General features: G+C 36.8%; 1 protein-coding gene and 1 non-coding gene across 5 annotated transcripts; one reads left to right on the top strand and one right to left on the bottom strand.

The window, feature by feature from the left end:
- Positions 1-11270: 11270 nt before the first annotated feature.
- Positions 11271-193366, top strand: LOC131072727 (DNA-directed RNA polymerase III subunit 2). Of its 4 annotated transcripts, none has more exons than XM_058008988.2 (40): positions 11271-11467; positions 11705-11880; positions 13123-13197; positions 26433-26511; positions 26594-26721; positions 26880-26972; positions 46088-46166; positions 46261-46351; positions 46466-46518; positions 46733-46797; positions 48276-48381; positions 48529-48639; positions 89512-89571; positions 89897-89941; positions 90247-90297; positions 90527-90625; positions 98859-98918; positions 99028-99120; positions 104829-104930; positions 105160-105270; positions 105467-105583; positions 135855-135971; positions 136122-136202; positions 136734-136838; positions 136919-136999; positions 137078-137209; positions 137331-137375; positions 138547-138624; positions 138837-138976; positions 169364-169472; positions 189808-189932; positions 190024-190159; positions 190298-190428; positions 190998-191123; positions 191218-191273; positions 191394-191464; positions 192192-192276; positions 192410-192513; positions 192759-192887; positions 193022-193366. In XM_058008988.2, the coding sequence occupies exons 3-40, from the start codon at positions 13181-13183 to the stop codon at positions 193070-193072; spliced, it is 3462 nt and encodes a 1153-aa protein (XP_057864971.2). In that variant the 5' UTR covers positions 11271-11467; positions 11705-11880; positions 13123-13180; the 3' UTR covers positions 193073-193366. The 4 variants fall into 4 exon arrangements, with proteins under 4 accessions (XP_057864971.2, XP_057864969.2, XP_059077287.1 ...); XM_058008986.2 differs by having other exon boundaries at positions 11705-11910; XM_059221304.1 differs by having other exon boundaries at positions 11271-11475; positions 11705-11910.
- A 15750-nt stretch (positions 193367-209116) lies between these two features.
- On the bottom strand, positions 209117-209187 carry TRNAT-AGU (transfer RNA threonine (anticodon AGU)). Its single transcript has one exon. It is a non-coding gene; the product is annotated as a tRNA-Thr (tRNA).
- Positions 209188-254778: the final 45591 nt, after the last annotated feature.

The following is a 254778-nucleotide window of genomic DNA, read 5'->3' as shown; positions in this document are numbered from 1 at the left end:
TATGCTTTATTTATTTAATTAATTGTCTGAATTTTGCCAAGTGAATTAAGTCAAATAAATTGAATAATTTATTTAATTAATAGGAGAACATAGTTAGGATGAAATAATTAAATATTAATCTAATTAATAGTTGAACAATGGTTAAATAATCAAATAAATACTAAATATCTATTTAATTAAATGGATAGAAATGGGTGTCTACAATACCTATATTAACAACATCATAAAGATCATTTGCATAATATTTGATCTCTTTATGATTCAAAAATGTCTTCTTAAGTGAAAGTGACAAACAAATTGCAAAGCCCCAAATGAAAAAGGGATATAACAATAATACAAGGTTTCATATGAAATATCAAAACAATCTAATTTGCAAAATTAACAAAGGAAATTTCATAGATGGACAAACAAGGGCATGCAAGTGGAATGAAGATAGAATCACACAATGAAGCACAAAACTCTAAAGGAAGGCATATCAATGAAACACAATTGAAAGGAAATCTATGAGCATAACCAAACTTTTTACAAGAAAGTATATAGTAGATCTCTAATCTTTTTTTTTTTTAATGTTAGAATTATATTTTATCTTAGTGTGATGGACAAGGAAAAATATAAAAATATGTGAAGTTTATTACATAATAGCTTGGTAGAAAATCACCTACCAAATAGAAAAGATGGCTCTACATCTCGGCGATCATCATACTCATCAGGGCAAGGGTTTCAGTTTTGCTGGAAGGCCTCCATCCGGCAGGGATCCTTCTCCACAGAATCAAGTGTGGCAATTGGTGAAAGGTAGAAGAGTTGCTAGGGCAGAAAGAAGGGAGGCTAGGGCTCCTCTATAGTGGTCAAATGTGTGGGCGATCCCCATCACCTCATGAATCCTTGGCTGCACCACCAATGCAAACCACATACCATTGGGATTCTGGCCAACCGCACTTGGTCCTGGCCAACCCCTTCAAAAGCCGCAATGGATCTCTCATCCACATACCTATCATATCGAGGGTTACAGAGGACCTACCAAGGATGGAGGAAAAGAAATACCATACCATTGCCCTAATTTTATTAACTCGAAGCTGGCTTCAAGGATGGGGAAACCGCTTCACCATGAAAGCAAGAATGCTCTCAAAGCAATAAGGAGCGAGGGTGCCCTAAAATTGATAAATCCTCACCCGAATTGTATGAAGATTTTGACTCTTGGGGAAGCCATGGAATTGAGTAAATACTGTAGAGGGCACGAGCTCTTTACAAAATGGGGAGGAAATGATCAACCTCTCGCCGGAATAGTTGAATGGTGGAAAAATACTTTCCACGGGCAGGTAAGTATCACTACCTTAGCTAATAATTTTCTGTACATTGTATGCTGCAAAAAGTCTTTGAAATCCAAGCTATTGCATGAAGAATATATTTTTTACAAAGGTGCAAATTTCAATTTTATTGAATGGCAACCTAAATTCGATGCTAATAGATATGAATTCAAAACAACATCAAAATGGGTAAAATTTCATAATGTTCCTATTGAATTAATGCATGCCAAAATTGTCATAGAAATTGGGGATAAATTGGGCAAATTCATAGTTGTAGAAAAAAATTAGTTGGATAAATCCGATAGAAAACTGTCAATAGAAGTAAATAAGGGCATGGAAAATCTAAAAAACATAACCCTAGATACAGTAGATGGTAATTACACCCTAAAACCGGTATGGTATAATGGCTCAATCTCTAAAAATTTAGCATTCTGCAAGAGGTCGAACCCTAACTTATAGAAGTCTCAGGTTGAGATAATAAATAACTATAGAGTATCGAAGGACATAGTAGATATTCAATTTAACAATGACATGGGTGACTTTATTATAAACATTGGTCAGCAAGAGACTGTTAATATGCCAACACCCCCCACCCCTCCTTCCCCAGTCTTACATAACATTCTAGACAGAGTTGAACATAACATTGAACCCCCTACTTATGATAATGAGGAACGAATCCAAACAGAATTGAACAATATTATAGAAAACCTAATGGAGAAATTAGCAGAAGAATTTTTCGAGGAGGTGTTCATTGATACTCTGACAAATGGGGCAAACAATGTCATCATCCCCAATCTAGATTATGATCGGACCCCCCTCAAAACCCGGTCATTAAACAACAACCCGATTGAAGTTGCTCATGAGGAAAACATCACAGTTTCTCCCAATTTGGAGTAATCCCTTGTTGTGGAAGGATTGAATACAAATGAGGAAAGAGAATTCATTATTAATGAATTGATCAGTATGCAGAAAGGGGAAAATAACATAATATTAGACAATAAATCAATCAATCCACAAAACAAAGGTATCCTCCAGATGGGAGGTGAGAAACTAACTCCAGATTGTGGAAAATCTAGTATCAACAAAAGAGGTCGGAATTCTTTTTTAGACAAAAGAAAAATGGACGGGGATGCAGAGGGGAATGCCAAAATCACAACCCTATTGGGCCAGGGAAAGTCCCCCTTCCCCCCGTAAAGGAATAAAAACACTAACATGGAATGTTAGGGGCATGAGGGCCCCTAACAAACAACGCTTGATTAAGCGAAGCATACTGAAATCTACTATGGACCTAGCTATGCTACAAGAAACAAAATTGGGTAAGATTGATATGGACAATTTTAGCAGAAATTTCACCCAATGGCAGATGGAAATGGTGGATTCTACAGGGGCATCAGGTGGACTGGGTATAATGTGGAAAAAGAAATTAGTTACATTTACATGCCATACCAAGATGCAAAACTGGATAGCTGGTAAAGTAAGAGCCCTTAGCCTAAATCTTGAGTTTATCATCATTAATGTATATGGCCCAATTCCAATAGAAAAAAATAGATTAGTTTGGCTGGAAATTGAACACTTCTTAAACAATCAGGACGAGAAACACATCATCATGGGTGGTGACTTCAACACCATCTTGTACTCAACTAATAAAAGCGGTGGGATAAAAACCATAAGACAACCACAAAGAGACTTCGCAAACTGGATAAATAAGAATAACCTTCTGTAAATCAGGACTAAGATGGGTTTTCACACATAGAATAATAGAAGAAAAGGTTTCTCCAACATTGCAGAAACACTTGACATATTTTTTCTCAAAGGAGACCTGAATGACCTCAAAACAGAATTAAAAACTACCGTATTGTCATGGTCAGGCTCTAATCATTACCCAGTGCTATTAGAACTTCTGGGGGAAGCAAAGCAAACTGGGTGCCCTTTCAAGTTCAAAATCATGTGGTTTACACATGAAGACTTCCTCGCCAACATATAGAAATGGTGGAAGGACAGTGTCTTTGAAGGATCTAAAATGTATTGTCTTGTCTCTAAGTTGAAGAGATTAAACACAAACTGTTAGAATGGAACAAAAAGAAATTCAAAAACATCTTCGAGGAGAAGTCAAGAATTGAAAAAGAGTTGGAAATAATAAATAATGTTGTGATGCAATACTGGATGAACCTTGAAACATACAAGGCCAAAAATAAGTTTTTATGTGAATATAAAGGCATTCTGGCCAGAGAAAAGATATACTGGAAACATAAATCTCGAGAGACATGGCTAGAAGATGGAGACAAAAACATTAATGATTACTCAGGTCATTAATGACAGTGATTAGATCATTACAGATCAAAATCTAATTGCAAAAGATGCTACCAAGTACTTTGAAAATATTCTCACCAACTGGGAGCACTCAGACCTTCCTAACAATAGAACCTTATTGAATAACATACCCAAATTAATAACAAAGGATGATAATCAAATGTTTAACTCCAAGATCACCCATGAAGAAGTCAAAAGTGCTCTGGCACGTTTTCAGGGAGATAAGGCCCTTGGACCCGATGGCTTCCCTACTGGTTTTTTGAAGAAATGCTGGCACATCTTAGGGGATGAGGTTACTGATGCCTTGGAATCTGCCCAAAATGTAGGGAGTTTACTGAAAGAAATCAACAATACCTATCTAGCCTTACTCCCAAAGAAGGAGAACCCCTCAAAGTGGGAAGAATTCAGACCCATTTCTTTATGCAACATGACTTACAAACTACTAGCAAAAGTCATGGCTAATAGACTAAAGAAACTACTACTTGCCATAATATCAGAAGAACAAACTGGCTTTGTACCCAATAGATCAATTTTGGATGGGATTATCATAGTCCAGGAAGCTATCCACTCCTGTTAGTTCCAAGGGCAACCTAATATGCTGATAAAATTAGATATTAAAAAGGCTTATGACAAATTGGATTGGTATTTCCTTTGTAGTTGCATGAAAGCCTTTGGCTTTAACAAACAATGGGTGAATTGGGTCTATTTCTACATATCAAACCCAAGGTTCTCTATCTTGCTAAATGGGAAACTAGAAGGTTTCTTTGGAGTGTCTAGGGGACTTAGACAAGGAGATCCCCTATCCCCATTCTTATTTATCATTATGTTTGAAGCCTTAAGAAGAAGCCTAGATGCATAACGGAGAGCTGGCAGACTAGCAGGGATTCAGATTACAAGAGGGGTAGATCCATTCACTCATCAACAGTTTGTTGATGACACAATGATTTTGGGGAAAGGGAAGTTGAATGAAGCCAAGGAAACCAAGAAGATATTACAATATTATGCGATGGTGTCCGAAGAGATGGTCAATAAGGATAAATCAAATATATTCTTTTTTAATATGAAAGCACTGGAGGAATTCAGAATAGCTTCATTTCTAGGGTACAAAATAGGTCATCTACCATTCTCGTATTTAGGAATGCTTCTGGACAAAGGTATCAGACCCAACAAACTCTGGCACGAGAATTAGGAAACTACTATGGCAAAATAAGGCCTTGGGGGCAAAACTAGCATGAAGAATGTACACATCCTCAAAAGCCAGATGGGCCAAAATCCTTAGGAATAAATATATATCAAATAATCAGAGAGAGACGGTATTTAGGGATATGGACCCACCCAAGGGGTCTAGAATCTGGAATTTTATAAAAGAAATCCAAATACTCATATCTAATCATCTATCCCGGGATATTTGCGATGATAAATTTGCCTTGTTCTGGGAATATTCCTTGGGGGGGATACCCCTTGATAGACTTAATGGACATGACTGGTATAAAGGACAAAATGAAAGCTTTATGGGCTAATCATGTAAGGGATTATACAATAATGGAACCATAATTGACAATAAGATGGAAATGGAAAAATATACACCCACTCATGACAGACATCAAAGCCCATGAACCGCTCCAAATTCTTGGATGTAGAATAATAATATTCAGACCTGAGCCAGATGAGGTTATATGGTCTAGATCAAAGGATGGACAATACAACTGTAAAGATGGTTTTAGAACCATATATGATGAGGCAAACACTGTCAAGGACTACATCCCAAATACACTATGCTGGGACAAATACTGTCTCCCAAAAGCTGGCTTATTTGCCTGGAAGGCAATTCAGGGGAAGGTCCCAACTGTTGAACAATTTAAACTCAGAGGCTACAAAGGGCCCTTAATCTGTCTCTTATGTAAAGGAGACGAGGAGACAAATGACCACATCTTCACAACCTGTAACTACACACAAAAATGCTGGTATTGGTTGATGGCTCAACTAGGTTGGTCAGACACCCTTATCCCTTCCCTGAAGGAGTGGTTCAGAGGTTGGCCGATCATCAAAAGGAATAGCATCTTCCACAACTTATGGATACGTAGTCCCGCAATAGTAATCTGAGAAGTTTGGAAGGAGAGGAATAGGAGAATTTTTCAAGAAGCAGAAATGAAGGTAGAGAATCTTATAACAAAAATAGAAGCCTCTATCACAAAAATATCCAACAACAAGAATGCGACCATCCCTCAACATGATAAGACATTTACAGACTGGGATAACTTCATTAGAAGACAATGGAAGGGGATTAAAATTCCTCCATTCACTGGGAAGGGAGGCATAGATAAAACCGAAGGAAGGAAAGCTTGCAAATGGGTGCCCCCAGAGGTTGGATGGTTTAAACTCAACTTTGATGAAGCATCCAGAGGTAATCCAGGGGAGGCAGGGGCAGGCTGTATAATACATTCAGATGAGGGGAGTTGCATTGGATCTAAATCCATATACATAGGTCAATGCACTAACAATAAGGCATAACTATTGAACCTAATAGAAGGTTTAAATCTGTGCAAACAATTGAAAATGTCTAAATTGGAAATAGAAGGGGAGTTTGCCATTATAGTTAATGCAATGCGGACCAGAACATTGCCAAACTGGGAACTCAGAACTCTGTTGGACAGAGCCCTATCTCTAATGGAAAGCTTCTCAGATTAATGTACATCATTTGTCAAGCCTTGTTATATAGGTATCGTTTGATTTCTTAAAGCAATCATACATTGGAGATGCTAGAGTGTAGACTAATAGATAATCATGAAAAAGTAATCAACATTTTTATATTTGAAACAACAGGGCAGTATGGGGATGGGAATCTGTCAGATTTATCAGATAATAATCATAACGCATATGAGGAGGTGAATGAGCAATCGTCACAAGAACAACTTATCACAACCAGGGTTGAAACTCAATTTACCGATAGTACCGGTTAGCAAAACCATTATATCTAAGTGATTACACTCACAATTTAACTTTGTAAAAAAGATGGATTCTGGTATTTGCTTGTGCCCAGAAAAGCGTGAGATGTCTTTTGTGGGAGAGATATCTAAGAAATGTTGGTCAGTTATTTAGAGATTGGAGGATGACTTGGTCATTCATGCGACTAAGAGCATTTTGGGAAATGAGCTTATAAACACTGAACATACGAAATGAGTCAATAGTGACATCCCAGCGAGGTTTGCAACTATATTACTCATAATGGGACAAGACAAGGCAGTCACAGTCTCATTGTGTAGGCTAATATTCAATAATAAATACCTGGTTAACGTAGAGCTGGCTATCAAATGTGTTGATGATAAACTATATATCCCTTATCCAAAAGATTATGTCAGAGCTGCGGAAGCCATACACAAAGAAGAAGCACTCATGATTGATCTTTCAGTTAGGCATATACTCTAATGTTGGCTCTCTTATATTAGCTTCTCAGACATGACTGCACATGTATGAACTGAGGACACTCGCATACATTCATCTTCAAAATGCAGTGACAGGAAGTATTTTCGTAACACTTGCATATTGGCTTAATCTAGTATTTGCATTAAGACATCTCTACGATTAAAATGTTAAAGTAATATCACGAATAACATGACAGATAGGTTGTATTATTATCAGTCTCTTGATGACTGATGTTTATTCCACAAATGTTATTGTAGCCTGGGTAATCTTTCATATTATAGCCAACAATATGATCCTGGTGCTGACTTAATATAAAAGAAGCCCAGGTTATAATAACAATAGTGGAAAGTATAATAGAAGCTTGCTGAGATAATACTAATCCTTTCTTCTTTTGCACTAACACTTCATGAAGTGGTTTGCAGTAGGATTGTCTCGTGAATTTGTCTTGCAGGCAAACTAGAAGGTAGGGAAATATGGTTAAAGCGGCAAATGTTCACAAGGAAGCTTGTTGAAAGCAAGTTAGCACAAGGAAAATTATAGATACTACTTATGAAGGGCCCTTTTATGCCCAGAATGAAGGGATCATAAAGGAAAATATGTAATGCAATAAATGATGTAGAATTTTAATACTAGCTACTAACTAGACCTAAGGTCCCGGGAAAGGTCGGAGGTTTTCTCCTCTCCGCTCTTTCCTACCGGCGCCCACACTGAGCGAAGATTGTAATTTTATTTATTAAATAAAATATGGCTTCGGCCTTTTACCAAGCAAAAAAAATAAAAAAAATAGTTTGGTAGAAAATATAGACCACAAATAACATAAATATTCATTCACACATATAGCATATCCACCAACCTTAATATATTAATTATAACATCTTGCAACATTTATTATCTTATATCTTTAACAATCTCTTAGTATCCCATACTCTTAACTTCCTCTTTTTCTCATTGTTGCCATGATTTTATCCTTGCTTGTGAATAATAAAATAGGCACATAAAAAATTGGATATCAAAATCTCAATAAAAAGAAGGAATAACCTCTAAGGATAAAACTATAGGTCATGCAGGAATGTTGGATTCCCTAAAATTATAAGAAAAATATACCTCACATAAATATCTAAGCTAATTAAGCACATAAATTAAAGTTAGACAAATACTCAACCTAAATTAAATAGTTGGTTGATATTGAATTTAAATGTAGAATTCAAATAATAACAATAGCGTACTTGATTATGGAGGGAGGAAACTGATGCTAAAGATATCAATGATTGATTTATTGACATGTTAAAAATTAGGTCCTTATCTAGATGAATGCCTCAGAATCTATAAATTGATAATTATATTGTGCTTTTGTTAAAATATATGTCTATATAATTGATCTCTATGCCAGTAAACTAATGTGGTGTTTGAAATTGATGTTAAATCTATACAAGTGAATTGATGGGGAATGAAGGGATAAAATAGATCAATCTCAACTCATTGCAATTGTGTCCAAAGTGGGGTGATGTCTATAGACAGTGTTTGAAATTTTGCTAAGCAAAGTTCATGTTTTTCTTAGGCAAATTTGTAGATGGGTCAATTCAATGACAATTAATCAAGATTAAAGATAGCAAGCAAGAATAAAATATGCCTAGTATGATGATTCATGCTAATGATGTAATTAAGATATACAAGTATGATGATCTTGTGCGAATATCCTTTTATCAATTCCCTGATGATTCCAAAATAAATGATGAGTTTCGTTCAATATAAAAACAACATATAAAACTGTTGGATTGGTTGAAAGAACCAGAATATTGAGAGGGGGGGTGAATCAATTTTCCCACAAATTCTAAAACTTTCTCACAATTTCTAAGCCTTTTTTTCCGATATACCAAATTCATCAATTACTATTCAACATGAAATAGTAAATGCTTAATAAACAAGAAACACAACCACAAATAGAACACCAAATTTTGTACGTGGAAAACCCAAATGGGCAAAACCATGGAGAGTGTTAGGTCTCAAGATAATATAACTAGTGATATGGCATTTACAAAAGGGGTGGCTCACTACCAAATTACAAAACTTACAGTAGATCACAACTCACAAAATTTACAGTAGATTCGGTAAAGGATTATTGTACCATTGTCCATAAATACCTACAATAGATCCAGTAAAGGATTATTACAACACTGACCACAACTCTACACGTTCCTTACTCTGCCACACACATACTTTGCTGATTCACACTCTGCTCTTCTTCTATCTCGCTTTCTCTCTCTCTCTCTCTCTCACACACACACACACACACACACACACACACACACACACACACACACACACACACACACTTCTCACACTATACTAGAAAGCTTATACACCAGGATAATATGTCAGCCAAACACAAGTAATATGCTGCTCAGATCAACACGTTATCCAAAAAAGCCTCAATAAAAAGCATGATAACAAAGTTAGCCTCCACAAGATTTCCTACATGCTTCCTTCACACATTTTATTTATTGATGCATAAACCTTAATTACCTAAACAGAATAGGGCTCTACCGGACCCATAGATACAAATCCATAAGCACAAAACCTTAAGCATAACTCCAAACTCCAAAATACAGATACCATGTATACCACACATGTTAAAACATAAAACATGATAAATACAATCGATATAATTGATATGACTAATGCTGGAACACACAACTAATATCGGGACATAATGTAAATCAAGATAAACACAACTCAGGATTTCAGAGATGAGGATCTTCCGGGAATAACTCCATTAGATCATTTATGCCTTGCATCATATCTCATACCTTTCTTCCATTGATACTTGATTAGTAATACCAAAACCGCTTCCAACAACATACACTATCTGGTCTTAACTAAATAACCAAATTTGACATCAATGACAACAATGACAATATTCACATAAGTTTAACAAAATCCACACGAACATGCACTAGGGTGACTCAGAACAACAAGTAGAAAAGAATTCGTCATGTTTAAAATTTAAATTTTGGTTTTAAAACTTCAAAGTTTAGATCTATGCAAACAAAAATGTTTTTGATCAAATATGTAACCTTATATTTGAACCATGGTGGTGAATATGGGTTCTAGGGATCAACATTGGTTTCCAAGGATCAAGGATGATAAAGTTAGGATACGATTAAGTCATGAGCCAAATTTATAGAAGAATATGTGACTTGTATACTTGTTATTGCATAAAAAATACTCTAATTGAAGTTGGCCCAAAACAAGGGAAAAAGGCACGTGTAGCAATTTTCATCATTATAATTTTAAACTCTACACAAATAAAACTTATTAAACTAAATACCCAAATAAAAAAACTACGAAAAATTCCACTTAATGAGAAATGCATTTTACTTAAATTTTAAAAATACTAAAGTAATAGTAGTAACTATCCTTTTTGTGTCTAAAATTCAACTAAACAAATTAGAATTTAATATAAATTTTGATCTATGATGAAGATGTTTGGTTTAGAAAAAGTCAACCATCGAGCAAGTCTTGTTGAGTGCATTCCTCTAGTACAACTATAAGGGATGACGACAAGATTATGCCAAATTCGCTAAAATTTAAAAGGGATGAGCTTGGAGTCATGTCATAAGAATATGGTGGAGTGAATACCCCAAATTCGCTTAAGGTGAGGTTGGTATAATGCCTCAAGCAAACTTGGTAGAGTGGACACCTTCTAGTCCTCAACAAACTCTATGAAAAATAAGGTTGCGATGATGCTTTGAACAAATTTGATAGAGTGGGTACCCAAATTTGCTTGACCCTATAATAGATGAAGTTGAATTAGTGTATCAGAAAACTTCAAGAAAGTAAATATCCTTCATCCCTTTAAACTTTCAATAAATTTTTTTAAATGAATAACCACCAATTCTTAAATGCACATCAATCCTTACAACTAAAAATTAAACAAATCTAAATAATAAATTATTTCATCAATATTTCAGATCATATTTCATAATCTATTATAAGATAAAATATATTAGAAATCATAGATGAAATATGACCCGAAACATTGATAATTTATTATACATGCTTTAATAAATTATTGATTCACTTCCAACAAATAAATCAGAAACAAAATTTGATATATTCTCCATTTTAAACAAACAACACACATTGTTAGCGTACCCCATACCACAGCAACGGTACCTTTCTTCCATTTTAAATAAAATGCTAAACCCCCATTTTGAAAAAAATGCAAAATTAAGAAGCAAATACAAACCTTGCAATGGTAATAAGGGCAAAGTTGAGCTACTAATGCAGCTTCCCTCTTAAACCTCATTGCAACTGCGTTTCAACTTTTTTCTTCTCGCGTCTTCCTCCGTTTCCACGACCGTCCAAGGAGATTGAAAAAAATTCTGAACATCGATCAGGTTACTCTGAAAAGATCAATAAGCCTCGAAGTAATCCTGTAAGTATTTCAACAGTTTTCTCAATTTCAAATACTTATTTATATCTTCTGGTATTTTGAATGCATCCTTTCAATTAGTTTCATCATGTTTTCCATGTTTTTAATGGTTTGTAAGGAAACTGTTCATTGTCCTGAGGCTGCAAATAAAGGAATACAGAAAATCACTTTTGCATTCCAGCAGCTTTTTGTTGACTGAGAAAACTGATTGTCGAAGATTTGTTTATATCAGGGACTTCCAACGCTGATATTTTCTTCATTGATATCTTCCACAACGGGGTGAGACGGTGGGTGCGAGTTTCAGGTCCGTTGATAGGTGACCAGCGTGCCTCAAGGAATTCACGGGTTTGGAGCAAAGGAAGACATAATGAAGACAGTCAGACCACAGATACACATTGAAAGTACCAGGTGGAGGCAATAGCAATCTGAAGACAACCAGTATGATTTCCTGGCACGTTCTGTGATTTAAGCATTTGCAAATCAGAGATATATTGGGATATGATATTTCCTATACACATACTGTGTTAAGTATATAATAGCTTCCTGTTCGATTTTTCTGTGTTTAAACTGTCTACTGTTATTCTTAATTGCAACCTGGGAATTAGTGTCTTTGCTGTTATAACTTTCACTGTTGAATTGCAATTTTGGCATTGGACATCTTCCATTTTGGCTTAAATGCCACAACCAAGAGCCTCTTTCTAGTTAAATTTGGTCGGGACTTGACCCCAACCCTGTTTGGTTGGATAAGCTATCCTCAACAAGTTGGATGCAGTATTTTATGCAATTACATATACATTTGCTAGTATCCCGGGGTTTGAACCTAGGGCTATGCTATAAAAGATCTAATACTTTTACCACTTTAATTTATTCCATTTGACTAGTCTTCGGTCCGTTTTAGTTATACCCTTATTTGCTAGACTTTGCAAATTTTCATAGCACATTTTTTATTGTTTTGTTGCTCACTGCGTCATTTCTTTATTATATGAAATTTGAATGTTTTAGGTCTATCTTCTATATTGCTATCCAAGGTTTATACCCATAATTTTATTTTATTGACTTCAAAATCCATGTAATTTAAGGTCGGGGCCTCCTTGATTAGTGGGTGCTGAGGCCTATTGTAGCTTAAATTAAATTTTGTCATTTCTTTGTTTCTATTTCATTTGGTAAATTGCCTTAACCTTTTTTAAGTGTGTAAACTTCGGCTTTGTTGCCATGACTAAGGGTTTCTCTTTCGCGAAACTCACCAAGGGCTTGGACTGGACCTTAGATATGCCATACCCAAGAAGTGTTGCAGTATTTTACAAAAAAAAGGAACACTCATCATGTTTTCTGAGATTTGAACCTGCATCTTTCTTGTGAAGTCCCCGATGCTTTTGTCACTTAAGTTCATTTCATCCACAAGACAAACTATTTCATTATTTTTGTCAGATTTTCTGTTTAGGTAAGCTAAACTGAAAGAGGATATTTGATTGTAGCTGAGGATGTTTGTACTCCTATGTTTTATGTATGGCTTACTTCAGCTTGCTAATGGAATGTATTCAATTATTATTATATTTTTGAATTTCAAAGCTGCGATCTAGAATTACTTATAACATAGATGCAAGCGTGTTTAGAACTTTAATATGAAATTCCTCCTATGTAATATTACAGGGACTTGCAAGTTTGGTTTCTTTGAAGAAGTAATTGTCTTTTGGAATTGCAGATTGCGATGGGTCAGCACAATGAGTAAGATTTATTGTATCTCTGCCATTTGCAATGGTTATTTTTTGTATTCAGATGATTTTTTCCATGGGGCCGAAGAATCAAGCCTTCATAGCTTGTGGTGTAGAGTTTTGTATGAAACATATTGTTTACGAGTGATGTTCTTTTTGATGGTTTTAAATGGAGCATTTATAGGGGGTCCTGCACATTTATCACAGCAATAGAAACGACTGTATATGTCATTGTCACAATAGTAACTAATTTTCAACTGTTTATGATATCATTTCAGAAAATTTACAGAACTCTTTTAATCAGAGTAACTTCAATAGGTTCTTCTTCCATCAACATAAACAAGACGAAAATAGGTGCCATGTATTAATTTTGCACCTTTAGTTTAGCACTGGAGAAAATATATATTTTATAACAATCAAGTTTTGAGCTTCGTTCAAGCATAATTGTTCGGATAGTTAATGCTCCATAAAAGTTTGGCAGTTAAGGCAATGCTTCAGAAAGTTGGTGCAACAGATTCTGTAAGTAGTTAATATGGTAGAAGTGCACGTCTGTTAAGGTCTTTTGTGCATTTTGTTACAAGCTGAGATTAGTTATTTATTGAATACTCATCTGAGCTGGTAAGGGCCTCTCCTCGGAGACATTAGATGATTAGGGAAAGTTGCAATTTTTCATGATACACAGCTCAGCTGGAAGCTACTGGAATCTCATTGAAGTCAAGGTGCAAACCATATTTCATGGGGACTTCTTTACTCTCATCTTAGAGGACTTGAGGCTTTTTAAACAAGAGTTAGCATTGCTTGTTAAAACTTAATGTTAAATTCCGTTATTTTTGAAAGGATATTGAATCATTGCATCTTGGAGGCTAGTCTCAGTTGTTATCTTTTATGGGTTTTAGGGAGTGACTATCCTTGTAAATTGGGTATTAGATTGATGTCTTTTTCTCCTATTCCCACATTGTGGATGAGAGTCACGAAGTGGGTATAACAACAGGAAGAGAATAAGCACCTAACAGCTGAAAATGAACTGGCATAGAATAAGAACAGGAATATAATAGGAGCCTGATTGATTGATTCGATATATCATTCTCATTTTTATCTGATGCCATACTTGTTTTAGTCTTTTATAAGACTGCCCATGCTCTAGGTGAGCTTACTCTGTTCCTGTTGTGATCCCTAACCAGGGTAGTGTTGATTGTGCCTCTCTAGCAACATAATAAAACCAGTAGGAAGAACTGTCAATTGTAGTTGCCATAGTGTATACATAATCTTCCCAGCCATTTTTGATAGAAACACCCCCTGAATATTTTTTTGAAATCTTTTCCAAATAATGGACAACTTGACAATACAAAATAGAGTTTTTCTTGCTGGTAAAAAGTCTGATGAGGAGTTTCAATATACATTTAAATTGCTATTACAATGTTTTTCGGAGTATTGACATAGCCCAACATGATACATCAACATGAAATGAGAATGTAATGAACTAGCAATCATAAAGCACTAAAATAACTTATATTTGCAGTATAATGAAACATTTCAGACTTGCCGCAGAAGCATCATGTTGGTGTTTCCAACTGATTGCCTGAGGATTTCCTATGAATTAGCCAAATTCAATCAACAGATCCTCAAATCAGTGGCCAACAAACGAGATTTCAACCAAATGTTGAAAGATATCTTGCACTTTAGGCTCTGCAGGACCTAGGGGGGCGACCCTTTGCAATATTTAAAGGTATAATACTATAATGCAAGTATTGGCAAATATTGCAAGAATACAGATGACTCTCAACAAATCTTAACCTGAATGCATTTGTTAACTTCAAATTGGCTCCATTCACAGTTATTTAACATTTTCATGCACAATTGAGAGTAAATTCTATTCTAATCCTATTCCTACGAACAGAAATTTAAAAAAAAAAATGATAATATGAATGTGGCTGAACCAGATCTGAAAACTATCCTAGATTAGTGCCTAATCTTAGGGTATCGAGTCAAATCTAAGGTCCTGAATGCAAATTTAAACAGCAGCTTTCTTCAAATTAGTGACCCTTCAACATCAACGCCTAACATTAATGTAGCTCTTGGAGTTGCATAATCATACTTACAAATCCTCATCACATACTCAAATTAACTGCAATTTGTATAAAGTCTTTTTAATTCTTTCTTTGAAAAAATGCAACATACAAATTACACAATCATAAGGAAACTATGACGACAAATCAGAACATCTTTAATATCACTGATTCATATAAATCTCAGTACACAATTTGGAGACAATCTCTGCAACATTTTCTTCAAATCTGCACAAACTAATTGACAACACTGAAAAAATTACACATCCATTTCACTATAGACTCAATTCCAATCCTAAGCTAAGCATTTTTCTATTCTCATTTTCTCAGAAGTCAGAAGTTCAGAACCTGTACACAAGATAAGAAAGGAGAATATAGGGAAGAGAAGGATACCAGAATAATCTTGTAGCTAACACCTGGTAGCATCTTTCATTTAATTCTGGAATCTTTTATTTTCCTTCCCTTTTCAGTCTTTGCTTGTAATCTGCATTTTCCCACCTTTTCTTGCAACCAATTTTGTCCTTTTCCTTCACAAAAATATTTAAGTGAATATGAATTCATTTACTTTTGCTGAGTTCTCCCGTGAGCACCTTTACCATCTGTGTGAAAATATCATATTTTGCACTTTACTCTTACTTGATAGAATAATGTCCTTTCAAATAATACTCCACCTGGCATTTACTGGCAACAGAAAATTTGTCTTATTCCTCCTTTTAACACTTGGCATTTTGGATAGCTAACAACATTTTTTTCCCTTGATTAGCTTATAATTGAAATTTTTTATCATCTTCTACTTTGCCTTGGCCTTAACTTTTCCCGTGAAATACATGTTCATTTGGCTTTAATCTGATGCACATCATCCTTTTTGTCCACATTTATCCATTTCTGTCACTTGTGAAATATTTTTCTGCTGCATTATGTCTTTCTGTAAAAACCTCATTGCACTTGTCCTTTTATTTCTTGTGTGATTTTTTATTTTATTTTAACGAAATGATTACCTTGCCTCACATTACCTTTGGTTCAGCTCCTTTAAATATTTTTCTTAAAAAGGTTTCACTTCTGAGTAAATCATTTACCCATGAGTGAGAAATACTTTACCTTCATTGTGAAAAAATATTCACTCCTGGCCCCTAAAATTATATTTCTGCATTATTCTTTGTTGTAATTCTTCACATTTTGCCTGCATAATTATATTGCCTGCATAATTATATTTTCACCCTTTTGAGTAAAATAAATCCCCGATTTCTTATATTTGTAATTGAAAGTTTTATCATGTTCACCTATGAGCATCTCATGTTCTTTTCACTAGTGTAAAAATAGAATATATTTCAATTGTACTTTACCCCTGATAGAAAATTTTAGTGCAGCACACAACCTTATAAATGAAAACATTTCCAGCCAATGCTCACCCAAAATGATTCAAAAATACTATCAAATCTGCCTAATTTGTAGCCTCATATTCCCATCAAAATACTTCCACTTTAGTGAAAATAAATACCAAGTAGTTGCATCTTGTCCATCTCCATCCTTCATAAAATAATTCGCCTCCACATATAATTGGACCTTTTACCCCCTTTCATATGCTTAGTTCCGTTTGTTAAAAACGTTTTTACTCAAGTGAAAAAATTAATTTGAAGCTGCACTCTCCTCCATTTACAGTGAAAAAAAATCATTGTGCAATTCCAAAGACACAGGTAGAGGCAAGAACTTCCTTGTTGCATCCCCTCTCTCAACCAAAGCAATGAACTGCCAATTCACACATAGTACATGAAATGTGAACTGGCTGCAATATCCTCCTCTCATTCCAGAATCACCATACGATGCATTACAAATGGAGACAAGAAATACATAAATCTACAGTCAAAAATAACTCCCTCCATGGCACCACCACACATGCACTCTCAAATGGACCATTCAATATGCAATTTCAAAGCGAAGTTTGCGTATGTTGATTAACTATCTACTGCCTGGCACGAATCTGGATCTGCAACCTTACTTCTCCTTCAATATGTGGTTGTTGTTATGTGAAAGATCCCTAAACAGTCTCAACTGAATTTTTTCTTGTTTCCAAGTTGCTGTAATGATTTTTTATGACTGTTTTGTTGAGGGTTTTTGCTTGGGGTTTGTTGATGTGTTTTTTAGGCACATGCGAACACAGAATAAAATACCTTAAGCATCTTATCCTCTCTTGAACAAAATCTCTCAAATGCTGAAGATTAGCTTAAGGATCACTTGAAAAGACTCCAAGGTTCATGAATGTAGGGTCACTACGTGTGGATAAGCTCTATTGGTTGATGCTCAGTTACCGGTTCTTGCCTAAACTGGCTGGGTCCTGGTCCTGGTCCTAGCCTGGTTCGCCTTGGGTCCCACCCGGGTCCTGCCCAGGCGGCTGGGTTCCCTGTGGGTCTTGCCTAGGCGGCTGGGTTCCTTGTGGGTCCTGCCCAGGGAACCCAGCCGCCTGGGTAGGACCCGGGTGGGACCTAGGAGGACCCGGGTAAACCCAAGAGGACCCGAGTGAACCCAAGCCCGTGGGTTCCCAAAAATGGGGCCCACGGGTTAGGCAAGAACCGGTAACTGAGCTGAAAAGAATAAGAAGAGAAGATATCAATATCAGAATATTTATTGGCATTGGCAATTATGGGTTTATGATTTATGATTGATCTGTTATCATTTATGTATCATTGTATGGGAAAGTTACATTGTATGTTTCATATTTGTATGTTTGAACTGTGAACATATATAATTTTGATGTTTGAAGTTTGAACATATATATATATATATATATACGGACGAACCTGTACCCGTACCCAATTTTTCTTTTTTTTTTTGGCTGAATCCGCGAATCCGTACCCGAATCCGAACTTTAATCCGAACTGGAACCGGTAACTTAGGGTTGATGCGATTATGCTGGAATCACAAGGGGACTTACATTTGAATGGTTGAATTGCAGGAACTTGATCATCTGATTTTACAATATGGTGATGCTTTTTTTTGATCTTAAACTAGCTAGAGTTTGAAAAAAATGGCAAAAGATGAGGGGTTGAGAGAGTTTTTTTTAATCCTAAGAATGCAGGAAGATGGGTGAATGGTTAGATGGAATCCTACTGAGCGAGGTCTCACCATCAAATTGAACAAGCTCAGTGCAATCTTTTAAGGACGTTTCAAAGATGTTCGAATGAATACCATCAAATATTGCTCACCATTCAAGTTAATGCATAAGCAATGAGTGTAGAACGATTTGAAGTTAAGCTCATATCATTCCAGTTGACCACACAAGGCACACTTACAATCAGCGAGAGGCTAGTGGTATGGACAAAACAGATTCCACACAAATACATTCAACAAATTCCTCCACTCATTTTAATCAACATGAAATCAAATTGAGAAGCAAAGACCATGCGTGTTGTTGAAGTAACAAATCAAATTCACCATAACTTCAATGAAATCAATTGTTCTTTACAACAAGGTTTGACAACAATCTTCGCCTTCTCCTACTCTAACTTCTATTCTAATTGCTATTCTATTCTAACTATTTGTTGTTGGTGTTGCAAATAAGCCACACCCGGACTGATGATGGACTGGTCCAAGAGGGGCCAGTAGCTCAGTGGTAGAGCACTCTAGCAGCGTATGGAAGGTCCTAGGTTCGAGTCCTAGTTGGTCCATGTCTCAACATGGTATAAGAGCCAGGTTCAGGCTAGGAGCCCCAAGCACACGAGAGATGTGGCTTAAGGGGGGGTGTTAGTGTTGGAAATAAGCCACACCTGGATCGACGATGTACTGGTCCAAGAGGGGCTAGTAGATCAGTGGTAGAGCACTCCAACAGCGTATGGAAGGTCCTAGGTTCGAGTCCTAGCTGGTCCATGTTTCAACATTTATTACCCACTATTCTAGCACTATTAACTATTCTCTCTTCTATTCTCTCATTATTAACCATTACAAATGAAATGAGTGGAGCTTGTATAAGACTCCCAAATGCAATGAAAGGTCGAGATCGAATGAAGATCAAGGGCCAAGATCTTGCCACCTAAACCCTAATTAGGGTTTGATACAAATGAAAAACCTATCTAGATAATCATCATCATGAAACGACCAATGAGAAAATAGATCGAATGAGAAAATGGCATGTGTCAGGACCTTCCATACGTTGCTGGAGTGCTCTACCACTGAGCTACTGGCCCCTCTTGGACCAGTCCATTGTCAGTCTGGGTGTGGCTTATTTCCAACACCAACACCCCCCTTAAGCCACACCTCTCGTGTGCTTGGGGCTCCTAGCCTGGACTTTTGCTCTGATACCATGTTGAGACATGGACCAGCTAGGACTCGAACCTAGTACCTTCCATACGTTGCTGGAGTGCTCTACCACTGAGCTACTGGCCCCTCTTGGACCAGTCCATCGTCGGTCCGGGTGTGGCTAATTTCCAACACCAACACTAACTCCCTCTACCCTGTGTATTGCCTCATTAGGCTAAGGATCTCATGCATGATTGTACACAAATTTGCAAATATTTTTGGCCTTATCCACACATGTCCTGATCCATGGAAGCTTGCTAAGATCCTCCAATATGAGGTCAAGGTAATGGGCAGCACATGGAGACCAAAATATAGTTGTGTGCTTCTCCATCAAAAGTCTACCTGCAACAACATATTTTGCTGCATTATTGGTCACCACTTGAAGTACATTCTCCTCACCGGTCACCACTTGAAGTACATTCTCCTCACCCACCTCAAGTATGACTTCCTCTATAGCCTCACAAAGGAATGTGATATTTTTTGAGTGTGCTAAAACATCAATTGACTTCAGGAACATGGTGCTACCTAAAAATGAAGCAAAACCAATGATTCAATGAATCATAATTTAAAAATATTAATCACTAAATCTAATTCAAATTATTCAATGCATTAAGGGAAGTAGAATGATCAATCACTTGCAGAAGAAACAAGAAAATTCAGGAGCGTCATATTTCTTTTGTTGGTCCAACCATCGGTCATGATGGTGCGACCCTTTTTGCTCCATATATCACGCTGCTTGTCTAATGTGGCTTTTACATTAGCCATTGTTTTTGCGAAAATTGGGCCACTTAACTAAGACTTAGAAGGGGCTTTGAACCCTGCCCCACAAATAGTTATGGCATTAACCATGTTTTGCCAATAAGGAGACCTAACACATGTCGCAAATAAAAATGTCCAATAAAAATTCATTAGACAAAGAATCAAACTGTTAAATTTTAAAACAATCAAATAAAAAAGAATTACTTGGCTGCAAAGAATGGAATGGTGCAATACTACCAAAATTTGCCAATTGCACGTCTACTACATGATGTACCTTCTTGTTCCAATCCATGCTCTTAAGCGATGATTGGAAACCAGGAGTAGTGTGTGGCTCAAAATATGAATCTATCCTTGATTTACGAACTTTAGAGCCAATGCTTATTCTCCCACTACCACTAGCACTAGTACAAGCACTTGCGACTGCACCAACACTAGCACAAGCACGAGCACTAGGACGAAATGGCGGGCTGGAAGAAGCCTCTCCAACACCACCAATGCTTGCCAACTCCTCCCTTTGCCTCTTCTTCATTTCCTTTTGTAATTCAAATGTTTCTATTTGCGACGTTCATGAATAGCCTCAGGTGGTGCTTGGTGCACGATTGAGCATCATGGCCGTGTATGAGGGCAAGATGGTATTTCAATCTATTTATGCCTCCATGAAAAATTGCTTTGCAATATTTATATTTGGCCTCTCCTTTTTTTTGCCCTTATAAAATTTCAGCATGTTTCCAAGCTAGGTCCTTTCTAGTTGGGGTTCTAGGAGTAGACATTGTGAGAAATATGATTTTTAAAAGCTCAAGGCTGCTGCAATAAGATGTGATTACAAAAAAATGAACATTTGTGGATTGTAATTTGTAATTTTATTAAACCAATACAAATAAAATGAATGGTTTGTTAAAAAAAATAATGTAGGGTTTGTTTCAAAACAAAATGTAGGTTTTGTAACTTTCTTCCAAAAAAAATGTAGGGGTTGTTCTTTTGTTGAAAGGAAATGAATCGAAATGTTAAAAAAAATAATGAAATGTTTGCTTAGAAAACACAAAAAAACCCCAAAAGATCAATCTTACCTCTTAGAACAAACTTGAAATGAAATGCAACCTCTTTCCAATCGTTGGTAGAGAGCTCTTGATACACCAAATGGGAGCATTAAGCTGCCCAAATGCAATTTGTTGATGAAATCTTGGTCTTCCTCCTTGCTGGTTGCCCTAGAATGCACTCTTATTTTTCCCCACAACTCACCTTTCTCCTCCTATTTTGCCAACACAATGAAATGAACTCACTTTTAGGGTTGTAGAGAATATAAACAAAAAATAAATAAAAATAAAATCATTAATATTTATGTTTTTTTAATTTTCACTTAAGTTGTCGGCCGAGTCCGGGAATTAGGACTTGTTGAGTTTGAGTCGGGTTGCAAGTTTGGCAGACTTGTTCGAAACTTGTGGGGACTTGTTTGGGTCAGAGTCCAAGCCTTAGGGACTCGTCAAGGGTCACCCTGCTCGGGACTCCCCGAGTCTAGGCGAGTCTCCGATCTATGGTTCCTAGTTTCCATGGAAATAAATTATTAACTTGAGAAATCCCAGAGTTGGCTTCTTTATATGATGGGCAGCTAAGTTCAACAACAAGCACAACTTTGTTTTCTTCTCCTAGAGTTATTGTAACATGAATATTACATTCAACAATGTGTCTACTTGTTGTGAGGTTTTCACACATCACCCCATTGCAAATAGGGGATCCCCTATTTTTTCGTTTTTTAGGTTAGTGTTTTGGCGTCTTAGATTTTGTTTCCGATCGCTTTCCTTTGCAAATGAGTAAAGTTTTTCAAAATTGTTGGAGTCATCAAATCAACAAGGAGATAGAATGCTCAAAAGAATGTTCTGATGCTTTGGATGGGCTTAGACAAGTCAAAGCAGTAAAAATGCAATTTTCCGAGATCAATTTTGACAACTTCCTGTTTTTTAGGAAAGTTGCTTTTTGCTTTTTCAAAAAGTTTAATTTTTGGCATTTTGGGGTCAATCTAGGAACTTGCTTTTTTTGTTTTGCTTTTTTCTAAAAATAGAAATTTGCTTTTTTTGCTTTTCTCGAGATCATGGGTAGTTTCTGATTTGGAGGAAATGTTCATTGTTAGGAATGTTAATGGAAGGTCACAAGAAAAATAGCAAGTGTGGAGTTTTGACCAAGAAATTCTTGATTCCAAGTGAAGTCCTCGGGACATGGAAGAAATTCCCGATTCCAAGTGAAGTCCGCCCTAGCATGGGAGAAATTGCTAATTCCAAGTGAAGTCCCCCATGGACATGGAAGAAATTCCTGATTCCAAGTGAAGTCCGCCCTAGCATGGGAGAAATTGCTAATTCCAAGTGAAGTCCCCCATGGACATGGAAGAAATTCCTGATTCCAAGTGAAGTCCGCTCCTAGCATTCAAGGAAATTCCTCAAGCGAGCATGAAGTCCGCCCTAGTGAGGATAGAATTTGGCTAAGTGTTGATGAATGTGAAAATTCAAATCAAGACATGAAGTTCGCAAGCAAGAGAAGGTTTGACTTGATGTTCAAAACAAGACTAGATTCATTTTTAAAAACACAAGAAGTTAAACTTAAAGTAAGAGTTCGCCTTCTTTATTAGCATGAGCATTGGCATTTCTTTTTCTCACAATTCGCTTCTCAACACTGAAAGTTGAAGCTTAAGAAATAATTTCTTTCAAACTTCAAGGCGAATTTCGAAGTAAAAGGCAACTTCTAGGAGAATTCCAAGCTAATTTCTACACTTGGATACAAAGTTGAAGGCGATTCCTTAAAGCAATTTAAGGAATTTTATCAAAATTCTCAAGTTAACTAAGGATTGAAGGCAGATTTTTTTTCAGACTTCAAGACAACTTTTAGTCAGAATTTCTAATTTTCCAGATTTGCAAGAGAATTTTCATTTCAGGTTCTTCAAATTTTACTCAAGACCATCTTGCTTTTTGCTCTTTTATGTAGATTCAAAGTCAAAATTTTCATAATTTGTTGAGACATGGACCAACGAGGACTCGAACCTAGGACCTTCCATACGCTGCTGGAGTGCTCACCATTGATCTACTGGCCCCTCTTGGACCAGTCCATCGTCGGTCCGAGTGTGGCTTATTTCTAACACCAACACCCCTTAAGCCACACCTCTCGTGTGCTTGGGGCTCCTAGTCTGGACCTGGCTCTGATACCATGTTGAGACATGGACCAGCTAGGACTCGAACCTAGGACCTTCCATACGTTGCTGGAGTGCTCTACCATTGAGCTACTGGTCCCCATCGTCGGTTCGGGTGTGGCTTATTTCCAACACCAACATAATCAAACTTAATTTCAATTTCCAAAATTTCACTAAGTCTGATTTTTAATTACAATTACAATTTCTAGAATTTCATAAGTTGAGTTAGAATTATCCTTTTAAATTCCATCAAACTTTGCACTCCAGGTTGGAAACAAACATCAAACCCCCTTTTTTTTTAACTTATAAAATTTTCATGTTTTTTAGGTGGTAGATGTCGAGTTAAGAAGGGATTTCCAGAGAGGTGCAAATAATGTTCAATAACAAAGGACAGAAACTGGAATCCAAGATTGTGACAAAATGGAAGAAGGTTGAAGTTTCGACCTTGGCCATGTGGACCTCGAAGACTTCAAGAAAAGAAGAAGGCAAATAAATATTCCTTAATCCATAAAGATGGCACAAGATCTCGTTCAATACAGGTGGCCACTTCAAAAGTTGACAAAACAAAAGAGGACATCACTCCTGAACATTATGAGTTAATGACTTTGGACTTATGTCCTGCTACAAAGGAGCAAGAAGTCCAGGAGTTATATGATTTCGGCACATGGTATCACACCTTGGTGGCTAGAGGAGAACTCTTGGAAAAGATGAAGATTTATGGTGCCAAAATAGAAGAAACAATCAAAGCAGTCTAAGACAAGGTCTTCGTCACAGTCTCTGATGTGCTTGAGTAAGAAATAGTTTGAGACAAGGACATGGATGTAGAGAACCTGAATGCCAAAGTTCAGAACAACTTCTTCACTTCTACAAATCCAATCCAGAATGAACATTTTAGCAAGGCATCCTCATTTTTGTCCATTGAGGATGGTTTTCGAAAACTAGAAATAGATTGGATAGCCACTTTTGCCACATGTGAAGATGAGATGGACCTAATGGAATACAAGACTGACATTTTGCCAAGTGTCCCAATGGAAGAGCTCAACCCCATAGTGACCAGGTTCATTGAATTTGCTGCCAAAGAAAAGGATAAGGGACACCTATTTCTAGAAGAAAGCTAGATTTAATAGTTGTTTGTTTCTCATTGGTCCGTTTTGGATAACTATTGTAGCTTGCCTTAATTAGAGTTTAGTGTTTTAATCTTGGCCGTTGATCTTCGATCAATTTGGGCCATCGCTTTAATGGGGTGTCTATATAAACCAGCCTCTTCTCATTTGTAAAGGGAGAGATTTCCTAGAAATTGTTGTAGTGATACTTCTTAAGTAATAGACATAATTCACTGATCAATATGTTGGTGAATTTTTGTCCACTTTTGCAAGTTACCATGGTTTCTTGGCTCTCATTAGAATAAATTTAATTTCTAAGTTGATAGATTGAATGGAGGATTGATAAAATTGCTTAATGTGGAATTGATGTGTTCATATTTTTTATAATTGGATGATTTTCAATTATTTTGCAAAGTTAGCTTGAACAAGTAAATGAGAACTTCTATTACTATATTCATTGTTCAATATGTTGGTGAATATGAGTGATATGAAAATCTTTTGAATTCCTTAGAAGATAGCACCGTTCTTGTGTAGTTGTTGAATTTGGTGAAACAAGAATTGGTTTAACTTCCACTTTTGCAATGTCTGTCTTCAGAGTTTATAGGATTATCTTAAGATTAGAATTCTCTTCCTAAACACTCACCCTTTTTTCAAATTTTTTCAAGTCTTAGTAGAAGTAGGATTGGAAAGAGCTTATTGCAAAGTCATTCCAAAAAAGAAGAAAGTTGCAAGTGTTAGCAATCAGCAGAATCCTTTGATTGATTCACTCCTTAACAATTATTAAGTCCCCCTTGAGATTACCAACAAATCACAACGAACCAACTGAGACTGTCTGTATGCATTTGGGAACCTTGGAGTTGTCTTTGTGATCACACAGCTCAGCTGTTTAGCACATAGAAGTTTTGATCAAGAGAGAATAGGATATATCTAGGTATTTTATTCTATGTTGAACGCGCATAAAAACCACACCAACACTACTTTAGTTGAATAAGAAACTAATGATGATAATGTCCAAGTTGCAACAATTGCCTTCAATGAGCAGCATTTAATTTTCCATTATTAACCCAAATTTGTCCCTCTTTTCCATTTATGGAATATGTATCTTCATTACCATTGTGAGAAATGTTAAATTCTCTCTCAATAAGAGTCATGCCTTGGAGATCTATGTTATTCTCATCCATGACTTTATTGTGGTTATGCTTAGAAAATTAACACAAAGTTTTTGTATACGATCCACTACATGGTTATCTTCCCTTCTGATGGGCTGAGGGGAGATTGTTTTAATCAAAAAGGATTATCACATCCCACAATCCATGTATAACTGCTGTCTGACCTAATTTTCTCCTAATCATATTAACAATGATGTTCATATCACCCAAAATCTCTATATTAAGCTACGATTCTTGAATAGCCAAATGGATCACAAAAAGAAGGGATCAAGTCTCAGCTAAATTATCAATGATCTCAATCCAGATATGTGCTTTAACAATCAATGAGATTACCATCTCTGTCTTCTCCGGCAGGTCCAGGATGTCTTTTGGAAGCTCCATCTAAGTTGAACTTGACTTTTAGAATAGCTTCCATTTTATCCTTGGACCTGAGATGACAAACTTCTCGCCCCTCATTGGGGTAGTTTATGGGTATAAAATTGCTTATGTTACTAATGCTCACTTTTTCTATGGTGATTTAGATATATATTATTTTTTTTTTCAAATTTTGAGCCAGTGAGTCCCAGGGCTTAAACTCTAGTCCATGATGAGTGGATCATCTAGATTTTAAGTAGCTGCTGAGAAAATTTTCAGTTAGGTGAATGCATTGTGGTTTAGCCTAAATGTTTTGCGGTTTACCTTTGTGGCAGATGGTTTGGCTCTAAAAATATAGAAGCTCCTGTTAAGACGGCAGTTGACAAATTTCAGCTACTTCCAGAATTTCTTAAGGTGGGTGTCTTTTTTTTGTTTGTGGCTGCATTCTTCTCTTTTCTTAGATTGGATAATTTAGCATAATCATTTCAATTTTCAGGTTAGGGGACTTGTGAAACAGCACATCGATTCTTTTAACTACTTCATCAACTGTGAGATTAAGAAGATTATTCATGCAAAAGCCAATGAAAAAATAACCAGTGATGTTAATCCTAATTTTTATCTCAAGTAAGTGCACTTGTGGAGTCTTCGTATTTTCTTGAGCACAAAGTTTCTGTAAAGTTTTCTGTTGGGTATGCCACAATGATGATTGTGTTCTTTTCAAGAAACTTGTATCATACTTCAATTGAATGCGTGGTGATGATAATTTTTCATTTTTCTGACAGGTATATAGACATATATGTGGGTATGCCTTGTGTGGAGCAAGACTACATTTTCGAGGACATTGCACCCCACAAATGTCGCTTGAGGGATATTACGTATGCTAATAGATACCTCAATTTTGTGTTAGAGAATTTCTTTAAATGCACTATACCAGTGAGAGATTGCCTTGAAGAGGATTTCATTTTTCTTATTTTGTTTGGTTGAATGTCCCTTTATCTTTTTGAGCACAAAGTTTCTGCAAAGTTTTAAAATGGAATACTTAGAATTATTGAATTGGGCATTTGGAATAATTGTAGTTTGTTGTATTGATAGTTTCATGTAACAATTCAAAAGATGAATTATACAAAAAACATATTAGATGCTATAAACTGCTATATTTGAAACTAATAATACTGTTTATACCATTTCAAAAGCTGCGCACTTTGGAATAAGATGTCTTTGAAAATTGTCACATTCTTATTTTAAATGTACTATTTAGACAAAGAAAATGCATAAAATTAAAACTGGAATTTTATTGAAAGGACATGAAATTGGAATCAAATTTTGTGGAACTTGTTAGGGGAGACTAGATGACAACCCTCCTAAAATATATCGTAGTAACTGGTGTATTTTCGTTTCCTAAATAGAAAATTTATCTTTTAATGAATTGTGTTGTTTGCAGCAATGTTATCAAAGTCATGTCTAGTTATTTTGTTCACAGCAAAACTATTTCACTACCATTTTCTATATAAATAGAACATACTAAGTAATTATAGATGAAAATTAGTGATCGCTTTATTCCAGGGTACTGCTTGCACAATAAAAATATAGTCCATTGAGGACCATGTATAAAATCAGACACCTTCCTGACTACGTGAAGCATATATACAGTGCCCAATGGTTGCCAGTTAGAACACAACCATTAGCAACCACTTACAAGCAATCTTAGCAATTACCCATAAGCTGATAATTAGTTAACACACGGTCAGTTACAAACATGGTAATGAAACACAAGAATTATAAATCAAGAGAACAGCAGGTTGAAGGATCTCAAAATGATAAACCTGGAAAGAAATGAAAACTATTACAAAAAATAGGGAACGGATGTTGGTTACAAACATAGTAACAATACATAACAATTACAAATTAAGAGAAAGCAGATTGAAGGATCTCAAAATGATTAATGTAGAAAGAAATGAAAACAACAACAGAAAGCAAGGGAAGGATGATGTTGTTTTGCCATCCTCTTCAAATAAAAACAATTGATGTTACGAAAATGAAATGCAATAATGCCCAAGAGAGAGACTGATGAGTACTTTAACTCTTTTTTTATATTCCTTTGTGTAATACAATACATAATCATAACAAACTTAATGTAAAATGGGGTAAATAAACTTTATACAAGATTGTCTCTGAAGGATAAGCTGAATTTGCTGCTGGAAGGAAAATATTAGATGTAATAATTGTGAAGGAAGTGATAAAAATGGGTGATTTTTTAGTCTTAAAGATCAACAATGGATGAGGAGATGACTACATAGAAAAATAATATCACTTGGGACTTGGTATTGTTACCTAGTGGATGGAAGCTTGTTGGTTGTGTTGTGAGCACATCACACATCACCCCATCAAAATGGGGACCCCCTCTTTTTTGGGTTTCTTTTTGTCTTGCCTTGTCTCTCTTTGCTCTCAATTGAATTGAGTGAGCTTATTGGGTTTATATTTCAGGTCAAGGTGATCAGGAGTCCAACTTAGAAGCTCATTAAAATCACCATTTTAGGTTGAGTGAATTTGCCTTGAGTCTCTTGTTTGAGAGTTGATAAAAGTAAGTATGAATTTGAGCTTTTTTGAATGTGCAATCAAGTGATCTTTAGCTCTTGTATAGTTTAGCTCTTGTATAGTTTGCCTCACCTCTAAGTCCGTCTTAGATTTCGAATTTCCTAACTTCACGACTTCAGGAGTAAGACCTTTAGAAGCAAACTTCATGAATGAAATCTTTGGAATGAGCTTCTTCATGTTTTAAATGGAAGGATGAAGGAAACCGCTTACTTTATGATTAAAGCACTCAAGATTGAAATTCATAACTTCATTTAGTAGAGTGAATTCTTAACTTCATGAGTTAAAGGAGCGAAGTTCTTGCTTCATGATTTGATTAAGGGAAGCGAAGTTTTTTTTTTCTCTTCACGAGTTTGTATCTTGAATAGGATAATCTTCATGACTTGAACAAATGAGCAAAGTTTGCTACTTCATGTTCAAGAGGAGATGAGCGATCTTCATGTTCAAGAGGAGGTGAGCGATCTTCATGTTCAAGAGGAGAGGAGCAAACTTCACGTTTCACCACTATAGAGCGAAGTTCCTTCCTTCACAAATTTGCCTTTTAAAATGAAATTGTCAACTTCATGTTTAAACACTTTTGGAGCGAAGTTCATAATCTAGCAAAATGAAGCGATCATTGAGACCAAAATATATCAACTTCATGAGTTGAAGGGAGTGAGCCAAGTTTTAACTTCATGTTGGAGGAGAGATGAGCGAAGTTCATGTTTTAATCAAGAAGAACGATTTGTGAATGAAGTTGAGTATAAATGAGAGGAATGATTAAAACAACTTCAGGTTTCACCAATTGGAAGCGAAGTTATTGCTTCATCAACTTATGATTTGGAGCGAAATTATTACTTCATGTATTGGGAGATAGGATTGAATTTTGTTCCTTCATACACTCATGATTTGGAACAAATTTTTTCAATTCACAAGCTACTGATTAAAAGCGATCTTACAACTTCATGTACTGAGCAAGGAGAGCGAAATTATGCTTCATGAATTGAGTGAATAAATTAAACAAGACAACTTCGGGATTTGATGTTGAGGAGCGAAGTTTATGATTTCAAATGACAAAATTTTGGCGCCCAAGGCAAATTCGAATTCAATTTGGAAATAAGTCGGCTAAGGGTAGTCTTTCATTTAAAATTTATTGCTTGACCAAGTCGGCCTTAGGGTTAGACACACGTCTATTCATTTGATCGCCTATATAAGAAGAGTTAAACCAATCATTTTAACATCAAATCAAGCAGATTATCTCTTCTTTCTTGAGCGAATTTTATCAGCAGACAGTGAAATTCATTTATGTAAATGATGTTCAATTTACATTCAATATGCAAGTTATATTCTACTTAGTATTATCTTGTTTTATCTATTACTGAATTATCATATGAATCTGATTATCTTCTTTTATGTGACAGGTGAGAGGAGCATTTTATAAATTTCGATGTCCATTCTCACACATACCATTTGACATATATAGTGGGCTGGGTACGGTCAAGCGATGCCTTGACCGGTCATGTCTTTTGGACATGGCCGATCAAGACATCACTTGATCGTACCCCTTCGCTATAATGGTGTATGGCGTTTATTAACCAACCGGTGTATGTTTCAACACCTGATAACTATCGGTGTAAGCCAAAGGGTGTAGGATTATATTTAATACTTCGAACACTAGCCTTAACACTCGATATCAATCGGTGTGTGTTTAATATACCACCCGCTATTTAATCGGTGCAAACATAAACTAACATCGATACTAATCGATGTTTGGTTCTAATCGATAATCATTGAGTCGTATTTGCAATGGTTAATTCGATTTGTCAATTGGTGAATACAAATAGATTATCAAATGGGGATTCTATGATAATGAACAGTTAATCATCATAAATGAAGAATGTTTATCAATTGAATGCTTGAGGTTATTCATTTTAATAATCAATATGATAAATGATTGAATGAGAGACTTCATTTATCTCTCATTCAATCATTTATCTTGCCAAAGCTATTATGCATTAACACTCCCTCTTAGCTAGGTAAGATAAATGAGAGTAGTGTATCAAGCATCACATTTCAAATGATAGTTTAGCATTCTTTTACATAATTTTAATTTTCTAGGAGATCATATCACCTAGTCACAAGATATGAAGTATCACCTAACCACGTGATACAAAAATCTCACACATTAATGTTGTGATGACACGATATCACCTTAGCACGTGATATTAGTATTGCCTAAGCACGCAATACTTTAAGGATAATCGTATGAGAAAATATTTAATTCTCATCTTTATCCAAGTTATGGTAGGTGCACTAACACTTCATATAAATGTTTTACCATAACACAATCATGGCTTCATCCATGATACACCAGAAATCCAACATGATAACTGGTTTGGACATTATAAGATCGTCACCTTATAATGTCTCCATACAAGTGTTCATTATCTTGAGAGATCGTCATCTCTTAGATATGAACCCAGGGGATAAAATCCAAAAATGTCCTATCATGACAAAGAAGTTTACACATTAAACATCTTATAGATATGCAAATACAGATTACAAAGCAAATTACCTTTCTATCATACCTAAACCTTTTCTGAAGTGATCAACCTTCACTTAGGAAAGAGGTTTGGTCAGAATATCTGCAGTTTGATCTCCCATACAAACATATTCTAATTGGATTGCATTCTTGTCTACCATATCTCGCAAATAGTGGTATGGAATCTCAATATGCTTGGATCTGTCATGAAACACTGGATTTACTGAAAGTTTTATGCAGCTCTGGTTGTCATAGTGTATAACATTGGGTTTCATAGGTTCACCAAACAACCCCACAAGCAACTTCCTAAGCCATACTACCTCTCGGGCAGCCATAGAAGCTGCAATGTATTTTGCCCCGGTGGAGCTTTGAGCTACAAAAGACTGCTTCTTGCTGATCTAAGATATCATAGCTACCTAGACTGAAGCAACACCCTGAAGTGCTTTTCTTGTTAGTCACACTTCCAGCCCAATTTGAATCTGTAAATCCATGTAGGTCTATATCAACTTTCTCATATTTGAGACCAAGGTTTAAGGTACCTTGTAGGTATCTCATAATGTGTTTTACTGCAACCAGGTGTATCTCCTTTGGTTCACACAGAAACTGACTTAGAGCATTAACTGCATAACAGATATCTGGTCTTGTATTTACCAGGTACATCAGGGACCCAATCATCTGTCTATATTGAGTAGGATCAGTGGGTTGTGACTCTGCTGCTGCTTCTTTAAGTTTATGTAAATTGGTTTCCATAGGAGAGGTCATGGGTCTACAGTTTAACATTCCGAATCTCTTCAAAATATCCAAGGTATACTTTCCTTGGTTTAGTATAATTTTGTCAGAATTTTGCCACACTTCCAATCCTAGGAAGTAATGAAGGAGTCCCAAGTCCTTCGTATCAAATTCTTTGGATGGACTTTCTTGCATTGATCTATAAGGTGATCATTTCTTGTGATTAATAAGTGATCAACATATAAAATCAATATTAGCATATCACCTTTATTTCTTTTGTAGTAGAGATTAGGATTTGCATCATTTTTGGAGAAGCCTAGTCCTGAGAGATAGGTGTCAATTCTTTCATACTAGGCCCTGGGAGCCTATTTAAGCCCATAGAGAGCTTTCTTGAGTCTATACACATGAGACTTTGCATCATGAATTTCAAACCCTTCAGGTTGCTCTAGGTAGACTTCTTCTGAGATCTCACCATTTAGAAAAGCTGTCTTAACATCCATTTGGTGTACCTTCCACCCCTTTGCTGCTACAATGGCTAATACAACTCTTACTGATGTATACCTGGCAACAGGTGCAAAGGTTTCTTCATAATCTATTTCTTCCCTTTGTGAGAACCCTCTAGCTACAAATCTGGCCTTGTGTTTTTCAATATTGCCGTCTACAGCATGTTTGATCTTGAAAAGCCATTTAGATGAAACCACAGATTTCTTAGTTGGCCTAGGAACAATCTCCCAAACGCCATTTTTCATAATGGACTGATACTCTTCAGACATGGCATCCTTCCATACTTGATGTTCAAATGCATCTGATACATTGTTTGGTTCGGCTTTAGAGAGATCATTCATAAGGGCAACATAGCTAGTGAATTTATAAGGCCTTTTGCTTTCCCTGAAGGTTCCTAAAGGAGCAACAAATTTCTGAGCTTCTTCTACAGTCTTGGTGGCCCATAGTGGTCTTTTCTTGAGGTTTTCTCTAGGTGGACTTTGAGTTTCACTTATAGTTTCCTCAGGATTCTCCCTTTGAAGCTCCAGTGTTGATATTGAGACTAGATTCCTCTTAATGCCTGGAACATATAGCACTCCTGTAAGTTGTAATGATACACCTGACTTTAGTTTGATGGTGCAGTTTCCAACTCCTTTGATAGGGTGTGTAAAGTCATCTCCGATGGTTACCTCCTCATCATTCTCCTCTTTCATGGAGTCTAGTACTTCTCTGAATCCTGTGATGTGTCTGGATGAGCCACTGTCGATCACCCAGGAGTTCACTTTGTTTGATGCTTGATTTGTGAGAGCTGAATAGAGTAGATACTTCTCAGAGTTCTCTTCCCTTTTGGATTTTCCTGTTTTGGCAAATGTGGCTTGTTTAGCTCTTTCTGGACATTTGGCAACATAGTGCCCAAATTTGTAACATCTGTAACACTGAATTTGAGAGAGGTCCTTCTTGAAGGAGTTCTTACCGTGACGACCTTTTCTCTTCCTGAATTGCTTCTGCTTGCCTTTCTTGTTTGAGTTCGTATTTAGAACTTGAAGATCTTCATCTATGTTCTTCTGTTTGATCCCTTTCTTATTTTGCCTTGATTCCTCTTGGAGACAGTCAGCCTTTAGCCTATCGAATTTTGGGAAGTTATCCCTTGCACTGATGCCTTGGACGAATGTTTCCCAGATGCTAGGCAACCCATCTAAAGCAGTGAGGGTTAATTCTTTGCTTTGGATCTCATATCCAAGGGTTGCCAGTTCATCCCTTAAGGTAGATATTCGCATGAAGTAGGCATTGATTGATTCTCCTTTTATCATGGCTATGTGATTTATCTCTCTTTTTAGAGCCAAGGTTCTACTGGCATTCGATATTTCAAAAGCGTCTTCATGTGCTTTGAACATTTTGAAGGCTGTTTCATGTTTCTTTATAATGGGCATAATGTTGTTCCTTACCCCATCAACTATGATTTTGATAGCCTTATCATTTCCTTCTTTCCAAATTGCTTTGTCAGGTAAAGTCTGAGGTTCTTTATTTTCAGTCTTTACAAATGATTCAACTTTGTTTTCTTTTAGAATCATTTGAAATCTGAATTTCCATGCAGAGAAGTCGTCACCTCCTGCGAGTCTGTCTTCAAATCTGATAGCGCTAGCCATTGATAGGATTGTGATGTTGAATATATACTTGATTTGAATTTTATGTAAAATTGAACAGCCTCAGGTTCCATTTAACTATAGCTCTGATACCATGTAAATGATGTTCAATTTACATTCAATATGCAAGTTATATTCTACTTAGTATTATCTTGTTTTATCTATTACTGAATTATCATATGAATCTGATTATCTTCTTTTATGTGACAGGCGAGAGGAGCATTTATAAATTTTGATGTCCATTCTCACACATACCATTTGACATATATAGTGGGCTGGGTACGGTCAAGCGATGCCTTGACCGGCCATGTCTTTTGGACATGGCCGATCAAGACATCACTTGATCGTGCCCCTTCGCTATAATGGTGTATGGCGTTTATTAACGAACCGGTGTATGTTTCAACATCCGATAACTTTCGGTGTAAGCCAAACGGTGTAGGATTATATTTAATACTTCGAACACTAGCCTTAACACCCGATATCAATCGGTGTGTGTTTAATATACCACCCGCTATTTAATCGGTGCGAACATAAAGTAACATCGATACTAATCGATGTTCGGTTCTAACCAATAATCATTGAGTCGTATTTGCAATGGTTAATTCGATTTGTCAATCGGTGAATATGAATAGATTATCAAATTGGGATTCTATGATAATGAACAGTTAATCATCATAAATGAAGAATGTTTATCAATTGAATGCTTGAGGTTATTCATTTTAATAATCGATATGATACATGATTGAATGAAAGACTTCATTTATTTCTCATTCAATCATTTATCTTACCGAAGCTATTATGCATTAACAATTTATAATTGGCAAACTTCATCAGCAGCAAGGCGAATTTGTTAGTAACAGCCTCTCTATCAAGGCAATTTCATTTGCAAGAGGGTTCTTTGAAGAGCAAATTTGTTTGTAACTCTTGTGGATTTTATCACCAATTAGTTTCTTGAAAGGGTGAAAGCAGTAAAATCTGAGGTGAAGTATAGAATTTTGTTTGATTGAGGAGCCACTTCAAGATCTATTATAGTCAAATTTTGGTTAAGCTCCGTTGTATCAGATTTATGTTAATCATGAAATCAATCTTTTTTTTAGTTTATAAGTTATAGAAGACTGATTTGAATTTGAATTATTCCTATCTTTCATTATTAGTCTAACTTACACGCCTCTTATAGGTGAAAGATGGTGGCTCCCAAGCAAAACAAGACTCTCTCTTGTCAAGCACTCATCAAAGAAGATATGAAGGGGAGTATGTTCGAGAGTAGGATCACGTCAAATTGGAGCAAAATTGGAGACACTCATCTCGGCAAGTTCAACAACAAGAAGTTTCGCCACCCATCATTCATCAACAAACCTACAACAATAGCCAAGAAGATGATTGAAAGTGGACTTATCAACACAGCTGGCTTTCCTCCTGCAGTGCAATGCTACGAACTCATCATAGAATGTGCTCAACACTATGACTCAGAGTCAAGGAGAATCGTCACAAAGGACGGGAAGGTGCTTGCATATCTCTCGAAGACAGCTACTAGCGAGACATTTGATCTACTCGAGTCCAAGGAAATGACTTACATAACTTTAGAAGGATCTAAATCGGTCTATGAAGATGATCCTGAGGCTTGTGCGAAGATCATTGATAAATTTTGGTTGAAGAAAAGTAGAGGAGGGAGAAGCAGATGGCCGTATAGATTGCACAGGGTAGACTTCCACGATGAATACATGGACTTCATCACCTTACTCCATCAAGTAATTGGAGCACCTAAGGCTTTTCTACTTTGAAGAATGGATGTTTTACTACATTGAGACTATCACCTGGGATAAAAAGATGATCAATTGGGCAAGAGTTATCAGCAACAATTTTGATAAGCAATTAAGGAGGTTAATGCACACTAGAACATTCTATATGAGTTCTTATGTCATGTATTCTATAGCAATTAATTTTCATTATTCAGGACTCATGTATACAGGAGTAGTAGGAAGAAGACCTGGAGAAATCAAGGTGTATGATTGCTATCCACAACCTAGACATCCAGCGAAACATCACTACAGGAGGGTGAATGATGCATTCACTATGCATGTCACAAGGCAATTTCGAGGTGGATCACAACAGAGACTTTCTCCAGACGCACAAGCTTTGGTAGAGCAATATGGTGTGTGGCTCATTTAGTTCCCAAAATTCACTTATATCAGAGTCTAGGGATCTCCCATTCCTCCCTACATGCTACCACGTTACCCAACAAATAGAGTGGTGTTGCTTGAGGTGGTAAGGCAGTTATTGGCGTATATCAAAGTGTATAGACATAGGCATGGAGCGGGTGTTCCTTTTCCTATCACACTCGGAGATTCCATTGAGTCATGCCCATCTATTTATGCAGCTGAAGATGCCGAGCAAGAATTAGCACGTCATTCACTCAAGCTATTCACAATGAGAGAACGTTTTGATCCATATGGTAAAGTAAGAGAACTTTTGGGGAAAAATTATAGACATCGATGGCATTTAGAAGACTATTGGGTCAATATCCCAAATGATATAGAGGTGAAGAAGAAGATGTTTTCCAGACTATCCCTCAGTTTCATCAGGGAAGGCAAACTATTCCATGTGGCCGATCAAGTTCAAGACATTGGTAAATATCTCCAAGGAGCTTATGCCAAATAAGATCAAATTCAAATGGGCAGATTTAGAGATCGAAGATTTAAAAGAATTAATGAAACTAGTCTTGGAGTACACTTGCATGTAGGTAGATGTGCAACACCAAAAGTTGAAGGAGCAAAACATAACACCAACATTCCACTTAGAAGAAAGAACAGAAGAAGATGAAGCTAGTGTAAGTGGTAGTGCACCTCAACCATCCCATTCAAAAGGATCCAAGAGGAAGGAAGATCATGGTGAGAAGGAGCCCGTAAAGAAGAAACATAAATCAAGAGTAGATCATCCCCTTTCTCGACCAGAAGAGCTAAAGATTGAAAAAGAATTGAGTCAAGGAGCCAATGAATCAGTTGAATCCATAGTTCATAATGCAAAAGGCAAAGAGAAAGCATCTCAGGAGCAAGAGGACTTCACTCGTCTTATTCAAGAGATTGAAGATGGCAGTGAAGATGATGATGAAGCTACTTCACCACCTAGAGATGAACAAATGATAGAAGGAACACAAATCGAAGAAGGAAGATCTTCTATTCCAGAATGGCTAAAAGAGAGGGTGGCTCAGGAAGTGATAGTAGCGGAAGAAGAAGAACAAACATATGACATAGCAAGCCTTCTAAGTCAAACTCGTGAAGTTACTGAGAAGAAGAAAGCTACAAAGATGTCAAAGGTAATTAGAGATGAATCGGGATCAAGAAAATTACAAATAGCTACTCCACGAGTTGAAAAGTATCAAGAAGAGATGACAGTTGATGAGTATGATATGGAGACTATTGACTTGGGTCTAGTCACGTCCGAGCAAGCTATTGGTGATGCAACTGATTCAGTGAAAGCCGTCAATGATATGTTGAGAGCTGAAATAGAAAAGAATAGAAAATTGGAGAAGGAGATAAATGCATGGAGGTACTACATTCAACAATTTCAGCAACCTTTGACACAACAATGTCCAGTAGCTACATTGCCCCCTTTGCTTCTTGCAGAGTCAGTGGATCATATGGAGAAAATGAGGAATTTAGTACAATTGATGGATGCATGGATAGAAGATTCATATACTAGAGTGAATAAGTTTATGAAACGTATCATGCAAACACTTGATGCAGTTATAAGAGTTCTTGGAAGAACTCATGTGTTTATAGAGGCTTCCGAAGCATTTACTCATGCTAGAGATGTTATCATCTCGGTGCTTCAAGTAATAAGGAAGACACCAAGAGAGATTTTATCTAGGGAAAAAGTAAGAAAAGAAGGAACAACACCAAATCTTCTGCAATGGAGTAGCTTGCTTCGCACAAAGAAGACAATCTTTGAAGAAATTGGAAATGGATGTAGCCAAGTCCAAGATGAAATGCATCGAATTCATGATAAGATAGTAGGAGTAGCATAGGATGTCTTAAGAAGAAAGATTGATCTAGGGACACTCATTGAATCCAAGGAATTGCAAGAAAGGATAAAGACTATTTTCTACAGTGAGGATGGTATGGTAAGCAAAGAACAAATGAATGATGTGCTTGAGTTTGTGATTTTGGCAAGCAAGGTTCAAGAGTTCGAACTTGAATGGGAGGATGCTATTGTCAAAGCCTTTGATGAAGTAATGCACATGGAAGAACAACTTAAGTCTCTACCAGAGATCCCAATGAAAGAGATAGAGGAGATGGTGTCTAGATTCATTGAATATGCCAGGAGGGAATGTGAAAAGGGAAACCATATTCTAGAAGACAGTTTGTTATGATCCCATGTGGCATTTCACATTCCTATTGGAGGATGATTCCTCGATTTCCATGTCGACATGTGTTGCCTTTCTATTGGTTCATTCATGGCGATGATTATCTAAATAGGGTTTTCATTTGTGTTAAACCCTAATTAGGGTTTAGGTGGCAAAATCTTGGCCCTTGATCTCCATTTGATCTCGACTCTTCATTGTATCTGGAAGCTCTATATAAGCTTCACTCATTTTAATTTGTAAGGTTAATAGATAATAGTCAATAGTTAATAATTGGTAGCAAGGGACAATTAGTGAGAGAGCAATAATAGCAAGAGTAAGGTTTGAAGAATTGTTGTTATTTTACCATTGGATTAATGAAACATTGAAGTCATGGTGTTTTTATTCAATCCTTGAAGCTCATTTCATGGTTCTTCTATCTTCTCAAGCTAATCTTTTGATGATAGTTTTAGCTTTAGATTTCATGTTGGAATGTTGCATTTGATACATTGTGAAGCTCGTTATCCATACCACTAGATTTCTTGCTGATTGTAAGCAAGCCTTGCGTGGTCAACTGGAGCATTTTGAAGTATTTAAATTCGATTATTGTTCAACCTTTGGTATGCATTCAATTGATGGTGTCTATGGTTGATAGTGATTTGAAAACCTTAAAACATCCTTAGAAGATTGCATTAGTTATAGCAAAGTTGTTCATGTATGGCGATGCTATAACTAGTTGAGCTTCATTTGTATTCATTCTTCATCCATTCATGTTAGAGTAGCCTAGGATTCCCTCTAAACCCTCACCTTTTGCCCTTTTTCGGTAATCGTTTAGTAGTTTTAGGAAGAAACCTCATCGCATACCATCTGCTAATCAACTGATTGAATCTTTTCGAACCATAAATGCCCTTTGATGAAGCAGTAATTATAACGACCAACTAGGCTTATCCACATGTAGAGATCCTACATTTGGAACCTTGGAGTCTTTCTTGGATGAACCTTTAAGCAAATCTTCAGCATCCAAAAGATTTTGTTCAAGAGAGGATAAGATACTTATGGTATTTTATTCTGTGTTCGCATGTGCATAAAAAACACATCAATAGGTTGTAAATGTGTGTGCAAGAAGAGATCGATATAGATGGTGGTGTTGAAAAGTACAAGGCAAGATTGGTTGTGCAAAGATGTTTTAAGGTTAAGCGGATAGACAATAGTTAGATTTTGTTCCAATTGCTAAGTTGACATCTATTAGTTTTTTATTATCTGTAGCAACAACTTTTGATTTAGAGACAAAACAAATGGATATGAAGAAAACTTTTCTACATGGTGTCTTGGAGGAAGAGATCCACACAACATAGTGAAAGCTCTATGTTGTTACATGTAAGGAGTCTTTGGTTTGTACATTTAAATTTTTTTGCATGGTCTCAAACAATCTCCTAGGATGTAGTCAATTTATCATGTGTATTACACATTGGACAGTGATTGATTCCTCGTGATTATGTTGTTTGTAGATGACATGTTATTTTATTGGGTATAGTAAGAATGTGATTTGTGATTTGAAGTCTCAATTTTCAGCATAGTTCGAGATGGACTAGGGGGTTGTTAAGTATATCTTGTGTATGGACATCAAAAGAGATGGAGTGAACGAAAAACTTCGGTAGGGTGAAAGTATGTGAACTTTGTATTGTAACATTTTACCATGGTAGACAACAATCCGTTAGATATTCTTATTTTGCTAGGAACTAAGCTTCCAACTGAGTGGTGTCCTATGACACCCACAAAGATAGAGGATATGGATTATGTTCCTTACAGTAGTGTAGTTGAGAGTTTAATGTATGCTATGGTTTGTTCTAGACCATACGTTCCCCAAGTAGTGGAAGTCTTGAGCCACTTTCTGACTAATCTTGGATGAGATCATTGGGATTCAATCAAGAGGATTTTCAGATATTTGTGGGGTGCTTTTTAGTACTTTGTTTGTTATCATGATGTTTCTATAGAGGACCATCACTCAATGAAATATATGGATTCATATTGGCCTCAAGATGTCGACAACAGAAGATCCACTAGTGGATATGTGATAAGTTTATTTGGTGGTGCTATTAATTGGATGAGTAAGCAACACGTTGTGGTAGCCTTGCCCCCTATAGATGTTGAGTACATGGCCGCTACTCATGCTTGTAAGGAGGTCATTTGGCTAAAGAGATCATGTTCAGATTTAAGCTTGAGTTAGGGAATAATTAGAGATATTTATAATATTCAAAGTGCTGATGATGGATCATGGAGTGTGATCCGAAACTTTGATGCAAACAAAATACGCATAGTTGAATCTAGAAGCTTAGAATTATATTCATCATGAACTGTGGAAATTTAATATCTCCAAAAGAACCCTACTTGTCATTTATAGATGAAGCATATATAAGTTTGGCACCATTTTGTTTGTTGCATAATAGAGGATGGAAGAGTGATGCTGGAGAAAGTTGAGACTTTGCAAAATGTTGCAAATGCATTGATGAAGCTAGTTAACATAGAGAAGTTCATGTGGGGCAATAAGTCTCATAGCCTCTCGGTCTCTAGCAAATAGCTGATGGTGTTAGCATTCCCTTTGCTCTTGCAAGGTATTCGATAAGTGGGAGAATGTTAGGAAAGGTGTCTCAACCTTGTATCCTAATGTTAAGAATAGAAGAAATGCAATTTGAAGCTATAGGAGATAAAACTATAATTTTCGAGTTTCTAGAGGTTGATTTTGACCGTAAAAAATTTCAAAACAAGGCTTGCCATAAGCAAGTGAGCTATGGCAACATGTATCTCTCCAAGATCTATAATTTTTGTGTATTAAAATTAGCGTATTTGAACAATCACACCATCAGATAAACATCAGATCACAGTTTTACCAGCAGATATATCTGCTTGCTTCTCCAGTTAGCCAAAATCCACCTTTTTAACAGGTTAACAATCTTACGTTCTAACACCTCAATGGCTGTTCTATCAGTTACATATGACAACAATTACATCATGAGATCATATACATATCATATTGCATCAAAAAAGAACAAAATAGGATGTAATCCACCTGTGGCATCACTGATTTCTGGGCTGAAGCCTCTAGCGCTGCTGTGTATATCCAAAACAGATGTTCACATTCCTTTCTTGATAACAAAACTCTTGAAGAAGCATTCACAAGAATCAAACCCGACATAGGTCACTTAAGAATTTTTGGCTGTCCTGTTTACATTCACATCCCTAAGGAGAAAAGATCTAAATTAGAACCCTTTGGGAAAAAGGGAATCTTTGTTGGGTATAGTGAAACTTCTAAAGCATATAGGGTCTATATTCCAGGTCAAAAACAAATTGAACTAAGCAGGGTTGTAATATTTGAAGAGGATGTTGTATTCAAAAGATCTAAGGATGTTAATGAAACAGATGATGAATTCCCTCAATACAGTGAAAAAGATCACTCCTCCGAGATTCAGAGTGAGACTCTCGAATCAATTGAAGGCAGCAATCACATTGAACCTATGGACTATATGGATGAACCTAGAGACACTAATGCAACTAAGAAAAGACCACCGTGGGCCAGGAAGATGATTGAGGAGGCTGAAAATTATGCAGCTCCAAAAGGAACTTTTAGGGAGAGTAAAAGACCTAACAGAGTCTTTGGCTATATTGCACTAATGAGTGAAATTATAAATTCTGAACCTTCTACTGTTTAGGAAGCCTTCCAACATCAAGCCTGGAAAGAAGCCATGACAGAAGAGTGTAAGTCCATCCTCAAGAATGATGTCTGGGACATTGTGCCTAGGCCTAAGGACAAATCAGTAGTGTCTTCTAAGTGGCTTTTCAAAATCAAACATGTTGTAGATGGAAGCATTGAAAAATACAAATCAAGGTTTGTTGCCAGAGGTTTCTCTCAGAAAGAGGGAATTGATTACGAAGAGACATTTGCTCTTGTTGCCCGATACACTTCTGTGAGAGCTGTGATTGCTATTTCTGCATCAAAGGGATGGAAAATCAATCAAATGGATGTAAAAACTGCATTCCTAAACAGTGTAATAGAGGAGGAAGTCTATTTGGAACAACCTGAAGGATTTGTAGTACATGGACAACAATCTCATGTCTGCAAATTGATGAAGGCCTTATATGGGCTCAAACAGGCTCCTCGGGCTTGGTATGAAAGGATAGATCACTATCTATCAGGACTCGGCTTCTCAAAGAATGATGAAGACCCGAATCTTTACTTCAAAGTAATAAATAGAGATATGTTAATCCTTATCCTTTATGTTGATGACTTGTTAATCACAAGCGAAGAGCATCTCATCATCAAATGTAAACAAGACCTTGCATCTGGATTTGACATGACGGACTTAGGGCTTCTACACTATTTTCTCGGTTTAGAAGTATGGCATCAAATTGATGGGATTATCCCAAATCAAGGGAAATACACTATTGACATTCTAAAAAGGTTTGGAATGATGGATTGTAAGCCTATGTCCACTCCCATGGAGACAAACTTACACAAGTTAAGAGAGGCAACTACAAGTTCCGAAGCAACAAATTCCACCCTCTACCGGCAGATGATTGGATCATTGGTGTATTTGGTCAATACTAGTCTAGATATTTGTTATGCTGTGAATGCACTCAGTCAGTTCATGTGTGAACCAAAGCAATTACATATAGCTGCAGCAAAACACATCTTAAGATATCTTCGTGGAACAATTGGATATGGCTTAAAGTATAAAGATGTAGATCTAAACTTATATAGATATACAGACTCAGATTGGGCTGGAAGTGTAGTGGATCGTAAAAGCACATCAGGGTGCTGCTTCAGTTTAGGATCAGCTATGATATCCTGGTTTAGCAGAAAGCAATCTTCAGTTGCTCAGAGTTCCACATAAGCAAAGTACATTGCGGCATCTATGGGAGCACGAGAAGTAGTATGGTTGAGAAAACTCCTTGTAGGATTGTTTGGACAATCCTTAGATCCTATCATCATTCACTGTGACAACCAGAGCTGCATAAAGCTTTCAATAAATCCAGTATTTCATGACAGATCCAAACATATTGAAATACCTTATCACTATGTTAGAGACATGGTGGAGAAAAAGGTAATTCAGTTGGGGTATATTAGTACTGAAGATCAAACAATAGTCATTCTCACAAAGTCTCTCGCCAAAACAAAGGTAGAACACTTCAGAGGTAAGCTTGGTATGATTGAAATGTAAATTCTGAGTTTGAGTCTCAACATTATTATTGTACTAATATATTCTAAAGATGTTTAATATAAACTCCTTTTGTCATTACATGACTTTATGGGCACCTGTGTGTATCATTAAGAAGTGACGACTTCTGAATGTTAAACACTTGTACTTCTAGTAGTTATTGAATGGTGACGACTTTACAATAACTCTACAGTCTATCATGATAGATATCATATGGTTGATATTTGTGAACATGTCATGATAGTTCATATCTCTTAAAACAATTTCAACTATATATCATAAGGTTGATATCAATAGGTTGGATTGTTGAGATATGTCATGATGGATATTAAGTGCTTAATATCTGTGGGTATACCACAATCTTCTATATCCCTATAGTAGGCATCATATGGTTGATGCTAGTGCACATAATATAATGGATATGATGAGTTTTGGTGAGTATCATAAGTGTTGATATTTGTAGACCATTGCTCCTGATATCATATAATGATATTTACTACACTATGTGTAGTTCTTCTGTGAGTACCTTGTGTTCCTCCTCCCTAGCTAAGAGGGAGTGTTGATGATTTATAGCTCCAGTCGGAGTAATCTCATAAAATCATATGTATAAGTAATGCTGATTATATCATCAGTATGATTAACGATTTATTGATATGAATATATACATATTAATATATGTAATAATGATAAGTGTTCTTATTATTATTATATATATGAATATTTATATATACATAATTTATGATTGAAATATTAAATCATTAATCATGCTGTTGATAAATCATTGAGATTAAATTCATGTTAAATCTATAAGTAATATCGATTTATATTAATCACACCAAATTGAATATGAGCACCGTATCTATATGATCATAAGTATCGATTATATTGATCAAATGGAATGATCAATATAAATCGATTCTCCACATTAAATAGTTTGATATCATTTTTTTCTGTGTATATCGACTATAGTCGATCTCCTTACCAAAACGATTACGTGAATCATTACCTGCAGATAACAATAATAACCAATGATTATGAGAATCGTTAACTGTGTTAATCGATAACAAACGATTATGAGAATCACTGTCTTGCAAATCGGTAAATTGTTTCGGTATGTTGAGAGGCATGTCTATTCATTGACATGCCTATACTGTGAGATGTATATTATGATGGAGTTCGATTCTAATAGGTAATGTACAGAAATCGAAAGTGCAAGCCATTAGACATCGATCTCCTTCATTTACAGTCCTGCAAATACTTTATGAATTAAGTTGTGTTCTCTTCATATAAGCAGCAACCTGCACATAGAGTTCATTGTCATATGGTTTAGTTGTGAACCAAGCATTAGAAATAAATTAAAACTACTCACATATCTAATCTGATCCAAACTTTAACACACTAGTCACACCTTTTCAATAACTCCCATTCGTAAAGAATTAATAGTCTAATAGTTAATAGATTATAATTATTTTAAATGGGATATGCATAATAAAGCATATAATATGTAAGATTTTATAAGTTTATATTAGAACAATATATATATGTTATAAGGGTATGACGCCTAATAACATTATGTTCTAACAGTTGCTGTTTTCCTTATTAGTTGGTAAAATGTTTCCTTGAATTTTTTTATTTGGAGATCTCCTTTATGCTATTTTAAATTAACACCAATAGTACTGGCAAATTCCTTAGTTCGCGTCAATACATACATGTCTTGCAGAAGTCAGGTTCATCTGGATTGGGTGTCTTTCTGCCTGAAAGGGCTCACATCTTGAGCTTAATATCCTGTTTTGCCTTTAATAAACTTCCTGTTTCTAGTGCAAATTTCCATTTCTTGAGAAATTTTCCAATACACAATTATTTATATTGATAATATTAACCAAATATATATAGACGAAGAGAAAGCTAAAGCTAAAAGCACTGAAGCAGAAAAGATGAGTTGAATAAATATAATCTATAACATGATCTTCAGAAAGATCATGAATATTGATACCTAATATGTGGAAAGCATCTTCAGAAATTCCTTTTTCCCACAGAATGTTGACAGGCTTCTGCATGGCAAATTTAAAACAGCTATTGGCTTTCGCTTTGGACATTCTTCTAATATAAATGCTAGTCTTAAAAATATAAATTGAGAGAATGTTAGTAACTTAGTACTCTTATTATCTTGTATCATGAAATCTCTGTTTACCTGCTTATTAACTGATTTATTAAAGTTCTTGTCACTCAAATATTAGTTTTCTTGTTCATGAGCTGTTAGATCTAATTTGCAAGCTGCTTGTTCTTATATATGCCATCTGCTAGCTGAAAAAGTATACTCAAGACTTTATTTAAAATGGAGAGGATGTTGATGCTGTATTGAAGCAGAAGTTACATCTTATTCAGATAGAAAATAAAAAATAACGAGTGAAATGCCTTTTCTTGAAGATTTATAGCACTTGTTTGATGTGCTACACTACATTTCTTGTAGATATGCTGCGCCAATCAATGTTGACATAGAATACACTAGAGGACAAGAGATTGTTCAGAGAAAGGGGAAGCAAGGGCAGGTAGTTTAATTTTGTTGTACATTTGAAGAGCTATCTGACATATTTACTAGCTTATGGATGTAAATGGTGAACGCAAATAAACATTTTCATGTAGGGAGCTCTTACAATTGGAAGAATGCCTATAATGCTTAGAAGTAGCCGTTGTGTGCTTACAGGCAAAAATGAGGCTGAACTTGCAAAACTAGGTATGTTACATTTCAATTATTAGTTAGTAAATTATTTTGAGATCAGTTGTTTTTATGTTCCAAATTAAGATGTTTCTCCTCTGCAATCATCAACATTATGAGTTGGATTCACAGGTGAATGTCCTCTTGATCCAGGAGGTTATTTTATTATTAGGGGAACAGAGAAGGTATTTTGATTCTATTCCTTTAATGATGCTTTAGACCTCTATCTAATTATATTGTCTATAGTCATGATGTTTTTAAGTATACACTTCCATACTTTATTGCCTTAGGACTTGTTTGGTGTAAATCTAAGTTATTTTTCTTGTAGGCTTGTTTCTATTATGAAAATAAGGTTGATTATATGTTGTTATAGTTTTATGATATTGCTTGTTCTTTCAGGTCATTTTAATTCAGGAGCAACTCTCAAAGAACCGAATAATAATTGATACCGATAGTAGTGGCAGGTTGGATGCTTTCCTACTCCATGAAGTTAATGCCAATCTATGAATATGCAATAAATTCATTAGTTCACATTTACTTGGAAAATAACCTCATTATTTTGCATTAAATAGTGACCTTGCCCTGCCATTTTATTATGCTGCAGTACTTCTTCACATGCAGTTCTCATCGAATCTCTGAAATACAAATAATGACTCTTTTCTGCAAAAATACTAGAATGTTTTATTCAATATAAAGAGGATATTAATTCAAAATTTATAACCCTGCTTTTTAGAAAACAATCTCACTATTACCTCACCCTATTCTTATTCTATATGGGTGTGGTTTCAACAATTCAACAGCCCAATAAACATGGGTAATAGGTAATAGGAAATGGATTATTAGTTTAACCAAACAATTATTTACCTACTAACAATATTGTACTAACTATAAACCATAGGTTTAACTGTAAATATTTAAAGCTATCCACTAATCTATGCATTAATAATTCTTAGCATTCCTCCCTCGTCATGCTTAGTATTGATAATTGAAGATAATAGTTTTCACTTGTGTATTTGGACAAACACATAGTTCCATATGCTTACATAATTGAAGTGTTCCATAAAGTTTCATAATGGTCATAAGGATGAGTTTCAGGCATGGTGATACTTGTACCAAAATTTGGGGATGGTCAGGGAGGGGGGCAATGATGCATATATAATATTTTGCTTGAGCAATTAATTATGAAAAATTGCAGAAGAAATTACGATTTATCTTTAATGTAAAGTTAAATTGTAAACATAGTGAACCAATCGAACCTACAATCTGTTGAAATTTTTTTGACTTGAAGTTTATAGTAATATAGTATAAATCATATTTAAGTCACAGTTTTAGGTTGAGATTTTATTTGATAGACAGCCTATAAGAATTTATAATAATAATTATCAATGTTCTCAGTTTTATTTTGTATTTATTTTGTTGATTAGAATCATTAGATGATGATGACATGATGCTCTTTATGAAGAGCAATATGATGATGAATTATGAATCATAATTTTTTATTTTAATACACAATATTAAATTTAATTCTTGTTTTTATGCTAAAATATGTATATTTTTATCATTTTTATATGTTTTCTGTATGGGCACACCCAAAATTTACCAACCCCAGTTTTTTGCCATTCTGGCGTGCATAAATCCAACTTGGCAACTTACGTTAAAATATATTTGATTCTATCAGTTGTACTGCTAAATTATTGTATTTGTTAATGAAACTTGATGATAAGGAAGGCTACTTGTATTTGCAAAATCTTTTTGAAAAAAAATCTTGCATGGTTGTTTGTTTGTATTCATCTCTTTTAGTTTATTATTGTAGAGAATATTGGGTATTCAATTTAAATTTTCATGCGAGTGGAATGGTTTGGATTGGTCAATCTGCAACCGATCATGATTATGGAAATTCCATATTGGGAACCTAATATTCTGGCAGTTTTCTTTGAATCAGTGTTACAGCATCTGTAACCAGCAGCACGCATGAAAGGAAAAGTAAGACAAACATTGTTGTAAAGCATGAGAGAATATATTTAAAGCTTAACACCTTCTCTGAAGATGTATGTTTCCTATGCATGCCTATATGTTTCTCATAGATGATTATTTTTTCTTATATGTCTAGTAGGATCATGACTTTGGCAAGTGTTGGCAATTGTGCATTTATTAAGATGAACTTCTTATATCAACAACTATGATACGTGCTGTAGGTTCCCATTGTGGTTGTTTTAAAAGCAATGGGCATGGAAAGTGATCAAGAAATTGTACAGATGGTTGGAAGGGATCCTAGATTTGCAGGCATACTTGCCCCATCATTGCAGGTAATGAACCAATGCCCCTAGATTTTTTGTTTTCTTTTTAAGATCTATATTGATTCAGAGTGAGATAGAAAGCTATTTTCTCTTCATTCTTCAGTAGCTCTAGGAGAGTTTGGCTATCCTCTACTATGGTGGAACTTGTTAAATAAATTCATGCTATATCAGAAACCTTACTTTATGCCATAGATATAGAAAGACATTGATGGGTTAAAGGTTTTACATTGTCTATGATTTAGCTGCACCAAATGCAAATGATTAGTTGCAGTGCTCGTCCAACCTTTTCTGGATGTATTTCTCGTAACTTTCATATTTTTCTGTTTGCTTGAATCCGTGCATTATTTGTCTACAAAGAGGCATTCTTAGGTTTGCGTAACAGAATCAATGTTACAGACTGCCTTTTTCTGTACTTGCAAATGCAGTGGTGTAAAGCAAATAGCTTGTGTATGCTCATAGTTTGGAATTATGATGCCTTAACATAGATTTAGAGTCTAGAATGTGGAGATTTCTAATCTTCTTGCAGGGTGATGGTTGGACATTGTCATATAACCAAAGTTATCGCTGATTTGTAGCATTTGATGTACGTTGCTAATGTTCTGTTTGGATTAGGTTCACACATAGTCCAACTAAGGCACAATATTGTACAACCATGTTAAAATTAGTAAAGAATCCCATCGAAGCAATTTATTTTGGGCAATCTTCATTGATCCTCCCTTTAGAATTGGGGGCATCTTTGTTGTTCTCCTTAGACCAAAGGTTAATCAATATCTACTTCTCTATGGAGACTGCAAATGAACCCTGTTAAGACTGACAAAAAGATAAATGCTTCTTTAGGATGCCATCAACTAGATCTCATAAAGTGATAATGGCAGGAACATAAATTTTTATATCTTCTATGGTCAATAAACTCTAGGCTTTTGCTGCTTGCTGGAAAACAAAAATAATAGAAATAAAAAAGTTTACAGTTTGAATTCTATGCACTATAAAATCTAAGTTATATTAGTCTGAAATAGTTTCACTAAATAAAAATTGGCAATAAATTAGTAGATAATATGTCGCTACATTTTGAGAATTAAATCTGATTTAAAATTGTCCAAGATTAAATTACATATGGGGTTCACTTCTGCATGAAATTTCATGCGGAAATGTCTCTTATCCTTGCATTTGCAAAAAATCACTTAAGTTTTACATTTGCAAAGTGGAACAACATTTGTTGAGATGTTGTCATTGATGTAAGAGGCAGATGTTACTTACAGGTTTGGCATTAAAGATGATTGAAGAGATCTCATCATAGAAAGGCAACACTACAGCAAAGACTATATTAACAATGCAATATAGTAGTGCTTACACAAATCAAAAGCAGTGACATAACAGTGATTAGTATATTCAAAGCAGTGGTAACAAACCCTTAAGAAGTCGACTTCATGGTGCATAGTAATTCAATTGTCATGAAGGAGCAGAAATTTATTCATGATAATTTAATAGTACATAGAGCAATTTAAAGGACTAGTTCACATTGTTAAGGACAGCGATTCTGTACAAGACTAAGACAAAAATTGAGATACATGTCATCATAATGCACAGCAATCATTCTACAGAAATTGAAATAATATATAAGACAAAAAGTATGAAAGAGACAAAATAAGTAAGGCAGAAATCAGAAAATAACAAAACAGAAAAAGACAATAGAAAAAGACAAATCAAGAAAAAGACAAATCTGAAAAAGTCTAAAGCTACGATTCAAAAGTATAAAACTGCGATTAAAAAAAGCAAGACAAAAAAATTGACAGCAGTTATACTAATTATATTAGTTATTGTTTTCAAAAGGTGCGATGAAGATTAAATTAAATAAGGGGTGCATTCGATTCATGAAGTGGTGTTTAATTAATATATAAAATACGATCAGGAAAATCAATGTTTACGTGGCAAGTTAACTTCAAAGATTAGTCAAAGTTGTGATTAGTAATTACCTCTCATAAGGCACGAGTTATGAATGTGACTTAATCAAATGGTGCGATCATGTTAAGAGGTACAGTTCATAAAAAATAATATAAATTTAGTCTACCAAAAGATATAAGTAATGTGATTTATATTTTGATGAAATAAAAAAAAGACACAAAACCTTTCATACAGAAAAGACATAATTTTTCTATGAAATGTCATATGATAGATATAAAAAAATAAAAAAGAAGTGTAGTATGTGGTGATATAAAAAAATGCTGAGAAAATGATCTAGGAAAAGGAGAGTAATGGTGTGTATGTGGTGTGCATAATACTGGACTTATATATCAACCACAAGAAGAGTTCTATATGGGAATTAACTACAGAATTGAAATTAGACTGTGAGAAGATTATCTACAGGTGTAAGGGCAGGTTTTTAAAAGATAACAATCTGATTTAATGTAATGTCCCCTTTTCGGATTCTCTAGCAATGCAATTGTCATTGACATTTTGGGTTTGTGTCAACATGATCCAAGGGGTGTTTTGGTATTTCCAATGAGCTCGGATGGTTTAGAGGAGTTAAATGACGCTTTCAAATGTTATTTTCGGCTTTAGTGGGGGTCCCAAGATTCTTGGAGAGAGTGTCTATTTTTAGTATGTCATCCAGTCAGGCTTGTTTATCATCTTTCATCATCGGGATCACTCCTGTGCTGTCAGATTTTGATTCCAATGCTTTTTGGCCATTTTCGCAAGTCGGATGTACTATTGGCTATAATTTAATTAAATTTACCAAAGTTGCTATTTTAATTAAAATTGTTTAATGAGCACCTTAGTGTTATAACTTGTTGGAACCGGGATGAGAAGTTTTAAATCTTGGGTGCATAAAACAGCGATCTTGTGTGTCAAATTATCATTATATTAATGAAAAGGTCATTTTCGGAGCGACAGGGGAGTTAATTAATGAAGTGACTTTATTATAATGTCAACTTTAAATTATAACCTAAAGTTGCTTTTGAAGGGAAAATGAAATAAAATAAATAAAATAATGTATTTCTCTCAAAAAGGGAAAAGGCTATTATAAAAGGAGGAAAAAGGGAATTGGAATTCATTCTAGAGTTTATTTGCTTTTACTTGTTTTGGAGAGCTTTCTCTTGGATCATCTTCTAGGACGAAAACCCTTGGAGATATTGCGTGACTTGGACGGAAACCCAAGATCACTTAGGGAGGGATTCATCACGGATTTCTATTGGAGCTACATTGCATTTTCAGATCAGATTTGGAACTACATTGCACTGCAGATCTTCAGATCAGTTTGGAGGCATTCATTGGTGGCTTTGTGACTTGAAGACTTAGGGTTTCAAACCCTAACCTTGATGCCATTCATAGAGGAAGGTAGCGACTTGATCAAAGGAGGGTTTATATGTGTATGTTGCCTGCTAGGGTTTGGTTGACAATTGGATTTTCAGAGTAGACCTTTGGAACAGTCCTACGTTTGGATCAGCATTTTCATCCCTTTTTGGGACAACCTTGCACATCTCGTTTCAGCAAATCCTAGTATCGCCATTAGGACGTATTTTGGAGCTGATTTGTAAGTCATTTGATTGTAATACGTCTTTCTTGTTTAGAGGGATGGGTTCGCCCAGCTAGGGCGTGTTTATCAACATCTTTTGGCATACTTCGCGAGACTTGAAGGTCTGAAATATATAACAGCATTATTCTGAGTTTGATTCAGCAAATAAAGTCTTCATTTTACATTTTCCCGCATGGTTATAAGTCTGATTTTTAGCAGCAACCTGTACATTTCCAGGATTCAGATTTTATGCATGATATTAGAGTGGCTGAGATAATTATGCATGGTATTTCTGAAGATTCTGAGCATTATAAGTTTGATATAATTACATAGGTCTGTAAGTAAAGTCAGATATTCACATTATTGGTTTGTAATCTGCATATATTTTACTTAAGCAGTCAGTGTTATTTCATTATATTTATGTTCTCTCTTAGAATATTGTGAGGGCAACAATGTTTCCATGAAATATGAAAGGTTGTTGATTGTGGACAGCATAATATTCATTTTCTATGCATTTCTATCTGAATTGGCAATAGTCATAAACCCCAAAACATAAACTGTAAACAAAAATCAGATAGCAGTGGGTTGTGTGTCAAGTGTTTGACGAATTGTCTGTTGATTTTAAGTAATCAGATTAGCAATATAGAATGGAAAATCAGAATGCAACGTAAATCATACACATAACACAGATGTACCCTAGAAAAACCTCCCTCTTGGAGGAAAAACCTAGCAACCAAAGATCTAGATTAGGCAATAACCAATTGAGTTTACAATGAGCTTCAAAACATGAAGCTTTCAGCAAATATGCACAGAACCCTAGGGCAGATAGCAATCATAAACTTATCTGCAATACAACTGTTGTTGTGGCAAGGAGGATGGCAGAAAGAGATTGCTGTCTGCAAGATTGATCTGCTGTCAGAAGGATGATGTTTCGCTGACCCTCAGATGATGTTCGCTGCCCCCTTTAGACCAGTTCGCAGCCCTTCAAGGGAGTTCGTTGTGCCTTGATAAGGTTCACTGTCCGCTAAATGTAATTCGCTAACCTCTGAGTATAATTCGCTGATCACAGAGAAGATAGGGATTGTATTTCCTGAATGTGTGTATGAATAATGATTGATGCCTTGTATTTATAGGCGACTTAGCCCTTTAACTTTGCCAAGTCGGCTTGCAAGAATATTGTGCCAAGAGTTTTACACGTTACAATTATATAGGTCAAGGTCTAATTACAAGCTACATATTTGATAGGTCTTGTCCCATAACAATTACATAATACATAAGTTGAACGCCCAAATAGGGCCTGCCCTATTATTATAAGTTACAATGGGGCCCAGCCCAATTACATGAATAACTTAAACTAGAATCCGATCTTAGCTACATATTTCAACATTGTCATGCATCTAAAATTGAAAAAATTAGTCCAGATTTAGCAGGGGTCCTTACATTTACATAGGAGATTTATGACAGTCATATGGCAGATTAGAGGAGCCATTCATAACAGAAGTTGGTATAAAGGTTGGTGCCTCATTGTGGTGAAGTTGGTGCTTCATAATTAGAGGTTGGTGCCTCTTGTAGGTTGGTGCCTATATTCAATAGTGGGAGTTCGTGCTTCCAGTGGGTTGGTGCCTCTTGTAGGTTGGTGCCTATATTCAATAGTGGGAGTTGGTGCTTCCAATGGGTTGGTGCTCGCAAATCAAGTTAGAGGTTGGTGCCTACAAACTTTGTAAAAGAGAGATACAATTTATAAGCATTTATTGCCGTGGTTTTCCCATTGAGATTTCCATGTAAAATTTGTGTCTTGGTGTTCTTATTTGTCTATCTTGTATATATATATTGAATAAGCTTTATATTTGTTAAGTTGTGAAAGAAATTAAAATTCTTTAATATACTGTTTAACCTCCCCCTCTCAGTATATTTGAGTGCTCTTCACATTTTCAATCAGAAATGCGAGGTGGACTTACAATTTGAAGTGGAAATGAAAATGATGCTTGCAATTCCTAACTAAATTGCAAAGCAATCTTACAATTTGTATCGGCATTTCACCCATCTCTTTCAAACTTCATCCATTCACATCCACATTTCTTCACTTTCACAATTCCATGTTTTGAGTTATAATTTCATGATTTTTTATCATTGGAGTTCACTTCTACACAAGATCTGATTTCACCATTTGTTCCTCAACCAAGCTCAAGACATGACAAAACTCACCCCTCATTCTAAGGATAGAGACTAAAATTATCACCCTAAGCAAAACAAAGCCAAACAACTAAGACTAACAAGTGAAAAAGAGGGGCTCCCATTTGCCATGGGGCGTGTGTTTACAACACAATACTAGTGCCGATTTCAAAAATTTTTCTTGAACATTTCAAAGATAAAGACCCATTCGGCACCCAGAACCTCTGGATAATTCCTTCCAACCTATCAACCGACTAGGAAATATACTCAAAATAATAAAAAACAACAAATTGGATCAAGATACTTTGTCTTTTGATTACCCAAGTGTGTGTAAATGTATTCATTCAATCTCATAAGACCATTGAAATTTCGAGATTTCATTTTGATGAGCTACGTTTGTAGTGTTGATGGTGTTTTTATGCACTATGCAACATAGAATAAAATACTAAGTATTCTATGTTCTCTTGAACAAAATCTCCCCTTGTGCTAAGATTTGTGATCATAGGAGGTGACTAAGGTTTCGAATGTCAGGTCATGATGTGCTCTTGGATAGACTTAGTTGTTTGATGTGATATTGCGGGAATCACAAGATGGAATGCTTGAATGTTGCTGGAATGTGGAATTTCATTTAACTTAAAAAAAGGAAAAAGGATGAGGGTTGAGGAAGATAATCTAATCCTAAGATGTAAGAGCAATAGACAATCTTTGGTGAAACTTAGTTAAGATTTTCTTTGACATACATCGAACGTCTCCACAAGGCTAGTGTGATCTTCTAGGAATAGCTAATGATTTTCAAATCACCACTTCAAGCGTAGATACCCTCAAGGTGAAGCATTTCAATGAAGGAGTGATAATTGAAGTTAAGTTTGGCTAAGATGGATCCATTTGACTATGCAAAACACTTTACAATCAACAAGGTGTTAGTAGTATGGATGTACGAATTTCACCATTGATCATGCACAAAATTCCTCCATTCATCTAAACAACATGAAAATCAAATGAGAAGTAGAGACCATGCAAATTGCTGAATCAACATATGAATTTCACCATATCTTCAATGAAGTTTACATGCTTCTTACAACAAAGTCGTGGCAACAATCTTTGCCTACTCCTCCTACTCTACTCTAACTATCTGCTTGCTATCTAACAACTATTGACTATTTTTGAATTATTAACTATTCACTATTAACCTTTACAAATGAAGAAGTAGAGCCTTATATAGTGCTCTCATTACAATGGCTCAGATTGATTCACAATCAATGGCCAAGATCGAAAGATAGAAAACTTAATTAGGGGTTGTTACCCCCATTACAAAGCATTTAATGCTTGACCAATGATAGAATTACAATAAAATAGACACATGTCCTTCCTTGAATTATTCACCAATAGATGATGAGGGTAGGTATATTGGAGTTTGTGCCCGCATGTGGTAGTTGACGTCCTCGTTGGATTATCAAGTACATTGAACTTGGATGCCTTATTTTGAAATGATGATTGGCTAAGCGATAATTGGGCGCCACCTCAACTATCTTGATCTTTGTAACTCATCACAAAGGTAGGTGATGGAGGCAAATCTCTTGATACTCAACATTTCCAAGCTCAATCATGAATGAGATGAAGGTAAGAGATGTTTCCAAATTGCATCACCCTCTAACTTTGATTAATTCTTTTGAAACTATTTCTTGTCTTGAATTACTCTCTTGCTATATGCAGTGGTTCTTGGATTTCTGGAGGAAATTCAAGATTGTGAAAATTTTCTTCCTCGAGTGCCTGATCTTCCTTGTACAATGTTATCTTCTTCATGTAGTGGAAATCCTTCATACCAAGCTTGGAGTTTTCTTGTGTTCCCCTTGATCCCTTCTCCCTGCCTTTTAGTGCTTTGTGCTTGATCCTTTGAGCCTTGATTCGCCCTCTTGCATGTGAATGAGGTTCCTTCCACTCCTTGAAGTATTGACCTTCTTCACATTCCTTTGCATGCTCATCCCCTATGAAAAAAACCTAGAAACAAACATAATTTGAATCAAAACATTGTAAAAATTACTTAATTAAACTTCTCACTACCTTTTCTAAATCTGGAAATGAATTTCTAATAATGGAAACCTTTGGTTTTAAGACTGATTTTCCCTCCTGAGATCTCTGATTCTCATCAATTTGATTATTTGAGTCTACTTTTGTGGCTCGGGCTTGATTTATGTCTGATTGGATAGGTTTCAAGTGGTAAAGGAAGTTCACACATTTTGGGGGGCACAGGAAGTTCGTGCTTTGGCAAGGGCATATGAAGTAGTTCAATAGTGCTTTTTGCTAATTTTGAGAAGCACAGAAAGTTCGCTGATTTGGGCGAGCATTGGAAATGGCAAGGTAAAGTTAGCGCTTTTGGGACCCCAAAGGAAGTGTCAAGGTAAAGTTTGAAGGAGCATTTTTAGTGATTCATCACTTGTTGATCGTCTTGGGAAGTAGTTCAATAGTGCTTTTCACTAATTTTGAGAGGCACAAAAAGTTCACTGATTTGGGTGAGCATTGGAAGTGGTAAGGTAAAGTTCGTGCTTTTGGGACCCCAAATGAAGTGTCAAGGTAAAGTTTGAAGGAGCATTTTCAGTGATTAATCACTTCTTGATCATCTTGGTACTCCATTTGTTCCCTTTGCTTGCCATAGATCAGGCTTTTGATAACTTCTTAGCAACGCTCTAGCAAGGTCATGATCATCTTCAAGCAAAAGGGAATGTGAGGTGAAAATTCGCTGATTTTGGAGACCAAAGGAAATTCGTTGATTTGAGGACCCATAGGAAGTTAATTGATTTAAGACCCCACAAGAAGTTCACACATTTGAGGCTCCATAGGAAGTTCACACATTTGAGGCACCAAATGAAGTGACCTCAAGATGACAACTTTGCTAACTTAATCATTTTGCCTTGAGCCTCTTCATGATAATTTGGACCTTAGCCTACCTACCTTAACCAAATTTCAGCACTTCACTTTTGATTTCGCAAACCAATGATGATGATCAAATGGAATGATCATCATGAGTCGTTCATTTCCTAAGCCCTGAAAACTAATTGACCTCACTTCATCCTAAGAGAGAGAAAACCTAATCACCTCTTGGCCACCTAAGATACACTACACCTCTTCCAAGTGAAAGGCTAATAGCTAAGGACTCCACAACTAACCTAGAAAGCAAAAAAAGTGGGGGTCCCCATTTGCAATGGGGCGATGTTTGAAAATGTCACAACAAGTACTCCTACTCCAAAAGCAACCTGGATATTGCCTCATTGCCAATCGGGCATCCATAGCCTCGATGAGGTTATCATTGTAATTCCCACGAACATTGTTCCATTGCAACCCGGGCATCCATAGCCCTGATGGAAATATTCATGTCTTCCCAAAGCCAAATATTTTGATATTTCTTTTCATTTCATTATTCTTTTCTTTCTTTTTTTCTCTTTTGATATTTATACTGCTTTTCTCACTGTAATGTCCTTTTTTGTAAATGCCCTAGTTTTTGCCCTAAAACCATAATTTCAAGTAACTTTCTTGCTAGGGTTAGGGACATAAACTTATTCATAAGATAGCTCTAACTTATTGGTTAAATTTAACCATAGGGAAGCTAGGATAATGTGACTCGATGGGGTGTCTTAGAGATCCTCTACCCTAGGCCCAAGAGTGGATACACCATCCCTCTTGGCCTCATGTGGCTTGTGCCATCCATATGGGGTGGTGTACCTAGTTAGGTGTCCTATACTTGTTCCCCTTCATCTTGCCATCCATTTCCCAATTCTTATGATTGAACTCCTTGGTGTGTTAATTTACCATGATAGAAGGATGAGGTGCATTCACAACAGGGTGCCCTGGAAGCCCATCTCTTCTAAACCCTAAGGCAGTAACCTCTGTAGGTGTACCTAGAAGAGTACCCCATCGCTGTACCCCTCTTGTAACCCCTTATTTCCTCTACCATGGCTGACTTTAATAATCATTCAGAACATAAAAAGAATTCCAGTATTATGCATGTATTCTACATATATTAATCAGACATAAACAGTAGCATATCATTAATCAGTAATGAGCTACGTAACCTGGGGACGCGTCCCTGGGTTAAAATCCCCCGTCCCCATACCGAGGACGTTTTGGGGACCTTGGGGACGGCTAGGGGACGTCCCCCCACCATCCCCAAAATTGCAAAATTTGTGGGAAATGTCCTAGAAACTTGGGGACGGCAGTGACAATCAAAGGGGACGTCCCCCTGTCCCCAATATGGTTTGGGGACGTCCCCCCGTCCCCTAACCGTCCTTGGGACGGCCAGCCGTCCCCCTTTTCCCAGTACATTTAAAAAACAAAAAAAGACTCAAATGCTCAAAAAAACATGTTTTTATTTTATTATAGGTCTATAAAATTGGATTTTCATTATGATGGGGAAACATGTCTGAATCACTTCCAAAAGCACTTAGAAATAATGAACAGCAGCCTGGTAATAAATTTGACAAACACTTAGAATGCGGTAGTGCGTAAAAAAGTGGTTGTAGGTCTGCAATATTGGACTTTTCACAATTATGAAAGGTAAACAAGTCTGAATCATAGCCAAAAGCACTCAGAAATATGAATAACAGCTTGGTATAGAATTTCACAAACATCCAAAACTTTGTAGTGCATAAAGAAGTGGTTGTAGGTCATAATAGAAATGGAAGACTATCAAAATATCCTTCAACCAGAAATAAACAATGAACTACATGCAAACAAGTGTTGGCATATTGACAATGTATTTTCAATTATGAATGCATATTGAGTATTGACAATGAATTCTGAACACAAATGTGGTATGTTAAGGTTCTATAATGTACATATACTTGCTTTATCCATGTTTTCATTTGAATATAATGTATATATACATGCTTTATCTAATTTTCATATGAACATTTAAAATTTCACTATATATTTTGAATTTTTCCTATATTTTATATAGCCGTCCCCTTTGCCGTCCCCCACTGTCCCCAAAAATGGCAAAAAAATTTGCCGTCCCAGAAACTCGTCCCGCTGTCCCCTACCGTCCTTGTCCCAGAAACTAGGGGTAACATAGGTAAGGAGCAGATACCAATAATATTCATTATGCTATATTAGCAGTCACAAACAGTGATACGTTATTAATCAACAGTGTGTGTGTGTGTGTGTGTAGAGAGAGAGAGAGAGAGAGAGAGAGAGAGAGTATTCACTACGCCAAGTATAAGAAACTCATACCAAACTACAGTATTGAATCATACTTCGACTCCTTATGAATGCCAAAATCTGATGATCTTATTTGATCATGCTTATTGAATTCACTACGCCAAGTATAAGAAACTCATACCAAACTACAGTATTGAATCATACTTCGACTCCTTATGAATGCCAAAATCTGATCTTATTTGATCATGCTTATTGAATTCCCTTTTTCCTTCCGCCCTTCCTTCAAATGATCTCTCCTTTATACTTTATTGGTGGAAGAGTCACCACCTTTCATTGGAATTGAGGCACCAACTTTCATTGCTGCTTTTGAGAATAATATATAATTCTTTAAATTGATCTCCCTTCCATCTCTTCCTCAAATGAACCTTCTTCCCTTTATATCTTCCCATGTGAGGGAGAGGTCACATCTCTTCGTGATGCCTGCCCTTTGGCAATAGACACAACCTTTCACAATTAGCAACCTTTGAAATATTACCACCCGTCATAATTCTTGCCCTTTGAAAGAGACACAACCTTATCTACTTCCCATTCCCTTCTTCCTCCATTAATCCTTCCTTGATTCCCATGCTTCATTCATTTCTTCCCATCTCCTTACCCCTTTTTAAATGATCTCTTCTCCCTCTTATATTTCATGTTTGAGATAGTCATACTTTAAAACTAATTAAATTTTAATTATATTATATTATATTTTTATTATTTTAAGTTTATTATTATTTATTATTAAATCCTATTTCAAAATGGGGACATGATAGTCTGCCCCGCCCAAGATTGCTTGTCCTCAAGCAATGATCATGGAGTGTTCAAGATGATTCCCAATATGAAATTGCTTTGGATACACACATGGCACAAACTTGTTGAAAACACATCAAACATGATGCAAAGCATATTCAAGACATAGGGCATACATTAGGAAGGCACATACACCATGACAGTCATGAGGCAAACACATAAATGCACGTAAGATATGAAGCATATATACAAGACACCAATCATACATGAGAAGGGAACGCATATAAAACACACATGGAGTAAACATGCTGAAACACATTTGGTATGAAGCAAACACATAAAGTATGAGGTATACACATGAATAAACATAAGGCATGAATCATACACACGAATACACACAAGGCGTAAAGCATGAAGTACACACATGAATACAAGACTGGAAGCATACACGTAAAGCATGAAGTACACACATGAATACATGTAACGGATGGATTATACACATGAATACACTTAAGGTATGAATCACACGTGAATACATGCAAGGTGTAAAGCATGAAGCATACACATCAAACATGTAAGACATGAAGTAATACACATAAATGCACAGAGGCATGGAGCACACATCTAAGGCATTCATGGAGTGGACATAAATTAGTCATGAAGCAACACATAAATGCACATAAGACACAAGGCATACATGCTGAAAACATATCAGACATGAAGCAAACACAAGGCATTCATGAGAAAATAACGCATATTATATAAACATGGAGTAAGCATGCTCAACATGAAGTAGTTAAAGGCATACATAAATAGAAATGCAATGTTGATCTACTTGATTTTATTTTTGGACTTTGTTTATAGATCACTTTCTTAGACCTGCAAATTGCTTTTGAATAGAATACATTGCATTGTTTTAGCTTTTCCGTATAGGCTGGCAAGATCATGCTTTGATACCATTTGTAATGTCACTTTTTGTAAATGCCCTAGTTTTTGCCCTAAAATCACAATTCCAACTTTCCTACTATGGTTAGGGACATAAACTTAATCATAAGATGCCTCTAACTTATTGGAGAAATTCAACTATAGGGAAGCCAAGATAAGGTAACTTGATAGGGTGTCTTAAAGATCCTCTACCCTAGGCCCAAGAGTGGATATACCATCCCTCTTGGCCTCATGTGGCCCATGCCATTCATATGAGGTGGTGTAACTAGTGAGGTATCCTATACCCATTCCCCCTGATCTTGCCATCCATTTCCCACTTCCTATGATTAACTCCTTGGTGTGTTGATTCACCATGATAGAGGGATGAGGTGTATTCACAACAGGGTGCCCCAGAAGCCCATCTCTTCTAAAGCCCAAATGCAGTACCCTCTGTACTCCCTTGGCCTCATGGGATCATTGGTCACCACCATGAGGTGGCGTACCTAGAAGAGTACCCCATTGCCGCACCCCTCTTGTAATTGCTCATTTCCTCTACCATGGTTGACTTTAATAATCATTCAGAACATATAAAGAATTCCAGAATTATGCATGTATTCTACATATAATAATCAGACATAAACAGTAGCATATCATTAATCAGTAATGAGCAGATACCAATAATATTCATTATGCTATGTTATCATTCATAAACAGTAATACATTACTAATCAACAGTGTGCATATATATATATATAGTATTCACTATGCCAAATATAAGAAACTCATACCAAACTACAGTATTGAATCATACTACGGTATACTTCGATTTCTTATGAATGCCAAATGTGATCTTATTTGATCGTGCTTATTGAATTGCCTTTTTCCTTCTGCCCTTCCTTTAAATGATCTCTCCTTTATACTTTATTGGTGGAAGAGTCACCGCCTTTCATAGGAATTGAGGCACCACCTTTCATAACAATTAAGTCACCACTTTTCACTGCTGCTTTTGAGAATAATATATTATTCTCCAAATTGATCTCCCTTCCATCTCTTCCTCAAATGAACCTTCTTCCCTTTATATCTTCCAATGTGAGGGAGAGGTTACATCTCCTCATCATGCCTGCCCCTTGGAAAGAGACACAACCTTATCTACTTCCCATTCCTTTCTTCCTCCATTAATCCTTCCTTGATCCCATTGTTTATTCATTTCTTCCCTCCTCCTTATCCCTTTTCAAATTATCTCGTCTCCCTCTTATATCTCATGCTTGAGAGAGTCACAACAATTCATTCCATGCCTTTTGACCATTCATCAACTTAATTACATTTTAATTATATTATATTATATTATATTTGTATTATTTTATGTCTATTATTATTTATTATTAAATCCTATTTCAAAACAGGGACATGACACTCACATTTTGGATTTTGGCTGATAAGCAGTGAAGCTCATAATGGTTTTGAGAATTATAGTGGTGTTGAAGTAGGATTAAGATTTTTCACTAGTCACGATTTCTCCTAAGAAATTGCAATGACTTAGAGCAATTAATTATAGGTGAAAAATATAATAACCATAAGATTTCAGTATCAAGACACAATAGATGATTCCCTTCCGAGTCAAGGACAAATGTAATCAAATTATGGACCTAGAGAAGGAGAACCTCGGATTCTAAGGAACTTCATAGATGGTTATCCAAGAAATGAACCAAACATAAATTTTGAATTACGCTTGAGTTTGTCAAAACTACACAAAACCTTTCTCACAAACAAAGCTCCCACAAAGGAAATTAAAGCTATGCGGTGACTAACACTAATGCAAACTAAACTAAGGAAGACAAACTAAAACTACTCGAGCCAATTGACCCAAGGCAGACCAACAACTAGGCTAAGCAAAGCTAACTAAACTCAAGCAGACGGAAAGGAAACCTACTCTAAACCTGAAAAACAAACTAAGCTATATACACAAAACACCTTGAGTGAACAAGACTCAAAGGACCTTAATATATACAAGACATTACATGATTTTTCAAAATGTTTAGCAATAACATGGCATAAGTCATGGTTCAAAGTTTTGCAAATTTGTCTTTAAATTCGTAGAAATGATCTTTCGGTATGCAACTTTCATACTCAATGAAAAGATCATGGAACATCAAGAATTGAGGCAATTCATTGGGTCTCTAATTTATCCATTTACAAATTGTTTTTCCATAATTTCCATAATCAAACTTCTAACCTTCAAAACTAGTGGTAAGGAAAGAGACAACCTGCCATGTGTTGTCCTCGAATGGAGATTCTTGTTTACCATTTGTAGCTTCAGGTTGGTCAAAGTTGATGATGTACCATTCCTCTCACATCAGCATCATATTCATCAGTGAGCAATGCAAGCTGAAAATCAGATTCAAATGTGTTGGTGTAAATAAATATTCATTATGGATATTATTACACTTAAGTTAAATTAGGATAATGCATCTCTTCATAGTTTGGATTTGAGACACTTAGGGAAGTGTGCACATAGGGATAGAGCTTGTAGGAGAAATTCCACCTTTTGTGGTCTTATTTTGCTGTTACACTCTACATTCGGTGGGTCATCCACCTCTTATGGAATATTATATTATTTCTCTTACCTACCCCTATTATTTTTTACCTACCCTTGTTTCTCATTGAGCCACATGTCATGATTGTGTGCTCGTACATCCATATGGCCTTGCTTATATAAGCAGGCCTATATTCATTGTATTGGTATGATTCCAGTTGATCATTTTCATAGTGATGAGAATACAGTTTGTTCTTATCATTCTTTTGTCTCTATTTTTATACTTTTCATTGTGCCCTTGATCTTGGCAAAATCTCACATGGTATCAGAGCCATTGGGGCTTCATTGATTGGTTTTTGGAGACATCGTGGAAGGCTTCTATTTTCGGATCTGAGGAACTGCGCTTTTTGGAGGCATCTTGGAGCGTTTTCGACCTCACCATTGCGTCCGGGAGGCCGTTTCCATAAAAATCGAGTATAAATTCGACCTATTTTGGCAAAAAACGATTTTTGGGTGCGGAGGAAATTTTCTGCCCAATTCGGGCGGTACGGTACGAAATTTTCAGATTTTTTTCAAAAAAAAAAAATTAATTTATTTTTCTAAAAATTATTTTCGAGTCTGAAAATTTTTTTGAAAAAAAAAAAAAAATTTGAAAATTATTTTTGGGATCCGTACCTTCTGCCCAGTCAGCTTCTGCCCCGTCAGCAACGCACAGTCAGCGCCCAGTCAACATTTTCTTTGGAAATTTTTAGACCCATCTCCATTGAGCAGTTTGGATTTTTGGGTCAACTTTGGAGGCCCATAACTTGCTCAATTTTGCGTGCAATTTTTTTTGATTTGGGATAATTTTTCGTGCTGTTCACAGTGGTATGGTTATTTTCTGGTTTTGGTGCACATGTTTTTCGGAATTTTCAGATTCTTTTAGCTGTACTTGTCCAATCCTCAATTCTGCAACTTCAAAGGCCTCGTTTGAGCTCATACGACCTCTTTTTCAGGTGGCGTTTTTTTTGAAAGTGCATGTTTTTTCATCTACTTTCATAATCTATGATCATATTTCAGAGATTTTAAGTACAAATTGTACTTTCAGATATTGGTCTTATTTGGCCTATTTGGTACTTGTAAACTGCTTGGATCTTATTTTAGATCTTTTGCATTATTAGTTTTAGTCTATTTTGTCTTTGTTGAGTCAGTTGTAAAATTGAAATCAGAAGCCCACTTTGCCATTTTTTTGCAAGTGGCTCATTGTATACGCACTAAGTATAAAGTGCCAAATCATCACTTTTGGGGGGGGTCTTTGATTGAGTGAATTTGGGGGGGTGTCTTGTGTGATTGTGCCTCTCTTTCCTTGTGCTCTTTCATTTTTGTTGCAATGAGTCTTCATAAATTTCCACCTTTAACTCCACATAATTCTGCATCATGGAAAATTAAAGTATGGAACAAATTAATGGAAAAAGGTCTCACGCATTACATAGATGTAACAATAGCAGCACCACGTGATCCTAAGGCTGATCCTAATGCTCAATTAGAATGGCTCACTAAGAATTGCATGGCTCTTGGAACTTTGCGCAAGTATGTATTAGATGACCTCATCTTTCATATTGAAAAGTGTACAACAATCAAAGATGCTTGGGATATGTTTCAGAAATTGTATGGTCAAGTTGATGAAATCAGAGGTTATAAGATTGACAATGAGCTCACCAACTTGGATCCAAGAGTTTTGATACAATCCAAGATTATGTCACCAAAGCAAATGAGCTAAGAGCAAAGCTTAAGGATTGTGGAATTGACAAAAATGATGCTCAGTTGATATTCAACTTGTTGGACAAGCTTGCACCAGAATATGAAGCATTTGTGTCTAGCTTCCAAACTCATCGTTTGACAGTGGGGAGTTCCTATGTTATGCCTTCATTTGATGCTTTCACAGAAATGTTGATATTGGAACAATCTAAGTTGGTGAACATGGGGTTTCTCAAGTCTTCAAAGTCCAAGGCTTTGGTGGCTAATCAAGGGAATCAAGGAAGTCAAGGCAAAGATTCCAACAAGAAGAAGAAGCAATCTAAGTCACAGCCACAACAGGAAAAAGGACAATCATCTTCTCCATCACAAGGCAATTTTTCATCCTCTTCCAAGAAGGGTACACCACCTAAGAAGGATAAACCAACTTGTGCATATTGCAAGAAGTATGGTCATGATGACCATCGATGCCACACAAAGCAAGTTGATGAGTTGACTAGTCTTCTTAAGAAAAACAACATCAACTTGCCATCCGCCTACACAAAGAAGGATTCATCTCCTTCCTCTTCCTCACAGTTTAAGGGAAAAGAGCAAGCATTTGTGGCTACAAAAAGTTCTTCACAGCAGTGGATACTTGACTTAGGTGCCTCATATCACATGGTTTCTACAAAGGAGCAGTTTTCTTCATTGGAGCCATCTAAGGTACCTCACATTTACATAGGTGATGATACACAAGTAGAGGTTGAAGGGAAAGATTCAGTTGACATGGATGATGGAACATTTGAGAATGTTTTCTATGTTCCTAACTTTTCTACCAACCTTCTTCTACCAAATCACTCACTATGGGAATGGGAAAAAGGTTGAGTTTACACCAGATTCAGTTGTGGTAAAGGAACTTGATGATGATGCCTTGGTAGCAGTGAGACAAGTCAATGACAACTCAAGGCTTTATTCATTCTCCCACTTTGTGCCAAGTTCACCTTCTAGGGCCTTGCTTACTCATTCAAATTCAGAAAGTAAGCTATGGCATGAGCGGTTTGGTCACCTCAACTACCGCTATCTTCAGCAACTCAGCACTAAAGACATGGTCACAGGTCTACCTCGAATCAGTTTTTCAGAGGGTGTATGTTCAGGTTGTTCCATGGGCAAGCCTCCCGAGGAAAAGTTTGATAAGGGGAAAGCTTGGAGAGCTTTGAAAGTTCTTCAACTTGTTCATAGCGATGTAGCAGGTCCATTTCCAGCACCTTCATTTAGTAAGGCCCGCTATGTCCTCACCTTCATTGATGACTACTCTCGCTTCACTTGGGTTTACATTCTTATTCATAAGAGTGAAGTATTTGACAGATTTCAAGACTTTAAGACTCGTGTGGAGAAGCAATCCGGGAAAGTGGTCAAGATTCTTCGTACAGATAATGGAAGGGAATATGTGAACAAGAGACTTGAGGATTTTTGTACATTTGAGGGGATTGATCTTCAACATTCTGTAGCATACACTCCACAGCAGAATGGAGTTACAGAACGCAAGAATAGAACTCTCAAAGAAATGGCTAGTTGTATGATTCATGCACGTTCTCTTGATCCCGCCTTTTGGGCCGAGGCTATCAGTTGTGCCACACATATCCAGAATCGGGTTCCTCACAAAGCTTTGCAAGGTATTACTCCTTTTGAAGCTTGGGCTGGTAGGAAACCGATTGTGAGACATTTCAGAGTCTTTGGGTGTCCAGCATGGGCTCGCATACCTCCGCAGAAACGCAAGGCATTGGAACCTCAAAGTCGGCCTTGCATATTTGTTGGATATCCTGAAGGTGTTAAGGCATATAGATTGATGGATCTTGAGACACATGAGGTGTTCATTGAGAGGAGTGTTCACTTTGAGGAAAGCTCTCCTAGCTTAGCCTCTCTACCTCGTCCACCTTCCTCCATTGTGGATAGTGATGCTAGTGATTCAGATGATGAGACTCCTTCAACTCCAACTCGCAGGGTCCACTTGTAGTTGAGGAGCCTCGTTCTCCACCTCCACCTAGACCTCGTTGGGCTCGACAGACACTTGAGTTAGCAGGTTCTCTTGTTGGAGATCCTTCAGATACACGGAGAACTCGATCACAACATCAGGATCTACCACATGCATTAATTGCTACCGCTTCCGATCCACAGACTTTTCGGGAAGCATCAGGGGTTCCTAAGTGGGACCAAGCTATGGAGGAAGAGTATAGATCCTTGATGAGGAACAACACGTGGGATTTAGTCCATCTCCCTAAGGGGAGAAAGATGGTTCGATGTAAGTGGATCTATCGGACCAAGTATGCTGCGGATGGTAGTGTAGATAAGTACAAGGCTCGACTTGTTGCGAAAGGTTTCTCCTAGGTAGCAAGTGTTGACTATATTGAGACCTTTGCGCCCGTAGCCAAGATGAACTCCATTCGCTTGACACTTGCTATTGCTGAAGCTCATGGTTGGGCTATACATCAGATGGATGTGAAGAGTGCTTTTCTTTATGGTGATCTTGATGAAGAGATTTATATGGAGCAGCCACAGGGTTTCATCCAGGATACTTCTTTGGTTTGCAGACTAAGGAAATCTCTCTATGGCCTTAAGCAGGCCCCCAGGGCTTGGTATGCCAAGATGGATTCCTTTCTTCTCTCCGCAGGGTTCACCAGGTGTCATTCCGATCCAAATGTCTACATTTTGCGACAGGATGACTCTCACTTGATACTTGTGCTCTATGTTGATGATTTGATCATTACAAGGAGTACCGCATCCATCATTAGCATTGTCAAATCTGCTTTGCATGACAGATTTGCTATGACTGACTTGGGTCTTTTGCACTACTTTCTCGGGATAGAGATTTCACAGTCACCTTCCGGGATTACACTATCGCAGCCCAAGTATGCTCTTGATCTTCTTGCACGCTTTCATATGGCTGATTGTAAGCCTGCCCCGACTCCCTTTCCTTCCGGAGTCAAGCTTGAGGCTTAGTGTTCTTCTCCACCAGTTGATGCCACTTTGTATCGTCAGCTTGTGGGTAGTCTCATCTACTTGACCCATACACGCCCTGATATTTCATTTGCAGTTGGCATGGTTTCCCGCTTCATGCAGGAACCACATGAGCTTCATTGGAAAGCCACCAAATGCATCCTTCATTACATCCAGGGTACACATCACTATGGGATTCACTATGCAGCAGGCACAGGACTTCGCTTGGTTGGTTACACAGACTCTGATTGGGCTGGCGATCTTGATGATCGTAAGTCTACTTCCGGTTACAGTTTTCACCTTGGTTCCGGCCCCATTTGTTGGCAGAGCAAGAAGCAACATGCTATTGCTCTCTCTTCGACTGAGGCTGAGTATCGAGGTGCTGTTAATGCAGCGACTGAGACCATTTGGCTTCAGCAGATTCTCACAGAGTTTGGGTTCACCACTCCACGACCGACAGTTCTACATTGCGACAATCAGAGTGCTATTGCTATCTCGAAGAACCCGGTCCAGCACCAGCGGACCAAACACATCGAGATTCATATGCACTGTATCCGAGAGCTCATTTAGGAGCAGGTCATTGATTTGCAGTATTGTCCTACAGCGGAGCAGTTTGCTGACATATTCACCAAACCTTTCACCGAGAGTAAGTTCCAGCAGTTGCGAGCTCTCTTGGGGGTGCGGGATGTGTCATTAGGGGGGGTCAGCTGACTTCTCCTTCCTCTCTTATGGGGGGGACTTTTTCCTCTTTGAGGTTTTGTCCGTCTTCTTTGAGAGTCTTTTGTACTTTCATCTCTCTTTTGGGGGGGAGTTTTTTCCCACTGGGTTTTCTCCTTTTCTCCGTTTGTGAGAGATTGCATTGCATGGTTTTGCTTGCATTTGCATATTGTACATGGGTACCTATCATGGCCTAGTAGCTGGGACCCATCTTGCATTGTTGACTTGAGTCTTCATTCCCCTAAGTTGCACTTAAGGGGGGGTGTTGGTGTAAATAAATATTCATTATGGATATTATTACACTTTACTTAAGTTAACTTAGGATAATGCATCTCTTCGTAGTTTGGATTTGAGACACTTAGGGAAGTGTGCACATAGGGATAGAGCTTGTAGGAGAAATTCCACCTTTTGTGGTCTTATTTTGCTGTTACACTCCACATTCGGTGGGTCATCCACCTCTTGTAGAATATTATATTATTTCTCCTACCTACCCCTATTATTTCTTACCTACCCTTGTTTCTCATTGAGCCACATGTCATGATTGTGTGCTCGTGCATCCATATGGCCTTGCCTATATAAGCAGGCCTATATTCATTGTATTGGTATGAATCCTGTTGATCATTTTCATATTGATGAGAATACAGTTTGTTCTTGTCATTCTTTTGTCTCTATTTTTACACTTTTCATTGTGCCCTTGATCTTGGCAAAATCTCACAAAATGCGAAGGCAGGAGCATGGAGTATTTCTCCTATTTGTCTGCCTTCATGTTGCATAAACCAAGCATCTTTGTGCTGCTCTGTAAGCATATCCTCAAAAACTAAGGCCTCTTTGATAGGTTGACCTTCAAATATTTTCTCCAGTTGTTCCTCAGGTGCAATCCCCATGATTGAAGACCGACTATCATCCGAAATTTCTTCATCTTGAACAGTTGGTAAATCTTTATTTGAATCTTCTTCTTCCTGTTGCACAACTGGATGTGTATCAGCAATGCCTTTCTTATGTAGTCCTCCAAAATCATCTACTTTTTCAAAGGATACAACAAAAAGTTCTTGCAACTTTTCATTGTGAGTAATCGTGCAGCAATAAAATTCATGAGTACTTGGTGACTCACTGAGTTTGTTATCAATGGCTTCAACAATATCAACAAACTAATCAAATGTTTTGCAGCGTTAGGAAGTAAGTTGCAAACCTCGTGACATCTGGTTGCACAAGCTCTTTCTCCTTGGTGTTTTATCTCATCAAGCTAAGAATTGAAAGATGATTATAAATACATTTATAATGTTGCAGTTTGTACAATTGATCTTGTCCAATCAATTTTTTCTATCCTCCAAAAGAAGGTCAAGAAAAATTTGTTTGTCAAGGGCTCTAAGAGAACGATAGATTCCTCTCTTGCAGCAATCTCTTAGTTGTCACATATACCATTGCGTTGTCATGATAATTTGCACCACATTTCCTATGCCCTCCATCAAGATGACTTGCTCCAACATTAGGCCCAAAGTTTCTGCATTTTTCATTTTGCTGTGGACATCAACTGACTTAAAGAAAATCATCTCAGGTGCCAAAAAATTGATAAGGATGCAGTACTTTCCATCTGTATGCCCATCCAAAAGAATAGTTCATCCAAAGTCTTGCAACTGCGTCGTTTGTTCTTCTAAGATTTAACTTCACATCTTCAAAATTCTATAGCAATTTCCTACTTAAGTTCTCCAAAGAGGGCGCCTTGTACCCTTTCCCTACAACTATCAATGTTGTCACCACATTCTCCCAGTATGAGTGTTTTTCCACATTTAAGAGATGGTTGTTTTAAAATAAATAAGTGTCAAATGCCTTATTGGCTTCCAGGTGCATCTCCTTGTTTTATGTTGTACCTTGCTATGAAAGTTGTGCTCTAGGTATGTTCTTAAGTGCAGATAGACTTGTGTCTATGCTCTGGTTGGATTGGATGAGGTGGATATGCTTTGTTTGCGTGGACCATGACTAGAGCCCACAATGATTGCCTTATCATCTCTTCTTTCTAAAGTGTGCTGCCTCGTTTACCTTAGTTATGTTTATTGTTTCTTGGAATGTATTTGCAATGGTTTTGGAATGATAAATAGAGTGCAGGTTAAAGTAATACTTGCAGCAAACTTATAACTCAAAAGTTCAACAAAACTCAGAATTTCACTAATCTGAAAATTTCAGATTTTATTTCTGATTTGAATGGACAATATCTCTTAAGATTATGAGCAACCTAGATCATTAAATGACATTACATATGTGTTTGCAACATACCCAAAAAATGCATTATTAGATTAAATTGATCTCGTGAAGAATACTACAAACTGGAGTGTAAAAAATGGGCGAAATGCTGAAAAATGATGCTATTCAAATAGATCACCAATAGTCACACAAGGAATATGAATGGTAATAGCAGGTCCAAACGGCTGCAAACAGCCACTAGCAATGCTTCCAAACCCTAATGGCCCAGCGATGAGGAGTATGGCTAGCCAAAGAGGTATGGCTAGCATAAGAGAAGGTACGGATAGCCCAAGAGAGGTATGAACAGAAATAATATTCTCAAATACCACTCCAGTTGACCTCCCTTCAATTTGATAAGCACTGAAAAATCCAACAACTTAGAAATGAAACTCTAATCAGCTCAATTGTGTTTCTTGAGTGAAAACACCAAGATATCCTCTAGATTGTGTCTTTCATCAATGTGGAGAATGTCACTTGTAAGGGATTTTGTCCTTACAAACCCTGAGAAGAGCAATCTCCTCCAAGAACAAGAACAATAGTAAATATCAAATCCAGCATAAGAAATGAGCCTTTATAACTCTCCAAAAGGGTCAACTCTTTTCACTTTGCTCTTTTAATTTAAAGTCACTATTATTCTCTCAATGTGGCATCCAAGTCTGGAAATGACCCCATTCATTTAAAATAAAACATTTTCACTTTATGACTGGCACCATACAGTCCTTTTATTAATAAAGTAATATAGTGATAATGTTAAATCTTTAATTTAACTTTATTAATTAATAACTTATAGTTATTCTATTAAAACCACCAGGCTATATTAAATATCAAAATATTGATATCCATAGCTCCCACCGACAAAACTAAAACTAGTAACCCTGTTAGCTGGCTCAGACGGTGCGTGAAACTGACTTACTAAAATAGTAAATATTGGAGAACTCACACAAATTCACTCTAGAAAAGGGCATTATGCTTATAATAATTGCCAGAGCTCGACTAAACCTTTGATATTGCCATCCTGCTGGATAAACTGCCTCCAAAGTTCCCTAACCTTAACACATTAGCCTACAAGAACCCAATGAATAGGCTAATTATTCACCATACTGAACTACAATACATTTCTATGTGCATGTTAGGTTAATGGCTGTTGCTATGGCTGCTTGTATCTTTGCTCTAGTTTCTTCTCATCCAACAATTCAAGAAATGCTTGTATCTCTTGTTTTTCTTCTTTGGCTTTATCACACGCTTTGGCATTGTGATTAGGAATGCTTGTAATAAGATATTTAAGGTGTTTGATGCTTCCATTAAGATTCTTTGCGCATAAGATGCAAATCACACTCCTAACTACTGGTCCCATTATGACATGTTTCCAAGTGGGGTCTTGGTGATGTGTCTTTTGTAAACGACCAAACACAGAATAAAATACCTAAAGGTACCTTATCCTCTTTTGAACAAAGTTTCCTGACTGCTGAAGATCTCGCCAAAGGATCAGTCAGAGTAACTCCAAGGTTCTGATATGTAGGTTCTCTATGTGTGGATAAGCTCTTTGCGGTACGATGTGATTTTGCTGGAATCACAAGGGGACTTACTTTCGACGACCTGAACATCTGATTTGCTTTGGATATTACTGGAATGTGGAATTTCACTGGCCGTTGATTTTGAAAAAAAGGAAAAAGGATAAGGGTTGGAACGGGATCTATTTCCAACACTAAGAACGTAACAGCAATGAATGACCTTTGATGAAATTCTAACTAAGTCTTGCTTTGACATCCTAGGATCATCTCCACAAGATTAGTGCGATCTTCTGAGGAAAGCTTTATGATGTTTAGATCATCGCTACAAGCATGGACACTGTCAGGTTGATGCATATCAATGAAGAAGCGATAATTGAAGTTAAGCTCAAGCTGAATGATTCCAGTTGACTACGCAAGGCAAGTCTGCAATCAACAAACCGCTAGTAGTATGGATATACGAATTTCACTGTTGATCATACAAATTTCTTCCATTCATCTAATAACATGAAATCAAATTTGAGAAGTATAGAGACCATGCAAATTGTTGAATCGACCCATAGAATTCACAATTTCTTCAATGAAGTTTACAAGTCTTTTGCAACAATATCTTGGCAACAATCTTTGCCTTCTCTTTCTACTCTACTCTAACCATTTCCTACTCTCTGACTATTCACTATTAGCTAACTATTAACTATTAACCTTTACAAATGAGGAGCCAGGGCTTTATATAGAGAACCCTTTACAAACAGACGACTCTGATTGTCTTAGAATCAATGGCTAGGATTACAAGATAGAAACCCTAATTAGGGTTTGTTACAACAAACTTCCTCTAGCCAATGAGAAAATTACATTCCAAGAGTGAGGACCAATAGGAAGCATGGGTAGGTACATCGAAGTTTGTGTCGCCTCCGATGAGTCAGCTACATTGAATCTGGACATGTTGAGGTGGACCAATCCGACTGGAGGAGCAGTGACTGGGATGCCACCTTGTCTGACGTCTGTGTCTTGGTTGATCTCTTTTCTGTCTCAATTTGATGAATGATGTACCTCTTTTACTCCCAAGTGCTTGATGAGGCTTTCTTATCGTTAAGTCTTCCTTCTCCGGTAGCATACCTTGCCTTGAAGTGCTGGCGAAGCTTTTCTTTGTCATCTTGTGGTTCCTTAGTGTGGCGAAGTGAAGGTTTTGGAGGTAGATGGCAACTCCTAGAACACATGCAGTCCACCTTTATGCCTTTGGAATGTCCTTGATGATGATAGGCTAGAACAAGTCGTCCTTGTCTTGGTCTGATCCTCCTCCATCTGCAAAACAAACCAAAAGATGATTAAGGACACATGATATATTTATCCCGATCATAGCATTTCTTACCTTAAATCATCAACAAAAAGGCATTAGAATGAAATTCGCTCAAGATCCTCTCCCCAGGGACAGGCCCTATAAAAATTTCGCTCTGGACCCTTTGGAAGGGTCATGAGTGAAATTTGCATTTTAGCTCAAATTTCATCATCTCCTTGCCTTGAACTTCCCTTGACCTTTGAATTGCTTTCTCTTGAAGACATGATTGATTTGACCTCCTAAAAGACCAAAAGAGATAATTTCGCTTTGGACCTTGGCCAAAGACAGGACCTATAAGGAATTTCACTCTGGATCCTTTGGAAGGGTCAGGAGCGAAATTTGCATTTTAGGACAAAATCTTCACATTTTGTGACCACAACTTGCTCAAATGCATGTCTAAGGATGCCTTTAATCTCAATCAACACTAGGCTTGATGCGAAATTGGAGCAAAATAGAGGTTTTAAGAATTTCGCTCTAGACCCTTTGGAAGGGTCAAGAGTGAAATTCGCATTCTAGGACAAATTCTATCGTTTCTCTACTCCAAAATGCCTTCCAAGGCAAGCATACACTAGTCTTCTCTCCACTAAGGCCTGGGAATCCATCTCTTGACCTTCATCATGAGCAAATTAGGTGAAATTGAGAATTTCGCTCTGGATGCTTTGGAAGGGTCAGGAGCGAAATTCTTGACTTGCTTGTTTTCCTTCACCAAGGTCTATCCTTTTCACTCTCTATACTTCGACTCTCATCTTTGGATCCCTCTCCCATACATGCAACACTTGCTTGACCCTCAAAATGGCTAGAAAGGAGAATTTCGCTAAAAATCATGGCCAGGGATAGGACCTATTTAGGATTTCGCCCTGGACCCTTTGGAAGGGTCAGGAGTGAAATCCTTGTCCTAGCTCAAAATCTTGGCCATTGGTGGCCACAGTCCATTCCAAGGCATGCCTAGGGGTCCTTCCAAGCTCAATCTACCTTGATCCACACTTAGCTTGACACAAAAATGAAAGGAAAAGGTGGATTGTAGGAATTTCGCTCTGGACCCTTTGGAAGGGTCAAGAGCGAAATTCACCTTCTTGAGCTTATTTCATCATTTTTCCACTTCAATTCACCTCAAAAGGGCAAGGACATATCAATCTATTCCTATCCAAGCCATAAAAACCAAGAACTTGACTTGTTTTGAAAGGGAAATAAGTGCTCTTAAGAATTTCGCTCTAGACCCTTTGGAAGGGTCAGGAGCGAAATTCTTGTTTAGGGTCAAGTTCTATCAAATTTATTGATCACTAGCAACTCAAAGTCATTCCTAAGGACATATTCAATCCTATCTCACCCTGACCCACACTTGACTTGGCACAAAACTGGGAGAAAAGAGTGGTTTTGTGGAATTTCGCTCTGGACCCTTTGGAAGGGTCAGGAGTGAAATTCCTTCTCTAGGCTTGACTCTTCATCTCTTCAACTCCAATCTTCTTTGGAAGGCAAAAATACATCACTCTCCACCCAAGGAACAAGGTTTGTAGCCTAAACAAGGGAGCAAATGAGGTTTATAAAGAATTTCGCTTTGGACCCTTTGGAAGGGTCAGGAGCGAATTTCATCCTTTAGGCAAAATCTTCATCTTCCAATGCTTTCAACCACCTCTCAAGGCAAGAACACATCAATCTACCCCCACCATATCCAAGGAACAAGGATGTTAGCCCAAACAAGGGAGAAAATAGTGTCTAGGGAGAATTGCGCTCTGGACCCTTTGGAAGGGTCAGGAGCGAAATTCACATTTAGGCTCAAATCTTGACTTCATTTCTCACATTTCTTCATCCAAACAAGTGTTTTGCCCTCAATAATGCCTGGGAATGAGTTAGTTCTAAGTTTGGGTCAAAGTAGAATGTCTTATGGAGAATTTCGCTTTGGACCCTTTGGAAGGGTCAGGAGCGAAATTTGACATTTTGGTCTCTTCGTCAGGATTCATATATGGAATATAACATTTAAGTATAAGAAAGAAGAAAGATATCTTTCTTCTTTCTTATACTTTAAGTTATATTCGATATATACTGTCAGGATGTTTGAGAGTGGTTTCAGACCTTTAGGATTTATAATGCAAAATCTAGTTTTTGGAGGATTCTTCAATCTTCCAGACAGTCAAATTTCAGGACATTTGAAGATCAGGATGACATTCCAGACTTCATCACTCACCAATTTGACCTAACTCAGATCTTCAAAGGTTATATTCACTCACCAAGCTTCATTGACCTCCTCAAACTCAAACAAGACACAATGAGCAACAAGAGCAAAACCTTGTCCTAAGGAAGACTTTCAAAGATGACCCTAACCCGGAGCATCCACTAACTCATCTTTAGTTAAAAGAGAGCCTGCTATCTTAGTGATCCCTCTGGCAACACTCAACATGCAAAGGCTAATAGACAAAACCCTAAAAGACCTAGAAACAAACCCAAGAAAGCAAAAAAAGTAGGGGTCCCCATTTGCAATGGGGCGATGTGTGAATACGTCACAACAGGTCTTTGCTTTTAGTAGGACGACTTCTAGTAGTTGATGTTGAGCTCGATAGATGCCATTGTATCTAAACTACAACTTGTTTAAATGCCAAAAGTCCACTAATTCAATAGCAATGTGACATGCCATTAATTAATTTATCCAAAATTTAACTTTTCATTTAAGGAAAGAAACAATTATTTTATTTAAAAAACGGAAGCCAATACAAATTAGCAATAATTTTTTTAAAACTTAAACTCATTGCAAGTAAATTGTAAATAATGTTCCTTACATCCTTGGGGAAAAAATACTAACTTGAAAACTGAAATTCCTTAAATTTGTGCTTCAAATCCATGAAAAATCCTTTGAACTTGCTTTTAAGGATGCAATTTTTCTACATCAAGATTACCTATGGCATGTGGGTTTAAATAACAAAAAGAAGGTGAGAAAAACATATCCAAATTGTGTCCGAACCTAGTTGCACATCCACTCCATGTCCCTGCAAATTTTTGCATTTGATTCACCATCTTTTCTATGAAAACTCTGTGTGAAACTCATCACTCTGCCCCATGTGAGTAGACTTCAAGAGTACTTTTTTTTTCCAAAAAACTCGTAGTGAGTTTTCCAATTATGCTTACATGCACTGGCTCAAGACAAATATGTAAATGCACTCACCAACATGCATGCAATAAAAGTTGCCATAAATTCAATTTGAATGACATGAGTGGTTTCTGGTCCTTATATATGTCTCTATCCTTGTTGCTCTTTTTTACAAGGTGTTGACACGTCTAAAGTCGCGGAACTACGACTTCATCCGGCCAACGCAGAATAGAATGCTAAGTATCCTATCCTCTCTTGAGATAAGGAAATCCCTAATGCTGTGTTAAATTGATCAATGGGGATGACCTCAATGTTTCGGTTGTCAGGTCTTGACTGTAGGATAGCTTAGTAGTTGATGTGTTTTGCTGGAAACACAAAGGGGACTTACGGTTAGATGGAATTGGTTTCGCACAGGTTCCCTAAAATCTTAGAGTCCTATTTCATCTGATTTGCTTTTCATTGATGCTACTTTAGCTTGACTTGCGGGTTTCTTTTAATAATAAAAAAAGGAAGAAGGGGGAAATAAGGATAAAGAGTAAATAAGAATAGCTAGCTAACTTAAGTAAGACAACATATTTGAACACATAGACGGAAATCTTAAAATAACTAGAAATTACTTTGCCAGCTAATTAGCACAACTAGGTAAAAACCAGTGCAATCATCTAGGGATTTTGAATTTTCAAGATGCTAAATACAAATGATGGACTCTTGCACCCATTCATTCAAATCTAACAACTGAAGTTAGCACAAAAATGGGCTCAGACTAACCATGCAGAGGGAATAATAATCAACTATTTCCTAATGGTATGAACCAAGATTTCCATCAAATACATGCATAAATAAACTGTCTGAAAAGTAAATACAGTTGCAGAAATATAAAATAGATGGAGAAGAGGATCGTGCACTCACAATAAAAAAGACACAGCTTTAACATCCATTAAATTCAGTATATATTTTGCCAGAGTTTTTGCAACAATCTTTAACTTTCTGCCTGAAATAAAGGAGAAACTAACTCCTTTATATAGAGTTCTCAAAATGGATGATGGCCAAGATTAAACTTAAACAAGTGGGCCAGATTCATCCTCTATCAAAACTGACCATACTCATAAATGGGAGGCAAAATATCAACAACAACAAAAAGGGGAAACAATAACTACCAAAAAGGTAATTAATAACTATCGAAAAAATGCTCCAAAAAGTGCACATGCACGGAGCTCAAAATTTACAATAGCTTTGGTAGTTAGGAAAGAACTTTATGTTTGAAAAAGTGCATTTTAAGATTTTGAAAGAAACATATACTTTAAGAAAGCACTTTTTCTTTCTTTTCTGTGGAGCCTTTTTCCAAAAATTAAGCCTCGCTATGCAAATACTCCTTCTAGATGTCCCGACCTGCTGTACGCTTTGCTCGAATGTAATCTTGAAATCTGATGCATAGTTGGAACAACACCATGCTTGGGGGCATAGGAGGATGACGTATTTTGTATTGCATACCCTCTAGGTGGTGATCTACATGCTTCAATCCATCCTTCCAGTCGGACCGATGAGCCTCAAAACTTAATATGTTCGCATGCAGCCCATTGGCAAATTCTAGGTCCTCTATGGAGTATGCTACCTTATCAATTCTCAGCCTATCCTCCCACCTTGGTTGTACTTCATTATCGGACATACTATTCTTCCAGCCAAGGACCATTGATCTGAGGATCTTTCCACCAAGAACCCTCATGTTTGACAAAATTTCCTCGCACTCCTCCTGCTCTTTATTAATGGTATCTTTCATATCATTTTTCATGTTGGAAGTCCAATACCACTCCTTGAAAGTGCTGATGTCATAGGGATCTAGGATGGTAGGCAATGTGGGAATTTGCGTGTGGGTCTAGAAAAGAGCCCTTATGAGGGGAAGAATCACACCAACCACCTCATGGACCTTGAAACATTCCCTTTTTACTTCAAACATCTTGACGTGAATGGTCTCTCGATGGTGGGCCATTTCCTTCACACCTTCAATGATTTGCTCCCCCTTTTCTTTAATGTCACGAATCCATTCCCTGAGGGCCTTGGCGGTATCATGCACTCCTTCAAACTTAGTTGTATTCCTTTGTGCCAATGCCAATGGAGGAACATGGGATTCAACGACATGTTGCAGCGGTTTCAACAGGTGATCAATGTACCCCTCAGCTTGATTAGCACGAGCCCGATACATATCCCTCTCAACGGTCATTTCGTCGAGCTGCCTGAGCATATTTTGCACAGAATCTTTGAACTCTTCCCTCTCCTGCTCTTTGGTGGCTCGACCTATTGGGATGGTCACAACATTGTAATCGGCTAATGCAATCTGATCTGCTGGCTTATCTGAAGGCAGGGTGGCAATATGAATCATGCAATTTCTTTGCTCATCCTTAGTGATCCTGGAGTAGGTCTTCGACTTTTTCTTGCCTTTGGATTTTATTTCTCCTATTCGAGAGAAGATATCCTCCAAGTTGATCGGTGGCTTGACGACTACTTTTCGCTGTGCACGAGCAATTAGCCAGTCCCGAGGGATGGTCTATCTAGATGTAATTGCCAAATTCCCACTCTGTCCCTTGGAGGCTTCAGTTGGCTCACTGCCTACCTGCAATTGATCGGTTATAGAAGGAACGGATGCAATATCCAATCCCTCACTTATGGCTGAGTTCTCTCCTACCTCACTGAACAACTACCGGGTGTCCTCCTGTGATGGTTGCTCTTTAGTTTTGTCGGGTTCATGAGTCTCATCCTCCTTTTGTTTTCCCTCAACGGTGGTGTCATCCTTGCCGCCGATATTCAATTGCAATTCATGCCTACTTCCCTGTGTGAGCTCATGCTTACCAGCCTCTTGATTAGGTGCAATCTCTCCCTCCTCAACTTGATTCCCAGGTTCATCAGGGCCAACGACCCTTACCTCTGCATCTTGCTCACCTTGTGTTTGAGGATTATTTGCCTCGAATGCATCAATATCACTTTGTGAAGGCGGAGCGGGTATGTAGTTAAGTTCAACCACATCATCCTCTGAACTGGGGTCTCTGGATGATGAACTAACCTCTGGCCTCTTGATAGGGATCTTTTCTCTCCTTGTTCTTTTTGATGTCCGAGGCCCTCTATTGGCTCTTGCTTTCTTCCTCTTCTTTCTAGGTTTCTCAACATCTTCCTTTGGTGCGCTTGAGGTTCCTTCATCCTCCGAAGACTGGGAATCAAGACTGCCCATCAGATTGTATGTGAATTGGGTCCCTTCATGGGTCAGTTTCTCAATTTGTTGGGATAGCGAGTAATCGGTATACCTCCTTGGAGCTTCCATGACTGCCTCAAAATTAGTGATTGGGTCTTGAGTCCAATCAATGCCTGGCAAGAGGTTCTTAATTGCCTCAAATTATCGGACTTGCAAGCAATTACCATAATTTGTTGCTTGATCTGGGACCTGGCGGTACTCATAAAGCCGCATTTGCTGGACACTTAGCCTAGAATATTCACGCCGTCAGACCTCAAAGTCATCGGAACAATTGCTCCAATAATCCTCTATTGACGCCTTGGCCCTGTAGCGCTTGCCATTGGCTCTCTTTGCCAATTTATCATGATCGAAGCACTTCCTAGGGAAATGTTCTTGTAGGCCATAGGACGCCGATTCATCAAACGACTCCTCAGCTTGCACCAAATTTTTGAAATGCACATCAAGGGTACCCAAAATCATGGGGAAGGTGAACCCGGATTGTTTCTTATCTCTGAGTAGACTGCCTGTTGGGTATGCCTATCTTGCAACTTCCATGAGGACTATTTTATCTGACGGATAGTGTGGAAGCCGCAATGGTTCTTCCTCCAAGACTGCTATTCTAATGTAAGTGAACCTAAGAAACTGGATAAACCATGCACCATATTTCCGGATCAAAATGATAGCCTGTTCTGAGAGCCTTATATGCAATCCTCCTTGCATTAATCTGACAAAGCGCATTGTAAAGGCATCATTGACACGCTCATACTAACCAATTGTGTAGGCAATGTTATTTTTTTCTCTTTGAGCAATGTCATAATAATGCAGCTGAGGGTAGCATTGATACACCTTCACCTGATTCAGCCCATTCCCAATCTCACCTTTCTTGATTAACCTTGTTAGTGGCTGGTGTCGGACAAACATGTAAATCAAGTAGGAAGTCATGGTAAAGTACTTCTTTTCTTCAAGCTCGATCAATTGTGTATGGATATTGTCGCCGATGATCTGAGCCTAGTCGAACTTGGACTTCCCAGCAAAGACCTGCTCAGTAAAGTAGAACATCCATTTCTCAAAAAAATTAGATTGAGGGAGTTATTAGAATAATATCTTTCTCTTTGTGTTATTAATGGTCATTTAAGTTGTTTCTAATTTTGCCTCTAGTTAATGATTGTTTCTTTTAGAAACATCGTCTTTGTAACTCTATTTAAAGGAGCTTTGTCTCTTTGATTAATTGAACAACATCGATTCTTTGAAATCCATATGCTTTTGCATCTGTATTATGGTATCAGAGCAGAAAGAAAAATTTTGTTTTTTCGAATGAAATTTCTCATCACTGAAAAAACAAATCTAGGGCCTGTGATTTTTTCAGAATTCGAAATTCAATTTTTTTTTCTAAAGGGTTTTCTTTTAGGCGGTTTTTTCTACTGTTCTTCGTGTTTTCTATGGCGGATTTCTTTTTAACCAGACCTTCGTCCCGCAACGCCATTAATCCTCTGCGCATGACGCAATTTTTTCCACCTGCAAATTTTTTTTCTGCCATTTTTGGATAGAAATCTGCATTTTCGATTAGGGTTTTTACCCTTCAAATCAAGTCGAATTTGTTTTCCGATTGCAGATTCTTGGTGGGTTTTTCAAGAGCTCAACTGGGTTGTTTTCAGAATTTTGTGGGTGCATCGTTTTCCGTGCCTCAAATTTCGTGCCAGTGGATTTCAATTTTGATTTCAGATTCTTTTTGGGTTTTTCGCAAGGATTTGTGGGTTGTCTTCGGATTTTTTTGGGTCAGTCGTAAATTTTTTTTCAGAATCTATGCCAGCCGTACTTCATCTTTTTTTGAAAAAAAAATCATGGGAGGGTTTATGATTTTTTCCTCAAAAATTGTACTTTGCTGCAGTCTGTTTTTAGTCGCACCTGGAGTTGTGCAAACATCTGCACTAGTCTCTTGTTTGCAGTCTATTTTCGGGCATCTTGCTCATCTGCAATAGTTTGGAGGGTTTGCTGATTTTTTCCTCAAAATCGTGACAGCTGTTCTTGGTGTGTCTTTGGTTACAGGGAGGGACAGTTCTCCAACATCAGGTTGGATGGTTGGTGCTGTTTTGGGTATTTCCAGAAGTTCTGCAGTTTTTGGGAGGGTTGGTGGCAGACTCATCTCAAGTGGCAAAGTTAGTGGCAGGGTCTTGTCTTCTGTTGCAGTGTGTTCTGAGAAGAAGGGGGCAACCTTCTCTGTTATTTCTCTTGGTAGTTAGAACGATGACCAATAAGGGAGGGTATAAGAATAATATCTTTCTCTGTGTGTTATTAATGGTCATTTAAGTTGTTTCTAATTTCGCCTCTAGTTAACGATTGTTTCTTTTAGAAACATCGTCTTTGTAACTCTATTTAAAGGAGCTTTGTCTCCTTGATTAATTGAACAACATTGATTCTTTGAAATCCATATGCTTTTGCATCTGTATTAGGAGTCCCATGACCCGGTTGAGTAAGGTAACCATATCACCATACTCGTTATGAAAATCGCTTTTGGGGGTCTTTTTACTGATCCTAATGCTTGGGGGTCTTCTTTCTTTGTACCATTCTTCATTTATCAACGTTTTGCATTTAGCAGGATTCATGTCATAAGCGACCTGTGTCTCATCAATAGTTGTAGCAATAGTATTATTGGGAAATGGGATATCAAATGCCTCCCCAATAGCTTCAGGTGTGAAATTAGCTAGGACCATCCCCTCTAGCACCACTAATCTGGTTTCTGGCTGATAATGTCTAGCAGCCTCAACCACTAGTTCATAATTCTGCACGGCCGGAGGGAAACCAGTTGCCTGAGCAATACCACTCTCCATCATCCGCCTGGGCTTGCCATAGGCGTTTGGAGAGTATACCCTGTTCTTGAAATGTTGAATATCTATGTGGCCCAAATCTGTGTCCCCTATGTTCTCCCATACACTCTGGACCTTTGACTCCCTAACTCCTCCCCTTTGGTATTGGTACTTCATTTTCTCGCCCTTGCGGGGAATGTCCGACTTGGAAACCCGAGACATTCTGGTTGCACTAGGTGTCTTTGAGGATTCAACCGTAGATCTAGGCATCTATCTTGCACAACCGGACACGGATTACAAGACGAGATAAAGCAACAAAATGGGTTAGCCAAAATAGAGGACGACGTTAGCGCATAAAACCAATGATCAACGGGAACATCGAATTTGAAAAAAGCATGACGTTTCAATAAATAGAGCCTGATCATTTGGAAACTAAAGGCTGTTTGAAGCAGAAAATTAAGTTGGTTTTGTTTAAATTTCGTTGCTTGGAGCGGGTTTCAAAAATGCTACTTCCGATTGATTACGGTGGCAAGAGCAAACATTCTAGCTTGCGACTCAGGGTTCAAATGTTTTGATGATTGCCAATCTAAAATGCACTTGGAAAAGAGTTTGTTCAAGTTCAGATTTAAATTTTCAAAATTTCTCTAAGTCTGAATTTTCATTTCAACGATTAATTCCTCTAGCTGGTTATTGTTATTGCATGCTATGCTTGATGTTTTCTAAAATCATGACCTACAAAACTTTACTTTCTCACCCATGTCTATCCCCAACTTAAACATCATGACCAATTTTGCACAAATTAATGATTTAAAGGAGAGAATCGAATCTTAATTGGCGGACTGCCCAACGTAGAATGATCTTCGGCCAAAAACGACCCTCTGCAAAGTGCGATTCTTGAGACTTCGGAGACTTGGGCGATTTTGCAAAGTCTAATGCCTTTCTACTTTCCCTTTTGGTGCGACTTTGGACTGCAAGGGTTTTCTCCAAGTTTAATGTCTTTCCTATTTCATCCCTAACGTGATTTTGCGTTTTCAAAGGGTTTCTGCAAACTTTTTTTTTTGTTACAAAAACGCTTTACCTATTTTCGCATTTTGGGGTCTAGGAGGTTTTTGTAAAATGTCTTAAAACGCCCTTTTTCAAACACTACGCGAGGCCCTATTTTAGGTTGGGAAGGCACTTTGAAAAGTTTTAGTGAAACACTTCACCTTCTCTTGCGATTTCCATTTTTGGCTAAGAGGAGGCTCTCTGAAAGGGTTTTAAGCTGAACGCTTTACCTTATCACGCGATGTTCATGTTGTCCACTTTTCGGGCTAGAACCCACTTTTGCAAACTTTACGGAAAACGCCCTTTTCATGTATTCTCCATTTTCGGGCTCAAAGGCATTTTTGAAAACTTTATGAAAGTTAAAACGCCTAACTCCATTTTCGGGCTAAAAGGGGGGTTTGAAAAGTTTTAAAGATAACGCCTTCTCCCTATAGTTGCATTTCAGGCCAAAAACGACTTTTGCAAATTTTATGAAAAACACCCTTTCCCTATATTAACGATTTTCGTCTTGGAAGGGAGTTTTTTGAAAAGTTTATAAAAAAATAATGCCTTCTTCACATCTATTTGCATTTTCGGGTTGGAAGGACCTTTTGCAAGCTTTTAAGTTAACGCCTTACTCATTTTCGGGCTAAAAGGGGGGTTTGAAAAGTTTTAAAGTTAAAACGTTTCCTTCATGTTTGAAATTCGGCCTAAAGAGGCCTTTTGAAAAGTTTATGAAGATTAAAACGCTTTTCACTATTTTCGCGTTTTTCGGCCTGGGGAGGCCTTTTGAAAAGTTTTAACGTTAAACATCCTTTTACTTCATGCAATTTTTGGCTAGTGAATGCCTTTTGAAAAGTCTTATGAAACGCCTTACCCCTATTTTGCGATGGGGAGGTATTTTGAAAAGTTTTTAAGTTAAAGCCAAATTCGGCCTGAAAGGCCTTTTTGCAAAACTCATGGATAACTGAAATTCTTGCCTACTTAGCCGATTTTCAAACTCATGCGAAAATTATTCTCCCTTGTGAGAATTTTGAACATTTAAAATTACGAGACTCTTTGCCAATTCACTCCTTGGCCCTGCAACTTAAATTAATAGACACCCCATCTCCTTGTACAACTCATGATTCAACCCTCTCATTCTGGACGGGATGATGCCTGACCTTTGATACGAACTCCTGAGGACTTAAGGAACCGGGCGGGCTCACTCTCCTGCATGATCATTTCTTCACTACTACCTGCTGCATCTCAATGGCGGATAAAAATCAAAATCCCACACCGGGGGCGAGACAAAAATCAGAAAAGAAAAAGGGGGGACCCTGTCAGCGACGGGGAGTGTGTGCAATGCACAACACAAGGCAAGGTTCAAATTTTAATGTCAATTGTGCTTTCTTCTGGCCCGTCTTATGATTCAGAAAAATTGAAGATGGTTGTCAATATCATTAAATACATTTTCTTCTGATATTTGCCGTGTTATGTTTCCTATGATAAAGCAGAATGTATGCTTGACAGGGATATTAGATTTGTGTACGTTGTTAGCAAGATATGTATATAATTGCAGCTATCTTTTATTAATTCTAGCTTATTTTTGCCCTGTTTTTACACTTGTCAACCCGGGGAATCCACTGATATCCTGGCTGTTGTTATAGAAGTTACTTCCAGTCTACTTCACAAGCCTTGAAGTTATAAATAAAGAAGAGATAGAATGATATTGATCACAAATGTTTTGTTAAATTCTACAAACAGGAGGCATCTGATGTTGCTTTTCCTACAAATCATTTCCTGGTAAATGATCACAATGGTTCCATGCTTGATCATGGGAGTTTATAAAATATGTAACATGATGGTTGTACTTTATGTACTCTTGAGGAATAATTCTTGTATTTGGAATTACATGTTGAGAATGTGGTAGAGTGATCTGTAGTTGTTTATAATTATGATACTATTATACTGCAGCAAAGTTCTTAATATTCTTAAGCTGAAATTGCATGCATTATGATATCATGATGATATCCTTCATTAATTTATGTAGTCTTTTTGAGGTAGATAATGTGCCTTTCTTTTGTCTTTGAATACCTTATCGTTTGCTAACTATTTCACACCATTTTGTTGAACATATGGAAGACCAGCATTTCATTGTCTTACAATCTGTGTTTTTTGAATAAGTCCTGTACTGAATATAGATAAAAATGGGAAAAACCACAGATTATATGCAGAGGAAAAAGTGTTATCCAGTTCATTTGAAGGTATTTAATATTTACTGGAGTCAGTAGAGCCAGGCATTTGATATCCTGTGGTAATCACTTTAGTCTTTATGAATCATGAAAAGCTTTAATGCTATATATAGCGACCAATGCTAAAACTAGGTCTTTGAGTAGCCTCCAGCATTCTACATAGATTTTGACACTATTTTTAAAATCATAATGAGTCAAAGGCTCTCATGATTAGAGTTCGTGGATACTAGATGGATGGAATAATGTTCACAGGCTCTCATGATTAGAGTTCGTGGATGCTAGATGGATGGAATAATGTTCACGTGTACTTAATATTATAAGTCAAATGGAGGCTAGTAAGCCATCTAGGAGCAGGGTTAACACAGACATAATTTACCTAGGGGTTGGTGTTGCCAAATTCTTTAAGGAGGCTCTCCAAATAGGTTGGTAATTTGCTTTTATCTCAATTCCATCGCTTCAGCAAGTCCAGTTTGCCATTGGTTTAAGTTACTTTTCTAGGGTAGATGATTAGGGTAGCATGAATCTTCCTCATGGTTTTCTTATAAGCTTTGTCCAAGCTGTGCATCTTTCTTTTTATATTGCTCAAAATATTCAGCCTGCCATACCCCAATGGTTTTCTTCCTCTTGGTATTTGATTCATTAGGCGTTGTGCTTTCTGACAAGGTTCACAAGTCTTTTACGCTTTTTCTCATTTGCAATGTTTGGGATTTGAGCATTTTGAATTTTTGTGTCAATGTGGAGATCAAGTGTTTGACCTCTTCTGGCCTTGCTGCTACTATTTTTGGGTTAAATTCTGCCATCGCATTGTTTAACAGCTTTTTTCAACTGTGGTTCTTTACCTGAACCACCTCGCAATTGGTTCATAAAATCTGAGTCTGATTAGTCACTCTGCAAGACAGAAAAGTTGATTCAGGAAAGGGAAGGTATTGAAATGAATAGGACATGTCGTCTCTTGAATTAGGTTAACAAGACTCAGTGGGAAGTGAACCAAGACGCATTATCCTGGGAATGCTTAGTGTCGTCCGCAAGGGCTATGAATTGTTTATAATTATTTTACCTTATTTGACTCTAGAAAATACCTTTGTTGCCAAAAAGCTAGTTCCTTTGTTCTTATCCTTGTAAAAATGCTGGAAGCTGATATGAACAACTTTTTCCTTCAGGGTAATGGCTTCTTCCAGGAAGCTACTGAAGCCTCAGTAATGACAAGCCTCCTTAATTGTAGAATGTACTCATCACATAGTTGCCTTCAACCTAAAATGACATAAAACTATCAGCATGGGAAAATTTGAAGAATATCAATAAAGCTTCCATTTCTGCAATATTATAGGTTATTTCTTAAAGGTTGAGTGCAAAGAGAATTTCAGCAGTACATTCACTCTCACTTGTTAAACACCTTCCTCCTGCACACCTTGCGATGCCTATAGAGGCCTTGGTCTAAGGGCAATCTATTTGTCATTGTCTCTCTTAGAAAGCTTGGCATCAATTATCGGATGGAAATACTCTTTAAACTAAAAATCAGAGTTACCCGGGGACGTGTATCCGACCTGAAAACCCCCGTCCCCATCCTGGGGACGTTTCGGGGACTTGGGGACGGCCTGGGGACGTTTCCCCCCGCCCCCAAATTGCCCTGTATTTTGAGGGGAAGTCCCCGAAACGGGGGGACGCCTGCCCTAGCTCTGGGAGACGTCCGTACGTCCCGGGGACGGCTTGGGACAGCTGGGACATCCCCAATCCGTCCCGGGGACGGCCAGACGTCCCCCATATCTAAGGCCCTTTAAAAATATTAAAAAAATTAAAAAAGTTGTATTTTCAATTTTTTATTTAAATTTTTTAATATAGGCCCCTTATTAATTCAAATTGTTATTAAAAATAAATAAAATTAAAAGATAACATTAATTAAATTTTAAATTTATTAATTTAATTCATAATTTTGACAATGAAACTATATGACAGCAGTGTAGCCTTTGGGCATTTTGACACAGAGATCAGAAAATCGCCAAACTCAGCGAGTCAATAGAAAAATTACACCCAACGTCTTTATTAAAGAATTATTTTTTTGGCCTTGCGGGGCGCTGCCCCTTGACCCCGCCCTGTATCGCGACAGGGAGTGCGCAAGGGGCACTGCCCCTTGACCCCACCTTAGGGGCGCTGCCCCCAAACCCTTGTTGAAAAATATGGGGGGAAACTACGTCGATAGAAGTAGGGAAAATTTAACCTCCGAGTCTATTGATATGCATATTGACAATGTGAATGAATTGAAATTCTGATTTATGAATGCATAATTGCATATTGTCTATTGAGTATTAACAATGTTGTATGTTTAGAATTTACATTCTAAAATGTTTTCAACTTTTCATAGTATCATACACATGCTATATCCTTATTGTTTTCATATGAATATAATGTATGTATGCATGCTTTATCCATGTTTTCATATGAACATTTAGAATTTTGAAGTTTTCCTATATATTTAAAATTTTTCCTATATTTTATATAGCCGTCCCCTGCCGTCCCCCTCCCGGAAACTTGGGGTAAATTTGCTAAAAATTGATCAGAGGGCTCTCTTGCTCATGCATTTGAGTCAACTTTTCTTCTTTTTACATATCTCAATATTCTGAAAGTATGCATTGGCAATTACAAATGGGAATGCTCATCAAGGAAAAGCACATGGAGATTTTCTCCTAGAGTAAATTTTTGTCTTTGCTGAAAAAAGTGCAAGCATTTGAAAATACCAAATTGTCTGGGGCTATTGGTTGTGATATTTACTTTGTTAAGTGTACTTTGTCTTGAAATTGAACTTTTCTTGTGTGAAACATTAAAAAAAATTTCTTCTCAAAATTCTCATCATACATGAGTTGTTCATCACTTTCCTCTCTACCTATAGCTTTAACATCTGTTTCATTTTCATTTTTATAATGTATTGCAATCTCAGGAGTGTGCTTCTCTTGGGATTTTTACACGGGAGCAAGCATTGGAGTATCTTGGAACAAAGGTATTTGTTCCAAATCTACCTCTTATTGTGCTATTGACAGTCTATAATATATTTACATATAAGGAAGGGGTATATGCAATTGTAGATCATATAATAGAAGCAAGAATCAATTATAGCTGTGGAGTGCGTTTATTTTTTGTTTCATTATGTTGCTATGATTGATTTTTAATCTAGATATTGATACACGTTTTCCTACTACTTTATTTACTAATTTAGAATGTTATTTCTATTTGTGGAGCTAAATGCTAATTTTTTTTTGGAGATGGACATTGATCTATTGACTTTTTTAGATTCCACATGAAGAATTTCATATTTGTATTTCCAGGTGAAATTAATGAGACCATCTTGGGCAAAGTCGGAACGATCAAAGGTGCCACTTTTGCACAACCACCAAGTGAATGTCTTTTTTAAATTAGTCAAAATTGTCTCCTACTCATAAATAAAGCTGGGTCTTTCGATTGTTTTGACATTGTTATATATCACTCCTTTGCATGCCAAATTACAATTTTTACATTAGATGGAGATGTTTTATTTACTCATCATTTTCTGTACTTCAACAAAGATGGTCTATTTAGTCCTTATTTTTTATTCTTTAGCCATGTAGCCTCTCCTGTTCCATTGACCTCACTGGTCAGCTATGGTCTTAATGTTATATCATTTTTGTTGTCACTCCAGGTTGACGAAGCTCGGGATATTCTTCTTAATGTTTTTATTGCCAATGTGCCGGTTAGTTGTGCCTTTCAAGCAAATTCTGATTCTCAGTTTAGTTATCCTTGTGTATAGTTGCACCTAAGTTTATGGAGCATCTTGATTTGTTGAAATGAGTGAATCGGCATTGGCATATTATTTTTTGATTCTCTAAGAAGTTTGTGGAATCCTTTTAGAGTTCTTATTAATCATCATATTAGTTAAATAATGCCTGAAAATGAAATTCTTGTGTTATCATGAGCTACAGGTGTATCAATATGATTTTCGACCAAAATGCATCTATGTGGCGGTCATGTTAAGACGAATGTTGGAAGCCATGATTAATTCAGATGCGATTGATGATAAGGTAGGGTAAATAGAGGTGCCACACCAGAACAGCTTTCTTGTGATGAATTTCAACTATTATTGTTAGTTCTAGGTTTTGTACATGTCTTGGTAAAATGTTTTCATGTCAAAGAGTCCCCCAGCATTTGCCTTAATATTTTCCTTACATTTTTTCAATTTGAACTTTGAGGGATGTGTAGAAGGTTGTCATGGTCGTTCACTGTATATTCACCTGATCTAAGCATATTATGATGGATTTTGATACTTCAGGTAGACTTCTAGTGATCAATTTTTTCACAAAAGCAAAAAGAAACTAATTAATGTCGATAGACGTTCTACAATTGCAGCCATATGCAGGTCAGTCATCCGTGTACATAAAAACTTGACCAGAAATGTCGTCAAAATCCTGAAATCGCAGACATTAAATATAATAATGAAAAAAACAGCTTACTGTAAATCTTGTCAAAATAGGTAAAGCACCGGCTGCCATTACATGTAAAAGAGTTAAAATTTGCTTTGATCTATGCATATGCTGTAAGCTTCCATCTATATATTTTTTTAAAGCTATAAGCTTGCTTTACAGAACTTTAGGTATTTTCATATATATATATATATATATATATATTTTAATTATTTAAAAAAAAAAATCTATATATATGTTTATGTAAGTATTTGTCTTGGAAATGAGTATTTTTTTTAAATGTTGGATTTGAATTTTTTTTTATAGTTATTAGATTTTTTTTGTTATGATCCAATGTAAATTTAGATTGAATTTTTTTAGTTCCATTTTCAATATTATAAATTTTTTCAACATTATTTTGATTTTTTTTTTTTAAATGCCTGGTAAACTTTTTAACGTGACCGGCGACGCTAGCATGACAAGCCCTTTGGCTCCACGTGAAACGCTTTTGACCCGGAGCTATGAACCGGTGAGGCCACAATTGGGGGACCTCATCCCCACACTTGTACAAACCTGCAAGCACGACGACCCAGTGAAGACACAAGGCCTGCGAGTACAAGGGCCCAACAGGGGTTTGAACCTTGGTGGCCACTTCACCAACGAAATGTTTTTACTGTGACACTACATGTTCGAGAAAAAAAATATTTTGATTACTTATAAGAATATTTTTTATTTTTATTTAATATAATAATTTTTAAAGATTATCTTGATTATTTTTTGAAATATTTATTTTTAATTTTTATTAATATATAAAAACAAATAATTATTTAGATATGATATAATATAATATAATATAAACTAAATATAAACAATAATAAGAATAAATTTATATAATAAATTAGATATTCTATTCTATTATATTTATATTATTAATATAAATGATTAAAATAATACGAATATAATAATATAATATTATCTTATTATTTTTGATTTTTCTAAATTTTTTATTTATTTTAAATAATAATAATATTTTATTTCTATAATTTAAACATAACCCTAAACCCTAATTCCCTATCTATAATTGAATAGAATCATGACCCTCACATTAATTTCTAATTTGATGCACATGAGAAAAGAATACAATGTTAATGATTGTATATAATAATAATAATTTAAAAAAAGAAAAAACAAATAGCAAGAAATAAATAGCAAACTAAAACTTTTTTTAACAAATAGTATTAAATTGAAATATATGTTTTTAAAAGATATCTATCGACGTTCTTTATATAGATTTCTTGAAGATATATATGCTAGTATTACTTAACAGGAACATTCATAGTTGCAGTATTCCTTAGTCTTAGTCTACGAGCTTTTCACAAGTTCCATCGAGAGTCCAAACCATTTAAATTTTGAAGTTGCATGCCCAACTAGAAAATCCACCACTTATCCTAACAAAATTATAGAGAGTGTAACTTAAGGTGATAGGAAATTTCCTGTGAAGACTACTACTGGAATTATTATGAAGTATAAATAACTAGAAGGGAATCAACATTATTCAAAAAATGGAAGATTATGCTGGTTATGATCATTAGTACTTGATCCTGATGGTCAATCAGTATTTGCCAACCATGATTCTAAATCAGCTGTTTTGGTATATGGTAGGCAATTAATGGTGGTTGATTATCTGTCTTGATAAGGGCATAAAAGGAATTTTGTCCCTCTAGTTCTTGTGAGTTCAGTAGGGATTTCGTCCTTCCAATTTGGAAGACAATTCCTCAAATTCAAAACTGATTGCTTGATGTATTTGCTAGATTATTGCTGAATAAATTGATAATTGGAAAATGAATTCCTGAGTTGATGCCCTTCTGAAATGAAACGTATCCCCTTCATATCTTCAATTTGGAGGGTGTCACACCTCTTCATTAAAACCATTGCCTTTGCAAGAGTTGCACCTCTTCATAGTTGAGCACTGCCTTGACATGTTTGATTCAATCTTAATTACACGTTGTTTGGAAATCTTTGCCCAATAACATTGTTAATTAATCTCAGTCGACCCCTTTGTAAAATCATTACCATTTCAATTTCTTTTGCCAAGTATAAAAGTACCGAGCTTGTGACTGTCTTAAAATAGTGAAGGCACGACGCCCTTCCCAAGATTGCTTGCTCACAACTAATTTTAAATTTGGATGATCAAAATATTTTTGCTCCTTCCTGTTGATGTGTTTTTCATGCACATGCAAACACATAATAAAATACCCAAAAGTTTCTTATCCTCTCTTGAACAAAGTTTCTCAAATGCTGAAGATCTGCTTAAGGATCACTTGAGACAACTCCAAGGTTCTTGTATGTAGGGTCACTACATGTGAATAAGCTTTGCTGGTTAATGCGATTATGCTGGAATCACAAGGGGACTTACGTTTGAATGCCTGAATGTTTGATTTGTTGGAACTTGATCATCTGATACTGCAATATGGTGATTCTTTTTTGTAAAAAATGACAAAAGGTAAAGGGTTGAGAGAGTTTATACTAAGGCCTAGAATTAGATGGAATCCTATTGGGCAAGCTCTCACCATCAACTTGAACAATTTGACACAAGCTCAGTGCAATCTTCTAAGGAGGTTTCAAATCATTACCATCAAACATTGCTCATCATTCAAGTTAACGCATAAACAATGGACGCATAACAATTTGAATTTAAGCTCATATCACTCCAGTTGACCACACAAGGCACACTTACAATCAGTAAGAGGCTAATGGTATGGACAAAATGGATTCCACACAAATGCATTCAACAATTTTTTCCACTCAATCTAATCAACATGAAAGTAAATTGATAAGCAAAGACCATGCGAGTTGTTGAAATAACAAATCAAATTCACCATAACTTCAATGAAATCAGTTGTTCTTTACAACAAGGATTTGACAATAATCTTTGCCTTCTCCTAATCTAACTTCTATTCTAATTGCTATTCTATTGTAATCACTATTAGCTAACTACTAACTATTAGCTATTCACTATTCTAGCACTATTAACCTTTACAAATGAAGAGCCCGAGCTTTTATAGAGAGCTCTTTTACAATGATTGGCCAGGATTGAATCTCCATCAATGGCCAAGATTCAACAATGAAAACCCTAATTTGGGTTTGTTACAACAAATTCAATTTTGGCCAATGAAATAATTACAACATTTTGGCATGACCAATAAATAACAAGGGTAGGTACATCGGAGTTTGTGCCTTCATGTATGAACTTGATTCAATGTGCTGATGTGGACCTCTCTGATTGGTGGAGGTAGTGACTGGGATGATGACTAGGATTCTACCTTTATCTTGCACTTCGTAGACTTGATTTGATTCATCATCATGAAGAGATGTTGAGAGATATCTCTTTATACTCAACATTATCCGGTTTGTTTAAAGTGATGATGATGATGAGAAGCAAACTTTGGTTAACTCCTCTGAAACTATCTGCTTCTTAAATCATGTATATTGTGTGATGACCTTGATTGTTCCTCCCTTGTTCTTGTTACATTTGATGAAGGGTGCACTTGGTTGAATGTAACTCTTCAACGTACTGACTTCTATTCTTGGATTCCCGAAGGGAATTCAAGATTGTAAGACCCTTATTTTCTACCATGTGGGTCATCTTTCCTTCATATTCTAGTACCTTGAAGTAGTTGGATGATTTATTCCTTTCACCCTTTGATCTCTTCATGTCATCATGATATGGTGAGAGTCTTTGAATATCTTGAGATCTTCTCCTCCTTGATGTTCTTGTGTTTGCTGATGAAGCTTCTTGAAGGCATCTTCCTTGTATCTTGTTCTTGGTGTTGAAATTCCCTCTTTAAGATCCTTACTCCAATCTTCTTCCAACCTGATCCTTTTGATCTCTTTCCTTACCTCCTGCAAAACAAACAATTGAGCATCAAACACATAAGATGTATAGCTTATATAATCTCTTAATTTGACATAATTTCTGATTTTGTATGATTTGCAGGTCCGATAGGTGCAGTCTTAGGGGAGATCGCCCCTTTGCTTGAGCAAATTTGTTGTCCTTTTGATGAATTCGTTCCTTCCTTTGTGAACTTTGCTGTCATTATTGATTGGAGTCGTTGCTTGTGGATCAAATTTGAGTTTGATGTTGACTGAATTTGCTGTTGATGTAGTCAAATTCGCTGATGATATGCTTCCTGTATTAGATTTTCTGTCGATATAGGTTGGATTCCTTGCTCCTTTGATGAATTGTCCTATTCAGTGATGAAATTCACTTCTATTTATCACTGGATCTGCACCTTCAATGGTTGGATTTGCACTTGTGTTGATTCAATTAGCTGATCTGCTGCATATATTCGCTGCTGGAGAGGAAATTCGTTTTGATTGATATCCAAATGATTGTTTGAAAGTCTCCTTATATAGAAGTCTTAAGGCTAAGGACATGTCGATATATGTTCTTGATTCATTCTTGCAACATGCTTGATGACTTACTTCACTCCACTTAGAGGACCAACCTGACATGATGACCCCCTAGCTACTTGAGAAACTCTATCCCTTCAATGCAAAGATTAATAGCAAAGGACCCTAACGCTACCCAGAAAGAAGAAAAAAGTGGGGGTTCCCATTTGCAATGGGGGATGTGTGAATACCTCACAACACTTCCCAAATGGCATTTTTTTAAGATAGATTCTTCCATTTAACCAAACATTCCTTAATTTCTTTTCTCTCATGTCAATGATGGCCTCAGGTTCCAAAATCAATTTTTCCTTGTCATCAAGTAGGGCTAGCTCTAGACATGGTGTGATATGTTGACCTAGCACCTTCTTTGGCAAGATACGTGAAAGATATTACGAATTCGACTATTCGCTAGTGACTCAAATCATAAACAACTTCACCGATCCTTCTTATAATCTTATAAGGCCCATAGAAGCATGGGTTGAGGTTCTCTACATCATTTCCCTCAAGGGGGGATTGTTTCTAAGGTTGCAACCTTAGGAAGATAAGTGTGCAAACTTCAAATGTTCTTTTAGATCTACAACGATCAGCATAAATCTTTTGTTGATTTTGGGCATATCACAAGGTATTAAATATTGTATTGTTTCTTTAATGGTCATCTAGTTGTCTTACTTAGTTTAGGAAAGTTTCCTTTTTTGCATTTTGTTAACGATTGTTTCTTTTAGAAACATCTTCTCTTATGAATTCTTTATGTAGAGCTTTCGTCTCTATCGATTAATATAACATCGATTTACCATAACATGGTATCAAAGCGGGTCGATGGATTTTTTTAGAGTTTAGCAAATTTTTTAATAAAAAAATCCTTCATGTAGATCTTTAGAAATTTGTTCAGGTCTTGTTTCTTTGCTGCTCCAGTGATAGCAAATATATACTGATTTTGTTCTTCTCTTTCTAATAAAACTGTGTTGGTTGATTTTATTTTAGAACAGATCTTATTATCGTGCTCGCTAGGGACAAAAGTTCAGTTCATAAAGTTGAGATTTGCATTGCTGCATATAGGTGTCCAGTAGTAAAGTGATGCCATTTACTACATATTTTGCTCTGCATAACAAGCATTCGCTTCTTGACCATTGATTTTCACTATTGCTATTACTCAGGGACTAGTGATTTCATCGGCTCCTATATCCTCTTCTTCATAATGTTTGCTGCATAATCATGAATTGTTCATTAAACTATTTTCATATTACTTTTTAGATTATATGGGGACTCACTAGTGTCACAGGAACTTCAATACAGATTCTGTAATACTGCATAGAATATCTCTTCTCTTTCTACCTCTGGGTTTTACATTTGAGACATCAAATTCCTTCGTTCCCTATTTGTACCTTTTTCTCATTTTTCTTATTCAGAAATTAACGATCTTTTAAATTTTTGAGTCATGTCGTTTCTTATGTTCTCTCTGATGTTTTTTTGTCTTGGTCCAACATCTTGCATCCACTGATGTTTATCTTGGTATTTTAATTTTTGTACTCTCTTGAGACTTGCTTTGAATATTTTCTTTTAAATGTTTATGCTGTTTCAAGTCATTTGGGTCTTGCAATATATATGCTAATTTCAACATTCTCTTGTTATCTTTCATAGACTCATATAGCTCTTGTTTAAAATTAGTCAATTCATTTAAGATATGGGCATACATATTTCCCTTTTTGTTTTCTATAGTGTATGCTATTCTAACTTTTTGGCATGAATTTTTTTCTTCTGTTTTTGAGTTATCAAATTACTTAATTACATTCTTGTAATGCAGATATTCTAGCTTTGCGTTAGCTCTTGTAATGCCATGGGCTTTCTAATGCTAATGTGTCACTCCGTTTTGCTTGGATTCAGCACCAAACCTACTAGTTTTAGAAATCCATTTCTAGTGAAATTTCCTTTAACAGATAAATTCTATATTGCACGGTTGCTCAGACTACTGCTGCCTGTGGTTGATTGATACCCTTGCATGAACATGATTGTGTCTGCCTGTTCCTTAGCTGCGAACTTGGAACAGATTAAAAAAACTACTGTCTTCCCATGCATTAGCAATTTAGCTGCAACATTGTAACAGATGAAGAGCATGATCCACAGATTTCCTTTGCACTAGCAATTAGTATTTCTACAGAAAATTGGCGGTTTTTCCCCTGTGATTTTGTGTAAATGATACACACAAAATGCTTGCAAGTTTCTACACACTTGTGACTTTTTGTGGATCGGAAATGGGTCTGGTGGACTTCATCTTTGCTATGACAGATTTAATGCAACTGAGATCCTTTGATGGTGGCATGGTGCTTCCTTGGCATCTTGCAACAGATATGGTGGCCCTATAAATAACCAACTCAGCATAGACTTAGGACAATCTTGCTTTGATACCATATTAAGAAATTAGCAATGAGCACAAATATAATAACGCAATATGATATTGTGAAAAAGTGGAGTGTCTATTACAAAGGGGTTCATCACTTTATATAGACTTTGAGAGATGTAACTGAATCAAAACCTAACATTTGTCCACAAAATCTAATAACATAATAGCTAACATTATTACACACAACTAAAATCACTAACTTGACTTTATTACAAAATGTAAGCTGTGTATTCTAACAATAATGAGTCACCATTTGCTTGTGACACATGGCTATCACTGATATTCGTATCAGTTGAACATCTTTTTCTCTACAAAGTTTGAACCCTCTTACATCTGTTTCTTCTGCTTAGTTCTGTTGCTCTCTCTTAGGAGTGTTGTCTGGACTTTCCTGAACCTACATGTATAATAAAATACTTCATTACAGGATTTCATGAGTTTTATGTATGGAACTTTTAATGCTTTGCTCATTTACTTCAATTTAAAAGTCACATCTTAGATCCCTATATCAGTATTCCCTTGCTGTCCCATATATACTTACAGCTCCATCACTTTCTTTGTGTTGGAGATTCCATCTTTATCCTTTAAGTCCCTAGAGGTAGAAGAAATAAAAGAATATTGTGACTGGATTTCCTAACAACCTCTGGATTTCCTAACAACCTCTTCATTGGGGGTTACCCTCCTGATGACTGATTCTGCTCCCTCCCTACAACTGTTTTTTCAATATAATGCCTGACAATGTCCGGGTTGTCCATAATGTTGACTACAAGATTTTCTATCGTTTTTTGTTTAGTAATTAAGCACAAGAGAGTATCATTCTTCATCTGATTAGACCATTGAAATCTCTGTTTGTTGCATTTTTGAATGGTAAGAACTGTTTTTCCAGCATGCAGTTCTATTGGTGTCCTTTATTTAGTAGAGCTTTGCTGATTGGCTTACTGGTTTGAGAAAGGTGCATAAAGATTTCTTTGGGTTACCTTCAATCATTTATCTGTTTGACATCGACAGGATTATGTGGGTAATAAACGATTAGAGCTTGCAGGTCAGCTATTGTCTTTGCTTTTTGAGGTGAGCCTTGACAATGTTATTTATAGGCAAGATATTATTTAGCCAATTGACAGTGAGATTTATGTGGATCTTAATGTGAACTTCATCACACTTTTTTTTTGATTTGCAGGATTTGTTTAAACGAATGAACTCGGAGATCAAAAGACAGGTCGATGCTACCTTTGCAAAGCAGAATGTCTCTACCAAATTTGATGTTGCAAAGGTGGGCTAAATAACTTATCTAATGGTGTGGGGTAATATAATTTATTAATCATGTTTCCGGATGTAGATTATAAATCCCACAGGAGAGTAATTGGAGATTGAGAAAGACATGTTTTAGCTGCCATGCTAGAAATTACAGTCCATGATATTCATATTTTATATATCTCAATGTAATAGATGTGTTCTTTTGGGCTTTTTACATTTTGAAAGTTCTTTTGATATAACTGTGAAAACAAAATTGAAATCGTAAAGCCAAATTTGAAGATACATTTTTATGGGCCTAAGCATTACTTACAGACATGGCCTAGATTTGGAAAGACATTCATATGGCCAGTCACCAAAAAATCCCAACCAGAAAAAGAAGCTTTTGTACTTTAACTTACATTCCATTGAAATTCCCCCATTTAGCCACACCGCTGCCAGCTACTGAAGTCCAGCTGTCTAGTTCACGCAGAGCACCTCCATCACCCCTTGTTGATTCCATCCATTTTACGAAGGAGAACCAGGACCTTAAGATTCAGGAATTTAACATTATTAAGATGTCCCAATGAACCTTGGTCAGAACTTTTTTTTCTTGAGTCAGCTGCAGCATTGTCATAACATTGGAGAAGTCAAGAATACTATTGTTATAACTTTTGGGTAACCATGAGGATCTCCGCCCTGCTTCAAAGGTCAGGACAAAAAACCTTAACCTCTTGTAGCTCTCTGTACACCATGACATTCTCCTTGCATGCTAGACAAATGTTTGCCATTGATGCTTCTTTTGTACCATTAGGGCCTTACCCACACTTTGTTCTGCCCTTGATAACAGAGTCATCAATATACATGGAGAATAGGAAGAGGCTAAGCAACAATGTCCTCTTTGATACACACCTTTGACCTTGGTGGTCTCATTCCCCTAAACCAAATTGTTGCACTATAGAGAAACAGACATCTTGAGGCCTCCCAAAGTGGCTAAGGCCTTCGCTTTATCGCCTAAGAAGAAATAACTTTATCTGACAAGTTGGCCTGAGGAGGATTGAACCACCACTGGAACTCTTTCTAGTCAGGGTTTTTTTGTGACACTGCATTAAAATTAAAGGTATAGGAAACACTATGTAGCCTTTTTCTTAGTTTTGTTCCTGCTTACCCCATTGACTACGTATATAAGAAATTTTAGATATAATTAAATTCTAGAAGGCATGGGGGGCATACCAGGGCAAAATATTTAAAAATGTCATTGAGAACAAGATATGTACTTTCTTGATTTTGTATTCAAGTGACGGAACCAACTAGTGATCTCTGGGATTATTGTTTTGTTTATGTTTTATATTTTCCACTAGAGAGCCAGGTTCATACAAAGTAAGATAGGCTTATTCTTGGACTTATATGAATCTGTAAATACCTAAGTTACCGGATTCTTCTAGTTTATCTTGAGTCTTGGTACTGGTACTGGTACTGTTCAGGTACTGGTACAGTTCGGGTTCTTCCTAGGTACGTCTTGGATTCTTCCTGGGTACTTGGGTTCTCTATGGGTCCTTCTGTGAAGAACCCATAGAGAACCCAGGCATCTGGGAAGTACCAAGGGCCGTACTGTTGACGTGTCTGAATTCGCATTGCTGCAAACTCCATACGGCCAACGCAGAATAGAATAGCCGACTGATTATCCTACTCTCTCTTGAGATAAGGAAGTCTCTAATGCTGTTTTCTAAGTTTGATCAAAGGAGACTACCTCAAGGTTTCTTTTGTCAGGTCTTGACTGCGGGATCTCCCAGTGGCTTGATGTGTTTATGCTGGAAACACAAGGGGGACTTACGTTTAACTGGCAACAAGCTAGTCTGCTGTGATTCTCGAATTATGCAATAAAGAGCAAAAGGAAAGGGTTAGGAGATCTAAAACTAACAACACGGGTATGCGGGTAGACGGATTCCACATAACCAATTCCTGCTTGGCCAGAATGGCTCACAACCTTGCAGGAACGGTGCAATCTTCAAAGGAACTTGGAAGATTTTCAGATTGGAGACGCACGGCTAAGCACCCAATTCTAGCGTAGCTCAAACGGACACCTGCAATTGAACTAAGCACAATCGAAGGCTCAAGTTAACCACACAAAAAGATACACAATCAGCATATCCTCAGTGGTATGAGCCTGAATCTATCAAATACCTGCACACCCAAAATAAAAAGATCTATCTAAAATGCTGAAAGAAACCATGCAAACAGGATGAAAACAAGACAATAAACACCAAATCAATGTTGATATATTGATCTCATCTGCCTATTACAACAATTTCTGCAGCATCTCTATGCTACTGCTAAGATCTAACCTATTCTAACTCTAAAATCTAACTATCTAGCAATTTCTAACCCTTTTCTAACAATCTCTAACAATCTAACCTTTACAAAAGAAAGGCCTCTGCCTTTTATAGATATTACAATTTTGAATCAGAGGCCAGGATGGACTGCATCCAAGGGCCCTGATCTGTCTTCCAGAAGCTGACAGCCTTGACCAATGCCGAATTAATTCTCAGTTATCCAACCAACAAATATCTCAACTACCAACCACTTTTGGCTTTAATTCAGGTCTATCTGGTCTTCTTGGTGGTTGGGAATAGTTATCCACAAAAATATCTTGCACGGGACCCATAGGCAGTTTACAATAAAGCAATTTCAGCCCTTTTAGGAATTGAATTCCTTGAATTAAATCCATCTGTGTCTCCTTTTCTCGAGAATGCATAGACTGAGTGTTCTTTTGCTTTTTTGCCTTCAATTTCGCCGATGGACTTCATCTATGTTCAACGGCACGGTTCCCAATGCTCGGTTGCTCTTGCGCTCCTGCATCTTTTCTTTCCAATCTTCAGCGCCTGGCCTTGAATTGCGATCCTTCTTTGATTTGCATTTTCAGGTCTTTCTCCTGGTTCTTCGATGACGTCCTGCGATCAACCAACTTCATTTCATTAAATTAATTTGAAAAAAATTAAATAATTTAATTTTAACAAACATTAAATTTAGTTACGATGTCTGGCTTGAGAAGCTCTTTGCGGGATGTATCTTGAAAATGCTTCTCTTTCTCTTCGATTGTGAAATCTGATCCTTGGTTTTTTTATTTCTGCGTATTTTACCTTTGGAGTCTTGGACGTTTTAAATGGGTTTATGGCACGATTCTGGAGGTTTGGAGAACTTCTGCAAATTTTAAAATCATAACACTCATGCTTTTCTGGTAAATTTCGGAGAACGGAGGGCACCTTTGAAATTTGTAAAAAACTTCGGACCTTTGGCGTTCTTTGCAACTCTTCACGTTTTTAGTTTTCTCCCCAAAGTCCGAAAATGAGCATCTAAAGTGTTTTCGGAGCTTACAACATATTTTGTAAAAATTGCGATTTTCAAACATTTCGCCCCTAGGGTCCGAAAATGGACACTTAAGTGTATTTTCAGAGCTTTCACGTTTTTGGCGAACTCTCATTTTCGGAGCTAAACCACCTTTTGCAATATAAGTGAACTTCGGACCTAAACATGTTTACAAAATCGGAGTTTGAAGGCGTTTTTACAAATTTCTGAGGGTTTTAAAATTTTGGGGCTGGGGTCCGAAATGGGTGTCTAAGGCAAACTTCGGACGCTCAACGCCTTTTGGCGAATTTACCCAGATTTCGGACCATAAGGCATATTTCGCAATTTTTAGAAGAATTTCGGACCTAAAAACGCGTTTGGAAATTTCGCGATTTTAATGTGAACTTCGGAGGTAGGGTCCGAAATTGGGCGTTTAAGTGTTTTTCGGGGCTTGAAGCGCTTTCGCCAGTTTTCGGACCTAGTGCGTGTTTTAAACATTTCACGATTCACTTTAAACGCAGGGGTCCGAAAATGGGGTTTTAAGTGGTTTTTCGGACTTTCGGACCTGAAGCGTCCATTTTAAAACTTCGCGTTTTCTTTTATTTTCTTCCAAGGGTCCGAAAATGAGGGCGCTTAAGTGGTTTTGGGACCTTGTAACATATTTCGCAAAATCGCGTTTTCACTTTTCGAACCTAAAAACGCGTTTGGAAATATAGAAGAAACTTCGAATTTCGGCCCTAGGGTCCGAAAATGGTGCTTTAAGTGAAATTCGGACTTGAAGGCACGTTTGCAACATTTCACTTTTTCGGACCTCCTGCCAGTTTTATCAACTTTTTCACTTTTTGGCCCAGGGTCCGAAATTGGACAACTTAAGTGATTTTCGGACCTCTGGGGCATTTTCGCAACTTTTGAACTTTTTCACATTTTGGCCCCAGGGTCCGAAATTGGGCATTTTGGGCGATTTTAAACGTTTCCTCAAGAAGTGCGAGCTTGGGCACTTGGGCAAGTTTGCCCAGATCTCCCCGGAGGATCATTTAATGGAATATAACATTTAAGTATAAGACACTTATACTTTAAGTTATATTCCATATATACTTTCAGGATGTTTGAGAGTGGTTTCGGCCCTCCAGGAGTTATATTGCAAATTCTAGTTTTTGGAGGTTTCCTCAGTTTTCAGAGTTAGCCAAATTTCAGGATCAGGGAATTCCAGACTTAGCCAAATTTCAGGATCAGGACAGAAAGGCACAAACTGGGGGTCCCTATCCAAGACGGGGATGGGTGTGCGATTTGCACAACACGTACCCAAGCATAGTTTCATAAACTAAAACGTCATTTTCACTCCCACAACTTTGTGATAGCATTTTTTATCAGAATATGCCAGCAGGCAAGCAATTTAATATCATTTCAGTTGCTTTTGTGAGCTATACATATGAACACAGGGTTAGTAAACTTTTTATCAGCCATACTGAGATTGATTTCAGTTGATTTACATTATGCATACGTAGCAGCTGTTTGCTTATGTTTTGTGAAATCACTTTCCTTGTGTTGTTAATGATTTGGCATTCTGTCAAATGTTTGAAAAATGAAATTAAACCAGCTTCTACACTTGACATAGCTAGTGTTAGTGGCAGTCCAATTGATTGTGGTTCATATGTAATTGACCCAAATGTTGATATTGACCTGGACTCTTCTGATGAAGAACATAAATATTAAAATCAATTTGAATTTGAATTTTCATTGTGTAATGACATTTTGAAACTTGAGTATTTTCATTTTTGCAAATTATGAATAAGATCAAAATATTCTATTTTTTGATATTTATTGGCAATTATGGATTTATGAGTATCACTCTTCTTGTACAAACATATATATATATATATATATATATATATATATATATATATATATATATATATATATATATATGTATGTATGTATGTGTGGACGTACCCATACCCAAGGAAAAAAAAATGCTGTACCCACGAATCCGTACCCGTATCCATATCCGTACCCGTACCCGAATCAGTAACTTAGGTAAATACAATGAAGTTATGAACAATATTTAGTAGGCATGTTCTGTGAATTTTGGGGGTATGATCCCCTATTTAATTCAACATTGAAAGGGATGCATTGGGAACAGTACTATATCATTTTGATATGATAGAGAACAGAGGCTGGAATGGCCTGAAAATTTGCATTTCTTAGAAAAACTTTTTGTTTTCATGGGGTTTGAAATCAACTAAAATATCATAAAAGAGGTGGGTGACTGTAAGCTTATTTGTTTAGTTTTGAATGTCTTTTATCTTTGTGTTTTAAATAATTAAAACAATGGATTTATACATTGCAGGAATAGAAAATGTGATGCATACAAAAAATAATGCAATTGAATGGATATTTGAACAGGTCATGCGGGGGGACATTCTTACTATGGGATTAGAGCATGCAATTTCCAGTGGAAACTGGACTGTAAAGCGGTTTCGAATGGAAAGAAAGGGTGTTACACAGGTAGCTTTCAGGATGCAAATAAATTCTTTACTGTATAACATCTTGTTTGAAAAATTCAAACATCTTGTACTTATCTACAGGATTTAAGTGCTTTTAGCACGTTGTTCCAATCACATCTTTTCCTTTTAATGGAAAATATCATTACAAAGTTGACATTTCCATATTTATTGTGGAAATGTTTGATTTAGTTTGTATTCAACAGAATTATTGAGTTGAACTGGATAACTAGGTTGTTTCAAGGCTATCGTTCATAGCAGCATTGGGGCATATGACACGAATTTCATCCCAGTTTGAAAAGACAAGAAAAGTTAGCGGCCCAAGGGCTTTACAGCCAAGCCAGGTAATTTTACTGATTCTTCTATATTTATGGAGATAATTCAGCTAAGTAATTAAAGCAATTTGAATTTCTTAAATATTTGAGAGATTAGTGATCAGTTTGAGCTAGCTATGTCAATATTAGATTCTGAAACATATTGTTCAAGTAAAATGTTGGAAAAGTATGCCTTTGTTAAATTAACCTGGCATTTATCGAGCAGTGGGGCATGCTGTGCCCATGTGATACCCCAGAGGGAGAAGCTTGTGGACTTGTCAAAAATCTTGCATTAATGACTCATGTCACAACTGATGAGGAAGAGGGCCCACTAATTTCACTGGTATGGTATCATTATTATAGAATGAAAATGTGATATTTTGTTGAATCTTAGAATTTCCATCCTTTAACATATTAGAATAGAACGATGATTTCTTGATTTTTTTGGTCATTGTTTTCTGCATTTAAAGATAGTTATTAGAGTTGGAACATTAAGGTTGTGTTCCTTGTCTTTGGATCTATTCCATTTGGTTTCTAAATTTGTATTACTATTTTTTGATTACAATTTGAAAGAATATAGAGGTAAGTAGATATACTTCTTGTAATTTGATTCAGTAGAAATTGGTTTGTAATTATTTCAAAATGAAGTTAGGCAAAAGAAGAATATTCCAGGTTATGGTTACAACTTAGAATGCAAACCCTCTATAACTAGACCAAAGAGTGAATAAATAAAGTTAGAAAGTAGAAACATCTATTCCTTTCAGCCAATGAAGCACAAGGTTTATGAAGAAATTTATAACTGCATGGCTAAATTGAATAAATGCCTGAACTCCTTACATGAAATCCACAATTATGAAACACAATAAAAATTGGCATGTATTTGAATTGGTGTACCTTGCTGAGTCAAATTTAACAAAAAGAAAGATAAGTCTAGTTAATATATGAAAACTTGTAGAATTATTGTTGGGCCATGTACTTAAATTGCAAATTTTGTGTGACACTGTTACTAACTTTTCTAACCAGAAAGAGTAATGACATTTTCCTTTGTAAAATGGTTTCCATGCAAATAACTGCCTAGATGTTGTTGTCAACTTTTACTTTTGAAATTTGGGACATAAAAAAATGTTTTTGCGATGTCCAGGCTAGATGAATTGTCTTGGGCTCAATTTTCGTAACAAGATTAACTGGGAAATGTGTAGAGGAAAAAGAATTTGAGGAAATGAAATGAAATGATGGATTTTTATAATGTCCACGAGGCCAAAGCAGCCTATGGGATCCATGGACAGCACACACCCCAAAAAATCAGGGCATTGGGACTTTAAATAGTATGTAACCTCTTCTCAAGATCTGCTCTTCTGCAGTGAATTTTAATAGGTGTAGAAATGCAGAGCTATGGGATTGGAAAACCAAGAGAATGATGTTTTGTTTGTTGGCTACCCTGGTGATTCTATACCGATGTGAAATTTGGGGCAGCAATATGTCAGAGAAGAAATGGAGGCAATTGGAAAGAATTCAAAAACATCTAATTATAAGTAGCTTCAAATTCTGCTGTCCCATATGAGATTCTATTAGCAAAAACTGACAACTATCCGTTGGAAGCTTTAGCAATGGTTCGTTTGGTAAGTTAATTAAAGAAGACTTGAAATATGGAAAAACATTGTTCGCCTAAGATGATTATGGAGGAAATACTAGATAGAAGGAAGAAGACATGGATGAAACAAAAAAGCAAATGCATGAAGAAATCGGACATGAGCATATAGGAATGCCCAGACACCAATGAAGAAGTAAAAAAAATTTGTGAAGAAAAAGTTTAGGAGTAGCTTATGGACAAAACAAAATGAACGTAAAAAAGTCTATTATATCCTAGAATTCAACCCCACAAGAGACCATGATGAAAAAGCCTACATAGGAGCAAATATTAAATGGAAAGCAAAAATGCTAACGTCTCAGTTAAGAACCAGCTCTCATCACTTGAAGTGTGAAATAGGTAGATGGATGATACCTAAAGAAGAGTGGGAAAAGAGAACGTGCCTATTCTGCAACACAAGTACAGTAGAGACGAAGCGACATTTTGTCATGGAATGCCCAACATTCTGTTCGATATTTTGTCATTGATGTCAAAGGTTGATGGTCAAAGTCATGAATTTTGGAGGATTACTCAAAGTATTAGGGAACTATGGTACATTGTTTTTTCTATGCTTGGATTTCTGAAAAGAGAATTCGAATGAAATATTAGTCAAGCTGCTGATTTTCCATCACATTTTCATGAGCTGCTTGGTTGTCTGCTTGAGTTGGTTGCTTGTCCACTTCACCTGCTTGCCTGTCTACTTCTTTATTCCAAGTTAGATTATCTGCCATGTTAGTATTTGAAAGTTGACTTTTAAAGGCATGATGATGATAAGAGGCACGTTCACCTTATTCTTGGGCTGCGATTATCCTTGGCATATGGCAGCAAAACTTAAATGTTTTTCAGTTGTGTTAGAAATTAATGATAGGCATTTGTTTTTGGAAATGGTTTCTTTAATTCTTTTATTCTTACCTTGGTGTGACGACTTGCAGAGTTGTTACACTCTTTGTGAGTGGGATGGCTAATTTCAGCTTGCATTTAAAATGTTTTCTCTATTTTTAAACAATCATTCCCTCGGTGCAATAGATAGGTCATCTTATTTGAATAAAAAAAACATTTTGACAGATTACATTATTTGGGGTGACTATTTCCAGGTTTGTGTGGTCTGATTTTGGATGAAAAAATAAAAAATGCGTGTGTTTAAAAACGATTGTAGTTGTTTTTCTTTTTTGTAATGCTTTGGTGACGTGGTGATGAATTATCGTGACTATATCCTTTGTGTGTGAAAGCTTTGAAATAAAAAAAACTTTACGAAGTTTGGCGATTGCATCTAGCTAAGGTTTTGAAACTCTTATGTGCAACCCCTGCTAGATGTGTGAGAAAGGAGCAGTGTTGCGTGGGTGTTCTATTGGAGCAAACTACATTTCTTGAGAACAATTTTATTATTCTAAGTGCCTAGGGGTTGTCTTTTTAGTGGACAAAGTTTTGAGGCTTGTTTACATTTTCAAAAGATGCTGAGACGATGCAAAAGATGGAGTATAATGGCATGTATTTGTTTTTATGACTGTTAACTGTGTGTGTTTGGTTTTTTCTCAAAACTCCATTCTTGGGCGTTTAGATACTTGCAGAGCTTCACGTGGGATTGTTATATTATTGTTGAAGTTTGAATTTCGAGTCAAATTATTTTTGCTATCGAAGAATAATGTGCTACTGTTGTATACTCCAAATTAATGGATGTGCTAAATCTGAAGTTGGTGCTTCGAGGAGGATTGGTTATCTCTGTGAGTTGGTGCTTACTTATGTAATTTGGGGTGGTGCTTACTTATGTAATTTGGGTTGGTGCCCATTTGGTTATAGAAAGCATTTGATGTGTCGTGGTTTTTTACTCGAAAGGGTTTTCCACATGAAATTTGGTGTTCTCCTTGTTGATGTTTGCTCTATCTTTCTTCTATGTGGTTTCATGTGTTCAAAAGTTTTAAAATACTAATTCAATCCCCTCTCTAAGTATTTTGTGTGCTTTTCAATCGGTATCAGAGCATGGTTCATTTGGAAATAGAGTTTTAAAGCTTGGAGGTTGATCTTGATTGCACTTGTGGGTTCTCTTGAAGGTCTTGCTACGATTAGAGCACCTTTATTTGATGGCTCCAATTATGCATTTTGGAGTGTTCAAATGCATACTTATCTAATGTCTCTTGGTTTTGATGTTTGGAAAAGTGTGGTGTCTGGTTATACAATTCCTTCAATTCCTCCAACAAATGTTGATGGGAAGAAGGATTTTGAAAACAATGCAAAAGCCATGAATGCAATCTTATGTGGTTTGTTTGAGACCTAATTTGTGAAAGTTATGCACTTTGATTCAACTCATGACATTTGGGAGAAACTTTAGAAAGCATATGAAGGAGATGACAAGTTTAAGAAAGGAAAACTTAAGACTCAAAAGAATTTTTGAAAGTCTCAGGATGCAGGAAGAGGAAAACATTGCTGCTTATTTTTTGCGATTAGATGAAATTAACTCTATTAAGGGTTTAGGAGAAAAAGTTGAGTGCATTGTAGTTCATAAAATTTTAAGGTCTCTTCCTTTGTGATTTGATGCAAAGGTTTCAACAATTGAAGAGATGAAGGAACTTGATAAGTTGTCTATTGACGAGCTTCATGGCATTCTAACAGCCTATGAGATGAGAAGAAACTCTAATTCTTCATCCAAAAGAGAGACAACCTTCAAAGCTTTGAAGAAAGAAAAAGACAAATGAGTGTGTATCTAGTGAAAGTTCTGATGAAGAATCTGATTCTGAAGAAGCATTTTCATGAGGAAGTTGAAGAAAAGGGCACGGTAAATATAAAGGCAAGTTGCCTTTCAATTGCTTTAACTGTGGCATGGTAGGACATTTTGTAGTTAAATGTCCATATGAAAAAAATGAGGACAGTAACTATAAAAAGAAGCCCACATTTAACAATAAGAAGTATAAGGCAAAAGCGGAAGTCTCAAAAATTCAAAAAGACTATTCAAAAGAAAAAAAATTGTTCTTCCAATGTTAGTGATGAAGAGTATTTGAGTGAAGAAATATTGTTTATGGCCATAGAAGAAGTACACACTGAAAATCAAGAAGATGAAGATCATATTGATGAAGAAAATGAAGTGGATTTTGGAGAAGAACTAATAAGTGCTATAAGTGAAATCAAGAGACTTAGAAAGAAAAATCAGAACTTGAAGTAGCTGCTACAAGAAGAGAATGAGATGAAAATCAAGACATCTCAAAGTTGACACATTTTGACTCATTTTGTGTGAGAAGAAAAAACTTGGAGCAGCAAGAGGGTTTGAAGGAAGCCATTAAAAGAGGGGGAGTAGTAGGGAATAGATGGAAAAGGGATTCAACTAGGGCAAGTATCTTCCTTCAAGATTGAAAGAGGTAAGTTCCATTCTTCCATTTTTCTTTTTTCCAATGTTTTTCAAAAATTGAAGCATAAAATGACATAAATGTCTATTTTTAAAATTTTTTTTTGCATATTTTTAGTTTAAAATTTCATTCAATCTCAATAAAAATGAGCAACAGTGATGGTGATAGTTGTAGTGAGAATGAAGTGGAAATGGGTGGTGGAAATACAAGTGCAAGTGTTGAGAGTAGTGGATGACAACCTAATCAATTCAAGTGCTCTTCAACAATCATGGAAAAATATGCAAAGGGCTCTTTCGATAAATTATAAACTCCTCCAATATGTTACACCTAGGGGTCAACAAAAAATAATTTTGGAGGGAGTAGGGTGTGTGTGATAACCCCTACGATATCGCAAGATGTAAAATCACTTGCAGGGTTAAGGATATTGTGAGGGAATAAATTGAAATAAATAATCTAAAGGAAATATATTTAATTTATTTAATAAAGGGAAAGTTATTTAAATAGTTAAATGGGAAGGCATTTAAATATATTCTTGATATGTAATATCGAATATATTTAAAAGAAATGTATATATTAAAATATAAAAAGAGAGGAAATTATATTCTTTTGAAATGTAATTAATATTTAAAATATTAAAAAGAAATAATATATGAAATACAATTAATATTCAATATATTAAATAATATATTATGCAATTAATAATTAAAAGGAAATATTATATAAAATACAATTAAACACTTATATTTTATATAGTAATATATTTAAAGGTGGGGGGGGAAACTGGTATCCCGAACGGGCTGGGTACCTCCGCACCAAGTGGTGCATAGGTAATCGCAGCCTAGGCTACGGTTACCTCCACACCCCTTCATGCGGAAGGGTACCCGTGGGGACACAACCCCTCACAAACTATAAAGGAGGTTGCGGTCAAATGAGGAGGGGGGAAGGCAGCGCACAGCAGGGAAAAGGAAGGAGGTTAGCGAACAAGAAGGAAGGAGCTGCGGAAGGTAGGAAGGAATAGCAAACCACGGAGGGAGGTAAGAAATCAAATTCCCACTTATATTAAATAATATAAGTATAGGATACGAAATGTCATCCTTACTAATAGTAATAGAGGATGTTAATTATTAAGGTTCATTAATATTAGTTAATATTAGTTAATGAATAATAGATAATGAATAAAGTTCATCAATGGATGATGTAAATTATAGTCTAGTGGGTATTTATACATATACTAATGTATAATATTCACTAGTCATTAAAAATAGGTAAATGTAATGGGCACTCCCTGTTCGGCACTAAATTTATGTCCTTTTTACTTAGTGTAATTTTGTCAAACAGTTGGCTTGCAAGCTGACTACTGGATTTTTTTGGTTCTTGATTTGCAATAGGATAAATTGGATAAATTGATATTTATTGTAAAGCTTTCAAAGTTTATTCAATATAAAAACAACCAGACATATCAAATACCAAAAACAAGAAGATTAATGCTGATGGTATTTATTTAATTCCAACTCCAAGCATACAAATCAGATCTGAAGAATATTACAGACCATATGATAATGAACAAATTCAAACCTAAACTCCACAAGTGTAGAACCTGCTGAAAACACTGTTCACACACTGTAGCTGCACTATTCACGGCACTGTTCACATACTGTTCACGGCACTGTTCACAGCACTGTTCACCACACTGTTCACATTACTGTTCACGGTACTGTTCATGGCACTAGTCACAGCAACTCATATATCTTCACTATCACCTTCAAACTGCTCCAAAATCTTCTTAAATCTGCCCTGTGAAAATCTAATGAACCCAGTGTGTTTCTTAAATGAAAACACCATAAATTTCCCTGACTGTATCTCACAACAGCAAGAAGAATGTTGACCAAGAGGGATTTCGTCCTCCAAGCCCAACGAATCAGATTTCTCAAGAAATCCAACAAGAAGATATTAAATCTTCTCCAAGCATACCCCAAAGAGAGCTCTCAACCTCAATTTATATCTTCTTCCTGGATGCAAACACTTCATTTCCTAAATGTGGGATAATACATTTTAGAATAAAATATTATTTCCCACAATGTACACATTAAAGGGAACTTTTAATATTTTAAACATTACTTTATATTCCCAACCTTATAATATAACGATAAAGTTAAATATTTAATTTAACTTTACACTTTATTGTTAAATATTAAAACATTGTTGATAATCCCTTTAAATCATTGTCGCCTTCAAATATTTTTTACTGATAATTATGCCAACCAGGGAAACACTAGAAATTTCAAGTCACCGCTTGGAGACTAACTTACTATAAATAGTAAGTGTCTAGAAACCCTGTCAGAGCAGCACCAATTGGCCTGAAACTGAAAACACCTAGGCCAAAACACCTCAAGATCCCACCAATGTCCTTATTAGCCTTCGGGACCATGTCAAAATAGGCTAACGACACCCCATATCATGTTGCGCTAAAAAGGGGACATTACAGTAAAGATATAATCTTTTAATTGTTGTATACATAAGTTTGTATATTAGGAAGGATTGTGAATACAAGGGTATTTTTAAGGAATGTAATTGCATATGTAAAAGATGGAAAATCATATATTAATTTAAGAATACATTAAGAATTCATGTTAATCCAAGGAATAGGTTATGAACTAAAACTGTTATACAAATGTATGGCTTGGTTAACTAAACCCAACCAAGAAGAGGAGGATCCGGACAATCCCCTTTGAGGACTTGGATGGTGGAGGCACCACCCAAGACAAGGAAAGGCAAGGGTCTTCCTTGGCTGGCTTGGGTGTAAGAGGTTATACCCAAGACAGGACTCAAAGGTCAGGCCAATCCCCTCTGAGGACTTGGATGATGAAGGCATCACCCAAGGCAAGGAATAGACAAGGGTCTTCCTTGAAGGGCTTGGGTGTAAGAGGTTACACCCAAGACAGGATTCTAACTCCTCTTCGATTTCTTGAAGGGCTTGGAACCAAGGGGTTCCAAGAAGGCGAGCTTCACGGCCGCCTAAGGACATACTTTCGTATGGCATTCGTATCCTTTTTATTAGATGAAAATTATGATCATGTTAATTAAGTATTAAAGATAGATTGCAAATTAGAAAATGGCTTATATATATGTATATGTTGCATCCTAACAATCTGTTTTGCAGGTTAATGATCTCTAAATAGTAGGGACATTATAGTGTGGGATTGTCATATTTGCTTGAAAAATTATAGAGGCAGATATACAAGGGTAAAATCTTATTTTTTGGATGTTACAAGCCATGTGGTCAAAGTTTGTCCAGCACTAAAAGAAGAGGAGAGGATAAAGTGCCATAGATTGCGCATGGAGGTGGAAATGACGAAACAAGGTGTTGCAATTCCAACACCTTCTTTTGCATGTTCATGATCACCTTTGCCTACGCCATCCACTATTGATAGTAGTGAAGTTGACACAAGGAAAGAGGAAGATGAGTGGTGGTGAGAAGGGGAGGGTCATTTGAAGTTATGTTTAATGCACAAGCACATCAAGCTAGAGAGTCATCCATTGCTAGATTCTTTTTCACTCATGCCATCACATTTCTCTTATTTCAAACAAATGGTCAAAGATATAGCCACCATCGGTCCCTCATTCACACTCTCTGAAGATCATAAGCTACATACTACTTTCCTAGACAAAGAGTACTCCAAGGTTAATGTGCTAATGGAGGATATGAGGTTGGATGAGGTTTGGTTGCTCTATTGTGATGGATGGGTGGACTATAATGTTAAACATTGGCCACTCATTAATATCATTGTCACATGTTTTGCTGGTTCTTATGTCTCAAAGTTGTGGATTGTTTAGGGAAGCATAAGAATGCATACTTCCCATTAGTATTTCGTAAGCTGCCATAGAGGAGGTTTGGGCTGCTAATGTTGTACAAGTGGTCATTGATTCAGCACATGTGTGCAAATCAGCTGGTTTGATGGTGGAGGGTGCTTACAAGCACATCTTTTAGTGTTGGAAATGTGGTCATTGATGTCAAAGTGAATGGATGGGATTGTTGTCAATAAGATATTCATTATTTTTATAAATGAAGGATGTCAAAGAAAGACTAATGATTAGGTGACATGAGAAAGATGGACAAATAGATATTGTTAAGAAGCACTTGTCATTGATATAGATGTTCATTATCATTGATGTACTTGGGTATTGTAAAAGGAAAATTGGACCATCGAAGAAGATATGTCTATGTTGAAATAACTAATGCAGCGATTACACTTGCACAGTATCAAGGAATGGAATTGTATCTTCTTTGAGAATTGTATGGTAGCGATTAGCACATTTCTAAAGGTTTCATAAAGGGAATGATTGGAATAAAAAGGAAAGCACAATCAAACAAGACCAGCAAACATATGTCTAAAAGTCAGTGATGATACTAGGAGATACATATATTTATGAAAGTGGTGATTAAATATGAATGTGTGGTGTTTCGATTAAAAACATAGGATGCAACAAACTTATTGTGGCATATTAACTATTCACAGAATAATTCATCATGAAAGAAATATGGAAGTTTGATTTCAGTGTATATTCTAAAACTCATGGAGATCGTGCTGGACCTGAAAGAGTACCTTGATAATGAACCATGGACACAGCGACATGTATCAAGAAGATACAACAATAAAATGTTAATGAATGCACGGGTTGACTAGGAAGTCTTAACATGTTAAAAAATGATCGGAGATCTGAATACTTCATGTCAAAGAGCAGAATGTAATCATACAAGTATGAATCAAGAGCTGATCAAGCCAAGCAATGAGAAGATGATTAATTGTCAAGGCAGCGCTTCAAGAAGATTGTGACGAATGTTAACAAACAAGGACCAAGCCAATAGCAGCGACCATTGTTGATGATTTATATTCCTGACATGACGTGAATCAGAGTGAAGAAAAAGTTCTAAATGCACAGTGATCTTTTTATATAATTCTGGGAATGATCACACTATGACAGTGATCAACAGTTAAACATCAACAATAGCAGCGAATTAAAAACAGATGATCTCTCAGTCTGATCATATATTACAATGGCAGTGAATTAAAAGTGAACCTTCACAAGGCAGTGGTCAGCAAATGCATTAAGCGCATTATATCTTTGCTTTTATTAACACGACTTAATGTCTAAATCGCATAACAAAAACATCAAAGTTTGATTAAGCAAAAAACACGATTTACTTTAAACAAACTAATAATGTCAAGAGGTGCGACTTATTATAAGCAAAGATAATCGAAAAGGTATGATTTGTTCTTCAAGGCTTATAAACAAAATACAAAGGATGCGATCTGAGGAGGTGCAATTAATACACATAATATGGTACAATTAAGAATAAATGAAGAGGTCCAATTTGTAAAAATATAATGAAGAGATGTATTTATTCAAAGAGGATTGTTGCTGTTCGATTAAGTATAAGATATCATTTTTTGATGAATGATGAAGGTGTAGAGTGTGGAGTGAGTAGCATTTAAGGCGTGTGTATAATGCTGAAGAAATAATTCTGGAACAAAAAGTACACTGCTGTGTATGTGTGTCTGGTGATATTATAATGCTGATATAAAGAAGAAAATATTACAGAGATAAAAGAAGATAATTTGTATGAATGAAAAGGCAGATCTTGTGAAAAAGAGATTATGTGTTAAGAGCAAATTCATGAGGCATATGTGTACCAATTTGTTGTGATTATTATATCAGTTTAGGGGCAGTATTATTGTCCTTCTATAGCAGATTTTGAAGTAAAGATTGCGGCCCTTTTGGTGGTAGATTTTTTTATCAGACTATAGCAGATTTGTTCAGACATATGAGGCAGATTTTAGTAGACTTATGAAGCAGATTTATGAAGCAGACTCAGAGCAGATTTGAGGGCAGATTCATGATTAGACTTAGAGCAGACTTATGGGCAGATTTATGAAGAAGTTTATTGGAGATCATCTCGAGGAGATTTTGATCATTATATGATCAGTCTACAGCTGAGTTGTTAAGGAAACATAATCAGATTTGTGGAAAGAAATATTATCAATCATTAGTTGAGAAAGTAACATTGTTAAGGTGAAAATTAATATTGGGAGTTGGTGCTTCCAGTGGGTTGGTGTTCTCAAACAAACTTAGGGGTTGGTGCCTCTTGTAGGTTGGTGCCTACAAATATTGTAAAAGAAGATATCCATATAAGCATTTATTGCCGTGGTTAAATCCCGTAAGGGTTTCCACATATATATCTTGTGTTCTATTTGTATTCATAATGGTTAGATCACATGTGAATGTTGGTATGCAATGAATGTGGTTATGAGATAAGTTATGTGCTTGTGATTAAAGTTCAAAAAGTAAAAGTTTGTTAATATACTGATTCACCCCCCTCCCCTCCCCCGTCCCCCTCCCGACACTCCACCCCTCCACCCCCTCAATATATTCTTGTGCTCTTCATTTAGACCCCATGTTGTGATCATTCATTGAACAATGCATTGAAGGACATAGGGAAAATAGATTGGGTGAAGCAAGTAGTGGCATAAGTAAGAGACATTCAAATGTTCATTTGCAACTAACACACCTCACTTGCTCTCCTAGGCCATTTTCAAAGGAGTTCCTTAAACCCATTGAGACAAGGTATGCCACTTTCATTTTGTTTCAAAATTTCAATATACAGAAACATTGGAAAATCAAAATTTTGAAACTTCAAACACTTGTATTCCAACTACATTGAGCCTTTTGTTGTTTTAAAATTTTTAATGAATAAAGGTATGCCACTTCATCTTGTTGGAGAGAGTGCTTGAGGTGCATGAACCTCTGCAGTTGATGGCGATGAATCTGAGTGGACTAGATGGCTGCTCTACTCAAAGAAAATCCCTCAAACAAAAGATCCTTGATGACAGTTGGTGTTCCACTGTGAGGTTGACATTGCTGATTTTTTTATTAGATTGCCGATTTCATCGAAAATTAAATATTACATTGCTGATTTTCATATTAAATTTCTAATTTTAATATTTTGAAGTTTTTGTTTGCATTTTGATTTTTCAGATATGTTTTACTCTTTCATCTCACCTATTGTAGATGTCATTAGATATGCTTGGGAAGATAAATTAAACAATTCTGGCTAAGGATCCTACTTTGGGGTATATGAGCTATTAGGCTCATTGTGATGCGGAGATGGAACACAATGAACACCCCACTTCATATGGTAGCCTATGCTCTAAATCCCAAATGGTATGCACCAAGGGATGGAAGGGTGCCTCCATGTGATGATGAAGAGGTTGTAGATGGGTTCACATAGTTCATTGATAAGATGTATCTAGAGTAGGAGACTTCCATACTTCACACACAATTCCTTGACTTGTGGTCTTACATTGAGTAAATCGCAAGCAAGATTGGATAGAGTTATATTAGCTCAAAGAGACCCTATTGGATGGTGGACATGCCACAAGAGGGATACACAACAATTGAAGTTGCTTGCCACTTGCCTCCTTTCACAGGTTGTCAGTTCCTTTGCTACTACAGAGGAGTTGGTCCTCATATGGCTTTATCCACTCCATCAAGAGGAATAAACTTACCTGTTTGACTTTAGGATCGTTAGACTCCAGCTTTACAATAGAATGTTGATCCCGAAGATGTGGCCTAGATTGATGAAGAGGAGACACTAGAGTGATTGGTTGGGATTCCATTGGATGAGTTGGACGTGGACCATGAAAGTAGCAGAGACTCAGAAGAGGACTTTGATTTTGATGTAGTATTGGGAGACGCAGATTAGAGGCAGCAGTGTACTACATTGTTTTGTATTTTGAAAATGAAACTATATGACAAAAGTGTAGCCTTTGAGCATTTTGTATGTTGTTTTTTTAATATAACATGCATATTGACAATGAATTCTAATTTTTGAGTCATGAATGCATATTGTATCATTGAGTATTGACAATGAATTTCGAAAACAAACGTTGTATGTCAATACTTAAGGTTCTATAATGTTATCATATGCATGTTATAGCCATGTTTTCATATGAATATAATGTACATATGCATTCTTTATCCATATAAATTTTCCCTATATTTTATATAGTCGTCCCCTTTGCCATCCCCTAAATTGGCAAAAAATGTAATGACCCCTCTTTCCTAGTTGATCACTCAGGTGTTGACATTTGCCTATTATCCATTTCCGTAGGCAAATCCAATGGATAGGAGATGTTAATCCAGGCAGGGAAGGACTTACACGCTATAGTTTGGCAGTCGATTATCTTCAACCTTGAGAAATTAATGTTATTTATGGCTAAGTCACCTTTTTTGCTAAAAATAGAAAGCTACCCATGGCTAAAATGGGTAATTTTATATTATGGTGGCTATTTATAGAAATAATTAAAGCCATAATAAAGTAACTCTATAATCTTATGTTATAAAGTTAAAAATAAAATATTAATGAGAGACCCCATGTCACGCCTCCCTAGGTGTTATAAGGTTGTTTAAAAAGGTGGGCTTTTTTTAATGATTAATTAGACCCTAAAGCTGATTGAACCACTTAAAGGAAGATATAAGTTGCAAAATAACTTCATTAAAATAAAGGAGAAAATCCTAAAAGTTCGATTAGGGTTGGGAAGCAATAAAGTAATGTGAGGGGGTCTCATTTGTGCATTCATTGATTCATTTTTACATCAGCAATTGGAGAATTGAGCTCTGAGGATGAATTTCAGTAGCCTTTCAGACTTCTGGGAACGAAAACTCCCTGGAGATTTCTGATTTGGATGGAAACCCAATTCATAGTTATGGGAAATCTATACAACATTTCCATTTGTGCTTAATTGGAGTGTTTTACAAGCAAATTTAGAGGTTAATTTCTAACAAATAAGCATCAAGGGTTTGATGCAATCAGATCAGTGAAATTCAATAAAAGAAATTGTTGCCAGGAGAACAATTTTACCAAAAATTAGTGAAATTGCTTGAAAGATTAATAATAAAATTGTTTGCAGCAAAAATAAGGCGAAATGTGGCAGATATGGAGGGATTTGAGATTCCTCAAAGCCAGCTGTACATTCTTCTAAGATGGTTGTACCTTTCCTAAACTAGTTGTACCATTCAGTAGGCCTGAGATTGCACATCATGGCCGTACCAGCCAAGAAAGAGGTTGGATTTCGTGCAAACTTAATTGTCAGCATCTTCCAACAGCGATTTGGTGATTTCTACAGGCTACAAGAGGTGATTTTGATTCAGATTGTTGTTTTTGTCAGTGAATTGAATAATCCTGCGTGGGAGCTAGGCTTGGGACTTCGCAGTTCCCTAGTATTTGTTTTTGGTAATTATTGTAGAAGCAAATAAAGCCATTTGGAGTCATCTTCGATTGTTGGGAGCTCATAGATTGTGTTATCTTGAAATTCATCAATAAAATTCCTTCTTGGTTGAGCGTTGAACTCTTGATATGCAAATAGTTGTTGTGGTGAATTATTTCCTTAATTCTGAAATTTATTATCTTGCTGTTCCAAAAATCAGAATTCTCAATTTATTTATCAATCATTAATATTTCTGCATTTTGAGTTCAAAAGTATTGTTTCATTGGCATACATTCATGATGAACCCTTATGTGTAAATGTTATTCAAATTTTCTATTCAAGATGCAAGTTATATTGAAGGTTTATTTTTCTTTCAAATATATGTTATTTCTTAATATAATAAATCTGATTATTGTCTGGTATGTTGCAGATGAGAAGGAGCATTTATGAATTTCGATGTTCTTCTCATAATCACCGATTGATATATATATGCCGACAAGGAGGATCAATCAATACCTTGACCGGTCATGTCTATTAGACATGACTGATCAAGATATTACTTGATTGCACCTCTTCAATCATAATTGCATTTAACTTTATACAAATCGATGTGCATAAACTAACAAGTTTAACCGATACTAATCGGTGTGCATAAACTAACAAGTAAACCCGATAATCATCGGTGTGCATAAACTAACAAGTAAACCCGATAATCATCGGTGTGCATAAACTAACAAGTAAACCCGATAATAATCGGTATTTATGCAGTTATTAACAAACCCGATAATAATCGATATTTCGTGCAGTTAACAATCAACCCGATTTTTAGCAAGATTATATATAAGAATCGAGGGATATGATCACAACTAGATCGTATATCATGCATACTATTATTGATATAATATAAATAAAAAATGACATATCGAAGAGTAGTTATATTTATCAGACGAAGGAATGATGACTGAAGTCTTATCATAGTCTATCGATGAGATAGATGATTGAATGAGAGACTTCATTTATCTCTCATTCAATCATTTACCTTACTGAGGCTATCATGTATCAACACTCTCTTATAGCTAGAGAAGATAAATGAAAGACAACATATTAGCATCACATTTCTTATGATGGTCAGTATCCCTTACATAATCTTACTCTCTAGGGAATCATATCACCTAGATATGTGACATGAAGTATCATCAGTCATTTGATACAAGAAATCACATCACCTAAACATGTGACATGAAGTATCATCTAAACGCGTGATACAAACGTTCATCACATCAACTTGTGATGACAAGATATCACCCAAGCATGTGATATCAGTATTGCCTAAACACGCAATACTTTAAGAATAAGCACATGAGAATAGTCAAATTCTCAACTTATCCTAGTTGTGGTATGTGCACTAACATTTTATTCAAATGTTTTACCACAACACAATCATGGCACATCCATGGCATACCAGAGATCCAACATGATAACTGGTTTGAACATCATAAGATCGTCATGTTATAATGTCTACATACAAGTGTTCATTATCTGAGAGATCATCACCTCTTAGACATGAACACAGGGGGTTAAACCCATAAAAGTCCTAATATGACAAAGAAGTTTACACATAAAACATCTTAATAAGCATAAGAGTACAAAGCAAATTAAATTTCAATAATACCAAGACCTTTTCTGAAGTGCTCAACTTTCACCCTTGAAAGTGGTTTGGTAAGAATATCTGCTGTCTGATCTCCTGTACAAATGTATTCCAACTGGATCACATTCCTATCTACCATGTCTCGTACATAATGATATGGAATCTCAATATGTTTGGATCTGTCATGAAACACCGGATTCACTGAAAGTTTTATACAACTTTGGTTGTCGCAATGAATAACTGTAGGCTTCACTGGTTCATCGAATAACTCCACAAGCAGCTTCCTAAGCCATACTTCCTCTTGAGCAGCCATGGAGGCTGCAATGTATTTGGCCTCAGTGGAACTCTGTGCTACTGATGACTGTTTTCTACTGATCCAGGATATCATGGCTGAACCTAAACTGAAACAACACCCTGAGGTGCTTTTCTTGCCAGTTACACTTCCAGCCCAATCGGAATCTGTGAATCCGTATAGATTTAGTTCAACTCTCTCATATTTGAGACCAAGTTTTAGGGTACCTTGTAGATATCTCATGATATGTTTTACTGCTACCAGGTGTATCTCCTTTGGTTCACACATAAATTGACTCAAGGCATTAACTGCATAACAGATATATGGTCTCGTATTTACAAGATACATCAGGGACCCAATCATTTGCCTATATAGAGTAGGATCTGAGGGTTCTGATTCTACTGCTGCTTCCTTAAGTTTATGAAGGTTTGTTTCCATTGGAGAGGTCATGGGTCTGCAGTTTAGCATTCCAAATCTCTTCAAAATGTCCAAGGTATATTTACCCTGGTTTAGTATAATGCCATCAGAAGTCTGCCATACTTCCAAACCTAGGAAGTAATGAAGGAGTCCCAAGTCCTTCATATCAAATTCTTTAGCAAGGTCTTTCTTACACTGATCTATGAGGTGATCTTTTCCGTGATTAACAAATCATCAACATATAAAATCAATATTAGCATATCACCTTTGTTTTGCTTATAGTAGAGATTAGGATCTGCATCATTCTTGGAGAAGCTTAGTTTTGAGAGATAAGTATCAATTCTTTCATACTAGGCCCTGGGAGCCTGTTTAAGCCCATAGAGAGCTTTCTTGAGTCTACACACATGAGACTCTGCATCATGAATCTCAAACCCTTCAGGTTGCTCTAGGTATACTTCTTCTGAGATCTCACCATTAAGGAAGGCTGTCTTAACATCCACTGATGAACTTTCCATCCCTTTGATGCTACAATGGCTAAGACCGTTCTTACTGAGGTGTATTTGGCTATAGTTGCAAATGTTTCTTCATAATCAATTCCTTCCTTTTGAGAGAACCCTCTCGCTACAAATCTAGCCTTGTGTTTCTCAATGCTGCCATCTACAGCGTGTTTGATTTTGAAGAGCCATTTGGAGGTGACAACAGATTTCCTAGCTGGCCTAGGGACAATCTCCCAAACATCATTTTTCATAATGGATTGGTATTCCTTAGACATGGTGCCTCTGATACATTAGTAGGTTTTGCTTTTGAGAGATCATTCATGAGAGCGACGTTGTTGGTGAGTTTGTTAGGCCTTTTGCTTTCTCTGAAGGTTCCTGAAGGAGCAGCATACTTCTGAGCTTCTTCTACAGTTTTGGTGGCCCATGGTGGTCTTTTCTTGAAATTTTGTCTAGGTGGGTTTTGAGTTTCACCTACATTTTCCTCAAGACTTTCCCTCTGAAGTTCAGGAGCAAAGTCTTCCTCTATTCTAGGGGTGGGGATATAGACTTCAAGTTCTATTGAGCTTTGGGCTCTTTTGAAGGCTAAATCTTCTTCAAAGATTACATCCCTACTCAGTTCAATATTCCTCTGACCAGGTATATAGATTCTGTAGGCCTTGGAGGTTTCACTATATCCTACAAGTATTCCCCTTTTTCCAAAAGGCTCTAATTTTAATGTTTTCTCCTTACGTACATGAATATAGATAGGACACCCAAATATTCTAAGGTGTCTGATATTTGGCTTTGTTTTAGTAAAGACTTCCTCAGGGTTTTAGCTTCAAGATGAGAGTGAGGACATCTATTTTGTATATATATAGCAGTGCTTGTTGCTTCTGCCCAAAGATTGGTATTTAGATTCTGATCAGGAATCATGGTTTTGGCAGCTTCTACAATTGTCCTATTTTTCCTCTCAGCTACCCCATTTTGTTGAGGATTATAGGGTATTGTAAGCTCCCTCTTAATCCCAACATTTTTACAAAAATCTTTAAACAAATCTGAGGTGTATTCCCCCCCATTGTCCATTCTTAAGGTTTTGATTTTATTTTCTGAGTAGTTTTCTGTTAGTGATTTAAATTCCTTAAACCTATTAAGGATCTCTTGTGATTCTTTACATTTTAGAAAGTAGATCCAAGTTTTCCTAGAGTAGTCATCAACAAATATTACATAATACAAAAATCTCCCTAAAGAAGGTACGAACACAGGTCCACATACATCAGAATGAACTAACTCTAGAACTTTTCTTGTTATCCTAGTACTATTTTGAAAAACAACTTTAGCATTTTTACCTAGGGCACATCCCTTGCATGCCCCTGAATGGTATTGCTTTAACTTAGGTAGGCTCGTGACAAGGTTTCCCATTGATGATAGAGCTCTAAAATTCAGGTGACCTAGTCTTCTATGCGAAACTTCATTAGCATCTGTAGTTTCGTGAATTAGGGCTAGGTTGGGCTTTGTGCACAACTGATACAAGTAGCCTTGTTTTTGACCAATGGTTTTAGCTTTCTTGATAGATGAATTCTTTGGCCAAGCCAACACTCTGTTGTCCATGAAGGTCACTCTGTACCCATTATCCTCTAGTGCTAATATGGAGACTAGATTTCTCTTGATGCTTGGGACATATAGTACTCCTTTAAGTTGCAATGATACGCCTGACTTTAGTTTGATGGTGTAGGTTCCAACTCCTCTGACTTGATGTGTGGAGTCATCTCCAATAGTCACTTCCTCATCATTCTCCTCTATCATGGAGTCTAGCACTTCTCTAAACCCTGTAATGTGTCTGGATGAGCCACTGTCGATCACCCAGGAGTTAACCTTGTTTGATGCTTGGTTTGTAAGTGCTGAGTAGAGTACATACTTCTCGGAGTCATCTTCCCTTTTAGATTTTCTTGCTTTGGCAAATGTGGCTTGTTGTTTGGCTCTTTCTGGACATTTGGCAACATAGTGCCCGAATTTGTCACATCTGTAACATTGAATTTGTGAAAGATCCTTCTTGAAGTTGTTCTTGCCATGACGACCTTTCCTCTTCCTAAATTGTTTCTGCTTGCTTTTCTTGTTGGAGTTTGTATTTAGGACTTGAAGATCTTCATCTATATTCTTTTATTTGATCCCTTTCTTATTTAACCTTGATTCTTCTTGGAGACAATCTGCCTTTATCCTATCAAACTTTGGAAATTTATCCCTTGCATTGATGCCTTGGATGAATGCTTCCCATATACTAGGCAACCAATCTAGAGCAATGAGTGTTAATTCTTTGTTTTGGATCTCATATCCGAGGGTTGCTAGCACATCCCTTAGGGCTGATATCTGCATGAAGTAGGCATTGACTGACTCCCCTTTGATCTTAGCTATATGATTTATTTCTCTCTTTAAAGACAAGGTTCTACTGGTATTGGATATCTCAAATGCATCTTTAAGTGCTTTGAACATGTTGTAGGCCGTTTCATGTTTCCTTATGATGGGCATAATATTATTTCTCACCCCATCAACTATGATTTTGATGGCCTTTTCATTTCCCTCTATCCAAGTTTTTTGTCAAGTTCAGTGTTAGGTTCTGTAGTTTCAGTTTTTACAAATGATTCGATTTTATTTTCTTTTAGAATCATCTGAATTCTGAACTTCCATGTTGAGAAGTCATCACCTCCTCTGAGTCTATCTTCGAATCTGATAGCGCTAGCCATTAGTAGAAATATGATATTGAATATATGCTTGTCTTGAATTTTCCACAAAATTGAATAGCCTTAGGTTCGATTTAACTTGGCTCTGATACCATGTAAATGTTATTCAAATTTTCTATTCAAGATGCAAGTTATATTGAAGGTTTATTTTTCTTTCAAATATATGTTATTTCTTAATATAATAATTCTTATTATTGTCTGGTATGTTGCAGATGAGAAGGAGCATTTATGAATTTCGATGTTCTTCTCATAATCACCGATTGATATATATATGCCAATAAGGAGGATCAAGTAATACCTTGACCGGTCATGTCTATTAGATATGACCGATCAAGATATTACTTGATCGCACCTCTTCAATCATAATCGCATTTAACTTTATACAAATCGATGTGCATAAACTAACAAGTTTAACCGATACTAATTGGTGTGCATAAACTAATAAGTTTAACCGATATTAATCGATGTGCATAAACTAACAAGTAAACCCGATAATAATCAGTGTGCATAAACTAACAAGTAAACCCGATAATAATCGGTATTTATGTTTTTATTAGCAAACCTGATAATAATCGGTATTTTGTGCAGTTAACAATCAACCCGATTATTAGCAAGATTATATATAAGAATCGAGGGATACAATCACAACTAGATCGTATATCATGCATACTATTATTGATATAATATAAATAAAAAATGACATATCGAAGAGTAGTTATATTTATCAGACGAAGGAATGATGACTGAAGTCTTATCATAGTCTATCGATGAGATAGATGATTGAATGAGAGACTTCATTTATCTCTCATTCAATCATTTATCTTACCGAGGCTATCATGTAACAACATTATGCAATCATTGGAAACAAAACCCAAGCCAAAACCTCATTAAAACTATTCTAAAAAGTTTCAATCAGCAATGATAAAAATAAAAAAACTTCAATACAAACTAGTCGGGGATCTTTTTGTGGTATTAGAAAAATGATCCTGCCAACCTGAGGGTCCTCTGATTATTTCTATGCATCCGGGAATGACTGGGCCTTACAGATATTATACTTGTAGAAGAACATAGGGAAACTTGGATTTTGATATAGGTGACATACCCGAGGGTAATAGGAGTCCTCGGCCTGAGGAGAGACAAAACAGTCCCGATCTTGATGAGTTACTGAGAACTCTGGCTAATTTACAGCCGAGGATTGTGCAGGTATTAGATAGGCTTTAGGATAGTTTGGATAGATTGGACTTGAATTGCTACATGGATAGGCATGGTAGACATGACAGTTCTGTTTCAGTTGTAGGCAATCGTTGTAGTAGTAGAGCCCCTTCATCAATCGACAATGCTCTTGGTTCTCCTAGGTGTGACAGGACTCATACACAGATAGTTGACAGGCCCATGCAGCCTCATTTCACTCCTAAAGATGAGCCACCACCAGTAGACCCACAGGAGGGCGTTGAGTTCCAAGATATGGCTATGGTAGCTAGTGAGGAGTGGGCACGCCTCCTAGAGCATTTTAGAGACACTTTCCCTTTACATTGGTACTGTATGCAGTGTAGAGACAGTATGAGGAACGGTAATGATAGATGGCCTAGACAGTAGCAAAACAATGATCTCAAGCGAGCTACCAATAAATTCACTTTATCTTCCTTCGATGGTAGTGAGGAGATCTATAATGTCCCCTTCTCATTGATGCTCTTTCAGTGGTCCATTAGCCTATTCTTGAGACCCGTAGGCTAGTTGGAATGAGGAATGAGGGTCTAGCATTGATGAAACGAGGATTTACTATTTTTAGTAAGTCAGGGAATGACCATTCTGGTGTCACTGTCCTACTGAGCTCTCCATTTTTTGCCTCTGGACGCGATGATCATACTTTTCTGAGCATTAATTCTTGACTTACTATTTATAGTAAGTGGCTATGTGGCACAATTCTATTTTTGGCAGTGGATAGGGTTCTGATTCTGCAACAGTTTTGTGGTCCTCCTGACTCAGTTTCATCCTAACAGTGTTGATAATCAGTACGGGAGTCATATGCGAAATAATTGAATATTAATTCCTTATCCTAAGGTTTAATATTTAATTAATTTGATTATTGACGACTGATTTATTAAAATTGGGATTAATGCCTATTTTATCCTAATTGTTTGGCGAAACTCATGTGTACTATGGAATGGCGAAATATTTTAGAGGAATATTATGTTTTAGTGCATCTCCATTATTTGCCAAGTAATTAACGTGGGTCCCTTCCTTTTTGGCGTGGGGTTTGACTTGTGAAAATTGGCGCTACACTTGGGTGAAATGAAATTCAAATGCAAGGTGTGGAATTTGGAGGAATGGCATTTGAATTTGAAGAGTGAAGTTATAAATAAGAGGCTTGGGCTCCCATTTGGAGGATCTTTGAAAATTGTATCGTTATGCTGCCGGTTTGGCTACTGAAAATCTGAGCTTCGAAGTTGGCTTCCTAGCTGAGTCTCAGTTTCGTGCTTGCAATATAGTACCTAGCTGTGCCCTTGTGTTCCCATTGCAGATTGGTTATTGAGTTGTAGATTATGGAGTGATTGATGTTGGATTTGATTGTTTCTGGTTGCTGGTCGCGAGACTGCTGAAAGTGAAATTTGCTCATACCTCTTAACCAGGCGACTCCATTCATCTAGGTACCGGCTCATTCTTCCTTCCATGCCATGGCGATACAATGTGTGAGTTTCTGGCTATTTTGTTTGAGCATTGTTTTTAATAGACAAAATCGAACATCCAAGGTATGGTGTTGGTTTTTGCAATTGCCTTGGGATGCGTGCCAAATGAATATAGGGTTGTTTGAGTGGTAATTTGGTTGGGATGTTATTGTTAGAGTTATATTGGGAGATTGGGATTGATTTCATGTGATGTGGGTAGAAAATGAATGAGTTATGAATGTTTTGATGTTTCCATAGGCTGCTGAAATTGTACTTTCAGCTTGCAGATCAGTGTAACAGAAAATTACAGTCTTGTTGTAGAAATATGCAATTAATCTTCTCATCTCATCTTTATATTGTAAGGTTGTTTCAGTAGTACTGATCATCCCTTCTTTCTGCTTTCATTTGTAATCCCCACTGCATAAGTGGAAGAGGCTGGCTTGCCGCCTTCTAAGTTTTGTAATTCAGTTTTTTGTAATTAGTCCTCCACTGAATAAGTGGTCGAGTGATAAGTTCAACACTATGGTCCTCCAGCTGAAATATGCGGTAGAGTGATTGTTTAATGTAATGTCCTCCTCTTGCTGAAATATGCGGTAGAGTGATTGTTTAATGTAATGTCCTCCCGCTGAAATACGCGGTAGAGTGATTGTACTTCAATTCCTTGTGATTTCCCCTTGGTCGGTTTACCGCCAAGAGTTTGGTTTCTATCCTGCTGGATAAGCAGAAGGGGCTGGCTTGCCGCCCATGCATTGTAATTTTCAGTTTGATTATTGTTGCTGACGATCCCCGGAACACTGTATGCTCTCACCCTCCCAGTTTGGGCTCTCGGTGAACAAAAGGTGGAAGGGTTCCCTTTCAATTGTTTTGGTTTATTCCTCTAACCTTAATTGGTTATTTGTTGTGGTTGAATTGTTATTGGCCTAAAAAACAAAAAAAAAATAGTGGGATATTACAAGATCAGTGCACAATCCTGGATGCACAAACTTGACATCTACCTTTCACTTAAGCCAATGCCTGAGGACGAGGCTATTCAGTTTGTAGTATTACATTTAGAGGTCGTGGGTTATGATTGGTGGCACCATGGTTTAGTCACCCAAAACCATGGACTCATACATTCTTACACTAAGTTTACTGAGCAGTTGATTGCTAGATTTGACTATAAGGATGTTGAGTTGTATTACAAAGATCTTGCACTGTTGCGACAAACTGGACATGTTGAAACTAATATTAATGAGTTTCAACGTATTGCTGTTATAGTTCTTGAGATATCGAAGAAGATGCCGAAGAGATGCATGGTGGTGCTATTTATTGAGGGTTTACATGACAGGTTACAGGGATTGGTCAAGGCTCTCAAGCCTAGGACCCTACATGAGGCTATTCAGACTACCCTAGACCTTGAGACTACACCACCACCCACTTCTTATCAGTCAGATAAGAAGTTTTCCAGAGGCTCTAAACCTTTTCAGAGGTCTTCTACACAACACAAGAGTGTACCACCTCCTAGGATGGATTAGGAGACACGTAATGAGTTGAGGAGGAAGAAGCTATTCTTCTCGTGTAAGGAGCCTTGGGAGCCTGGACACAGATGCCTTGGGAAAGGCAAAGCACATCTCATTGAGGTCTATTTTGAAGTGGATGATGAGCATATATAGGATATAGTTTCTAAGGACAACAATGGTGAGGATGAGCATGAGACTCCATAGATAGAGCTTGGGGAGGATGAGACTTTGGGTACATTCAAGGTCACTATTGCTACTCTCTCAGGAGTCCCTAAGATTCATCCCTTTCAGTTGAAGGGAGTAATTAAGGGACAACGTGTGATTTGCCTTGTGGATAGTGGTGCTACTCACAATTTAATTGACGAGGGTCTGGTTGCTAGGCGTGGATTGCAGGCTGAGGACTTTGCTGGTTTTAGTGTGACAGTAGTAGATGGCTTTTCCATGTGGTGCACCAGAAGGGTCCCACAACTTAATATACAAATGGGTGATTATACTTTGACCAATGACTTCTACGTTGTAGGTCTTGGTGAAATTGATGCAGTGCTTGGCATCCAGTGGCCACAATCACTTGGTAGATATGTTCAGGACTTCCAGAGGATGGAGTTGGATTTTATAGCAAATGGCAAGAAGGTGGTATTGAAGGCTCATTCTGATGGTGGCCCTAGGGTAGTCTCAGCACGCAGGATGGAGTCTCTTTTCAGATATGGTTATGTTGCTTGGGCAACACAGTGTTTCATTTTGTCCAAGACACCTTCACTTGATGAGCAGCCATTCCATATCGATGTCTACATAGTTTTGGACAGGCATGGAGTTGTATTTGCGGATATTCCTCCTCGAAGACGTCCTAACCGTGGGTTTGAGCATGTGATAGAGTTAGAGGAGGTCGCTAAGCTCGTCATCACTACTCCCTATCGTCATCCTAAGGCATTTAAGGATGAGATAGAGAAGACTATCTGGGAGCTATTGGATATGGGGTTCATTAGGCCTAGTTCTAGCCCCTTTGCTTCTTCTGTTGTGTTGGTGAACAAGAAGGATGGCACTATGCACATGTGCATTGACTACTGTGCATTGAATAAGAAAACAATCAGGTTCAGGTATTTGATTCCAGATATAGATGAGTTACTATATGAGATTCATGGTGCATTGTACTTTTTGAAGATTGATCTTCGATCAAGGTACCATTAGATTTGTGTTCGTGAGGACATACATAAGACAACATTCAAATGTCACTACGGGCACTATGAGTTATTGGTGATGTCGCTTGGTCTCACTAATGCACCTACTACATTTTAGTCATGTATAAATCATATATTTAATAAGCAGTTGCGTAAGTATGTGTTGGTGTTCTTTGATGACATATTGATATACAACAAGACTTGGGAGGAGCACTTGAGGCATTTGGATGAGGTTCTTGGTATTATGGAGGCACAGTCTCTATTTGCCAAAATGTCCAAATGTGAGTTTGGACTTACATAGATATTATACTTGGAGCATGTGATTTGTGCTAATGGAATGAAAGTCCATCAGGAGAATATACAGGCGATACTTGATTGGCCACCGCATAGGAATATTTCAGAGTTGCGAGGTTTCCTAGGCTTATGTGCATATTACATGAGGTTTGTGAAGGGTTATTCACAACTTGCAACTTCATTGACAGATCTCACACGGAAGGGTGCTTTTAGATGGACAAAAGAGGCACAAGTTGTATTTTATAGGCTCAAGCTAGTCAAGAGCACTCATCCAGTTTTAGCTCTTCCAGACTTCTCTCAACCCTTTGTTCTAGAGTGTGATGCATCAAAAGAGGGCATATGTGTTGTTCTTGTGCAGAATCACCATCCCATTGCTTACGAGAGATGGAAGTTGAGAAATAATGAGGTTGTATTCTACCTATGACAAGGAGATTCTTGCCATTATGCATGCTTTGGTGAAGTTTCGATAGGACTTGGTAGATGGCAGATTCATGGTGAGGACTGACCACAACAACTTGAATTATTTCTTGGAGCAGAAAGAAATTAGTGAGCGCCAACAAAAATGGGTTAGCAAAATTCAGGGATATGACTTTGACATTGAGTATCTCAAAGGGAAGAAGATTATTGTTGTGGATGCATTTTCCAAGAGGCCTTCAATTGCTGCCCTATGGTCCTTGAGTGAGATTTCAGCTAATCGGAAGTCTCAACTTTTAGTTGAGTATTCCAAAAATCAGTTTGCATGTGAGATTATGGATGGACAAATTTAGGATGACAAGTACACTATGATTGATGATGTGATATACTATAAGAAAAAAATTATTTAGTCCCTGGGTCAAAATTGAAGGATAAGATTTTGCATGCCATCCATGACACACCACTAGCAGGACATCCTGGTTACTTCAAAACATACAGGTAGGTACAAGAGAGATTCTCATGGAAGGGTCTCGATGATGATGTCTTGCACTATATTCGTGACTGTGTGACTTTTCAGCAGAACAAGTTAGAGCATACTTTCCTAGCTAGTCTTCTGTAGCCGTCGCCTATTCCAGAGCAGAAGTGGGAGGGTATATCGATGGATTTTTTTACTAGTCTTCTAAGAGTTCAGGGGAAGGATTGCATCTACGAGGTTGTGATAGATTGACAAAGTTTGCACACTTCATTCCTATTGCAGCCGACTTTACAACATCTCAGGTAGCAAAATTATTCTTTCGTGAGGTGTTTAGACTCCACGGACTCCCCAGGATCATTGTCAGTGATCAAGATAGCATATTCATGAGCATCTTTTGGCATGTGCTATTCCGGTTAGAAGGTACAAAGTTGACCCCTAGTACTAGTTACAACCCTCAGATGGATGGACAAACAAAGATTGTCAACAAATGGGTTGAGGGATACTTACGTAACTATGTCTCGGGTTAGCAAGAGGCATGGGTGCGTTGGTTGTATTTGGGGGAGCATTGTTATAATACTACATACCACATTTCGATTGGTATGACTCCCTTCTGTGTGTTGTATGGATAATTTGTGGACTTGGCGCTTGGTGATAGCAAAGTGCCTAGAGCTCGGGATTGGCTTCAAGACAGTTAGGATATCCTTAAGGCACTTAAGGATAACATTCAACATGCCCAAAATCAGCAAAAGATGTATGCAAACCGGCATCGAATTGAGAGGTCATTTGAGGTTGGAGACATGGTCTTTTTGCATTTGCAGCCCTACAGGCAGAGTACACTCAAGAGGAGTGGGGCAAAGAAACTCAAGCCTTGGTTTTATGGACCTTACAGAGTATCGAAGAGGATTGGAGAGGTAGTGTATGAGCTTGAGTTGCCTTTTGATAGTAAGATACCTAATGTCTTTCATGTGTCTTGCTTGAAAAGGGCTTTGGGACAACATTTTGTTTCTTCACCTGAGTTGCCTTCATTGGATGAGGAGGGCCGATTGATCTTGATTCGTGTAGAGATTTTAGACATAACGGAGAGGAGGTTGAGGAGTAGTGTGATTAGGGAATATTTGGTACGTTGGAAGGACTTGCCTATAGAGTATGCCACGTGGGAAGGGGAAATGATACTTCACCATCCAACTTTGCAGTTGCTTGAGGGCAAGCAATCCTAGGATGGCAAGAATGTAATGTCCCCTCTTTCCTAGTTGATCACTTAGGTGTTGAGATTTGCCTATTATCCATCTTTGTAGGCAAATCCAATGGATAGGAGATGTTACTCCATGCACGGAAGGGCTTACATGCTATTGTTTGGCAGTTGGTTATTGTCATCCTTGAGCAAATAATGTTATTTATGGCTAAGTCACCTTTTTGCTATAAGTAGAAAGCTACCCATGGCTAAAACGGATAATTTTATATTATGGTGGCTATTTATAGAAATAATTAAAGCCATAATAAAATAACTTTATAATTTTATGTTATAAAAAAAAAAATATAAATGAGAGACCCCATGGCACACATCCCTAGGTTTTATAAGGTTGTTTTAAAAGGTGGACTTTTTATTAATCATGAATTAGACCCTCAAGCTGATCGAACCACTTAAGGGAGATGTAAGTTGCAAAATGACTTCATTAAAATAAAGGAGAAAACTCTCTAAGTTCGATTATGGTTGGGAAGTAATAAAGTAACGTGAGGGGGTCTCATTTGTGCATTCATTGATTCATTTTTACATCAGCAATTGGAGAATGGAGCTCTAAGGATGAATTTCAGCAGCCTTTCAGACTTCTGGGAACAAAAACTCCCTGGTGATTTGTGAGTTGGATGGAAATGTAGTTCAAAATTATGGGAAATCTATACAAGATTTTGTGCTTAAGTGGAGTGTTTTACAGGCAGATTTAGAGGTTAAATTCCAGCAAATAAGCATCAAGGGTTTGATGCAATCAGATCAGCAAAATTCAATAAAAGTAATTGTTGCCGGGTCAACAATTATACCAAAAAACAGTGAAATTACTTGAAAGATTAATAATAAAATTGTTTGCAGTAGAAATAATGCGAAATGTGGCAGATTTGGAGGGATTTGAGATTCCTCAAGCCAGCCGTACATTTTTCTAAGCTGGTCATACCTTTCCTAAGCCAGTTGTACCATTCAGCAAGCCCCCAATTGCGCATCATGGCCGTACCAGCCAAGAAAGGGGTTGGATTTCATGCAAGCTTAATTGGCAGCATCTTCCAGCAGTGATTTGGTGACTTCTACAGGCCACAAGTGTTGATTTTGATTCAAATTTTTGGTTGTCAGTAAATTGAATAATCCTTCCTGGGAGGCCAAGCTTGGGACTCAGCAGTTCCCCAGTATTTGTTTTTGGTAATTATTGTAGAAGCAAATAAAGCCATTTGGAGCCATCTTTGATTCATCAATAAAATTCCTTCTTGGTTGAGCACTGGACTCTTGGTATGCAAATAGTTGCTGTGGTGAATTATTTCCTTAATTCTGAAATTTATTATCTTGCTGTTCCAAGAATCAGAATTCTGAATTTATTTATCAGTCATTAATATTTCTGCATTTGAGTTCAAAAGTATTGTTTCATTGGCATACGTTCATGATAAACCCTTATGCAATCATTGGAAACAAAACCCAAGCAAAAACCTCAAAACAACTATCCTAATAACTTTCAATCAGCAACGTTAAACATCAGAAAAATTCAGTACAAAATGGTTGGGGATCTTTAAAAAAAAAAATACCATCTTGGAACCTCGTCCCCCCATCCTTACCATCCACCTCCCAAAAACATAGGGTAATGTAGCTTTTAAGTTTTATCTTACAATTTGATTGTACAAATTATGTAAGGTTTACTGCACGATTTACATAAGCTTTTAGATTCTGCTAGTTCGATATGCTTCTTCTCATGCCAAATCTAGCTTTAATTCCAAAAAGCATGGGAGGGATGAACAAGAAACAAGTATGTCCCTGCCAACATAGAGCAACTACCAGTGGTGGATAGTGGTGTCAAAAGCTTCTCCTATTCCCTTTGTATCGCAGGCTTAGGACATAGGAATCCGATCATTTTTAGTTGATGGTTTAAAAATGAAAATCAACTGTTCTCTAGTTGGTAGTAAACTATATTGTAAATTTTGTTTTCATAACTTAATAAGTGAAGTATTTTAAAATATGAATGGAAAATATTTAATTAAATAATTAAACTAAATAGAAGTATGATAAATATAAAAACTAGTTTATAAACTAAAAATCATGCAAATTTGTATGTAATTATGATTTTTATATGTTTTTTGTATTGGCATACCATACCCATGTACTCTTCCCTGATTGCAATACCAATTCAGTAACTTAGCAATTTTTTATAATTACCATTTTTATAATGTGTAATCTCAATTTTTGATGCAAAATAAAAATTCCAACATACAACCACACATGCAAATCATTATTGATTTGACTTAAAATCTGAAAAATACAAAGAAATGTGAGCCTATTTGCTTCACAATCAACATAAACAAATTTCATTATAAAGTCTCATAATCTGCAAGAAGGAACTACAACAAGAAGTAGCCTTCAAATCTGATTTCTCTTCATCTCATTTCTTCTTCACCTTCTTCAAACCTACAATTTCTTCAAAGATAAATTTCTTCTTCCTCTCAAACTTCCGAAAAATCTAAAAATGGGGATTCTGAAAATAATGTTGAAATTTGCCTTTTAACCATCATAATCACCAAAACTCCAATTTGAAAACTTTCCCAAAATTCTCCACCCAATAGGACCCCAAAATAGAAACTGCCCAATAACTCATTTTTGGGTGCCCTTTTTTGAATTTTCAAAATAAAGGAAAGTGTTTTGAGTTAAGGCAAGTTGCGACTCCCATTTCCCGCACCCCAAAACTGAATAAATTCCAAATTTAATGAAAAATACTCCAAATTCAAATTTGAATTTCATGTTCACCTTGGATGCTCCTGCATCAATTTTTATCTCCATCTACTATATTTGACATGAAATAACAAAATTTGTTTTCTTTCCTCAATTTTTTTTAAATAGTAAATTTTTTTTTAGCCATGTTTTCCCATTTTAAACATTAGTAATTGAATTCCATTTATACTTTTACAATGCTGTGTAAATGTAATTCTACCATGCATTGAGGGCAATACACATTTATATTGATTGGTGTTTGTTCTTTTTTAAATTTTTTTCGTTCAGTTTCAATTCTTGCTTTTAACAGTCTTTCTAATGTTTGAATTTGAAATGTTAGTGCCGTACTTTAGGAGTTGAAGATTTGAGTTTGCTTTCTGGTGAAGAACTCCATTCACCCAAGACATTTTTAGTTATTTTCAATGGGCTCATTCTTGGAGTACATAGGCGGCCACAGGTATTTTTTAAATAAACTATTAATAGTTTATCTTCATATGCAGTTTAGTTATATTAAATAGTTTCAATACTATTAGTAAAAAATTCTAAGAAACTCTTTTTAGTATTTATACCCCAAATATCTAATTGATGGTGAATGTTTAATTGTTAGCGTTTCGCGGTATTTCTAAGAAAGTTACGCCGAGCTGGTAAAATTGGAGAATTTGTGAGCGTTTTTGTGAATGAGAAGCAGGTATTGGTCAAAATATTTATTCAGCTTTATAGAAAGTTCTGGACCATTTCTAGAATAAGTATAATTAATTGAACATGTGATATTATTAGTTGATCTTGGGGGGTGGGAAGATGGGGGGCAACCATTTATGCACTTAGTAAGTTTAATGGTAATGATGGAACACTTCTGAACAACTTTAAGAGGTGGGGTGTTAGAATGAAGGGCAGCATTATAATCATAGTTTTTAATTTTTAACGTAGTGCTAGAATTAAATGCATTTATTATGGGATTGTTTCTCTTCACTTTATTTTCAGAAAATCATAAGAGATGGTATGGTAATGAACATTCTGGAATCTCTCTCTCTCTCTGGGTCCATGACATAAGCAGATTTTGTAACAATGACCCACTGCTTTGCATAGATTCCTACCTTTATTAACAGCAGGATTCTGCTTTTGTAATTACAAAAAAATAAAATCTGTCAGATTGTGAATTTATATAAAATACAAATAGAAAGTTCTGAATTGATATACAGTGTAATGATGATTTGTGCAGCGCTGTGTATATGTTGCTTCAGATGGTGGTCGTGTTTGTCGGCCATTGGTGATTGCAGATAAAGGAGTCTCTAGAGTGAAAGAACATCACATGAAAGAATTGAGGGTTGGTTACTATTTGTTTGATATATTACAAGTTCTAGCAATTGTATTTGCAAATCTTAGCTCTGCTTATGTGGGTGTCAGGATGGCTTTCGAACATTTGATGACTTCTTGCGGGAAGGCTTGGTGGAGTATCTTGATGTTAATGAAGAGAACAATGCACAGGTGAGACCTGTTTTCTAAACTATTGTGACTGATGTTGGTTATTTAGACATTCCTTGAATGACACATGATTATGTCCAGGTTGCACTTTATGAAGGAGAATCAACACCTTTGACTACTCATATAGAAATTGAGCCTTTCACAATTTTGGGTGTTTGTGCTGGACTTATACCTTTTCCTCACCACAATCAATCACCAAGGAATACATATCAGGTTTGTGGTGATAACAGTAATTGTCAAACTTCAGTCAGAATTTTATTACAGACCATAACTATACGTTTCTCTTTCTTGTGATTAATAGTGAAACCTGACAATGATTATCTTTTTATTGCAGTGTGCAATGGGAAAGCAAGCAATGGGAAACATAGCTTACAATCAAGTAATGCTTGATTATTCTTTGTTGGATACATACAACATATTCAGAATAGATTCAGAATAGATTCAGAATAGATTCATCAAATTAAATATAATCTGTTGTTTTTTACTTCTCTTGTATTAGAGGGACACTTTTATTGTTTCATCTTTGATTTTGTGGCTAGTCTTTTGTTTATATGATCCAAGTTTGTCATGTTTTCTTTTGCTCAATTGAGCTTTTTTTTCTTGTAATGTGGGGTATGCAGCTGACTTAAAACACTATACATGCAGGTGAATGTCTTGTGGAATTTCTTTTTCTATGATTCTGTGTTCTTTTCACCTTTTTATGTGTTTTACTATTGCTATCTAAGAGCCCTTGGGCTTAGAGTTTCTTATACTGATTGTTAATTTATAATATCTATCATCTATGAACTCAAATTTAGAAATGTTAATTTTCCAGATACGTACATTCTTTCTTCAAATTTTATATATCTAAAGATCAGTGACCTGTTGTATTGAAGTTTATCCTCTGTACAAATAGTAAATGTTTTTAGGGTAGCTTTCTTTAGCTTAACATACTATAAATCTTTTTGGTATTTGCTGTCTTAGTGTTTTTACTTTTTTTCGGAGTATGGCACTTAGCTACTGCTTTAAAGCTATGTTTCAGATGTTTCTTTCCTTGCTGTATGGTTTGGGCCACACCTGATTTGCCTGTTTTATGGGTATTTTGTTACATTAAAATATCATTTCCTAGGCTTTTATTAATACAAAACTTTTGAACTTCTGTCAAGAACTTCAGAGAATATATTATGGCATAAATGGCCATTTACAGTCTAGGATAGTGATGGACTGTAGCAATGCAGTGGGAAATGGGTTCTTTGGCAACAAGATTAACCCTAAAAAAAATTAGGATGTCTGAAATTGTGTGTCAAGTGGAAAAAAAGATTTGCTTATGTACAAAAATGGAAAACGTCAAGATCTTGTTATTTTTTTAATAACTGTAAACTTACTAGAATGGAATCTTAGATCATCTATTCTTTGTTTTGGGGGGGTTTCAGGTCATCTTTTATCTATTTGACAAATATGTGTATGAACACAGAAACTGAACATACTGGATTGAATTTAAAATTGTAATTGTATGAATTTTGATGTAGATTATTTCTCAATATGAATTCTGCTTGTCAACATTTGTGCAGTTATGCAGAATAGACACTCTGCTCTACCTGTTGGTGTACCCTCAGCGACCTCTTCTGACAACAAAGACAATTGAACTGGTAAACGACATTAAATCTTCTGTGTTCTGGATGTTGTTGGAATGAGGCTGGAAAGCTTTCAATAGAATTCAGCCTTAACTAGCTAATGAGATTTCACCGTTTTGTTTCTGAGTAGAATCCCCAAATCATTGGAACTTGTGTATGTGTATTTTTTCTTGGGATTCACTATCTTTCTTTCATAAATTATTGCTAACCCTTTTCATTGTCTCCAGATTCAATATGACAAACTTGGAGCAGGGCAGAATGCAACAGTGGCTGTGATGAGTTACAGTGGCTATGATATTGAGGATGCCATTGTTATGAACAAATCTTCTCTTGATCGTGGATTTGGACGTTGTATTGTGCTGAAAAAGTATGAAATTAATTTATTTGTCATTGTTAATGGGTTCCTTGCTGTTTTCCTATATTTTAATTAGTGGTCTTCTTGCTTTAATTAGAATCTGGTCTGTAATACTTTTTTGAATCAGTTGCACTCAAAGTTAGGAAAAAGTATATATCATATAACATGATATAAACAACAAAACCACCATAAATTTGAATGTTGTCATTTAACATAAATGATAAATATTATAAAATATTCATCATTCAATATTAAAACAATAATATCAAGTTCAACAAATTAGTTTTAATTTTAATAATCAAATGAATTTTCTAAATTGTCAATATCATCATCATCATTGACAATAGATGAATCAAAATTAGTGTCAGTGCCCTTGCCACTTGCACTAAAGAAGTGTTGGTTTTCAGACTCTTCAAGTGCAATTTGCGAAGAAGTGGAAGTATCCAAGTCAATATGCTTTGGTTCTATATCCCACAACTTCATGTCACTTGTAGTCATGTTGTTTGTGTGAAAGGAGACACAAATTGGAATGCATATTTACTAAGTTCTTCACCTTTTTGTGTGCAATCTTTTACACTTTATTGAGTGGATGAAAGAATGTGTATTCCAATTTCTCTTAGATTCAGATGAACTAGCCACTTATGAAGACAAAGTTAAGACTTAGAGTTACACATTATAAAAATAAAAAAGTTTAAAAACTATAAATGAAAGTTGAAATTTGAAACTTTTAAGACAAAAAAAAAAAAAAAAACGTTAAAATTTAATGTGATAAAACTTTGAGATATGAGCATAAAAAATGGTTTCCTCAATCTCTGAAAATAATGACCAGCACACTGAAAAAGCATTAAATCTCTACCAAACCTGAATAACACTCTCAAAAGGAAAAAACACACCATAACAAGAGAACCCACATCAAAACACCTTTTAAACCTTAATGATCATCAAACCAAATTCACCTACTCGTTGATGGTGTTTTTATGCACAATCGAGCATAGAATAAGGTATTGAATACTCTATCCTCTCTTGAACAAAGACTTCTCAAATGCTGAAGATTAGCAAAGCATCATTTGAGATGACTCCAAGGTTCTCGATGTCAAGTCTTGACGTGTTGGATAGCTTCAATGGTGTGATGTGTTTGTTGTACCTTGTAATGTCCCCTTTTCTAGGTGACATGAGATGAGTAGGGGTTGACCTACCATTCGAGTTCCCGTAGGTCAATGACATGGTTAGGGGATTCATTCTGAGGGTCATGGAGCTTTGCAGGGGCTCTGTGAGCCATTTTGGACCTTCAAACGACAGTTCCTATTTTTTAGGGAGAACTGGCAGTTGACTGAATGACCACCTGGGGGACCAAGGAGTAGAGCAGGATCCTTTTGAGCAGTTACATGTGTTTGGAGAGAGGTTCCTACTTTTTAGGGCGATTCCCTACTTTTTAGGAGGTTGTGGCAGTGTCCATATTTGAGATTCCACGGGACCATACCATGGTTTTAGTTTCAGAAAGATTGGGTGTGTTTCCTAGTTTCTAGGAGTATCCCTAGATTTTAGGGATGGGACTACCAGTTGGCCCATCTTGTCCGGCATCAGTCTCAAACAAGTGACGAAGTTAGATTCATGTTTGGCTGGTTATTTTGGGCTATTATTGGATCTATGGAAATATTTTAATATATTTAAATATTTCCTAAGTTAGCGATTAAATAAATTAAAATAAGGCTATGTATATAGCTATTTCAGAGTAATAAGGGGTTTTTGGCTTCATCTGGTTTGATATGCCTGTGTTATAGCTCGTTGGAAAGGTCTTGAACTTTGCTACATGATTCTCACCTCCCAGAGTCTTTTTGGATGCTTGAAGCTATTTATTCGCAATAAAGTGATATTTTTCCTATAGTTTGATGCCATAATTGGGAGTGTCACTTTAATTATAAAGCGCAAGCTTTATTATTCTTTAAGGTTCGACTTGCAAAGGGAAAGGAGTTATAAGGAGATGAAAACCTAATTGATAGCATCTTTGATCATTTTGAAACTTGCGAATTTGAGAATTGCTCTGGAGGAGTGATTTTGGTTTGGGACGTAAACCCCAGGTCTGAACTTGCTGGGACATAGCCCTCAGCAGGAGTTGACAGTGGATTTATCCAAGATTGCACAAAGATTGTCAGAGGTAGAAGACACATCTTCTTGGCCTGAAGATTCGGCATGCATATTGGGGGTTTCAACAGGGCGGCTGGTCTATTTCAGCTGGCATGTGATTTGCAGTAGCTTCCATGCCTCCTTTGCAACTACGCCTTGTTTGTATGTTGGCTTGAAGGGTTGTATTAAGCTTATTTGGTCTTCCTTGTTCGTTGCTAGTAATATTCCTCCATCTGGCATCAATCCAAATTGAGAACAGCTCGAAATAAATGTATGGATTCTTACTGAATACAAAACTAGGTTATTTGCCTGGTATGATTTGCAGTATTTTCAGATTGCTCAAGTGTTCTTACATATGAACATTGTTTACTGTTTTATTTCACCGTTGTTGCTATTTATCAATTACTTTACTTATAACATCAAAACCCAAAAAGAAACAATCCCTTTCTGCAACTTCTGTCTATTCTATAAGATCACCGGAAAATTACAAAAATATAGTATGTTTAATTAAGAATTTATAGCAGCAACAGCAAGAGGATCCATTTGGGATCTTTCATACCTGCGAGGGGACTTACGTAATTGTTCTTTATCAATTCAAGCTCATTGAATTATGTTCTTTGAATGATGTTGCAATATCGCTCTTTCTTACTACTAATGATCTTTGATAAAAAAATGAAAAAAGGAGCAAGGTTTAAGGAATGCTATGCTAATACTAAGAATACAAGAAAATGGACAATTTCAAGCGAGCTCAACTAAGCTTTGCTTCGACATGCCATGAACATCTCCACAACGCTAGTGCAATCTTCTAAGGGTAGCTTGATGATTTTCAAATCACTACCACAAGCATAGATACCTTCAAGATGAAGCATACCAATGATGGAATAGTAATTGAAGTTAAGATTTTGCTAAATTGAGTTCAGTGGACTATGCGGGATACTTCACCATCGATGGAGTACTAGTAGTATGAACAATGAGCTTGACTATCAATCATGCACATGCATCTTTCATAAGCAAATTCTATTCTAATTTTTTTTTGTCTTTTCAATATTAACTTCTCTCATAAAAGGATGAAGAAACAAGCAAATGCTCCAAAACTCAATAAGTCACTAAAACTTCAATGATTTTATTAATTTTTGCAGTATCAAACAACAATTCTTCAAAACTCTTCTAATTGATCCTTTATAAATGAAATGAGATGAGATTATATAGAGATCTCAATTACAATAAATGGCCAAGATTGAATCAAAGTCACGGGCCCAAATTTTGCCACCTAAACCTTAATTAGGGTTTGTTACTACAAAATACCTAATGTACTACAAATTATTAAATATCAGCCAATGGGAATGTGACATCCATTTGGCACAACATACGAGGAAAATTCCTCCAATAGGAAAAATGATGCCACATGGGATCATAACAAACTATCTTCTAGAATCTTGTTGCCCTTATCCTTTTCTTTCTTTACAAATTCAATGAATCTGGACGTCATGAAATCAATCTCAGTTATTGGAACTGCAGGTAGGTTCGTCAGTTGTTCTTCCAAAGTTGAGGCAAAAGTTGTTTCCCATCCTGGCCCAAAATCCCTAGTCTTGTTGGCAAGTACTATAAATGAGTGTATATCGTCCAGTTGTTTCTCTAAAGGTGATCCGTCTACTCCAAAGAATATGATCTTCACTCTCTCAACTAGCTGATCGACATCTATATGAATTCCTTCATTCATCTCCTTCTTAAGAATGATTTCAACTACCTCTACAATCTTATCATGTATCAAGATTATTGCTCCATCAACTTGAGTGCATCCATTGCTGATATCTTCAAAGATGACTTTTCTCATGCGAAGCAAGTTACACCACTACTGGAAATCAGGCAATTGTCCATCTCTCAATACTCCTTTGTTCACCAAAATTTGCTTCGATAGTTTCTTCATTTCTTTTAATATGGGCATAGTACAGTCTCTGGTGAGAACGGAAGTATCATATACTGCCACGAGGACTTGATTTCTTTCAAGAACGCTCACCGCTCTATCAAATATCTCCACTAGTTCTTTTGTAAATGCATTCACCCTTTTGAAAGTCTCATTTATCCAAGTATCCATTAGGTGCGCTGAATTTTTCATCTTTTCAAAATTGTCAATTGAGTTCGGAGGAAGCAATGGTGGTGGCATAGCTAAAGGATCATGCTGCCTTAGCGTTTGCTTGAACTGCCGGAAGTGACTTCTCAATATACTGATTTCTCTTTCCAATTTCTTATTCTTCTCTACTTCCGACTTTAGCATGTCGTGAACTATCTTTATTGTGTTGTTCATGTCTTCCAATACTTGATCAATGGTAGGAGGACCTAAATCAACAGTCTACAAGTGATATTCTTCCACTGTGATCTCGCCCTTGGGCTTATCTACTCTTAGAGTGGCAATCTATATCATTCGAGACCCTTCACCATCTCTTGTCATCTTTGACATCTTCACTGCTTTCTTCTTCTCAGCAGTTTCTTGAGATCTATCTAGGAAGCTGTCTAAATCAATAGGATCTTCCACTATTACTATCACTTCCTTTGCTAACCTCTCCCTAAGCCATGCAAGGATAGTTGATTTATCTTCTCCTACCTACACTTCATTTAGTTATTGATCTTCTCGGGGTGGAGATGTTCTTGATCTTCATCCTCAATAGTCACATGTACATCATTGCCCGCCTTATCATCGGCTAGCCTAGGTGAGACTAACTTGTCTTGACCCAATGGTTGCTTACACTTGTCTATCCTTTCGCACCTACTTTTCTGAACTGTAGACTCCATGATCAATATTCTCTCTAGGTGGGCGATTTCCTTGGGCAGCTGCTTGATTCATTTCTATTTCATGCTCGGAAGAGGTACTAGTAGGACGTCTTGAAGTTGACTTATGCTTCTTGTTTGGGGGCTCTTCCTTGTGAATTTCTTTTCTCTTAGACCCTTTGTTATGAGCCAACTGGGTGGCACTTCCACTTTGGCTTTTACTTTCTTTATCACCATCAAAAGACCCCATCTCTCCCATCAATTTGAAAATCAGCTGGGTGTCTTGACTCTTTAATTTCTGGATTTGGACGCCTACCCATCGTTTTGCATGTGCTAAGATTGGTTTCATCAGATCTTTCAAGTTGGTGATCTCCATATCAATCTAGTTGACCTTCACCTCTTTGTGTTTCTCTTGTTCATATATTGGCTGGAGGTGTCTTCCACTATCTTGTGCTTGATCTAGAATTTTGAAGACCTTGCATACCCTGACGATGTCAATTGGTAGCCTTGAACACATTCTTCTTCTTATGTTTAGATCATCTTGAGGATTCATGAAATGGTCTTCCAACCATAACTTGTGCTTGTGTCTTCTACCACTAGATCTCTTGATGTTGTTGTAGGGATCAAAGCTATCTCTGGAAAAGTATGGAATAAGAAGGAGAGATTTCAATTCCTCTTCCACCTTTTTTGTATCTTGCAAGGATGGACACACTTCCAACGAATGTCCAACTGAAATGGGAAAAGGAATTCTAGCAGTGTGTCTATTCTTCTATACTTTGTTGTATGCCATCAACTGCCTCACCAACTAAAGCAATATGAACTTGTTGGTAGGATATCTCGGTAGCATGTAGGGTGGACAAGAGCATCCTTGTATACTTATGTAGGTGAACTTCGGAAACTAGATAAACCAAGCACCAAACTTCTCTATTAGCTCTTTTGCCTATGGGGATAATCTTTGATGAATGCCACCTTGCAAAGTTCTTATTATGCATAGTGAAGGCATCGTTCACTCTCCTATAATGTGTCTTGCTAGGGTAATGCAGCTGTGCATATAAGTCACATGCTCTCAATTCTCCAACTCTTGTACCGACTAGACCTCTATAAATTAATCTTGCGTATTCATGAGCTTTGGCAAGCGAATATATGAGATATGAACTCATGGAGAATATTTTGGTTCGTGCAAATCTCTTGAGCTGTATATCAATGTTATTACTTATAATCCTTGCCCAATTTATGCTCTCCTTTCAGTCGATATGATCTCCATGAAGTAAAACATCTGATTCTCGAACTAAGATGCTTGAGGGGTTCCCATGATTCGATTGAGCATAGTGATCAAGTCACTGAATTCCTCCTTGAAATCAATCCTATGGAGCTTGGTGGGTAGCTTAGATATGTTGGGCTTGCTCTTCAATAACCAATACTTGTTGATTATGCCAAGGCATTTGTTGGGATCATCATCATAGAATACCTGTGCTACTTCCTTGCTCTTGTAGATCATGCCACTGAATTCAAGTATATGGAAAGCTTCACTAATAACTCTCTCGGATAGATAAGCAAGTTCTTTGCCATCAAGTGCTACTATTATCCTTTTGCTCACATCATACTGCTTGGTACACTCAACGATCAACTCATTGCTTTGCACAGCTCGAGGGAAGCATATTCCTTTCACTATCCCACTCTCAATCATCATCTTTGAAAATCTGGATGGCTTGGTGGCATACAAAGATCCTTGAAACTTCTTCATGTTGATTTGGCCAAGGTTGGTGTCTCCTACATTGCCCCAAAATGATGTAATCTTGGATTCCATCACCTCTCCCTTTGAGTCCTCCTTGATGAGAGCCTACCGTGCTTCTGCCATGTTGTACTTATGAGAGTTGTCCAAGTTAGGGTGGTGATATGAATTTAATACTTGTAACATCTAAAAATGCATCGAGGTTAGTAATTCCTCCTTAAGAGTGTATTGGATCATTAAAACCTTAATGTATTATAAAACCCTAAGCTTGTCTAAAATCTGAAACCATCTAAGCTAATGAATCACACTTTGAAGTATGCTAGATGATCAAAATGCAATGAACAAAGCATCCTGTGATCAAAATCATGTGAAAATAGTGAACATGAAGCTGTACCAGTGCTAAACCAAGGTCTGATTTTTTAGGAAAATGATCAAATAAACTTGTTTCAGACCTGTAAATTGCTTCCAAATGGAATGGTAATTTCAATTTGATCATTCTTTGGCAAAATTGCCCTTTATATCAAGGCGCTCTTGATGTGAAATGCTGGAGTTTGTCTATTTTCTGATGTAGAATCGCTGATCTCCCTATTGAATTCGCTGTTGATCAATGATGGATTCGTTGAAGTTCGATTTGCTGATTCCTAACAGGCACAATATCGCTGCTATCAATGACAAATTCGCCAATTTAGGAAGTCAATTTGCTGTTGATTGTAACAAATTTCACTATGCCTTGAATGTCTTCGCCTTGCCTTGATCAAAATTGCTGTCATTCGCTGCTCTAGCAATGACAATCTTGGCAATATCAGCATGGAATGGAGTCACTGCCTTGTTAATCAGATTCACTAGCTGATTGAGATCATTCACAATATTGATTCTATGTTGATCAAATGCAATGATCAACATTGCTTTATAGTTGCTGAAAGGGGATGCTATACCTCACATGGCCGACTTGTGATCTCATTTAATGATTTGCAAATTAAAGCTGAAGGCTGACTTGGTTCACCAATTTAAATTTTAAATAAAAAGGCTTTTCTTTCATCATTGTGGGGTCCATTCTCAAGGTGGTGCAAGTGTTAAAACATCTCCCTTTGCCTTGAATGCAAAATCGTATTTCCTTAGTTTGCACATTTAGGGGGGCATAGGAAATGGAAAACCTTAGTTCGTTCTTTTGGAGTGTGAAAGGAAATAACTAAATCCTTAGTTTGTGCCTTGAGAACCTCATTGGAAGTGAAAGGCTTAAGTCGCTCTTTGGAGGGGTCTGTTGTCATTTTTATGACACCCTTGGTCCATCAATGAGAACCGATCAGAGATATGTTCCATGGACCAGCGCTGCCCCAGTTGATCAAGGAGAAAAGCAATGGAATTATGAAGTGTGAAGTGTTGTCTTGTCAGAAGGAAGTTCCTGAGTCTTCCCAACTTTGGTGACCGAGGTCTCCGAAGTTACTCTGGAACCCCTAGGTTCCCAAGTTCCTTGTTCTTCTAGCCCCTGAACTCCGGAACCTCTAGGTTCCCAAGTTACTTATTCTTCAACCCCGGAACTCCGAAACCCCCAGGTTCCCAAGTTCCTTGTTCTTCAACCCCAAAACTCCGGAATCCCTAGGTTCCCAAGTTCCTTGTTCTTCAACTCCAGAACTCGAGAACCCCCAGGTTCCCAATTTCCTTGTTCTTCAACCCCAGAACTTCGGAACCCCTAGGTTCCCAAGTTCCTTGTTCTTTTAGCCTGGAACTTCGGAACCCCCAGGTTCCCAAGTTCCTTGTTCTTCAACCCCGGAACTCTAGAACCCCGAAGTTCCCCAACTACGGTGACCTAGGTCTCCGAAGTCTTCCAAACTTGCTTTTGGCTTGCAACACTTCCGGATGGCATGATCGACACTTAAGGCTTTAAATGTTGTGACAGTTTTGGTGACTTATGCATTTTTTTTGTGGAGCCACAGGGGTGCATTTAATGTTTTTGGCAAGATTTCCATCAAGGGAGGTACAGGGCCATGCTTGGTGACTTATGTCATGCCTGACTTTGGAAGGTTAGTCAATCCACCTTCTCAGGATTGCCCTTTGTGGGTATGGCTAGGTTGCTTGCATGTACAAGTCAAGTGCATACACTTCCCTGCACTTCCAGACTTACCCCGTACCTCAACTGATGGAAATCTTGCCAAAAACATTAAATGCACCCTTGTGGCTCCACAAAAAAAGTTACGAGGTCTAGGTGGAGGTGGAGAACGAGGCTCCTCAATTGCAAGTGGACCCTGCAGAGGTGTAACCCTGCGAGTCGGAGTTGAAGGAGTCTCATCATCTGAATCACTAGCATCACTATCCACAATGGAGGAATGTGGAGGAAGTAGAGAGGCTAAGCTAGGAGAGCTTTCCTCAAAGTGAACACTCCTCTCAATAAACACCTCATGTGTCTCAGGATCCATCAATCTATATGCCTTAACACCCTCAGGATATCCAACAAATATGCAAGGCCGACTCTGAGGTTCCAATGCCTTGCGTTTCTACGGAGGTATGCGAGCCCATGCTGGACACCCAAAGACTCTGAAATGTCTCACAATCGGTTTCCTACCAGCCTACGCCTCAAAAGGAGTAATACCTTGCAAAGCTTTGTGAGGAACCCGATTCTGGATGTGTGTGGCACAACTGATAGCCTCTCCCCAAAAGGTGGGATCAAGAGAACGTGCATGTATCATACAGCTAGCCATTTCTTTGAGAGTTCTATTCTTGCGTTTTGCAACCCCGTTCTGCTGTGGAGTGTATGCAACAGAATGCTGAAGATCAATCCCTTCAAATGTACAAAAATCCTCAAGTCTTGTGTTCACATATTCCCTTCCATTATTTGTATGAAGAATCTTGACCACTTTCCTGGATTGCTTTTCCACACGAGTCTTGAAGTCCTGAAATCTGTCAAATACTTCACTCTTATGAATGATAAAGTAGACCCAAGTGAAGCGGGAGTAGTCATCAATGAAGGTGAGGACATAGCGGGCCTTACTAAATGAAGGTGTTGGAAATGGACGTGCTACATCGCTGTGAACAAGTTGAAGAACTTCCAAAGCTCTCCAAGCTTTCCCCTTATCAAACTTCTCCTCAAGATGCTTGCCCATGGAACAACCTGAACATACACCCTTTGAAAAATTGATTCGAGGTAGACCTGTGACCATGTCTTTAGTGCTGAGCTATTGAAGATAGCGGTAGTTGAGGTGACCAAACCGCTCATGCCATAGCTTACTTTCTGAATTTGAATGAGTAAGCAAGGCTCTAGAAGGAGAACTTGGCACAAAGTGGGAGAATGAATAAAGCCTTGAGTTGTCATTGACTTGTCCCACTGCTACCAAGGCATCATCATCAAGTTCCTTTACCACAACTGAATCAGGTGTAAACTCAACCTTTTTCCCATTCCCATAGTGAGTGATTTGGTAGATAGAGAGAAGTTTGGTAGACAAGTTAGGAACATAAAGAACATTCTCAAATGTTCCATCATCCATGTCGACTGAACCTTTCCCTTCAATCTCTACTTGTGTATCATCACCTATGTAAATGTGAGGTACCTTAGATGGCTCCAATGAAGAAAACTACTCCTTTGTAGAACCCATGTGATAAGAGGCACCCGAGTCAAGTATCCACTACTGTGAAGAACCTGTTGTAGCCACAAATGCTTGCCCTTTTCCCTTAGACGGTGAGGAAGAGGAAGGAGATGTATCCTTCTTTGTGTAGGCAGATGACAAGTTGATGTTGTTTTTCTTAAAAAGATTTTGGCAGGATTTCCATCAGTTGAGGTACATATTCAATGTGATACTTCTTGCAATATGCACTTCCACCCAAGGTACATATACAATTTCTAAAACATATCCCAAGCCTCTTTGATTGTAGTACACTTTTCTATGTGAAAAATGAGGTCATCTGATACATACTTACGCAAAGTTCCAAGAGCCATGCAATTCTTAGTGAGCCATTCTAACTGAGCATTAGGATCAGCCTTAGGATTAGGTGGTGCTGCTATTGTTCCATCTATGTAGTGCGTGAGACCTTTTTCCATTAATTTGCTCCATACATTAATTTTCCATGATGCATAATTATGTGGAGTTAAAGGTGGAAATTTATGAGGACTCATTGCAACAAAAATGAAAGAGCACAAGAAAAGAGAGGCACAATCACACAAGACACCCCCCCAAATTCACTCAATCAAAGAAGCCCCCCCAAAATGATGATTTGACACTTTATACTTAGTGCGTGTACAATGGGCCATTTGCAAAAAATGGCAAAGTGGACTTCTAATTTCAACTTTACAACTGCCTCAATAAGGCCAAAAGAGACTCAAACTAATAATGCAAGAGATCTAAACTAAGATCCAACCAATTTACAAGTATCAAATAGGCCAAATAAGACCAATATCTGAAAGTACAATGTCCACTCAAAATCTTTGAAAGCTGATCATAGATTATGAAAGTAGACGAAAAAATATGCACTTTTAAAAAAAACGGCTCCTGAAAAGGAGGTTGTATGAGCTCAAATGAGGCCTTTGAAGTTACAAAATTGAGGATTGGATAGGTACAGTTGAGAGAATCCGAAAATTCCAAAAAACCTATGCACCAAAATCAGAAAATAATCACACCGTTGCGAAGAGCACGAAAAATTAGCTCAAATTAAAAAAAATTGCACCCAAAAAGGAGCAAAATCTAGTGAGTTATTAGTCTTCAAAGTTGACTCAAAAATCCAAACTGCTCAACGGAGAGGGATCTAAAAATTTTCATAAAAATGCTGATTGGGCAGAATGTACGGACCCGCAATTTTTTTTTTTTTTTTTCGAGATCCAGAAATTCCTTACCGTACCGCCCAAATTGGGCAAAAAATTCCTCCAACACCCAAAATTCAATTTTTGCCTAAATAGATCGGGTTTATACTTGATTTTTATTGAAACGGCCTCCTGGACGCAATGGTGAGGTTGAAAATGCTCTAAGATGCCTCCGAAAAACGCTGTCCCTCAGATCCGAAAATAGAAGCCTTCCAAGATGTCTCCAAAAACCAATCAATTGAAGCTCTAATGGCACTAATACCATGTGAGATTTTGCCAAGATCAAGGGCACAATGAAAAGTATAAAAGAGAGACAAAAGAATGACAAGAACAAACTGTATTCTCATCAATATGCAAATGATCAACTGGATTCACCAATACAATGAATATGGGCCTGCTTATATAGGCAAGGCCATATGGATGTATGAGCACACAATCATGAGATGTGGCTCAATGAGAAACAAGGGTAAGTAAGAAATACTAGGGGTAGGTAGGAAAAATAATATAATATTCCACAAGAGGTGGATGACCCACTGAATGTGGAGTGTAACAGCAAAATAAGACCACAAAAGGTGGAATTTCTCCTACAAGCTATATGCCTATGTGCACACTTCCCTAAGTGTCTCAAATCCAAACTACGAAGAGATGCATTGTCTTAGTTCATGCTTTTGGGGCTTCATCGGAAGTCCTCCAAAAATGGCAACTTTGTTGTCTTGATTCATTTGTTCCAAGCTTCTCATGATGATTTGAACTCCAACTCCTTTCCTTAGAATTATTGACCTCTAGAACCAACTTGCCTTAGCCAAATTTGTATTCCATTTCCATTAAAGCAAGCAAAAGATGTGAATCATTAACTCTCAAAATGTTGGATGTGAGATCAATTCAAACTTATTTAGCCTAAAGGATCGCTCCTAGCAATCTAACCTTAAAAACCCTAAAAATGAAAGCAAAAGAGGGGGTCCCCATTTGTGATGTGTGAAATGGACAACACTATTGCAATCCAAAATCTTTGAAAACTTGAACTGTAGAACACGACCAGCTGGGGTGGATCTTTCACCATCGAAAGTAGGCTAACTAATGAGGGATTTCGTCCTCAACAATCTTTACAAGAGCTTCAAGTGTATTCCAACAACGTTTTTGTATCCACAATATTCGATATAACAAGAATGAAAGCCAAAACTCTCTTTTGTAGAGTCTCAATGAGAAATTAGGGCAACTTAGAAATAATAAAATAATAACATTTACCCTTTTTAATATTCCATATTTTCCTCCTCAAGTTGACATCTCCCTTTGGCAAATAAAACAACACTTCTAAATCTTCTATTTTCCTCGCTAAACCCCATGTCCACTTTTTAAGGCCACAAAATTAATATGAAGATATTATTTTCTCCTTCATAGACTTGGCATCCACCTCTAGGACCATCTGATGATTTTAAAAACAACTTAAAGTTTTAATATTAAAATATTATTCTCTCGTCCAGAGTCTTGGCATCCACATCAGAGGCCTTCTGATGATTTTAAAAACAACTTAAAGTTTTAATATTAAAATATTACTTTTTCCTCCAAAGTCTTGGCATCCACCTCTAGGGCCATTTGATGATTTTAAAAGCAACAAAAAGTTGTTCACTTGCCTAGGCATGACCCAAGGTTCATTTTGTAACACTCTATTTCACTTAAGTTATAAAGTCACTTTATTAAAACATTAAGTGAAATAATGAAATGCTATTTCCAAACCTAAGTTATCGATATATGTTCAAGCACAGGTACAGGTCTGAGAACCTGATACATGGGTTCGGGCAATTTTTTCTGCCCTTGGGTACATGGGTTTGTGTGTGTGTGTGTGTGTGTAGTATACAACATTGTAAAACTAAATAAATTTAATAGTATGATACTTCATCATTGATCACTGCCAAATGCCAATTGATAGTTCAAAATTTCAATATTATCATTTTATGTCATATGCCATATAATATATATCAATGTATCATATATCTCTAGGTTCACGATTCAAATGAAAATCATTACAATTACAAAATTGACAATCAAAAATATTAATTGCCTTCTATCTTCATCAATCATCAAAAGGATCTAGATCAAGATCATCATCGTTTGCTTCAAGTTCAAAATCATTTGAACCCAAAGTAGTGCCAATCCCACTAGGTGCATCATTTGTAGGTATCATATCATCATCACCCATTGTGACTCTAGCAAGATCATCAATAGTTGCATTGAAGTTGGTAGACTTAGGGGTTACATCCCAATGCTTCGTTGACCCATCCTTATATTGGTGTTCCTTACCTGATAGAAGCCGCAAATTGGTATGAACATAAACCAAGTCTTCTACATTTTTTGCAGCCAACTGTTTACGCTTCACTGAGTGGATAAAGGAGTATGTACTCCAATTCCATTCAGCGGAAGAAGAACTTGCAACCTATTGAAATTGGAGAGAAAACCAACAAAACTTAATAATAAAAAATGCAATATAAATTAATCTTGTGATAGAATCTTGATTGCAAGAGGTTGGAGGAACAAGTAATCTTGACCATGGAGGTACCACCATGTAGTAGCATCCATTAAGAACTTGCAACCTATTGAAATTGGAGAGAAAACCAACAAAACTTAATAATAAAAAATGCAATATAAATTAATCTTGTGATAGAATCTTGATTGCAAGAGGTTGGAGGAACAAATAATCTTGACCAAGGAGGTACCAACATGTAGTAGCATCCATTTTGGACTCGTTATTAATATCACAAGGACTATGATCTTTTCCTAAGATAAACATTCCAAACTCTTTCCTAACATTTTCCACCACTTTAGGATCTGAGAAGAGTCTAGCGAATGCCCACTTGTACCTAGTAGCAACTTCAATATCTCTATATGGTAGTGTTCTCCTTGACAAAGAAAGTACCATAGTGCTATAGTACTTGGGAGATAATGCATATGCAAGGAGGTGCAATGGCAAGGTCATCTTGTTCCAACAATGAAGAATGATTTTTTTGGACCCTTTTGAAAAATATTTTTTCGGGGTCATTCGCTTTTTGTGCTATTATGACTTTCATTTTTACTATCATTGTGTTCATGCCATCATAGACTTCCCCCAATATGGTGTATTTGTATCAGCAAACTTGATCATACTCATGATAGGTTCGGTGAAATTCAAGACATATTCCACACAATCTCACCAATCGTCATCTAGGATCAATGACCCAACCTTTTGGGCTCTCTTTGAATTTGACTGATTCCAAACACTTATTGGTTACTAATAACCATGGCACTCAACGCCTCTCGCACCTTCAAAAGTCATCTCATCATGATTGTATGTGATGCAAATTGGGTCTTAACAACATAGGATCATGTAAAAATCATGCCAATAACACATTAAAAAATATTATATACATATTAAACATGGCATAAATAAAATGAAACAAATAAATAAAAGTTACCTTCAATAATTCCAACCTCGAGAAACTTCCTGAAAATGCCTAAAAATCATGTCACAAACATTTGGATCTCTTCACCCTCTTGGCATATTTGTTTCGCCCACTCTATTTGAGTGCCAATTGCTTGCATCACCAAGTTAAGGGAGTGTAGAGTGCATTGTGTCCAAAAAATGTGCTCATATCTCTGCTCAACCAAAGCACCCGCAGCCATGCAAACCTTTGCATTGTCTGTAATGATTTGGACAACATTTTTATGAACTAGCATCTCTATGGATCCAATGCGGATTTTGGAAATGAACTTTGCATCTTTGACTTGCCCCTAACAATCAACCACCCTAAAAAACGTTGCCCCTTTGGGGGACACTGCAATAATATTTATTAATAGATAGTTTTGGCAATTTTTCCATACATCGGAAACAATAAAAACTCCCAGTTCAACCTAAGAATCTCTAATTGGTTTGAGTGATGTTTCTACAAAATTCTTCACTCTTCCCTATTAATTTTCGCACACCTTTTCATACCCAAGACTTGTGAAACCAGGAGGTGCACTATTGATTGGTGCCACCATTTCCCACCAATATGGTGATCTCACCAAGTTGAAAGGAAGACCATTGGCATAGATGCAATGTGCAATTTTTCTCTTTGCAATATCTCTTCCATTTTAAATGCCTTGTCCAATGGGCTCGTTTTGCGGTAAAGACTGGGATTTTCCACTTCAGCTTGCATAGAGGGTATCTCCAAGAAAGGATGATGAGAGGCCATTATTGATTGAGAATTTGTGGGTAAAGTCATTGTTTTTTTCTTTGCAGAAGGATGAGATCTTAGTTTGGGTCTTTCAGCCATACCATTAGGTTCTTCTTGTTCTCTAATGAGGGCTTCTATTTGTGTGGCTTGGGAGGGTGGATGAATGATGTGTGAGCTTTATTGCCGTTTTAAAAATAATGTTAAATCACATAGCGATAATGGGTTAATGGCAGGGCGATAGCAGGCGATCAGAAGACGAGGGTGTTTGCAATGAAGGGCGATGCAAGTCTCAAGGATGTGTTGGCAGGAGAATAGGAGTGTGGCTCGGAGCACGGGGATCTTGGGATCCTAGAACCGATAGAGAAGGGCCCCAGCCTCAAATATGTAGGGCTTTAAAACTTTCAAGGTTTCTATTGGACCCAGGCAGTGACAAGGTGTGCCAGTATCGGTCCCTTATTTTATTTCCTTTTCCTCTCTCCAGCTTTCAACTTTTTTATTCTTGTATTCTGCTTTAGATTGGGATAAAACAAATCTGGTTTCCAATAAAGCAACAGTTCTCAAACCTTCACCTGGTTTTATCAACAAAACAACAAACATTATGGGGTTTGTTAGTGATGAGGCAGAAGGAAATTTACTAGTAGTTTGTCAGCAAGCTAGCGCGAAGGGGTCCCACTTTTCAGCAGGAAGCAATTTTTTCTTTCATCCAAGGTTAATGGTGGGGGAAGATAGTAACACTCAGGCTCAGTTATTGAGCTCCATGCTAAACCTTTTGAAACCTTCTACAACCCTACCTAAGACACCTCAATCTATGGCAAATTTTGAAGGTTTAACAGGGTCCTGGGGCTCTGTCATGGTAGATTTTCTCCAGAGACGGGCAGACAACACAGACAAAAGATTGATACTAGTGAATGCAAAACAGTATAAAGGTATTTTAAGGCGTAGGCAAACCCGAAGATTAAGGCAAACTCATAAGAAATGATTTGCAATGATTTGGCCAAAGGGGAACAATTTTTCTAACAAGACTTTTCAAACCAGTATGGAACAAAGGGGCAGAAAGAGAACGATAAGACAAGTTTACAAGAACAAGTGGATGTAAATGAGATTCCCAAATCTAATTTGTTTCAGACAGAAGAATACACATTACATAAAGAGGATAGCATGGAAGATAGACAATGGACCGAAATTTTTTATAGCCCAACTTCAACACTATTATTATGGTCTTCTGAGTTATGCATGGAGGAGCTTATAGAAGTAAAAAAGAGGCTTAAGGCCCTAGAGGCAAGGAATTGGGAAGAGGAGAACAAAGTATACAAAGCAATAGATTATACAAGCAAAATAGAGAGAAATGGAATAAAAACCTTAAAGAACAAATCTTAGACTTGCAGATCATTATGGCAACAAGACAACAAGAGTTGGAAACCATAAAACAGGAACTAGAACAATTGAAATCAATAAAGGATTACGGATCAGAAATGATAGAGGGAGAGGACACTACACAAGTAAAAGAAATTCAATTGGCATTAGCTGACTTGGAAACTAAACAGTCTAAACTAAGGGAGCAGATAGAAGAGGCTAAATCTTGGTCACAAATTGTAAGTGGATCAGCAAACAAACAGAAAGGTATCATTGAGCAGCAAATGAAAATACAGTTAAAGGAAGAACAAGACAAACTTGGTAAGGCTGCAAATATCATTATCAAAGGAATCAAAGACTGGAGAAAAAGAGAGAACCAACATTCTAGTTAGGGACTTTCTTAGAGACAAGTTGGAATGGACAGGGGTTATTCAACAAGCAAATAGGGTAGGAAGGATGATAGACGGAAGCAGAGATAGGCATATAAGAGTTACTTTGAGAAACATGAGGATAAAAATATGATCCTCAAAAATAGAAGGCTACTTAGAGGTTCACAATTTTATCTAGATGAAGATCTGACTTTTGTGCAGCAAGAGGAGCAAAGAAGGTGTGGGATAAAATAAAGACAACAAGAAATGAGGGAAAGTGGGCATGGTTGAAGAATGGGAAAGCGCAAATTAGGGAGCGCTTCTCGAATAAGAAATATGAAATTGGTGCCCCACGAGACTGCTTAATTGTAGTGAGTTGGAACTGCAGAAGTTATCCATGGAGAAGAGGTCCCGGGGTGGGGTCCATAGTAGAAGGGAAGGATATTATCATTTTTGTTGAAACACGTGAGCATGATAGTTGTAAGGTTCCGGATTTTGAGGGTTACAAAAAAATTTCAGTTTGGAACAAAGGGAATGGGATAAGTAAAGGACATGGGGGACTCACATTACTTATAAATGAGAAGTGGCATGGAACCGTTAAAGTCAAAAAAGAGGATCCAAACAAACAATACATTTGGCTGCAAATAACTGTAAATGAGACAATTATCAGGTTGGCTGCTTGTTATTTCGCTTTTAAAAACTCTTAAGTTCTACAAGAGAGGAAATTTAGACAGTGAAGACCCTTATGCGTCACTAAAAAAAGATATCTCCTTTTTCAGTTCCTTAGGAGAAATAATGCTAATAGGTGACTTTAATGCAAGGACATCTAATAACCACTCTACAACTGAGCAGTGGTGAAAAAGAAGAAAATAATCCTCTATGGCTGTAAGAAGGTGAAGGCCAATCTTGGAAAAGAGCTTCACAAGATAACAATGGCGATATTTCACACTTTGGGGCAGAAGTATTGGGGATGTGTAGTTTGTTTGGTATGGTTATTTGCAACGGAATGAGGGGCTGGCCGTCAACAGGGAATATCACTTGCAAAACATATAATGGTCAGAGTGTGGTTGATTACTTGATTTGTTCTCAAAATCTTATATCTAGAGTGCTGGAGTTTGACATTGGAGACTATCCTATAGAATTGAAATCTGACCATATGCCTTTTTTTGTCAAATTGGATTGTGCTACGTGCAACCCACAAATTAAACAAGGTCTTAACATGCAAAAGAAAACAATTGCTAAAGGAAAAATCCTCATAAATCAAGAAAATAGGGGCATCTTCAATGCTGTCCTTAAGCAAAGTTTCCATGATCTAAATAATATGATGGAGGGTGAAAGACTCAATAAACAAGATGACCATGTTCATAGCAGCCTGCTGATACTTATTAAACACAAAGCTTGAGTGCTTGTAAAAGAAATTGCAGTAGGAAGAGGGTCATGAATACTTTACCAATAAACTCGCGGTATGACGACGAGTGCAAGGCAACCAAGAGATGGGTGAACGGGAAAGATCCGAGCAAAGTGTTTACCGCTACAACTGGTAAATTAAATACAAAAATAATAATGTAGATGACAATGCATACCAGACCTGACAATAAAATATATCTTTATTCGCACATGCAATTATTAAAGAGAAGAAGACCAGAGATGGTCGGCCAAGGATTACAATAGACCCGACTATACTGTACTACTTCCTTGGCGGTACATGACATATTTAAAGGCTTTGACGGTTGCCAAGAGGTACACAACCATCAGCCAACCGACACATAACTATCTGAGAGTGACAACCCTCTTAATACAATTAATTAATACACTATCGGGTAGCCAAAATTATCAAACATAACAATATGCGTTTGATGTCAACTACATTATCCCCCCTAAAAGAAAAAGTCATCTTCCAGACGACAAGTAAACATTAAGTAATATCTGGAAAGACTAATGATAAGAGTGTAGGCCAAGACTTGTATTGGACAACCCCAACATGTAGTGTACCTGCCAAATCAAAAGGAGGTTTGTGGGCAACGCCCCCAATGGGGTCAAGGGACAACACCCCTTGCTCGTGTTGTATCTGCAATGCCCTTCCGAAGGTTTGTTGGCCAGATGGAATTTCCATCCCTCCATGGGGCTTCGTATCACCATACAAAAGTTCAACTCTGCTAGGACTACCAGATAGTTCCAGTCTGCCAACTCTGCCAAGACCGCCAGATGGCAGTTCCATTTCGCCAACTCCGCCAAGACTGCTAGATGGTAGTTCCATTCCGCCAACTCTGCCAGATGCCAGGTCCACTCCGCCATGTCCAGGACCGCCAACTCCGCCACGACTGCCAGATGGCAGGTCCAGTCTGCCATGTCCAGGATTGCCAACTCCGCCACGACCGCCAGATGGCAGGTCCACTCTGCCATGTCTAGGACCGCCATGTTTGCCATGTCTGCCAAGTGATGGTAGCATCCCCTCTTCCCTTGATAGTGGCATCTCCTCCATCTAACCAACATAGCTCTCGTGACTACCAAGAGTTTTCTTACTTCCATACGGCCAGTACAAATGCCTCCAACTGTCACCATATGAGATCTCCTCAACCGCCAATTCTGTACGGATTCCTCCAAATTTACCCTCCAACTCTGTATGGATTTCTAGCAATTCCGTACGGATCTCTTCAAACTTACCTGCCACTGTATAGACAGCTCCAAACTTCGTACAGATGTCTTCGTTGTTCATATGGATTTATCCTATCTCTTTGTACAAGAGTTCTTGTGGCTGGCCGTACGGATTTCCCTGGCACAGATTTCCGCATGTCTAATCGTACGGATTTCCCTTGAATCTCGTGCAAATTTTGGTTGGGATTTTCTTGCTTTTCATTGTACGGATTCCTTCCGCCCTCGTACGAAACTCTACACACCATGTACGGACTCCTCCATAGAACTCTGCACACCCCGTACAAATGACCTATCCTGCCTCCGTACAGTTTGTTTCACCCTCCATACGGATTTCTCTTCCTCCCATCAGTCTCAATTGAGAGTGCGCTGCGCTTCCAATTATGATTTGCCTCGGCAATAATCAACCATCCTCTCCCAAGGAGTGCGTCGTATGCCTTCTTCTGTAATGGGATGACTACAAAGTCCAAGAAAAATTGTTGTGTCCCAATCATTACTTTTTGTGCCACCAATGTTCCCAACGACTGGATGTCGTGTTGGTCGACACATACCAAATGGAAGGTTGGCAACCAGAGCGTTGGCTTCCCCAAACGTTTCCAAGTGTCTTTTGGTAGTACATTTACTCCCGAGGCTCCATCGACAATGGTGTTTGTCAACTTCTTCCCCATTATTTCCATCACGACGATCATCGGCTTCCTCTTGATGCTCACCATCAGCGACATTGGATCACTGGACTCATTCCCTTTGGGTCATGGTTTTCCCTTCAATTCCTCCTCGTGTGGCTTACATTGTTTCTGGATGACTGTGTCGTCGTTGACTGTGTTGGCAATTGCCATTCTCAGTTGCAACATAGTTTGAAGAAGGTTTACCACCTTGATGGGTACAGTTGTTTGTAGCACCTGCTGGACTATGTTCTTCTCTGACTCCCTCAATGACGTACTTGCAATTCCATTGGAAGTTACTCGTTCCTTCGCCAACACTTGTTCTACTTCGTCTTGTTCCTTTTCCTTACTAGAGTTTGAATACATTGCCTTCTTTGTCTGTGCTCTTGTGATTGCCAAAACTGCGTCCTCTTGTTCCTCCACATCCAACATATTAATACGCTTCTGCTTCGGCCAGTTGGTGTCTTCATGGTCACCTGGTCCACACCATTTGCACAACAATTGTATGTTGTCTTTCTTGTTATGGAAATCTGTCGCAAAGTGTCCCCATTCACTACATTGTCTGCACTGTATGATAGGACGTCCTTTGGAGTCGTATTGTATTTGGTTTTGCCCTCGTTTATTTCCATAACCACTTGGCGATACATTTTGTGATTTCGATGGGCTGGACTCTCCCTGTGTGAAGAGTACTTGTGTACTTGTCATCTTCAAATTGTATGGGCACTCCTTGATTGAATGGCCCAACACTTGGCAAATTTCACAAAACATATTTCTAGGACAATTACCTTTCATGTGCCCTTCCCTTTTGCACTCAGTACACCATAGTTCATTACCTTCTTTGTTGGTTCCTTTCTCAGCCTTCAATTCTTTCATCATTCTCAACATATCTCGTCGAAGGGCTCGTATGGTTTTAGATTCTTCGTCACTGCTAATTTCGATGCTCTCATCATTGTCGGTCTTCCTCTTATCTCGGGAGGAGGTTTTGTTTTCATTCTCAATGTCCATCACCTGATTGTAAGCATTGACGTACGAGGACGGAGGCACTACTTTCATCTTCTTGCGCAGTGAGGGTATCAATCCCTCCGTGAACCACCTCTTCTTCAACCCATCAGCTGGCTGGTTCTCCATCTTGTTCAATAGTTCTTTGAGCCTATGGTTGTAAGTCCGTACACTTTCATTTTTCCCTTGCTTAGTATTATAGATTTCGGCCACAATCTCATTATCATCCCTTAAGAATTTGAATTCCTCCTGGATCACTCCATCTCGTCTTGTGTTGGGCGTCGAGGTTTGTGTACCAGTCAATGGCGATCCCTCAAAGGGTGGTAGGAAATGCCTTTAGCCAGTAGTCCTTGTCATCTTGGCCATTTGCCTCCCAAATGGTTATGCATGTTTTGCAATGCCGTATGAGGTCCTCCGACCCGTCTCCTGTGAACTTCGGTAGTTTCTACTTCTCCTGGGTGTTCAACATTGTTTTCACTCGAAAGGTACATGTGTATTCGCCTTGTGTGCCAAACTTGGGTGGACTATTTCAACCATTACATTCTGTTGCTTTCCCTGCACTATCGGCCACGCAGGCGTCCTCTACACATCCATCTTCGACGTCCCTAACACTTCAAGTACTTCCAACATCCCAACACTCCGAGTACTTCTAGGCTTCAACTCGTCTCTGTGCTCCCTCCGGCCGAGGGTCCGCGGATCACCTAATCGCTTTGTCTTGACCACCCTATGGCCTCTTCTCACCTTTAATGGGATTTACGGACATGAATCACTCAAGGCTGACCTGATTTCTTTTAAGGCAAGGGTGCCAAAATGTTTACTGCTACAATTGGTAAATTAAATACAGAAATGATAATGTACATGACAATGCTTACCAGACTCGGTAGTAAACATATCTTTATTTGCACATGCAATTATTACAGATGGTTGACCAAGGATTACAATAGACTTGACTATACCGTACTACTTCCTTGGTTGTGCACGACATATTTAAAGGCTTCGAAGGTTGCCGAGAGGTACACAACCGTCAGCCAACCGACACATAACTACCCGAGAGTGACGACCCTCTTATTACAATTAATTAATACACTGTCGGGTAACCAGATTTATCAAACATAACAATATGCGTTTTATGCCAACTACACAAAGAAAACAAGAAGAAATACGCAAAGGTGATTCAAGCAAAAAAAGAAGAATATGTAGATGCTAGAAGGAAGGAGTTAATCTCTCTTTGTAGAAACAACCCCAAAGATTTTTGGAAAGAATTACAGCAAAGGAGAAAACAAACTGAAAACAATATCACGGATGCCCAATGGCTTGATTATGCAAAGCTTCTTTATGAGCAGATTCACGAGAAGAACTCTCCTCCCATAGTGAACACATCGACAGATCTATTCACGGTAGAGGATATCAAACAGGGGATAAAGAGTTTAGCAATGGGTAAGGCAAGTGATATTGATGGGCTTCAAGCTGAATTTTTAAAGCGGAGTTGAACTTCTCTCTCCTCACATAAAGAGAATATTCAACAGTGTCATTTGTGATGGTCTCCCATCGGATTGGACAACTAGTGTGGTTATCCCTCTCTTTAAAAGTGGGGATACCAATAACCCATCCAATTACTGCACTATAATGGTCAATCCTCTTCTAGGCAAACTTTTTGGGAGTATGGTAGAGTGTAGAATCAGCAGCTGGGTAGAAGGTGAAGGTATAAGGGCCAAAGGTCAGGCTGGTTTCAGACCTAGACATTCCACCATTGATCATTGCATCACTCTCCGGCATTTGATAGAGAAAATATGGTACAATTAATTTTGATCCAGAAACCCTGATCATTGTCATACAACATCAGCTAAAATATGGTTTGCTTTCACATGTATTTTTTAAAGGGTGTAGTTTGCTCTAAATATATTTTGAAGAACAATCAGCTAAAATACAAATGGTCAACATTCAATATTTCACATCTAACAGCAATTTGGAGGTGGATTGTCAAAAGTTCTATTGTAAGAATTTGGTTTCATGTTTGTAATAAGTTGTAAGCCTTCCTTATCAAACTTGCAATAAATGTTGTGTGAGGAATTGAACATCTGAAAATTAACCTGTTTCCAGTTTTAATTAAACTGTCTAATGTGTGATTTTGCAATACAAATATCATTGTTGTTTAGTAAAGGAACATGATACACACCCCTCGACTTGGTCACAATTTTTGCCATATTTAATTGAAAAAAATTGAGATTTGTTGAATCTTTTAAAAGGTGAAGATTTGTTAAAAATTGCCATGAAATACGAATGTATAAAGTTGCAGAGGAAAATTTGTTAAAAATTGTTAGAAAGACGGTTTTAAATTAGGATTTTACAATTTTCACTTTTTTAAAGATTCACCAAATCTCGATTTTTTTAAATTAAATTTGGCAAATCTTGTGACCAAGTCAAGGGGTTTGTATCATGTTCTTTTACTAAACAACAATGATTTTTATTATTTTGTTGCAAAATCACACTTTGGACAGTTTAATTAAAACTGGAAATAGGTTAATTTTCAGATGTTCAACTCCTCACACAAGATTTATTGCAAGTTTGATAATTAAGGCTTACAACTTATTACAAACATGAAACCAAATTCTTACAATAGAACTTATGACAATCCACCTCCAAATTGCTGTTGGATGTGAAATGTTGAATGTTCATTGTTTGTATTTTAGCTGATTGTTCTTCAAAAAATTGCCATGAAATATGAATGTATAAAGTTCCAGAGGAAAATTTGTTTAAAATTGTTAAGAAAGACAATTTTAAATAATTGGCAGCGGTTCTTCCTTTTAGTCATGTTGCTCTGCTCTCAATCCACTCTTGAATCAGGAGGAACTGTTTGAAGTGGAACAGTCAGATCTCGAGTAGAAGGATGTCATTTCGGCATGTCAATACTCAAAATCACAACCCACTTTGCTATGCTCCAGTCGTATCCTAAGGGAATGCCTTACTATAAATAGGGCAGCTATCCTTCCTAAACTTTTACATTCTTTTAGTATAAAAATTACCCCAGTTTGCAAAAATATCTAGTGTAAGGGTTCCTTGTGTCTTGGTGATCTGTAAAAAGCCAAAACAAGAAATTAGAGTTGATAGGGGCTACACATCTTTTCGGCATGCAGTTTTATCATGTCCTCAACAAATTAGATTGAGATCTAAAGTGAAGGGCTCCCTATTCTAAGGCACTCCTTGAGACATCAACTAGTGAGGACCTGCTGGGATTTTGCTTCTAGAATGAATTGATGCAATATTTTCCTTCCACCCTAATTTTTATATATAATGATATTATTATATATTTAACTTCATTAATGTTCATAAATTATAACTTTATTAATACATTAGATATTTATTTTTTATGTTTTATGTATTTAAGTTTGTTTATATCTATATAGTTTAATATTTTTAGATCAAATATAATATATTTAAACTTAATATTTATAAATTTAATGTAATTATATTAAAATTTTAATATTGAATTTGTGTTATACAAATTTAATCATGAATTTTTCTTGATTTTTATCAGTGGTGAATTTTTTCCAAATTTTATCTTCAACAAACTTGAATATGAATATGAACCTTGTAGCATTGTCCCTTGAAACCTGCAAAGTTTTTCGTTGCATCAGAAATTGTGTTCCCCTATCCCTGGAGCTCTCAGAGGCACTGATATTCATTATTTTTCATAGTTATATGGATTCTGTTATATTTGTTCTCTGCTTTACTCAGTCACTGTTTATACCTAGGTTACCGGTACGGGTAGGTTTTCCCCCGTATCCGGGTATGGATTCGACTTGGAATTGGATTCAACTTGGAATCCCTGTGGAATCGAACAGGATTCCTCTATTTTGTCTTGGAATGGTATCCATGTTTTGACACCCGTATCCGAACGAATGTGATGCCGACGTGGAGTATTTCTGCTGTTTTTTCAACGGATCCGCGTCGCACGCGAATTTCAAGATTTTTTTAGTTCTTTCGTGGAAGGAAAAGGTCATAAAACCCTAAAACGAAAACTGAACGTATTTTCTGATTTGCCTTCGTTTGTCTTCGGCGACGCAACTCTGATTTCTCAACCAAAACGCGGCTTCGCTCAGGCGAAATTGTCTTCGACAGCTCTGTCTTCAGCGACGCAGGCTCTGTCTTCGGCGATGCAGGTGACGCGACGCAGGTGACGTGCCGCTCAGGCAACGCAACTTTGCTCACGTCGTCTTCGGCTCAAGTGACAATGCAGCTCCACTCAGGTCATCTTCGACAGGCTCAGGCTCGAGGTATGTAGTTTTAATTTCTTTCAAAAAAAAAAAAATTTCTATAGTTTGTTTATAAATTTTTAATTATTTTAGACTCTATTTTTTAATCAATGAAAGGAAATATTTTAATCGATGAAAGGAAATATAATTTTGTTAATTAATGATTTAAATTTAAATTTATATAAATAATAAATGTGAAATATTTAAATTTCATTTAATGTGAAAATAAAATTATTCATAATGTTCAAGTAAATGTATAACTATATATGATAATAATATTTTTACAAATTTTTAAATTACAAAATTGAAAATAGCTGAAATATTCATATTTATAATTTAAAATAATAATTATACAAATTAAAATTTTTGTATTATTATTATTTAAAATATGAATATTTTAACTATTGTGTGATTTAGAAATATGTAAATTGTTAAATACTTAAATATTTAAATTTTAATAATTATTGTTTAACTTGTTGTAGATAGCATTATGGCAACGTCTGCTAACTCTATTCCTCAACGGACTTTCAAAACCGACCCAAATTCACCTTTATGGAAAATGTCAAAATAATAGACCAAGTAAAAGGTGGTGGAACATTTAATTGGATATGCAACTTTTGCAGTGTGAAAAAAACTAGCTCCTACAACTGTGTCAAAGCCCATTTTTGTGCCATTCCCCAACAAGGAATCAAACCATGTCAAGGAAAGCATGGAAATGGGTTGCCACCTCAACAAATCGCAGGATATATTAGAGAGCAAGAGGAAGCAGATGCAAGAGTTGGTAATGCCTCAAACCATCCTTTGTTGAAAGGAAGAGGAAGTAGATCAAAGAGCCCCCCTACTTCTCCATCTCATAGTAATTTTCTTGATATCGTGGTACAGAGCCACCCTTTCTTGGGCACAATTGATGAAAAACCTGTTATTGTGAAGAGAAGCAGGGGACCATTAGAGAGAGCATTTAAAAATGATGCTAGAGAGATTGTAGATCAATCCATTGGAAGATGTCTATATGCAAACGGTTTGTCATTTAATGTGGTACGATTACTATATTGGCAAGATATGTCGAGAAAGGTAAATGAGGCTCCACAAGGGTACACAGGGCCATGTTATGAGAAGGTGCGTAGCACCTTACTAGCAAAGGAGGTAAAAAGCTTAGAAAATGCATTGGATGGAAGGATACCAAAAATCGACCATTAATTAATGTAATTGCAGTGTGTCCTAAAGGGGCAATGTTTCAGAAAGTTGTAGATTGTGAGAGACAGGTGAAGGATGCACAATTTATTGCTAACATCCTTATACAATGCATTCAAGACGTGGGACCTCAAAATGTTGTCCAAGTAATAATGGACAATGCAAAGAATTGTAGAGCTGCAGGTATGTTGATTGAGACACGGTTTGAACACATACATTGGACACCTTGTCCTGTCCACTCTCTCAACCTCATGCTACAAAAGATGGGTAGGAAAATAGATTGGATCAAACAGATTTATGATGGGGCTGAAGAGATCCAAATGTTCATCACAAACCATAGCATGTCACAGGCCATTTTCAGATCATTTTCATAGTTGGAGTTGCTAAAGGTAATTGAAACACTTTAATTTCCAAAATCTAGATTTCACTTTAGTAATCCTTAAATTATTTTTTAAATTTGATCATGTCTTCTTTGTATTCTAATTTAAATTTTTTTTTTTTGAATAGGTTGCTGAGACTTGATTTGCATCCAACACTGTCTTGAGGCGACTTGTGAAGGTGTGGAAGCCACTTGCTAGCATGGTAATTAGTCAAAGTTGGTCCCTATGGAGGCAATCCAATACTGAAAGGGCAAGAAATGTAAAACACATGATCCTAGATGACACTTGGTGGGATCGAGTGGAATATCTTTTGAATTTCACTGAGCCCATCATGAGTATGATCCGTTATACTGACACGGATCAACCATGTTTGGGAGAGGTATATGATGGCATTGACTCGATGATTGAGGAAATGAAAGTCATCATCAATGCAAAAGAGCAAGATCTCGAAGAAACTTTCTTCAAAGAGGTTCAATCTATTTGTGTTGAGTGGTGGAACAAAATGACCACCCCACTACATCTTCTTGCATTTGCATTGACTCCCAAATTTTATAGTGATGAAATGCTTGCTAAGCCATCAAGGGTACCACCATATAGAGATTCAGAAGTTAGTGAAGGGTGTAGGATAGCACTAGCTAAACTCTTCCCCGATTCTGAAATGGAGGATTTAATGTAAACTGAGTTTGCTGATTTTGTAGCCTCCAATGGTCAAAGTGTTTCCGCTCTCCGTGACAAGTATAAGAAGGATGCTCATGCTTGGTGGTACCTTAATGGCTATACATCGCCAAACCTTCAAACTCTTGCAATTAAACTTTTATCGCAAGTGAGTTTCTTAATTTTTATTGCTCTCTAAATTCATATTTTTTACTATCGTCACCCTCTAATTTTGTGTCAATTATTTAATAGGTTGCTAGTTCCTCTTCATCTGAGCGAAATTGGAGCACATACTCCTTTATCCACTCAGTGAAACGCAACCGATTGGCAGCAAGTAAGGCAAAAGAGCTAGTTTATGTGCATTCAAACTTGCGCCTTCTTACTCATAAACAAAAAGAGTACAAGGATGGGAGCACAAAGTTTTGGGATGTAGATCCAGAGCGAACTGATTTGGATTTTTCAGCTGCCACACAATCTTTACTTTCTGGGGAGTCCAATAGCCAATTTGCTGCTAGTGCAAGTGGCAGTGACGCTGCATGCGGTTCCACTACTCTACCTACATCATCTGATGTCAATGATGATGTTGATCTTGATCTTCCTAGTGACCCATATGATGCTGATTATTAATTGTGTTATTTTATTGTTGAAAACAATGAATACGATATATCTATCATAACTGATTCAAATTTTGACAAATGGAAAATAGATTAGACTTACAGTAAATTTGTTATATTTATATCATATATGATAGTTCCAAGTTTTGTTTAGCATATGGATGATATTTGGGATTCTAAATTTAATTTTTGTTTCTACTTTTTAGGCTGCATATATGTATATATTTATGATTTTTACTTTTTTTTGTACGGACGTACCCAAACCCCCCAAAAAAAAATTGTCGTACTGGCGTATCATACCCACGTACCTGTACCTTTACCCGTACCGGCAACTTAGGTTTATACCAATAATGTGCTATGTGAATCAAATTTTGATTCCCAAACTTTTGAATTTGATTTAAGTACCATTATCTAGAAATGTGCTTTATAGGGGCTTCTTTTCCAATTTGGGTTCTACACGTGATTGACAAGGATGATAGTCTCTCTTAACTTTTATCAATATTATGCTTTCCATGCATCTTGGAAGTGTGCATGATTCTATTTTTTATGTTATGGACAAATATTATGCATCGGTGGAACATCAACAAGGGGATTGATAAATGACAATTGAGAAATATTTTATAGAACTTGAAATTTGAACTGAATTTAAATTAGGATTTTCTGAAACTACTGCATAGCTTTGATTCTGAAAAAACTGGAATCTGCAACTGTTGTGAAAAAGTTTAAAATGAAGTTATCTTTTATTTTCAAAAAAATACTACACTGTTTCCAAAAAATAGATTGGATTGAAGAGGAGCTGAATTTCCTGGATGCCATCTTGAACACACTGTCTCAAACCTATGCATGGAGAACTTTTTTCAAGACATGATCTCTACCATCTATAATTATGTAGAATAATTGTCTCACTAAGCTCTTTTGCCTTTTGCATGTGGGCTATAATTTCTGATGGACTCAAAAATCTTCTCGTAATGGACCCAATCAATTGAAGCTCACTATTTTTCATATTTTCAGTGCCTTTGTCTTCCGGTATGTTATGAACAACTTCAGCATTAGTGCTTTCCTTGCCTTCGAATTCTATTTTACCAGGTTTACTGGGAACCTTGGAGTCTCAGATGATCTCACAACAGTGTGGGCTGGGTTTTTGCATGGTGGCCTTGGAAACTATACCGTTTCTGGAAAATAGATTGGATAGGAGAGGTGCTAAATTTTCTTTACACTGCCTTGAACAATACAGTCTTTAAACCTATGCACACAACTGCTTTCTAAAGCATGAACTCTACCATCTAAAATTGTGTGTATAACAGTTGTCCCACTTGCTCTTTTGCCTTTGCATGTGTGTTATACTTTCTGATGGACTAAAAAATCTAGTTGATCGGACCCAATCAATTCAAGTTCCTTATTGATATTTTCACAATGCCTTTGTCTTCCAATATGTTGTGAACGATTGTGGCTTTAGTGCTTTTTGTAGATTTGATTTCTATGTTATTGTATTTGTCAGCAAGCTTGGATGATTCCAGACTAATCTGGGCCAGGTTTTGATCCTGAGCTTGAATATCAACTTTGAAAAGTTATTCCTGCTTTTCTATCTAGCACAAACAAAAATTGACTTTTATTGCTGATAGCATTTGCCTTTTCTAAAATATGCTAACAAATGATTTTATCTGTAAAATTAATTCAGGTCTTCAGCTGTCATTAAGAAGTATGTGAATCGTACTCAAGATAGGATAGTTGGACCTAGGATGATAGCGAATGGGAAAGGTGGTTATGTTGTTGATTCTCGGTGTCAGGTGAGTAAATGGAACTGTTTTATTTTCCTTATTTTTACTGAAGTGATTCTTTTTTCTTTCCTCAGACTGGTCCCATTGAAATAAATAAGAACAATCATAGCATATAGAACTAAAAGGTAGAGAAAAACATTGGTTTACTGAAAAATGATTATTTTTCAAAGGCTGAGATTCAAATATTTTCTTGAAAATGTTAGAAACCTTCTAGAAGATTTTGTTTTTATTGTATAGTTTATGTTGTCACAATCAACAACCTTGTGAAACATGGAAACAACCCCGAAGTGTAGGACCTTGCGCAAGGAGGTTGAATCTCCGAAGAAGGCCGACTTCCTTTTCAATCCAAGTGCAGGTGTTGAACCGACTCAACACTCTAAATTCTACTTCTAAACCTATCCTAACAGCTTGCAAAGGAAAAGGGAAGAAGGAAATGCTAAACTGAAAGGAGGCGATGCACCAAGAGAAGGGATGTTTCTCTCCCCACCCAAATTTTACACAAAGAACCAATTGAAATACTTAGGAGATGCACAAACTTCAGTTGCATGAATGACCCCAAACGAATGTATGAAGGTTAGAATTTGCTAAAAGTCAAAAGGGGAAAAGGTTTCCCACAAGTCACTCCCAGAAACAAATTAACACAACATATACGTGAAAGAAAGCCACAAAACATACACTTACAATGAAGGTAAGAAAACATACACAACATGCATAAGTTGAAGGAAGGCAAGAATGATAATTTTAATTCATTCTTAGGCCAATGACCAAACTTACAATTGTAGAAATGCAAGAAAATATGCAAATCTTCAAGAGAAGTGAAAGAGCAAAGAGTAGCTCAAGCCAACAGGGAGAGAACCCTTTACAATGAGGCCTAGCAAGCCTTTATATAGCAAACCGGTCGTAGAGGAGAGACCAATGGTCAAGGAGAGGAAGCCTTGACCCTGACATGCCTAGAGAAAAGTTAGTCAGGGATGACAGGGAGGTGCACAAACCTGACATGGTCTGCATGCAAGCAACCTGGCCATACCCTAACAAGGCAATCCCAAGAAGAAAAGTACTTCTAGGAGGTGGATTGTTTGACATTCCAAAGTCGGGGCAAGCAAACTTGACATGAAGGCCATCAAGTAACCATAAATAAGCATGGTCTTGGACTTCACTTGATGGCAATCCTACAAAAATCATTAAATGTGCCCCTGTAGCTCCACGAATGAAAGTAAAAAAGTTGCAAGAGTTGGTGGAGCACTAAGAGCCTTGAGTGTTGATCACACCATCTGGAAGTGTAGATGTCACTGGATGTAATGTCCCCCTTTTTTAGCCGCTCTCGTTTTATGATTAGTTAGCCTATCATTGGCCCTCGTAGGCCAATAGGGTTTGGATAGAGGGTTTTTTAGGCAGATTCTTGGTCAGTGGTTGGCATCTATCTTCTCCAAAGTTCCGTTGGATCAGTTTTGGTCTTCGTTTGGCTCAGTTATACACACTTACTATTTATAGTAAGTCATTGGTTGTTTGAGAGGTACCCTTTCTATTTTTAGTAAGGCAGACAGATGAGTAGTGAATGCAGTGGTTGACTCTCTGGTTCAGACGAAATCGAGAAATAATGAGTATTCATGGAGTTATTTTATTTTAATTCATTAATAAAGTATTGATTAATCATTAAGCTTATTATAAAATAATGTTATGATTACTCATGAAGTGAAGGGCTCAAGTTAACTTTAAAAAGGGGCCATAATATTAATTGTTTGAATTGTTGGTCGAAAATTTTGTACACTTGGGGAAAAATACAAAATTGTGGTTTCAACCACAGCATGTGAGTAAAACTCTCCTAATTAAGGGAAGGCTCCCCCTATCTAACTACAACTTTGAAAATAAAATAGGATGGGACAACATTCTTTCTTCTTCCAAGAAAGACAATATCCTTTTCTCTTCATAGAAAAGTGATAGCGATTTGATATAAAACAACAGTAACAACTTTCGAAATGAAATGAGAGAAAGGAAATGAAGTTTCCTGAAAGCTCAAAGACTTTCGTCACTTCCTTCGGGACGGGACAAAAATATTAAGCTCAAAGACTTGATTATGTGAAGTCCTATCTACCCTTTTCTATACTAATTCTATCACGAACAAATTATAACAACTCAAAGAGTGGAATATTTTATTCTTTTCTACTTAAAACAATGGGAAGTAGTATAAGCTCAAAGACTCACAGCCATTTCTCACAAAATCTGCTCCTAAATTCTCCTAAGAACAAGTGAAAGCACAAAGACTTACAACTTCTCTCAACAAAATATTTATTTTAATCTATATTAACCTCAACTACTTGCAGCACAAGGACTGCAAATCAAATGTGATTAAGCTTTTTAAGAAACACTTGCAAGAAAGGTAATATAGAACACAAACTCAAGTATTTAGCACAAAGACTCAAAGCTTGAGCAATTTCCTTCTATTCCTTTCAATTCTTGAATTTACATATGAAAGCTCAAAGACTTTTTTGCTGTAAATTTGGCAGAGTTTTTGTTTGTTTTCCAAAAGATAAAGATTACAATAGACCCCTCAAGTATTTATAGGAGAGGAGTCATGAGAAAAAGGTGGGAGGATCTCAACTAACTTGAGAAATTCTTTCAACCACCAAGACTTATTCAATAACTAACTAAGACTTATTCCAACTACGGTCCTAACTGAACACAACTTGTAGTTGCCTTACATGTAATTACAAAAGTGCAAGTAATGACTTAACTTGCATTTTACAAAAAGACTTTTACATGTAGCTTGTCAAAAGAAAAACTACAACTAAAGATTACAAATGTGGAAAAATACAACTAAGTGTTGAAAAACATTTAAACTGTAGCACGTGAAGACATGAACCCTTCAAACTTCTGGATGATCATTTGTAGTTCATCGGGATCCAGTTCATGGGTGTTCTTGGCAACAACCATGGTCTTCACAATGGTATCATGGCATCAGAGGAGTGCAGAGCTGTTTTTCTCCAGGATGGATTGAATTTAATTCAAAAAGATTTGGTGTTTCATCAATATTTGAATTGAAACAACTGAGAATTGATCGCTCCTCCATTCATTATGAATTCTTATCTGCAAATCTGCAAGAACTTCTTCTTCTGGTATTAGCTATCCATCTTGACTTATTATGTTGCAAGAGGCCTTTTCACAATGAGAGACAATACCTTGGAAAACTTCACCTTGTAATCTCATTGCATCACCAATCTCTTCAATGAGGGATTTAAGAACAAGGGCCTTATTTTCCAGAAGCTCTTCAAATTCCAAGTACATGTCCCTGGAAGAGATGATGGCATGCTCCTGTAGAACACTCAACTGTTGTTGGGGCATGGTACGCCAGATTGTCAAACTATCTTCAACACTTTCCAGATTCTTTTTGAAAGTATCGGAAGTCTGATCCAATTTCTCTTCAACGGTTTCCAACTTAGACATCATCTAAAAAATGTCTTTCATCACTTGTGCACATAGATCATGAAGCTGATCAACCCAGGAATCCAATGCTTGTACCTTCTGAGCTTAGAATCATCTTCTTTTCCAATCTTGATTTTGATGAGTCTCACAACATTACTTTTCAGCCAAGCATTGGTGTTAGCCAAGATTGCTTGAAATCTCTCAAGAATGGATATGCACTCCTTGTGTGACCATTGGATTAAAGGAAGTGGAGCTTTCTCAACCCTTTGTGAAATATATTCAGGATCAAGTACGTGCCCATCGTCAATCATCCCTTGTGGAATATCCACCAGGTTCAAATCAACAACTTGCTCAATAGTGAGCCTGCAGTAATCCATCTTCAAAACTTCGATCTCTGTACGGAGATCTACCCAAATGTCTTCAATGCGATGCACGTGCATGAAGGATTTTTTGATCTTCTCCTTCATACCTTGGTAATCAAAATTAGCTCTGGACTTGAACCTTTTGAGCTTAATTTCTTGCATTTCAATCTCCATGGCCTTGGCTTTAACGGATGTGACAAGAGAATAACGACCAATTTTTAATGGGTTTGTTGTAGAGATCCCCATTCCAACCTTATGTCTGACGGACTAATGAGCATGGACAGCCATAATCTGTCTTCCCAACTCCATAAGAATGACCTTATCAGTTGGGCATCTAGGGAGCATATATGCTTGCCCACTATAGCATCTGATTTTCATATAGGTGAATGTCGGGAATTGTAGAAACAAACATCCATACTCACCTTTTCCCATGCCTCATCTAATACCCTTTTGTTCTTCAGAGTTCTGTCAAACTGACACATGAAGTAACTGAAAAATGCATCTTGGACTCTTCTGAAATGCAATATGCTGGGTCTCAAAGGCAACTGATCATAATATTCCCATACCGGTATAAGCAAGCGATCACCCTTGGTAGAAAGACTTGGAAAATGTCTAAGCGATGCTGCCAAGTACACCAAATATGAGTTCATGTAGAAAGTCATGGTGGAAGAGACTGCTGAAAGTTGTTCACACAAGGCATCGCTGATGACTTCTCCCCCTGATATATGATGGGACTACCTTATGAACATGATGAACTGGTACATCCAGGGCTCAAAAACATTAGAATGTTCAAGGCCCATTATCCTGTTGAGGAGGGTTACGATGTCTCCTATTTCCCATTTGAAGTCATAGCAGTACAACCTAGCCCACCTTGAGAAGGCAGCTCGTGGCTCATGAATCCACCTATTGATATGACGTTTGCAGTCTTTTTCCCTTTTCACATAATACTTAGCTGCACTCTCTTTGGAGATTTCCATGTAAACAAGTGCAGGAGGTATTATGAAGACTTTCTCAATTGTGTCTGCATCAAGGCGGATTATTGCTTCACCATCATCATTTTTAATGATTCTTGTCTCCTTGTCAAAGTGATGGGTGCAAGCGAGAACAAATTCAGGTTCTAGGGCAGCCACTGGGAAAGAAGATGCATGATGGATATGGCTGTCCAACAGCCGTTGCGTGTTGCTAACTTGTGGATCCTCAACCCTCTTGACAAACTCTGACATGTCCACATGCTCTATCTCTGTATCTCTTATGCAATCCAAAGGAGAGGAAACTTGGGAAGGTGCAACTTCGTTTTGGTACTTGTCATATTTATACTTCATCCTCTTTGGAATTGGTGATGACGACAAATCTGACATTGATGGACAACCTGGAATACTGTGATGAAGACTTAAAAGTGTTAAGGCAACATCATATTCAGCTGCAACTAACATTTTTCCTTCTTCAAATGGGAGAAACTTCGACTCTTGAACTTCACGACTTTGTGAGAGAAAGAGGGGAAATAAATGGGAATGGGGAAATCTTGACTTTGACCAATTTTAGATCTTGGGGAAATTTTTGCAAGTATACAAGTTGGAAAGAGCATACATGCAATCGGATTTTTAAAACCCGAATGCAAGTACACTTGTAAATTTGCAAATGGAGAAATGGATGGAAAATGAGAATTAGACTTGCGGGAAATGATGAAAATGGAAAGCACAGATATGGGTGACATGAATGGATAAAAATGGGAAGAACTGGGAATGTCATTTTCATGAAAATGGGAAGAACTTTCAACATGTAATCCGGTGCTAAAAACACGATTTTGAAAGGAAGGGTATTTCACATCTTTTCAACTTGGAATTTTACCAAAAAATGGTTAAATTCTTTAACCGTAAGGGAAGAACAAAGATTTCTAGCCAACATGTAATCAGGATTTAAAATCCCGAATACAACTAAAGAGGGAAAATGGGGAAGATCAATGCAATTCAAAAATTGCTTATGAAGGGGGAAAATCTCTCTCACAAAAACCGATTTTTGGGGCAAGAACAACATATTTACAAATTTACAACTAGAAAGGAAAATAAGAAAACAAGAAAATAAAACATTAAAAGGAAAGAAATCATACCTTGCTCCAATCTGAAAATGCTCCTTCAACAAGATGATTAATCTTTGAATGAAGAAAACAATCCCTTAAATAAGCAATGAATGAACTCCCAAAACCCTTGCCACGTTTTTCCCGAAACGCCTAGGGCAGAAAAATTTGGTAACAAATGCAAGCAAAACGGCACAAGAAGTGGCCAAATCTTCCTCTAACTCCAGCGCCTAGGTAAGAGAGGCAAAAACGATTTAGGAAATGGCAGATTTGTGGAGTAAAAACCCCCAAAAATGTGGATTCAAGGAACCACGTGGAAGGAGATTTCGGCAGAAAATCAGCAAATAAGAATCCCAAATGGCGTGAAAGATGTTTGCATTTGCATGAGAATAGGAAAATAATCCTAAACGCCTTGCATCTCCAACAAATCTCCACAAAAATTGCTTTGAAATCTTCAACAAATCCATTTTTCTTGCTGGTCGGGTTTTTGAAAAAGATGAACAAGTTTGATTTTGCATGTATTGTTGAAAATCGGGTTTTTTGGGCAACATGACAAGTTTTAAATGTCACTTTTTCTCATTCCTAGGCAAAATCGGGTTTTGGAGAGAGATTTGCAAGTTTAAAATTACTTGTAAAGGGAAAATAAAATCCCTATAACAAGTTATAATAACTTGCACATATGTAATAGGGGTTTAAAATCCCTATTACATGCAAAAACCATTAAAGTAGGGGTTTTAGAAGAGAATTACAAGTTTACTTGTAACTTAACCAAAAAATCCCTATTTTAATTGAAAAAGCCAAAAAGAAACAAGGGGAAAATAAAAAGCAAATTACAAGTTTTTATTTTTCAATAAAGTGCACTTGTAATTAGCCAAAAATTTCCCTACAAAGACCAAAACAAAGGAAATCATTAAAACTTGCAATTCAAGAGAAATTTCCCACTTGTAGTGAGGGAGAAAAAACCCGAAATTGAAGGAAAGACATAGCAAACAAATCTAGAATGCGACGAAATTCGAAACGTAGTTCGAAGATGGATTGAGGATTAAGCCAGTCCAAGGATTAGTCAAAATTCTGCCTTGGGAAGCATGCCATAGAGTAAAATTTTCATTTTTTCACAAAAATTTCATGTGATGGTCCTTCTTTTTTGAAAACAAAAATGAGGACAACATGAATGCCTAGGTCAAGGGAATTAAAGTGCAAGCTCATATCATTTTAAATGAGAATTAAATGCTTTTTGGAGGGGCTCAACTTCTTGAAAGAAGAAGGCTGCAATGAGAAATTGATGCGATTATTATTGAGCATTCTACTTGTCTTCCTTGAGAGCTTTGGGATTTATGAGAGCAAGGGTTTCAGCAGATTATCCATTACTTTCAAACTTTGGAGAACATGCAACTCTTCATTGTCAGGGAATTTGAGGTTGTGGAATCATCAGCTGAAGTTTGCAGATCAGTTGGCTTCAATCAGAGGTCAAGATTGTTCTTATTTGAGAAGGTTTAATCAAGGGTTTTGAAGGTTGATCATATGCAGATATGAAGTTGTTGTTAGCTGCTACAGTGGTGTGAACAATGTCATGCTACAATGCATGCTACAGTACACGTGAACAGTGACGCTACAATCAAAGAACTTGTTGGCTTCCATTATAATTCAATCTGGAGACATCAATTACCAGGGACAACTTCTAGAGGGTTTGATTTCATGAACAAGTGGGCAATAATCTGCTGCTACGCTTTTCTGAGTGTAGAATCTTCATCACCAAATCCTTACAGCTCTTGTTATCAGGTTCTCACTATCATAAATTCATATCTTATGCATTGTTTTCAGTTTGATGCTAGTTGCAGCCATTGGGACAATCCTCTGTCATGTTAGTAGAGGCTATGCAATGAGGATCAATCAATAATTTGAGCATTGTAATCTGATTTCTCAGAACTTGTAATCAGTCCATTACATATCAGTATTTCAATTTGAATAAGAAGGATTATAACTAAGTTTGCATGCCAAGTGTTTGCATTAATGCCTAGTTGCTGTGGGTGCATATTGACTATATCTAGGATGCATGGAAAGTGTTTGACAATATGTCATCTAGCTGTACAAGTTAATTCCAGTCACTTATATGCATGTGAAAGGTTAAGAATAGTTAGCACATCATTTCTATTACATTAATAATCCATCTTGCATCATTGGAAGCATTCAAGAAACATGTTTTGCAGCATACAAACTTATAGCAAGGTAAACTGAAGTCCTAATCAGCAAAATCAGACATTGTGTGCAAAGTATTTGACGATAGTCGTTGAGCCTCTAATCAGCAAATTTGGATCAGAGTTAGCAAGGGATTTCACACTAGATGTCGAACGTTTGGCCCTGCTAGAAGGGGAGAGGAACTCCAAAATTCTGGGATTCCAGGATTTCAGGTTCAAGGAAGGAAAAGGGCTTGAGAACTGAGAATTTTGAGATTCCGGGTTCAAGTAAGGAAAAGGGCTTGAGAACTGGGAATTCCAGAAATTCCGGTTTCAAGGAAGGAAAAGGGCTTGAGAACTGGGAATTTCGGAATTCTAGGTTCAAGGAAGGAAAAGGGCTTGAGAACTGGAAATTTCGGGATTTCGAGATTCTGGGTTCAAGGAAGGAAAAGGGCTTGAAAATTGGGAATTTCGAGATTTCGGGTTCAAGGAAGGAAAAGGGCTTGAAAACTGGGAATTTCAGGATTCTGGGTTCAAGGAAGGAAAAGGGCTTGAGAATTGGGAATTTTGAGATTTCGGGATTCTAGGTTCAAAGAAGGAAAAGGGCTTTAGAACTAGAAATTTCGGGGTTTCGCGATCAAGAAAAAGGGCTTGAGAACTGGGAATTTCAGGATTCCAGGTCCAAGGAAGGAAAAGGACTTAAGAACTTCCACCCCCTGACAAGACAACGCTTAACATTTCATGATTCCATTGGTTTTGTCCTTGATAAACTGGGGCAATGATGGTCCATGGAGCATATCTTTGGTCGATTCTCACTTCTCACTGATGGACCAAGGATGTCATAAAATGACAACTGTTTAATCAAGAAACTCTTTGCAAGGCTCGAATTGTCTTTGATTCTTCATCATTGTCTTTTGTGCTCTCATCATTGTCCATCGTCCACTTTCCTCATGAAGATTTCGTGTCTTCATTCCCAATGTCTATTCCTTAATTGTAGGCATTGACATATGAGGACATAGGCATGACCTTCACTTTCTTATATAGTGAAGGGATCAATTCTTCAATGAATCATCTTTTCTTCAGTCCATCTATCAGTTGATTCTCCAACTTCTCCAATAGTTTTTTGAGCCTACAATTATAAGCTCATACATTTTCATGCTTTCCATGTTTAGTGTTAAAAATCTCTGCTTTGATCTCGTTTTCATCTCGCAACAATTTGATTTTTGCCTCAAAACACTTTCTTTAGTGTATCCCATGAGGCTATGGACTGTGTATCAAGTTCCGGGAACCAATCTATAGCTATACCCCATAGAATTGTTAGGAGTGATCTTAGAAAATAATTTTTGTCATCGTGGCCGCTCGCTATGCATATAGTCTCACATGTTTAGCAATGTTGGACAAGATCCTCAAATTCATTCCTTGTAAACTTAAAGGGTTTTTGTCTTTCAATGCTTGGACTCACTAGGGAAGTTATTTACAGTATAAGACAAAAGGCCCAAATATATAGATAGATAGATATATTAGTGAAACATGGGGATGTGTTCCCCTCCTTCCCCCTACCCCCATGTTTCTAGGTGGGGGACGTCTCTGGAACACGGGGATGGGGTGTCCCCTTGCCACCGCTACCAAGACATCTGGAGATAGGGAGATGGCTAGGCGTCTCGGGGACATTTGGAAGTCTCCCGTCCCCAGATGTGCTTAAAGTGCATTTTTATAAAAAATATATTTTTCTACTAATTGTAATCATCTTTATGATATTTTCATGCTACTCATTGTAATCATCTTTATGATAATTTTGATATAATAAAAATTCCAATTTGACAATTTCATTTGTCAAATTTTATTTAGTATTCAAGAAATCTTAGTATTTAGTATTTGCGATTTTGCTATTTTACTAATTTGCCAAAGTTCAATTGAAATGTATTTCTTACACATCTTTTCATAACTAGTTTTTCAAGTACTATATGTATATCAGCACGGCCCCCTGTCGTCATCCCCAACCTTTGGCCCCTTACCCCCCTATCCTCAACATTTGTGCCCTCGTCCTTAACCTCCGTGGAACACCAATATATACATACTCACAGAACCTAACTAATCACCCTTACACCATACACACACCTATCCTAAGCTGTTCAAACCAAAATTTAAAAACTTGGCAAACTAAAAATTTGGACTCTGACTTGGACTCATGAAAGACTCGCAAAAGACTCAGCAAGGACTCGGCAAAAAAAAAACCGTAGTTTTACAAAAAAAAACAAAGAAATTAATCCATTTAGAGAACATAAGAACCATAATTGAAACATTACACATGTCACATACTCGTAGTTTCAAACTTTCAACTCTAAAATGTATAATACCAAGATTTCTTCAATGCTAATTATGTTGTTATATGGAGCCTAATTAGACTCGGAGGTTAAATTTTCCCTACTTCCATTGGTGCAGTTTCCCCCTATATTTTTTGACGGGGGTTTGGGGGTAGCACCCCCAAGTTGGGGTCAAGGGGCATGACTTTTTTCTGGGTCACTCGAGTCCATCTGAAAGACTTGCGAGTCCATGCAAAAGACTCGCGAGTCTTTCAGATGCACTCGCCAGAACTCGCCTCGCGAGTCCTTGGCGAGTTGACTCGTGGCTCCCATGGACTCGCGAGTTCATGGCGAGTCCACGAGTTTTAAAACTATGGTTCAAACCATCAATAAAATGCTATCATGTTATCATGTTCCTAGACCCTAATTCCCTTAGTAGGTGGCCTAGGAGTTTGTAGCTGTTCTTAGAGACCTTTTCTCGCATAACTTCTTTTATGCACCTGATAATGGAGATCTGAGACCCATTTTAGATACCCTTTTGGCCCTTATTAAACATATATTTGAAAATGAGATAGGCTTGTTTTGTATGGAATCGATGAAAAATTGTTGTTTACAATTAAATTAGGCTTTGTTTTTTGGACTGTTTTAGAGCAACAGAGATCAAATGGATTGATCCTGCCCTAAGATTGATAAGAAAGGTGTGAATAGGCATATCTAACATGCCCAAACACTCTTCTAGCAAAAATAACTCATTTTAGCACTAGAAATCACAAAAATACAGTCATACTGCCTTGTAAGACACTGCAGACCAAGGGTTTCATGGAAAAGGCATCTGCACATGTGGGAAAAACATTACTTTTTTAAAACACCTATAAGCATCAAGAATCCAAAATTTGAAGAAATTTGGCCGGTTAGATCACAATTTAAACCATTGCCCTAGTTTGAGGACGAGAGCACATAATTATGCCTAAAAATCAGAATATTGAGTGTCAAGATTGCAAATAAATTTTATTTGGCTTGTTTTTACTTTGTTGAGGTGTGTGAACCTTCATAGAGGTGAAGAGATTGCTCTAGATTGCTGTTGTTAATATCAAGCGTTCTGTCCTGTTAATGACAACATGAATGTTTTGTGGAAACAAGAACAAAACTCAATAAAATCACTTCAATCTTCACACACTTTCCTTGATACTGTTATACATCATCTGCACATACATAATTCTCACAGTTTCATAAAGAAAAGGTTGTTTTCCTATACACAATTTTGAAATTTGAACTACATACTGTAAATGATGTTCAATTTACATTCAATATGCAAGTTATATTCTACTTACTATTATCTTGTTTTATCTATTACTGAATTATTATATAAATCTGATTGTCTTCTTTTATGTGGCAGGAGAGGAGGAGCATTTATAAATTTCAATGTCCATTCTCACACATACCATTTGACATATATAGTGGGTTGGGTACGGTCAAGCAATGCCTTGACTGGCCATGTCTTTTGGACATGGCCAATCGACATCACTTGATCGTGCCCCCTCACTATAATGGTGTATGGCGTTTTATTTAACCAACAGGTGTATATTCATGGCCGGTCAAGGCATTGCTTGACCGTACCCCCTCACTATAATGGTGTATGGCATTTTATTTAACCAACCGGTGTATATTCAAACACCCGATAATTATCGGTGTATGCCAAACGGTGTTTGGTTATATTTAATACTTCGAACGCTACCCTTAACACCTGATATTAATCGGTGTGAGTTTAATATACCACCCGATATTTAATCGGTGCAAACATAAACTAATATCGATATCAATCGATAGTCTAACCGATAATCATTAAGTCATATTTGCAATGGTTAACTCGATTTGTCAATCGGTGAATACGGATAGATTATCAAATCGGGATACTATGATAATGAACAGTTAATATAAATAAAGAATGTTTATCAATTGAATGCTTGAGTTTATTCATTTTAATAATCGATATGATAAATGATTGAATGAGAGACTTCATTTATCTCTCATTCAATCATTTATCTTACCGAAGCTATCTATGCATTAACACTCCCTCTTTAGCTAGGTAAGATAAATAAGAGTAGTGTATCAAACATCACAATTCAACTGATAGTTAGCATTCTTTTACATATTTTAATTTTCTAGGGGATCATATCATCTAATCACAAGATATGAAGTATCACCTAACCACGTGATACAAAATGTCTATCACATTAGTCTTGTGATGACAAGATATCACCTTAGCACGTGATACTAGTATTACCTAAGCACGTAATACTTAAGGATAATCATATGAGAAAATATTTAATTCTCACCTTTATCCAAGTTATGGTAAGTGCACTAACACTTCATATGAATGTTTTACCACAACACAATCATGGCTTCATCCATGATCCACCAGAGGTCCAACATGATAACTGGTTTGGACATTATAAGATCGTCACCTTATAATGTCTCCATACAAGTGTTCATTAGCTTGAGAGATCGTCATCTCTTAGATATGAGCCCAGGGGATAAAATCTAGAGATGTCCTATCATGACAAAGAGGTTTACACATTAAACATCTTATAGATATGCAAATATAGATTACAAAGCAAATTACCTTTCTATCATACCTAAACCTTTTCTAAAGTGATCAACCTTCACTCTGGAAAGAGGTTTGGTCAGAATATCTGCAGTTTGATCTCCTGTACAAACATATTCTAGTTGGATTGCATTCTTGTCTACCATATCTCGCACATAGTGGTATAGAATCTCAATATGCTTGGATCTGTCATGAAACACGATTTACTGAAAGTTTTATGCAGCTCTGGTTGTCACAGTGTATAGTAGTGGGTTTCATAGGTTCTCCAAACAATCCCACAAGCAACTTCCTAAGCCATATTGCCTCTCGGGCAGCCATAGAAGCTGCAATGTATTTTTGCCTCGGTGGAGCTTTGAGCTACTGAAGACTGCTTCCTACTGATCCAAGATATCATAGCTGAACCTAGACTAAAGCAACACCTGAAGTGCTTTTCCTGTCTGTCACACTTCCAGCCCAATCTGAATCTGTAAATCCATGTAGGTCTATATCAACTTTCTCATATTTGAGACCAAGGTTTAGGGTACCTTGTAGGTATCTCATAATGTGTTTTACTGCAACCAGGTGTATCTCCTTCGGTTCACACATAAACTGACTTAGAGCATTAACTGCATAACAGATATCTGGTCTTGTATTTACCAGGTACATCAGGGACCCAATCATCTGTTTGTATTGAGTAGGATCAGTGGGTTGTGACTCTGTTGCTGCTTCTTTAAGTTTATGTAAATTGGTTTCCATAGGAGAGGTCATGGGTCTACAGTTTAGCATTCCGAATCTCTTCAAAATATCCAAGGTGTACTTTCCTTGGTTTAGTATAATGTTGTCAGAATTCTGCCATACTTCCAATCCTAGGAAGTAATGAAGGAGTCCTAAGTCCTTCATATCAAATTCTTTGGATAGATCATTCTTGCATTGATCTATAAGGTGATCATTTCTCGTAATTAATAAATCATCAACATATAAAATCAATATTAGCATATCACTTTTATTTCTTTTGTAGTAGAGATTAGGATCTGCATCATTTTTGGAGAAACCTAGCCCTGAGAGATAGGTGTCAATTCTTTCATACCAGGCCCTGAGAGCCTGTTTGAGCCCATAGAGAGCTTTCTTGAGTCTACACACATGAGACACTGCATCATGAATTTCAAAACCTTCAAGTTGCTCTAGGTAGACTTCTTCTGAGATCTCACCATTTAGAAAAGCTGTCTTAACATCCATTTGGTGTACCTTCTACCCCTTTGTTGCTGCAATGGCTAATACAGCTCTTACTGATGTATATCTGGCAACAGGTGCAAAGGTTTCTTCATAATCTATTCCTTCCCTTTGTGAGAACCCTCTAGCTACAAATCTGGCCTTGTGTTTTGCCGTCTGCAGCATGTTTGATCTTAAAAAGCCATTTAGATGAAACCACATATTTTTTAGTTGGCCTAGGAGCAATCTCCCAAACATCATTTTTCATAATGGACTGATACTCTTCAGACATGGCATCCTTCCATACTTGATTTTGAAGTGCATCTGATACATTGTTTGGTTCAGCTTTAGAGAGATCATTCATAAGGGCAACATAGCTAGTGAATTTATTAGGCCTTTTGCTTTCTCTAAAGGTTCCTAAAGGAGCAACAAACTTCTGAGCTTCTTCTATAGTTTTGGTGGCCCATAGTGGCCTTTTCTTGAGGTTTTCTCTAGGTGGACTTTGAGTTTCACTCATAGTTTCCTCAGGATTCTCCCTCTAAAGCTCAGGAGTAGGATCTCTATCTAAGCTAGGGGTGGGGATATAGACTTCAAGATCTAGAGAGCTTTGGGCTCTTTTGAAGGCTAAGTTTTCTTCAAAGATCACATCCCTACTTAGTTCAATATTCTTTTGACTAGGTATATATATCCTATAGGCTTTGGAGGTTTCACTATATCCTACAAAGATTCCCATTTTTCCAGAAGACTCTAATTTTAATCTTTTCTCCTTAGGTATATGAATATAGACAGGGCATCCAAAAATCCTAAGGTGGCTTATAGCCGGTTTTGATTTAGTAAAGACTTCCTCAGGGGTCTTATCTTCAAGATGAGAGTGAGGACATCTGTTTTGAATATATACAGCAATGCTAGTTGCTTCTGCCCAAAGATTGATATTTAGATTCTGATCAATAATCATAGCTTTGGCAGCTTCAACGATTGTCCTATTTTTTCTTTCTGCTATCCCATTTTGTTGAGGATTGTAAGGTATTGTTAACTCCCTCTTAATCCCTAAATTTTTACAAAACTCTTTAAATAATTCTGATGTGTATTCCCCCATTATCAGTTCTTAGGGTTTTAATTTTGTTGCCTGAGTAATTCTTTGTTAGTGATTTGAATTCTTTAAACCTGTTAAGGATCTCTTCTGATTCTTTACATTTCAGAAAGTAGATCCAGGTTTTCCTAGAGTAGTCATTAATAAATATTACATAATACAGAAATCCCCCCAATGAATTTACAAACATAGGTCCACATACATCAGAATGAACTAGTTCTAAAATTTTACTTGTTTTCCTAGTACTACTCTGAAAAACACCCTTAGTATTTTTACCTAGGGCACATCCTGTGCATGCCCCTGAATGATATTGCTTTAGCTTAGGTAGACCTGTGACAAGGTCTCCCATTGATGATAAAGCTCTAAAATTTAGATGGCCTAGTCTTCTATACCAAATTTCATTGGCATCTGTAGTTTCATGAATTAGGGCTAAGTTGGGCTCTGTGCATAGCTCATACAAGTAGCCTTGTCTTTGACCAATTGTTTTAGCTTTCTTGATGGATGAGTTCTTTGGCCAAGCCAACACTCTGTTGTCCATGAAGGTCACTCTGTATCCATTGTCCTCCAGTGTTGATATTGAGACTAGATTCCTCTTAATGCCTGGAACATATACCACTCCTCTAAGTTGTAATGATACACCTGACTTTAGTTTGATGGTGCAGTTTCCAACTCCTTTGACAGGGTGTGTAGAGTCATCTCCGATGGTTACCTACTCATCATTCTCCTCTTTCATGGAGTCTAGTACTTCTCTAAATCCTGTGATGTGTCTGGATGAGCCACTGTCGATTACCCAGGAGTTCACTTTGTTTGATGCTTGATTTGTGAGTGTTGAATAGAGCATATACTTCTCGAAGTCCTCTTCCCTTTTGGATTTTCCTGTTTTGGCAAATGTGGCTTGTTTAGCTCTTTCTGGACATTTGGCAAGAGTGCCCAAATTTGTCACATCTGTAACACTGAATTTGAGAGAGATCATTCTTGAAGGAGTTCTTGCTGTGACGACCTTTTCTCTTCCTGAATTGCTTCTGCTTGCCTTTCTTGTTTGAGTTTGTATTTAGAACTTGTAGTTCTTCATCTATATTCTTCTGTTTGATCCCTTTCTTATTTTGCCTTGATTCCTCTTGGAGACAGTTAGCCTTTAGCCTATCGAATTTAGGGAAGTTGTCGCTTGCACTGATGCCTTGGACGAATGTTTCCCAGATGCTGGGCAACCCATCTAGAGCAATGTGGGTTATCTTTGCTTTGGATCTCATATCCAAGGGTTGCCAGTTCATCCCTTAAGGTAGATATTCGCATGAAGTAGGCATTGACTGATTCTTCTTTTATCATGGCTATGTGATTTATCTCTCTTTTTAGAGCCAAGGTTCGACTGGCATTGGATATCTCAAAGGCGTCTTCAAGTGCTTTGAACATGTTGAAGGCTGTTTCATGTTTCCTTATAATGGGCATAATGTTGTTCCTTACCCCATCAACTATGATTTTGATAGCCTTATCATTTCCTTCTCTCCAAATTGCTTTGTCAGGTTCAGTCTCAGGTTCTTTAGTTTCAGTCTTTACAAATGATTCAATTCTATTTTCTTTTAGAATCATTTGAATTCTGAATTTCCATGCGGAGAAGTCGTCACCCCCTGCGAGTCTGTCTTCAAATCTGATAGCGCTAGCCATTGATAGGATTGTGATGTTGAATATATACTTGATTTGAATTTTACGTAAAATTGAACAGCCTCAGGTTCGATTTAACCAAAGCTGATACCATGTAAATGATGTTCAATTTACATTCAATATGCAAGTTATATTCTACTTGCTATTATCTTGTTTTATCTATTACTGAATTATTATATAAATCTGATTGTCTTCTTTTATGTGGCAGGAGAGGAGGAGCATTTATAATTTCAATGTCCATTCTCACACATACCATTTGACATATATAGTGGGTTGTGTATGGTCAAGTGATGCCTTGACCAGCCATGTGTTTTGGACATGGCCGATCAAGACATCACTTGATCGTGCCCCCTCACTATAATGGTGTATGGCATTTTATTTAACCAACTGGTGTATATTGAAACACCCGATAGTTATCGGTGTATGCCAAACGGTGTATGGTTATATTTAATACTTCGAACACTACCCTTAACACCTGATATTAATCAGTGTGAGTTTAATATACCACCCGATATTTAATCGGTGTAAACATAAACTAATATCGATATCAATCGATAGTCTAACCGATAATCATTAAGTCGTATTTGCAATGTTTAACTCGATTTGTCAATCGGTGAATACGAATAGATTATCAAATCGGGATACTATGATAATGAACAGTTAATATAAATAAAGAATGTTTATCAATTGAATGCTTGAGTTTATTCATTTTAATAATCGATATGATAAATGATTGAATGAGAGACTTCATTTATCTTTCATTCAATCATTTATCTTACCGAAGCTATCTATGCATTAACACATACAAATGGAGTGAAAACAAAATTGGAAAATACCTAGGAACCTTGACCTTCATCACTCTTTGATGCAATGTATGTTATTCTCAGGTGTTTCGGTTAATTTTGTTTCTAAGGTTTCCTTCTTCCTCCTCTTCGGCTGACATTGACTATACAGATGAATTGCTTGCTTGATCAGCAGGGTCCTTGTATGCTTCATTAGGGAGCGATAGGTGTCTATCTATCTGCTCCCACTATGTTTTCATATGTTCTTCAGTGAGAGTCTTCCTTTCCTCTTGACTATGGCTTTAGCTGATGCTTCAGCTTTTGCTCCTCTCGGGGGTACGTCTCCTAATGGTGTCACAATCCTCCTCTCTTCCATTCCTTTCCTTGTATTGTTTTAGTATGTGTTGCCTTTGCTGTTCCTAATCCCTCTTAGCCCGAAGGTCTGGTAGGATGATGAAATGGCGTTCAATGAGCCTTGGTAGTCTATGCAATAGACGATCAACCTCTTCGTTGATGGGTAGGTTGTCCTAGATGTCATCTTGAGGGACCTCTCTCCTAAGAGCTTCCTTCCAAATGTGTTCTTTAATGAGATGTCCCACAACTTCACCAGGTTACTCATTGGCTTGTACAGGTTCATCTCTGAGTTGTCCCATTACATCGCTATGATTTTCATCTGTACGTTATACTTTGCCAGGGTTTGGTGAGGCAATGATGCCAAATGTTTACTCAGTAATTCTACTTGAATGAGCAACAAGAAGTAAACACAATAACAGAATACAGAATATAATAGTCATTCACAAATGTTTGTAGAAAGATGTCTTGTTCTATTCATTCATTCATTAGATTTGTAATAAATACTGGAGTTCATACATGCGGCCCTAACTATATATACAATGAGAATATATAGATAGCTGACAGTGGTTGAGAATGCCAACCATCAGTAATTACCAACTAACAACAGTTTGTTGGGAACTAACTTCTTAATTACAAAACAACTTATTTTTATTTATTTACAAACTACAATGTTCAGGCAAAAGAAGAATAATACACTTTACAAAACGGTAGTATAGACAAAGTCAGATCCTCTTTGATTGTTCTACATACACATATCCATGATTGTGCCTTGTTTGAGAGCTTGATCTGTCATGTGAATCAAACCATTCAAGCAGATTGTGATTTCTGATGTTTTGGTGGTGGCAATAATTCAAAGCTTTACAGGTGTTTAGAAGAATATTCTCACTACCCTACAGATTTTCAAATAAAATAGAAAAGAGAACAAACAAAATTGAAAAAATTCCTTTTATCTAAGAAACAAATATTTTTTTGTTTTGTTCATAGGGATCCTGGACATTGCAGGATGCCACTGTCTCTGGGATGGTCAAGGGACATTCCAGACATCTCTGGCTATCTCAAGGATGGCTAGACATGCCCAAACATCCCCACCACTTTGGCATATCTGGAATGTTTCTGGTCTGTCCAGGGGCCTGGGATGGGTTTGGGGATGTTTCTGAGGCATCCGTGTGCCCTGAAAGATGTGGGGTACAGGGATGGTTGCAAAAGACTGGGGATGCATCCATGTAACATAGATATATATCACATCTATTTATAAGAGATAGCTAATCCATCTTTATAAAAGCTGCATTCCATTAACAATAATAATGAAATTATAGAACCAAACAATGTTACATGACTTCTAAAATGGCAAAGAGAAGAGAGAAGAACCAACTAGAACCTAGTATAAAAACATCCAACTGGCATCTCCTTGGAGAGAACTAAGTCTAACTTCCAACTTCTAGCCACCAACTTATGTTTATATTTTGTTAACATTGAACTATGAAAGTTGTTAGACAAGTTTCCACTTTTTCTCTAGAAATAACCTCCAGCTGCACTGGTTGCATAATATATTTTTGGTGCCCAGAATGCATATGCAACACTTTTTTATAACTAATTACAATGTGAATTTATCACGTTGCATGACTTGGTTCATTTACAATAAAATAATCTTTGCACATTTTAATAATCAATTATTTCCAAAAGGAATAAAATGAACCTCACTATGTGCAAAGATCAATACAATTCAAAATTGAACCCTCTAATGTGACACTAAGTACATAATATGACCTTAGAGACACTATATCAGCTCAACTTCATGCCAATACTGCTAGACCACTTGATGATAAGTGATGACATTATTAACATACCATGTGCGACAAAAAGCCAAGCTAGTGCCTAATCCATTGGACAGAAGGGTTGGGAAAGGTTTGCGTATGAAGTTCCTCTATTGTTGGATTAAATATATGAACCATACGAATATTGCAGAGCTTCATATGGAATAGATTCTTGGAGGGACCACTTTGATTGTGATGATAAAAGGTGAAAATGTGATTCCATGTGGGGAGTTAATACATGGTGAAGCCATTTGCTCATGTGTTGTTACATTCCCAAGTAAGAAATGTAGATCGTTTCAAATGGCCTCCATTTGTCCTAAAATGAAGCAATTTGTGATTCCACCCCTCTTCATGAAAAAGGGGGATAATACCTTGCCAGAATTTTGCCCTTCTTTAATAGTTGTTACAGACATCTTCCCCTGTTTATTTATGTCATCTTCTATTAAGTAGTTTGTAATTTTTTATACTTAAATAGAGCTATATTACAGTTTACTTATATGTTGCTTTCCTTGGGTGCAGATCTTGGATGCTGATGGTATTGCTGCTCCAGGTGAAATTATAAGACCTGCTGATGTGTACATAAATAAGGAGAGTCCTATAAGTATTAAGGAAGAAGTGAAAAATCCAATGGCATTGCCAAACAGGTGCTTAAATTTCTTTATTGATTTTCAAGTAACTTTTGGGTTAATGCTTTATTTTAATTGAATTGCTTCTTTATGATCTGACATTTTGCAGTGCATACAAATCTACTCGTCAGACTTACAAAGGACCCCCAGGGGAATCTGGAGTTGTAGACAAAGTGTTGCTAACATCTAATGAAGAAAAAACACTTACCATAAAATTTCTGTTTCGACACACTCGTAGGCCTGAGGTACATTGATAATTTACATTATTACTGGCATCTTTTCATTGTAGTGACCTTCGGATATGCTTATAGTAGGCAATTGAGATGCTCTTGACAGTCTCTATTTGTTTATCTGCATATCTTCTTTTGGGTTTTGTAATGAAGGTGGGTGACAAATTTAGCAGTAGACATGGGCAGAAAGGTGTCTGTGGGACTATTGTTCAGCAGGAAGACTTCCCATTTAGTGAACGGGGTATTTGTCCAGATTTGATTATGAATCCCCATGGTTTTCCAAGGTATTACTCCTGTATCATCCCCTTTGACTCTAGTTTGTACAATTGTTAGTATCAAATGGTCTTTAACTATGTTTATTTAAAGGGAAGCATGTAGGCTTACAGTTCAGGGATTTAGTCTAAAATATGGCTCTTAATAAGATATGCAATAGCTTATGATTATACAGGAGCTCATTGAGTGTAAATCATTACATAGCCATAGCAAAATTTTAGAAAATAAATTGCTAGTTGCAGAAGTAATAAGATAATAATAGAAGAAAAAATATGCTCCTTTTCAATCCTTCCCTTCATCTTCAATCAATATGTTAAAAGTCAAATATCATATGCTGCAAAACGAAGATAGTAAATGGTTAGCCATAATGCCTGAATTTTTCAAGAATCTTGTTGTTTCAATGGTTTTGTGCAACATCATTTTTTTCTTTTCCCTCTTGGTAAGTGCAATAAAAGTCCATAATATTGTTTTTATGTCTTTCTCTTTTTTCATTTTCATTATTTATGTAGAAGATTGTAAGTAGGTTATTATAAATCTTCAACCAAAAATTATTTCTTATTTATTTTCTGCCATGTGCCAGTCGAATGACAATTGGGAAAATGATTGAATTGCTTGGTGGTAAAGCTGGTGTTTTGTCTGGGAAATATCATTATGGTAGTGCTTTTGGAGAGCCTAGTGGTCATGCTGACAGAGTTGAAGCTATCAGGTTTGTTAAGCTATCGTTTCTATCTAATTTATTTGTTGCATCATCAAATTCAATAACATTCTAATTTTTTGTTGGCATGTTTATTTTTTAACAGTGATACCCTTGTGAAGCATGGATTTAGCTATAGTGGTAAAGATTTTATCTATTCAGGTACATCTATTTTAAGTCACGCAGTATTGTTATTATTGACCTTTGGTGATCTAAACTCGTTTGAGGGATTTTGAACCTAATAAGCCACTATGTTTATTATTGTGGCTTTTGAATGGGCAGGTATCACAGGCTATCCACTGCAAGCATATATATTTATGGGACCAATTTATTATCAAAAGCTGAAGCACATGGTAAGAAACCTCTCAAACCTCTTTTTTTGATGACCTTGTATGGGTGCTTTGGCTAATTGAAACCACCCACCTTCCTATTTTTCGACATTCACCCCAATTTTGTGTCCTCTGCTTTTGAAAATATTGAATTTTCACTTAAAATACTAAGAAAACAAATGAAAGCACTCTTATGCCAGTGGACATTTGAATTAGTTATGCAATTGTAATAGTACTCCATAGTTAGGTTCCTTAAGCTGTAAATATGTGCCTATGGTTTTACTCTTCAATATTTTTTTGGCTAGTCCTACACCTCCTTGATAGGAAAGTCTTTCTCCAGTTCCGATTGGTTATCCCATGTGTTATATTGTCACGATAGTCTTCTTCAGTTTATATTTAATCTACAGTAAATATATTTATAATTGTCCAAGGTCTTCTGGTGTAATGGTACTGATTCCACTTGGAAATGTGTGTCCCATGTTCAAACTCCCTTTACTGTAGTAAGGTGGCCCATGTGGTCAAGTGTCATACATGGTCCATAACCTCACCTAAAATTTTAGCTTAAATCTGGCTGGTTAATTTATTCAATCTTATAAAAATATCTATGGTCGCTACAAAATATAAAAAAAGAAATGCTTGCTTATCATGAACATCATGACTGCAAATGCAATAATGTAGTTGAATTTCTAAGATCAGGGAGTTTGGCTGGTCCAAGAATTTATCTTCTTTTTTTTAAATTCTATTTTGGCAGGTTCTAGATAAGATGCATGCTAGAGCGAGAGGACCAAGGGTGGCATTGACCCGACAACCCACTGAGGGAAGAAGTCGTGAAGGAGGTAAGACTCTCAGACTATTATTATGTATCCATTTGTCTAAAACAATAATTTGTTGTCCAAATTTCAATTGACATGGTAGGGTGACATGCCATCAGATAGTGAAAATCCCAGAAAACTGGATGTTAATGTGCAGGATTGAGATTAGGAGAAATGGAGCGTGATTGTTTAATTGCTTATGGTGCAAGTATGATGATATTGGAACGATTGATGATATCAAGTGACCAGTTTGAAGTACAGGTAGAGATATATTAGCTTAGTGATTTATTTCTATCAGTGAATTTTCACATTGGAGACTGATAATTAATCATTTTTTTCATTTATTATTAAATTTCCTACAATTATTAACCCTATTACAGTTATAATCATTAAATGGATTACTCATCATCAATGTTATAAAAATGTGGGCTTCAGCCTCATGTTATACATTGACATTGAACTGTCACATGTGTCTATCATTTAACTGTGTCTTGTAAAATTTGTAGGTTTGTACTAAATGTGGTTTGCTCGGGCACTATAATCACAAACTGAAGATGAACTACTGCTCTATGTGCAAAAATGGTGAAAACATTTCTACAATGAAATTGCCTTATGCTTGCAAACTTCTTTTTCAGGTAACATGTACTTATGTAAAAAATGGCAGTACTAATTGTTCTGTTGCTTCATTCCGTCATATATTTATTTAATTTTTTCTTTATAGTAAATTCTTGACTTTTGTTAGTCCATAATTACCTTTGTTGATTTGCAGGAGTTGCAATCAATGAACATTGTGCCTAAGTTGCAGTTAGCAGAAGCATGAATTAATGGAAGAGTCACTACCATGAAATTTTGATGACAGTGAAAAGTTACCATATATGTCTCAAGATTTACATTTGTAGTAGTGTACCATGTAAAAGAGTACTGCGATTCAGTTTTTCATATTTTCCTGTCACTAATTTAAAGAGAGCATATGCATGCTTAGAGCTTCGTCTAATTATTTATTCAAGGAAGATCGTGAGCAACTGAGAGTGTTATGTAAATTTGTAAATTGTCAATTTTCATGTGTGAAATAAGATATTTTATTTAAGGAAGATCTTGAGCAATTAAGAGCGTATGTAAATTGTCAATTTTCGTATGTCAAATAAGGTCTGGGCATAATAATTATTTATGCTGTTTACTTGCTTGGCCTTTTCAGTGAAACTTTGCAAAGGGAAGGGAAGAATGCTCTCTCTCTCTCTCTCTCTCTCTCTCTCATGGCAATGACACAGCCAGCTGAAAGTGTAAATAGAATTCAATTGCACAGGTTCAAATCATGAAAAATGAGACACATTATAAGATGCTAAAATACTTTAAAAAAATGAAAAGGAAAATTGCAAATGTTATTTCATGCCAAGTATAGTGTGTAGAAAGAGAAATAAAGTCCAAAATTCAATTATAAGACATAAATGAAGGTTCAATGATGTCCGATACTATTGAACTCTCGTTAAGTATGAAATTTTCAGTCTTGGAGTAGATATAATCATAGACTCTTAACTCATAAAGTCATATACAAAATAGAATTGGACAATACAAAATTCAAATATCTTTTAATATGACCGTGACTAGATATGTGAATTGGAGGTTGATGCCCCTGCATCTACAGCCATTTCATTCAAAGACTTCAAATTAGCATGGTAAGAATTATCCAAAAGCTCATTCAAGATATCCAAATTCTCCGTGGCTGTGATCCATTTCAATTGGTTGACCATCTTCAACACTACTTGAGGGAAAAAAAATAGAAAATTATTGAAAGTTATAATTTTAAAGTTTCAAACGTCAAAATTTCTTCAAACAAAGATGAAGGTTATGGTGGATGAATATCAAACCAGTCATTTGTTGGCTTAATGAATTATGTTTCTTAGAGTGTATATGCTCAAATACACTCCAAGAGTGTTGACAAGCAAAACAAATACATGGCTGGGTCAGAATTCACATTGCCACCCAATGAAGTGTTTTGGTCTAATGGTTGTGAGGCCAAAGTACTCCCACCATTGCACTAATGTTAGGTTAGCTTGAAAAGCAAAATTTATTAATAAATCTAAGTGGTCAAAATTCATTTAGCAAACTATTGATTTGGAAACTAATACTTGGTGCTATTTTTTCATTTAAGTCCATTGCACATATGTAGGAGAAGTCATTCTTTGCTTAATTGTACATTGACTACTTATGTATTGTTTGACATTGATGTCAAATAATTCTTGAGTAGTCATTGTACAATCAAACAAAGAAACAAATGATTCCCTCCAAATGAGCTATTTGATATTCATGTCCTTTGGGTTTTGTCTCCAATATCTTCTCTTGGAGAGGTGGTATTAGAGGGGATTGTACCACTTGTATTCACACTTTATTTTGTTTGTTGGTGGGTTGTTTGAAATGAACTATACAAAGAAACAAATGGATTCTATTAGATGGTTCATAAGATAAGTAATAAACATCTCATGCAAGTCTAAGAGTCGAGAATATTCAATAATACTGCTTGCAAGAATGTCAAATTAGCCCAAGATATGAGCTCCGTATGAGGGTGAGAGAAAATTTAAATCTTAAAAGAATAAGGAAAAAATGTAGGGGAATGGGGATGTTGGGATGCCTTTTGCATTTTTGCCAAGTAAGATGTTACATTGAAATAAGTAGGGACTTAAATATGATATCTACCTCTCTCCTTTAGAAATAAAGGATGGACAGGGTTATCACGTTTCTACACTTTAAGATACCTTTTGCATTTACTTTGAAACAAGTAGGGGCTTAAATATAATATCTACCTCTCTTCTTTAGAAATAAAGGATGGACAAGGTTATTACGTTTCTACACTTTAAGATACCTTTTGCATAATTAGTAGTGGGGAATGACAAACACTGAAAACTTAAAATTAGTCTTCAAAAGGTAGGTGGGGATTACGAATGATAAAAATTTGATATCACAATAGTGACGCAAAAGAAAGTTTAGAGGCCCACAAAGATGGTTGAGAGGGTAGTTTTAACTAAAGATAAGTATGAGAGAAAATTGGGGTTTGAGATTTGGACTTACTACCTATAATGTATTTGATTAATTGTTTTTTTGAAACCCCAAACCCAAAAACTTTAGAAACAATATAAACATTGGGGACTAGAATTTAAGATTAACACTAATCATGGTACTCCATTAATTGGATCCTTGAAGTTGATGACCCAAAATCTATAAATAACTAGTGGTATTTAGAAATTTTCAATCTTGAGTGTTTGCAACAATTAGTCAACCTAAAACTCTAAGTCTAATACAAGACAAGGTTTAGTACTAGGCATAGCAAGGTTGAAATGACAATCGATTAAAATGTCCAAATCCCTAAAACAAAACTAAAATTTGAAATTTATTTTAAATTATTTCAAAAAAGATTTCCTACACATGATAAAGACATATGAGAGTTTTCTCACTACATTCACTTGATTAGGACAAAAGTTTGAAATTACAACTTATTTAGGAAAAAAAACTATATATAAGATTTGATAAATAAAAATTTAAACATAAAACACTTTCAAAGACAAAATCACATAGCATTCTTATTTTAATAAAAGATTTATTTAAAGTCAACAAAAAATCTTAATTAAAATCTAAGAGATTAACTCTACTTTAAAAAAATAGGGCCAAAATAAATGTGAACATGCAAACCCTAGAGCATCATAAGTTCACTTTGATTACTAGATCATGAGGTCACAAACAAAATAGAGCAATTAACCACAACAATTAACATGATTCAAGAAATAGGAGAAAGTTTGGATCTATAATGGGCCTCAAAGGTGAACCATAAAGTTAAGTAGAGAAAATGATAGGGCACTATAAAATTTAAGCAATCTCACATTTGAAAATTTCTCATAAATATAAGGTCAAATAGGTAGGTTGTATGAGACAAAAACACTTACTAAACACTAAGGATCAAGGCTTACATGTGATTAATAAAATTAACATCCCAATTTTAAAGGTTAAGACAACTAGGTAGAATTATAAGTTTCAAAAATATAGGAATCTAATTACACTCTTGACTAAAAAGTAATTCATTATTGAGAAAATTGCAACTCCAATAATAAAGATAACTGATCATGGCTCTACAAAACACTATACTTGGTGAACAAGCAAACAAAATCTTAGATCTTTGTAAATAAATATGGGAGTTCAGATTTTAAGAGAAATTGTCTTAAGCTCCATGGTAAGGAAAAGTTTTGCACCTTTGAGAGATAACAAAATATTAAAAATTAACTCCCGATGGACCTAGCTTATGGCGGCTTGGTACATCTCCAGGGACTAGTCTCGCTTCAGCTTGCCTCATAATGGGAAACCTGTGTCGTTGGGCTGAGCTGCGGGGATACCTTGGACTACCAAAAAAATATATCAAAACTAAACTCAAAAGATTTTTAAAAAGTGACTCAATTAAAAATACCTAAGGATGAAAAAAATTCCCTAACTTAAGATGAATTAATGTTCTTAATAGACAAAGGACCAAAGACACATTTTTAGCGAGTATGGAACAATGAGAACCTAGAAAAGAAAGAATAATAGGGGCTCCTCAAATGTTTTGTTAAGGAAAAATGGGGCATGATGTATGAAACACAATATGTCCATACAGTGGAGATCCTCAACAACATTTATATTGATCCTGAGGATCAAACTAATTGTCTTGTATGAGCATACAAAGTATTCTTATAGACATACAAAAGTGAACTTAGGGGTTAATCTTGTTACCGTTCAAAAGTATAACCTCGTGTACTTAGTTATTACACACTTTATCATTGATTTCCACATCCTATAATTTTCATTATAAATGGATGGATGTGAGAGTTCACTACATCCAAACCTAGAGTTCTCACTCTTATGACCACACAGACAAAAAACTCAATATGAGCATGAAATGAAAAATAAGGTTTTATCATAGCACACATATGATCATATGATTCCTCATCTTATTTTTGTAAGAGAATATTAATTTTGAAAATCACAAACCACAAACAAGTTTGGAATCAAATTATCTTTCTATAAAAAAAACACAAAAAAAAAGTTTGAAATCTGACCTTGAAATCTTTTCCAATCACATAATTTATTTGTTTTTCCATAATTCTACCATAAAATAGAAATTTTTAAAAATTTAGAACCTATCATTATTAAATTGTTTGCAACATGATATAATAATCCCTATTCTCAAACAACCTAGTTAGGGCAATTCCATATGCATCCATATAAGTTGGGCATGGTCAAAGTATATGGATTAAACCACCAAAAGCATGGAATTGAAAGAAACTTACCTCCAATCCAAGAAAGCTCAAATGAAGATGGTTCTTTCATGACACTCCACCACTAGATCAATAATCACCAACAATTTGTTCACTTGAATCCTCCCATTCAAGTAACAATCCAAAACTGAACACTTTCAATTATTTTTTCAAGCTTAAAGAAAGAAGATGAGGAAGAAGAGGAGAAAACACAAGTAAAATAACAACCATTATGAAATGAAATCCATTTTCCTTTTTAGCCACAACTCTTTTTCAAAAAGTCAATTCGCTTGATTTCACACCAAGACCCTTTTTCAACAAGACATTTTAAAGTAATGAACTTTTGAGCATTTAGGATGAAATGAATATTCTGATTTCATAAAAAAAACCTTTCACAATTGTAACTTTTTATTTTGGTACCATATGCCTATTTTAGTTATTTTCACAAGGAGAGATAAAAAAGACAGATTATATATTCATAAATTAAATCTAACTGTTGGTGTAATTATTTATTCATATAGGATATAATTACACCTTACTTAAGTTAACTTAGGATAATGCATTTCATAGTAGTTTGGATATGAGACACTTAGGGAAGTGTGCACACAAGGATGATGTATGTAGGAGAAATTTCACCTTTTGTGGTCTTATCTTGTTGCATTCCACCTTCGGTGCGTGATCCACCTCTTCTAGAATATTTTATTATTTATCCTACCTACCCTTGCATCTCATTAAGCCACATGTCATCTTTGTGTGCTCTCTTGTCTCTTAGCCTTTCTTTTATAAGCAGGCTCATCTGCATTGTATGTAATTTTTTGATGATCCAGTTGATCAGTATTTGCATCTTGATTAGAATACAGTTTATTTTTATCAATATTTTGTTCTCTCTTATTTGTGCTATCAATTGGACTCTAGATCTTGGCAAATTCTCACATGGTATCAAAGCCATTAGAGTGCCATTGGTTTGCAAATTGAGAGAAATTTTGTGTAATTTGGGATTTTGCATTTTGAAGTTTTCTATTGCAAGTATTTATTGGAGCTTGTTGGGTCAAATCTGAGGTCAGTATTGGATTGAGAAGATTCAAGAAAGTCAGAATTACCTTTTGTTTCATCCAAATCCGAGACCAAATCTAGAGCTGTTTGAAGGTGGAGAGTGGTGATTTGTCCCAACAGCGATCTGCAATTTTAGCAAAATTCGTCATCGCCATCATGCTCAAAATGCCCAAAAGCCCCAAGATCGCCTGTCAATTCATAGAAATCAAACACCATTTGCACGGAGAAAAAAAATCCTCCCCCCTGGTCGTACAGACAAACTGCAGGTTGGGTACAGGTCTGATATTTTAAATATTTAATTTTCTAATAATTTTTTCGTTTTTAAGAAATTAAATAAAAAATACCTATCGTTTTTTTATTTAATTCACGGGTGGTGTTAATTTTATTTTTTAGGTTTTAATTTTTTTTAAAAATTGGTACTATGATAGTTACCTGCAGGCCTGTCACAACCCTACCATGATAGCCATGATAGGGTACCATGACAATACCCTGCGGGGCCCTTGCCACGACCCTGCCATGGTTTACCGTGCAGAGGGTACCATGACAGGGTGCCCTGTGGGTCCTGTCACGACCCTGCACGCAGCGATGTGCAGGGTGCACAAACTACAGTCTATACAGGCACAACTGCAACCCATGCAGCCGGGACATTGCCCCTTTCAAATTTTTTTTGAAGTTTTTTAATTAAAATTTAAATTATTTTTTTAATTAAATTTTTAATATTTTGTAAATGTTAAAAATTCAAAAAAAATAAAAATTCTTTACATTATTTAATAAAGTTTTTTTGCATGGGCTTTTTAATAAATGTTTTTAATGGGTTTATTAAATCTTTTAAAAACAAAATTTTCATATAATAAGCAAAATTGGGAACAAAAGTTTTTTGTCTACCTTGCATAGCTATCATGCAACACTTCCAACCGATAGTCAAGGGGGGGGGTCAGTTTGCTCCGTTATATCTCTTGGTACTATCCCTATTGGAGACATCTTCATCTGTAGTATTCTACAGGGCTTCTTTGGTGGCATCATCTCCATGTTTCTAGATTTTCACTATATCATGATGTATTTTCTTGCATAAGCTATGTTGTAACGCACTATTATAAAGTGTCACGCCTCTTTGTATCTTGTCATTGATGACGTATTTGATGTAATCCTCTTGTACACCGTAGATTAGGAATATTCATGTGAGACTATTCTATTGTTGAGAAAGTATTTGGATCGAGTACATCTTCCATTGATGCTCATATGTTTGTCTCCTTGTGAGACTTGGTGCATGGCTCTTGTTGAGACTTATATTGTACACATTTGTGCATGGCTCCCATGAGACTTTGATTGTACCAATATTTTGGCCAATTATAAGTATCCAAGTGATGCTCAAAGCAGGTTGCCTCCATGCCTGATCTTCATTTTGTTGCAGTGGGTGATTCATCGTCATCAACTTGGTACCTGGTTTTATCACACTTTGACATTATTGGTACAACATTGGCTATCTTTCTTCCTAATGGGGAGGTATTTTGGTCAACATCATAGAGCCATCCTCAATTGAGATTCTACATTGAGGGGGGGCTTCATAGTCTCTCTTCTTCTCTCTTATGGGGGGGACTTTTTCCTCACATGAGGTTGTCCTTCACATACTTCATTGAGAGTTCTTTTGTATTGTTTTCATCTCTCTTTTGGGGCAAAGTTTTTTTTCCATTGTGTTTTACTCTCTTTTTTTCGTTTGTGAGGGATTGCATTGGTTTGCGTGCATTTACATTTGTACATGGGTACCTAACATGGCCTTGTAGTCGGGACCCATCTTGCATTGTTAGCTTAAGTGCATTCCCCTAAGTTGCACTTAAGGGGGGTGTTGGTGTAATTATTTATTCATATAGGATATAATTACTCCTAACTTAGGTTGACTTAGGATAATGCATTTCATAGTAATTTGGATATGAGACACTTAGGGAAGTGTGCACATAGGGATGATGTATGTAGGAGAAATTTCACCATTTGTGGTTTTATCTTGTTGTTACATTCCACCTTCGGTGGGTGATCCACCTCTTGTGGAATATTTTATTATTTCTATTACCTATCCTTACATCTCATTGAGCCACATGTCATATTTGTGTGCTCTCTTGTCTCTTAGCCTTGCCTTTATAAGCATGCTCATCTACATTGTATGTAATTTTTTGATGATCTAGTTGATCAGTATTTGGATCTTGATCAGAATACGGTTTATTCTTATCAATATTTTGTTCTCTCTTATTTGTGCTATCAATTGGACTCTAGATCTTGGCAAATTTTCACTCTAACATAGTTTTCATTTCACACAAAAAAATTCTTGACACATTGCAAGACATCATGTAAATACATTTGTAACCAACAGTTGTGCAAAAATATTCTCACAAGCACTCAAAATAATTATGGAAAATGATTAGATGTAATTAAACACAAGTCAAACAAATTGCATGAAAAACATAAACAAATTTCACAAGTTGTTACGAGACTTGGGAATCCAAAATTAGTAGACTTAGATCTAGGCTCATATGGCCACATATAACTCATCTCATAACTCAACATTGAGTGAGATGAGAATTAGACCACCATATTTTTACCTAGATTTATCATTTCTAATTAATTACCATTTGGGAAATTTTGGTTTATAGACAGTTAAAATGTCAAACATATGTACACAAGACAAGATAGATGAAGCATAATATATAGCAAGGAATGAGATGATATCAATATCTATATCTAAGCAATAACCATCTAACACTAGCATTATTTGGAATAAAGACGCATAGTAAATAATCACATTGTTGAACTCAATAACATAAGCATAATCATATATAATAGTGAAAATAGTAAAGTTGAAACATTGAAAAGTTAAGCACATAAAATTGACAAATATATCCAAAGAAATAGTCTAAACACCTTGATGATAATACAAAACATCATTTGCAAGTACATTATCAATATCAAAGATCAAAATTAAACAACATAAGGAGAGACATATGCCTCGATACTTACCTTCAATCATTTTCCCCTAGAAGTTTACAAAATTTAAATTTATTGTGTGCCCAAGGCAACTTGCTTCTAACTAGCTAGCTCGTTGACTCAAGCACAAAATATTTGAATTTGTCATGTTAATACATTGTATAAAAATACAAATCCTTAGTTCATTTTAGACATCTTTTATCACAACCTTATTCAATCAATATAAAGTTTATAAAGAACATTACATCAATATTTGTAATCACAAGAACACACATATTTATTCGGAAATCTACTTTGTGTGTCAAGAGACTTGTTCTAAATTATTGAATTGATCAACATGCTTAATTAAGTTGCATGGTTGAACTCTATTTAACTTCCCTTTCCTAATATAACAAGTTCTAGAGATGCTTTTAAGCACCACCTTTTTAAAAATCATGCTCGGTTCAAGGTTACACTTCTAGATTCAAAGCCATAAACTAGATTCAACATTGCAAAAATGTGAAAATTATAACCACATGTACAAGATTGAACCTCAAAAGAATGAAGATCAATACCCAATTTATCAAAACTTAATTACTACAAATTTAATAACTAAAATATAAATTGAATCACAAAACTTGTGCTACCATAAATCATACATTGTCACATTTAAAACTAAAACACCTATTTTTTTTTAATCAACTTTGTTGCTCGTTCTAATATTATTTCTAAATCTAAACGTTTTTATTTACGTCGATTAATTAATTAATTAACCTAAAAGAAAATATTTTATTTCTAGATTGTATAAGTTTGTCATAGTCCATAAATTATAGATGCAATTTTTTGGATAAAAATTGTATGTATTTTTCATTCTTCGAACCAGTTTCAGATTTATCATGAGGAACATACAAAAATTTACCACGACTTCAAAATTAAAAATTAAAAAGAGGAGACAGTGATTGGCACAAGCGATGGTCAAATTTAAACGTCTAATGATCTCGATTTCCAACATTTATATATATCAGATGGCTGTTCGACAGGAAAACTTTCTGGCAGTATTTTACCGTCGGGGAAAGTTACAGCAGTGGATTTGACAGTACGAAAATGGCGAAGGGTTCAGAATGCGCATGAAGGCGGTGATTTATTCTCTGTCTCCCTTCGAGCAAAAGGTCATGTCCGGTCTTTGGCGTGATTTACCCCACAAAGTGGAGAAGAAAATCACCGATAATTGGCTCAACGCCCTCTGCTTTCTTGCCCCTATTGTCGGCACTGTGCGGTACGCTTTTTTCAATCTTCCTATCTTCTTCATTTTCGTTTACTGATCTGATTGATTAACTTTTAGGTGAACAGCTACGAAAGTTTCAGGGTAGGGCTTTGAAATTGTTCGTGGAACTTTTCAATTGCAAATGTTGATGAGATGTGAAACGGAATGAAAGAATGAGACAAAAAAAAATATATGGCTCCATAGAAATCCATGCACGGGATGCCCAATTTATAAAAATAATATTTTCAAGGGAACAATCTCTTGATTACCTCTTGTTGTTATTAATTAATGTACTATAATGAAATGGATGCGTATTTTTTTAAGATTTGGCAGATTTTTGCTCTTAGAGCTACACGTATTGTATATATTTTATTTGATTATAATATTGTGTATCTATCATGGGCCCGTATTTCAATACAAAAAGCAGATTACAATTATACCTAAATTGAAATTCCTGTGCAAACCCATGCAATGGTGACAGACTCAAAAAACAGAGAAAGGATGATCAGACATAACACCTAAGGACACCGAACCAGTCTAAAAGACTAGAAAGTCATACCTACAACGAGAAAATGTGCCTAAAAAAAAATCAGACAGCACATATAGGCCCCAAAAAATGAACCCTTAAAAACTGAAATCCTAGAGGCAGTCATAAACAACAGACTGATTAAACATATACAAAAATAGAACCTACCAAGACAACATTTTGAAAAATCATCTATATCTCGGACACCTCCTATCTAGATATCCCAGTGTCACCAGGAACGGTACACAAACATCTACCTGCTCTGTTGGATAACCTTCACCCGAGACCAGAACTACATAAGATTTTACTGAAGAGTAAGAGGATACCTCCAAACCAGATAGCAGGATGCCATCAATGAGGTCAGCCGTCTTTACCAATCTGGACAAAGTATTATCAGCAAACGCTGATAGCCAACGCTGATAGCCACTAGTCACCTCCAGAAGATCATTATGGTAAGAAATCACCATATGCTTGAGAAATAGTCCTTTAATATGTCCATTTCCATGCTTAAGGTGTTGAAATCATCTACAGAAACCTCTCTCTTTGCATTAACTGGAGATAAGATGTGTGAAGAAGCCTCCATCTGGGTTGCGTCATCATCCCAACTATTCAGCTCTGTTAAAAGAAAGCAGGTCTTCAGTGCATTGTCCCTCCTCCCCATTCTACCAATGGCTACCAAATTGTTGTGGAAGGGATCCAATTCCCAGCACCATGTCCTACCACTAAGCAAATACACACACCTCACTTCCACAAACTGTCAAACGCTTGCATCCCACACCATCGTCAAATAATTCGGATTTGGCATCCTCAATAATTGAAAAGTAATACCCCGCCCCATCACTATTGCAAATGCTTGGAAACAAACCCTACCATAATCTCTTTTGTACTAGAAATGACAACTACTGACATAGGTGAACCTCTGTTCCTGCAAATTTAACACACATATTTGGATCCTCTTATCCTTCAACTCATATTTCTAATTGTAAACTACAACAAACAGAACATAACAAGGGATTATTACTCAGTTTGATTGAAACCAATGCAGACAACCTCAGTTGTTGCAAGAATGCACTCTAACCTAGCTGATAGTCATTCAAAACAGAACAGTAAAGAACACGCCATAATGAATCATTGAAATGCTTCACTGATTCTCTATAATTTATTACATTCCAATGTATACAAAAATTAACAGTATATAAGGCAGATTGCAGAGCTTGTTTCAATCAATTATTTACTGAGATTTTATACAAACGACACGACCAGTCCCAAACATTAGCCAGCCCAAAAATCCAAAATAAAAATCCTCTTATTGCAGCACACTACTACTATAAAACCCAAAGTCAAAAACTAAATAGAGAAAAGCACTAAAAGACCATTTTGCAGGCACCAGTAACAGTTACAAACAAAATTCCAAAAATATTATAGCATAAAGGAATAGACGACTGTTGGGAACTACACCGTTTAAATGGTGGTTACATCGACAACATGCATAGATGCATGTATATGCCTCTAGCCACCAATAGCTATCTTCAATGATGGTAAGGAAAGATAAGATACAAAGGATAGCTGATAAGCCATCCCAGTCATATACTTAAATAATTCCGATTGATGATAAAATAGAGCAATCTATACCCTTGTTTGCTAATAAGTCAGCTACAATATTTTGCTCTTGGAAACAATAACTAAATTGCTCATATTCAAATTGACTTGTCCAAATGAACACTTTCTCTAAATATGCTTACATATTTCAATCTTTGCTTGGCTCTTTTTCTAGTGCATCCTTCGACTGCAATCTCGTTGTATTCTGCATTGTGAGCCATATTGAAACCAGGATTAAGGGCCTCCCATTTCACTGCATTATTGGTTTTTATACCTAGGTAATGGGATCCACCTCTTAGGAAAACATTATCACTATCTCTCATTAAATAAGCTGCACCAGATAATACAAAATTCCCATGTGATGAGCCATCAAAGTTTAATCTAACACCACTAGTTGGAACTCTCCAATATTTTCTTTTTTGTAATTTCATACTTAACTCGTTAACGATTGGTATACATGTTATTATTATTAAGCATGAATTTATATATTTTGTGTTTAACCACCCTTGTGTGTATATCTTCATAGTTTACTATGTTGAATTATAGCATTGGAAGTCTTGTAGTTGTGTAAGGGCAAAGATATAATGAAATAATTTGCACTTGAGAATATTAGCCACTTGAAAGGGGAAACCCTCCAAATATCTCTAAAAACGTCACATTTCAAAATATGATAATCGAATGATACTCATACCTCTTATGTATATATTCTATGAATGGATATAGCCCAAAGTTGAGTTGGATACTATCACAACCCTCCTTTATCATTTTTGATTTGATACAATTCTATTATATAAATTTTGGTTGAGCTATTGGAAATGATTGAATAAATAATATAAAATAATAATAATAAGTGCGCACACACACACACTTGGAGAATATAATTTGTTTATTTTTATTTTTACTCCCAATTATGGCACATGTTGTAGGAGGAATTAGAAGCTTCTAGAGGAATCTCCACCACCTTGCATGTAACTCCCCCACTAAGTTTTTAATTAATTTGCATGAGTCCAATATTGGAAAAGAATCTCTTTTTTAATTAAATTCTCTAGATAGTGGAATTGAGGGATTTTTCTTATAAAATTGTATGCAAGTTTCAAAGAAGGGAGTTGATTATGTTTTGAAGAAAATTTCCCAAGTTTTTAGTAGTAGGATCTTCTTTGGTAGTCTCATTTTCGTTGCAGGATTTTAAGTTGTTGTTTGAAAGATTTCTCTCAAGTTGCAAGGAAGGATCAAAAGGATAGCTAGAAGATTCAACATCAAGCTTTGATAAGCCAAGTTCTCTTCTTGTTATTTCACATTCACATATGAGAAATGGTATTATCCAAAATATGGTATCTAAATCTTCCCTTATTGTAAATCTTTTCGTCTTATTTAGGAATAAATATTGATAAATTACTTTCACATAATGCATGTAAAAGATATTTTTATTACTTATTTTATTTTCCTTAAGAAATATGCACATGATCTTGCTTTTTGCTTTTCCAACTATTTTAGATCTATCCAAAAATCATGCTTCCCTTATTTAAAAATTCTTTTTTTTTCTGAAATTAAAAAATCTTCCCTGTGTGATTTGAATCTTAATCTTTATTTCTTCCCTCAAATTCATTTCTCTGGCTCTTCGAATGGAAATCTGAAAGAAAATCTCATTCTTTAAATAAAATCTCTCTGTGAATATTAGTTGAATAAAATCTCTCTGTGAATATTAGTTGAATAAAATCTCTTTGTAAATATTAGTTGAATAAAATCTCCCTGTGAATATTAGTTGAATAAAATCTCTCTGTGAATATTAGTTGAATAAAATCTCTCTGTGAATATTAGTTGAAATTGAGGAATATATTTCCTTGTGAATAATCCTCTGTGTTATTCATCCCTGTGAATAAATCCTTATTCTTTTTGTTTACATTAACATTTTTACTTCATATATATCTAGTTATATAAATCTCTCTGTGAATAGTTCCCTGTGTTATCTCCTCCCTGTGTATTAATTCTTATTCTTAATTGTTTTACATTAACCTTTTTTTTGTTACACATATATTTGTTTATATATTGCTCTCTTATGCTATCAAATAAACTAAGAAACCATATATATATATATATATATATATATATATATTAAAAAAAAAAAGTGTTTCAAGTTTTATTGGGTTAAGTGGGTTATTGTAGATACCTAATTATACCACCTAGGTTGAATCGACTACATAAATAAGACTATTCAAATGATTACAAAGTCACAATCTGGCAAGACATAACCCAATATAGTTATTGGGTTAAGTTTGTAGCATGTCCCCTCTTTAAAAAAGCATTGCTCTCAATGTTGATCAACTATGGATGCTTTTGCACAAAATCTTAATCTTTTCATGTGGTATCTTCAACTAGAAAATTCTTTCAACTAGTCCTCAACTTCTTTGTGCATGTTTGAAGGATTTACTTTGGATCCAAGATGATTCTTCCTTCTTCATCTAGCTTTGGTAACACTATCTATGTAGGGGTTTGTTGATCGATCACCTTCCATAAACATGAAACATGAAAAATTGGATGAACTAGAGGTGTAATTTAAGCTTATAGTCTACATTTCCAATCTTCTACAAAATTTGGTATGGGTCGTAATATTTTGGTGACAGTTTGTTATCCTTTGTTTGTCGCTTTATTGACATTTTCTTATAAAGTTGCAATCTCAAGAAAACCCAATCACCTACTTTAAAACTCCTTCACACTTGTGTTGGTCAACCTTTTGTACCATGACCAAATTCTCCTTGAGTCTTGAAAATAATTGTTTATGATTAATGTGGTCTTTGATAACTTGAACCCTTGGTGTCACCTTTAATGATACTTCTAGAAAATCTGGTATGGACCATAATATTTTGGTGACAACTTGTTTTTCTTTGTTTGTCGCTTCATGGACATATACTATAAGATTGCAATATGAAGAAAACCGGATCACCTACTTCAAAACTCCTTTTACTGTGGTGTTGGTCAGACTTTTGTGCTATGGCCAAATTCTCCTTGAGTCATGTTGGTGTGTTTTTTATGACACACCGAACATAGAATAAAGATGCCCAAAAGATACTCTATCCTCTTGAATAAAATCACTGCGTATGCTAAGATTGCAAAGAAGATCATATGGCGATTCCAATGTTTATACTACGAACTAGCGACTTTAATGTTGAATATAGCTTCTTGGGTGATGTATGCTAGTAATCCAAGGGGGACTTGTGGACTTCAATCACAATGAAAACTTTATGCTTTGTTTTTGGGATTTTCTCAATTTAAACTTAAAAAATGGTAAAAGGGAAAGGTCTTTTTTAGAAATTCTATACTACTCCTAGGAATATAAGAGACCGCAATGATTGGGTGAAACTAATAACCATGCTTTGCTTCGCTAACTTAAACAACTAGACAAAGTGGGTGCAATCTTCAAGGGTTGTGCTTCTAATTTTCATACTATGAATAATACCATCAAAATGAACAATATCTATTCAAAGCAGAAGTTAAACATCCACAAAATATGCTGAGGCTAACTTTTCACAATGAACAAAAATCATTTGTTCATCAAAAGTATGAGCAATGATTTCACCAACCAATACTATCAAATTTTGCATTCACTTAACAACTTTATAAAGAAAATTATATTCTATGTTGGAGAAAATATGAAACCATGCAACCACAAGATAACATAGAGATTCAAAACAATGCAAATGAATTTTATTATCTTAGTAATCTTAAGCAACAATTTCACCAAATCTCTCCTATACAAATGAGAGAAGAGAGGTTTATATAGAGTTTTTAAAAATGAACGAAAGGCCTAGATCAAATAGAGATCAATGGCCAAGATTGAAACATAGATACTTTGAATAGGGTTTACAATAGCTATCCAACAAGACCAAATAAAAGAAAGACATGTGTCACAGGGAGCTTTCTTCTAGAAGGATGCATCCTTATCCCTTTTCTATGGCAGCATATTCAATGAACCTGGACACAAGAGGATTAACTATTGAGACATGGACCAGATAGGACTTGAACCTAGGACCTTCCAACGTTGTTGGAGTTCTCTACCACTGAGCTACTGGCCCCTCTTGGACCAGTCCATTGTCAGTCTGGGTGTGGCTTATTTCCAACACCAACACCCCCCCTTAAGCCACACCTCTCGTGTGCTTGGGGCTCCTAGCCTGAACCTGGCTCTGATACCATGTTGAGACATGGACCAGCTAGGACTCGAACCTAGGACCTTCCAACACTATTGGAGTGCTCTACCACTGAGCTACTGGCCCCTCTTGGACCAGTCCATTGTCAGTCCAGGTGTCGCTTATTTCCAACACCAACATTAACCTCTTTCATTGTGACATTTGGCAACCTGTTTATCTTGAATTTGATCACATCCAAGTTATAGGTGGCAAAAGTTCTTCAATTGTTTCTTGTGAAAGAACTAAAGGCAGAGGGATTGCTGCATTTCCTTGAGCAATAGGATTGATTGAGTGTTGGAGATAATTTCTCAGCTACTCATTTTCTTTCTTTAATTCTTCTTTCTTTTCTACTTCTCTATTCAATCTTTCCTTGGTTGTCTTTGAATTCAACATGACCAAGGTTGGTATCACCAACCGTCTTCCACTTAAGTGATTTTAGATTTTGGTTGTGCTCCCTTGCTGGCGAACTTCATTTAAACCTTTCTAGAAATCCCTTCCTGAGCTGACATCTACCTCTTGAAAATTATGAAAACTTTCTAAGTTGAAAAAAACAATGACGGGGTTAGATGTTTGTTCCCATCTTGGAGTGCAAAGTTTGAAGAAATTTTCAAAGATTAATTTTAACTTATGAAAAATTTAGAAATTGAAGCATTTGCCCCTAAAAAGCATAAAAAGCAAGATGATTTGAAGTGAAAACTGTTTTGTAAGTTTGGGAAAATTCTTGGAATTTGGCTTTGAAATTCTCCCGGAAGATGTCTGGGAAGATGTCTGGGATGTTTGCAATTTTGAACTTTTTCAACACTTTGCCAAATTTTCTCAAATTCTTTTCTTTCAAGACTTACGTGAATTTCTTTTTGATTTACTTTGGCAAAATTGTCAAACTCTTTTCCTTAGGCGAATTTCCTCATGCTTTTCACTTTTTATTTTAATCATCTTTCCATTTTCCTTTCAATAGTTGGGTGAATTCCCTTATAATTTCAACCTTTGTTTTCCAATTTTTTCCTTCTCAACTTGGGTGAATTTCTCTTTGCTTTCCACATTTGCTTTCACCCTTAGCCAAACTTCTCATTTATCCACCTAGGGCGGACTTCATGTGGTTGAGGAAGTTTATGCCTTCATGTGTGGATAAGGAACTTTCTAACCTTTTCTCTTCTTTGGCGAACTTCACCTTGGATTTCACACACAGCCAAATTTTCAAATTTTATTTTTCTCCATGGTATCAACACTTGCCAATATTCTGAATTTTTTTCTCACCAAGGTATCAACACTTAACTAATTTTCTTATCCCCCTCCTTGGGCGGATTTGCTACTTGGACAAGGAATTTTCTTAAGTGTTGGGCGGACTTCACTTGCTATCAAGTCATTTCTGCTATGTGTGTGGCGGAGTTTGCTTGTTGTCACACCATTTTTGCTATGTGTTGGTAGGAGTTTGCTTGTTGTCATGCCATTTTTTACTATGTGTTGGTAGGAGTTTGTTTGTTGTCATGCCATTTTTTCTATGTGCAAGGCGGAGTTTGCACATGGTTAGACATTTTCCATTATGCTTTGGGTGGAGTTTGCACTTTGTCATGTCATTTCTTCTTGGCCTTGGTGGACTTTACTTGGCTGCAAGTCATTCATGTCAAAAATACTATAAGATTGCAATATGAAGAAAACTTGATCACCTACTTCAGAACTCCTTTTACTATGGTGTTGGTCAGCCTTTTGTGCTATGGCCAAATTCTCCTTGTGTCCTAAAAGTACTTGTTATTGATAATTAATGTGGGATTCCACAACTTTAACTATTGGTGTCACCTTTAATGATGATGTGGTGGATACCATCCATATAATGTCATAAATGGGGACATTTTTGGAGAACTATGGAAGGAAGTGTTAAATGACTATTTTACTAGTGGTAACCACCCATTCAGACTACTTAGTTAAAGTGAAACAATGTAGATACCCATCCAAGAACTTATTGACAACCTCAACATGGCCATTTGATCGAGGATGGTATGAAAAACTGGGAGCCAATTGAGTAACCAAACAAAAGAATAAACTTGTCCAAAATTTATTAGTAAAGATAAGATCATGATCATTGACAATAACCCTTGGGTTCTATGTAACTTTTTTATGTTCTCCATAAATGCTTTTTCCACTCTACTTAATGTAGGAGGATGGGATAATGAAATAAAATGGGCATATTTGGTAATGCAATCCATTATTGCCATGATGACACTCTTACCTTTAGATTTGGGAAGGTCTATATTGAAAACCATGGGGACCTTTTCCCATTCTTGGCTAGGAATAACTAAGGGTTGCAAAAGACTAGGTGTCTAAACTATCTCTCCTTTATTTCTTTGACATAGTGAATATTTTGCCACATTTTTTTAAATTACCTTTAAGCATTTCCAAAAAGAAATTGCACTTGATTTGATGATGTCTTCAAAAATATTGAATGACTCCCAACTAGAGAACCATGGAGCTCCTTGAGATTCTTATGTCTAAGGGTGGAATTCTTGCATCGCTTTATACCACATGGAGTCTCTTTTCTAACAAAACATTTTTGAACTATTGGGATTGTTTTCCCCCTGTTGAATGAGATTCCTTGTAGTGGCATCACACTATCACTTTGCTTTGGATTCTTAAACCCAATATGATGTTGAAATGGCACAGTGGCTAGTATATTCTCCTTCCTTTCTTATAAATGATCTCAAAGCCATAACTCAACATCTTAGTGACCCATTCTTTTGTTGTTCTTTAGAGGATAATTGTTGCTCCAAAAAATACTTTTGGCTATCATGATAGTTTTATCTTTGAGGTGCCTATGTTGTTAATGCATGATAGCCTCGGTAAGATAAATGATTGAATGAGAGATAAATGAAGTCTCTCATTCAATCATCTATATTATCGATAGACTATGATAAAGAATTCAAGTTATTGTTCCTTCATTTGATGTTTATTCTTCGATTTATATATTCAACCTTACTTGCAAATTCCGATCAATGCTTAACTACCGATAATTATCGGTTGTAAATCTCATAGCACAAATTACCGATTGGTATCGGTTTACATTGAATCGTATGCACAGCGGTTAATATCGGTTAAACATATTAACTGTGTGAACACTGATTATTATCGGGTTTAGTTTATAACTAAATACATACCGATTAGTATCGGTTGTCTTGCTTATGTTATACACGTCGATTAGTATCGGGTGATTTGTTAAGTTTTATACACCGATTGGTAAATACAATGATAAATGAAAAGGTGCGATCAAGTAATATCTTGATCGATCATGTCTACCGGTCAAGGTACTGCTTGATCCTCCTTGCATACATATATATATCAATCGGCATTTGTGAGAAGGACATTGAAATCGATAAATGCTCTTTTCATCTGCGACATACAAGACAATAATCAGATTTATTATATTAAAGATATAACACATACTTGTAAGAAAAGATAACCTTGAATATAGCTTGCATCTTGAATTGAAAATTGAATAAATAACATTTACATGGTATTAGAGCTATAGTTAAATCAAACCTGAGGCTATTCAATTTTGTAGAAAATTCAAAACAAGCATATATTCGACATCACATTTCTTCTAATGGCTAGCGCTATCAGATTCGAAGATAGACTCAGAGGAGGTGATGACTTCTCAGCATGGAAGTTCAGAATTCAGATGATTCTAAAAGAAAATAAAGTTGAATCATTTGTAAAAATTAAAATTGCAAAACCTGAGATTGAACCTGACAAAACAACTTGGAGAGAGGGAAATGAAAAGGCCATCAAAATCATGGTTGATGGGGTGAGAAATAATATTATGCCCATCATAAGGAAACATGAAACAGCCTACAACATGTTCAAAGCACTTGAAGATGCATTTGAGATATCCAATGCTAGTAGAACCATGGCTTTAAAAAGAGAAATAAATCATATAGCTATGATCAAAGGAGAATCAATCAATGCCTACTTCATGTGAATATCAGCCCTAAGGGATGAACTAGCAACCCTTGGATATGAGATCCAAAGCAAAGAATTAACACTCATTGCTCTAGATGGTTTGCCTAGTATATGGGAAACATTCGTCCAAGGCATCAGTGCAAGGGATGAATTTCCAAAGTTTGATAGGCTAAAGGCATATTGTCTCCAAGAAGAATCAAGGTTAAATAAGAAAACGATCAAACAAAAGAATATAGATGAAGATCTTCAAGTCCAAAATACAAACTCAAACAAGAAAAGCAAGCAGAAACAATTTAGGAAGAGAAAAGGTCATCATGGCAAGAACACCTTCAAGAAGGACCTTTCACAGACTCAATGTTACAGATGTGACAAATTTGGGCACTATGTTGCCAAATGTCCAGAAAGAGCCAAACAACAAGCCACATTTGCCAAAGCAGGAAAATCTAAAAGGGAAGATGAATATGAGAAGTATGTACTCTATTCAGTGCTTACAAACCAAGAATCAAACAAGGTTAACTCCTAGGTGATCTACAATGGCTCATCCAGACACATTATAGGGTTTAGAGAAGTGCTAGACTCCATGATAGAGGAGAATGATGAGGAAGTGACTATTGGAGATGACTCCACACATCTAGTCAAAGGAGTTGGAACCTACACCATCAAATTAAAGTCAAGCGTATCATTACAACTTAAAGGAGTACTATATGTCCCAGGCATCAAGAGAAACCTAGTCTCCATATCAGCACTAGAGGATAATGGATATAGAGTGACCTTCATGGACAACAAAGTGTTGGGTTGGCCAAAGAATTCATCCATCAAGAAAGCTAAAACCATTGGTCAAAGACAAGGCTACTTGTATGAGTTGTGCACAGAGCCCAACCTAGCCCTAATCCATAAAACTATAGATGCTAATGAAGTTTGACATAGAAGACTAGGTCACCTGAATTTTAGATCTTTATCATGAATGGGAAACCTTGTCACAGGCCTACCCAAGTTAAAGCAATATCATTCAGGGGCATGAAAAGGATGTGCCCTAGGTAAAAATGGTAAGGGTGCTTTTCAAAATAGTACTAGGAAAACAAGCAAAATTTTAGAGTTAGTTCATTCCGATGTATGTGGACCTATGTTTGTACCTTCTTTAGGGGGATTTTTGTATTATGTAATATTTGTTGATGACTACTCTAGGAAAACTTAGATCTACTTTCAGAAGTGTAAAGAATCAGAAGAGATCCTCAATAGGTTTAAAGAGTTTAAATCACTAACAGAGAACTACTCAGGAAATAAAATTAAAACCCTAAGAACTGATAATGGGGGGGAATACACATCAGAATTACTTAAAGATTTTTGTAAAAATTCAAGGATTAAGAGGGAGTTAACAATACCTTATAATCCTCAACAAAATGGGGTAGCTAAGAGGAAAAATAGGACAATTGTAGAAGCTGCCAAAGCCCTGATTCTCAATCAGAATCTAAATATCAATCTTTGGGCAAAAGCAACTAGCACTGTTGTATATATACAAAATAGATTTTCTCACTCCCATCTTGAAGATAAAACCCCAGAGGAAGTCTTTACTAAAACAAAACTAGATATCAACCACCTTAGGATATTTGGGTGCCCTGTCTATATTCATGTGCCTAAGGAGAAAAGATTAAAATTAGAGCCTTCTGGAAAAAGGGGAATACTTGTAGGATATAGTGAAACCTCCAAGGCCTACAAAATCTATATACTTGGTCAGAGGAATATTGAACTGAGTAGGGAAGTAATCTTTGAAGAAGACTTAGCCTTCAAAAGAGCCCAAAACTCAGTAGAACCTAGAGTCTATATCCCTACCCCTAGCATAGATGAAGACCTTGCGCCTGAGCTTCAGAGGGAGAGTCTTGAGGAAAATTAAAGTGAAACTCAAAACCCACCTAGAGAAAATTTCAAGAAAAGATCACTATGGGCCACCAAAACTATAGAAGAAGCTCAGAAATATGCTGCCCCTTCAGGAACTTTCAGATTAAGCAAAAGGCCTAACAAACTTACCAACTACGTCGCCCTCCTGAATGATCTCTCAAAAGAAGAACCTACTAATGTATCAGATGCACTTAAACATCAAGTATGGAAGAATGCCATGTCTAAAGAATACCAATCCATTATGAAAAATGATGTTTGGGAAATTGTTCCTAGGCCAACTGGGAAATCTGTTGTCACCTCCAAATGGCTCTTCAAAATCAAACATGTTGCAGATGGTAGCATTGAGAAACACAAGGCTAGATTTGTAGCCAGAGGGTTCTCTCAAAAGGAAGGAATTGATTATGAGGAAACATTTGCACCTGTAGCCAGATACACCTCAGTAAGAGCAGTCTTAGCCATTGCAGCATCAAAGGGATGGAAAGTTCATCAGATGGATGTTAAGACAACATTCCTTAATGGTGAGATCTCAGAAGAAGTATACCTAAAGCAACCTGAAGGGTTTGAGATTCATGATGCAGAGTCTCATGTGTGTAGACTCAAGAAAGCTCTCTATGGGCTTAAACAGGCTCCCAGGGCTTGGTATGAAAGAATTGATACTTATCTCTCAAAACTAGGCTTCTCCAAGAATGATGCAGATCCTAATCTCTACTATAAGCAAAACAAAGGTGATATGCTAATATTGATTTTATATGTTGATGATTTGTTAATCACAAGAAAAGATCACCTCATAGATTAGTGTAAGAAAGACCTTGCTAAAGAATTTGATATGAAGGACTTGGGACTCTGCATTACTTCCTAGGTTTGGAAGTATGGCAGAATGTTGATGGCATTATACTAAACCAGGGTAAATATACCTTGGACATTTTAAAGAGATTTGGAATGCTAAAATGCAGACCCATGACCTCTCCTATGGAAACAAACCTTCATAAACTTAAGGAAGCAGCAACAGAATCACAACCCTCAGATCCTACTCTATATAGGCAAATGATTGGGTCCCTGATGTATCTTGTAAATATGAGACCAGATATATGTTATGCAGTTAATGCCTTAAGTCAGTTTATGTATGAGCCTAAGGAGATCCATCTGATTGCAGTAAAACACATTATGAGATACTTACAAGGTACTCTAAACATTGGTCTCAAATATGAGAAAGTTGATCTAGACCTACACGAATTTATAGACTCAGATTGGGTTGGAAGTGTGACTGGCAGGAAAAGCACTTCAGGGTGTTGCTTCAGTTTAGGTTTAGCCATGATATCCCAGATCAGCAAAAAGCAGTCTTCTATAGCTCAAAGTTCCACCGAAGCTGAATACATTGCAGCTTCCATGGCTGCCCAAGAGGCAGTATGGCTTAGGAAGTTGCTTGTGGGATTGTTTGGAGAGCTTATGAAACCTACTATCATACATTGTGATAATCAGAGCTAAATAAAACTTTCAGTAAATCCAGTGTTACACGATAGATCCAAACATATTGAGATTCCATACCACTATGTGCGAGATATGGTAGACAGGAATGTGATCCAATTAGAATATGTTTGTACAGGAGATAAGACTACAGATATTCTAACCAAACCTCTTTCCAAAGTGAAGGTTGATCACTTTAGAAAAGGTTTAGGTATGATAGAAAGGTAATTTGCTTTGTAATCTGTATTTACATATCATTAAGATGTTTAATGTGTACACATTTTTGTCATGTTAGGACATTTTGGATTTTATCCCCTGGGTTCATATCTAAGAGGTGACGATCTCTCAAGATAATGAACACTTGTATGTAGACATTATAAGGTGACGATCTTATGATGTTCATGTTGGATCTTTGGTATGTCATGGATGTGCCATGACTGTGTTGTGGTAAAACATTTGTATAAAATGTTAGTGCACATACCACAACTTGGATAAGATGAGAATTTAATCATCCTCTTATGTTTATCCTTAAGTATTGCATGTTTAGGCAATACTGATATCACGTGCTTAGGTGATATCCTGTCATTACAAGTTGATGTGATGAATGTTTGTATCATGTGTTTAGGTGATATTTCATGTCACGTGATTAGGTGATATGATTCTCTGAAGAGTCAGATTATGTAAGGAATACTAACCATCATTGGAATTGTGATGCTTGATATGTTGTCTTTCATTTATCTTACCTAGCTAAGAGGGAGTGTCAATGCATGATAGCCTCGGTAAGATAAATGATTGAATGAGAGATAAATGAAGTCTCTCATTCAATCATCTATCTTATCGATAGACTATGATAAAGACTTCAAGTTATCGTTCCTTCATTTGATGATTATTCTCTAATTTATATATATTCAACCTTACTTGCAAATTCCAATCAATGCTTAACTACAGATAATTATCGGTTGTAAATCTCATAGCACAGAATACCGATTGGTATCGGTTTACATTGAATCGTATGCACACCGATTAATATCGGTTAAACATATTAACTGTGTGAACACCAATTGTTATCGGGTTTAGTTTATAACTAAATACATACCGATTAGTATTGGTTGTCTTGGTTATGGTATACACGTCGATTAGTATCAGGTGATTTGTTAAGTTTTATACACCGATTGGTAAATATAATGATAAATGAAAAGGTGCAATCAAGTAATATCTTGATCGGTCATGTCTAATAGACATGACCGATCAAGATATTGCTTGATCCTCCTTGCATACATATATATATCAATCGGTATTTGTGAGAAGGACATTGAAATCGATAAATGCTCTTTTCATCTGCAACATACAAGACAATAATCAGATTTATTATATTAAAGATATAACACATACTTGTAAGAAAAGATAACCTTGAATATAACTTGCATCTTGAATTGAAAATTGAATAACATTTACATATGTCATGTTCCTTGAAAATTGAATAACATTTACATATGTCATGTTCCTGCCTATTGGCAACCTCTTACCTGTCTTCAAGCAGGGAGGAAACAGAAATAAATAAATCTAAAGACATCATTGGTAGAAAAGATTCTGAAAATCGACTCATTCATGAGACTTCACGATTTTCTAAGACTGATCTTATCCTGCCAAATAAACTCAACCTGCACCAATGCATCAGACAGCTATACAACCTTGGTCAAGGACTTTATGAATGAGAGATTTTATGCCAGTTAAGGAGCAGGAATTAAAGTTTATTAAAACTGTGATTATTAATCCTAACTAAGCAGTGACTTCATGAAGGAATACCGAGTCTCTGACCAGCGATCGAGGTATAAACCTTTGATATATGCTAGCGACTACATGTACAGAAACTAATATATAATAAAACAACAATTAATATAAGACAAAAGTGACTGTATATGTGATTTTCTAAGCAGTGGTAATACAGCAAGTATAATTAATAGAACAACGATTATGAGAAGTTATCATTTGCTAAGAGCTGGGCGATTAGTAATTACAAAAGCAAACCCGATTTGTTAAAGCAAGTTTTCTTGTAATGGTGCAAGGTATGAAAGGGAACGATGTGAAGAGATATGACCGATTCTATTCAATAAGATAATTAATGCTGGTTAACACAAGTGTTGGTAATGATATCAATCTTATCACTTTTTGAGCCATGTCTTTGACAATTTTTGCAAAACAATTCATGTGAAAATGTGAGTTTTTTTCAAAAAAATCGACGTGATTTTATAGAAAACTCAGAATCAAGTTTTTGTGCGACTAACTTGCGCAGGTTTTGGACATGCGATTACTCAGCTTTTTGCAAGCTTTCTATAATTGGAGCTAGAAAGGGCTGAAGAGACAGCCACCAAAGAACCTTGGAAGGATAAATGGCAGGGCTCTATTTCCTTTCAGTAAGAAGTTTGGCCTATTGAATATTGCTTTAGACTATGAAAGGAGGATCCAAGATTGGCAAGTTACCCATAAATTCCGCAGGCACCAAGTAATAACTCTTGTTATACCCAGATCCCAGGACGTCCGATCATTTAAGAAACGTATGGTTCTGAAATACCTCCGACAACAAAAAAAAACAATTCTCTCACAACCTACAATTGTTTTTATATTTTTTCTTCAATGTTGAGCTCTATCTCAGTTGGGAGGTCATTAGGAGAATCCATGTGTACCACAATATAGTGAAGGTTGGGTGGGAGAAAGGCAAGGTCTCTGGAGAAAACAAGTTGAAACTTCGTAGAGAGTTTCCAATACCTTGTAAGCATGAATCGATCTAGACTGTAGAGGGAGGTTGGAAGCCTAAGCCCCATTGGTATACCTTTGAAGGACTCTGTCAAAGCGTTGGAGATTGTATATCACAGTTTCAAAAGCAGAGCTCCCTAATCCCAAAATCATTGTTGGTCTATAAGGACAAAATCTCCCTCCTTTTTGGATTTAAACACATAAATGAAGAAACCTTGCACATGGGGGTGTACTAAGACATTACCAACCAACTGGGGTTCAAGGTGCTAGACATCCCAATCATCAAGATTAGGGAGGCTAGGGCATACACAAAAAGCCTATTGACAATGCAATTGCCTCTACTTCCTGATCAATCCAAAATCTCTGAGCATGGTCATCCACTGGTATATTATGCAATTTAAATAGTCTTGGACTACAGAAGTAGTTCATTAGTCTATTAGAAATCTCTAGATTTTTTTGAAGAAAAAAGATAGATTCAGATAGTCTCTTGTCTATATATTAGGATCGTATGTTTGAAGATAGTTTTTTTTTTCTCCAATTATTTTTCAATTTAAATTTTCTTGTAGAAATCTCTAGACTTTCTTTAGTTTTTAAGATTGTTTCTTACTCACCTTTCTTGTCAATATACTGGGATGTATGCTTGAAGATAGTTTATTGTTTATTTTCTCTGATTATTTCGTTATATTATGTTATTTATCAAATTCCAATTGTTTGTATCTTTCTGAATATGCTTGTGAATTATGTTTTACAGGTATGCAAAGAAATTTAAAGACAATGAAAAGCAAGAGCATTGGTACTAGAGTGCAGGATGTAAGGTGTATGACGTCTTAGATTGATTTAAATTTTTAATAATAAAAATCTAGAGGATGGGAGCTGTGAGGTTTTATGATCAGTGAGCTGTAATTTTATACTTAATAATTATCTTTACACTTGTAATGAAAGAAAAATGGTATTTTTTTTTTGTCATGTTAACATGGGTAGTAGGAACGACCTATATAGTGGTATATGGTGATTGCATTTTTCATGAGTGTTATGGCTTTTTATTGTCATGTTGACATGGGTAGTAGGAACCACCTATATAATGGTATATGGTGATTGCATTTTTCATGAGTGTTATTATGGTAGCTTAGTAATTTTTGATTCTTGATTCGTCTGTTATATTTTGGCTTATATTGTATGGCATCTTAGATTGATTTAATTTTGTAATGATAAAAATCTAGACAAGAGCTATGAGATTTTAACAATCGATGAATTGTAATTCTATACTTGTAATGAAAGAATAATGGTAATATTTTTGTCATTTTGACATGGGAAATAGGAATCAACTCTATAGTGGTATATGGTGATTGCATTTTTCATGAGTGTTGTTATGACAGCTTAGTAATTTTTTATTCCTAATTTGTTATACTTTTTTTTTTAGCACCCTTGTATTAATCAAAATAGGAGAATACAAGGCCTGGTTCAGTGAGAGCGGTAGGGGGAAAGAACCAGGAAGAAAACTCACTACCCTAGCTCTATTCCTTATACAAAAAGAACTAGCAATGGAGGTTGGACAAGTACAAAACACCAATCGACAATCACTGGAGAAGATAACAGAACCGACCAGAGGCCTTTAAACAAAAAACAATAACCAGAAAACAGAGAAACTGGAGAAAGGTGACACAACCGGAAGCAATGGGAGTCTTCCGAGTCATCACCCACAGGAGCACGAGCCGCATCCAGGATTATAGGGCATTCAGTACCACAGGTCGAGTGAGCCGCCGATTCAGCATTCTCCTTAGGGAGTCGGTAGTCATTAGGGAACCACTCCTTGCCAAGCCCAAACCCCCAGTCATTGCCATCAACCAAATCTCCATTCTCTAGAATACCAAAACCTTCTGCACTCGCTAACCCTTCATCTCGAAGATACTTTTCCCTCCATTCCGACATGAAGCCATTTTGAATGCCTGCCACCTTAAGCAGAAATTCAATATTCATGGTAATGGCAGGCCGGGTTTCTTGAAGAGCATCAAAGTCCAAAGAGTTCACAATCACAAACTTTTTCACCTTCGCCCCGTTGCCCAAGGACATAATAATTTTGGGGAAGCAGTATTCTTAGGTTGCCATCAATATTGTCCAACACGGCATCAATTTCCCCCAACAAGGGGTGTTTAAACACCATTTGAGTTAAAAGCTTTTCTATATGCTTGCTAGTCCCCATGTATATCACCATTGCAAGGAAAAAGGCTGGGATATTGGCATTAGCTCTGTACCTGTGATAAGCCATAAGGAATTCCTTCCCCAGTATCCTTTTAAGGCTATGAAGAATGAGAGGGTGTCGAGAGTAGAGGACCTCCTACAAACGTTTGTTAGTGATTTCACCCAGGAAGGCCATTTGTCGACAAGTAGCTTCAAGGAGAATTGGGGATTCCATGGCAAGTCACCGAGTGAAGAATGCAAATGTTTGATGGGAAAATGGGGGCATTCCAATGTTAAGTAGCAAGTCATCAAACCAGGGGATATGAGCGCTAGGCAAGTAGCTCATGCCTATTGAATACACACATGTGAAATGACAGTGTCCAATCAACTTCTGATCCAAAGTTCGTCAACTTGATGTCGACCGTCTTTATCCATCAAGTAATTATATGCATATTCAGATAGGATCTGGTCGTAACTAGATATCAATTAAAAGTACACACATGTCCAATTGCCACGGGGCGCAAACTGGCATAGACCAATAATGACGACAGAGAGGCACATCTCGGTGGCAAGAAGAAGTCTTAACTAGTGAACAAATCAATTGGTCGATCAATCCACCAAAAGCCACGATCATTAGGTTAAGTAAAAAATATAGAGGCAAGCGTGGAGGCAATGCAACTGGTTTGCGCCCCAACCGGTAATTCAATCGGAGAAACTTCTCAATCGAAAGAAATGGAGAACGCAACCAGCAAGTAACTCAGCCAGTGAGCACCACCACCAATGAGATAGTCAGGAGTCCATATCAACCAATGGAGGCAATACTACCAGTTAGCAACATCATCGGTAGGTTAATCAGAGAAACATATCAGTTGGAAGGAGAAGACAATCAGTTGAGACGACAACTGGCAAACTCAACCGGAAAGCACCATTACTGGCAAGATAATCGAACCATATCAATCGATGGAAGCTCATCTAGGATAACAAACCAGTCAGAACGACCCAATCAAAGTGCCAAGAGGGGTCACCATCAACAATCACCATTTTAGAGAGTCTGTCAGCCTCTCCATTGCCTTCCCTGTAGATGTGGCTAATCTGAAATTCATCAAAGGTGGCTAGCAGCACCAATGACTTCAGCACCAACTAGGGGTGTTGTTACAGCGGGCCGCATTAACCACATTAGTGAGTCTCCCTCCAGATGAATTCTCTGCACCCCAAGCTCCATCCCTAGTTGCAGTCCTCTTAGAGCCGCTCTGAATTCAGCTTTGTTGTTAGTGGCAACTCTAATCTTTTCTTAGATTTCTTTTATACAGATACCATCGGAGTTCCTCAGTATACACCCAATACCACTTTGACCCGGGTTTCCAGCAAAAGCACCATCAAAGTTTACCTTAAACCACCCAGGCTCTAGCGCTTCCCATTTAACACCCAATCTTGGATTGACCTGATCCATCGAGGATCCCTTACCAAAAAGCGGTGGAATGAGCAGATTTGGAAGTACCAACATAATCTTCCAATCCCAGTCCATATATATATTTTTCTTTAATGATTTGGATTGAGAAGCCTCAATCAGGAGCTCAGTCAGATGGTTCTCAATTTTCCCACATAGAGTCGTTAAGCTCATCTCTTTGCCCTGGAAAATTTTGCAATTCCTTTCTTTCCAAATTTCCCAAATCAGAAGAGATGGTAAAATATAAAGTAAATCAGCAAATATAGCCTTTCCTACCGGTTTAGGCCATTGCAGAAACCACTCTTCCAACCCTGATGGAAAGGGGCCAAAGATTCTCAATTTTCCCATGAAATGCCACCAACAATGACTGGAGAACTTACAATGGAGAAGTAGGTGATCTGCAGTCTCTTCTTACTTTTGACATAAAATGCATCTACTGGGTCCATCGATGCCCATTGAATAGAGTCTTTCTTTAGTTAGAATCTTCTTTTGACAAGCCAGCCAGGCAAATGAACCTACTTTGGGTAGGAGATGTAGATGCCAAAAAAGATTAACAAGCCAATATTTTTTTTCTATAGTTGCTTCTTTCAATTTGTAACCAAAGGATACCTTGTATTTACCATCAAAGGAACCGTACCACCTGATAATGTCCTTTTCAAGGGAAGGAAAAATAACCCTTTTGCTGAGAATGTCAGCAAACAAGTCTTTCTGGTGCTGATCTAAGTCCAAGGGATCCAAGGAGTTCCATTTCCACTTAGCAATGTCATTTTCTTGGATAGGGTAACCATAATCACAGATATTGTGACCCCAGAGGCAACAAGTTTCTACGATAATAGGTTGCAGAGAAGGGTTGAGACATAAGGAAGCTTCACCAACCCAAGAATCAATCCAAAAGGAGGCATCCCTTCCATTCCTGACATCCCAGGTAACCTAATCACTTATGATTTCCCTTCTTTCCACAATAAAATTCAAGATGGTCGAACCTCTAGGGGGGTTGTTTATAGTAAGAATCCTTTTTGGCTCCAAGGAGTCCAAATATTTATGTTTTAGAATCCTTGCCCATTTTTGTTTACCACCACTGCAAATTTCCCAAACCAATTTAGCACCCATAGCTAAATTCATAATCGAAATTTGTTGAATGCCAGCACCCCCTACCTTTTTTGGTTCGCAAATCTTTTTCCAAGCTACTAGAGGAAATTTCTCTTTGTCATCCAGGTCATTCCAAAGGAAATTTCTCATTATAGAGATCAATTCATCTTCAATTGCCATCGATAATCTCAGACATGCCATGGAAAAAATCGGTAGCACAGAGAGGACTGATTTTATCATAGTGAGTTTCCCAACAGAGGATAACCATTTGCCTTTCCAATTTGCAAGCTTGGATTTACACTTATCAATAAGATACTTCCAATAGCAAGTTCTGTTACTACCAATGAAGAGGGGGGTTCCAAGAAATTTCCTTGGGAAGTTTGCAACTCTAAGATTAAGAATCCTTGATAAGACACCTTGCAAGTTAATCAGAGTGTTGACAAAAAACACTTCAGATTTGTTCCAATTGATTTTCTACCTAGAAGCCATGCAGTAATCATCGAGACATGATTTAATTGTCCTTGCCTCTCTCCTACAAGCTGAGCCAAATAGGATGGTATCATTGGCAAACTGCAAGTGAGTCATTTTTTCAACCCATATTGCCACATTGACTCCAAGCCATTGATCATCTTCTTGAAGAGCTCTTATTGATTGACCTAAGGCTTCAGCCATTATGATAAACAAAAATGGTGACATTGGATCACCTTGTCGTATTCCTCCTGACGTGGAAAAGAAGCCATGAGATGAGCCATTAACCAAAACGGAGAACTTGGGGGATGATAAACAACTCGTGACCCATGTGATCCATTCCTTGCAAAAACCAATTTTTTTTAATACATCAATTAAGAAACCCCTATCCACCATATCATAAGCTTTCAAAATATCCAATTTTAAAATCATGCAGGAATCCTTAGTTTTCCTAGCCGTGTGAAGCATTTCATGGGCAATGACAATGCCTTCCACAATGGATCTTCCAGAGGCAAATCCAATTTGTTCATTCGATATGATGTGTTTACGGAGGGGCTTCAATCTGTTGGTTATGATCTTTGTTACAATCTTATAGACCGTGTTGCATAAAGCAATGGGCCTAAAATCACTCATCTGTTGAGGGTTTTTCTTTTTCAGGATTAAAGCCAAAAAGGTGTGATTAATAGCACCTAACATAGTCATTTTCTTTCTTGATTCTTCTACTGCTAGGTATAGATCTCAAGCGATGATATCCTAGAACCGTTGGAAGAAAGCTACAGGGAAGCCATCGGGACTAGGAGTCTTATCAGGATTCAGCTGGAAAGTAATTTTCCTTACTTCATCAATTGAAATAGGATTAAAGAGAACTGCATTTTGACTATCAGATATTATGGATGGGATTGAGTTAAGAAGCCTGACTCTTGCTTCATGATCAATCTGGTGACCACCATTCATTAAAGATTCAAAGAATCTTACAGATTCCTATGCAATGTCCTCATAGTTCCTGACTATGTATCTATCTGGTCTCTTAATCTCTGATATTTTGTTTCTGTTGCGAATGGCAATGGCCGATCTATGGAAGAATTTGGTATTTTTGTCACCTTCCTTAAGCCATAACTCCCTTGATTTTCGTCGCCAATGGATTTCCTCACACCGAAGGATTTCATTTAGATCAGATTTGAGGGATTCTTCTTTGTTAAATAAATCCACATTCATTCTTGAAGTAATAACAGAATTGGTGATTTCTTCCAACTCAGCCTTAATTCTTAATTTCTCCTTATGAATATTCTTGAAATGGCTCATATTCCATTCTTTGATCTTAACCTTAATATACTTGAGCTTCTTATTGAGTATGAATAATCTCAAATTATTCCCTAGAACAGGTTCATTCCACCAAATAGATATAAGATCATATAGCTTAGGCACTCTGAACCACATTTTCTCAAACCGGAAAGGGGTACCTCCCTCCGATTGTCCCTTGGCAACCTCCAGATAGATCGGGTAGTGATCTGATCCAATAAGCAGGAGAATCGATGAATCTAATACAAGATTTTGTCCTAGCATTATTTTTTTTTACTTACGCCCCCGCATTCCTTTTGGCTTGAAGTTTGGTTTGTCAATGGTTGAATCCAACTTCCCAAAACCTTTTGCGGATTCCTCCAATATAAGATTAGAGTCAAGTTCAAAGTCTTCTTCCCATTCCGAGGAGGAAGACTCGATTTCACCATCTTCCAATTCAATACCCAATGAAGAGAAAATCTTATATCCCATCTCCCCTAGATTTCTAATAGCGTCCTTTTCCTAAGTGTGAATTTTGCAGTCTTCAATAACCAGTTGACTCCTAGTCAGAAGAGGAGAGGGTGGTAGTGACTCTGCCAGTTTAGTTTCAATATCCGCCTTTAAGGTTTTAGTCTTTTCCAAAAGCATGAGAAGATCTTGCTGGCTTTCACTTTGATCAGAGGAGGGAGGAGCTATGTTCAAAGGAGTTGCCCCAGTCAATGGAATATTCTCATTTTCATGAATTTCGTTACAAAAATCCGCCCCAGTGTCAGTGGAGATAGGAGGTTCCGGTTGCAAATTTTCTTCAATAGGAAATTGCATACAGGAATAACATCTTTGTATCATAGCCGAAACATCACAACCTAAGCTGGTGTGATCCAAAGAGAAGCATCTAGGGCAAATATGCAACTGATCTTCTCTATCAATCTTTTGGATCCAGAACTTCCCAGCCCCAATAATTTTAACTCCATTAGGGATCTTGGTGATTTGATTTGTGCAAATGTATATTCTGAGGAAGCTTCACCATATTTTGTCTTCCAAAATGTCATCAACCGATACAAATGTGCCAAGATCTTTGCATATATCCTTAATGACATCAATATGCCAGTAATCTGAGGGATAGTTGTAGAATCTTAACCATACCTTACTGTCCAGTAATACATGAGTCTGAGGATTGAAATTGGGCTGCCATTTAATGATGTGAACTTCAATTCCATCCAAGATATATGGACCTTTGTTCTTAGCTTGCCATTTCTCCTCATTACTTATAAATTCGATCATATAGAAGTCATTTGGGAGAATATTGATGTTAATATTCTTGCCCCATTGTGCTCTACACCAGGATTCAAAGTTACCCTTAACCCGTTTTCCACCACCCCACTTGATGAAAAAGCAAAACTCAAGCAGATTCGATCTAGCATAATTAATTTTGTTTTCATCCAAGAAGATAGTAGGTCTTGAAGTTTTTCTTACCGGTTTATGATGACGAGGACGATGAGGGGGAAAGGTCCGTCCTCGAAAATCAGTGTTTCCTACTCGATCCGAACAAGGGTTCCAATTTTTAGGATGAAAGTTGGATCTCCAAAACTTGGCATGGTCCGCCCTAGAGTTGTCTTGCCTCAAGTGCCAATTCCGCAATTGGAAATTACCATGAGATTTCAGAGGGACCAAATTGGGTTCAGAATGTGGATTGTCTCGCTCGATTGCCGCACCAGGGATGCTAGATTCAGGTGAAGGTTGCCAGTTTCGGGGGAACTCAAAAGCAAGATACTTGGCCTTGCGAAACCAACCTTTGTTATTCCAAATGAAACCATTTTCCTTCCATTTAAGCAGGTCAATGGGGCACTGGTTGCCACTTGAGTACGGATCTCCATAATTCATCTACAGTCTGGAATATCTATCTCCATGGAAAATGTCTTCTCACCCAAAATTAGTTAGTTTCTGAAAGGGTTGAAACCTACCTTCTTCAATGGGAAAGGCAATATCTTCTTCATCGCTCCATGAACCGATCTTTGGGGTGACTTTGTTATGATTAGGAATCTTTGCAGCCTACACGCCCAAACTTTGCATATCGGCATCCCTGCTCCTGTTGCCATTGTCACTCCTACTGCCTTCAAACGCTGTCATTTCTATTTGAAGAACTATTTTTCTAATTTGTTATACTTTGACTTGTACTTCACCTCACATTTACACTAGAAATCTTATATTTTTTCAGCATATTTGTGGGAACAACACATACCTTTAAAAAGTGCATGTTCTACCCAGGTTTTTGGGTAACAAATTTCTTTATTTTGTTGAAGTTTAGAAACATAATTTATTAATTTCTCATCCTAGAATTGAAGATTAGTGGGGGTTCTATTCCACTCCCCCGACTGATAGTTCTGATACTAAATGTTTAGTACAAATGCCAAGCTAACAAGATGAGAGAGGGGGGGGTGAATCATACAAACTTAATCTTCCATAAAAATAACAGATTCAACCTCGGTAACATATACTTTAGTAATATAACAAAACTGCTAAACATGCAAACTCATAAGCATATAAACATCACAACACTCATAACACCAGATTTAACGTGGAAACCCAAATAGGGAAAAACCACTGTGGGATTTTGGACCCACTAAGAAATATACTCTTCTAGAGTATGCTTGGTTAAAAGCAAATCCTGTTAAAGATTACAAACACATTGCTAGATGTGACCCAGTTAAGGGATTTCCCTCAGATCTGTTAGGATCTTCACCTTGTTAGAAGTGACCTTCTTAAAGGATTTCAAACACTCAATCAAAATGTCACCTTGCTAGAGGGTTTTACAAATAAGACTGTTAAGTCCACTCGGTTAAGAGATTTTCTGTCACTTTACAAAATAACAGTAATAAAAATCTATCTGCAACTTCACATTTAAAATGCTAAAGCAGATTCTTATTTGCTCAATACAATCTAGTCATAGGACTTATCTTGTCCTTCTACTGGGCTCTATACTCTATTATCAAACAGGTCTTCAAGGTTCTGTGCTCGGTAATCACTATGTAGCATCCATGTGCTTACACTTGCCCGCATACTTTGTTTATCAACAGTTCCTTATTTATAAACAATTTGCCAACGGCTTAATCTCCTTGATCACATTTCTCATGATCAATCATAGCCATCAGATCTTCAAACTTGACCAAGTTCAATGTATTCTTCGATCTGAAAACATTTTACCCCACCTTGGAACTTGCATACATTTCTTGGAACTTGTGATAGGGTATTGCGGTTCAATCTGAGCTGTAGATCTTCCTGTCGATTTTCCTTTGCCATAGATTCTTAACAAACTTCATGCATGGCATACCAATCATTTAATCATAACCAGCTCATCAACTTTCTTCATTAAATAATGCTTTTATTCATTCGATGCATTTTGTTATTACTCGGTTGCAACTCAGTAAATACTAAACTTCACTTGGTAGACATTCTGCCTTCATTAACCGAGAGCGATAACCTTAGGGTTTACCGACTAGGTTCCTTAGGGTTTACCAACTAGGTTCTTTGCTCGGTAACATAGTATAGTATTAACCTTTCAATCAACAACATATGTAGGATACCAAAACAATCTAAACATCATGATCTCATCATTGTCTAACTTGGTAATAGTTGCCCATTGAATAACTTATTCCTCCCCTTATTCATCACATTCTTTTTGTGTCTTTTACCGACATCTTTATACTCACCAAATCATACTTCTTAAGATATGACAACATCATACTGAATTAGAAAATCAATTTCTTGACATCAATGACAAAATAATAATATTAAGACAGTAAACATCCTTAATCAGTTATATCCATGATCATCAACAACCTTCTCAATATCCTTATTGAAATGCCAACAATCTCTCATTGTAATTGGAATGCCAACAATCTCCCTTTGTTTGTTATAATGCTAACACCGACTTGTTAAATACAAGAGGTTTGATATAGAGAGAACAAAGACAAACAATGAAACTAAATGAAGAATCACCAGTTGTAGAAGGGACTAAGCAAGTTGAGAGTGTGATTTCTTGGCCTAAATGCTTTGGTGTTGAGGATTCCCACGATGTCTGTAACTAGGGTTGGGACCTACCCATGATCAAGGAACCATTTTTCCACAAGGGGCTCACCTACATGGCACTCCCTTGGGACAAAAACCTCTCCCTCAAAGTTGGTGGTTTCCATTCACAATAGTTTGGGATTTTAGTGACATGGTCGCTTAGCTTGGTATTAGAGCTAAGGTCTCAAGGTCGAGCCTTGCAGAGCATGGTGGGCAATGATATCATGACCTAAATGTTGTGGCACTGTAGATTCTTGCTAGGTGTGTATCCAAGGTTGGGACCTGTTATGCCCTGCATACCTACCCCCATAAGTTTCCTTGTCTTGAAAATATGGGTCCCCTCTCTTTTTTTTTCGTTGTTTTGTTTTTCTTAGTTTTTGCCTTGAACACCTTGGAACTGCGAAGTCTCGAGATATTATTTACTTTATTTCAAGTTCTACCTCGGAACCCCGAAGTCCCAAGGTAGCCTTTTTGTTTTCTGTCTTTGGTCAAGACTCTGGAATCCTGAGGTCTTGCCTTGTTCCTTTTTGTTGAAGTCTCAGAATTTTGGGATTCCGAAATTTCGAGTTCTTCGTGTTTTTTCATTTGTTTGTTTGCTAACTTTGGAACCCCAGAATCTCGAAGTTGTTTTGTGTTTTCACCTCGGAACCCTAGAGTTCTGAGGTGCCCCTACTTGTTGTTGAGCCACACCGCAAAACCTTGGAGTTTCAAGGTGTGTTCATCATTTTGTTGTCTGTCACCTCGAAAGTCCAAACCCCCGGACTCCCGAGGTCGTGTTTAAGGCGATCGTACGAACAACTTATCAAGCGGTATGGTATAAATAGGGAGAATGGACTATTCTAAGCTCATTTGTGCATTCAATATTTCTAGAAAACTAGCTTTGATCTCTCGACTTCGTGCCTCCATGTTGTCGAGCTTTCACGTGTTTTGTCCTACCAGGTTGGTGGATTTTCTTCCTCCTTGTGTTTTCTTGTTTAGATTTTCTAGTTTTCTAGTGTAGATTTTTCTTTCCTTTTTTTTCTCATTTCTCATTTTGTGTGTTGGTGTTTTCATGTACCCTAGGTTCAGGATTATGGTTCCCTGGAATCCCGAAGTCTTTTTTTTTACCCTGTAACAACCCCGAAACCTCAAAGTTCTGAGGTTGTTCCCCTTTGGCCATGCCTTCTACCCCAAAGTTTCGGGCTGCATTGTCTTATTTCACCCCGGAACTTCGGAGTTCTGGACCATCCTTTTGAGCTTTCAATTAAACTACCCCAAAACCCCAAGGTTCTGAGCCATATTGTTTTATCTTACCCTGGAACCCCAAGGTTCCAGGCCATATCATTTTATCTTACCTCAGAATCCCAGAGTTTCAGGCTTGGTCATTTTAGCTAGTCCTTACCTTGGAACCCTAGAGTTTCGAGGTTAATTGCTTTTGAAGGAGTTTACCACCTCGAAACTACGGAGTCCCGAAGTGGGTGATATAATTGATACTTTTGACTATGTGATAGCCTAATTTTTGGTTTTTTTTGCAGATCGGAGCAATTAAATAGACCCAACCTCCAGCAAGAAAGTTAAGAAATTGGATAAGCTACCTACAACCATGAAGTACCACTACCAAGGATAGACATATGCTTCTAAATTAGATGATTAGATCAAGTGGGTAACAAATACTGAAGTGGTACATATTGAACTGGAGGACATCATAACTCAGTTGGATAAGCCAAGGTTGAATGCTCCTCATAGGAGAATCAAAATGTCGAGGCTAGTGGAGGTAACCATCTTTCCACAATATGTTCAAGCCCCTGAATTTATCATGACTATTGCACAATTTTATAACACAGACACTAGAAAGTGCATAGATGATAAATGTAGAACAATAATAGATTTGTTAGTAGATATGCTAGGTTTTGTATTTGGTATTCCTTCAAGGGATGAAGTGTTGCTGACTACTGAGGAGGAAGTTGCAGAGGTATGGGATAAGGATATCACTTCCTACAAAAGACACATGAATGAACACTGGTTCGAAGAGGAGAGGAAGATAGGCTTGAAGGCCAATGATATTCTAAGGGCTGATTTCAAGGAGTCGCAATGAGACTTAATTATCATTTTGAGCAAGGTCTTCCGTAAGCCAGATCGCTGACATTTTCACCCCTAGATGTTTCAATACATGACTACTATTTTGATTGGGAAACAATATTTTGATTGGGCCCAAATATTATCAGATAACATACATAATCAACTGGTTGATGTGCATAAAATGAAGAAGTTTTTCTTTACTTCTTATGTTATCTGGGTAGCTGCTCGGGTAGGCAAGTTTCCAGGGCTGCAAACAAAGGGCGAACTTGGTGATGAAGAGGGGGAAAAGAAAGTATGGGAGTATTATACTCAACTCCCTTTGAGCAATGCAAAGATACATTTTAAAAGGATAAATGATGCTTTCCTCTCCCCCGTTATTATAAAGCTTACAGGTGATGAGGGTTACAGAATAAGATCGAAGGCAATGGCAATAATAAGGGAATGGGGATGTTGGTTCATCCAGAATCAACGGTCCACATACATTAGGGTTAGTGGCTTCACAGGAAATCCTATGTTGTTGCCTAGGTATTGCAATGACCGGATGATACTATTGGAGTATGTAAGGAAGATGGTTGGGTTGTAGTCACTGTTGCCTTCAAAATACAAAACCGGTGTGGATTTATCTGTTTCGATTGGTTATTTTTCTTGTTCCAAAATTCAAGTAGCTAAGGCGGCTGAGCAAGAACTATAGGACTTGCATTTGAAAGAGTTTAATTATGCTCAAGAGCATTATGGCCCATATGGAAAATTGAACCAAATGATACCAAAAGCTTATGATGGGCATAAATTGAGGTTAGAAAACTTTTGGGCCAACCTCCAAGACAGTTTTGCAGTTATAGAGAAAAATTATTTTAGGCTCTCAATCCCACAAATAAGAAATTTTGAAATAGAGACCAATCTCTCTAAAGAATTGAGGGATGATGGTGAATTATTAGACCAAACATACAAGGAGCAAGGAATTGATAAGAAGCCCCTCTCTCCAATAAGATGGTCGGGACAGGAAGATGCAAATATAGATTTAGTAACCCAAAATGTTATAAAGAGAACTAAACAATGATTGAATTTGAGGATTAGGCCAATCACTTCAAAAGAAAAACAAAAGGAATCAGCCACTAATCATCCTCAGTCAAAAGTACACAGGGAGTATGCCCGCAGAACAAGGTCTAGTTCTAGGAAGAATACATCCACAAAACCAGATGAAGTTGTCGGACCTGAGCAAACCACAGAGGAACTTTTAGAACATGTCAAGGAACGAATGTGAAAGGTTGAGTTGTTGAAAAAGGCAGTAGATTTTGGAATACGGGAGGCGCTAGGAGTTGTGCCACTGGCAGAAGTACATCTCATTAAGGTTGCTATTGGGCAAGCACTAGGAGAAGGCACTAAGGAGAAAGATGAGCAAGGACAGGCCGATGAAGGAACATCTACTTCTGCTCAACCTCCTCATGATACAACAACAACATCTGCTCAGCGTCCACCTACTGCAACAACACAAGATCCAATTTTGACATCGTCAACTACCGTAATCCCTGTAACAACGCCTGTGTCTGCACCAATTGACATGTTTGCTACAACATCAGTAACATCACCTCCATTAATACAAGTATTAACTCCTGCTACAGAAAAGGTTACCATTCATAACATTGAGTCTGATTGTGATCAGGAGGATGAGCAACCTATTGTACAACTGGTACAAAGGAACACTGAGAAGAAAAGAAATGTTCGACTCGAGAAACATGCACTGGTAGATCCTATGGACGTAGATTAGCAGAATTTACCAGAGAAGCAGCCCATTGAATAAGAAAGAGAACAATATGAGCCCGAGGATGAACATGATGAATGATTGCTTTTAACTCCTAGAGATCAAGAAAATTTGTTAAAGGAAATAGCAGTTGAAGGAGAATTGAAAGAAACAGATAAAACTGATAAAGGATTTGAAGAGGAAGTAAGTGATAGGTTGGAGGAATTGCACAAACAGTAGCAGTTGAATATTTATATCCCTCTTCAAACCAGCCAAGTTCAACCGGGTACATCAACCCATCATATTCAAATTCTTAAGCAAGAGGAAGAAGAGAAAGATGAAGCATAAGAGAAATCAAACGTACAAAAGGTGACTACAAAAATCATACCACATGAAGATGATAAGGATGAGGATGCGCCACAATGGTTAAGCTTCACCTTTGAGAAGAAAAAGAAAGTGGTACTGCCGAAGGTCACCCTACAACAAGCAATCACTAAAGAACCAAGGAAAACAAAGAGGGCAAAGGGGTATGTGCAGGATCATGGTGTGCCAAAACAGGCCCTTAAGTGGCAATGAAATTTCAAAAATTCAGAGTTTTGCAACTTGACATGAAAAATTGAATAAGTTATGAATATTATTTTTAAAATATGTAAGAAGAGAATCTATAGAAAATTGAATTTAGTTTCTAAGCTACTAGTTGTTTTTTGAAAAACAAAAAATTCTATTTGATGAAAATTTCAAATTTCAATGCAGTGGTACAAAAATTTCAAGAAAAAGATAAGAAGTAGGTGTATATCTGACCACCCTAATCACAATCAAATCATAATATTTTTTTATAAGATTTATAATATAAGTATTAGACTCATGTCCGGATGTGACATATGTTTTTTTATAATTTTTTATAAAGTAAATAATTATGAATTTTTTACTACAGCTTTTCAGAAATTCAGAAACTCCTATGTCTGACCACCTTAACTTGGTCAAAACCTTATGAAATTCAATTTTTTTTAATTTTTCCCTATAGTAGATGAAGCATAGGATGTGACTCATGTTTCAGATTCAAAAAATGTTATGCGGTTTGAAAGTTATGAGTATTTTTCAATCAGTCTATCAATCAGGACTTTTATCAGAATTCAATTAGAAAATAAATAATAATTATTTATTAAAGTAGAAATAAGACAAGCCTTATATTGTTGGAAAGATGAGAATGTCCTTAAAAAACCCTTTTCATTTTATCAATTTTGGCTATAAAAAAAGTCGTCAGCCACCAGTGTAAAGTCTGGAAAATCAAGGAATACTGAAAAACACGTTTTTTCAATTGACTTTCCAAGCTTATCACTTCCAAGCCAAATCCCAAAGCAAACCCGAACCAAAATATGGAGGGAAAAAATTATGTTTGAAAAAATAAAAAAATATCTTTTAGTAAATTGGGCATAACTTTTGCGTTTTATATCAAAATTTTGATATTTTATAGGCGTTGGAAAGGTAATTAAGAGCTCTATGATATGGAATAGGTATATTTTCAATTTAAATTCTTCCTTCATTTTTAAAACATAAAAAACTCATGACTTTTTCATATGATTTCCCTATTGCATGAATTTTTGTAACAATCATCTCAAAATAAACTAAATAAGTAATTAATTAATAATAGAAAATTTATGAATTTTATTGAGTTAGATAAATTTTGATAAACCATGTTATCTATGTTTGTTCCTTTCTCCACCTCTCTCTCCTAAACCTATCACACCACCTATTTGTTTCTTCCTCCCTCTCTTTTGTCCATATTTATACATCTCTCTCTAGACCTATATCTCTAATTATCAATGAATACCTCATTAAATCTCTCAAGCTCTACAAGGTGCTTATATTTCTACCTCTTCATAATTTCCTCATCTATGTCACTCTCTCTTCCCTAAGATCTAGACTAGTCTCTTTGCATTTCATTCTCATCTCTAGCAACAAAATTCAGAGTGGACAAGGAGAGGTATAGGGAAGTGTAGCGTCCTAAAATTGCGACACTTGCAATTTCGACTGCATTTCGGTCTTCATGATGGCGACGCAACATGCAACCTGAATGGAGACCCTGAAACTTGCTCACAACACTGAAAACTGCATTTTTCAAGCACCCTGGCCTGAACCTCCTTGCACCCTGCTGTCCCGGGAGGTGGGACCAGAGCGCCCAGCGCCCTGGTCCCTCAGGACCAGGGCGCCCAGCGCCCTAGTCCCTGGGTCCTATTTTGGGCCCGGTCTCCTAAGGGGCTCGGGTCTTTTTGTTTGCAATTTGGAAATTAACTTTCCCTGGTCGGCCTAAGGTCGGGAAAATCAGTCTATCAGCCCTAATTGACAAGTATATAAATGACATTTTCCTCTTTCATTCGGGATGATAAAAAAAGGCATGGAAACTATACTCAAGCATTCAAGCATTCAATCATTCAAGCATTCAAGCATTCTTTCAAGCAATTGATCATTTCAAGTCTCCATTCAAGGCTAAGTGTTGCATTTAAGACAAGGATTCAACCATTGAAGAGGAGATCACATACTACATGCCACAACATACAACATCTAAACCTTCGCACCTAAGGATACCAACATCCTTAGAACAAGGTATTAGTACTTGTTTTACATACATTTACATTTACAGCACTTGCTCATTTCTTGGTTAATTCCAAAACCGGGGTTTGACCTAAAGGCAAACCCCCAATCCCTAACCCCCCAATCGTCTTCACTTTTCTATGTGTAGGTTGCAGGTACGCGGCTGAAATTGAAGATCTGGAATCCTTGTGCAGAGACGAACAGATCCCCCTTCGTTTCGCGGATTTTTCGGAGGACCGTGGCGCCGGGCGCCATCATCCCGACAACTTTTTCTCAAATTTGCAGGACAGCGCCGTATCGACATTTTACTGCTAATTCCAGGTCCGCAGCTTCATCCTATAACCCGAACTCAGTTTATAAGCGAATCTTTATGACTTTCTATGCATGCTTAGCTTAATTTCCTTAACAACATTCTTTACAAAAGAGGGTAGCTTTTGCTTTCCTAACCCTTGAAATTCATTTAGCATCCAATCTTGCATTGCGTGGGATTGGATCTTATGAGTTTCAACCCCTCTTTTGAATGTAAAGTCTCTCCCCTAAGTGAAAAACCATCGAATCCTAGCGAACCTCCCTTCTCTCTCCTCGGAGTCGGAAGAGGGGAGAGCAACTAGGGTTCGATCGCGATTTTTCCGCTTTACAGGAAGTATCAAAAAAAGGAGAGGGGGGGAGAGGTGAGAAGGAGATATTAATTGGTGGGAAGAGAGAGTGTGAGAGAGAGAGAGCTATAGGTAAATAGGTGGAAGGTGAAGAAAGAGAGGGAGGGGGTGATTGGGCTAAAGAGAGAATGAGAGGGAGAGTTTGAGATTATTAAGGGGTAGGAGGAGAGGGGGAGAGGGGAAAGTATCAACAAAGAGAGAAGAGAGATGGGGACAGAGGTGAAGAGAGACATAGAGAGTAATTAGGGGGTGGGTGGAGGGGGAGAGGGAAGTATCTATAAACCCATAGGAGGAGAGAGGTGATCGAGGGTAATTGAGGAAAAGAAATAATGTGAGAGAGAATATGGTGTTTTAAAGGGTCATATGGTGTCTCATGAACCTTTAGGACACCATATGACACCTTAGGACACCATATGATGTTGTTATAAGTCTTATGGTGTCCTAAGGGGTCATATGGTGTTCTATGAGGCTTTAGGACACCATATGGTGTCATTACAAGTCGTATGGTGTGTTAAGGGGTCATATGGTATCCTATGACCCCTTAGGACACCATATGACCCCTTAGGTATTGTTAGGGGTCATATTGTGTCCGAACGGGTCATATGGTGTCGTTGGGGGTTGTATGGTGTGCTAAGGGGTCATATTGTGTCCTAAGGGGTCACAAGACATCGTATGACCCCTTAGACACCATATGATCCATTAGGTTTTGTCAGGGCTCATACTATGGCCTAAGAGGTCATATGGTGTCTCGTGACCCTTTAGGACACCATATGACCCCTTAGGACATCATATGGTGTCGTTATGGGTCTTATGGTGTCCTAAGGGGTCATATGGTGTCCTAAAACCCCTTAGGACACCATATGACCCCTTAGGACATTATATGACCCCTTAGGATACCATACGATACCTTGGGACACCATATGGTATCGCAAGGAGTCGTATGGTGTCCTAAGGGGTCATATGGTGTCCTATGAACCCTTACGACAATATATGACCCATTAGTTGTCATCAAGGGTCTTATTGTGTCCTAATGGGTCATATGGTGTCGTATGACCCCTTAGGACACCATATGCTTGGAGACAATATGGTGCTATGGGTCGTATGGTGTCCTATGACACCTAAGGAAACCATATGACCCCTTAGGATACCATTTAGTGTTGTTATGTGTCGTATGGTGTCCTATGACCCCTTAAGTGTCATTAGGGTTATTTTATGTCCTAAGGGGTCGTATTGTGTCCTAGGGGGTCATACGGTGTCCTATAACCCCTTAGGACACTATATGATGTCTTTAGTGGTCATATTATGTCCTAAGGGGTCATATTGTGTCTTATGACCCCTTAGGACACCACATGGTGTCATTATGGGTCGTATGGTCTTCTAAGGGGTCATATAGTGTTCTATGACCCCTTAGGACACCAATTTTATGTTGTTATGGGTCATATGGTCTCCTAAGGGGTCATATGGTGTCCTATGACCCCTTAAGACACCATATGGTTTCATTATGCATTGTATGGTTTCCTAAGGGGTCATATGGTGTTCTCTGACCCCTTAGGACACCATATGGTGTCATTAAGGGTGGTATGGTGTGCTAAGAGGTCATATGGTGTCCTATGACCATTTATAATACCATATGACCCCTTAGGTATCGTTAGGTGTCATTTTGTGTCGTTAGGGGTCATATGATGTCCTACGACCCCTTAGGACACAATATGACCCCTTAGGTGTTGTTAGGGGTCATATAGTGTCCTACGACCCCTTAGGACACCATATGGTGTCGTTTGGGATTGTATGGTGTGATAAGGGGTCATATTGTGTCCTAAAGATTCCTAGGACATCATATAACCTCTCAGGACACCATATGACCCCTTAGGACACCATATCGTGTCGTTATGGGTCTTCTTATGTTCTAAGGGGTTATATGGTGTTCTAAGGGTTCATATGGTTTTATATGACCCCTTAGGATGCCATATGACACCTTAGGACACCATATGGTGTTGTAAAGGGTAGTATGGTGTTCTAAGGGGTTATATGGTGTTCTATGGGGTCATATGGTTTTGTGTGACCCCTTAGGACACTATATAACATTGTTAGGGGTCATATTAAATCCTAAGGGGTCATATTGTGTCTTATGACCCATTAGGACACCACATTGTGTCGTTATATGTCATATGGTGTTCTAAGGGGTCATATGGTATTCTATGACCCTCTAGGACATCATATTATGTTGTTATGGGTCGTATGGTCTCCTAAGGAGTCATATAGTGTCCTATGACCCCTTAGGACACCATATGATGTCATTATGTGTCATATGGTGTCCTAAGGGGTCATATGGTGTTATATGACCCCTTAGGACACCATATGATCCCTTAGGACACCATATGGTGTCATTAGGGGTCGTATGGAGTGCTAAGGGGTCATATGGTGTCCTATGACCCCTTAGCACACAATATGACCCCTTAGTACACCATAAAATGTCCTTAGGGGTCATATGGTATCCTATGACCCTTTAGGAAATAATATGACCCCTTAGTTGTTGTTAGGGGTCATATTATGTCCTAACGGGTTATATGGTGTCCTACAACCCCTTAGGACACCATATGGTGTCATTAGGGGTTGTATGGTGTGCTAAAGGGTCATATTTTGTTCTAAAGGTTCCTAGGACATCATATAACCCCTTAGGACACCATATGACCCCTTAGGTATCGTTAGGGGTAATATTGTGTCCTAAGGAGTCATATGGTTTCTAATGACACCATATGACCCCTTAGGACACCATATCGTGTGGTTATGGGCCTTCTTGTGTTGTAAGGGGTCATATGGTGTTATATGACCCATTAGGACACCATATGACCCCTTAGGAAACTATATGGTGTCATAAAGGGTGGCATGGTGTCGCAAGGGGTCATATGGTGTCCTATGACCCCTTAGGACACTATATGACGTTGTTAGGGGTCATATTATGTCCTAAGGGGTAATATTATGTCTTATGACCTCTGAAGACACCACATGGTGTCATTATGGGTCGTATGGTGTTCTAAAAGGTCATATGGTGTTCTATTGCCCTCTAAGACACCATATTATGTTGTTATGGGTTGTATAGTCCTCTAAGGGGTCATATGGTGTCCTATGACCCCTTAGGACACCATATAGTGTCATTATGTATCGAATGGTGCCCTAAGGGGTCATATGGTGTTCAATGACCCCTTAGGACACCATATGGTGTGCTAAGGGGTCAAATGGTGTCCTATGACCCCTTAAGACACCACATGGTGTCGTTATGGGTCGTATGGTGTTCTATGACCCTTTAAGACACCATATTATGTTGTTATGGGTTGTATGGTCCTCTAAGGGGTCATATGGTGTCCTATGACCGCTTAGGACACCATATAGTGTCATTATGCATCATATGGTGTCCTTAGGGGTCATATGGTGTTCTATGACCCCTTAGGACACCATATGACTCCTTAGGACACCATATGGTGTCATTAGGGGTCATATGTTGTGCTAAGGGGTCAAATGGTGTCCTATGACCCCTTAAGACACCACATGGTGTCGTTATGGGTTGTATGGTGTTCTAAGGTGTCATATGGTGTTCTATGACCCTCTAAGACACCATATTATGTTATTATGGGTTATATGGTCCTCTAAGGGGTCATATGGTGTCCTATGACCCCTTAGGACACCATATAGTGTCATTATGCATCGTATGGTGTCCTAAGGGGTCATATGGTGTTCTATGACCCCTCAGGACACCATATGACTCCTTAGGACACCATATGGTGTCATTAGGGGTCATATGGTGTGTTAAGGGGTCAAATGGTGTCCTATGACCCCTTAAGACACCACATGATGTCGTTATGGGTCGTATGGTGTTCTAAGGTGTCATATGGTGTTCTATGACCCTCTAAGACACCATATTATGTTAATATAGGTTGTATGGTCCTCTAAGGGGTCATATGGTGTCTTGTGACCCCTTAGGACACTGTATAGTGTCATTATGCATTGTATGGTGTCCTAAGGGGTCATATGGTGTTCTATGATCCCTTAGGACACCATATGACTCCTTAGGACACCATATGGTGTCATTAGGGGTCATATGGTGTGCTAAGGGGTCAAATGGTGTCCTATGACCCCTTAGGTATCCTTAGGTGTCATTTTGTGTCGTTAGGGGTCATATGGTGTCCTATGACCCCTTACGACACAATATGACCCCTTAGGTGTTGTTAGGGGTCATATTGTGTCCTAACGGGTCATATGGTGTCCTCTGACCCCTTAGGACAACATATGGTGTTGTTAGGGGTTTTATGGTGTGCTAAGGGGTCATATTGTGTCCTAAAGGTTCCTAGGACATCATATAACCCCTTAGGACACCATATGACCCCTTTGGTATCGTTAGGGGTCATATTGTGTCCTAAGGGGTCAGATGGTGTCTCTTGACACCATATGACCCCTTAGGACACCATATCATGTTGTTATGGGTCTTCTTGTGTTATAAGGGGTCATATTGTGTTATATGACCCCTTAGGATATGATATAACCCCTTAGATGTTGTTAGGGGTCATATTGTGTCCTAACAGGTTATATGGTGCTCGACGACCCCTTAAGACACCATATGGTGTCACTAGGGGTTATATGGTATGCTAAGGGGTCATATTGTGTACTAAATGTTCCTAGGACATCATATAACCCCTTAGGACGCCATATGACCCCTTAGGTATCGTTAGGGGTCATATTGTTTCCTAAGGGGTCATACGGTGTCTCATGACACCATATGACCCCTTAGGACACCATATCATGTCGTTATGGGTCTTCTTGTGTTCTAAGGGGTCATATGGTGTTATATGACCCCTTAGGATACCATATGACCCCTTAGGACACCATATGGTGTCGTAAAGGGTGGTATGATGTCGTATGGTGTCCTAAGGGGTCATATGGTGTCCTATGACCCATTGGGACACTATATGACATCGTTAGGGATCATATTATGTCCTAAGGGGTAATATTGTGTCTTATGAGCCCTTCAGACACTAGATGGCGTCGTTATGGGTCGTATGGTGTTCTAAGGGGTCATATGGTGTTCTATGACCCTCTAGGACACCATATTATGTTGTTATGTGTCATATGGTCTCCTAAGGGGTCATATGGTGTCCTATGACCCCTTAGGACACCATATAGTACCAATATGCATCATATGGTGTTCTAAGGGGTCATATGGTGTTCTATGACCCCTTAGGACACCATATGGTGTCATTAGGTGTTGTATGGTGTGCTAAGGGGTCATATGGTGTTCTATGACCCCTTAGAACACCATATGGCCCCTTCGGTATCGTTAGGTGTCACTTTGTGTTGTTATAGGTCATATGGTCTCCTATGAACCCTTAGGACACAATATGACCCCTTAAGACACCATATAGTGTCGTTAGGGGTCATATGGTGTCCTATGACCCCTTAGGACACACTATGACCCCTTAGGTGTTGTTAGGGGTCATATTATGTTGTAACAGGTCATATGGTGTCCTACGACCGCTTAGGACACCATACGGTGTCATTAGGGGTTGTATGGTGTGCTAAGGGGTCATATTATGTCCTAAAGGTTCCTAGGACATCATATAACCCCTTAGGACACCATATGATCCCTTAGGTATCGTTAGGGGTCATATTGTGTCTTAAGGGGTCATATAGTGTCTCCTGACACCATATGACCCCTAAGGACACCATATTGTGTCATTATGGGTCTTCTTGTGTTATAAGGGGTCATATGGTGTTATATGACCCCTTAGGACACCATATGGTGTCATAAGGGATCATATGGTGTTATAAGGGGTCATATGGTGTCCTATGACCCCTTATGACACTATATGACCCCTTAGGTGTCATCATAGGTCGTATTGTGTCCTAATTGGTCATATGACATTATTTGACCCCTTAAGACACCATATGACCCCTTGGGACACTATATGGTGCTATGGGTCGTATGGTGTCCTAAGGGGTCATATGGTGTCCTATGACCCCTTAAGACACAATATGACCCTTTAGGACACCACATTGTGTCATTAGGGGTTGTATGGTATCCTAAGGGGTCATTTGGTGTCTTATGACCCCTTATGACACCATATGGTGTCATTAGGGGTCTTATTATGTCTTAATGTGTCATATGGTGTTTTATGACCCCTTATGACACCATATGACCCCTTAGGAGACCATATGGTGTCGTTAGGGGTCATATTGTGTCCTAAGGGGTCATATGATGTTCTATGACCCCTTAGGACATGATATAACCCCTTAGGAGACCATATATACTAATTTTCAAATAAGGAGAGATATAAAGGTGAAGAGAGATGAAGAACTAAAGAGAGGGAAAAGAACTAAAGGACAAGGACATAAATAGAGATATAGATATTAAGGAGTATGAAGTGAGAGGGAGAAAAACTAAAGGACAAGGATGGATAGAAAGAGGTAGACATATCTAGATATTGAAAAGGAGAGAGGAAGATAGAGATAAAAGATGAAGATAAAGGGAGAGGGAGGTGAATAGATATAGAGAAAGAGAGAGGTAAAGACAAAGATAAATATATGAAGAGATGGAGAAAAATGGACAGAAAGGGGTAAAGAGAGAGATAAAAAAAGGAAGAGATAGAGAGATATAAAGGAAGAGAAATATCGATAGATAGAGATATATAGATAGTGCAAGAGAGTGAGAAAGAGAGATAGAGATTATGGATAGGGATAGATAGAGAGGGAGAGAGAAAAAGAGGAAGATATAGAGATATATAAAGGCACTATAGAGAAGGATGTGGGGAGAGAGCAAAAGATATAAAAAGATCGAGTAAATAAAGAGATAAAAGTAGAGAAAGGGAAAGATACTTCAAGAGGGCGATAGAGGAAGAGACAGAGAAGTAGATTAATCATGTATAGAGGAATATATAAAAAGATAGAGGAACATATAAAAAGAGATATTGATAGGGAAAGAGATGGAGATGTGAAGATGGAGATAGAGATAGATATGGATAGAACATGATAGAGAGAGTAAGATAAATGGAGGGAGAGATGGAGTGAATAAGTGAGATTTAGAGATAATGAAATATAAATATACATGAAGATAGATCTATAGGGATATAGAGAGAGAGGGGACAAGATAGGGAGAGAAAGGAGGTGATAGAGACAATTAATATATAAGTATAGGTAGGATAAGGTAAAGGAGGGAGATAAATAGAGAGAAGAGAGATTATTAGAGAGAAATATAGAAATAAGTAGTGACAATGATGGAGTGGGAGAGGAAGAGATATGAATAGAAAGATGGAGATATATGTAGAGATGCATGTAACTTGGGAATTTATTTATCTACATGAATGAGAAAATAAGTGACATAATTATAGAACAAAGAGATAGATAAAATATATTATATAATTATAAATAGACAAGTGATAGATAAAGGAGGTGATAGGAAAAAAAAATGAGACTTTGTATGCAAAATTTGTGAGTATTTAAAGTTTTAAAATTGAAGGACTAAGTTTAAATGATTATAATTAATTTTTTGTCTATAACATCATAAAATTACCTCATCCATTTGATAGTTCTATGAATTACCTTTCCAACGCTTGTAAAAAATCAAAATTTTGATAAGAAACTCAAAAGTTATGGCCATTTTACTAAACTATATTTTTTATGTTGATAAAATCGGATATCCGATTTGAAAAGCATGATATCACACTAGTGACATCACAATGGTGACATCACAATAGTGATAACCAAACCAAATTCAAATTTCGCCCGACCCAAACAAAAAGTCAAAGCGGATTTTGGCGTGTTTGGAAAGGTTGAAAACGCATTTTTTTCTCTATAGCCACTTTTTGGCCCTCTTTGATCTTGCACATACCCAAAGACCATACATCATCTATCTAGAACTGGTTCTAGTGAGGTGATTGCTGATATTGCAGCTCACTTACAAGTTGAAGGTCAGAGCTCCCCTAAATACCAAGTTTCACAAGTAAAATTGGGTAAACAGACCAAGTGGGGAGAGTTGGATACTTGGGAACTTGCTACCAGTGTGGTGAGGAGCAGGATAGAGAAAGAACACATTTCTCACTCGGAGGTTAAAGCACAATTTGAACAATATAAGCAGTTTCTCATAGAGATGGACAAGCCATTGGACGTGTGTGTAGATGATAGTTTACCTTCAACTTCATCGCTTCCAAAAGGTGATATGAAGACACTCATTCAAGTGAGAAAGGTAGCCGCCACTGCGAAAACATGGGCACAAAATAATGCTTCTAAAATTAGATTGTTTTTGCAGAATACTATGGAGGTATATAAGAAAGCCACACATATAGGAGCTTTAGCTTCATGTTCTCAGCAGTGGGAGTGAAAGCTCAAATGTTTGATAAACAATGTCAGATTTTGAACAATATTTTGAATCTCGAGGAAGATATCATAATGGGGGAAGATCTCTTGGGAGGAGATAGTGTTGAAAATTTGCAGTCCTATGTATACATTTTGGAGTTGAAGATTGAGATTCTTCAACAATATGGAAAGGACATAACAGATACTCGTTCCCCTCTCCTTAGTTCAATAAAGAAGTATGAAAAGTTTGTAGGGCAGTTGTTAGGTATTTTTGGGCTTGATATTCTTAGTGTTGGACACTTGGAGGAAGACAATGTACTCTGTCAATGGGATGCATATGTGGCACGATATTTTACAATTTCTACGGAGTTTAATGTTGAGTTAATGGATAGATATACATACTTAATAACTCAATGTCAACAGGCTTCAGAGATAATAGAGAAGTTAGAAGATAGAAGTAAGAATGCAGAGGAGATTTTGAAGAAGTATAAGTTTCGAATCGAGCATGTTGTTGATCCTCCTGCTGAGGTAGTTGCATCCATCATTAGCAACTACAAGAGCTATAAAAAGAAGTAGAAGATGAACATGTAGTTGCTAATGATAGCATGATATTTTAGAAGAATTTGGCATGACACTACACTAGGACTTCAACTACTACTCTAGCATGTACCTTGATTATTTAACAATTTTTGCATTATTACGAAGTGTTGGCTCATGCAGCACCATTTTCATAATGCTCACCCAATCACTATTTTGTAATAGTTAACTAGAGTTTAAGGCAGAGACTTGCATGTCAACTGCGACTCCTTGCTTTTTTTTAGTGCTTAATTTAGATAAATTTATTTCTTAGAAAGTAGGACAAGAAACTCTATAAATTGGAGATTTTGATTCATTATAAGGGTCCGTAAATTGATGATTTGAAGGCCAAATAGATATTCTTTTAGAGATTTTTATGCAGATTTTATGAGTTTGAGTAGATATTATGATACATTCTTTGGAGTTGATACAATTAGCAGCTTATAGATTACCTGATCTATGCGTATGTGCTATGAATTTGTTCTTTGAAATTTGGTAATGTCTATTATTTGAAACCAGCAACTTGTTTTGATCTTATATTTTATTGATTTATGAATCATATTGCGCACGTAAGTGGTGTATGAGAATTAATGTGATAGAACAATATTGTGGTTGTATTCATTTCCATGAATTTGTGAGGTTGCATGACTTTGCATGTTTATTGGAGGTCTGTTATTTAATGTTGGTTTGAATGATATTGATGATATTTAGATTGCAGGGTGCTAATTGAGTAGTTCATTAAGTTGTTATTGTATTCATTTCATGTTATTTTCTTGTGTCCTTGATCTATCATTTGCAGTTTATTTTGAAAGAGAATCTAAATCATAAAATACAAAAAATAATAATAAGTTAAGTTATGTGAAGTTATTGGAAGTTGTTTCAACCAGCATGCCCCTTGACAGGTACAACCGCATTGACCATTGAGTTGTGCATCACTATCGAGACCCGACTAAAGAGACTTAGGAGTAGTAAGTTTCCCAAAACTTGTCGCTTTTCAGGAGAGGTGGTGAGTGTTCACATAAACTACCTAACTGTTGGTGAGTGTGTCAAAACACCCGTCAACAGAACCCAACAATGATTGGGCAACTATGTGTCCACGAGAGGAAACCTCACCCTTAACATTAGTGGCCACCATTCACTATAGTCCAGAATTTTGGTATAGTGGTTGCTTAGCCTGTAACATCTCCTTTTTATAATTTTTTTGTTTTCTGACTTTTCTAAAATACACATCATTGGAACAACTAAAAGTTCCAATACAAATGCTAATAGGAACTACCAAGCTGGAAACTTCTCAAAAAACCTTAAATAACTTTAAATCACACTCATATTTGAGTGTAAATCAATATGACAGCAGCAACAACATTGATCTTATTTATTTGAAAGTGGGAAAAATCAATATGACAGCAACAACAATGTTGATAGGCAAGCTGGCACATAAATTTCAGAATTACTTGTTTCCAAATCAACTCACAAGTGAGCGACACGTGTTGTGCAGCATGGCCATTGATAAGACACTGCAATTCCAAATGATTTACTGATGGTTTCAAAGCCAGGTACAACACTATTAATATCTTATTTAACCTTTTGTTAACTGGTGAACACCTTATATGACTGATGTAGCATTTCATAATGTTGGATCAACACCTTATATGACTGGTATAATCTTTTGATAATTGGTACTGCACCTTATATGATTGACGTAACTTTACAAACTACTGGAACAACACCTTATGTGTCTGATTTAACGTTCTAATGACTAGAACAACATATGATTGATGTAACCTTTCAAAATATTGGAATGACATGGTATATGATTGATATAATCTTCTAATGATTGGAACCATAGAAGCATTGGTTGTTTGGGGAATTTTAATCAGCAAAACAAAAGTATAAGATTTTTTGAAAAAATTGGAAAAAAAATATAAGATTTCTAAAAATACATAAAAAATTGCAAAACAACAATCAAAAACTACTTATTTTTTAATTTAAGGACATTTCCATAGCATATAATAATTTTAAGTTAAATGTGGTGAAATAAATATAAAAATAAATACATTTTTTTCAATATAACAAGACTAATAAAGTTTTCAAACATATAACTAAAAAATTATACTCCATAATTGATTGAATATTATTATTATTTAATTCCAAAATTACAATTATGTATATAAATAATAATAATAATAAATATTAAATAAATTATGCATCATTATTTTATTATATAATTTATTTTTAAAAATGCTCTAGAATTTAATTAATATTTTTTATTATTTATTCATAGAATTTCAATTTTGTAAATAAATAATAATAATAAATGTTAATGGGCCTAAAAGGGTTCATCTTTTGAAAAATGAAACATGGACGCCGCTAGATTAGGATTGGACTAATGTGATTTTGATGGCGCTACAAAAGGGAATCCCGACCCATCAGGTGTTGGTTGTGTGGTGAGAAATCAAGGTCAATTTATTGCTAGATGTAGTCAATGTTTAGGTGTGAGTACTAATAATGAAGCTGAGGTAAATGATGCTTTCTTGGCAGTCCAAATGACGAGAAAGGTGGGGGTGGTGAATCTTCACCTTGACGAAGATTCACAAATTATAGTGCATACAATACTATGAGGAAAAGTTGATAATTGGAAGCTTGATAAAACTATTCAAAGTATCAATCGGCCTTTATCCTCTTTCCAGAGATTCAAGGTGTCACATGTATTGAGGGAAGGCAATCAAGATGTTGATGTGCAAGACAACATCACTTTCAACCTTCAAAAAGACGAAGATTCACAAATTATAGTGCATACAATACTATGAGGAAAAGTTGATAATTGGAAGCTTGATAAAACTATTCAAAGTATCAATCGACCTTTATCCTCTTTCCAGAGATTCAAGGTGTCACATGTATTGAGGGAAGGCAATCAAGATGTTGATGTGCAAGACAACATCACTTTCAACCTTCAAAAAGGGGAAGCCAAATGTTTCGACGAGCAACCTAACGGTCAGTGTGTATGGGATGGTTGATGGACTTTGTGGAGACGAAATCTTCTTTTAGAAGGGCGAGGTAGCATCATTGCAAGGAGGTGAGATGGCAAGATGGAGTGAAGAGTTGAGGATGATATGACACCAACTAGTGCAAATCCTAATAGAGAGATTTGTTGTACAATAGATGAGTGCAGGTGGTAAGGATTGCTTGTGGTCGCAGCGGATGGCAGGCATCTCATACAAGGCTCAAATTTGAATTTTACAATTGATAGGGCGTAGTTCGATACTTTTTATATTTGTCAATAGTATTTAAGAGAAATTTCTCAAAAATGGTGTTATCGACTATGGCACTGTTGGCGAGGTTAGGGTCTTAAAGCTCTTCAATGCTTCAATTTAATGAGTCATGATGTGGTGGCCGTGGAGATTATTTGATTTTAAATGTGCAAAGTTGGTGTGTGTTTGGGCGCTCCTTTATTTAATCTTTGTGACGCTTTGAGAAATTGGCAGTGTAGGGAGTCATTGGCAGGGATGACATGGAGGCAAATTTCTCTTTGCAATCCTCCAAACCAATGGTCGCTTATTGGGGGTGAATTTCAAATGAACGTTTAATGCATGTTTTCAAATTTGAAGATCATGATTTTCTTAACAAAGTCAAGATTGTTTTGGGTGAGCAATAATGCCCAGTTTCATTATCGAGCCAATGTTGACATTGCTTCAATATTCTTGGCATGGTGCCTTGAACTAGAGTTGAGGGATACGGTGAATTGGTTGATGAATAATTGTGTAAAAGTGCAGTGGTGTCAGAGTATTGAGAGGATAACTGAGATGGCGAGAAATGAAGGATTTGTTGCCCTGGCGGAGTCTGGCTTCATGTGAGCGAGTTTGCTCCTTCGTTGAAGCCTTTCCTCCTTTGTAGTGCTAACTACAACAAGGAGGTGCATAGGGCATTTGCTTAGATTAGCATGAATGGTGTTAAAGGGTATCTAAGATTAAGGGATGCGCATAGTATTAGAGAAGAGCTAGAAAAATGGGGGCCGCACGTCGAGAATTTGCTACCAATGATTGAAGTGTCTCCTAGGAAGCATAAGCAAGGGCAGCTAGTGGGCTCGACGAAGGCAAAGATGGACCATTCTTTGCAAGATGGTGAGACATTTAACCATAGGTAAGTCTCAAAAAAGTCAGAAAACATGCAAGCACGAGAAGAGATGGTAGACACTAGGGGCAAAGCGGTTCGGAAGGCAAGTTAGAAATGTTGTTTTCACAGTATAGATGTAAAAAAAATTGTATCCAAGGGTGAGCCCCATTTTGTACAATGGCGAGTTGTTTGGGTGGTTGAAGTAGGGGTAGATTGTTTTTTGCAAGTAAACTTTCTCAGGGGGTTGTTTTTTGATAAGTTTCATGATATTTTTTCAAACTATGTACCTTTCTTTTCAATTTAATATAATGCTTTATTAACCGATAAAAAAAAATTAAAATATTAATTAAGTTTTACAATATTTTTTATTACAAAACTTTTACACTGTAGAATTTATTTAATATTTATTATTATTATTTATTTACAGAAATTCAAATCTGTAAATGAATAATCATATTAAATATTAAATAAATTTTATATAACAAAACTAATAAAATTTAGTTCAAAATTGATAATTGTTAAAATTGGAAAAATAAGAAAGATGGCAAAGAAAGGCAAAGTAGATAAAGTCAAGGATGGGTAGAAAGGCAGGCCAGAACACCCTGTGGAAGGAAAAGGGGCGAACTATAACTGCGACCCTGAAAAAGGATTGGATATACAAACAATTGAATTAGCGGAGGAATTATGTGACAATATTGATTTATGGGAGGACATGGCCATTATCTGCAGAGTTATTTGCCCGAAAATGGAAAGGAAGAAAACTAGGGCATGGGTAACGAAAAATTAGAAATCATAGCACATTCTTAAATTCATCCCGAAAGGGTTTTTCATTGCAATATCCATAGAGTTGGAAGAAAAAGAAAAGATATTGCAAAAGGGCTTGTGGTCTATCGACAATCACCCAATCTACATGCAGCAATGGCAAGCAAACTTTAATCCTATCCCATTGGAACCCTATCATACCCCTGTCTGGATCAGACTCTACAATTTGTCGATAGAGTATTGGGCTATAGAATACCTAGAGAAAATTGGCAGATCACTTAGTACTTTAATTGAGACCGATGAAGAAATGACAGAGGGTAATTCGTATATTACGCAAGGATTAGGATTGCGGCGGTTAGGCAAATTATAGAGGAGATCAGATTGAGTGTTGATGGAAAATGATGGATACAACAGGTTGAAATGTAAACCCTAATAATTCAGAAAATCGAGTAAGGTAAACCCTAATAAGGCATATGTTTAGGGTAAGGATAGATGCATTGAAGGTATAGAGAATTCAAAATTATATATGATTGGTGATCTACATGTGTAGTCAAATATTGAGATATAGGATAATCCCCCAACATCTAGAACTTCTCTGAAGGAAGCTAGCAAAGAACTAGCCATGAACAACAATGTTGACCTAGAAATAGCACAAGAATAAGAGGTAGATACAGATGAGGAAATCGAGGATATGGAAGAATTGGACATCATAGACATTAGAAGTCTTAGCCAATTGGCCAACAAAATATTGGATACCAACAGAAAATGCAGAGGTGGGAAGAGTAATAAACAAAAAAGAGAAGATAGAGCCTCAAAAAGAAGGATTGTGAGTGTGGTTGAATTCATGAAGAAATCCAAGGGAACAAAAGCCTCCCTTGGAGGGCAATGAAAATCATCACATGGAATGTCAGAGACCTAGCAACCCCTTACAAAAGGTGCTTATTCAAGCACACACTTGAAGAAATTGGGAATGAAGTGATTCTTCTACAGGAGACAAAGCTCAACTTAGAAAAAGAAAACTCCCTATTAAAATTATACAATAGATGGGAAGGCTACTTTCAAGAAGCTATTGGCTTGACGGGCGGTTTGGGTGTCATGTGGAAGTCTTATTAGGTGGACATGAATCCCATGGACTCTGATATTGATTGGATTTTATGTCATATCAAGGATAAAAGAACAAATTTAGAATTGCCCTTGATTAATGTATATGGTCTTGTCAAGACGGAAGAAAAAGCCAGGTTTTGAAATAAATTGTCAGAGTTAATTATGAAATATGGCTAAAATGAGAACGTGGTGGCAGGGGATTTTAATGTGATCTTAGATCTCAAAGAGAAAAGCATTGGGATCATGAGGAGCAGTAGGGTCATGAAAGATTTTAGAGAATTTGTTTCAAATAATTTCCTCATTGATATCGCACCAAAGAATGGACAAACCAAAGGCTAGATTTTACCAGAATTATTGAAAGATTAGACCGATTCTTGATTGGCCAAGGATGGATGGAGTTCAATGAAATCATCTCATCTAATATCCTACCTATTTCGTTCTCTTATCATTTTTCGACGCAGTTGGAGATTGAAGGCAACAAAAAGCAGAGAAAGGGATTTTTCAAATTTCAGAGCATTAGGTGGATGGATCCTAATTTCATCCCTAGCATCAAACAATGGTGGGAGGAATGCAAAACAATTAAAGGGATGCCTAGCTTTCATTTTGTAAAGAGATTACAATTCATTAAGAATAAAATCAGAGCTTGGAATACAGAAACTTTCAAAAACATTTTTGAAGAAAAGTTAAACATAGAGAAACAAATCAAATTACTCAATGAGAAAGTGATTCAGTATGATATGTTTAACGAAGATTACAATACAGAGAAATAATTGAATTCTATATTGTCATTCATTCGATGAAGGGAGAAAATTTACTAGAGAGATAAATCAAGAGAAATGTGGATCGAGGTAGGGAACTTGAACACAAAATTCTTTCATGCCTCTATTAAATCCAAAAGAGCAGTTAACAGGATTGAGGAGGTGAAAGGGGAGGATGGCGCTTGGTGCAAGGATCCTGCAGACATTGAACAAGAAGCGATCATATACTTCCAGAAACTCCTTAGTAGGGGGCATTGGGTGACAAAAGTAAATGGGAAGAGGTTTCTAATGTTATAAAGGAAATTGTAAATCAAGAATATAATAGATTTCTCATGAGCCCCTTCTCCCTGGAAGAGGTTAAAAGACTGTTTTCATGCTTCAACCCAACAAGGATCCTAGACCTGATGGATTCACAGCTGAATTCTATCAAAAATGTTGGCCTTTTATGGGTAATGGCATTCTAGGAGTTGTGGAAGAGTTCATAAAGAAGGGTAAATTTGTAAAGGAAATCAATAACACTATAATTGCATCGATACCAAAAAGGTCAAATTGTGAATCTATGGCAGATTATAGACCAATTTCACTTTGTTATACAGTTTATAAAATCGTATCAAAAAATATTGTGAATAGACTCAAGGTTATTATTGACAAGCTAATTTCAAAAGAACAAAATGACTTCATACCTAGGAGAGAGATTATGGATAGTATTATCTTAGCCACAAAGACTATGCATTCGATGAAATCACAAAATCTAAGACGAATGGTTATCAAATTAGATGTGAGTAAGGCTTACGATAGGGTGGACTGGGGATTCCTATGGAAGTCTTAAAGAAGTATGGATTTGGTCAAGGATGGGCACAGTGCATCTTCTCCTGCATATATACGTCTAAAGTCTCGATTGTGGTAAACAGTGAACTAGTAAGCTTCTTTCGAACCATGAATGAACTATGGCAAGGGGACTTGGTCTTTCCATATTTATTTGTACTAATGGTTGATGTCCTTAGTTGGAATATCAAATAGAAAGGCAGGGAACCTGGAAGGGAATAAGGGCGCACAAAGACTTGGATCTAATATCTCATTCGCAGTTCTTGGATGATACCCTCCTGTTTGGGGAGGCCTCCACCTTGGAGGCCAAGACTATCAAAGCCACATTGGAGGATTATGCGAGGGTGGCAAGTCAAAGCATGAACAAATAAAATCACAAAATCTAAGAGGAATGGTTATCAAATTAGATGTAAGGAAGGCTTACGATAGGGTGGACTGGGGATTCCTATGGAAGTATTAAAGAAGTATGGATTTGATCAAGGATGGTCAGAGTGCATCTTCTCCTACATATCTACCTCTAAAGTCTCGGTTGTGGTAAATAGTGAACTAGTAGGCTTCTTTGGAACCATGAACGAACTACGGCAGGGGGACCTACTCTTCTCATATTTATTTGTACTAATGGTTGATTTCTTTAGTTGGAATATCAAATAGAAAGGAAGGGAACCTGGAAGGGAATAAGGGCGTACAAAGACTTGGATCCGATATCTCATTCACAATTCGTGGATGATACCCTCCTGTTTGGGGAGGTTTCCATCTTGGAGGCCAAGACTATCAAAGCCACATTGGAGGATTATGCGAGGGCAGCAAGTCAAAGCATGAACAAATAAAATCACAAAATCTAAGAGGAATGGTTATGAAATTAGATGTGAGTAAGGCTTACGATAGGGTGGACTAGGGATTCCTATGGAAGTCTTAAAGAAGTATGGATTTGATCAAGGATGGCCAGAGTGCATCTTCTCCTGCATATCTACCTCTAAAGTCTCGGTTGTGGTAAACAGTGAACTAATAGGCTTCTTTGGAACCATGAACGAACTACGGTAGGGGGGCCTACTCTTCCCATATTTATTTGTACTAATGGTTGATGTCCTTAGTTGGAATATCAAATAGAAAGGCAGGGAACCTGGAAGGGAATAAGGGTGCACAAAGACTTGGACCTGATATCTCATTCGTAGTTCGTGGATGGTACCCTCTTGTTTGGGGAGGCTTCCACCTTGGAGGCCAAGACTATCAAAGCCACACTGGAGGATTATGCGAGGGCGGCAAGTCAAAGCATGAACAAAGAAAAGTCAAAAAAAAATTCACAAACACTAACAAAGTAGGACACCAAAGAATATCCGATATCCTCAACTTCAAAGTTTCCTCTCTTCTAGCAAAATATCTAGGACTTCCTCTATTCACAAGCAAGAATAAATCATCTTATTGGGAGGAGATTATCAATAATATCCAAAATAAAGCCATGGCATGGTAGAACAAATGACCGACGTAGGCTGGGAGAATCCAAATGATTAAAGTTGTCCTTTCGAAAATACCAATATATGTGATGTCTTGTTTCAGGTTTCCCTCAAGAGTCAT

Source organism: Cryptomeria japonica, chromosome 5 (genome assembly GCF_030272615.1).
Source record: "Cryptomeria japonica chromosome 5, Sugi_1.0, whole genome shotgun sequence".
In the NCBI taxonomy this organism is placed as follows: Eukaryota; Viridiplantae; Streptophyta; class Pinopsida; order Cupressales; family Cupressaceae; genus Cryptomeria; species Cryptomeria japonica.
This window is presented reverse-complemented; position numbering and strand designations above follow the sequence as displayed.

Bases quoted from the DNA above. Each gene is read 5' to 3' on its own strand.
- LOC131072727 (XM_058008988.2), top strand. The intron at 138,625-138,836 runs GTAAACGACATT...CATTGTCTCCAG, and splicing joins CAACAAAGACAATTGAACTG to ATTCAATATGACAAACTTGG. The intron at 190,160-190,297 runs GTACATTGATAA...TTTGTAATGAAG, and splicing joins GACACACTCGTAGGCCTGAG to GTGGGTGACAAATTTAGCAG.